The sequence below is a fragment of the Fundulus heteroclitus genome, chromosome 5, assembly GCF_011125445.2.
Source record: "Fundulus heteroclitus isolate FHET01 chromosome 5, MU-UCD_Fhet_4.1, whole genome shotgun sequence".
In the NCBI taxonomy this organism is placed as follows: Eukaryota; Metazoa; Chordata; class Actinopteri; order Cyprinodontiformes; family Fundulidae; genus Fundulus; species Fundulus heteroclitus.
Genome location: NC_046365.1, coordinates 20650560 through 20925429, shown reverse-complemented (window position 1 = coordinate 20925429; position 274870 = coordinate 20650560). Strand labels below are relative to the sequence as shown.

The 274870-nt window shown below is 41.5% G+C and overlaps 11 protein-coding genes across 25 annotated transcripts; 2 read left to right on the top strand and 9 right to left on the bottom strand.

Annotated features, from left to right (window-relative positions):
• Positions 1-10924: 10924 nt before the first annotated feature.
• LOC105931525 (CD209 antigen) lies at positions 10925-17650 on the bottom strand. The gene is made up of 7 exons (XM_012870237.3): positions 17509-17650; positions 17148-17281; positions 14295-14393; positions 13393-14187; positions 13064-13206; positions 12376-12485; positions 10925-12286 (listed from the first exon to the last, which is right to left on the bottom strand). Exons 2-7 carry the CDS (start codon positions 17251-17253, stop codon positions 12148-12150), a joined length of 1392 nt encoding a protein of 463 aa, XP_012725691.2. The 5' UTR covers positions 17254-17281; positions 17509-17650; the 3' UTR covers positions 10925-12147.
• Positions 17651-20492: 2842 nt separating this feature from the next.
• On the bottom strand, positions 20493-21883 carry LOC105931455 (N-acetylaspartate synthetase). The gene has a single exon (XM_036137159.1). The coding sequence runs from the start codon at positions 21135-21137 to the stop codon at positions 20658-20660; it is 480 nt and encodes a 159-aa protein (XP_035993052.1). The 5' UTR covers positions 21138-21883; the 3' UTR covers positions 20493-20657.
• A 31678-nt stretch (positions 21884-53561) lies between these two features.
• rtn4rl2a (reticulon 4 receptor-like 2 a) lies at positions 53562-58392 on the bottom strand. The gene is made up of 4 exons (XM_012870245.3): positions 58017-58392; positions 57173-57399; positions 56724-56957; positions 53562-56592 (listed from the first exon to the last, which is right to left on the bottom strand). Exons 1-4 carry the CDS (start codon positions 58213-58215, stop codon positions 55738-55740), a joined length of 1515 nt encoding a protein of 504 aa, XP_012725699.2. The 5' UTR covers positions 58216-58392; the 3' UTR covers positions 53562-55737.
• Positions 58393-98782: 40390 nt separating this feature from the next.
• LOC105931431 (beta-crystallin B1) lies at positions 98783-105835 on the bottom strand. Its single transcript, XM_012870109.3, has 6 exons — positions 105748-105835; positions 104387-104478; positions 103958-104076; positions 103231-103363; positions 102990-103132; positions 98783-99493 (listed from the first exon to the last, which is right to left on the bottom strand). The coding sequence occupies exons 2-6, from the start codon at positions 104474-104476 to the stop codon at positions 99322-99324; spliced, it is 657 nt and encodes a 218-aa protein (XP_012725563.1). The 5' UTR covers positions 104477-104478; positions 105748-105835; the 3' UTR covers positions 98783-99321.
• A 19437-nt stretch (positions 105836-125272) lies between these two features.
• On the bottom strand, positions 125273-141934 carry unc93b1 (unc-93 homolog B1, TLR signaling regulator). Its single transcript, XM_012870197.3, has 13 exons — positions 141684-141934; positions 140333-140449; positions 140117-140258; positions 139240-139393; positions 138986-139147; positions 135626-135755; positions 135424-135517; positions 133119-133243; positions 130750-130932; positions 130380-130653; positions 130051-130172; positions 129825-129947; positions 125273-126494 (listed from the first exon to the last, which is right to left on the bottom strand). The coding sequence occupies exons 2-13, from the start codon at positions 140447-140449 to the stop codon at positions 126243-126245; spliced, it is 1878 nt and encodes a 625-aa protein (XP_012725651.2). The 5' UTR covers positions 141684-141934; the 3' UTR covers positions 125273-126242.
• A 3986-nt stretch (positions 141935-145920) lies between these two features.
• Positions 145921-150350, bottom strand: timm10 (translocase of inner mitochondrial membrane 10 homolog (yeast)). The gene is made up of 2 exons (XM_012870241.3): positions 150127-150350; positions 145921-147444 (listed from the first exon to the last, which is right to left on the bottom strand). Exons 1-2 carry the CDS (start codon positions 150195-150197, stop codon positions 147249-147251), a joined length of 267 nt encoding a protein of 88 aa, XP_012725695.1. The 5' UTR covers positions 150198-150350; the 3' UTR covers positions 145921-147248.
• A 114-nt stretch (positions 150351-150464) lies between these two features.
• Positions 150465-166303, bottom strand: LOC105931456. Of its 3 annotated transcripts, none has more exons than XM_036137158.1 (7): positions 166128-166303; positions 162067-162181; positions 161099-161991; positions 160847-160936; positions 157214-157682; positions 154588-156189; positions 150465-151032 (listed from the first exon to the last, which is right to left on the bottom strand). In XM_036137158.1, the coding sequence occupies exons 2-7, from the start codon at positions 162167-162169 to the stop codon at positions 150818-150820; spliced, it is 3372 nt and encodes a 1123-aa protein (XP_035993051.1). In that variant the 5' UTR covers positions 162170-162181; positions 166128-166303; the 3' UTR covers positions 150465-150817. The 3 variants fall into 3 exon arrangements, with proteins under 3 accessions (XP_035993051.1, XP_021175945.2, XP_035993050.1); XM_021320270.2 differs by having other exon boundaries at positions 150465-151017; positions 162067-162178; XM_036137157.1 differs by having other exon boundaries at positions 162067-162178; positions 166128-166302.
• Positions 166304-169070: 2767 nt separating this feature from the next.
• On the bottom strand, positions 169071-207797 carry ctnnd1 (catenin (cadherin-associated protein), delta 1). Of its 11 annotated transcripts, none has more exons than XM_036137150.1 (23): positions 207686-207783; positions 195421-195568; positions 193414-193488; positions 192656-192778; positions 191179-191459; positions 190954-191044; positions 189869-190059; positions 189544-189793; positions 187317-187388; positions 186120-186270; positions 184639-184840; positions 182227-182344; positions 181902-182058; positions 179817-179834; positions 179465-179530; positions 179177-179304; positions 176347-176497; positions 176031-176226; positions 175748-175941; positions 174569-174616; positions 173160-173242; positions 172307-172401; positions 169071-170913 (listed from the first exon to the last, which is right to left on the bottom strand). In XM_036137150.1, the coding sequence occupies exons 2-22, from the start codon at positions 195559-195561 to the stop codon at positions 172342-172344; spliced, it is 2796 nt and encodes a 931-aa protein (XP_035993043.1). In that variant the 5' UTR covers positions 195562-195568; positions 207686-207783; the 3' UTR covers positions 169071-170913; positions 172307-172341. The 11 variants fall into 11 exon arrangements, with proteins under 11 accessions (XP_035993043.1, XP_035993044.1, XP_035993039.1 ...); XM_036137151.1 differs by having other exon boundaries at positions 169071-170910; XM_036137146.1 differs by having other exon boundaries at positions 172347-172401.
• A 5000-nt stretch (positions 207798-212797) lies between these two features.
• Positions 212798-223603, top strand: slc43a3a (solute carrier family 43 member 3a). Its single transcript, XM_012870165.3, has 13 exons — positions 212798-212934; positions 213780-214092; positions 215841-215970; positions 217645-217691; positions 218124-218200; positions 218307-218399; positions 219260-219399; positions 219484-219626; positions 220967-221110; positions 221218-221325; positions 221401-221587; positions 222559-222682; positions 222793-223603. Exons 2-13 carry the CDS (start codon positions 213903-213905, stop codon positions 222940-222942), a joined length of 1533 nt encoding a protein of 510 aa, XP_012725619.2. The 5' UTR covers positions 212798-212934; positions 213780-213902; the 3' UTR covers positions 222943-223603.
• Positions 223604-225716: 2113 nt separating this feature from the next.
• On the bottom strand, positions 225717-255357 carry LOC105931479. 2 transcript variants are annotated; one of them, XM_012870160.3, is made up of 7 exons: positions 254703-255357; positions 237180-237487; positions 236524-236588; positions 236282-236439; positions 233785-234297; positions 229614-231103; positions 225717-226582 (listed from the first exon to the last, which is right to left on the bottom strand). In XM_012870160.3, the coding sequence occupies exons 1-7, from the start codon at positions 255091-255093 to the stop codon at positions 225956-225958; spliced, it is 3552 nt and encodes a 1183-aa protein (XP_012725614.2). In that variant the 5' UTR covers positions 255094-255357; the 3' UTR covers positions 225717-225955. The 2 variants fall into 2 exon arrangements, with proteins under 2 accessions (XP_012725614.2, XP_012725615.2); XM_012870161.3 differs by lacking the exon at positions 254703-255357 and adding an exon at positions 242688-243313.
• A 1742-nt stretch (positions 255358-257099) lies between these two features.
• Positions 257100-274439, top strand: LOC105931483 (nocturnin). 2 transcript variants are annotated; one of them, XM_036137145.1, is made up of 6 exons: positions 257100-257225; positions 262214-262486; positions 271023-271168; positions 271335-271512; positions 273130-273461; positions 273535-274439. In XM_036137145.1, the coding sequence occupies exons 3-6, from the start codon at positions 271031-271033 to the stop codon at positions 274045-274047; spliced, it is 1161 nt and encodes a 386-aa protein (XP_035993038.1). In that variant the 5' UTR covers positions 257100-257225; positions 262214-262486; positions 271023-271030; the 3' UTR covers positions 274048-274439. The 2 variants fall into 2 exon arrangements, with proteins under 2 accessions (XP_035993038.1, XP_021175971.2); XM_021320296.2 differs by lacking the exons at positions 257100-257225; positions 262214-262486 and adding an exon at positions 268882-268998.
• Positions 274440-274870: the final 431 nt, after the last annotated feature.

Below are 274870 nucleotides of genomic sequence, written 5' to 3'. Positions count from 1 at the left end.
ATGAGCACAGAAAGTTGCATAAAAGAGGGCAAGAGCACTTAAATGCCAAAGCCCTCAAAATCAGGAGTATGTTTCTTACAAATGTATATTCCCAAAGCCAAACAAGTTCAAAGTAAACATCATTCAGTTATCAATTAGTTAAGCAATTGGAAAATCTAAGCAACTCATAAAAATAAACCACCAATAATACCTCTTACCATCCACAGTGAACAGAATTTAAAAAAATAAAAGAATGTGACAAAACTCTTTGTTGATTTTATCATAAATGTCTTGGATCACTGTCTACTGATTAATCCAATGACTACGTATGTTGAATAGTCTGGCAGATTTTTCTTTTATTAGTCAAACGCAAACAAGACGATTGGAGCAAGTGATTTCAATGTCATCCCTACGTTAAGGCACGTTCAGGAGCCAATTAACGGCCCACAATGTGAACTGCTTGGATTTGGGCAAATAGAGCAAAGCAAAATTTCTCTGAAATTTTTAAGAAAGTTTTTGAGAAGTTCAAAAATCTGAACTTTTCTGTCAATTTCCATTGCATTAAGGGTCCTCCTCTCCCATTTACTTAGGCAGATTTTTTTATGTTACATATTTAGGCTATATTTCTACCTTTTTCTCATAACCCCATGATGCTGTCAGTGAATTGTGTTCAAATTTTCTAAAACAAAAAATAATAATAATAATCTTACATGCAAACTAATAGTGGCAAACTAAATCAGGCAAGAAAATCAACTTCTAAACTGTCATGATGCAGCCTGAAGGCTGCATTCAGAACACTTCCTGGCTCCTTTCCTCAGTGCAGCCTGATTGGAAACACCTGTCTGGACTGCAATCAGCCACGGACTCGCTCCACCTGCTCTCACCACTATAAGACTCACCTTCAGTTTGTCCTCGTTACCGGTTCGTTTGCAGTCTCAGAACACCATGCCTGTCTCGTCCCTGCTCGTCTCCTGATTCTGTTCCTGTCTGCTCCGGTCTGTTCTCGTCTGCCAGTATCCTGCACCCCTGCAACCTCCGTCTGGTAACTGACTCTGGCTTCACCATCCACTACCTGCTCTGCAATAAACTTTGGAAACTAGCTCTGTGTGTGTGTGAGCTGTGTCCGGGTTCATCCAAGACAAATCATGACATAAACGTTAAACTTTTCTCTTTAATATATTGGGAGGATGACCAGAAAAAATGACCTCTGATCACATTCACCATCATATCTAGCTACTTTATCGACTGCATTACTACAGACCAAAAGTTGAGGTAAAAATGTAATTGACATTATAATGATCTGCGTTTTTCTTTTAAAGGGGACACATCATGCAAAATCCACTTTTCCAGCCCTTAAATACATTTTGATGTGTACCTGGAGTCTCTGGAAATGCAGATCATTTGAATGTAGTCTGTCCAGGAGCTGTGTGGATACAGTATTTTTATATTCTGTTTGGGTCATATTTTTCAAGCCATTCAGTTTTCTTTGTTTTCTATCGAAAACATTTTTAACAATTACACCACGGTATTTGCTGCAGGGCTGCTGAATAAGGCCATGGACCTCTGACATACCAATTTTCCAAAGCTGGCATTTTTATTTCTCAGAGTGATTCTGTGGTCCAAGCAGAAGGATGCCAAAGCTGCAAGTGGATAAGTGAAACTGTTCAGTTGTTGACCCACACAACTCGTTATGCCGTCCCACAACATAGTACCAAAAATGCCAAATGGGGTGGAGTGGAGCGCACTGTGACATGGAGAGGTGTAAAGTGTTTGCTTTGCATTTAAAGAGAGAGCACCAAAACGAGTTGCTCTCAGACACACTTCAGAACAGCAGTAAAAAGGGGTGCAGTGGGGGTAAATTAACAAAAAAATTCAGACTAAAGCATTTCAGTTCCACTTTATATAGACCACAACTAAATGATTTCAATATGAAGAGGAAGAACTGAAAAAGCATACGTCCCCTTTAATTATTTGCAAGCAAACTAATTGTACATTCAGCTATTTAATTTGTTATCTTAGCAGTGCTAGAGACCCTTTCCAAACCCTCTCTGGACCGGTGGCTGGTCACAGGCTGCAATGACATAAGGTTAGACTTTTTGGAAGTACTAAAAGGAGCTAACATATTGGGGGTTTTGTGGTTGCTTCAAATTTGTCTTGATTCCTTATCTGTTTATAACCAAAGGGAAATAATCCATTAATCGCACGTATAGTAATCCTATTTCACTGGGAGCAAATGTTTGTGTTGTCATTGCTAAATCCATAAACTGAGCTTCATTTGAGTGTATAGTGCAAAAAGTGGGATGTAACAACATGTTTGACGTCTGTATGAGTGTGGTCATCTAAACAGACAAAAGCAGGACATTTAGCTAAACACCAAACCAGTTGCACCAGACATAAAACTCACTTCAGACAATTTTATCCCTAAACAAGCCACCTATATGTGAGATTATCTTACAGGACATTTCAGTTACAGTCAACTGTGCAGCAGTACCACTGGGATGGAGGTAGATTAACAATAACTTTTGCATAATAACAGTCAAATCTACATGGATCCATACCGAATTTACCCATAAAGTTACACAGACATAATAAAATAATGCATACGTGACCATGAAGAACGGCAAACTAAAGGTTGTGGTTTGTTGGGTTTGACCGAACTTATGAAGATCTCAGGGAAGTGTCTGGCTCAATACTGTTGACACTAAGAGAGGCAGAGGATCAAACTTTGATCTTTTCCAACAGGCATCATTTCCTATTCCATCTGTTCCCTGTATAATGCACATTCTACTGTTAATTTTTAAAGATTTTCAAATGTCCTAGATTAAATTTATTAACAGATGTTTTTTCGTTATTCTCTATTTCATTTATTTGTGGGTTTACTCTCCTGGGGTGATATAAAGCACTGCGTTGCATTTGAAATGAGCTTAACAGATTTGATAAACTTTCCCTGCCTCAGAGATTTCTAGCTTTCTATCCTCTTTATAAAATCCGTCAGATCACCTCTTCCAGTGCACTCCTTTAGGAGTCAACTTTTTAAAGCCCACGCAGTCTCTCCGTAGTCTGTGGTGTAAGAAGCCATTAGTGGATTTCCTTTCCAAAGTGAAGGAAGGTATCAAACTCTGCTACACCAACAAGATCTCCAAACAATCAAACAGATATAGTTGTTCTTCCTGAGTTGCCTGAGTTATTTAGTCAGCATACAGGCAGGAAGTGGATCGGCTGGTCCACCTGGTGCTACACCTGCTAAAGACAGTAGAGATGACATTGGAGTTCAGGAGAACCTTCCTCACTATCCTCAACAACGCTGTCTACTGTGGATCACATCCGGTTCCTAGGAACCACCCTGGGGCCCGGGATGATCCTCACACACCATCGGTAAGAAGGCCCAGCTGTACTTCCTGCAGGAATTTAAGAAGTACGACGTCTCTCAGGAGCTGCTGATCATCTCCTACACAGCCAGTCAGTCTGGCTTGTGCTCATCCATCTCTGTGTGGTTCAGTTCTCAAAACTAGACAAATCCAAACTGCAATGAACAATTAGAGCTGCAGAGAGGATCTTCAGGACTGACATTCATGACCTGTAAAGGTCCAGGGTCAGTAAAAGGGCAGCTAGAATAGCTCTCCAACAAACACACCCTGGTCACAGGTTATTCAGACTTATGCCGGTCTCTACCCCCAGGATTTGTCTCTGGCAAAACTCAGGGTAGCTTTATTCTGCTGTGGAAAACTTTTCTGTACGTACTGCCCCAGTTCTTGCCTTTTTTTTCAGCAAATAATGTTTTTTCCTGTTATAGTTTGTAGTTTTCTCTTCTCCTTACTGTTATATGTCTGCCTGTTTTCACATGATGTTAGCATTGGAATTTGAAATCAAATTCCTTGTTTGTAACCACAAACATGGGTAATAAAGTTTATTCTCATGCCGTGCCTTGCAAAAATAATCATTCTATTGGACATCTCATTGTCATCTTTCAACTGCCAACTTCAGTGTATTTTATTTGGATTTTATGTGACAAACCAACACAAAGTAATATATATTTTTAAATTGAAAAAAAGCATATACAGATTTCAGGTTTATGATATATAAAAATATTCTTGAACATGCAGCATGCAATTGTATTCAGCCCCCCTAACTCTGACATCACTGAATAAAACCTCATGCAACCAATGGCTTCACAAGGTTACTGTTCAACCCGTCATCTGACAAAGAAAAGAGTTTTGCACAACCCCAAACCCACTGAGGCACTGTTGTCCACTTTAACTGACCCATTTGCCAAGGATGGATCATTTAGCTCAATCTATCAAAAAGGACAATTATTATGCTTCCACTCAAGAAAATCAGACCTTTACAGAACAAAAGCAAAAAGCCGTTGTGAAATAAAACCAAATCAAGAAGTCCAGTTTGTAGTTTGCATTAGACTGGATCTGCTTATGTTTCAGCACTATTTGCATTTGTATTTTGAAAAAAAAAAAAAGTAAAACATGCATCTTTTCTCTTCTACTTCACAAATGTGCACTGTTTTTGTTGCTCTGTTAAATAAAATCACAATATAATGAGGTTTGTCGGGAAATTGTCATCATCCTTGGTTGTTTGTGTTTTGCTCTTATGTTTCTGGATCATGCTTTCTTTAGATACTTTTCATGCCGTTTCTGTTTATTAGTTCTTACTTTTGTGGACTAGTTAGTGTTTTACATTACATATTAGATTCTTGGTTCTTCCCAGTTTATTTGGCTAGATTTTCTTTGTGCATTTCCTCTCCATCTGCCTCTGCTTTAATTCTCCCTCAGTTGCCCTCCGCATTCATTGTTCCCAGCCGTTTCCCAGGCTTGCCTTTTCCTGCTCTCCATGCTTTTCTCTCATCTCCTCCCCATCATATAAGCCACCCCGCTCATCACTTCACATGGGGCCGAACCTCCATTATGCAACATCTAAAAGGGACCGCTGTTCATCTTTTGCTCTCTGTGCCTTGCTTTTTCATGAAGTATTCAAACTCACCTTGAGCCTCCCGAGTTCCTGTCCACACTTTGGGGCAGCTATCTCCTCACCAAACATAACAGAACTTTCTTTATGGATGTGAATATTTATGTAAGGGTCCGTGTATAGACTCCAGATACTGTAGTAGTTTTGTTTCTGACATATTTCAGCCAATTTGCTTCTAACTGCAGAGGCGTGTCTCACTGTTAAAGCCGGATCACTGGTCTTGTCATTCAGCAATATTGAGGCTGATATATTGTATTCTGTCTCTGGCTCTAGGACAGATAATGACTCGTAGGATTATTTTGTGTAAATTACGAAAAGGTCTTTATCTGGACTCCTGCCGGTAATCACAAATTGATGTGGGAGTCCCTTTATGTTTTCTCCTTTAATCCAAATTAAAGACCCGGTCGTGGATTCTGGATGATCTTTTGTCAAATGTCGATGATGTGCCACCACAGCAGGAGAAGAGGGATTGCAAAAAGCTTGGTTTAGCCATTAAACCATAGCCTCAATAATGAAACTCCTTACCTTTTACCTTTGGAAACACCTCATTTTACTAATTTGCGTAAATTGCCATCCTTGTCCTCTGTTGCCATGCTGAAAAAACACTGCTCTCCAAGCTGAAGGTAATTTGTTTCTACTTTATTAAAATCTTTGATCACTAACAAACCTCCTGCCTTTGTTAAGGAGCCCTTTAACTTTTATCTTCTTAGTTTGGTATAGTTCCAGTGGGGATCCTTAAGTCAACGCCACAGTTTAGATTCAGTCAAGGACTTGATCTTACCAGGAGGGGGCACCACTGGCCAACAAAATACAACTAAATAGGGCAAGTTACACTTTGCCACAATACACAGAACATCCTGATGTTATTTTGTCAGATGTGATGAAGCAACTATTGCATGAATGAATCCACTCTAAAAACTTGATGCCTGTAGAACAAACTGCATTTTGGCACATTTGGTGATCACTTTTTTAGTGGTAAATCTGCATGTCTAAATGTATTTTGCAGCAGAGATTGAACAGATTTGTGCACCATGTGTTTTTTTTCCATGAAAGCAGTAATCCCCACAAGTAAAATGTCACCTGATGCAACACATTCCATCTCATTTAAACCACATACCAGATTTGACCGTATCTGGTATATATATATATATATATATTATTCTTTTCCAGCCATGGCAGGTGTCATGGGTCTGGAGAAAGGTCAGCGACACTTATGGAACTAAGGGTAACATCATAAATATGAAAATAATATTATATGTCAAAATATAACATCAAGGACCTTTAAAATCTTTATACCCATTATGTCCAATGTGATCAAAGCAGATTTCAATCATAACTGATAATGTGTATGACTACTGTTTATTATTATTATTTATCTTGATGTTATTTACATGTACAACATCATCCAACATCCAAAGCAGTTATTCAACATCCAGAACAATGCTGACTGAAATGCAAAATCAAAGCTGGTAATTAACCTGCATCACACTGCCCACAGTTCTCACTGCCATGCACCTGTAATAATGGAGTGTTAATAGTGAAGCTCCAGATGCACAATTTTTTCCCAGTTATCATTGCATGTTGGCCTGACCCCTCGTCTTCTGTGAAATGATGGAATGTCTCTAGTGGTTTCCCTCCACAAAAATGCTGTAAAAATATGGATCTGATCAATTCTGCATTAAGAATCCCTAGAAATTGATGCAGGCAGCATCTGTCCTGGACCTCATAGCCGTTGCCTTTGAGGATGTTTTTTGCCATAGTGCACCATGTTGTGGCGCCTTGGGCTTTGGAAGAAGTTGTTCCAAGTCTGGCTAATTCATCACAGCTGTATTTTGGTTGCAAATGTCACACATTAACCCCCTGAACAAGGGTCTAAACAAGATCTTTATTTATGTATTAAGGATAGGGCTGGACGATATAGAAAAAGCATATTGATAAAATTTAAATCATATAGATTGATGTCGATGATTATCAACTAATGCAAAACATATATCTTAAGTGTAGCCCTGGTTATTTTATGCAGTTGCTTAACGAGCTATTTTCAGATACAGATCACACAAACACTGAATTGATGCTCAACCCTTTATTCAACCAACTTTCCACCAAACCAGTGATTTTTTAAAAAGTAAAAAAAGGAATGAGTTCTCTCTAAACTCTATGAAAGGGGTTTAAGTATCAGGAAAATATCTGTATTGAGGCTGTGGTGGTTTATCAACATTGTGGCAGTATGTCAGGATCTTTGATAAAGTGTGGGGGTGCAGTTTTTGCATGACATCTGGTTCTACATGTGGCTGATATGTCAAGAATGTAACGGACAAATGGCCTCGCTTGCCTTATGCCTATAGGTTACACTGTTATCACGCTCGTACTGTGCCAACAGCTCTCAAAGTGAACTTCTCCAACAGATATATAGTTTCATCAGAGCGCTCACTCCAACAAGTAGTACTGCAACATGCTCTCACCAAGCAGCCATAATAACTGGCTTGTTGAACTGTGACAAAAAAACTTCAAGAGGCATATATATACTTTTGAATTGCATATAAGGAGTTATAAAATAAACAGCGATACAACAAAACTAATAAATCAAGCTTAAGGGGGTGTGAGGATCTCCAGGGGTGTGATTACCTATGGTAGCTGCAGTCTGTCTTTTTGTTATTTTTTTTGTATCGTCCATCCCTATGACCTTCTTAGCGTTACCAGTTTAGTTTTCTGTTCAGGGTTTAGGTTAATTTAGTAGTTCTGTTAAATCCACATTCTGTGCTTGCTTTCCTTTAGTGCCGTTCCTGTTCAGCATTATGTTTTGAAGCATTCTTATTAATTTTAGCTCCTGTTTTACTTTACTTCTGTTATTACTCTTTCATCTGTTATGTCTGTTCTTTATTAGTTTAGTTAAGTTTCTCTTGTGTTAGGCCATGACATATCCTGCTGAAGACACTTATAAGACATATACAGTTTAATATCATCTGCATAAAAGTGATAAGAAATGTCATAATAGATTGAATCTTGCCGGCTAAAGCAAGCATGTACAAAGCAAATAATGATGGACTCAGAGATGATGCATGAGGAACCACACAGGTTAGAGAGGTGATCTAGGAGTAAACTTGTTCACTATAATAGAGATAGTCCTCCTAGGACGTAAGTCCTAATGTAAAAAATATTTGTGCACACAATTCTGCATATAGAGAAAAATATTACAACATTCATTCATTACATCACCAAGGAACGTTTTTGTACGTCTGGAGCGTCTTCAGTCTTTATCTGTCTACATAAACTTTCAATGAAGTTGACTGTGGGCTACTGTGGAAAGTGAAGGAGGACTAGTCTACAAATAGAAGTGAATCTTTCTTTCAGTTTTGTCTCATTCCTTATAATTGTTAAACTAGTTCCAACATCCATAACTGATCTCCTTATGATTTATATGATAAAATATGTTTCACTGTAATTTGTTGTTTATGTATTTATTCCAGGTTCACACGTAAGATATGTATTGTGTCTGTGTTTTTCTATACAGATTAATTTAAACTATGGCATCTGGATGAGTTTGTATTTTACCTTCTTGAGGGCTGGTGTGCCTGCACACCGAGCAGCTCCCACACAGCAAACCAACAACTCACCGCCTACCTGTAAGAGTGGGTGAAGTTTTCAAGGCTTTACACAAAGAAAGACATGCATTAAAAGATACATATGTATTCATATTGAATAAACTAGATTAGTATTGAAAAGTTTATTTATTTCACTAACTAAATTCATCGAGTGAAACCCCTTAATTACAAAGAGACTGATGTTTTTAACTCTTTACTTTTGTTAATAAACAATTCCCCACCTACAGTTAATAAAAACACATTTAATGTTAGACTATTACATCAGACCAACAAAAGAAAAATATTATACAGAAATATAGACTTAGTAAAAAATATATTTAATAACTGCTTAAAGGTACTTTTAATTTAAAGGAGCAATACGCGGAATTGTATTATTTTAGACAGAAAGAACTAAAAAATGGTGATGTGAAGAACTGATTTTTCATTCATATTCAGATGGACTATGGTATAAGTCCAGACCACAGCTCTGTGTGATTTTTTCCAGTCTGTTGTTTACATCCCCGGGCTGGACCGTGCATGCACATGTGTGCGCGTGCATGTACGTGCATGTGAACAGCTGCCACTCAGGACTCAGCCCCTCCCTGCCATAAAACGCCACCGCCAGAGCAGTGTAGCTTTGGAGCAACATGGTGGAGAGCACCCCCCCCCCCAGCTGATCAAAATGTTCTCTTACTATAAATTAATGAGTTAATTACTTCTTCACTAGAAATGGACCTCCGAAACATGTGGATGTTTTGCTGTGTTTTTATCCTTTACAAATATGAGCATAGAAGGCAACATACGAGAAGGGAAAGGAGGGGCCGTGTTGTAGCTGGACTGAAGGTAGAAAGAAGTGCAGCTTGTCACACATCTTGTTTTGGTCTACAGACAGTGCTCAAACACCACCTAGGGGGCTTGTTGCTCCTTTAAAGTCAATATTTCATTATAATTTTTTTTGCTAGAACTTGGCATTACATCTGCTCTTCTTGCCACATTTTATGGTCTTTCTGCAGATTATTTATCCTGGACCAGGTGATGGAGAGACAAACTTCTTTATTTACAAAAATGAAATTCGTCAAATGGTGATTACCATTCAAATACTTGCTGTTAATGTCTTGCTTTGAATGAGAAACAAGCAGATGCCCATCCTTTCAAAACAACCTATGGAAAGAAGTTGAAGGAGGAAATGCTCTCAGTACAAGACTGATATAATGAATTTGAAGATGATCCTGGGCCGAGATAAGTGGGATGTTTTATGGTTAACACCATAAGAGTGACTATCCTCTTCTGAGCATAAGGTGCACTTTGTTTAAAATTTCATGTAAAAAAGTTCCCAGTGTTATGTAGCACCAGACCACAACCGCCGACATAATAATTCTGATTTCATTGCAGCTTCCAATGAGAATTTCTGCTGAAAACGGAAACAGGAATGTTTCAGAACCTATGAGCAAAAGTAGATGAACAAAGCAATACCAATATTGCTGCATATTTGATGACAAGTTGCAGAGCAAATGATGCAATGTGTAAGAGAACAATTAAACAAAACTGTAATTAAGGGTAGAGTCTGCCGTTTTTGAATAACTGCACATGTCAAAGACCGTCTTAACTGCTCTTACACTCCTCAGGAGGATCATGTAAAATCCACTCTGGTATTATTTCTTTCTACTGAGGCCTTCCTTTTCTTCTCATAAAGTTGTATGAGGTTCGCTTCTTGCGGCTCTCAGCCACGTTCAAAGTATACGGTGAGAGCAGCGGAGCTACAATCAACGGCTAACATTGAAGCTAACCACTAAGCTAACCAGATGCATAAACATTTGAATGGCGCATGCAAATTCTGTCATAGTACAGAAAAATATTTTTTGATTGACATGCGTAATGTCGAACTGAAAATGGCAAAATGTAAGCATGTCTTGTTTGTTAGGCATTAGGATTACTTGAATACTTGAAAATCATCACCATGATTTTTGCTGATGATGTGGTTCTGTGGGCATTTGTCACAAGGAGTAGGGGGCTGCCGTAGCAGAGGCGGCCGTGGTTATAAATTTCTTCATAAGTGGACATATAAAAATAATTCTTGGCACTAAAATAAAAAAATGGCAACTGTAATTTCCATTTTACCAATAAGCTAGCATTAGCACTATAGCACAGCTAACACCCACCGGAAGTATGAAAAGCAGCTGCTGAGTCTGAGTCAATGTTTCAAAAATACAGTATATAGAAGACCATTGGATTTTTCCTTTTGTGACCATTATGATTAAAATGATTTTAAAAACATGTGTGTTGGTAATCTGCTTAAAGTTAAATTGAAACATGTTTTGTATTTAAAGAACAAATTTAACCTCCCATAAATGGCGTGCTTCTAAAGTTAACAAGGTAGAGACATAAACATCACCAGAAGCTAGTTTATTGTAATATACTCTTAATTAGACATTTGCTGCATTCCAGTATCTGTGGTTAATCAAGAAGTAATTTTAAGCTTGCAGTGATACACACATTTAAAAAAAGAAAATCTGGAGGAACTGATTGGAGAGATGGAGATGTCAAATTAATAATACAGTGAGGAGAAACAGCTGCAAACATTTAGTTAACAAATAAGACGTGTTCCAATCACATAACAGTTACAGATATACACTCAACAAAATGAGTTGTTACTGAGCAATATACATAGCTACTTGTGTAGATCTTAACAGTTATCGAGTGCCTCGGGTTATGCTCCACGTTGGTGGTTTTTAAACTGTTTGAAAAAAAGAGCTAAACTGAAACAAACAAACTAAACTAACTAACAGGATTCCTGTTACATCAAAGAAAATAGTATTTCCTCTAAACTGGCTGTTCTTTGTTGAAACATTTCATCAATTCTCCGACACTTCATCAGTCTGAGGAGTTGTGGATAAATGTTGCCTTAAATGCAGCATAGAGAATCAAGTTTAGCTGTGACAATCAAAACTGGTTGCTCACACCCAAAACAGGACCAGCAAGCTACCAACTGATTGTTAGGACTCTGAAGGCCAATTCTTGTTTTTTCTACACGGATTATTGAGATGCATCAGGAGAAAATCAGCAACAGTTTAATCACTATAATCCAAAACATCATCCTAACCTTTTAAACAGACCTTAGAAAACTGTGGTATATACTATCTTTTTCAGAAGAAGTACTGGAATAACTATCAATTCAACCAGTCACAAGAAAAAGATTATTCTCTGCCAGCTCCATTTTAAAATGCAATACCTGAACATGTTCAAATATCCCAATGAGTCTGCAGTTAAAACAGAAATGTTGCTGAGTGCTTGAAAAAGGATTAAATAACTTTTTTAAGATAAGCAAAAATGTAAATATTTTTCTTAAAAATGTAAATATTTTTTTTTAATATTTTTTAAAAATTAAAACTTCCCACTGCATTATGCAGTCTCGCTGTGGGGAAGTTATGCTCATAGCATTGTTAATTTTTCTTCACACATATGATTTGTGTAAGCCAAAAGGTTGGATTTTGGTTCCATCTGACCTTCTTCTGCATTATAAGTGATTCAGTGTCTTTGTTGTATGTTTTTTTTTTCAGTTCATCATCCTCCTTGAAGCAAAACAGTGCTGCCGCAAAGCTGCAAAGAAACGCTACTTCTCACAAATCCAGTGTTGTTCAACGTTACAATTTTCATCGTTCCAGTCACCATTCCCTGTTGCACGGTGCCAGAACTCCACACAGTCCTGGTCCCTCCCTTGGTGGCTGTTGGGCTGCCCTTTAGCCCAGAACCTAAATGTTGCAGAGACGTAAAATAAAAATAAAACCAATGTTGTGACGTTGATGTTAAATTTTGGTTAGGAAAAAGCAAAGCTGCTTACGTTAGATTCAGTGGTGTTCCATCCACCCATTTCCACTGCCCTTCCACTCCTCCATCAGTAAGGCCAATCCACGCCTCTTTTTCAATACTATGTAAGCCATTGAGAAATGCCTAAGAGGAAAAAAGTAAGTCAGTTGCTGAAATACTAGGTTACCTATGTGAAACTCTTTCCCATCTTGCCCGATGTTAAAATGTTAGTATTTCCAAAACCACATTTAAAATGGATCTTAATATGAAAACTGAAGCATATTTTGTAAGACATTTAGTTGGGACTGTTCTATAAAGCGTGTGTGTTGCTTATAAAGGGCCCCTCTTGACACACATTAGGTATGTATCATATGTATTGTGATGAAGGATGGAATAGTTACAGTTTAGAACGTCAAAAGGGTAGAGTAAGTTACTTTTTGTGGCATCTTTCTTTTTCTTTCTTTATCCAATTATTGAGGATAGCCTCACAATTGTATGGTTCATTGGTCTACACACAGTGCAGCAATTATATTTATTAGACATTTATTGGTCAAACAGTGTGACTTATACAGTGCCTTGAGATGACATATGTTGTGCATTGGCGATTTATAAAGAAGATTTTATCAAATTGAATGGAATAGTTAAGATCAGTTTAGATATTTTTAAAAGATGTGCATAAATAGACTCTTTTGACACAGTCACGGTATATTGGATGAACTAACCATCTCTTCTTCACTGTTCACGATTGCGAGGTCAGCTCCTTTGCTTAGGCAATCCTCTCTGCTTAGTGTCCAGGTTTTTTTGATCGTAGAGGGCAAGTAGCAGCTATATTGGAACTTCTTCCAGCCAGCACTGCAATTCTTCTCTGATGCAGAAACACAATACAAAGTTGAAGAAGTTTGTTAGTCAGCCTAACCTGAAAACATACCTGTTAAAGAGCATTTATATTGTTGTTTTTTCATGAAGAGATGGAATTGAGTACTTTGAGATGGCAGAACAATGCATTTTTGTAAAAGGAAAAAATCTTTTTGGACTGTTTCCATGACTTTACCTTGAATAATTGCATTCAGCTTGTTGACAGAAGCCAGTAGCTGCTCTCGCTCGGCAGTTAGGTTGTCAGCTTTCGCTTTGAGCAGGTCTCGCTCTCTTGTTGCATTCTTAAGGCTGCTCTCGAGCTCGCTTTTTTCCCCCTTCACTGACGCATATGAATTCTGCAGGTCATCCTCTGCCTTCTTCAGTATGTTGTACATGTCTTGCAGTGTTTGGATCTTGGCTGTCAGGTTTTGGTGTCTGCTTGCGAGCTTGTCCTTCTCACTAATGGAGAAGTTGTACCTGTCATGTAGCTCCTCTACCTTCTTGACCATATCATTGTAACTGAGCTGGAGCTGATCTCTTGATCTGCTCACATTGTTGAACTTGTTCTCTAGATTGTTCCTGTCTTTAGTCACACTGTCACAACTGGCCTGTAGCTCTTTCTTGCTTTTGACAGCTGCATCATATTGTTTGTGTAAGTTGCTCTGGGCTGCATCCAAGGCATCTTTTTCTTTCTTCAGCTGGGCCATACTGCCTTTTAGTTGTTCCAGTTCTTTGTTTACAGCACTGCTGCTGGCCTCTGCCTGGCTTAGCTTAAGTTTAAGCTCATTTCTCTCATTCACCAAATCTCTGTTAGTGCTCATTACTTGCTCTCTTCTCCTTGATATATAGTCATTATTCTCCTGTAGCTGCTTGCGACTGGCTTCAAGATCTTTTTTCGCTTGTTGCACGATCTTCAGTGATGTTTGCAGCTCCTCCTTGTTTTCCATAAGAGCTTTTAATTTGTTCTCATTGTCTTGTTTTACATTGTCACCTGCTCAGAAGATTAATAAAAACATTAATTAAAACACTAATCAGTAATTTTTATTTTTATATAAAGCATTGTGAATGACTGGTAAATTAGGAACAAAGATTACTCACAGCTCACACGTTGGCCTATGAGCCAAGCCACCAGTACCACGCAGAGCAGTCCAAGACCAATTGTCGCGACCTTAAAGCTGTTGCCTCTCAGGGCATAAACTGAATGGTGGCACGGAAAGCAGAAGCAGAAACTTGGAATTAATGAAGTGAGCCGAGGAAGTTGTGGTTTTACTGGGTTGTGTTGCAAAATGCTACGCAAACTTTATACCTTGTTATTTTTGAAAGAGTTATATTTTTGAAGCTTTAAAACAAGTGCTAGCACAAAATATATTTTTCAAATTCCTTATTTCACAAGACAGACTGAAACTTTAACAACCAAACCTGAAATTAATTGTACCCCTGGCAGATTTATGTTTAAAGTAATATTTTCATTAAAAGAACACATTTCTTTTGACAGAAAGTAACAAAATGCTTTTGAGTGGGCCTGACAGAACCCTTACTTGAATCCAAGGGACCTCTATGGAGCATGCTAAAGATTAGGGTGGCAATCCAAACTCAAAGTATTTTCTTTACTAAGGAAACTCAAAAAAGTGTGAACTGCTTTTGCATTCACTTCTCTTGAGTCAATTCCTTAGAGAATTATGTCATGTTCCAGCTGCAGGCTTTCCTTACCAGCTTTGCAAATCTATAGACTCACATTTTTGTCTCTTTTTTGCGAAATTGTTCAAGCTCGGACTGATCGAATGACAAGTATCTGTAAATAGCTACTTTCAAGTCATTCTAACACATGAATAGGCCTCATCTAAACCTTTCTTTTATAGCTCTGGCCATATGTTTAGGGTTGCATCCCTGGACAAATCTCTTCAGCTTTTTCATGCTGCCCCTTGCACGTTTTGTTCCAGGATTGCCCTGTGCCTATCTCCATCCATCTTCCAATCAACTCTGACCTGCTTTCTTGTCCTGTAGAAGAAAAGCATCCCCACAGTCTGATGTTGCCAGTACCATGTTTCACAGTAGGGTTGTGGTATGAAAGCTATACACTGCTACTTTTCTGTATGTATGACAAGTTCTCTTGGAAAGCTTTCTTATAGCTATTAATTCTCAGTCCAAAGGTCCCCACACCTGAGCCGTGAACCTCCAGAGTTACCAGGGGCCTCTTGGCTGCTTCTCTTAATAAGGACATTCTTCCCCAGCCTGACAGGCTAAAGAACGAGATCCTTACTGCATTAAAGTAGATCCACTAACCAGTGAGTACATTAGTGCTTCTGCTTTTGTTCCGTACTCTTTCCATGTTTGGGTGATGAACTGAATATTTGGCGTGTTATTTTATAACCTAACCCTATTCTACTATGTATTGCAGTCAAGGCCTATACATGCCTATAAATGCATTCTTGCACAAATGCCCTTTGCACAATCAAATTCTGTACATACAAATGTTTTTTTTAAATACTCACCTGTACACTGTGACTTTCTCATGCATTGTTTACATTTCAATTGTTTTTACTTTTGAATCACTGCTGCACCCTATACTGTATTTTAAATCTACTGTAATCCGCAAGCTGTATTCTTGCACAAATGCCCTCACACAATCAATTTTGCACATACAAATGGTTTTAAAAATACTCACCTCTACACTGCGACTTCTCCTGCATTGTCTACATTTAAATTGTTACTTTTAAATCACTGCTGCACCTTATACTGTAATTTGATTTTTACTGCAACTTACAAGCTGCATGCAACAAAATTTCGTTCTGTACGCACTCTGTGCGTACAAAATGACAAATAAAGTTGTCTAAGTCTAAGTGTCTAAGTCTACATACCTTGCTATAGAAACAAACGTCTAATGGCATTTCATACTTCACAAGGCCCCAGACTCACAATTTTGTCATAGACCATACAAAAAAACAGTCTGCCTGGAATATCTGTCAAAAACAAGCTGCAAGAACTCCCAAACCAGGACTGCTAGAAAAAAAGTTTTTTGTTGATCTATAGCATAAAATCAAATGAAATTACTTAATTGTTGCTCATCAGAGCAGATTCACACTTTAGTGAATTCAATTTAAAGGAAGCACTGTTTTTTTTTTTTTTTTTGTTATATTATTTAAAAGAGGCAAGCGTAAATTCCACGAATTTGCAAAAGTTTCCCCCCTCTCTGGCGACAAGCTGAAATTATGGAAATGTTGTGCATCTGCATGAGAGAAGAGGAAAAGCATCTGCTGCTGCAACGGCACAAATCTTTTGTTTAGAGGCATAATGTCTTCTGAGGTAAGATAGCTATAAATATTGAAATCAGCCCATGTTCTCTCATGAATACATCGATTTTAGAGGAGACTCAACAAAAGTAGTCAGGTGAACGAGAGCGTGCAGCGCTTCACAACCATGGCGCATGCCCAGAGAATTCAACCCGAATCATTCTGTCATGAACTGAATATCCAGCCTAAAGAAGCAACCAAGCTAAATGGAGAATAACTAATTATACACGCCGAGCAATTGTAAGGGCATGTATAAGATAGAAAGTAAATTATATTTAACTTTAAAATTTGCACTATGCACCTTTAACATTTCCTTTTGCAATAAACACATTATGGGGGAAAAGATCTGCTGCTTTCTGCAAAAGCAAATGACACAAGTGGACGCACAAACAAATATGTGGTTGCCCTTTAGCTGATGTTTTATTTTTTTTAAAACTAACTCAACAATAGAAATAAAACAGGAAAACTAAATCTTTGAGCTGTGTACAAAGCTGCAGATATTCAAAATTGCCCCTGAGAACCATCTAGTAAGTTTTGCATTGTAGATGCAATACAAATCAACTATTATCTACAAATTTAAAAGCTGTAATGTTAGATACTGTATAACAGCTATCTGTTAATGAAAGAAAAGCTTGAATAAAAATTAGGATTGTTTCAGTACCTGAAGAGATAAGATTTTTTCCATGAGTAGAAAACTTTTTGTAGTTAATTTCACTCCTGTCCATGTCCATATCACTTCCTGTGTAGGCTCGGTACTCGACGCTCATCTTTCCGTGTGTGATTAATGAGCCAAAGCTTTAAAAGGGAACAATTTGCATTGTTAGATTTTGAAAGAGAACCTAAACTTGCAGCAGTGTGACCAAAAAACAACACAAACAATGTCTGCTTTATGTCATTACACCTGAAAATGTCACTTTGTTGTGAATTAATCGTGAACGTGAAAGTAAAGCTGAGCTTCATGTGACGATTAATGGAAAACTTGTTAAGAATTCAGAATTTCATAGATGAGAAAATATACGTACCCCTTTTGGCAGAGAAGCTAACAAACACAGTGGAAGAACTGCTGCGAGGAAACTGGTTTAAAGTAGAGAAGCAATAAGTCAAATATGCTTTTTTTCAGCTACCATCAACTATGATGTGTCCTCTTGTGGAAGTGGTGCTGTGTGACTGATGGATGGATGGGAGGAGCAAATATCTACCTTGTTTATGAATGATGCAGGAACAGTTTAAATTTATTATTTATTAGTTGTTACTTTTACATTTTTAGGGGTTTTAATGCAAAAATCTCTCTCAGTCATAACATCATAGGTTTTATTGCATAGTAATTACAAAACAGGGCTTATGACTAATCAGCCTTAGAATGTATTTTCAAACACTGGCTGTATACTAAAAATAAATTGTTTTTCACATATTGCATTTTTTTTTTCTTTATCTTTGGAATGTTTTGAAGGATCCTATGATCAACTGAGCTGATGCAGCCTTTTCCAACAGAAGCTTTGAGTAAAACAGCCAGGTCAGCTTTTTTGCCTCGTGATGATGTTTGGCTTGTTAAAGGCTAAGTCCACTCACTTGGACTGTTTTTATGTTTCATTTCTATTTGTTTGTGTTGTTTTGTTTTTGTCTTTATGTTGTGCCACTAGCAGTAAAGATCAGACAGAACTGATCAGAACAAGATCTCATTATGTGATTTGTTTTATTCCATATTTCTGCATAAACGGCAAATATAAAAGATTGTGAAAATGACCAATTACGCTGTATTTCAAAGATATATTATCCCATATGTTTTGGCAAATAGAGTCAGGCTTTTAACCATCAGACAATTTCAGTTTACTCATGTCCAGGATATTTCAAAACTTTCTTGTCTCAGTACGCAAGAGCTTCTCGGAGTCGTAGGTTACCTTACTAACAGTAACTGTAAATGCTGATTTAGGGAAAATTTTGCTGATCAGGAAACTATTTTTTATCTGTTGGTTTGCAAAAAAGTCAAGATGGCTTCCTGTGTGTCTCACATTTCATATTGCACAACTTCATCTGTCAGCAAACTTGAATAGAACTAATTTTCGACAAGAAGATTGTGAAGGTGTGACACACTATATGTTTTAAAGTTGAAGGATTTGCTCAGCTACCTCTCATACAATTTGCTTAAGAGGACAACCCCTTATACCCCTTTCACATTCTCATTGGTAATGAAGAGAAGTTTTGGATAAGCGCAATTTTGTTTTTTTATTTGACCTTTAGATCAGTGTGTCTTTCTAAAAAACAACAAATAGATCGAACAGTGGCAGTTCCTGAAATTGGTAGGTTTGGTCCACATCCTTATAATGTGATTTTTAAGTGCATGAACTTATTTTCTGTTGTAGTCACAGCTTGAAAATATTTAAAGAGGTAGGATGCAGTGTTCACCACCTTGGTAACACCGTTTATTAACAATATCTTTCGTCAGCATCAGCAAGTTCATTCTTTAATCCTCAAAATCTTCTCCCTGACTTAAAAAAGCCTTTTGTAACTTTAATCTTTTTTTTTTTACCTTAAACCACGTGGCATGAGTTTTCTTTTTCAAAAATTATGTCCATAATCCATTAATAGTTTTTTCTTCATCAACATCATTAAATTCAGCTTGAGTTTGTTTCTTACTACCTTATGTCCTAGAGACCTATTGTGCAAAAATCTGGGTCACAACATGTTGCTGACACAAAACAAAAACAAGAATGACACATGATGTTTTGATTTATTTAGCAGGTGCATTGCCAAAAAGAGAAAAAAAAAAACAAATTATGTCTAAAACTCTGAACAAAAATCCCACAGATTTTTATTTCAATCATTTTCTTTTGCCTTCTTTCCTTTTTGCACTACTTTGTGTCAATCTATCACATAAAATCCCAATAAAACACAATACCATCAGAATGTGTAAAAAGGGGAAATATTTCAAGAGGCTGGACTATCTTTTCTCTATTCTTGAGATATGAAGCCTCTTTAAAGATATTTGCAGTTGTCAGTGTTAGCATCACACAGACATGTAGATAAAGATATGAATACAGATAACGAAATACAATCTGATCTACTTTGAGGTAAAAGAAAATCATACACAGTATTTTGGACGTCATTTATTTGTGGATTTTCTAGGTCTGTGTGACTTAACCTGACTTTGTATTTAAAGTGTAACGGGGACCAAACTTTTGTGCAATTTTTTTTCATATACTCAACTTGTCAAGAATTTGAGAAAGCCTTTTTTACACTTTTTAAACAAAGTATTACCCACAGAAATAAAATAAATAAAAACATAAAACAAACCGAAATATTTCTTTGCAGACGCTAAAAGGGAATAGTGATTTTAAACAGCAACTCAAATCTGCCTAACCACCAATAGTAGTTTAACATTAGCAAGAAAACATGACTGTCAAAATCAAGTTTAAAATATGATAATTCTTAAATGGCTTGTACTTGTATAGCGCTTTAACTAGTCCAACCACCCCAAAGCGCTTTACACTACAGTCAGTCATTCACACCCTGATGGTGGCAGACTGACAGACGCGAGGTTGCCATACATTGGCGCCATCTGACCACAAACAGCATGGCATTCAGGTAAAATGTCTTGCCCAAGGACTGAGACAGTCAGAACTGGGGATTGAACCAGCAACGTAACCAATTGCAGGACAAACACTCTAACTCCGGCGCCACTGTCTCCCCTCATTGTAATCTAAATATCTTTGGATGACAATTAAAACAGATGTAAATGATTTATTAAAAGCTCCTGGATTAAAGTATTTTAGAACAGTCTCAAAGACATTTCGTGACATCACAGATTAAGTTGCTACGATGCTTCAGTCACGAAGCACCAAAATTGACAAGAGGATCACTCTTATTATTCACTTATGCAAACAGCACCAAACTAACTTGGAAGTCTTTCCTACTGCCTGTACAGCAAGGATTTGGTTCATTTCAAGGGACATTAAGTAATCAATGAAGGTAAAGTTAGTTAATTTCAGTCATCTTCAGGAATCCTGAACTCGTTTCAAAGTGGTTCAATTGCTCCACAACTGCACAAAACCTCCTCTGCAGCAGAGGACATTCATCAAACACTCTTTCTAAAGAGGCATCCTTTCAAATAGACGGAAAAGACCACGCAGAATGTTATTTTAGATTAGTCTTTATATGTGTTTTTGTGCAGAGGTCAGTGTTGTCCTTTTGAAGTGATTTTGCTGTGCAGCACATTGCGGCGGTAGTGATGATGCTTGACCCTGTAGAAAATCTGTTCCAGGAAGGACCGCGACGAACCAGGTGTGACGTAGCCGTTGGTGACTCCGACGCAGTGGAAACCCAGACGTTTGTAGAGCTGATGTGCCGCGGGGGTGTAGGCTGTGGTCCCCAGGACGACGGAGGCGTATCTGTGAGCCTCGGCAAACTGCAGCACTTTCTGTCCCAGCACAACACCGACTCCGCACCGCCGGTAGCTCCGGTCAACACACATCCTCAGCAGCTCGACAACATCGTCTGAAAGGCGAACTGCTGCAACAGCGCCCACAACATTACCTTCCAACTCTGCTACCCAAAGACAGGAGCCTGAGGAGGAGGAGCAAGAAAGACCACAAAGGCAAATTATACAACAGCTTAATAACTGGTTAATGTTTGTTCTGAGAAATTGACACTCCATAGTGTCCTTTAGGCTCCATAGTGTCCTGCCAATAACTTTTTACCATTTTGTCATTGTGAAGTTGGCGTTAAAAGAAACATGACTTTCAATTTTTTTTTATAAATAAATTATATACTATTTCTATTCAAACTCCCAAATGAGGGATGTAGAAAACATGTGGAAGATGGTGGTCTGTACCTCTTGGCTTTTTATCAAAAACTAATTCAGCACATCATCATGTACACCATCCACAGTGAAATATGGTGTTGGAAGTGTCATATTGTGGGGATGCTTTATTTTAGGAGGGACAGAAAAACTAGTTGGCATTGATGGGACATTGGATGTAGATAAATACAGGTCATAGTTGATGAAAGCTAGTTAGAGGAAGCAAGAGACTTGAGACTGGAGTGTAGGTTTAGTTTCTAACAGGACAACAACCCTAAACGTTCAGCCAGAGATATATGACCTGGTTTATTTTACAGCATATTCATGTGTCAGAATGGCTCCATCAATGTACAGAACTAAATCCAACCGAGAATGTCTGGCATAAATCTGTATGACTTTAAACTATTTTGTAAAAAAGAATAAGAAAAATGTTCAATCTCTCAATGGGCAAAGGTGGTAGAGGTGAAACTCAGAAGACTGACAGGTGTAGTTTCAATTGTAAAAAAAAAAACAGTGTTTCTAAAAGGTTTCTACTACATATAAATGTGAGTTCCACTTTTCAGATTTTAGTTGTACCAACTTTGTGTTGGTCCATCACATAAAATCTCAATAATCTTGCTGCAAGGCAACAGTGCTACCAACTGCGCCACTGTGCAGCCCCAGTTCAAACCAACAAAATGATTTTAGATGGAAACACACAACTGCCAGAGGACAGATAATGGCATGTTGTAGATATTGTTGTAAAACATAATTAGAAAGCATAGTACTGTGTTTTTTTAGAATGTAAGAAAGTAGCTAAACAAAAGTTAACAATTATTAAAAAGAAAGGAGGAAAATTGTTTGTTTTTCTCTAAATCAAGTAACATATACAGAATAATTAAAAATGCTTTTAAAGAAGGAGAGAATCATGATCCTTAAAGGTATTTTACCAGTGACTGCTGTGTAAAGCAGAAGACTCTCTGGGTGATGCCTCAAACCTCTAAAGGCGGTGTCTGGTACCATCTCCATCAAACCTTCACGAAAGATCCGATGCACTTCTGCTTTATCCTCCAGCTTGAATTCACGAACCAGTATGGTCTGACCATTTTGATCTTTCAACCTGGTGTTAGGTTGTTTTGCCATTTGTGTTTGGTGTGGTGGGCCTCCTCTCCAATTCAGGAAGCAATTATTGCAGCTCACAGGGCTGGTGCTACTGCTGAAAGACTTCAGCAGTAGCACAGTCTGCTGAAAGACTTCAGCAGTGTGTGTCTTTACAGATAACAACCCTGCCCTTGTCTTGAGACCAGTCTACAACCTCTTAACACTCTACGGCCTCTGGATAAAAGAACTGACCATCAAACTCAGAAATTTACTACAAAAAATACAAAAGGGACAGTGTTTTCATTTTAGAGAAAGCTAACCCACACGAATGTTATCTTTGGGGCTATTAATTAAGAATTTTAACGAGATTTTCTTTTCAAATATACAAAGGTAATACAAAACTTAACTTTGAGGATTAAAAAACACTTAAGTGTACAAGCTAGAGTTCAATGTGGATGTTCTCTGATCCAAACAGGGTCAAAATTGACTTCTTGGCAGTAAAAGCAGCCAGTAATTGTCATTTTGAGACAAGCTTAGTAGCATTCATTTTAGAGTTTGTCTAAGGAGAGCAGTTTTGGTCTTCTCTCTTGGCAAAGTTGGCAAAGTTGTGACACAGGAATAACTTGTACTAACATAAAACCTCTTGAAATGATCTTTTAATCTGCAGCTGTTCAGAAACGTGTTTGATGACTTCATAGTCCTTCAGTCTGGTTGTAGATATAAAATCCCTGATTTAAAAAACAAATGTCATGGGAAAAGTATTATCCTGGCTGTAGTCCTGTTTTTAAATACTGTAGGTCTTATTTGAATTGTGGCATTGTTTTATTACTTGTGATCAGATTTTTATTCATTGTAATTTATAGAGTTTTCTTAGTGCTTGAGTATCAGGTAAATTTCAAATCATTATGTTTTTATTGAATTACATTTCTTTGTTTATTTTACATACTGTTGATATAATTTATAATAAAGTCAGCTTAGCTTAGCTTAACTTAAATTTATTTTTCTTATAGGCTAGATGTAAATCCATAATGGAAAGAAAAACTGCTCATGTTGAATACAGAAAATTAAGATGATGACTGGTTGTATTCAAAGATATTATATAAAATAAATTAAATTATTGTGTCAATGGCAAACATTGCTAATTGTCTTAGGCTATAAATGTTAAAGTGTATACATATTTTTAGTCCTTAACAATTGTCCCTATAAATTTAATTCAACAAAAATTGAGCTATTTGTGGGTGGTCTGTAGGATTTAAAGTCTTTAAAATTCAAATGACCATTTTGTTTAAGCTGAGAAATTAATCTGAACAAAGTCGTAAAAAGCTTTTTTATCAGTTTAAAACGACATCCTCTTTTAATTTTACAGCATTTTATCACATTTTTGCACAAATTTTCTCTTTATCTTACAAAAACGTTATTAGTGAGGAAACCAAACCCAAAATGCTAATTGTTTGAAATTAGCATGTGAAATAATAGCAACAGAAATAAAATAAAAGCATCGGGGAGCGCACACAAACACCAACTGTTTCCATTTTTGGCTCAAGGCTGAAACTGAGCCTCTGAAGATATTGTGTATCCAGGGGCACATCAGAAGAACACGGCTATTGTAATTTAGTCATTTTATCATAATTTCTACTGAATTAAAATAGACTCTGGGAGCAGAAGGGAGAGGGGCTGGGAGGAGGCAGGACAACTGGCGGCTAATGACTCACTCAACTCAGAGGATCCGCGAAAGGTCTGTTGAGATTAAAAAGAATCGCTGCACACAAGACAAGACCAAGCATGCCAAAAGTGACATGATTGTGGGATCAGTTGGGTCCTATATTTAACTGCAGTGACGTATTTTAGTTGTGATGCATGGAGTGATACAATCGTCTGCGCGGAGGAGGGTGGGAATGGAGGAATAAAGTGAATGAGACAAAATGTTAGAATGAACATGGGAATGTTTTAGGGTTTTGCACCTGAAGTTACATCAGTGTGATGAGAAATATGAAATAGATGATTAAACACGTAAGTCAGAAGACATTTTTTCCTCTAGTGTTTAATATTATTGAATAAATCCCTGACTTGTTAGGGAGAACTGATCAGCTCATTTGAAACTCCAGCGACACTCAAGAAAAGTCCTACTAGAAATGAAGAATTAATGATTATAAGACAATGTGTCTAACAACTGTTGAACTGGAACTTATCAGGCAGCTAAAGAAAGCAAAAGAACAAATACACCCACACATACTTTATCTCCATGTCTTATTTACTGGTTTCAGTAGAATACATACGTAGTATGAACACATGCTGCCTCCCACTCACAAACACTTTTCCCCAGTTTGGTAATTATTTCAGTCTTTGAGATAAAGCTGGGGGCAGCATGGTGGCGCACTTGGTAGCACTGCTGCCTTGCAGCGAGAAGGTCCTGCGTTCCCCCTGTGCATGCGTGGGTTCTCTCCCGGTACTCCAATTTCCTCCTACAGTCTAAAAATATGATTGTTGGGTTAATTAATCTCTCCAAATTACCCTTCATTGGGAGTGTGTGCATGGTTGTTTGTCCCCTGTGTCTCTGTGATGGACTGGGAAACTGTCCTGGGTGTACCTTACTACTGCTGGAGACAGGCACCACCGCACAGATCAGTAGACAATGGGTGGCTGGATAGATAAACCTACTGAGTCTTTAATATATTTCTTATTTTCACATTTTGTTCATGCAACGTAACTAAAGGCATTTTAATGCCAACAACAAAACCTGCAATCCAACCAAAACACTAAACATAAGTATATGAAAAGGTGAATTTTTTTTTGTAGCCGCAGCTGTTCTGTTTTGCCACGTCTTTCATCTCTTTGCTTCTACAGTGTTGGCGTTTCATTACTTCCCCCTGCATGGACAGCAGTGGGCTTCATGTGTAGTTGCTCACATCATTTGGACATGAAGGAACAGGTTTTAGATCAGCACTGATATGGATTTATGAAAACATGAAGATGACTACTTGTTGCAAAATGACCAATGTAACAATGATCAGAATCAGATTTAATCGCCAAGTTGATTCATACGAGAAATTTGTCTCCAGTTCTGCACTGAAGACATTTAGTAAAAATATACATAAAAGAAAAATATTAATATTTTTCTTGCAAATATGCACACATATGTTTCCACAAAAAAGGAAGACATGGTTGAATTGGTGCATATTCTGCATGTTATCAAGCCGGGTACTCTGACTGTTAGGTGCTCATCACATTGACAGTGTGGGGGAAGAAACTGTCTCTGTGGTTTTTGCAAACAGCGTTCTGTCGCACCAACCTGAAGGTAAAAGTCTCAACAGTTTTTGTCCAGGAGGTGCGGGATGCTCTCCAGAGTCCTTTTCCTGACCCTACATGTGAAAAAGTCCTAAATGGAGAGAAGGTCAGCCCAGATTATCCTCTCCACAGACCTGATTGTTTGCTGTAGTTTGAACCTGTCCTGTTGTTTTGTAGACGAGTCAAACCACACAGTTATGGATTCGGACAATGCCGACTGAATGCAGACCGCGCCCCTCTCTGACTGGACACAGCTACCGATTTGTCTGCAAGCCTATAGAGGCAAATTTCAATTGTTATCTTTATCAAAGTGCAGTTAAAATTTGTGTTTAAAAAGTTATGAAAGCTAAAATAATTTACTAAATGTGGTTTTGTGTAAGTTAAAAGCTGTCTAAGTATATATCATTGAGGTTAAAACCATCACTGAATCGTGTTTTAGTTATGTTAACTTTATTTTCGGTTCTGTAAATGTGGGTATTTTCTGTTGGATTTCAAGGTTGATTACTAGTAGTTCAAAAAGTATTTGATTTGGGGCTAAGTTAATTGATTGTGTCTTTTTGGGTAACATGTCCTTGAACTTTTTTGTTTGCTTATTTGTGTTCAAAGGTTTTTTTCCCCCAGTTTTGGAGTTGACAGCTTTCAAAATAAAATAAAAAAATTAAAGAGTTGATTCTTGGTCATTGTGAAAATAATAAAAAAAAAAATCTTAATTTTTTTTTCTGCCGTACTGTCAGGGATTTGTCCTGATGAACCCGAACACACGCCACACACGGAGCTTAGGTTACAGAGTTTATAGATGAGTTGTGGATGAAGAGAACCAGAGTCAGTAACCGGGCTGGAGCAAAAGGATGGAAATGGCAGGAGCTGGGGAACTGGAGAGAGCTGAGGACCGGAGAGTGCAGGGGAGCTGCGGGTGCTGCGCTGCAGGTACCAGGAAGTCTCCAGAACAGGTGATCGAGCAGCACAGCGGAGAGCTGACTTGGAACTCAGCAGGGGAGAGGCCTTCGGATGCAGGGACTGGAGTTGGACCAGGAGTGCAGCAGGGAGAACCCTTGGAGGTGCAGGCAGGTACGACTTTGTAATGTTTCCCTTCATAAATTCACAAAATAATGTCATCCAGCACTTGTCACACTAAAATTGTGTTACACATTCTGTTACACAGCTGTAGGATTAACAAGGGGGGACCTCTTCTCTGCCACGTTTAGACATATGTAGGGGCTGTAGATCAAACCACAGCCTCCCATATGGAAGATGAACAGCTTACACTCTGATCCACAACCCACCCCCTTACCCATATGCTGTTATTTTTTTTTATCATCAGTGATGCACACAGATATGGTTCATTCATAAAATGGAAGAATTTCACAGTAACTCTATATGCGTGGGACAATGTTGATTCTTTTAAAATGCTGTGATCTGGCTTTCAGACAAGACACCAGTGTTTTATTGGGAAAATGTCTGAACGGTCCATGTAGATTTCTTCACTACAGCTGATTGATGCACACCAAAACGCAACCATGTTAATAGCAAATAAACCTGTGAATAATACACACTTGATAGATGCTTTGGCAGTGTCAAATGTCCTTAAGAATGCATGAGAGTGAACTTAATCATGGATTTCAGAGTTTAGAGATCAACAAAAGGCTCGTGTTTTTTTTTTTTTTTTTAAAGTGAGCCAACAGTCGTGTGTGATGCCCAGGCTTTTCACCCTTTCAAAATTTTGACAAGCAAGGTCAGAAATACTGTGAACTTTAAAACAGATGAAGCAGTTGGTCCCTTTAGTTTTGAAACATATAAAGATATTTAAAGGACGAGGTGATGCAACACTGTGGCAACATGTTTCTGTCAAAAGACTGTTGCTGACATTGAATTCAAATGAGTATTCATTTGGTGCAGCCAGGGCCGGACATGGACATTTGGGGGCCTAAGCAGAGTACCGTTTGGGGGCTTTACTGTACCATAAGTAGACAGTTAAAAATACTCCCAAATGCTGTTTGTAATTATATACCTTATGCATCACATTTAACCTCTATGACCATGGTGGATCATGGCTTACTACTAACTGAGCATACAAACTGAAAATGCTGTGTGAATGCATGTGGATGAGTGCGCAGATTGTGTTGTAAAGCACTCTAAGTAGCCTTGTTGGCTAGAAATAAATTACATAACAGCTCATTTACCATTTGTTGATCTAAGTCAGGGGTCGGGAACGTATGGCTCGCGAGCCAGTTGTGGCTCTTTTGATGATTTCATCTGGCTCGCAGATAAAACAAAATATCACTGCTATTGTTTTCATCCGGGTTTTTCACGCATGCGCGCCGGACTGAAAGGCAGAAGGCGAACACATAGCGGGCGCAAACAAAGGAAACTGACCAGTTCTATACGTATTTTTCTTCTTTAGATAACGCATCACAAGATCGTTTTAAGAGTAAGTTGATGGTTGATATCGGGACATAGGCACCAACAACCCGCGCGACCCCATGACGGATTAAGCGGGTCAGAAAATGGATGGATGGATGTTCACACATGTTTGTGTAACAGCAGAAAGCAGAGTCGGACACAGACCTCGCCTCAGCAGAGAGGATGACCCGCCTGGTAGGTTAAAAAAAATGTTCACAAAGGATTATTTTGGTGTTTTTGTTTTATTAAAATGGGTAGAGGTGTTGGCAACGTTGCAGCGTAAACACAGACGTACTAGCGCGTGTGAACAAGGGCGTAATGCAGCCGCTGTCTGCAGCAGCAGCCGCCTGCTGCATCGACTCCGCTTCTCCAGCCCCGTCTAGCGATCGCCACCTCCCCTCCGCCGCTATTTCAGCAGAACAATGACTAGAGCAAAATTAAGTTGTATTTACCGGAGATGAAGTGTAGACTGCACATTCTGTTGGGGTATGATGGCTCCCTCAGTCGATTGGGATTGTCTGCCTGGGTCCTTCTTCATTGAAAATATACATTTCTTTTGTCTTTCTTCTTTCTTCGGTAAACGGAAGAAACCAACATCCAACGAATTGGAATGCCTCTGTGTACAACCGGGAGCACAAGTCATAGGCACTGTTAACATTTCGAAAATAAACTAACTAAAAGCACGCTCTAATTCACCTGTTTTGTAATGATAGAATGCGAGAACAGTCCCGCGTTTGCCTACAAGCGGGACCCGGAAGTAGCGCGGACGTCACATGTGACATCACGCGTAAACTACCCTATTGGCTCTCACTGAAATAAATTTCCAGATATTTTGCTTTCATGGCTCTCTGAGTCAAAAAGGTTCCCGACCCCTGGTCTGAGTAGTGCTTTTAAATTAACTCAATTTGACCTCTATTGGGTTTAAAACATAATGTTTTACCTAAAGATATTGTGGCCATGCCCTTTCAGTGACATGGCCACAAAGGAAAGGTATGTTTGTATATTTATTCTTTAAATTATGGCAGGTAACAAACCTGGCAAGGCAAATAAAGCCTTAAATGTTAAAAAGAATCCTTATAAACAAAACTTTAATCTCTAAACTATTCTGACCAGTGAAAAATAGGACACACGTTTAAGTCTCAGCAAGATGAACAAGGTAGAAACTGCACATTTAATTTTCTCAAAATCAATACAAATAAATAAAGTTAGAAAAAACATAAAATCCTTGTTCAAATCTTAACCAAATGTATTTAATTTGTATTTGTAATTGTGGCTCTTTTTGCTTTGTTGGAAGCAAAATAAGTTATAATGTCATATCAAATGTGACTTCTTCACTCTACCGTGTTGCTGGTCCTGCTGCCTCTGGGCTCCGTCCTGCTTGCCAATTCCTGCCATCTCCATCATCCAGTTCCGTTCCAGTACTGACTGTTGGTTTCTTCTCCCACTATTCACAATCTACAATAAACTGTTAAACTATACTCTGTAATTTTACAAGTGGCACCCAGTACATATTGTCCTCCCTACACTGGTTGCCTGTACATTTTAGGACTGATATTAAAATACTAATTTTAGTTTTTAAATGTTTAAAACAGTCAGGAATCTTTTTATATAACAGTGCTTTTACAGAAGCACGTTCCCACAAAACGTTTGAGGTCAGAAAACTCCTGCTGCTTTTAGCAGAGATACTCAGCTTGTGAACTACGGAGACGGAGCTTTTCTCCTTCTTACTGTAATGGAATCTAATACCTTGAATGATTTTAAGTCCTGTTTACCTTTGTGACACTACTGTAGAAATATTGGGCCATATTGTTCTTAGTATTTAGTTTTATTTACTGTTTAAATTTTTTTAGCAGTTCATTTCTTTTTATTAGCTTTACTGTAGGATTATTGTAGGTGTTTGTGTGTTGTTTTATTTATTGTTTTGTTTAATATTTGGACCTGCACAGCACTTTGGTCACTTTGGGTTCTGCCCTATTAATAAATAAAGATTGATTGATTGATTGATTGATTGATTGATTGATTGATTGATTGATTGATTGATTGATTGATTGATTGATTGATTGATTGATTGTCTGAAGTTTACTTCCTTCACAGACTGGTTACTCTGACTTATGCTCTACGTTTCAAACATTCTCAAGTTTTAATTGACATAAGTCCATCTGCTCCTGAGTTTCAGAGAGAGTTTTCTCTCAGCCAGCTATTGCATCATCTCCTGGTATTTGCCCAAAAAAATATTCACTGCTTTTCATCATCTGTGTCTGTTGATTTCAAGGTCAGACTGGGTGAAGATTTGTCCGAACCAAACTACGTTACTGACAGCCTGTGAGGATCTGCTACGCTTTGATCAGCTTGTGATTCTCCCAGACACATTTAGATTTTTTTTTCAAGTTTGTTTATTCCTTCACACTAAAGGCATGACGGATTGCTTGTTTTTAACCTAATTTAGTCCATGACTCAGTAAACTCGAAAGACACCCACAGCTAAAGACATTATAGGAGGCACATTTCCTTTATGTAGAGAAATGGGATAGATGCAAACTGCCATAAAACCCTCCCACAGAGGATCTAAGAGCTATATAATTTAGAGAGACAAATTATGACTCGGCAGCCCACACCAAAAAGCAAGAACCTTGATTTAAGGAAAGTCAACAGTATGTTTTAATCTGTTTTCATATGAAAAAAGTTGATTTTTCTTCTGCCGTAGAGAATAATAATAATAATAATAATAATAATACATTTTATTTAACAGCGCCTTTCTGGACACTCAAGGTCACTTTACAGAAAATAAAAATAAAAATACAAATACAGGAACATAAAAACAGTTATGGGGAAGGACAAGAGCAACGTATTCATAAATAAGCGAGCTGGAACAGTTGGGTTTTGAGTCTGGCTTTGAATGAGGCAGAGAGACAGAGAGACAATACTGCGGAGGTCAGCAGGAAGTGAGTTCCAGAGCTGGGGTGACGAGTCGAGCTGGGGGTACAGTGAGGTGGATGGAGGAGGAGGATCTAAGGGAGCGGGAGGAGGTGGCGATGCGAAGGTCTGACAGATATGGAGGAGCAAGGTTATGGATGGATTTGAAAGTATATAGAAGGATTTTAAATTGTATTCTAAATTGAACTGGGAGCCAATGGAGTTGGTGAAGGACAGGGGTAATATGATAAGAAGAGGAGGTTCTGGTGATGATACGAGATGCTGAGTTCTGAAGAAGTTGGAGTTTATGGAGGGCTTTATGAGGAAGGCCAGAAAGAAGAGAATTACAATAATCAAGACGGGAGGTGATGAGGCTGTGGGTGAGGACAGAGGCAGTGCATGTGGTAAGGGAGGAACGGAGACGGTTAATGTTGCGAAGGTGGAAGTATGCAGACCGGATAACGTTATTTATGTGTAACTGAAAGGATAGGGAGGAGTCGAGGATGACACCCAGACTATTGACCTGAGGGGAGGTGGAGATGAAGGATTTGTCAATGGGTAGTGAGGAACTATTGATTTTGGATAGGATGGATTTGGTGGCAACAAGGAGGAGTTCGGTTTTATCACTGTTTAGTTTAATGGAGTTTGAGATGAACCAGTCTTTAATTTCAAGTAAGCAGTTAGTAAGGGACAAGGGGGGAGTGAGGAAGTGGGTTTACTGGATAAATAAAGCTGGGTGTCATCCGCGTAACATTGAAAATGAACATTGAATTTGCAAAAAATACTGCCAAGGGGAAGGCGGTAGGTGATGAAGAGGAGGGGGCCAAGAACTGAGCCTTGAGGGACACCAGCAGTGACAGGGGAAGAGTGAGATGTGAAAGATTTGAGTTGAATAAACTGAGTGCGGTCGGAGAGATATGAGCGGAACCAGTTAAGACGGGTGTGACAGATGCCAAGAGAGGATCATCTATTGAGGAGAATGGGGTGAGAAATGGTATCAAAGGCCGCATTAGGATCGAGGAGGATGAGGTTGGAGAGGAGTCCAGAACCAGCAGCTATGAGGAGATCATTTGTGATTTTTATTAGGGTGGTTTCAGTACTATGGGAGGGGCTAAAACCAGTCTGGAAAGGCTCGTAAAGACTGTTGAGGGTAAGATAGGCATGGAGTTGAGCAGACACTATGTTTTCGAATATTTTAGAAAGCATACAACTAATGCAATGTAGGCAAAAGCAAGTAATTGTCTGATGAACAAAACTCTTTCCTCAGGCGGTATAGAGGGTTGTGAACTCTTCTGCCTCACAAGTCTTCAATCAATTTCTGGCTGCGAAAAAAAAATAAAAAAGAACTGGATTGTAGCCAGAAGTACTACTTTTCCATTTTTTAAATAAATGTCCCTCTTATGCTGCGTGATAAAGCACTTTTTTGTTGTTTCAGTAAGTCAGTGCTGCCCTGAGATACAACACCCCCCCCCCCCTCTCAGTTTGCGGGCTACTTCTGTCCTTGTCGGCCAGCTCTCTGCTCCATGCCTCTGGTTGGGTCATGTTTACCACTACTTCTGAAGCTTTGTTCTTAGTCACCATAGAGCTGCCTGCAGTGAAATACGAATATAGCACATACAAAACTATAAAAACCTGGAGAGCACGCTGAACTGAATCACAAAGGTTTAGCTTCAAAACTTCTCAAAAATAAAATGCTTGCTCATCAGTCTGCTTATGAAAAAGCATATTACCCAAATTTAGGTGTGTCATATATCCAAATCATAAAAGGAAAAACGCTGGGCTAAAGGAATGGCTGACCTGTACTGCGCATCAAAAAGATATCCATGCACATCCAGCCTAGAGAGGTGTAAGTTCAATTAGTCTTAAAAGTCGGAGCTTTAAATGATGTCACTTTGTAGGTGTGAGGCATACAACTGAAGGATTTGCTATTTATTTTGTGGCTCATTAATGGTAGCAATGAAAACACTAGATTTCTCTCCAGTTTATGTGTGGAAACACAAAAGAAACCTGTCCTCAAACAGGGCCTGTTTAATGTGATATAAACCATCCAAAGGGCTAATATTTAGTTAAGACTGTACTCTTCTGTCAGTTTCACCTTTGCCAGTCGGAAATTTGACATCAAGAGGCGTTCATGTTTTTCCAACTAGGATTTAAGAATTTCTAACCTTCGACTTTGTACAAAGAGAAAACTAACTTCCTGGGAATACCGGTGGATCCACCAAGGGGAGAGTACTAGCTCAATGCTGGCCAAACTACTGCATGCCCCCAGCCAGAAAGTAATATTTTATATGCATGAGTTCAGGAAGAGACAGAACAAGCTTTTATGAACTGCATTGAACAAATAAATTAATAAACAATCTAATCCAATTAAATTCTGCTTTATTTATGAAGCCCGCTGCATTTACCACACAGGACCAAAGTGCTGTACAGAATACAGAAAACATTTAAATCACAAATGGTATTATAAAAACACAAAGATAGAGAATACTGATATACAAAATAGTTTAAAAACACGGAACCATCCATGCAGTATAAACTGAAATAAAGATTTACATTAATATGCTTTTTTATGTTTTGGTTCTTACTCCTGGCACCGTCTTCAAATTGAAATTGTATACAGGTCAAAAATAAGTTGAAGTAATCAAGAACATTTGAGGTTAAAGCTTGTTCTGACATACAGTCACACTAATTAGAATAGTTCTGGTGAGGCTCATTTGTCAGATTAAAAGTAGGTTTTGAAATTAAGCTTTAAATAGATATTAAATATACTTTTCAGTAAGGTCAAATTTCTATATAATTTCTTTTAATTGGTGTGATATAATACTCTGTTTTTTCATTTGCTAAAAGCCACAAATTGCTATAGTTAACAGAAAGTAAGGCTTGAAAGCATCAGTCTGTGATCTATATAATTTTTCACATAGTTAATTGAGTTACTGAAACAAATGAACTTTTCTGTAATACTTTAATCGATTGAAAATGACCGTGCTTAACCAGCTGATATTTCCATGTAAACACCAACTTTATGACTATTTATAGGTTGTTTGAAAAAATTCCAGACATTTTTTTATCTGACCTAAATTCAAGGTCAGCCACAGCAACATACCAAAATAAATCTGATGGATTTGTAGCCATCCTTTATTAAAGAGGATCCGTTCTGTGCCATCACCTGGGCTGTCATTTTTGGGGATCGTCATGTTGGCGGCTGGCATCCTTCCTGGGGCAAGAATATGTCTAGTTTGAATACCACCAGAGTGTGGAGTCTACATGTTCTCCCCATGCATAGTACACAACTTCCATATCAAAAAAAAATACAACAAAACACAATGGTGTTTCTCTTGCTTGCAGGATATTGATAAAGTACTACGTTGGTTAATGGGTTAATGTTTCAGGTAATAAAGAGAGAAATGCAACACCGCAGCAGGATACATATTTTGAAACAGACCCATTGCTTTGTCATCTGGAAGCAGTGAGGTTAGTTGTGAGCTCACTGAGGCATCCAGCTGGATTCAGAACCATTGAGGTCATAAATAAAAACAGCAGTCTCTTCTTTGCAGAGGTGTTTGTAATTGTGGGGGTAAGTTACCTACTCTCTGACGAAGGGGAAGAAATTTACTGGAAAAACTGTTTCTACCTGCAGGTCAGCCCTAAGGCTTGCTCTGCTAATTAGCTCTTTTATCAAGCCAGCGTCTCCAAGCATGCTGAATTATGTGCCCCTCAAGTCAATTGTGTCTTTATCTTCATTAAAAACTTGAAAACCACTCCATCTTACCTCATTAAGCCAAAAGTAAGCATATTTTTCCAGCAGTAAAAGAAGTCATTGTGGAATATTTCTCCATGCACCCTGGCTTCCTACTATGCACGTAGGGTTAATTGGAGATTCTAAATGGATTTGTTTTTGCAAGGTTGTTAGTTTTGTCTCATTGTTGACTTGATGGACAGACACGTGAAATCCACTTTCCTCTCCATTCTGATGTTCCATTTGAACTTCAGCGACTCTATCCCCACATCTAATGTCTGAATGCTTTGACTTCCTCTTTTGTGATTGGCCGATTCTCTCTCTTTGCAATTGAACAATACCTAATAAAGTGGCAGGTGTTTGTTTTCTCATCGTAACCATATCTCCCTGAAAGAAATTGTCAAAAATATGCAATTGTGCTCACAGAATTAGGCTGGTGAGAGTTGGTGTTCAGAAGAGGACCAGACCAGACCATTCATTGTTTGCCAACTCGGCAGAAGAAGACTTAGGTGAGGGGTTTGTCCTTGATCAATAAGAGGAAACTTTTATGCCGTGATCGGAGATCATTTTTTACCCACATGCAGGAGGTCCACTCAGAACAAGAATAAAGTCTTAAAAGGTTTATTGCAGAAACAATAACCGTTCTCTGTAGAGAAGACAGTGTGAATTAGTTCCAGAAAGTAATGTCTGGAAGCGAAGTTTGAACAAGAGGATGATCCTAAGCTTACTGTGTTAGAATAGAGGAGGTGGCTCAGAGGGAGAGGTTCCAGTCTAGATTGAAGGTGAGGTTCTGCTAGCTATCCAGGCAGATTGGTGTTGCTGAGTGGCAGAGGACATAGAGACAAAGAAGCTGTAAGAATTGACTATGAAATTGGGCAGTAAAGGCCATAACACACCGGATCTGTTCAACCGTCCACTCCCCAATCCAATCTCTTCCAAATACACCGGCCCCGACTTGAGGTTCCTTCTATGGACCATCAGACTTCCAATAGGGAGTATTCTTGCAAGACTATATACCAGACATCTTGACAGCAAAAACACAAGCTGGTGTGGCAGTAATCAAAAGGCTCATAGAAGATTTTTTTTCACTTTTTACTTTTTTCCATACTTTTGTGCTCCTACCAAGGATAAATACATTGTTTCAGAGATGATTGATTGAGATGCAGTCGCGTTGAATCGTAACTGGTCTGCATGGCCCCATTCACTTCCACATAATCTAATTGCTACAGACATGTTTTGACCCAATTTTCTGTCTGATCACATACCAAATCGGGTCTGGTGTGCTCAGGCCCTAATTCAGGAGGTTCTTGCAAAAGATCACAAAGCGGCTTAGAGAGGAATATTTGCCTGAGGAATCCGGGGGACAACCAAGATCAGTCGATTGTTCTGAAAAAATTTAGGGAACATAGAAACATTAAAATGCTCATACAAATATAGAAAAGGTTATTCTTTTCACATCAACCTTTAATCAGTGCGGTTGATGATCAGGTGAGGAGCGGTCGTCAGGCAGCTCCTTAAAGGTATACTATGCAACCGGGGTTGATTTTCCCGCGAGGCTCCCCCCAGAGGGCGAAAGTAAAAGTGCACTGTCGTAAAGATGCTCAGCTGTTCTGGTTTCTCCGTCAAGCTAGGCGCGGTGGTTTTGAGCTTAGCAGACAGGCGAACGCAACGAAAAGTGGAAAAAACGGCAGTACAAACAATGACTAACACAGTGAAAGTATGAACATCAAGCTTCCCGCAGCCGCCGCCGCCTCGCCAGTTTTATTATTATTATTATTTTTTTTATGTTGGCGAGAAGCTACCGCCAAGCCGCGGCCGCCGCCGCCGCGGCGGTAGCATCTGGCCAACATAAAAAAAAATAATAAATAATAATAATAATAAAACTCAATATGCTTGCATGTTTATTTGACGTTAACACGCGGTTCTTTGTTGTTGCTTTCGCGCGTGCATATAGTGGATGGCAGGGCAAAAACACATGGAGTTCTCGCCGTAAAGCAAGACTTCTGTGTGTGCGGGCCGTAAGCTCTTGCAATTGCAAGTGCGGTATTGCCCCCACAGACCCCCAGGGCAGCCGAGAAAACCTTTGTTCGACCTGAAATGACTCATTTAATCATCCAAAACGGTATGGAACACATTAATTAACTGAAAAATGTTGCATAGTATGCCTTTAAATCCTTAGAGGTGGATTAGATGATTCCATCCATGTGTGACTGCAACACTGCCTGGACCACGACCACAGGTAGAAGACCAGCAACTCAGACAAACGCCTTAAAACACACTCCAAACCATGATAGTTTAAGCTCGAAAACACTTTTTTACATAAGAAAATCAATATGTGGTTGAGCGCACAGTGGGGAGTTATTGTGTTTACCTGTGCGTCAGGGTTGGAGATGTGCTTCACTTACAAAACACTTGTCCAACATATTCGTTTGCCACTCTTTAGACTTTTTGCTTTTTTCATGACTGTATGTTGTAGGATTAAACCTTTTGAAATTCATATACACATGGCCTTTTGAAGACTAAACGAGCACTATAAAAATGCCAGGACATACCAGAGGACAAATATTTCCAGAATAGTCATTTTTTGTTTTCACATTTCAACTTGTAGTAGATAAGACTTGTAGAGCCTCATTTAATTTTTAAGACCATACATTTAACCTTACATGTAAATCTGCATTAAAAAAAAGCGTAACATCTCAAGGAAAAAAAATTACTCCTGAGTGTGTTTCAAAATAACTACAAAAAGTTACCGTTGCGATAGGTTTTACTGTGCAGGGTAAATATTCAGAATGCTGACTTTATAGAGAAACCAGGTCTCTGTATGGATGCCAAAGGATTGAGGAACTGCATCCAAATTCCTTCAGGTGTTTATTTTACAGGCAGTTTTGAGGGGGGGGGGTTGATTTGTATGAAAAATTGGAGTCAAGGAGATATTTATATGGTTGTAACAGACAACTTTACAACTAAATATCACTTTGTGTCACTTTGGTTCTTGAACATGATCATAGCATGCCAACATTGCAGCAGTGTTAGCTGAAAAACAGGTTTTTCCATTACTACAGCGTGACTTCCCTCTGTTATCCCTTTCTATCTTTGACCTCTCTGTGTAATCAGTGGAAGCCAATATGATGAAACAATATAGCAGGGGGAGAACAGATTACCAAGAATGACTGTTGACTGAGGCCACACTTTGGTGACACGGCTGGTCATCACCAACAGAACAGAACAGAACGTACGGGGCGATGACATAGGACACGAAAGGAGGAGGGAAAGTGAGATGTGAAGGAGGAGTTGGTGAGAGAAAGAGACAAAGAAGTGGGAAGATGTGGAGCTGAGCATAATGCTTCGCCCAGAGCGGCAGGATACAAGTAAGAGAGGTGTTTAGTGAAAAACACGTGGAGCTTCTCCATGTGAGAGCATAAAGCATGGCACGGCAAGTAAAGCAGAAAGACGTAGTTATTCTCAGATGGTTTTAGTCAGCCTAGGTCAGAGAAAATATGGGACACAAAGTGAAAACTGTGGGTGGGCCGATTTACTGGTGCTGTTTTATGTCTACATGAGATCAGACATGCCCACCCTCTGCTTTGCATGAATATTTTGGGATTTTCAACCTCTTGACAGTTGTTAACAGTAGCCAAAAGGATTTCCTGTGGAGGAAAGTGCTACATAGTGAATACAAATGCACGGGGAGCGCTACAGTGGAAATCACAGTGTACCTGCAGGAAATGTGAATACTTCAAGTGACAGGACACTTCCCTGACAGTGGGGGGCTATGTTAGCAGCCACAGCTGCCCTGGGATAGACTGACAGAGGCAAAGTTGCCATACATCGGTGACACCAGGTGAAGTGTCTTACCCAAGGACACAATGTTTGAGACGGGCAGGCGGGGATTTGAACCAGCCACCAATGCAGGATGAACTCCCAAACTCCACTGTCGCCCCATATTCGGAGAGGATTACAATGTTTTAAATTGATGGTTGAAATGATAAATCTGCTTTCTTATTTGGTGCAAAACGAGCGGTTTGCATCCAATATTTAAATGAAACAGTTATTGTCATTATGAATATTTAAAAAAAATATTAAATTTGTGGTTAACAACCTCTTTTACACTATTTAACCTTGATAAACCATTGTCCATGGTCTTTTTCCTATTTGCTGCAATTGCAGTCATGGAGCTTGACCTGGCAGGAGTCCGACGGACCGGAATGGACCGGAAATTTGGAGTTGTTCCATAATTTGACGGTGAACAACGGAGGGTGGGTCCACTGACGGTGACGTTCGAAGTAGTCACAGAGAATGTGGAACCGTTTTCATTAATTAACATAACAATGTAGTTCCTCTGTCAGTCGGATATGAATGGACATGAAGGAAACGGAGGATGTGGAATCTGGGGGTAAGAGGGCAGCACTAAGACGGGTTTGAGATAAATATTGCAGAACAAAAGAAGTTTGAATATAAATGTAAACAATTGCACAGTAACATTAAAGAAGCAGCCCTAGGCCCAGATTATACAGTTTATCTGAAAAAAAAAAAGTTGATTTGGGGGTCAGTTGGACCCAAGCTACTTTTGGTTGATGACTGTATACAGTCATATGCAATAAATGTGAATCGTATTGTAATGTTCACTTAGTTCAGTAACTCAATTGAGTAAGTCAAAACATTACATAGATTATTTACACTCAGATATTTTTTAGCCTTTCTTTCTGTTGATTATGATGTTTTTTTTGTCTTATACCTAATAAAACCTGAGATTTAAGCCTAGAATATGACTTCAGACAAATTACAAAAACACTTTTAAAACAGAAATGTAGGCTTTAAGGTTATTTATTAAAAAAGTACTTTTAATCTGCTTAAAGAGCCTCACCAGAGCCCATATTCTAATTGATTGAATATGACCGTATATTTGAAGGCAGTAGATGATCATTGCAGAGCTGTTGACGTACATCCAAATGCTTGTGTTTTGAAAAACAGAAGAGATATTTATTTTGGGGCCACCTGGTTGAAAAAGAAAATTCCTGTTAAGTTAGCCTGTAGCTGTGCATGTGGGCGCGTATATGTGCGTGGTTCCCGCTCGTGTGATGCACGGAGAAACATCCGTCTCCCAGTCGGCCTCTCTTAAGGCGCAGCAACACAGACCTCTGCCAAGGAGGGTGTATGTTCGCACGTGTCTTTGTGTGCTTGCACACTTAAGCCTTCCAAATGTTCTCCACAGAAGAGAGATCCAAGAACATGACTCAAACGTCACACCTCCTCTGTTGCTATCTTACTGTCGCTATCTCTTTCACACAAGTCCTTATTTTCATCTCCCTCTGTCAGCAGTGAGCTCTGTTTTCCAATCCTGGTTTGGCGTCAGTGACTTTTCACCCCTTGTAGTCCAGTTTTTGGAAACTTGCATTATTAGTATCCATCTGCAAGGCGGACATTCTCCGTCTTCTTTGACATAAGTGGTCATGTATGAGTGCCATGATTGGTACGAAAACATCAGACACATCATCTATATCTTAAAGTTTTAAAAAAAAGTGAGAGAGAAAATTATTAGTCTTCTTGTTTAAATGATCTATATATGCAAATTTGTTAGATTATTTTAGAGTTTGCATGAATTACTTTTGCTTCCCTGCATCTCATATACGACCAATCAATGATTATGAATCTGGCTTTATGGCTCGGGAGCACATCAAAAGGGTTTTTTTTTCTCTCTCTCTCTCGGCTTTGTCTCGTCTGTTGCTTTTATCTCTTTGATATGGAGCAGACTTCTCTTCCTACTTGCTGCTGGGAATGACAGAATAACACATTTAAGGCAAGAGTACAGAGAGGACAGGTTTTCAAGCAGAATATTGTGAATGATTCAAAGAAATAAAACATTCTTAAAAGACAAGTTAGGTTTGGATACCAGCTTCCAAGCAGACTTATAGACACATTTGCCACTGACTACATGATAGAAAAGACTATGAACACAATCAACTTTTCAGCACATAGAGCAGCCAAGAAAAAGGAATCAAGCATAAGTCTGCAAATGTTTGAAGAAAAACTCAGAGCATGACGTCAAGGTGCTTTGGCAAAACAGGAAATGTGTGAAAACGGGAGAAGTGCCCGCATGCAGAAGTGAACGTAAAATGTCCGCGGGGTGGCATAAATTCAACTCCTGAACACAAAATAAGATGAATAACTTGCAAATTGCACTCGCACATGAGAAGGTGAGAACGTATGAATGTGTGTGGGGACAGGAGGGAAGAGAGAGAAGCAAGGGCCCAGCAGGTGGAGAGAAGTGTGACAGAGCGGTGACGCACTCAAACAAGCGCAGAGCTTCCACCCTGTCTCTGCCCCGCTCCTTCTCTTCTACAAGTTAAATTGGGAGGCATTAATATTCATCTATTCAACGTACTGGAAGCGTCGACAGACACTCGCTCACAACCGCGCTCTCCACCGCGCTCACATTGCTTGAGATAGTGCCTGTTCTGACTGCTGAGTGACATGGACGACGTCCAATCAAACCCACACAATTTGTATGTACTCTACGAAGAAGGTGCGTCATGGAATTTTTTTTCCCCCCTGCCAAACAAAAGCTCAGAGACCATTGGGAGTCTAAAAGACGGGGCGAGTGATGAGCTGGTTTCATCCTTATATAGACATGACAAACTATCATATTTCTGAGTGAGCTTTATGCCACAGAAAGCAAACTGTGGGTCTGCAGGATGAAAAGGGCTCTCTGTTTGCTCGGAACACAATCTGCTACAGACATAATGTTACTTGAAGAGAAAATTAACTGATAGGTTAAAAACTGCATGAAGGAATGTATGGGTTTAAAGACAAGCTTACAAAGTTAACAGAATGCAATATGAACATGTTGGAGCACAAAGGAGGTAATCAGGGGCCACTGGAAAAATTAAATTCTGCAAATTATAAAGGTATTCATATGCAGTAAACTTATTATAATTTTGTAGAGTTACAGACAGTAAAATCAATGTACTTTATGGGGATTTTGCATGTGATCGACCAGTCCAAAGTAGCACATGACTGTGAAGTGGAAGAGGAAGGATTTGATTGTAGTATGACTCCACCAACTTTGCCAATTTAGATTTTTTTTTTGCCCATTCTTCATTGCAAATTAGCTCCAGTTCAGTCAGACTGGATGGAGATGTGGTCTTGCCACAAAACCTTAATTAGATTCTGGACTTTGACTTTGCACAATGTCCTGCTCTTAACTAACACTTAATACGCTTTGATCTAAATCATTGTATTATATATGTGTGCTGTGTTTCCTATTGTGACTTCTTATTGGTATATTTTTTACAATGGCTTTCTTGTTATCACTCTTCCACCTTCACAAACACACAAGAGTCTATCTTGTCCCGCTCTTGCCTCAAACGTTCGAGACCAACCCATGTCGGGTCGGCAAATCACGTTGCAGTATTATGGTTTTAGGCGGGACATAGCTCACAACTTACCCAAAACAATGGCTGTGCAGGAGGACGCACACGTAGCTGCTGCTATCACATCTAGCAATCCATTAGCGGGTCTTGGTTTACAGATGCCAAACAATTTCATGCTCTGAACATTGTGAGAACAGTTTGGGGAGGACCATTCCTGTTTCCAGCACAGCTGAGCATCAGTGAACAAAGCAAGGTCCATAAAGAAATGGATGAACAACTTTGGTATGGAAGAAATTGATTGGCCTGCTCAAAGTTCTGACCTCAACCCGATGTTAGACCTTTGGGATAATTTAGAGCGGAGACTTAGAGCCAGGCCTTCTTGTCCAACATTAGTGTCTGACCTCACAAATACACTTCTGGAAGAAATGTAAAGAAAACAAATACCATAAACACACTGCAAAAACTTGTGGAAATTCTTCCCTAGAGAGTTGAAACTGTTGTAGCTACAAAGTGTGAAACTCTATTGTTTAGGAATGGGTTCAAGTTCGTATGTGTGTAAAGGCAAATAAGCAAATGTTTTGGTCAAAATAGTATGAATCATTGTTAAACGGCAACAGGGTTTGTCATTCAACCACTTTGGTTTTTGCGTTGTAAGATTTTTCTTTACAAAATAATTTTTAGATGTTGGGCCTCAACGGAAAAAGATGTGTGCATTTTGTTTATATCCTGATATGCACAGGCAGATTATTATGAGAAAGCGTCATGAGTGGGCCTCATCTACTCTGTTTTTTAGAACTGTCTCATAACAGGTTGTTTAAAAATTCTTTCTTTTCCTCAGTCCAAGTTGCAGCAAAGTACTCAAGTTCTCATTTTGCCGCTTTCCATTTTTTGCTCAACACTAAGAAATATGGGTTTCCCCGTCTCATTACTGATCTTTTGCTTGGGTATGCTGCAACACGTGCAGTCTTATTCAACAAATTAAAAAATGCATTTCGATTAAGCTAATTGTTCCGATTAAAATATATTTTAAACATGACTGCCTTTAAGCAGGTATTAAACACATTTTGTTCACTAAGCCCACATTTTTCTATTTAAAAGTATTCATTCGACTGATGACATACTCTAATCTTAGATGCTTTCATTAGCTGCGCATTGAAAACATCAGTCTGTGTTTAATTAAGCTATTTAATGTGTTTCACTTAGTGAATTCCCTTTTTGGTAATAATTTATTTAACCTCACTGTATTTAATCAGAAATACAAATTAATTCTCCAACAAGAATAAATCCAAATCATTTCCAGGTACACTGAGCAATATCTGGCTCTATTTATGATTTCTCTGGCTCAAAAGTGTGCTCTTGTGTACTTTGATCATCACAATGGGCTCAAAAAGAGGTTTTATTAATCTAATAATTTACAGTGGTGTTAACTGTTAAAAGTAACTGTAAACTGTAAAGCTTAAACTTTAATTCTTACAATCTAATAAATTAAACCAAACAGGATTACTGAAATCATAAAGAACATGATAATCTTGTTTGGTTCTCAGAGCTACAAATACACTGCCAAGAAGGCCAAAAAACGAATGACCATCTCTACGATTGAAATTTGAAGTATCTTAATTACTTTTCTCTGATATATTAAAATCGTACTTGTTCTCAAGCTGAAAACCAAATATCACAACAGGTGACATTGAAATGTGAAAAGATGAGGTCCGTACCACCTGTGCAAAAAGGACAGAGCAGCACTCTGTGGTGACAGCGAGGGCACCTGAGTAATTGGAGCTTTGAACAGGTCTGCATTAAAATAGGACAATGTTTTTTAAAAGGTGAAAATATGCTTTTACTGTGGCAATCGCCCACAACTCACTGTAAACCATTATCGCATAAATCTACAAATGTACAAATGCACCCGAAGACATTTAGACTATAGGGCTTTGTAAATATGGTTTTATGGTGCAAAAATTGGTGTCACTGCTTAACTAGGGAAAAAAGAAATCCTTATACGACATTGCAAAACATCACTCAATAAAATTAATAAAAGATTTATTTGTGGCCTGTTAATAATAGAATGGAACTTAAACTCCTCATTATCGCTAATAAAGCCCTTAAGCAGTCCCCAGTTCTGGGGGAGGAATTTAACCTTTTCTTTCTAAGTTCATTACTGTAAATTCCTCTTGAAAAGGCAAATTTGTTATCCACAAATTATCTAAGATTAAACCAAGATTATTTAAATTGAGTTTGTAATTGGTAAATAAAGCATGACTAGATTTAAGCATGTTATTTTAAACAAAAATTCAGAAAACGGGGGGGTTGGGGTGTCTGGTCTTAAGCTACATCATACATCAGAGACCTGATTGCTTCGAATGTTGCTAATCGAGCACTTCGCTCTCAGGCTGCAGGTCTACTGGTGGTTCCTAAAGTCTGTAAATGTGGAATGGGAGGGAGATATTTTTAGCTATCAGGCTCCTCTCCTGTGGAACCGATTCCCAGTTTTAGTCCGTGAAGCAGACACCCTGTCTACTTTTAAGACTAGGCTTAAAACTTTCTATTTTGATAAAGCTATTAGTTAGAGTGGCTTAATTCATCTTAAATTCATTTATTCAGTTAAATAAAGGAGACCAGAGATGGTCCTCAGGCAGCACTTTATTTAATCTCTGCGGAGATTGGAAAAGATTGGTAGCATGGCAAACAGCTCCTTTAATCTGATTGCTTTTGTTCTGTTCTAACTGGACATAAATTTGACTACCTACTTTATAACCTTCCATTCACAGCAATTGTAAAAACAAATAGACAAGTAGTCCTTGGAGAACGAATGGAGTCATGTAGTCTTCTTCTTCTTCTTCTTGTGTTTTATGGTAGTTGGCAAACAACTTTTGGTGTATTACCGCCACCAACTGAAATGGAGTGTGGATCGGGATTGAAAAATTATAATATCCTACTACTACTACTACTACTACTACTAATACTACAAAAAACTCACTAAATCTTCTTTATGAAATTAGTCTTTTAAGATATCTCAATAATAAGATATCTCATTGGCGTCATCATTTATTTGTGGCTCAGTGACTGTCATTTTATTCCTTGTTTGTCTTTTTCTTTTTCTTTATCATTTGTTTTTTACTATGGACCTCTTTTGTGTCTGAAATAAAGATTGATTGATTGATTGATTGAATAAAGAATAAACTTCTGATTTAGAGTCCATGTCCAAAAGGTCTTTGCATAAAACCATGACAATGTTTAATTTTAATTTATTGGTTTGTAATCTGTGTACCAATTCATTTCTCTCAATTACATATTTAGTGCAAAATAACACAATGTGCTCCACTGTTTCTTCTTGAATACAAAAATTACACTTTCCTGTAGCATGTTTCCCTATTTTAAATAACCATGATATTAATATTTCCTCCTTTCTATTCCTTGCTGTTTTTCTCATAAAGCCTACTTTTCTTTGAATATTATAAAACCATCTTCCAGTTCTTTCCTTCTTCCCACTGTTTCTGCCATCTTGCTCTAATCTTTTTCATAATTACTGATTTTATTTCACCTTTGCTAAATGGAACTATTATATCCATTAGACTACGTTTACTTGCTTCTTTTTTGTTTTTGCATATTTATCTGCCATCTCATTCCCTTTTATTCCTATATGAGAAGGAATCCATATTAAATAAACTATTAATCCCATTGCTTGAGTTCTAAATAATAATTGCTGAATTTCTAGATCAGGTGTGCTGTCCGAATGATTGTGTTTGAATCAATTTAATGCTGAACTAGAATCAGAGCAAACTAAACTGAGTCATGCAGTCTGCCATCATCTGGTGTTTTTCGGGCTGGCTGTTTGCCGCTCTCTCCTCTGCTCCACTTTGCCAATCAGAGTGAGCAGAATCACCTACCGTTCTCCTGATTACCTGGACTAGTTCCACCTGCACTGCAAAAAAAGGGAACTGAAAAATCCTCTTGAAATTAGTGTATTTTTTATTGATTTAAGCAGGTAAATCAGACTTTTTGCCAATTGAATAAGATTTTTGCACTTTAAATAAGAACGATTCATCTCTATCATCTTATTTCAAGTGCAGGATGTCTAATTATCTTATTTTAGGGGTAGAAATTCTCATTCCATAGGCATATACTCTTATTTAGCTGCTCAAATTGAGTAATAATATACACATTTTAAGGGAATTTTGCTTACTTTTAGTTCCCTTTTTGCAGTGTGTGATCCTGCCTTTACATACTGGTCCACCACAGTCACTCCCTCCCAGATTGCCTTCGAGCTCTGGGTGAGTTGCTGTCCATGGTTCTTGTCTACATCGCCTGTGTTTGACCCTGTTTTTCTCATTTGGATTCTCCCGCCTCGCCCTCGCTTGGACACCTCATCGGCTCTCTGATTACTGGACACAACCTGGACAGTCGTTGACTACGATTCCTGCCTAGCCCATTGGATCTGTATGCTTTCTCCTGCCTGGTACTCTATGCTTTCTTACTGTGAGTTATGGACCTCGCCTGTCTCACACGTCTTGCCTCCAGCACCTTGGACTCTTACCTGCCAACACCATGATTTTGTTTTATTATTAATAAACCTGTTAAGTGCAACAGCATCTCTGGCTGAGCTATCGGGTTCTCTGTCTGGTGCATTACAGACTGGTTGATTGGATGAGCAGATATGGACTCCGGCTGAACCCAAGGGAGTGTACTTCCTTTATTAAATATCTTTCTGCAAAAACAGCCTCCAAGGCGTGAGTGGATAAGTCACAATAGGATTTCGTTTGACCTTGCAGGTGTAAGTCTGCGTGAGCAAATAATTTGTGCAACAAAGTTAATTAATGGGTGCACACAAACCAGTATAAGCCTTACCATTTACCTTCCCTCACTCTGCTACATCCCCCTACTTATCTCTAATACTACCTTATTTGCTTTTGTTTTTTTTCCTGTTCTTCGTACCTATATCTGGCCTGGTGTTCTGTTTAGCTCTGACACCAACCTGGCCCTGTCTTTCAGTGGTTAGCTCAGTCTCTCTCCTAGATATAGCCTTTGGCTTAGCTTTTATGGCGGCTAAATGTATGCAGTCTCTTTCATCCTCTGGACTTAGGAATTGGCCAAGAGGTTGTCTGCTAATCTGTGTCTATTTCCTGGATGAAGCTGCTAATGGAGCTTGAACTGCCATTACACTTTTTTTTTTCTTTTCTTTTTTTTCTCTCACAAAGTACTCCTGGATCAAAGCTTCTGAGTTTTGTGTGTCTGTCGGTCGTGGCAGAGCGCCGTTCACACTGAGCCTGGATCTGTTTGAGGTTTCTTCCTGTTAAAAGGAAATTTTCCTCTCCACTGACACAACGTGCATGCTCGGTATGAGGGTAGGGTAACCAGATGTCATGATTTGTGTGGGACTGTGCCGCCTTTTTCACTCCTGTCCCACAAATTAAAATAATTTCCAGCATCAGGTGTAGTATTTTTATCATTCTGAAATGTAAAGCCGAGCTGCAGTCAACATCACCAAGTTGCGTCGTCTGTCAACCAAAATATGTGGCTGCATCCCACGTCATGATCAACCTGCACACCCTGATGCTCGTAGAATAACATGGAACAAGGGGAAGTTTGATGCCTAATGGTAACTGTTTCATTTCAGAAATTGGTGAGACCAGTGAATGAAGCTTCTCAGAGAGCTTTTTGTGAAGTTTGCCAGGGTCACTTTTCAGTTTCACACGGACATGTGTGTGAAGCGATACTGTAAAAATGAGTCGCACCAGAAACATACGGCTGAAAAAGCCACTTGCCAATGTATCAACTCATTTTTAACGAAACCAAAAGATGACTGCAAGACATATAAAGTTGCAGCAGTGGAGATTTCCAGTGTTTACCACACTATGCAGCAATCTCAGTCCTATAGGTCAGCAGACGGTGGTAGTAAGGTTGTCTCAACCATCTTTTTTTCTTTTTCAGACTCTGAAATTGCGAAAAAGATGTCATATGGAAGCACCAAAAAAGTGGCTATTGTTACAGATGTATTAGCCTCTCTGGAAATTATTTAAAGTGCTTAAGAAGTCCCATGGTTCCCCCATTCTTTCAGTGGATTCAGATATGTCTAACCACAGCATGACACAACTATTCCCATTATTTGTTGGATGCAGGACACCCATGTTTGGCTTGCAGAATAAAATCCTGGACTTTTACGAGGACAGTAATAAGTCGTCTAGTAGTATTCACAACCAAATTGAAAAGTCACTGAGGAATCACTGTGGAAGCTATTCTAAGAAATCAGGACAGCAGGGAGCACCCACTTGAGTTGTAGGTCTATCTGTCTTTTCTCAGTATTGTGGTGAAAATGTTCCATGATGTTGTTCTGCTTTTGGAAAGAGACGATGGGACTGTGTGCAAGCTCTTTGAGATCATGCTCACTGTAAAGACAAAGCTGCAACAATCATAGATCTGTTGTTTTGGAAAGGAAATGAGCGCTGTCCTCCAGCAGTTACAATCAACTGCCACATGTTCAGTTTTTAACAAGGCTAGATGTGGGGGAAAAGGGCTTAATTTGTGGAGAATAGGTCAACCTTGCTTCAAGGCACAAATACACCAAATTCTACTGCTGTTGCGTTGTTTCTTGTCAACATCCACATCACTAATGCTGCTGTAGAGAGAATGTTTTTTCTCATGAAGGCAGCTTGACTGACCAACGGATCCAGTGCTTTGTTGAGCTTATCAAGTGTGAAACTCAAGATAAGAATTCCTTTATTGTCCCACAATGGGGAAATTCAGGTGTGATGGTGGCAAAGACACAGACAGTTACACACAATTATTAGCAATAAAATTGGGGAAGGAAAAAGGACAAACTAGTCTAATCTAAGGTCAAGTCTAACTTTGGATGCTGTTGTAAGTAATTCTTCTAAAGTTTTTCTCAAACAACCTTGGAATACGTTTTTGTAAGTTTTGTTAAACTTCAAAATGGTTTCAAGCTTTTTTTAAACTCGAGATCATTTATTGTTGTGCACTAACAAGCGTCTCTCAATGTGAGATCTTAATTTATTTTAAAAATATGATGTAATCATAGTGTCTGTGTTGTTTCCCACATTATCCCTCATAAGCATCCTTGTTGTCCTACATTTGTTAGTTTGAGATCTGATCATCCTATATGAGGCAATGCTGCAAAGTAAACAACATAATGCAAGCAATTACCCACTGTAGCTGCCTGTTCATCTAGGACTGGGGTGTCAAACTCATTTCTATATTGGGCCACTTTGGCATCTTGAAGTAATTAAAAGGGCTGGTTGCACATGTAAAGATAATAGTTTTGATTTCACAATTTCATTTCAGTTCACATAGAAGTATAAAAAATGCACAGTAACATATAAGTAGCACCCTTAGTCCCAGTTTATACAGTTTATCTGTAAAAAAGTTGATATTGGGTTGTTTTAATGTGTGGTGGGAAAACTGACATTTAGTGGCAGGATACTGTTACTACACAGTTTAAAAAACATTTGCAACAGGAGGCACAGGTTTAGCCACTTTATACAATTCAAAAGGATGTATGCCTCTACTTTATGACATATGCTTTTTTTGGCTCTGGAGGGCTGGATTTGACCTGCGGGCCTTGAGTTTCACACATGATCTAGGAGGATTGAATGCCACAAGTCAGTAACTCAATGCGATCTGCTGGGTTTCCTTAGATGCAAAACTTCAGTCTGTCTGTATGATTTGACAGGATTGACTTGGTAAAGTGCCTTGAGATAATGTGTGTTGTGAATATGCTGTATGAATAAACTGAACTGAACCGAATTAAACAACATAACTCCCACTGATCAAACACACCTCCTTTGAAGGTGGTTTTTGGAGGTCTTGAAAAACGTAATAGCTGTGTTTTCTCTCTGTTCAGTAAAAGATTTAACACCCTCAAAAAGCTCTGAGCCAACAGACGATGGTGGCTCTAAAGTGTTGCCGTTCTGCAATTTTTGTTTCAAGGATACAAAAGAATAATTTTAAAGATTTGACATTTAGCCTGTTTTCAAACATCACTTCAGGAACTGAATAAACAGTGAACTTTTTCAGTAGAAAAACATGACTTTCAGCTTTATTATTAAGACAAGAAGAATGGTCCTGCCAATTAATTACCAGCACAAAACAGGCGTCTGTTTTCTACAATGTCCTTGTGGTATGGTTTATCTGGGATAAACAAACGGTTGGCTCTTTATGAGCATAAGTGGACTATACATGCATAAGCTATGGATTATGTAAATGTCTGGCCAACCATAATGTTTATTTGCACAGTATAAATTCCCTCCTAACTCTAGAGGAGGCGATGTCATTAACCATTTACTTTGCAAAGAAAAGCCATTTTTCATTGTAAAGAAGTGAACCTGTCATGCTTTTTTAGATTTGTTCCATGATAAAATTGTGTGTAATAACCTGGTAAATGGTTAACTAAATGAGTATGTCTTTGCTGACAATGAGGATCTCTTGAATTTTTGCATGCTGTGTTTTGTTAGTTTGAAAAATGTCATGCTGTGTTTATTTTTTACTTGTCTAACTTGAGAAACGTTTGGAATGTGCCTTGTAAATTGGTTGAAAAGATCAGGTCGAAGTCTACGTCAGATTTGTACCAAAGAAAGCTGAAAACTGATCAGTGAGCTCAAGCTGTACTTTGTATTTTCAAGGTATTATGCCCTTCAGTCTTGACTCTTGATTCAGCTGCTGTTCACCATAAAATGTGCGGATAGCCTTGACATCATAGAGGTAGCTCAAAGACCATTTTCACTGGGGAAATGGTTTGTTTTCCTTTCAGTACTTTTTAAAACATAATTTTTTTTAGATTTCACTAAAGCTCACTAGATTTTTTTTTCTACATGTCACGTTATGGACAACATGCATGTAAAAGCAGGAAATATGTAGTTGATAAACAAATAGGTCATATCATAATATGTCAAAACCACAAAAAAGCATCCAAATATTGTTGTTAAACTACTATGGCCATATGTTTGACTATTTTTAAATATGGTTCAGAATTATGTATAAATGAGCCTTGTGTCTGGCTTATTTGGACTAATCGCCTTGAGCTGTATGTTCGAAAATAATAAAAAGATATTATCCATGTCAGTAAACAAAAAGAAAACACTCATTCTTGAACCTATTGATATACAAACCCAGATCTGACATTACAAATAAGTGATACAAAAACAAGGCAGTCGAACTAAAAGGGGTCCTTTTAGAACTTCTTATTTAAATGATAATTTTCTTCCTTTTGTCCTAAAGGTCTGTTTGGTTATAACTCCCCAGCATCTTCAGACCCTCGAAGGTTTGCAATATCCTGACATCATGGAGACTAAGGAGCCATCCAAACAACTCAGGGACTCAGTCACACAGCTGAAACATCTCCTCAAGATGTCACCATTTCTGCAGGAACATGCTTATCACCGACTCATTTGCTCATTTGATTCAGCTGTGGTGGGACTCATCTAACACATGCAGCACACTGACCCTCGAGGACCAGAACTTGTTCTGATTAGTGCCTGTTTGTTTTTGCCTTCTGCCACGCCCACCTGCCCCGCTCCAATCAGCCTCATGCCTCGCACCTGGAATCTGCTCTATTTAAACAGCATACAGACTGCTGCCAGGTTGTTGAAAGCTCTTGCCTACTCTTCACATCACAACCTTGATTCTATCTCCCAGAATGCCGTACCTCGTCTTCCTTATGTCTGGTTTCTACCGAGCTTCTGACTTTCTGGATTTTGACCGTCTTCCTGTGCCCCGATCTCTGAGGGTTGGAATATTGTCTGGAATGTTTGCTGCCATCTGCCCTTGACTTCTAGATGGATCTCTGCCTTTCTGTCTGACACCATGGCAGTGTTTAACTGCCAAGTTGCTACCTGTTGTGATGTCTTTACCATCACTGATGGTTCTCACCTGTTTCTCTGGAGAATTTAGGAAATTATCAGAAGGAACTTTAAAAGGTTAGTGGCTTAGTTCTTGACTCTCTTGCAGCCACCTGTCCTCTCCTTTCACAGATGTTCTATAAATGTCCTGCAGACGTTTCTTAATTCCCATCAGTCCTCTTCTTATAATAAACCCTTTAAAGCACCCTCTTTGTCTGGTGTCTGGTTAAAATTCGGGGTCCACAGTCTGGTTCTTTACCCCTTCCTGTTCTGAGAGACATTCACAAGTCCTGTCACTGTATTAATCCTTAATTGACTTAAATATTGACTCTGATACTTTCGTTTTGCATCATTCTCTCATGTTGAGAAAACTTAATTCCATGTGAGTCTGGAGACAATTATGGTGTGCTAAAATTGCTCAACCCAGCTAAAAATGAAATAATTTTGCAGAATCAGATGATGCCTCGGGAAACTCTTGTGATCAGTCCTAAGTTTGTTAACTTGCTGCCCCATTAAAGATAGTAAGGGCTGCTGCACCACTTCAGGATCCATCAGCTTACACATGCAGGGTGCAGGGCGCTGCTGAGCTGGCCGGCCTGCTGTTTGCTCTGACATCATCAAACCACATACAGTATAGACTACGAATGAGGGGAAACTAGAAATCTTCCAAAATTCAGAGCTTTTTGACTTATAAACTGGGATTTCAGACATTAATTTGGTAAACTAAAGGTGGTTTTAAAAAGTGACAAAAATGTGTCTTTTAGTTCAAGTTGCGAAAAAGATTGTTTTTTTTAATACAAAGAGTCTACACTTGTTGAAGTAACTGCTACGTGAAGGTGCATAATAGCTTTTTTTAATCAAATGATGAACTCGGGAAGATATTTGCACCTTTGGCATGCTTAGCTTCGTGCTGTCTTCTCCCGCCTATGGCTATAGCCTTCCAGCAGGTGCATCCCCACCCCATCTGGAAGCATTCCTATGCAGTGAGCAAAACCTCTCCTGTCACCTCCGAGCCTTTCAGAAACTATGTGATAACTATTTAGATGATTGTCGCACATGTAGCAATGTAGAATAAGTTATTCAGGTTCAGCTCTTGAAGGTTTGACACAAAGGTTTTAACCAAGCAGTCAATAAAAAGCACGGTTGCTCAACTTCAACTTTATCTTACCTGAGATGGATTCTCTCAAAGTGAAGTTCTCACATTTCCTAACTGTGTTTATCAATTAAATGTGTTTTAAAATTACATTCTGCTGTATAACCTGACAATGTATGAGCTTATTTGTACCTCATAGTGATAAAGCCTTAGTTCAAAAGCCTGTCTTAAGATCACATGACCAATCTGTTCAGAAGATCACTTTAATATATAAACTAATATTTTGGATTGTAGCTTATTTCTTCATGAGGACAACAACCATATCAGTAAAACTGTTGATTTCAGCTACACTGAGCAGAGAACTGCAGCGCTGCTAGTCATATAGCTGAGGGAGATGAACAGCATGCACAAGGCCAGCACTGTGTGTGTTTGTGTGTGTGTGTGTGTGTGGGGGGGGGGGGGGGGGTATGCATGTGTACTGTACTCTGATTGCTTTGGGTGTTTGACTGGACGGTCGCCAAGACATAGAATAAAACTCCCACATAAACCCACTTTGTTAAAACAAGTATGAATTTATTCTTTCGAGAAGTTTTCTTTTTCTTCTACAGTAAAAATAAATGACAAATAAGTCAATCTTTAGTATATTAATGACAATTTCTCTCATCAGATACAAAACATGAAACATGCAGAGTGTCAAACCAACAAAGGAAACTTGGGGGGGGGGGGACATGGTATAACTGGCACTTTGGTCATCTGAAAGTGACTTGATAGTCACTAAAGAGCACCCGGGCTCAGTTTGACCTCCTCTAGGAGACTTATCAAGAGACTATACAACAAGATGACACTGAATATTTCCCACAGTCTTTCCTAATTGTGGCAAGAGCTATGAAAGGAGTACGGAGTATTGCAAAGCTCACCAGCTCTGCATCTGTCTTCATGTGAGAAGATCTCTAACATCACCACCCACTCTTTCACTCCTACTACATCCTGGCCTTCCCCTGGTCACCTCTGCTGAAGGATCCTTTCCTCTGCCTGTGAGGAATGGAGATAGCTTGAGATAAACAGAGTAACTTTAGGTGAAAAGAGAAAGAAAATAAGAGGATAGTTGTACAACAAAATATTATCTCCTTTCCCGTGAGCTGAGTGCCTATATTAGGACACTTCCTGCTTCTGCTTTAAAACCGCTTTTGCACCTTGATAAAAAGGTCTTTTTAGCCCAATTATCAATTGCAAATCTGACTTTTTGGACTATCCTAACATCTTCCCCGCCAGTCTGCACACGAGTGCTTAATTTATCCCACGCGATGACTGGCTCCAGATTTTTGTGTTGCTCTCTTAGTTCGTTCTCAAAAAGCATCCAATTTGCACCTCGTCTGTCCGTTCTGCACTCCCCGTCGGTGAGCTAGAGTGCAAACTCTGGTGACGTATTTGCCTTTGCAGAGTTGCCAACTTGTGAATTCATTCATTGCCTTGGATGCACACACACACCCACACACAAACACACATACACAGTTGCCTGTTATAGCCATGTGACTGTATGGTCAGTTCTCTAAGTCCACAAGCTCTATTGTCACAGTTTTGTCACCCAGCGGCAATCTGCTACCTTTTTTGTGCATATTATATTTTGTCTTATATTCTGTCCCAAATTCATATTGCTTCAAACACCGCCACCAACCCCTCCCCACGGGAAAAACTCCAGTGATAACAGATTTGTCAAAGAAAGCCATGATACAGGAAATATTCAGTGTATCTTTTTATATCAAGATCATTCATTGGCATTCAAGTTAACAATCATCACACATTATATCAATATGTCACAGAAAGACATCCAAAATCAAAAATCTCCAGCTTCCCGAAAGAAAGCATTCTCTCCATGAGGTTGTCGCAAAACAACACCGTATTTACAGAGGATGGTGAATGGTTTGTGAGGAACGAGCAGAAGGACTACAGATGAGCCAGATTTATTACTTATCTCCTACAGGTTGCTGCTTCTACCGCCAGCACTGTCTCTTTCTCTCTCTCTCTTTGTTATTGCTGCTCAAACTCTCTCCCTTCTTCCTATCCACTTTCCCTGTCGTATCGAATTCCTCTCCGTCTTCTTCTTCTTCACAGTTTTGTCGCCCTATCTCTTCCCTGCTTCGCTGTGCATGGTGCTCTGTCAAGTAGAGGCACAAGCCTTCACAGTTTTCCTGGATCCAAAGGAAAAGTAATTGTGCTGGACTACAAATATCAGTCTGAACACTCACGTGACACAAACCTATTTACATGACACTTTAAGTGGTTACAGTAGTGTAATTACTGTACACTGGTTCTAACAGTAATTGTAGCGTTCATAGCAGCCAGGTAACTGGATGCACTAATAGCACTAGCAGTATTGACTAAAGTCGAGGTGACAGAATTGACAACATTGTACACAACTGCTATCAAATTGCCTTCTTACTGGTGATGGACTCAGCCCTCTTAGTCCTGATCGCCGATTGTCATTACACAGGTAAGGCACAGAAAGCCATACCTGTAGATGATTGTAGCCGAGGAACTCTTTGCAGCCCTGAAAAAGTGTTAAGCCCTATAGGTGGTAGATTATGAATCTAGCCATTCCCCCCATCTCCCTTGCTGTGCTTTGAAGATTTTCTGACAGCAGAGTGGGCAAAGGGGGTATAAAGAGTCTAACCGGGTTCCTCCAGCCTCTAAAACAGGCTGGAAAGGAAGGGGTGTGGCACTAAGAGTTCAATTCAGCCGAATAGTAGGTGGAGGCAGATGGTGAAGATGGAGAGGGCTAGTAGAGAGAGTAGGGAGGGTGAGGACGATCTGGGGGAGGAGGAAGATGGAGGCAAATCAAAATCAGGTGGACATTCTAGCTCAAAGCACCGCAATGTGACACCTGAGTCTTCATTGCCATAGTTTGCCCAGTACTCTTCGGCGTCAAGTTTGGGCAGAGCCAGCTCTTCTTCCCCCAGTTCATACTTAACCACCGAGGTGGTCGAAGATGGGCCTTTTCCATACAAGCCGGCTTTAACAGTCTCAGAGGACTTTTCAAAGAGGCCTTTTGTGGAGGACTGAGGCTTGTTTTTGTGGAACCACCAGCGGGTCTTGGTGCTGAAGGTGGTTGTGGTGGACCCAGCAATGGAGCCGGGGTCAGGCAGGGGGCAGAGGGCGAAGTCCATCTCACGGAGGAAGCGAAGGTCCTGGCCACGGCGGGCGGAAGGGGAGGCACAGATCACCTCGGATGATGACACACGAGCCTCACGGAACCATTCCCACAGGGCACGGGCCTCGCAGCCACAGGACCAGGGGTTGGCGTTGAGGCGGAGGAACTCGATGCCCTGGGTGTCCCTCAGCGTCTGGCTTGGCAGCTCAGCCAGGGAGTTGTTGAAGAGGAAGAGCATAGTCAGACGGCCCAGATCGCGGAAGGCGCGACGGTTCACCTGACGGATGCGGTTGTCGTGGAGGAGAAGCCGGTCGAGGTTGACCAGGCCACGGAACACATTTTCTGAGAGGGTGCGGATGCGGTTGCCGTGTATAAACAGCTGGCTCAGGTTGATGAGGTCAGAAAAGATGTCATCCTGCAGGAAGTGGAGGTTGTTCTCCTGAAAAAGAATAAGATAAGATTTAAACACACTGCCTCTGATCTGTGCACGTGATGAGCAACCGTGGGCAGCTGCACGTGTCTGTGATTCAGGATTGCCTCAGTGTAACAGTGTGTTTCGAGCGCCCCTACCTGCAGGTAGAGGAACTGTAGGCTGTAAAGCTTGTGGAAGATGTCATGGGGCAGGGCAGTGAGCCGACAGCGGTGCATGTGGAGGCTCTGGAGCTTCTCAAGGCCGCGGAATGCTCCCCCCTCGAGCCTGTGAAGGTTGGGGTTGTCTCCCAGATCCAACTCCTCCAAGTCCCTCAGCTCACTGAAAGCACCTGCCTCAATCCATGTGATGTTGTTGGAAAACAGCCACAGAACCTACAGGAAAAAAGGAAAAAAATGATTACAATATATTCAAATTGTATTACCATTTTTTGTTTAATTTGTACATATATATATATATATATATATATAGTTGGGGTTTTTTTTAGACAAAAATTTGGAAATGATTACAGTTAAAATACATTTTTTAGTAACACTAAAAAAATCCAGTTTGGAATGACTTGTTTTTTTATGGGGGGGGGGGCTCTTACCTGAGTCCCGAAGCCAAAAGAGCCAACTCTGAGCTCCATAATCCGGTTGTTCTGGAGGAACACGCGCTGGGACTCGTACGGCACTCCCACGGGGACGGCGGTGAAGTTCTGAGCCTGGCAGCTCACAGTCATGGGTGTCGGGTAGCACACGCAGTGGTGCGGACACGCCGACGCCGGACTTGGCTTGCCGAGGACCAGCCAGACCACCAGCCAGAGGGAGAGACCGCCTGGAGGAGAGCAAGAAAAGAGACGGGAAATAGGTGAGAGCTGTCCTCCGTGCTGAATTCATCCGCTGTTATACAGTACAAAGCACGGAGAGTCCGAAATATCATCTGCGTTCATTTGATTTTTGCATCTAATTATGTACGTTTCATTTAAAAAAGCTTTTATGCACTGAAGCTTACAGCTTAGCTGTAATTAAAATTTCCTAAAGAATGAACACCTCAGAGATTTGCCTATGACGCATACGCACTCGCGCCGGCCATTACGCACAGCATGGCCACAAAGCCGCTCAGTCAAAACCCAACAATGAAATATCAGACTTCAGTAAAACTATTTTTTTCTTCCGTAAAACATGAAAAATTTGCAATTTTATGTGAAAGTCTTACATTTATACAAAACCCTAGCCCTTCTTTAACTTTAGAAAGTTACTGTTGCGTCTTTGTAGAATAAATCATCCATCATCAATCCGTTCTCTCCGATGTTTATAATAGCAATCATAGAGTTCTTCCATGTAAAACTTAATGAATTCTTGCACTATTTCTATCATAAAGCAAAAGCGTTTCAACTCTGCGTACAATCCACGATGTGTCCCAAGCCAAAGGAAGACAGGAAAGAAACTTACTTTTGCAGTTGCGCATGATGGAGCTTCGTCGGCTCCGAGAAATAGAAGAGTTGTCCATCCTGAACCAAAGCCCAAAGCGAGTTAGCCTGAGAGGGCGAAGTAAAGCCTTGCTATCTCCGCTGATGCCCTGGTTCCCGAGTCGGAGCGACTGAGAGTGTGCCGGCTGATGGCCACCACTGTCCCATATATACTCGAGCATGCCGTAGTTGCCTACGGCAGTGGGCACCGTGGAATCTCCTACGTCACCGCTCGGGGGTCATGAATGAATGAGGGCGGCGAGAAAACGGAAAGGGGAGGGGCCGACCGCGAGGGGATTCTCGAGAAGAGCTTCTACGCGCGTAAAAGGCTGGTTGGAGACGTGCGCTCAGGACTGTGAGAGGAGGAGACTTTCTCGACGCACATTGGTGATGGCAGAGGGAAGGGTGTGTGTGTGTGTGTGTGTGTGTGTGTGTGTGTGTGTGTGTGTGTGTGTGTGTGTGTGTGTGTGTGTGTGTGTGTGTGTGTGTGTGTGTGTGTGTGTGTGTGTGTGTGTTTTGTAAGAGAGAAGAAGATGAGGGAGGCGGGAGCAAGCCGATAAGGCACGGCGCCCGGTAATGATGACTGGGCTTTGTGGAGGAGCGGAGGACGCTTAGCAGAGGCTTGTTTCCTGGCTTGCGTTCTCAGAGACAAGTATGGGCATTTCCGGCGCGCTGCTACCAGACGAGGAGAGAGAAAAAGTCCTCTAGATGGTTCTGTCCTGGGAAAGGAGGATGCCCCCGAGTTATGATTCAGTCACAAGACAACGGGTCACCCAAAACGGCCACCATTAAAGAGTATTTGTTGTTGCGCTTAACTGCAGCATGTGCAGTCATCCTGTTTGTAGTTTAATTATAATCCCCTGACATGATTATTGACGATGAAGATTTGGAATGTCACCATATATCTGGATAAGGAAGGAATTGACACATAAAAAGGTATCCAATTTGTATGCAATGTCATGCATAGATTAAATTCATATGTACCCTTCCTTCCAAAAATGTTGACAGCCCTTGAAATTGTTCCACATATTGTTACATTGAAACCACATTTCATCTAAGATATGAGGATTTTATGATATTGATCAGTACAAATATGTGTTTTTTGAGTTGTTTTCTGTAGAAAACGGTGGGAAAATATTGTAATTACAGCATCATGCTGTGGGAATATTTTTTTTAACAGAGTTTAAGGGAGGATGGATGGGGCAAAACACTGGAACATCCTGGAAGCAAGCCTAAAAAAAGAAAGGGCTGAGCCTGGGGTGGAGGTTCACTTTTCAGCAGGCCAAAAACGATAAGATAAGAAATTCCTTTGGAAAAATAGCCCTAAGCATAGAGCCAGAAGCACAAGCGAATGGCTTATATTAAAGCATACACCTGCATTGGAATAGCCAAGTCAAAGTCCAGATGTAATAAACTGAAAATCTGTTGTAAGACTGAAAAACTGTTGTTGTTAGAGGGTATGTTTCCAATCCAACAAAACTTGATCGATCTTGAAAAGAAGAAGTGTCAAAAAGTTCTGTCTCAAGATGTGAAAAAGCATGTTTAGACATAACCCCAATAGATTTCCAGCTGTAATTGCAGCAAAGGCTGGTTCCAGAAAGGAATGCCTCAGGGGTAAACACAAATACACAACACACTTTTGATTTTTATCTGTGAAAAACCTTTAATTTTCCTTCCATACCAAACTGTGAAAAAAGTTTTGGGGGTATAGATATTTTTGCAAGGGGTTGTTTTTTTCCATACCTATTGCCCTCTATAGGATTCAGTCCTAATTGGCAAACAAGTTTCTACACTTAACGAAAAATATCAAAAACGTTCAGCATAAGGCGTAATTTCCTTGTCTTTTATATAACTTTGCGTTTAGAAAGTGATTTCAGCAAAGACAAAAAGTTATAAGTGGTCACAGTGACATAGTTGCAACTGATGGCATGCTACTGTTGGCTTTCAATCACAAGCAGTAACAGCTTGAGAGTCACAGCTGAACAGACTTGAAGTGGCGTCCACATAAAGGCATCTGTTGTGTTTTGTCGTCCTCTTGCTCTCTGGACTCGATACTTGCGGTTTTTCCCTCCTCATTTTAAATCAGATGACCAGCATTTGAAAACGGTGTGATAAAAGCTGAGAAACAGGCCATAATAACTGAGATGAATTTGGTTGAACAAGATCGGCCAACATTTATATTGTCCTGTAAAAATATTTATGTGTAATAATGTCTAATACAACCTCTCTGAGGCAACACGTTGTAGAGCCACCGTTGACCTTCCTCCTTTCACTGCAATCCGATGTATTTTTTGATTTCTCTGAAAAGCTTGCCGCGCCAGCAGACTAAATCTGTTGCTCTTTTTCTTTGTGAAATAACCCATGCTCAGTCAGATTATATGAAGTGCTTGTGTGAACAGCAGTTTTTAAGTTCTGTCTGAATATTCAGAGCTGTTGTCGTGCTGGAAGGCAAACGTCAGCCTCATATCTGTTTGTTTGTTTGTTTGTTTGTTTTTAGCGCCATACATCTTCCTTTTAAACTTAATGAATTTTTCTGTCTGTGGGGAGAAAAAGAATCCTCACTGCGTCATGCTGCTGCCACCACATTTCATCATCGAAGGGGTGTATGCAAGAGGACGTGCAGTGTTCATTTTCCACCAAATGTTGCTTTGCATTACGACCAGAAAGTTCAATTACCCTAATCTGATTTTTTTTTTTTAAGAAAACATAAGAATTTCCCTCCCCTTCACGAAAAATCCCAATACAACATGTTAATGTTTGTGGGTTCAACATGAATAAATGTGGAAAAAGGAGGATGAATACTTTTGCGATACACTGTATGTGAAACATTCTAAAATATATATTCTTTTCAGTTTCCAAAAGATCGCATCATTTATCAAGTGAAATTTGGCTTTATTTTCGTTTTTCACATCTTAAGGGGGAATCTTTGAGGCAAAAGCACTTTGCGTCTTTCTTTTTATTCGTTTTTGAAAATCTGACAGCTTATGAATGTTTTGCAAAAAACTTTCTAGTGTTCAGTTTATCCCTGCATAAAAAGGATGTTGTGTTTGGAGGTCACTGGGTATTGATGAAAGGCTCTGATGCTTGTCTGAAACGATTACATGTAATAAACCAACATGAACCAGGGCATAATTCAACGTTGTTTAAAAATACTGAGAAAATCTGAAATGAGATTTGTGTATGTACTTACCTTGAAGCCTCGATATAAAACTAATTTGTTTTTGTTTGGGTTTTTTTTTTTTTTTTTTTTTTTCGTTTGTTTTTTGCTGTTGTGCTTATTGCCAGAATGAAAGGGCCATTAAAATCTTAGGGCCATTAAGAATACAGGCAAAGTAATCCTCTTACTTTGCCTGTATTCTTTTAAATTCTGAACTTATCAAAGGTTATTGTTTAATGTGATAATCTCTTAACTTTTGTTTTAGTCCAGATGTTCATATTACCTCTTTCCAAACTCAATTATACAAACTTTAGATGGCCTGTCAAAAACAAATGACACTGAAATTTGTGGCAAGGCACCATAATTTTCAAGATTCCTGAAAAGTGCTCCACCATTCCTTAGGCTGCTGAAACCTTTGAAGGTCAGAGTCAAACAAGGTTTTTGTTTTGCCTTTAGCAATCCTGCTGTTCTAAATGAAGCAATGAACAATAACATGCAACAACAGTCTTTGGCTTGATGTTGGTGGACATTAAGAGTGCTAAAGGGCACGCCTAAAGTACTGCACACAACCACTCTGCCAGCTAGTTATTAGGATAAAAGAATGTAAACAGAAATATTAGGCTTTGTAAATTAGATCTTAAGGTCTTACTCAAAAGTCAATGTCTTGAAATATTCAAAAGCTTAAACCTTCTGATGTGCTGAGGGATTCTCACTTTTAAAATCTACAAAAAGAATTTGTTATTCCTTGTGGCTTTATCACAAATGTTGTTTTGCTGCAGAAATAGTGATCAAGGGTGCGTAAACTTTTCTGAGCCAACAAAGGACATTTTAATTGCTTATTGGTCATTTAGAGCTTGGGACCCCTGTCTACATAAATCTGCATAAATCTAAATAGATCCTATGTGATTTTTCTTTAAACAGGGTTTCAAAAAGAACGTGGTTTTTTTTCCCTCTGTGTTCATTTGACAAAGAACCATTCACATCACTGATGAGACTGCAGCCGTTAGAAATGCAGCGGAGTAGGTCAGAGCTGACCTTGGGACATAATACCAGCCCTTGTCCATGTCTCACGCTGAGAATGAACAGAGGACGGGCTCCTCACACTCAGAGCCTTGAGCATGCAGACAACAGAAGTGCAGCCATTCATAGAAATACGCAGGAGGGCCAACAGATGAGTGAATGATGGCGGATGGAGTCACACGGTGAATGTGTGCCGCTTGTGCACGGCTGCATGCAGTGCGCGCACACTCACACATGCCACTGACACAGCCTGCGGTCCTTTCTGCGCCAACAGACTCACAGGAATAATAAACAGATGAGTAACGCAGGGGATCCATCACGCCACGCCCTTATGTGCTATTGTTCCCTCACACCTCCTCTGGCCTAAAGGTTCTGGTGCCCACTGCCCGTCCAGGGACCAAAACATCACTTGGCTTCCCCTTTACACACACACACACACACACCCACAGCACCTACTGTGATTAAATGTGTGCGATCATTGGTGTTTTCGTGGCTGCCCGCTGCGGTAAACTTTGTCTAAATGCCACCGCGGCCCAACAGCCAGTCAGTGTTGTGCCAGTCTCCCACACAGCAGGTTCGCAGTGCCGTGTGGGCGCAAGTCTCCTCGGTTTGTGTGATGATTACTACGTGGTGTTTGTGCATTCCCCACACAAAAACAAAACGCGGCTTCCCCAGGCCGGCGCCCACTCTTTCACATCTGCCAGCCCCGTCTATCTGTCCATCTGGGCGTCTGTCCGTTTTGGATCCACGTCTCCTTTCTCCCGGGCTTTGATCCACCGTTACCTTACCAACTGCTCAGTGCGTCACTGCACCTACCAACATGGCATGCTGACATCTTTGGCACTCCGTGGCGTTTAAGCACCCCGAAATAAACTGCCAATCACTCGGCCTGTCCTAATGAGCCTCCAGGATCCTCTGCTGCAGGTGTGACGGCGCAGTTAAGCAGGGTGTTACATCATAGGTGATGGATTTGCTGGTATCAGATCAGAGAGGGTGTAAGCGAGGGTGACGGGACACCCAAGCTGGAGGTGTTTCTGTTGTCAGTGTAACGCACAGGCTTCTGTTTTCAAAGAGCATGAGAAAAACCTTCCTTATCAATATTGGGTTAGTGCGTTTTCAAAGACTCTATTCTCCTGCTCACATTAGCCCTCCAGATGAAATTTATGTTTTAGGCTAAATAACCCCATAGTTTGGACTAAATAAAGCATAATTCTCGCAAGTCTTTCAAAATGATAATGTTTTCTACACTGTTGTTGTATAGCTTAGTTTACATAAAGGTCCCTTGCAGCTACATTGGACTCTCTTGTAAAAGGCAACACAAGATAATGCAGGTTTCATTTTAATTTCAACAAGCCAGGATTGATCATAGCGCATTTCAATGCACAGAGTTTGTTGTGTCTGAATTCTGACTCTGAAATTGCTTGTTATGCTGTGAGGTGAGTATATGTAGCATGTATACCTTCCATCTGCAAAGTAACTCATAGCAAACTATGTTTTCGTTGCTACAGAAAGTGTATTCTTATCACATCTGTGAGGCTATTTGACATCACAGAAGATGAATTGTGGCCATTGATTAATCTCAGGCTCTCTTTAACTCGTTGGCTGGATAACACAACACAGCTCTCTCATTGCTCAAACGTCTGCTTTTGATTAGTTGGTCGAAATTGGTCCCTCAGTACTAAATTCTCACTGAAGCATTTCTTATTTTTTATTTCGCTTTTAAAAATTCATATTGATATCAAACTGATTTTATTAATAAGTTTAAGCATAAAATACTTCTGTTAGTTTATAAATCACTGAACAGCTTAGCACCTAAATACGTTCAAGACCAGTTGTTGTCGTATCAACCCTCCAGACCACTCAGATCTTCTGGTTTTGGCATACTCTGCCACTAAACATGGAGAAGCTGCATTCAGCTTCTTTGCTCCACAAATCTGGAACAAACTTCCAGAAAACTGCAAAGCAGCCAGAACACTGAGTTTCTTTAAATCAAGACTGAAAACCCACCTGTTTACAGTAGCTTTCATCCCATAATAACAGGAACACTGACCAACTTATTTGATGAGTATTGATGTTTTCTCTTGATAAAATATAATGTTTGTTACTGATCTCCCAACCGGTGACTGTTTTGATGTGTTTCTGATGTTTTTATGTTTACATTACATAAAGCACGTTGAACCGCCTTGCTGCAGAAATGTGCTATACAAATAAACTTGACTTGACTTATTGACTGATAACCAGTCAGACGAGATGGTTTGTGACATTAAAGTCAGATAAAGTAGCTGATCAGTCGCCACACACTGCATATTTTCTTTTCACAGGGTTTCAGTAGGGCACCAGCAGTGCCACTGTTCAAGTCATTCAAATTACACCAATATCTGTATATGCGATCATTAGGTTGCATTAAGTCAGTAAATAAATTTATTCAGGAGTTGCCTAAATTATATATCTTATTTATCAAACACATAATCAACAAATATAATGAGAAAATAAATCAATCAAATGTAGTTTAGTTTCGTTATTTTGTTGTTTTTGCTGCAGAGGTTCATGAGTTTATCTGTCCATCAGCAGACAATGACGTCACAGCTCCCCTTGTAATCAGACTTTCAACATCAACTTCAGGTGTAAAAACAAGGCTTAATTAAACACCTTAATGTAAAACATATAATTTTGCTATGCTATAATTTGCATGCATAAGACAAACCCACAGGCATCAGTACTGGCTTCGGCCCAGGGGCCTCCTCTCTTGTTTCAGCACTGTCTTCCAGTGGACAGCGCTAACACTGCTAAAGTCAAGCTGATTGGTCTGTAGTTATGATGCTTGTGCAGAATAACCATCCAGATGTAAGGGTCTATTAGCATCTACAACCTTGAATTGTTTTGACACTGGCACCAATGATAATTGTGTATTGGTTATTTACTGAAACAAATATTAAAATATTTAAGTAACTAATCACTTACTTGGTGTTTTGTGGAACTTCTTTAGCTAAATTCTGCCTAGAGTTAACAAATGTTTAATAATTCTTAGAATCTCTTTACTCAGAGATGTCCTTAAATAAGAGGCGTCCGCTGAGGGTGGATGATTTTGCAGATTTTACCTGAAGACTCATTAATTAAAATTCTGTTTCTGCTTGCACTGCAGGTTGACTTGTGTGGTCATCTTTGAGTCACATTAATGAGGCGGTATGACTAAGACAGGAAGATGTGAGCGCACGTTCAAAGGTATCTCCAACAAAAGTCCGACGTGCACGAAGACCACAACGCCGTGGGGGGAAAAAATGCATGGGAAAAGCAACGGCATAAAAGAAGCAGGACATGTACAAACTGTAAGTGACTCAACACGTATTGTTTTCAAGAAAACTAGCAAATTGCTCACAGTGATGATCATTTCATCTGTCACAAGAGACACCAGCATCTTTCTGTCCAATTGTCACAGACAAAGGCGGCGGTGCTATTCTTCCTCGTCATGCTCAGCTCCCCTCTCCTACATCTTGCTTCTCTTTGTCTTCCAGAGCCCCCCCCCCCCTTTTTTTGTGTTTGCCAGTGTTGTTCATTTATTTGGCACCTTGGCGTCACTACTTCCGCTTAACCATAAACTGCTGGTGTCTTTCCACACGCCAGCACACAATGGTGTCCTGTCAGTTCCTCTTCTTATAAGGAAACTGTTCTCCAGCTTTGGAAATGCAGCCGCCATCTGTTTTTTTTTTTTCTGTTTTTTTTTTTTTTTTAAAGTCCCCTGATGTATTTACAAGTATCTACAAGTTTTATATATTTTCTTCATTTTAGAAAAAAGAACTTGCCTTGGAAAAAAAAATAAAAAATTCTCCTAAGATGCCTCAGTGAGACAATGACCTCTATAAAAAAAAATTGTTAGATGAGTCAAGCTTTTGTTTCTCAGGGAAAGCAGACCCTTTTAGAGCCTTTTTTCCGCCACCACAGCCTATAACAACTTATTTGTTTCTTGATGATGATGATGTCATACACGTGATGATAGAGATCAAAACCACATGTTGTCGTGCCAAAGCAAAAACGTGAAAACTTTGACATGCAATATCGACTTTCTTCAAGTTTTTTTTTTAAGTGACATTGCATATGTATTTTTTGCCAGCTGTGGTGTTGGGCTGCACGGTGCCTTAGTTGTTAGCACTATTACCTTGCAGCGAGCAGTCCCGTGTTTGAATCCCAGTTAGGACTCTGGCTGCTCAGAGTTTTCATGTTCTCCTGATGTGTGTGTCGGGTTCTCTTCTGGTACCACACTGTCAAGGAAATGGGCATGCATTCCAGGACCAGTCTGGAAGTGTTTGAGGGTCCTTGTTCTGTTGAAACACCCAGCAGTTTTCAAATATATTATTGTTGATTGATTTGAGAGGAAGTTAAAGAACCCAGAGGGGGTCTGCATCCTCGTTGTCCCATTAATTTTGCGCGAGCTACAGCTACCACTTGGAGCAAAACACCCTCACATCATGATGCTGCCACTACCATGCTTGACAGCTGGCACGGGGTTCCAAAGTTTGAAAGATGGACTTTTACTTCTCTGGAAAAGCTTCATGTCATTAGTAGGTCTGTCTTCTTGTCTGGTTATCCATCTTTTATTGTCAGAAAACATTTGGCTCGTCTTTTAGGGCAGGGGCTGGAAGTAGACAGTGTTGCAAATGGTTCCGGTTCATTGCAGACTTGCTGGGTTTCTCTTCAAATTCTGAACTCATTTTCTCTGTTTGGAGCTGCATTGGGTTTTCTTCCAGATGTTGGAAACTGTTGCGTGCATCGATTATGTTTTATTTATTTTTTACTCAGTATTGATTAATCAAATAATCCTTCCATAATCCTTCTTAAACCGGCAAAAAGGAACTGCCAGCTGTAGTCAGTCATCATTCCTGAGCGGAAGCTGACCGACCATTGCCTTGTACAATTAAGACGATCTAGAACCTTCACAACCATTTATTAACAGGCTTAGGTCTGTGTGTATGTAAACATTGATCTTCTGTGAATGAAGCAAAATCCAGTTGTTGTTTTCTTATTATTATTATTATTATTATTATTATTTTGATTATAATTATTAAAGCTGTAAGCAGTACAATCAATCCACACAGGGAACAGAAGGATTCTTATGAAGATCAAAACCTTTACATTATTACATTCTTATTAAATGTGTATTTATACAGGTAGCCTGCTTAAGACACAAATTCTCTTTTATAAGAAGGACCTGTTCAACACATATTTAAAAACTCCCACAGAAAAACAACACAAGTCCTACCAATATAAAGCTTCGCAATTTTTTATATAATAAATAATTTGGTATGATTGATGAGGACATGCAAACATGTGACCACTAACAAAAAATGTTTTTCCATTTTATTTTGTCTACTTAAGATAGTGAAACGTGTATACGAAAGTCATTTTTGAGACAAAAACCCATGGATGCATACCCTGACATAATATTGAGCCATCTGTGGTGTGCAGGTATGTAAACAGTCCTTGGCCAAGTTAAATCACAGAAAGAATAACATGTAGAGTGACATTAAATCAGAATGAATGCATTCATCCCTGATGGCTCTCTGTAATGTGTGCAACTTCCAGCTCTCTTCTTTCATTTCTACAGGAACAATTGGGCAACACTCAACCATATGTGTTCATGCTTTCAGGTCAATACGGTCCACTCTTCCTCCTCCTCTTCCTCCTCCAGCTTTCTTGCTCCACACTTCTTCAGAGCTGCCATGCTCTGAGTCTGCTCTTGTCTTTCTCCTTAATTACATAAAACATAAAAGCATATTGCCAGCAACCAAATCCTAGAGCGCAGAAGAGTAAAAATTAAGAAAACATATTCATCCGTTCATATACTAGAATGAAATGTGAATTGGAAGAGCTACAAATATATGAAATAGGCATGTTTCAGTGTGTGAACCTAACAGATCCAGATCAACACATTTAATTTATTAGCATACATTCACAACATTCAGCTTTTCCCATCTGTCAGTCTCAAATCAACACATGTTCCTGATTTCGATAAAGCATCAAAAAGTATTCCTTTTTCTTGAATATTTTATAATCACGTCCTCTATAACTGGGATACCTCCCACAGTAGATAAACCATTAGTGAATGGTCATTTTAAACAAGAGAATTTCCCCACTGTGTGGGTTGAATAAAGGCTATTCTATTTTATTCTATTCTACTGTACAAACATAAAGCTGGTGAAGATTCTCAGTCATCCAGGTCATGGTCATTCCAAAAAAAAGTAAAAACAAAACAACTGGACTTGTTTTCCGTAGTGAAGACGTTTCGCTTCCTCTCCAGGAAGCTTTCTCAATTATTTTCTCAATTTTCTCAATTGAGAAAGCTTCCTGGAGAGGAAGCGAAACGTCTTCACTACGGAAAACAAGTCCAGTTGTTTTTACTTTTTTTTGTGTACAAACATAAAGACAAATGTCTGTGTCTGTGTCTGTGTTCATAGGGCAAGAGACGTAAACCCTGGACAGATTGTCATTCCGTCGCAGGGCAACATGGAGACACTCACTACAAACAATCTTGGATACTCACCCTGAACCCCAAAAGCAATTTAGGGAAGCTAATCAACCTTAAAACAAATGCAAACAAAAAAGAAAGCTGCACATCTGTTGGTTTAGCACAAGGCTCCAAGGAAACTTTTGCAGAGCCGCCATTCAAATATAATGGTTCATCAGTGTGATTCCCAGACTTTGAATGGCCAGTTGAATAGGTTAAATAAAGGAGTTGATTACCTCGGTCGGATTCCTGAAGATTATTGAATAAGTCTATTACTTATGAATTCTTCAATGATTTTGCTAAACATTGTGACATTTTGACCCCACAGCCACATCGGCTCCAGCTCAGCACAAACTCCTTTTGCTTGCCTTTCAGTAACAGCTGATGCTGCCTTACATTAGTGCCTGTCCTTCATTCTGCACAGTATTAGTCCTTCCTGTAAAACCTTTTTTTAGACCAGTCAAAATAATAGGATCGCAAAAAAAAAAACTCTTTTTGCAACAAACTTCTTAAAACAAACTACAGCATAGTGTCTGAATCTAATGCAGAGAAAGACAAAAGGCAGCTTAAAATACAGCCAAACTTTGGTTAATAATAACCAAATAGCCGTCCCCTACTTTACAGGAGGATTTTCAACAGAAGTTCTATGTAATATTTTTGATAAGGCAAATGTAGTGCTCACAAACAGCCTAGATTTGACCTTGTCCCTTTTTTAGCTGCTTTTCTCCAAGTAAAAATGTCTTTCCTAAACGTTTAGGTTTGCTAAAAGTAACATCCTATTCAGCCCCGGTGGCATTCCTATAATCTCCCAAATATAAATTGTTTCATCCCCTTAATAAGTGTTATGTTCAATTATGCTTGTCCTAATACCTTTCAACACATATCCAAGTTTGTCTGATATGACTAATCTAATTAGTTTCAAATAATCCTTGATTAGCAGTAATTTTAAATACTGATTAGGGAGTTAAATGTTATTCATTCAACAGAAAGATCATTTATTTATTTTGGGGAAATGGTAATATGAAAACACTGCCAGCTAAAATTACCCATATTGTTGACCAAAGTAAACGTATGGATAATCTGATAAAAGTACTGATTAAACTCCTTTACTTAGTTAAAAGTAAAAATTACAAGTTTTGAAATTTAGCACAAAGTAAAAAAAAACAACAATAATTTTCACCATCACTGATGCAAAATAATTTCATTTGACAACTCTGGGCACATAAAACAGGATATTTTTAATTTTTTGTTTACAACCTAAGCTTAAAACATAAGCTTCAACATCAAAGAGTTATCTTAAACGAGACCACGGATGAGGAAGGCTTTGCTCTTCCAAATCGTCCCGCCGTTACAACTTTTACACCATGTTGTTATCAGTTGTTATGTGTAAAATTAACAACCCGGTTTTGAGAATGTAGGGAGTAGAAAGTACAGATACTTGTGTTTAAAAGTTGTGAGAAAAAGAAATACTTTAATACAAATACATGAAAAGCTAATGAAGTTTTCGTACTTCATTACTTTCCACCTCTTCCATTTATCAGGCATTGAGTCAAAAGTGCGAACAGCCTTAAAGTGAGAACTTGTGTATTCTAGGATTTATTTGTATAAGACTTTTCTTGCTAGATGCTGAAGTGAAAATGTAATTTTCTGCAGAAATATTGGGAGGTAAGGCTCTATTTCTCTACTTCTTTAGCTCCATTTTTTTCATCCTTAGCCATATTTTTTAAACACCTTGAGGAGTTACAGTAAAAAGCATATAGTATATATCCATGGTGTACTTAGCTTTTCACAGACTTATTGTTTACTCAATAAATATTGACATGTTGGAATCTTTAATGTGTACTTTTTAAAACGTGCAATGAGATGTAAATACTTTCAAAACCCGATAGAGACGAAACCAATTAAATATTTAAAATCTTACGATTGACAGAAAGTGAAGGAACTTTTAATCACAATTTGCTGTTATCCCAGCAGAGATTTTGCATCATTAACTAAAACATGTTGACTGATTATGCTCTGAACGTCTCCTTAGGTCCAGCTTCGGTGCTGCTGTTCTTGCCTTCCTTGTAAAAATGAGAAGTACCAAATGATGCAGCGACTGCTTTTGATGAATCAAAGAAAAGTTGCTGAAAGACAAGCTATAGGAAGACACGAAGGATCTGTATGTTTGTCTTGTTTGTTCCAGAATTGAATCCTGCTGATTTAGAAAACAGCTAAATAACAGTCTACATCTCCTTTGTATTTTGATACAGCTTGATATGTTTTGTCTTTAATGGAATCGTGGGTTATGTCAGTGTTGTTCAATAATGACTGTTGATCATGACTTGGCGATTTCATCCATCCCATCATCCCCCCAGGGTGTGAAATAAAACCCTTCTGACGAACCTGGAGCCACTCAGAGATTTTATGAACTGAAAACCGTCAGCTGATGGAAACCATCTCTGTAAAAGCCTTCCAGCATATACACGCAAATCTGTCATATCTGCATCGCGTCGTCACTTTTTATTACAACCTTTACTGTTTGCGATACCAATCAACTTTTAAACTACCTGCCGTATTTCTAGATAATGAGTTGCATCACAGGAATGATGATACCTGTGATGCAATGTGTCAACATTGGTTTAAGATGTGCTAGATGACGCTTCTATACCAAACATGCCAAGATCCTTTCTTATTTTGACTTGGATATGACTTTGAATATAAAAGGCAATACCTCTTCCATATTTATTTCTGTCAAGTCTGAATGTATTATATCCATCTACAGCTACTACTGTATCATCCACTGTTTCATCCCAGTGAGTCTCTGTAACAGCCATTATATGCTCCTTTGATTCCCTCAGGGTAGAGCATAATTCACTAACTTTATGTTTTAGGCTACAAATGTTCAGGTGAGCCAGCTTTAATCCTTTTATATGTTTCCTGGATAGCAATCTATTTAAGGAGCAAGCAAATTCCTCAAAATGAATTCCCACCATTTAACTCATGAGATCAATGAAGACAAAAACCAACCGAGGCAGTTTAGCTTTTACTTAACATGTTAACTGTTCATTACTTCTTATACTGAGGACTTTAGCCCATTCTGGTGTACCATTCATTTTAAAATACATCCTACAGTTTGATGTCCATGTTGTTTGGATTTTTCCTTGTTTTTTTTAATCCTTGCTTTCTTGGCTAGATCTGCATTCAATTTGGTGAGATGCTCGTTGATATAGACATTTGTTCCTTTTAAATATCTGCCCTGCCTAAGCAATGAGGAGTTTTGTGCTTACTATTAGAAAAAGCGTACAATTACAACACTCCCCACCTTCTGATTTTGCGACTTTATGATATGATATGTCTCTATATTATTTCTGCCAGTCTGTATGTTCTTGCTCTGTATCTAGGCTGTTACCTGCGCTTCAGCAGAATCATCATGCTCCGTATCTTCCCCTTCATCCACCTTCAATGCGAGAGCATAAGATCTTGGCCTAAGTGATATTCCTGATATAATCACATCATTTAAGCGCTTGTTTTGTTCCACATCTGACGCTCACATCTCCAACAAGTTTATCCGTTTCTGTTTTTCCTCATTTAGCTTTTTTAGCTCCATGATTTCCTTGACCAGGTCCATAATGGTGCGCTGCTGTTCAGATATGGTGGCCGACTCTCCTCCCATTATGTTCATAGCTGCTTTAAGTTCTTCAATGTCTTTTTTTTTTTTTTGCCTCTTTGGTGACCATTGTTATGCCTAGATTGTTGTTATGTCACGACACTTTTCCAGGGATCAGGTAGCTTCGAGTTGAGTTCACTAGCTCTCCAGGTAGCTCCCTGTTCTGTGTTCAGGTTGTTGAAGCGCTTCCTGAAGTGCTTCTGACAGCAATCACTCACTAACAGCAGCACATTCCTGAGCTCAGACTGCATCTGTCTAATGAATGGTCTCTGCAGAACGTCATGGCAATCAAATCCTCCAGAGTGTGAGTCGGGGTTGCAGAAGAGGGTTAGATGGAGACAGATGACTTCGTCTGCCAAACCCCTTTTTAACCCCGAGGTCACAGGATAGTTGATTGCCGTCTTGTCAAACTGTGACACAGTCAGCAGACGTGATTTTTGGACCAGCCCAAAAGACCAAGGAGCAAGTTGTCCATCTCAGGGTAAAGAGAGTTTCTATGGTCCAATTATTTTATAGAGCTGTCAGCTCCCGCTTCATGAGGTTTAGCAGGACTCCTTCTTCTCTTAATTCACAGTAAACTGGTTACAGTTGATGCTGATTACCTTGGCTACTGACACAGCGAGAGATATTAAATAGTTCTCTCAGCCGCTTCTAGTGAAAATCTTGTGATTTTAACAGTGAAAAAAAATTATTTAATATTTATTTATTTTGTAAGTGACCATGGTATAAGCGGGATAAAACCTTTAAATTATTACATTCCTATCAAATCTGTATTTATACAGGTAGCCTGCTTAAGACACAAATTCGAGGTGTCCATTATCAGAAATTAATGCACTTGGGAGTGTTGGCCTAGTGGTTAGAGCAGCACGCTTGCACTCCGAGAAGGATGCAAGTACCCGGTTTGATCCCCAGTGCTGGCACTCTGGGTCCCTGAGCAAGACCCTTAACCCCAGATTACTCCCCGGGCGCTGCACATGGCAGCCCACTGCTCCCCAAGGGTCATGGGTTAAAAGCAGAGAACAAATTTCATTGTAACGTATGTTCAATGAAAATAAAGATGATATTACTATTATTATTATTACTTTGCGGAAGCAACCCTCCTCCCCTTCACGTCGGACGGTTCACGCCTCAGCGGACTCCATACTACAAAAATGGCTGAACGGGTTGGAGTCTAAAGCTCTGCCACCTGGAAGGGTGTGAAGGGCCTTCTTTGCATTTCATGAGACTTCACCAAAAATAGCTGCTCTCAGACGCACCTCAGAATAGCGGTAAAAAGGGAGATTGTGGAGGCAACAATAACGGGGAATTCAGAGCAAAGCATTGCAGTTCCCCATTATATAGACCACAGCTGGATGATTTCAATGTGAAAAGGAAGGCAGAAAGCTATGTCCCCTTAAATGTTGACTTGATTGGTCTCCTAAGCGACCAGATAGCAAACTGTTTGCATTAATCGAAAGCTTTTTCTGAATTATGTGTAACCGTCCTGAATATTTCCAGGGGTCAGCATGCGTTTGAAGCACAACGATCACATATTAGTCTGACTTTACTGCTGAAACTCAGGTCACAACTTTTCCATTTCATCTTACAGCGATCCCTGTGGTGAGGATTCACTCCCAGCAGCAAACGTAGCTACTGACTTTCCCCATTCATCACATAAATGTACAGACTCCCATCTTGGTTTTCTTTAAAGTGAGCTTTGTCCACAGAGAGAAGGGGTCCAATAAGCGTGTGTTTGATCAAGGTGGGCCCTGAGGGGGGGAGAGTCAACCCAGGCAAAGTATTTTCTCTGGGCTGAATTTCATTATTTCCTCTGATGCATGTGCAGTGCTTTGATTTGCTTCATTGTTCCCTTGTTTCCATCTGTCTCTCTGGTTGGCTCTATTCAATTTGCCAAAGGTTTCCTGGCATTACTGTGCAGCTTTGTTCTTTTACAATTTCTCCGATTACCTGAAATTCCTCCTATTTTTTTTAAGTGCCAGGCATCTTTTGGTCACATCACTTTTTTCCCCTGTTATTAACAAATGATGGCAACGAGAGCTCATTAAAAAGCAAAACAATTACACAGGAGTGAAAATTACTGATTCTGGTCCCCAGCAGCCTTTTAGACGGTATTAAGATTTTGACAGATTAAACTGCTGCAGGCAGCACCACAACAAAGTATTCAAAGCACTTGTTTGATAGCTGCTATAAGCCTTTAGAGAAGTTATGTAACCTCTTTCAGTGTTTTGCAAAGGAACCATTGCTTCTAAAATGAAATAACTTTTTTTGGAATTTGTTTTCTTAAAATCAATATATTTCATATATTTTTTATATTGAAACAAAACAAAAGCCATCAAAGACACAGGCTTAATTATTTTAGAAAGTGCTATTTGTCCATAGTTTCCTTGAGACGCTCTAATAGATTCTATTCAATTACCCAATAGTGACAGATTTGTGCTTCAAGACCTGCAGGAACAAAATTTAAAAGCTTATCCACAGATTGATAGAATCAAAATCATCCAGACAAGCAGCCAGGAGGTGATCACTGCAGTATAATATTGTAGTGAACATGTGCAGCCTCTCTCCTGTCCTCAGTTTCTCCCTTCCTTGTAGCTATAGCCACCCATCAAGTGTGTCTAAAAAAATAAAGGCACCAAACTCAGAATGACACTCTGCAAATCAGGACGACAAAAACAACCGAGCGATGGAATTACAGGTATAGACAATATTCCCTCAATATCTACAAAACTGGCTCTCCATTACTTGCCGTTTTCTACTATAAGCAAACAGAAATGGTAAAAATAAAAAATTCAACCTCCTGTTTAGCCCAACGCTGCCAAGGTACCACAGGAAGCGATGCTTTATTCCGCCACTGTCAAGACTGTCAAGTTATTGTCGAGATTTGCAAGTACAATATTTTTATCCTGACAGCACTGCCACCTTGTACAGTCAACACCACTCTTGGGCATATCAAGACTGCCAAATATAAACACAAGTATTCATATCCGAGCTAAATTCATATCTGAGGCTAAATACGATGGAATACGTTGGTATAGAAACTGGGAAACAAACTACACACAAACACGTACACACACAGGGCCAGCAGCTTTTAACCAAGGAGCTGAGTTTGCGTAAGCGTGGGAAAGTATTCAACTGCTTTAAGTGGATCTTTAACTGCGGTAAAAGAAGTCAGTAACTGTGTCAAACGATAAACAGCAGTGTTTAAATGTGAATTCACGTAATGATGAGGTAATCTGTGTGTTATGGAACAGAAACTGAGACGGTGCTGCTTTTAAAGAGTCGCTTGATAAAGTCACCCTCTTTGATGCGTACTGAGCCTTACCATCAATTAATCTTTTACTGTAAATGCATTACGCAACCCAATCAAAGTGATATTTTGGACATGTTTTAGCACATTTTATTACCATGTTTTATTCTCTTTATTGCTGGCAACAGGAACTTGAGTCCTGCTCCAGCCTTTTATGTCACTGTTTCATTGGAAAGAAAAAGAAAAAAAGGTTGCAAACATTGTTTCTTGTTTGTGTCTGCGTGTTCTGTGTAATCTGTGTGCATTCTGACCTGGTCATCAAAAATGTCATTATGGTAACACATAATGACAAAAATAATTTCTTGATTCTTAATTCTTGAGAAGGTTTCGGCACATACCAGTTTTCTTGTGGCTATTTCCCAAATTGTGAAGATCAACAGAAATCTGGCTTTACTAAATTATATGCTCAGTTGTGTTGCTGTTATGAAAAATAATTTAGACTGTAGCCAACAGTGGAGGGTGCTTTTAATTTTTTATGAACTTTCAACATTTCTTGCAGGTCTTAATTTTTCACAACTTTCTCCATTTAGCCTTCATCTTTTAAAGAAATGCACGGTGGAATCTCTGGTGTGTGTTTGTGTGCACTTGAGATTTTAATGGAATAGTCATTTTCATGTTAAAACCTAGGGACTGACACAAGGAGCACCTGGTTGTTGCAAACAGTGTAGGTAACTGATGTTTCTACTGATATTTTTGCACACTTTTTGTGCTATTGCCTCTCTTCTGATCACCATGTCGCTTGTACAAATCTGTCTTGTTAATTGCATAACCCAGATCGCCCAGATGTTCATCATGTGTTGGATTCAGGGGAGTTACAAGGTCGGCTTTCTATCACCTGAAGAACATTTCCAGGATTAAAGGACTAATGTCTCAGCAGGGTCTGGAAAAATAATCCATGCATTTATCTTTAGTAGAATTGATTACTGCAACAGTGTTTTCACAGGTCTGCCTAAAAAGTGGATCAGACAGCTGCAGCTGATCCAGAACGCTGCTGCCCGTGTCCTCACTAAGACCAAGAAAGTAGAGCACATAACCCCAGTTCTAAAGTCCCTTACACTGGCTCCCTGTATCTCAGAGAATAGACTTTAAAATACTTCTGTTAGTCTATAAATCCCTGAATGGCTTAGCACCTAAATACATCACAGACTTGTTATCAGTGTATCAACCATCCAGACCACTCAGGTCTTCTGGCTCCAGCCTGCTCTGCATACCTAGAACCAGAACTAAACACAGAGAAGCAGCATTTAGTTCCTATGCTCCACTTATCTGGAACAAACTTTCAGAAAACTGTAAAAGTGCCTTTAAATCAAGATTAAAAACCCATTTGTTTAGGATTGCCTTTGGCTGTTCTGTTAAACTAAAACATCATTAGTTTGTAGTCCAACAGTTTTTAAAGTGATTAATAATTGCTTTTAGTTTCCATTTCCTATGTTTTATTTTTATTTCAATGTTCCTACATTTTATTCCAACATTTTTTTTTCTTGCTGTTATTCTGTTTTTATTTTCCATGTTTTATTCACATAAAGCACTTTGTGTTTCTTTGTACTGAAATGTGACACACAATTTAACTTGCCTTGCCTTGGATTCTTTTTACTGTTTAAAAAGATTTGATCTCATCAACGCTTTAGATGACGCTGAAGAAATTCAGAAAGGTGCATTCATGTTTAAGGCCCATATTTAGGTTCACAGAATAATAAAAGTGATTTCAAAGGGCAACAAATTACCCTTTGAAGTCACCTGAGCGATAAATAGATTCCTACGTGTCAGTATCAATACCACAGTTCTGGGAAAGCCCTTTGCAAGAGAACATTAGTGAGCAAACACCACAAATACCAAGGAACACACCAGGCAGAGATGCTGTGGAGAAGGTTACCTCAAGTCTTGTTGGAGAGACGGCAAACATGTGGAACAGGTGCTCTGGTTAGATGGGACCAAAGCTGAACTTTTGGGGTGATGTGCAACATGATATGTGTGGTGGAAAACCAGCTCTGTTCAACATCCCTATGGTGTTACAAGGTGGTGGCAGCGTCATGCTGTGGGGATGCATGTCCTCAGCAGCTTCAAGGAAGCTAGTCAGAGTTGGGAAAAGGATGGCGCCACATAAGAGGCGGCAGTGAAGGACAGCCTGTAGCTACAAAGGAGTTGAGGCTACAGCTAGAGCTGCAGTGAAATCGTTTGCATCAAATAATTTTCACATGTTAGAAAAGCATTTGTCAAAGGGACCTAAGCAAAGTTCTGTCTCTAAACGTGCAAAGCAGGTGGAGAAATACCCCCAAAAAACGTCCTGCTGTTAGTTCAGTGAAAGGTGGTTCCACAAAGCACTGACCTAGTGGGTCTGAATGGAAAGGTTGGCCACACTTTTCTCATTTCTATGTGCAAAAATAAAAAGTAATAATTTATCCTTTTTGATTCACTTTACTGTGCTATATATGCTACTTAGTTTTGGTCTCTAACTCTGATTTCATATTTGAAGGTTATCTTTATTATGTGAGCCCATGAAAAAGAGAAAAACACACAAACATGCCCCATATTTTTATGGTCATTGTGGTTAGCCTCCATTATCCTCCCTTATTCAATATTCAGACGCTTTTATCGGACTTTCATTCGAAAGCCTTCAACAACGTGTGCCCTCTCAGTCCTATCTCTTTTACTGGTAATGGACTATAGAATATCGCCAGTGCATGATCTATTTATGGATCCGGGACTTTATTTTAGTTTTTTTTTTTTCTGTAGGTTGCTGCCTGCCTTTAAAGCTAGTTCTTCCTCCTCTGCCCTCCATATCCCTCTCCCCTAGTCATCAGTACCCCCTCACCTCTCTCCTTGCATCCGTCTGTTCCCCTTTCATCTGTTATTTTTAACCCTCAGGCATGCCTCATGCGTGACGCAGATGGGCACGTAATGCGGACACAGTAAACTAAAGAGGGAAGAGGTCTGGGCCGTGGATAGACTGAGAGCGAGACAGCGACTGATGTGAAACAGGAAACATGGGCGGACTCAGCGGGTCTTATTAGGGAGGCGAGGAGAAAGAGAGATGGAGTTAAACATCGAGGGATTGGAGGTGAAATAAATGTTTGTTTGCATTCAACTCACATCCAAACACGTTCCCGAAAAGCTCGCCACCCGTCATACCGGCCATCGTTTTTTTTTTTTTGTGTGTTGCACGCAGCGGCACAGACCACGTCCAAAAAAACTAAGCTCACAGTCAGCCACTTGCTTTATTCCCAGTCCCTTCCCATTGCTCTGGGCCCCATCTATCTTCCTGAAAGCGCAACACACCCACTCGTTTGTCTGAGCAGAAAGAAGAGGAGTTACATATCAATCTTACGTCACTCAGCAGTCAGCCTCAGACTTTTCATAGAGGCAGTGAATGAGCATCAACACCACATGACGCACACCAACTGTCAGGCTGATGTAGTTGTATGCTTGCATGTGTGTGTGTGTGTGCGTGCACAGGGCTGCAAATGTGTGGACAGATACTTATTAATAGGTTTTATTATGTGAGGCTGCATGGCGGATCTGGACAATGAACTTGTTCACAAGAGGATTCGAACTGGAAAAGTTAGTTTACGTTTTAAACACGTTTGCTGTTTGATAGTGGACAAGGAGTATGCCGTACTTTTAGAATAATGACGCTAAGACAGTCGGAAGCCACCTACTCGAGATAAACGTTCAAACTCGTGTATCAAAATTGTGCATGAAACAGTGACATCATTCAAATTACAGCCAAATCTGGTGAATAATGTTGTAAAATTAAATCTGATGACACATTCAGTCATCAGCCACACATTTGTTTCGTTTAAAACATGGCTGAGAATTGTCTTTTGCTTTTATTTAATCTCCCTGAAACTCTGATTAGGCTCATTATGTTTGCTGAGGAGCCGTTTCTGCGCAGTTAGTGGAAAGGAAAGATAATGAGTTCATTATAATGTGTGGAAGACCTAAAAAAACCTTCTCAAAAGGAAATTAACAGGTTACTACAGTAAGTAGTAAAAAAGTACAGGAAAAAAATACAAGCATAAAAATAAAACTAAGCAACTAAAACAATTCTGCAATGTGAAAACTCAGTTGAAAAGTTTTCCTGCCTGCCTGACAGTATTGACAAACTGCATTTGTTTAAAGGCTTAAGCATTCGTTCAGTATGTTAAGTAGCTAATTACTAAATAGAAGGTTGGACTGATTATAGCTACATTCCTTTTTAGATCTACCCTGTTTTTCATTAAGCAGGTAAACATATTAGTGCCAGAACTTAATTAACCCCTGGTGCTATTCCATTACGATTTGCAACAACAGCCTGATGATATCAGAGCCAGCAACGTATGCTACTGTCAGTAAAGGGATGGGTTGTATGTTTGGTGGTCACGTAAACGTTTGATTTACCTCACCGCGCCCTTCACATTTATTGGCGTGCCCTTAGTTAAGATGTGAGAAAAGCTTTAAAAATAAATTCATCTTTTATTCTAGCAGCAAAAATCTCACATTTAAGAAAATAGAAAAAAAACAGATGTTATTTGGCTACGTTTATTCAGTGAGGGAAAAAGTGGTAAGTTATTGATAAAATCCCCTGTGGACTGTGTCCATTCCTACAAAAATACCTGGTGTCAGAAGTTAAGGCACCTAATTTATTATATTACACTGTATATTTACAGTCTGATTGTAGTTTTTGGGTGACGGTTGATATTCAGGTTTGTTTGTTTATAAGCATGCCACAATATTTAAGATTAGTTATGGTATTTTTCGCTTTGGTTTCATTTGCATGAAGATTAAAACCTTGCTGCCACACACCATCGCCCCTGACCCTACTCCAGTGTTGGATTTTCTCTTTTCACCAAGATGGCTTCTTTCACCCCTCTCTCAAACCATCTGTTCTCTCTGTCCAAAATCTGGACATCATTGTCATCAAAAGTGTGTCCTTTACAAGTGGACTGCTGAATCTTGCCCCGAGCTGCTGGCCTTCCTGTGCTGTGCCATGCGTTTATGTAGCCGTTGTTTAGTTTCTCTCCCCCTCAATGTGTACCACGCAGGCCAGAAAAGGCAACATTTCTTAGTATCCTCTCTGGTAAACTTTATGTTGCTGTTCATTGACTTGATGTGGTTGGTGAATGCCTCAACTTCCTTGGTTTGAATTTTGACCCAAGTGTCATCAATGTATCTAATACAGTGAATTGGTTGTGCCCTCCACCGCCTCCATGTACAAACTAGCCTCAATGGGTGAAACTGGGTGAAACTCCATGGCACACCCATTATTATTGTTTCAATTTTGGCTGCTTATGTATACCACAGTTTTGTATGGTAGAGTAAAATAATAAAAAAAATAAAAAGTTTATCTTATCGGCTAATTTTTTTTATGACAAGCTGGCATTTCTTGCATGCTATGTTGGAGCAACTTTTGATCAGACAAACTGACCTAATGGTGTTTAATTGAAATTTAACTGTTACTAAGATGCCCAAAGTGTGCCAAGAAAACATCCTCCACCCTATTATACCACCAACAACCTGAACCATTGATACAAAGGCAGGATGGAGCTATTATGTTATGTTGCTTACATTGAAATCTGACCCAGCATCTGAATGTTGCAGCTGGAAACTAGACTCACATCAGCTGGGAGTATTCTTCTCATCTGTTTTTGCCCAACACAGGTGAGCCTGTGTGAATTATAGCCTCTAGCTGGTGTGATCTTTCCATCATCTCAAACCAGCGTGCTCAGTGTCCTCTGACGTCAACAAGACACAGTTGCCGCTCTCTGGATTTTGTTTCTTTTTGTGACAATTTTCAGTAAAACAGATGGAAGTATGAAATGTAGAATATGTGTAAAAACCCAAATAGCAGTTTCTAAGACCAGACTGTCTTTCAACCACAATAATGTCAAGCTCCAAATCACATAAATCCCCTTTTATTTTCTATTCTTACGCTTTGTTTGAACTTCATCAAGACTCTTTTCTAACTGCACTCAGCGTGAAGTTCTTGAATGACTGTTTGATTTCATTCAAATGAAAGGTTTTTGGAATCGATTGCAGTTTTTTTTTCTATCATATTCACAAGCAACCAAACAAAAAAAATGAAAAGAAAAAGAAAAAAGTTATGGAATTGTAAACAATGCCCTACTGATTATTTTTTTATGATTTAACAGACTGCTGAAGGCCTTTTTGGTACGTATTGCTGGTCAAAAAAGAACTCACTGAAAATGCTGCAGTCATCCTGAAGTGAAGTGTAGACAGATTGGAGCAGATTGCTGATCCAAATTCTTAGCTCACAGCAGGATCCATGTAAAATCTCTTGTGCAAAAGTTGTTTTTTCACAGCCTTCCAATACCAAAGTTTCATTTTGGTTTTAAAATAAATGTTATTCTTTTAAATCTTCATCGGGCCTGTATGCCTCTGTTTTTCTGCGTCTTTTACTCCAAATCCCTTCAAGTAGCAGATCGTACTGATATGAAAATAATTTTCCCCGAAACGTCATGTAACCTATCGTCATCTTTTGAGATGCGTTAGACGGCTTCAGGTATGTGGTGAGTTTTTGTAGAAGCCACACAAACTCAGACTTTTTCCACTAACCTGCAATTCATTTTAGAAGATGTTATTTAAATGGATACTGCTACTGACTGATTCCAGGCTCATCATCATTCACAGCAGGATTAGGTTACTTGATGATCAAATGGCTAAAAAAAAAAAACGTTAATTAACAGGTGCATTTAGTGCACATGGTGCACAGCGTCTGTTTGATCCTCCGCAATTTGTCTGTTGAATTTGAGAAAAACTTCCTGGTGAGTTCAAACGTTGCTTTTATTGGGGGGTTTTCTGTAAAGCAATGACTGAAAGAGTGATTAGAGCTAAATTGTGTGGGCTCATTCATAGAAAGTTGCCAGTGAATATTTTACAGAACTAATTGGTATCTGTGCACTTATTGTGATATTTTTTCCATTTAAATTTTTGTGTTGTCTTTTATTTGGTGGGTTAGAGTTGGTGCTCCAATAATTTTCTCCTGGCATCAAAGGTCAGCATTTCAATTAGAAATTGTTTATCTTTATGTGTATATTTTCAACCTGAATTGTTTGATGAATTGTTGACAGAACCTCATTTCAGCTTTAGAAATAAAGCAAAAAAGATCACAACTAAAAGTCAGCTCTTACGCTCAAGTAATTTGTTTTAATTTTAGCACAGCTCTATCTGGCATCCTCTCCAGCACCTTGCAAAATGAATTATTCCCCCTTGAATTTTTATTTTGTCATATTAGAACTACAAACTTTGATGTATTTCATTGGAATTTTATCTGATAGATCAATACAAAAGAGTTAGTTATTTAAGAGCGAGGAAAATGCAAATGTCCAATCAATACTTTGCAAACGACTGCTAAGATTACTTCTATAGGTATTTTGTAGAATGTTGCTGCCAGCTTTGCTCATCCAAAGATCACAACTTTTGCCTATTTTTCTTTGCAAAGTAGCTCAAGCTCAGTCAGACTGGATCAAGACTTTCTGTGAACAGCAATTTTCAAGTCTTGCCTCAATGAAATGTAGGTGTGTATTTTTTCTGTGCCATTCTACCATGTTAACATGTTTAGATTGTGGCCTGTATTGCATGTTCCTCTTTGTTGTCCTGGAGGACAAACCTCTTCACTAGTCTCAAGTCTCCTTCAGTCTCCAAGGCTTGCTCTGTATTTAGCAATGCCCATCTTTACATCACCTCACACCAGCTTCCCCATCCCTGAAAACAAACAGCAGAATGATGCTGCCACCAAAATGTTTTATGTCGGTCTCTTCTTCCAAATATTTGCTTTGTGTAAAACTGCAAATGAGACTTATTAAGCATTTCTTTTAATAACAAACGTTTTCTGCACTTCTGCACTGATGCTGTCCTACCCACAAAGACAATCAGAGTGTTTCCTAACCAGAAACCTTGGGTGGACAGCACAGTGCGGTCCCTGCTGAAGGCCCGGGATGCAGGGAAACGCATATCCGCTGATCCTCAACACAGGAACACCACAGGGTTGTGTCCTCAGCCCTGCTCTCTTCACCCTTTTCACTCAGGACTGTTCTGCTGTCCACCTCAGAAACACAGTGGTGAAGTTTGTGGACGACACCACTGTAATGGGTCTCATCTCCAACAATGATGAGTCCCACTACAGGGATGAGGTCAGCAATCTCACACAGTGGTGCTCCAGGAACAACCTCATCCTGAACACCAGTAAGACCAAGGAGGTAATAATAGACTACAGGAGGTCCAGGAGGACCGACCACGCTCCTCTCTACATACAGGGTGGAGGTGGTGGAGTGTGTGGACAATATTAGGTTCCTGGGCATCCTGATCTCCTCTGACCTGTCCTGGACTGTGAACCAACAATGGCTTTTCTTCCTCAGAAAATTGAAACATTCCAAACTCTCCACTAAGCTGCTAAAAAACTTTTATATTACCACAATAGAAAGTGTTTCAGGTCTGAGCATAACATATAGTATGGGAGCTGCAAAGTCCAGTAGAGGAAGAACCTAGCACAGGTGGTGAGGAGAGTGCAGGGGATTGTGGGATGCCGTATGCAGGATTTGGACTCAGTTTATGCAGCACGAGTTCAGAGAAAGACCAAGAACATCTCCACTGATCCCACCCAACCGGGCAATGCACTGTTTGCCCCTCTCCCAGCAGATAAACGCTTCAGAAACATCAAATACAAAACTAATGAACTCAGAAACAGCTTCTTTTCAAGAGCTGTGAGGGCAATCGCCCCCTGTGGAGAAGTTTGTGGTCCATCATATGTTACAATCACACTGCTGTTATTGCCTATTGGCACACTCTTATCCTCAGGAATATCAAATTGCACATTTCTGTAAATGAAGCCTCAAGATAACAGCACAAAAAGTACCTCATTACTTTACTACTTGAGATTCGTGAAGGAGGGACTAATCCATGTAACATGGCTCATATCACTCGCAAAAGGACTGATATCAGAGCTCTTGGACTCTGATACAAGCTTGCATGCTCTAATGTGTGTGTGTGTGGGGGGGGGGACTAAACCTGCAAAGTCTGTTGTGTATGTGTAACACCATAGTAAAACATGGTGACAATAAAAGATTCTTGGTTCTTGATTTCTTGGCGCTCTTCCATAAACCCATATTTACATTCCCCCACCTGAGCTATGGATCTCTGCAGCTCCTCTAGTGTTACCATGCTCTTCTTGGCTGCTTCTCTGATTGATGGTCTCCTTGTCAGTCTGTTAGTTTAGATCAGGGATGACCAAAGTTCAGACAGGGGGCCTTTTCTGGCACTTGGAATGTTGTTTTCTTTTTAATGTTATGGTAAGTAAGATCAAAAACATCCAGGGGCTTTTCACTCACACCCATTCATTAAAATCTGCCAAATACAACAAGCATTTTTGTTTTTGCTGCAGGGAATAGACCAAAAATGTTTTCCAGACCAACAAAATCAAAAATGTTCACCCCCCCCCCCCCCCTTCGCCCAAAAGTAAGGAAACTGTACACCTTTCTTCTGTTAATGTAAAAATCTGAGCCCCCTTTTTTTATCTATTCTAACCTATTATTTTCTGTATTTCATTAAAATCATGCATGTTTAATCAATTGCTGAGCAACTAGATAGAGATCAAGTTCATGTTGCCCATTGTTTCAGATGGTCTGGCAGTTGTGTGATAACATTTTAATTTTCAGATATGAGCAATGCTCAGTGAGTTCAACTTTGGAGAAACTGCTTTATAACCTAACCCTGCTTTAAACATCTCCACCGCTGCCTGCCTGAACTGTATGCTGTACTCCTCGGTCTTCATGAGGCTGTTTGGTTCTCTAACAAACTTTCAAGACCGTCATAGAACAACTGAATTTATATCAAAAAAGAATCACACACATCTGGATGGTTTAGTAATTAGGTGACTGGATTTTATTTTGACGTATCAGAGTGAAGGGTACTGAAGATGAATGCATGCAACCGTTCTAAGAATTTCATTTCTATATAAAAACGTATCGTTTTCCTTTTACTTCATAAATATGCACCAATAGTGTTGGTTTAACATATAAAATCCCGAAGCCTTCACAGAACAGCCGTATTTATACTGGAATTACTTAACACACAAGTGGCGTCTGTTTACCAATAAGGTGACTTCTGATGGCAATGGGTTGCACTGGATTTTATGTACAAATATGCACACAGCCCCTTCCAAAATTTTATAAAAAACATTTCCTAAAACATTTATCCATTCCCATCTGCTTTACAGCTATGCATTACTATGTGTTTGTCTTTCACATAAAATCACAATAAAACACAGACGTAAGTGGGATGTGACAAGCAGCAAAATAGTTCTACAGATATGGATAATTTGCAAGGTACTGTATAGTAAATTCATTACAGATTTATTCAGACTGCTCTGACATCCTCAGTCAATGTGTCTGATGGACAAAGCATCAGGACTGGGTCCTGAGGTCTCTAAACCAGGCCTCGTCCTTTCCCTGTGTATCCTTAAGGTCCTGACAATGAACCATAAGCTCATTGTCTCATGATTTGACTCAAAGGCAACATCAAAAGGGGGGAGAGAACATGCGGAAACGTTTTGAAACATGAACTCTTTTGGCATGAATGAAGTTAAAAATTTACAATATTCTGTGTGACAGACATGCAGATTAGCAGAACATGGTGTCCATGAGTGAAAAGTTTGTCTAAGAGTTAGAATGTGTCTCGATGGAGGACACAAAGACAACAGGAGATAGAAAAGCTCATTTTGAGGAGATTCATTGACAAAACCAAAATGTGGAGTTAAAGGTAGAAGACAGAAAGGTGTATTCCCATCGCATGGAAAGAACCGGTATGGCTCTGAGGAAACTGAGGGAAAATGGGTAGAATGAAGATTGGATGGATACACCAATCTGGGAAGGCAAGGACAATAGAGCTAACCATCAGAAACACATGATCAATTGAAAAATAACCAAACAAAAAATAAATCACCACTGAGATAATAAAGTTAAAAATGAATTTGTTATTGATCACCATGCAGGACAAAAGCAAAATCCCCAAAACGCAGGAGCAAAACGCGGCAGCATACCTGTTAAGGAGAGTGGAGATAAGTTAGGGTGTAATAAATTGAAAAATGTCGGGTCAGCGCGTCTTCGGGTTTTCAGCATAACTGCAGCAGCTGAGTCTTCAGGACAAAGGTTGACGCTACCACGTGGAGACCAGCAGCTGTCCTAACAGGATTAGAGGCAAGGGGCAGCTATGGAAACAGGAATAATACTTTTATCATTCCTCTTTCCAGATCCCAAATTCATGTCCCCAACATGTTCTCCACCTGTTTTTGCAAAGTTCACAGTTACTGGTACCTGTGGTGTCTGTACCTGGCCTTCAGTCCGTTGAGCACTGGAGACAAACCCCAGTCAACCCTGCAAGGACTATGCAAATAGCTAGATAATTATTTGCTCCAACAGATATTAAACTGTAGATCTTTCCTCCACTAGATGCTGCTTATCTGAAAGGCACCCTCAAAATTAAGACACATTTTCACAAAGTTTGTCTAAAGATGTCTTTCTTTTTGGCCCAGATTCCCTCTGAGGCTTCCCAAAGCAAAGCCAACATGTCCTGAATGCATAAATTTCCAACCGTTCGCATCTCGATTTTCTTGCACTGATCAAAGACCTTATCTGACGTCAAGTAGGCTGAAGACGTACTTCATCGGGTTTTTCAATCAGCAGGGGAGTTGGGTTTTGGGAAGGCGTTTGGCTTGGTTTTCAGTGAAGCAGAGATCTGAATGCAGCTGTGGTTTCAATAAGCAACTCTTTCTGAACCCAAGGATGATAGGCTCGCCCCACAGTTTAACCCGTCTGTGATGCTGGAGTGACTGAAGTGGCGTAAATCGTCGGGCACACGGAAAAAGGTGTGTGTGTGTGTGTGTGTGTGTGTGTGTGTGTGTGTGTGTGTGTGTGTTGGTTCTGACGTCAATACCCCTCCGATCTAAAATTAACCGCACAGTGAGGAAGTCTCACTGCACCTTGTAGGTGTCTTCTATGAATGTATTTATAGGGAGAAACTAAACAGGGTGAGAGAGTGACAGGTGAAGTGTGTGGATATGTGGGGAAAGGAGAGGAAAAAAATAAGCGACCCAGGAGTTATTTATGGAGCCAGACTGCCAGGGAATGTTTTCTGTCGGGACTCGCCCCCCCGGTTTCATGTATTTCAGGCAGGTTGGATGAAAAAACAATGAGCAAACTGCTGAAGCTCTGCAAGATCTCGTTGCCTATTTATACGAGTTACAGTTTTAAAACGTGCTTTGCTTGTAAAATTTAAATTTAAAAATGACTGGGTTCACGCTTTTAGATTGCAAAGAGATGTTTTTGGTACAGTGATAAAGAAATCTTTGAACCAGAGACGGGCTTTTTACTCTCTAAGGCAGAAGCTAAGATGTAAATCACATCATGCACTCACCAAAAGAAAAATCTTCAACCCATCTTTTCAATCTTTACAGATATGTATTCCAAAGGTTTGTTATATCCTGTGTTAGCAGCGAGGAAATCTCTTATATACAGTGCCTTGTGAAAGTTAAAATGCTCCTTTAACTTTTCCTATTTGGTGACGCTACAAGCACAAACTTCAATATATTTGAGCGGGATTTTCTGTGAAAAACTAATACAGCTTATAGGTACTGCATATTTCTGAAGTGTAAAAAAAACAAGATACATTGTTTTCTGAAAACATTCAGAAAGCTGCAAAATAGTTCAAGCTCAGGGCGGCTCTCCTGCTAGAAGATGAGCTTTGGCTCCAGTCTCGGGTCTTTTGCAGCCTCGAACAGGATTTTGTTTCCAGAAATTTAGATCCGCTTTCCCGTCAGCTTTGACCAGCTTCAGAATCCCTGCAGAAAAAAAGGTTTTCCCACAGCACCATACTGCCACCACCATGTCCCAGGGTGAAGGTGGTGTCTTTCTTCGGTGGAGATTTATTCTCATCAAACCAGAGCAACCTGTTACTGGGTCTTCTCGTGGCTATCTCTCTTTTTCCCGCTCTTCCAGATAGTCCAGAAATGTGAACAGCACAATGAGCAGCTGGCCTGTTGACAGAGTCCTCCACCTCAGCTGTGGATCTCTGCAGGTCCTATAGAGTGGACATGGTCCTCTTTGCTGCTTCTCTGGATAACATTCCTCTTTCCTGGCCTGTCGGTAGAGTTGCAGTCGTGCCATCCTCGATTTTAGGATGATGCCTCACGTTATCTGTGAAATATTCAAAGCAAGGAATGAACTTTTGGTTATCTCGCTCTGCTTTGAACTTCTCGACAGCTTTCTTCCTGACCCGCGCTGCTGTGTATCTTTGGTCAACATAAATTACGCAAAGGGAAACTTTATTTACTAATTAGGTGACTTCTGGAGTCTGTTGGTTGCACTAGTTTGTATTTAGTGGCATCGGGCGTGAACATAGTTGCACACCCCACTATTCCAATTGATAATTGTAAAAGTATTTCAAAAATCCGAAAAAAATACAGTGAGTTTTGCAGTTGAAATCTAACCGAATGTGGAAACATTTTATGAGGATTTTTGCATGGTTTTCCAGCTCTCGTGGAGGGAAATGTGTCGTATTGCTTTCAAGCTATGGTTGCATTACAATATAAGGCATATACGTCAAAGTCTAATGCAAGTAAAGATTTCTTCAAGCAGTTCTATAGCACCAGATTTTAAGATTTCCCTATGTGTCAGTTTACGAATATGAAGACTCTTTTTTGCTAAATTAATAGACACTTGCAGAATCATTACTTGGACCTGGCTGTCTGTGCATCTCTGCATCCATCAATCATGACTGTCAGTTTCTCCTGTTCCCATCTGCCTGATTAACTTTATTCAGTTCACCTGGTCGCCTGCCTTTATATACTGCGCTCACACAGCACTCATTGCTGGCAGACTATAGAAAACACTCAATGAGAAGATATCAAGCGGTCCGCTCTGCCAAGAGCTGCCTTCACCAGGGCTTATTTCTTAAATTTAAATACATTCTTCCTTGTTTCTGGCTCAAATATTGGATCCTCTGTTTGCTTTGGCCTTACATGATTGGATTATTTTGTCCGGAATACCTTTCTTTCTTTTTTTTTCAACTTTAACCAGGAAGTCTCCTGAGATAAAATCTCTTTTTTAAAGGACCAAAAAATAATGACACCTAGTGTTTTAAATCGGAACAACACACAAAACAGTGTAAAGCCGTTCTACACTGTACCTCTAGGTTTGAAAGGAGAAAAGCTTTGACCAAGCCATTGCTGATGGAGAGGAGCGATTGCTTCTAGAAAATGTTCTTTCCATCCTGCATGACAAATGAGAACGGGTTTGGTAAATTTCTTACTTATTGCTCCTTTAAGGGAGACCTTGCTTAAAGGCTCACCAATACACATCAGAGTAATACACATGGTAATAAAATAAATGGCTCAAAAGAGATTCAAATTATAATTTAAACTGCAGTCTTCAGTTCAAAAGGGTTTCTAATTCACCCAGGGAGTTAAAATGCTGGAGTCGAGTGAGTCTTGTTTGCAGTCTTGTAGTCTTCTCTACGACAAACATGCAGCATAGGACGAAAATCAATATGTCCTTGAGAAACACTTTACTTATGATGACCATGTTGCAGCATTAAGATTTGGAGCTTCATCTGAAAATTGGTCAGTGTTGTTTTGTTAGCCATGAATGCTGAAGCCCAACCGCGTCCGCCAGTCCGCTTACAAGTTGCGTAATTTCATTGCTTTTAAACAAGCACCTGCGGACAAATGTGTGCCACACAAAATGTAATTTAAATCTTCTCCTGAAGTAAAGCCTCTGAGCTCATGAGCCACAAAAGATGCATTTATCGGATTCTTTTGGCAGCTGGTGGGTAATTTTCTTCGCTCCATTGAAACAGGGCTTCTTAGAAGCTTTTCTAAGCTCCCCTGGGATCACTTTTTGTACACTTTTACTCACACCGCCGTTTAGTTTCTCTCCTAACAGTAAGTCAGCAAGCTGCCAGAGCAGCCAGGGGGAGATATTTGATGGGACTAATGAGACATGTTGCTAAACCGAGTCCAACTCAGAAAGGGTTTGTTTTTGTTTTTTCACTTGTTGATTCTATTGACTTTTTTTTTTTTTTATATGAAGTCAGTTGCATCAAACTTTGACAGCTTTATCTATCCAGCTGTGCCAAAAACCTGCAACAGTGAAAGAGAAACAGTGGTGGGGTCGAAAAATGCTAAGTCTTCAACTCATAGATGCACCGAAAAAGCAGCAAAAGCTCTTATTAAAATGTCTGACTGACATCTGTATTTTTTTTACATAATTTTAAAATTTTTTTTGAAGGTGCGAAAGTGTGACACACACCTCCGTGATGCGCCTTGTATCCTGGATGTGTTAAGACTAAGAGCACCAAGGATCTTTTCAAAACAAATGTTATTCTCGAGTGATTATTTTTGTAAGCCCTGGGCGCCAGAAGAAAAGCCTCCCAAGGATGGCTCAGAAATAATTTCGCTGGCCTTTTAGCTGCTCTTATTATGTAGCCGCATCAGAGCTCCCTTGGCCAAAGAGGAAACATACAAACACTCTTTCAGTCCAGATGCATAAACCATTTCACAAAAGGCTAAAATATACCTTTTTCAAAGTAGCTTTGCCCATCCTTTCTAATTTATTTATGGATATCTATCTCTTTTGGATGTCATCAATCTTTCAAGGTTGAATATGTTTGTGAGCCTAACCGGGCTGATCCTCCATTCAAGTTTCATTAAGTCCTTGTCCTCCTGTAAATATGTAACATCTACTTAATGGGACCGCAGTCAAAATGAATGGATGCACTGAGTAGTGCTTAAAAAACATCTTATTTTTCAGGTTTACCCTTCCCGCACAGCCCAGCCCATGAAAGAGCTGCTGAGCAGTGAAAGAGTTTTCAAATTGGCTGTGAGGCATAAGTTGAACTTTGATCTTGGATCAAGCCAAAAAAAAAAAATCACAGAACCTGCTGCAGCTGTTCACCTTTTATCTACCTGAACCTTGAAGTGCTTCTATCGATTCCACACAGCCGATAGTCGTTGTAATAGTTTACATTCATTAAGAAGTTCAATGTGTGACAATGTTTCGTTGGAGAAGTTGTCGGTGGCGCATTTAGGCGAGAAATGCAATGTGGAACATTGTGGAGCATACCCCAATGAGGCATAACATTACGACCACCTGCCTAATGCTCTGTTGGTTACATCCGGCACAGTTCTCACCTGTAGCATGGACTCTACCAGACACCTGACCGCGTGCTGGAGCATCTGTCACCGGGAAGATCCTTTAATTTCTGAATGCTTTAAGACAGGAGACCCTGCTGAAACTGACTTGTTTGTCCAACTGGACTGGATTGAGATTTGGGGAAAAATAGAAACAACACCTTCAATTTATTGTGCTTCTCAAACCAATAATGAAGCATCTCTTACTTTGTGGTCAGGCAAGTTATTCTGCTGCTGGGTTTGAGGTTGTTGTTGGGTTTTTTTTTTTCAAGCATCACGCTGCCTTCTTCCCACAGTGTGTTTACTTTGCAAGTAACATACATGTGTCCAACCATCCATGTAATGTTAAAGAAAGCTTCATTGATCACACCAGGCCACATTCTTCCATTACTGTGTTCTCCACTTCTTATTTTTTTAAAATGCAAAAACTACCCTGACTGATCTGCAGCTATACAGCCCCAAGACATGCAGTTTAAAGAGGCACTGATCCAGTAATCCAGCCATCACAACTTAGCTCTGGTGAAATTCCCTCAGTCCTTTATATAACATCTCCTGCTTCTACATCAACGGGGAGAAAATGGTGCTTGCTGCCTAATTTATTCAACTAACTAACAGGAGCCATGATGAAGAGATACTCAGTGTTATTCACTTTACATGTTATGTTATGCCTGATCAGTGTAATGTACCATTGTACATATATTTTGCACATGAACTCCTTTAAAGAGTAATACTACAACACAGCAAAGACACATTTTTACCTGCTTAGCTGTGTTTCTCCCCCAGATGAAGCCACTTTAGGATCTACTATTGCAACAAACCTTTTACTTTCATCTCACATGGAAAGTACCCCTGGATCAGTGCTTCTGTATTCTTTTTGTGTCTCTGCTCTCTCCCCTCAAATCCCTAGTCAATCAGGGCAGATGGCCGTTCACACTGAGCCCTGTTCTGCTGGATGTTTCTTCCTGTTAAAGGGGAGTTTTCCTCTCCACTGTCACCATATGCTCATTCAGGAATGAATGCTGCAAGTCAATGACGCGATGCAATCTGCTGGGTTTCCTTAGATCAGGGGCGTCCAAACTTTTCAGCTTGTGAGCTGAAATTGTCAAGTCGAAAGCACTCAAGATCCAATAAATTCACAAAATTAATAACATAACCAAAAAATTAATTTTTTAACCTACTCTGCAAAATATGATCATTTTAAATGAACAACTGGACTATCTGTATTTAGCTAATTTTAATAAATTAATTCTAATCAGGTTTTAATGCATCAAAGTCTGCATTTGAGTAAAAGTAATTTGTCTTACTATGAAATTAAAGAAAATATAAAAAGTTTAGTTATTAGAAGACAAATGCTTTGTGTTGTACCAAGATCATTTCTTGATCTTTCTTAAAACGCAGTTGGGCTTGGCCGCACAAAATCAGTGTAGGGGCCACAATTGGCCCCCAAACCTCACTTTGGACACGCCTGCCTTACATAGAAAACTTTTCTATCTCTGTGAAGTGCCTTGAGATGACAGATGTTGTAAATTGAGGCAATATAATCAAACTGATTTGATTTACAGAAGAATAAATTCAGCCAAAGATACAGTGATTTAATTACTTTGTCGATGAAAAACGAAATCTTTTTGTGTTGCGATCTTTGGCAATGTTTTACAGTACAATATAGGGAAGAATGCACATAAAATCCCTGGGGTTTTCTAAAACTAAATTTGCCCAAGTGCAATATACTGCTACATTAAGAAAGCTTCATTTTCTCTTTCTTAATGCATCAGTATGTGCATTGTCAAAGAGCCAGTTGTTTATTACTAAAACTAGATGTCAAAAAAATAAGACATCATTCAAAAACATTCTTTACTAAACTATCTTGAGCTCAAAAGTCAAACATAACAAAATACATCCAGATAAAAAATACATATACTGTTAAAGACAAATCAACTGTGTTTATAGCATAGACACAAAATGCTGCAATTGATTTTTGTGCATGATGTCATGCTTTGTGGCTGAGGAGGATGACTCTGGTGCAGACAGCAGCATTGGATGAAAATAATTATATTTAATAAATGAGAACAGAGAAGACAAGACGGCACAAGGAAGCACAGCGAGAAACACAGACAGAGACAGGCACAACAGTGGGGAGTGTAATATGAGGATCCAGCGCAGGACAATGTGAGTAAAGAGCTTAAATATTGAGGGAGATGTGGAGAATGCATTGGATGCAGGTGTGCCACAACCAGGGAATATGGGGAGTAGATGAGACAGAGAGAGGGCGAGGAGCTGAGGGCCGGAGACTAATTAACATAGGAGCTGAACAGAGAGCCACAGGAACACTAGGGAAAATCTAACAGAAATGATTCTGAAAAAAACACAAGAATTAACTAACCAAAAAGGAACAAGCACAAACAAGAAGGAACTAAAATGGTAACAACTAAAATATAAACAACAGGGAAATTAAGAAAAGAGCCACAAAGTATATCCAAAAACCCAAACCCCTCAGGATGATAACACCTATTTTTGTCATCTTCTGTCCCTTTTAGCCGTTTGCCTCACCTTTCTGCCTTCCTTTTTTTCTCTTTCACCTTTCCGTTTATGTATCCATCGCATTTGAAAGAATCCCAAAAATAATAATAAAGGTTTTTGCATGATTATCAAGTGGAGCACTATAGCAAAAGCAGAAACGTTCCACCTGTGAAATTAAATATGTTGAGCTCTCTAAATGTGCATTTATAATCTATCTGACACTGAGAGCTTCAGAAGGTTGCGTTGCCACTGCTCTGTATTGGGTTGCATCAGGTTGCCCAGGTGTTTGGAGTTGATACTTTGTTCTACTTTTCATGACTGCTGTCTTAATTTGCTGTTGTGGTTGAGAACTGCCACCAACGCAGAGCTCATTGGAGGACAGCTGCAGGTTGTCTGCACACATTACAGCATCCTCGTCTTTGAGCTTTGTTAATGGATTGAAGCTGATTGAACAGATTTTCTCCTCCATTTGTGACCCAATTATGATTAATACTCCCCTACAACTTCCTGAAAGCCAGCTTACTGTACTCGCATGACTGAACCACTGAAGCAGCTTAAAAGGCCTGTTCCAATCATCGATGACGCAGCAACTATCGCCACCATAAACCACCACGGCCACGTGGCACAGAGAGGTTCTAAAAATTCCCACATGTCTGAGAATTTGAAGATTATAAAAGGAAAATAGAACAAAAAACTCTGAATAATTAATGATTTCACAGAAAAAAATAAGGCAGAAGGTGTCAATGCAGAAGCGTCTTTGTATCAACTTAGGTGCTGACGTTTGCAGACCACATCCATATTTTTCTTCAGCCAGAACGATAAATAATGCATGAGCGGTTTATCATAAGCTTGAATACGTAATGGTCTGTTAGACCTCGCAGAAGCAGGGATGGATATTTTCCTGCAAATAAGCAGACCAGATTGATTTCCATGAGTACAAATAAAATTGAGCTGTCTTCAGAAATATGCTGGGTGCAGACGCTGCTGCTGAGAGGAAAACTTTCCTTAACGTGTGCTCTAGAAGGTAAGTTACTCATACCACCCAGCTTAGTCCATAAAAGTTGGTTTAGTAAGTGAATTTTTGGTTGTTTTGGAGGAACTATGCAGCACATAGTAAATGTAATTTTGTGCCATTGGAGCACATGAGTCACTTTTAGAATGAGAACATCCCATATGTTGCAGAGCTTTGACAGAGCTGACTTTTAATAAAAATCTAATCAAACTGGTTGAAAAGAACCACCGTTATACGTTTAATAAGTCATTTTTCTTTTGCTTTTAATGATAAAAATGCGATGACTACTCAGCCAAGGTCAGACACGTTGAAGACGGCAGCAATTTCCAAATGACTAAACCCTTCTGGGAGAAAGTTGAACTCCAATGTGACCCGGCTTTTCAGTAACTACATCTAATCCATTACAGGATTTTTTTTTTTTTTTAGAAAAATAAGGATGTGATTTTGGAAATGGCGTACAAATCATCCCCACATCTTATTATTGTCATTTAGCATTTCAACACGGTACACTTTGTTGAGTTAGGTGGCAAACATTTATAATTTTCCATATTTCTGATTAAACTTCCTAAATAGAATGTCCCTATAATTGAGGAGAACAAGTACACTAGATAGATAGATAGATAGATAGATAGATAGATAGATAGATAGATAGATAGATAGATAGATAGATAGATAGATAGATAGATAGATAGATAGATAGATAGATAGATAGATAGATAGATAGATAGATAGATAGATAGATAGATAGATAGATAGATAGATAGATAGATAGATTCATTGGCTTCCTGTTAAATCAAGAATAGAATTTCAAATTCTCCTTCTAACGTATAAAGCCCTTAATAATCAAGCTCTATCATATATCAGAGCTCTGATTACCCCTTATGTTCCTAACAGAGCACTTCGCTCTCAGACTGCAGGTCTGCTGGTGGTTCCTAGAGTCTCTAAAAGTAGAATGGGAGGCAGATCCTTTAGCTATCAGGCTCCTCTCCTGTGGAACCAACTCCCAGTTTTGGTCCGTGAGGCAGACACCCTATCTATTTTTAAGACTAATGTTAAAACTTTCCTTTTTGACAAAGCTTATAGTTAGAGTGGCTCATACCCTGAGCTATCTCTATAGTTGTGCTGTGATAGGCCTAGGCTGCTGGAGGACATCAGGGTCTAATTTTCTCACTCTACTGATTTCTACTGTTCTTCAGTCTACTGTTCTCCAGTTTTGCATTGTATTACATTGAAATGACTATCGTCATTTCTGCTTTAACTTTCTGTTCTCTCTCTTTTATCTTCATAGAAGGTACACCTGGTCTGGTGTTCTGTTAACTGTGACATCATCCAGAGAAGACAGCTCACCCGCTACTTCCATCTAATGTAGAACAGATTACTAGATCAATGTGTGCTTCTGTGCTTTTTTGTCTCTCTTGTTGTGTCTCTGTTCTGTCTTCTGTAACCCCAGTCGGTCGAGGCAGATGACCGTTCATACTGAGCCCGGTTCTGCCGGAGGTTTTTCCTTCCCGTTAATGGGTAGTTTTTCTTCCCACTGTCGCTTCATGCTTGCTCAGTATGAGGGATTGCAGCAAAGCCATGGACAATGCAGACGACTCTCCCTGTGACTCTACAGTTCCCCAGGAGTGAATGCTGCTTGTTGGGACTTTGATGCAATCAACTGGTTTCCTTATATAGGACATTTTTGACCAATCTGTATAATCTGACCCAATCTGTATAATATGATTGAACTTGATTTTGTAAAGTGCCTTGAGATGACATGTTTCATGATTTGGCGCTATATAAATAAAATTGAATTGAATTGAATAGATTGGCTGTTCAGGGATTTATAGACTAACAGAAGTATTTTAAAGTCTATTCTCTGAGATACAGGGAGCCAGTGTAAGGACTTTAGAACTGGGGTGATGTGCTCTACTTTCTTAGTCTTAGTGAGGACGCGGGCAGCAGCGTTCTGGATCAACTGCAGCTGTCTGATCCACTTTTTAGGCAGACCTGTGAAAACACAGTTGCAGTAAGTAAACAACTAAAGATCCACACATGGATGGGTATTTCAAGACCCTGCCGGGACATTAGATCTTTAATCCCAGAAATGTTTTTCAGGTGATAAAAGGTGGACTTAGTAATTGTTTTCACGTGCCTCTGTCTGCACTCTCTACAGCACTTTGAATCGTTTTGTTGGTGAAAAAGTGCAATATAAATCAACTTGTCTCTGAAAGCTGAGTCCATCACTGCATCCACATTTCAGACCTGATCAGTGTGTTGCTGTGTTCTGGCTCTTGATCGCTCCACATTGGCTCCAAACACAATTACGTCCCTTTTTGAATTTATTCGACTGAAGAAATTGTGGCACGCCTGCTCATTGATTCAGAAAGCCATAAGACGTCACATCTGCAGTTTGCCAGAAGTCATGTGGAGGACACAAGAAAGAGAAGGTGCTCCAGTCAGATGACCCTGAAAATGTTTATATAAACACACACAAAAAAAAAACTGTGTTTGGGCAGAAAGCTAACACTTCCCCCTGAAAACATCCTTCCTGCTGTGGAACATGGTGGTAGCAGCGCCATGCAGTAAGTGGCCAGGAATATTAACAGATGGATTGAGCTAAATAAGCTGGAAGGAAACCTCACAGAGGCAGATAAAGACTTGAGTGTTGGCCTGGTTCAATTAAATAATGACATTTAAGATTAAATCAATGTTTTGACACCACACTGCGAAAATAGAACTAAAAATAAGATTTTTTTTTTAGAACTGAGTTAATTTTTCCTTGATTTGAGCAGGTAAAAAAGATTATTTGCCAATGGAACAAGATTTTTACACTTAAAATAGGAAAATTCCATCGCATTCATCTTATTTCAAGAGCAGGATATCTAATTGTCTTATTTTAGGGGTAAAAATACTTATTCCATTGGCAAATAATCTTATTTACCTGCTCAAATCAAGGAAAAACACATTAATTTCAAGAAAATGTTACTTATTTTTAGTTCTCTTTTTGCAGTGCAACAGAAAACATTTAGGGCTTTGGGGTCTCATTCTTTATATTTCAATTAATTAATTACAATGCAGATGACTCTTCCTGTGGCTCTACGCTTCCCCAGGAGTGAATGCTGCTTGTCGGGACTTTGATGCAATCAACTGGTTTCCTTATATAGGACATTTTTGACCAATCTGTATAATCTGACCCAATCTGTATAATATGATTGAACTTGACTTTGTAAAGTGCCTTGAGATGACATGTTTCATGATTTGGCGCTATATAAATAAAATTGAATTGAATTGAATTAATTAATTAATTAATTAACACGTTTATTGGACAGCATACCAGGCTGAGGAAAAAATAGATTAGAGAACCGATGGTAGGATCTATAGATCAAATGTGCCCAAGCAGATGAGTTAAATAAGATCAACCAAAAGTAGCAGGGTAAGAGTAGCTTTATTAGGTTGTTGTGACAGCAGGATGCAAGCATTTTCACATTTCTCCTTCTTCTTCTTTTATGTCAATCTTACAAAAAAAAAACAAATCTGAACTCCTGTCCTCCTTTATTCGGGCTCTGATAGGTTGGGGCGAGTGCTGACGGGGGCCAAATATGGAGCATTAGGGGGGAGAGAAAACAGGATGGAGACGGGGCAAGACGGGAAGACAGGAAATGAGAGGAAGAACAAAGCTGAGAGTTTTTTTTTTTTTTTTTGTTTTTTTTTTCTTTTCCCTAACCAGATATAGTCCCAGTGGTTCTTGTAATTATCTCCTCCACAACTTCCTGTAACTCTCCATCGCTGAGCCGCATCTATAAATAGCTACCAACTGCATCCAGCAGAAGGGAACGAAGGCGCCTTCCCTTCCCTTCCCTTCACTTCAGCCTCTCTGTCCTCCTCTCCTTCCTCGGCCTCCCTCCTTCCCCTCCCCGGACCCCGGCCTCTGCCCCGCTCCCCCTCTTCCTCGCCTGGGCCGTGCTTCACTTGGAGGACATGGTGTAGCAGCCGTGGGGGTGCCACTGCATGTCGCGGATGCGCCTGACGGACTGCATCTGGGGGCAGCGGGCGCCGAACTCGTTGAAATGCCTGTAGTCGCCCTTCTCCAGCAGGTACTGGCTGCCGCGGTAGCCGGGGAACTGGTACCCCACCCAGCTGAGGAGGGAGAGGGAGAGGGAGAGGGAGGGGGCATGTGGTTACATGGTGCCAAAGTTGCACTGGAAACCATTCAATTATAAGTTCGTGCACAGAGAACGCTGAGAGATGAGTGAGACATGTGTGCCAACTATATTAGAGGCAGATGCAGGGAGGGAAAAAAGCCAGGGCGGATAAATACATCCCTCAGACCAAAACAAAGCAAAAACATCGATCTGCGCGTCATGCTGTCAGGCTGTCAGACTCGGCTACCCCAGCTGTTTGTCTGCGATAGTTCAGAGCGCCGAGAACAAAGTGATCACAGCGGAGACTGAGCTTTGTTTTGCCAGCCACACCTCTGTGAAGGCAGACCGGGACGCCGCGCCGCTGACGTCCGCGACACCCTCAGCAAGCTGCCGATGAAAAAAAAAAAAAAAAAAAAGGTCTCTCTATTCCTGATATGAGAGCTGGAAGCTGTTCCTGCCTGTAGGAGAATGACGTCACGGACGCGAGAACCGTCTGACACACGCAGCGGCGGGCAGGCTCTGACTTTTATTTTATTTATTTTTTTTTTTTTTTATTTGATGCAGTGGTTGGAGAAGCAGAGTGCAAATGTTTTTTGTCAGCCCCGCTTAAATATGTATGATGCGCCGAGTGGAAGAAAAAAAAAATGCAAATGCAGGCATGAGCTCTGAGAGCACCGCTTGTTACTTAAAGTTAAATAAGATCTGGAGCCGTGAAGGTGAGACTCGTGCAATTTGCACCTTATGCTCTCCGCGCCTCGTGCTGTGAATATCCAATTCACAATAGATGAGGCGGTGACGTCAAAAGGAGCCGGGTGATATCAACACTGCCGATCATGCTGATGTAGTTACCATATTTGGCCATTTTTCAGAGAGCACCTCGGGGGTAGAAGCAATTTCAGTCACTTGTGAGAGTAGCAACGTATTAAACTTTCCTGGAAGAGGTGGGTGGTGTATGAAGCAGGGGGTCTGCAGCTTGTCGCTCTTTAGGCCCAATCACAGTGGCTTCAAATAAAATGCTATTAAAAACGTAAATAGAAATAGTTCTTAAATCGAAAACAGTAGCACTTATTTCAGATTTTTCATAAAATAGTGATAATAGAAGAAAAAATGTGTAGTGTTTTTGTCTTTTAGTGGCAAATCACTTGCTTTTTTTCTTCACTTTCTATATATATATATATATATATATATATATATATATATATATATATATATATATATATATATATATATATATATATATATATTTGTCTGTTTTTATTCTCTGCTTTTATCCATTAAAGAAGAAATTGAATCGTGGTTCCTTAATTTAACCATAAAACATACAGAATTAACATAATAGTTGTTTTTTTTATCTGTAAAAACTGATAGGGTTTGTTCCCTTCTTCAAAGGGATCGTGTAGGTTTTGTGTCTCCTGACAAATTAAATCTGTCAGGGCAAACTTGGTCTGCTGCAGGGGGGTCCTTAGTTTTAATCCCACTCAGAGGACTTTTTGCATGAAGTTTGCAGGTTCCCTATCCAGGGTTTGTCCTGATGACTGAGGAGATAGACCCAGGTGGCCTGGTGGATTTAGTGGGTATGGGAAATGGTTGGAGGGAAAACAATGGTTTCCTTGGATTGGAAAGGATGCTGATCCCTGGTACAAACACTGCTTTCCTGACTGTACTTTGTCCACCAGGTGAAAGCAGCTCCAGGTGCCTGTTTGCACAAACAAAGGGCTGGCCTTGTTTGAATTAGAGACTTTTGAATATAGGGATTGTCAAAAAGCTTTTGTGTCTTCAAACTTTCTTCCCTTTTGAGATTGTTGTCGATGCAAACAAATTGAATAGGAATTTTGCCAGATTAATTAGTGTTTCCGTTATTATAAAAGCAGGACAACAGCATCGACCAGCTTCGGCAGTGACCACCAGATGGCAGGTAGCTTTAACAAGCTACTTTTCAGCCTCAGTGCATTTCTCCTTTGGTGACTCCTCTGGCTGCAAGAACTGTGTAGGAGTGTGGCACATCCACGCTTTAACATCAAATAAAGAGATCTGTGTGCTGAGGTTAAGATCAGAGCATTTACCAAAGGACATTGTCAGATGCCAGAGATGTAGATCAACCAGATTGCTCTTTTTGCTATACTGCTTCTGCAGGTGAGGAAAAGACAGGCCTCCGCAAAATTAGCACTGTTTTCTCCTTTGACCAACTCAGTGGCTGTTTTTGATCTAGCCAGCATTGCATCAGGGAAGGATGAGTGTGAGTACTGCAAGAAAACACGGCCGTGTACTGTGGCAGTCTAATGATATCATGGTCGGTATTTAATTTGAAATTAAAATGAAGCAAACTAATGTGCATAAGTTTGATTATGTCTCTAATAGTCATCAATATGTAGTGCTTAGTGGAGTTGATGCTGATGGGTGGCAACTAAGCACCCAGAATACAATGCAGTACAATGCCCATTCCCCATTAGCAATTAGAAGGAGTAGTGTGGTTAGCATATTTTTTAAATCCAGCACGACAGACGGAGGTTAAAAATTAAAAATATTTAAAGAAAGTAACTTTGCTGTAATACGTTCATCCGTCTTGGAAGCTGCCAAAATAATTATGGGTCAATTTGTCTCTTTGCCTCTTGGACAATACCTTCTCTAGAGAAGTGGTTCCCCAACCTGGCCCTCAGGGACCCCTGTCCAGCATGTTTTAGATGTCTCCCTGCTGCTAAACACAAGACTCGAATGAATGGATGATTAAGAGGCTTCTGATGGCACACGGTGGACGCCATGCAATCATTTGAATCAGGTGAGCTGAAACAGAGACACGCCTAAAACATGCAGGACAGGGGTCCCTGAGGGCCAGGCTTGGGAATCACTGGTCTAGAGGGGTCCCAAAGGATGTTCTGCAGCCAGACGGGTCCTTTCTGTACCCACATTCTTTCAGTTATGATAAAAAAAATGCCAAAGAAGTTAAATAGCCAGCACCAGCTAAACTTTAGCTCTTTCATGTAGCAACCTGGATAAACAGCCGTTATGTCTCCGTGGAGAATATAGTTTACTCATAAATCGCTTCTTAAAGCTTTCGCGTTTCTCCCAACCTTATTGAAAACTCTGTACCAATACAGGTTATTAGAGTTTTCGTCCCACAGTAATGACATCTGCACTGAAGAGTGTTGTCGTTGCTGCTTGTCAAGGTTACAACTGATCTGAATCAGGTCCGACCTTTTGAGTTGGTACGGTTTTACTAACATAAAACAAGAAAAAGTCAGAAAAAAAATAGATGTAAAGACAGAAGCATAAAGTAAAAGTCGGTCACCCCTGTCTATTTGGTAAATATGATGATTTCTGTTGTTTTTTGCATAATCTCAAGCATATTACATTATAAAAGCTCTTCAAAACCCAGGAAAAAAAAACTTGTTTGTAACCAAAGGTAACAAACAAGCAGGCAGGTTATTATTAGTTCTAAAAACCCCCCAGTTTACAACTTTTTCACAAAGGCAAAACCATCGAAGGATACTCACGTCCCACAGCTGACCAGGATGCTTCCCACCCTGTCGGTGAAGCCGTAGGCAGGCAGGCTGGGAACGTCATCGTCCATGATCTCCATCTTGCGACCTTTGTATTCTCCGACTTCATACAAGCAAATCTTGTGCTTCTCCGGGTCCTGCAAAGGGTTGGACGACGAAAACAAGGAAGAAATGAGGAGGAAAGACGGAAGAGAGCGAGCTTCATCCAGGACCCGAGAGCGTAAGCAGAGCTTACCATCCGTACGGGCCTGAAGGACAGAAGGTAATCGTTCTTCTGGCAGTTGCTCCACGAATCCCAGCGGGGGTACTCGCCCTTTTCCAGGATGAACATTTCACCGCAGAAGTTCATCTGCTCAAAGCCAACGAATCTGAGGAAAGAAAAACAGTGCATCGTGGAGGTAACTGTGGATAGACGCGCTCTGAATTTCTTATCATGGCAGCCTTTCATTTAATATACTCTGAGAGCAGCATTGATTAGCCTTCATGAGAGCTCTGCTTAGCCTTTGATCCCGCTCTTCTGCTTGTTGACTCCTTCTCCAAACTAACTGCTGAATTATTTGGCCTATGATGCTTCTTTGGGGATCTAGTGGAAAAGTGAATTATAATGTTGCTCTCTATTCTGTTATCATCTGTTTTTTGTTTTTTTCTTCTTGTTTAGTTATTTCATTCCACTCGCGCTGTAACTGCGGTTTCTTGGTTGTTATATAAGCAGGGAAAAGTTGCTGCAGGGCTCTGATCAAAGTCAGGTACCATCTCAAAAACTAAAGTTCACACTCCTGCCGCACTCTCTGCAAATGGCCCCGCATAAAAGCCTCCCCCTGACTGCCTGAAAAGCAAAGCGTAAAAAATGTCACATAATGGAGAGGCACGCCTGTTAAAATCCCCCGCTGTTTGCCCGCAGGAGTGGGGCTCCTGCGTGCAGTACTTAAAACGCGTGGGCGCGTGGATGTCGTAGCACTTACGGCCCACAGTCGACACGCAGGGAGCGCACCCTGTCCATTCCCATGTCACACACGTTCACGCACTCGGCGGTGATCTCCATGCAGCGTCCCTGGAAGTTCTCCTGGTCGTACACGCACATCTGATGACGTAGAGCAAAGAGGAAAAGGAACTGGTTAAGCTGAGGTGCAGGAAACTTTCCTCACAGAGGAGCCCGTGTTATTCTGGAAAAGATCTAGCAGGCCTCCTTGAGTATTTCTTTTATCCGGCTGTAGCTGCCGACCACCTACTCAGGGAGCTTTAAAAAAAAACAGCAGGTCGTGGCGGCAGGTGAGAGCTCAGAGGGTAAACCGGCAGGGCAGCCGCTTCACATCGTTTGACAAAGACAGCTCAGATGAGTAGCAGGAGATGTTTGGAAATCAGCCGTCTGTGTGTGGGTGTACTCACTGTACCTTGTAGGACATCATGCCCATCTCCGACATCTTGTTCTGTGCTGCCTTCCCATCAGGCTGGGACTTGGGTTTCTCTCCTCCAGCAGACATGACTTAAACCAGAAGAAGAGAAGCGCCGATTACTCTCAAACTGTAGTCTCAACCTATTAAGAGTTAACCAACTTTTGACGAAACACGCAGAAAACAAACAGGAACTTTAACAAAGCAAAAACTTTACCCAAGCTTCATGTCCCAGGCATAGATGGAAGCAATCAAAGCAATCAATTTATTATGTTTGACTTTTCTACATCAATGTTCTTCTTAATGTTATCCTTTAAAGATACAGAAATTATTAAGTCTGAAACGGATAACCACAAAAGTCCAATACACTAGTATTTGGTTATTTATAATAAAAGCTGTTAGTAATCTCGATATAGTTCCTGATTTAGTGAAGTTCCAAATAAGTCAAATGTTGCTTTGATCAGAAAACATTATTTAAAAAATGTTTTTGCACAGATTAAAATTAAAAAATTAAACTCAAGGGATTTTTCGCATCCTCAAGATTGTTAGCAATTCACTGGATGTTTGTCACTTGTTTTTTGTTTTTTTTTATTAATCACAATTTAATTAATGTTACTGTAAGAATACAATATTTGCTGACTTATATAATAGTTTTAGTATGTACTGAGAGTAAGCTTCAAAATGTAGCAGTATTTGATCTTTCCTATTTTCCACTTTTTTCCCCGCACTTTTTTAGAAATAAAACTCAAAAGTGTTGTCGTTATTGTGTCTGGCACATTTTGAAAAAAAAAATGTTCCTCTCTGCTTTTTGTAAAAAAAAAAAAATACAAAAAAAACAAAGGTGACTGGTGCAGATGAGAGCTCAGTCGCCAGAGACGCACCTTCACCAAACATTTAACTTGCAAAGCAGAACAAACAACAAAGCAAAGCAAAGCCTGAGCAGTTTTTCGACAGATGGTACAAAAAGATCCAGCAGTCTGTTGAAACTTTGCCACGCATGTTCGCCACTAGTTTGAGCTCAAAACAATAACATTTTTTTCTCCAAAGTCAAACAATGAACAATCACAAAAGGCAAAACTACTTGCAGAATAATTCCTCAAAATAAATTCCATATAAAAGTATGAATCTGTTCACCGGCTACTGAAAACAACACAGCCTTTACAAGCACAGAAAACCCGCCTAGTCTTTAGGACCAAGCCACAATGTTTCTCATTAAAAATACTGGACTTGCCCACGAGAAAAGTCACGTTTCATTAACAAAATTCTGACTCCCAGCTTGCACAGACTTGACAGATCTACATATCTAGAATCTATCTCCCTCCTGTCTTCTCATCTCTGTGTGGTGTTGATCACTGTCTTACCTACGGCAGTGTGTGCATAAAAAGGTGGACTGGTGGCCAGTGTGGGAGGACAGGGGCCCCATTGTAGCTTTTATATGCTGGCGTCCGTAGTGAGGGGATTATGCAGACAGAAACAAACTCGCTGAGCTCACAGAGCCAACAGAATAGAAACACCCCATCATCAAAGACAGAGAGAGAGAGAGAGAGAGAGAGACCGGGGATAACAGCTGAAATAAAAGTAGACTAAAAGGAAGAAATATGACCAGCAGGGCATCACTTTTTGTTACATTAAGAGGGCCTAATAGAAGACAAACGACTTGTACAAAGGTTCACTTTTGACAGAATTTACGTATAAAGTAAGAAACTGACTGCAGACACTTCCTCTGGGCCCATTTCACCTAAATAAAACTATAGAACTTCAACATCTTTGTGGTCCCACAATGGGGACAACAGTGGCAAAAACACATAGACAGGATACACTGGAGGCACATTATTAGGTAATATAAATCCAAAGCTAATTTGAAGTTGGGTTCTAAAGCTAAAGAGAATAAACTTATAAGAAAGGGGGGGGGGGGGTAGCAATTATTAGTTAATAATACAGCATTTTCTGGTGAAAATGCATACACTATGTTAAAAAAGAAATGCAATGTTAAGGTAATAATAGAGAAAGATAGCAGCCAATTTACAAAACAATGTGGGGAAAAACGGTGAAATGTGCATGATTTTATATGCAAAAACCTCAGAGTAGGGAAAGCATGTGCAAATGGACATCAGCATCTGAGACACGGTGTACATGATTCATGATCAGATCAGATTCAGCTGGGAGGAAAGACCTGCAGAAGCACTCATTTGAGCATCTGGGATGCAGCAGCCTGTCAATGAAAGAGCTCTCCAGCTCTGCATGGGGTGGGGGACATTGTTCATCAATAACGTTATCTTTATTACAGTCCTTCTGTCTTCCACCACCGGCACTGGGTCCAGGGGTCTTCCCACGACAGAGCTGGCCCTCCTAATCAGTCTATCAAGCCGTTTCCCCTCTTCTACAGATAAGCTGCTGATCCAACAGACCACACCACAGAAGTCAAGTTTATTTTTAAAGCACAATTCAGCAGAAATGTGATTCAAAGAGCTTTGCATAATGTAAACCTAAAAATATCATAAACACATCGAAACAGTCACTGGTAGTGAGACCAGTAAGAAACATTAAATTGTATCAGGAGAAAACATTAAATATGTTGGTCAGCGAGTGTTCCTAGGTGGGTTTTCAGTCTTGATTTAAAGGAACTCAGTGTTTCGACTGATTTGCAGTTTTCTGGAAGTTTGTTCCACATTTGTGGAGCATAGAAACTGAATGCTGCTTCTCCATGTTTGGTTCTGGTTCTGGGTATGCAGAGTATGCAGGAATCAGAAGGTCTTCAGGAGCGCCCCTTGCACTCCAAAAGACAGTCTGCTCTGACCCTTCCTGTAAAGAGCATCAGTGTTGTGACCCCAGTCCAGTTTATTGTTCATGTGAACATCCAGGTACTTATAAGAGTCCACTATGTCAGCATCAGTTCTCTGAATATTTACTTGTGTCAGTGGGGTGAGACTGCGCCAGCAAGGTCCACCACCAGCTCCTTTGTTTTCCCTGCATTTCAACTGAGATGGTTCTGTTAGCACCAGCCTACAAAGCTCTCTGTCCACCGTCTGCAGTCTGAGTCAGACCGTGCGAGGTAGAGGTAATAGAGCTGGTTGCTTGTTTCTCTTGCAAGAACTGGCAACAGTGGCTTCCAGCCCACACTCACACCGTTTCCTTTGAGACGCAGCTTACCTGGGCACAGAGGGATAGAATATCCTTCTTAAACGCTTCCAGTGTCGTGTAAAAACTAAAATGCAAGAGTCATTTATCCTGAACTAAAACAGCAATCACCTCAAAGATTCAGCTTGGTTAGCGGCTAGCGTTAGCTTCTTCTAATTTCCTTTTTTTTAATCATCGGTGTAATGGTAGTGAAGCTAATATTTTTGTTTGTGGAATATGAGTTTGTGAAGCTAATTGGTTAGCTGTGCCCCATCACTGGTAGACGAACAGATGAGGTTGGCTGCAGCTTGTTAGATTGGGTTGGGGGAGTGGCGACAGACTACTCAAACCTCAGAAAGTACTGACTCAGCTTATTCATCCCGCCCAAGTCACCTACAGCGTGGGCGTTTTGTCAGTGACCTGCATAGCTGCAAGAAAAATTAAACTCGTTTATTTATTTTTTTTTTGCATATGACAACCTAAAAAGTGTGGCGTGCAAATTAAAAACAGAGCAAACCATGAGAAGAGAAAATAAAATAAGACACCATAGGTCTGCAATCATAGTTTTCCACCAGACACAACATTTTGCATGCTGTTTCCACTCTCAGATGATGGACTGAACAGAGCTCTGTAAGACCAACTCCTGTATTGGATTTCTCCTCAGCTACCTCCCTGACCTGACTGCTGTGTTTCTCGCTCTACTTGATGCAGTTTGATCATTAATGTTCTCTCTAACAAACCTCTGAGGGCTTCACAGTGCGGCTGTAATTATATCGATATTAAATTACACACCGGCGGACTTGCAGCTGCTACTAGTTTTACCACATCTTGTTCAGGGTATCAGACTAAAGGGGGTTTTATATATATATATATATATATATATATATATATATATATATATATATATATATATATATATATATATATATATATGTATATGCATACAACTGTTTTAGCTTTTTATACCTGAAAAAATTTAATTTACTTTCACTTCACATTCAGTTATGTACCACCATCTGTCAATGCATTAGAAAATCCTGATGAAATGCATTGACGTTATGACAAAATGTTGAAAAGTTTAAGGGATGTGAATATTTCTGCAAGGCTACATATGGCAACAGAGTTAATATTTGACCACGTCCAATGTTTTGGCAGTGAACCGGGGCAGCAACCACAAGAACAAGCTAATCATATATTTTCATATTCCCACTTTAAATATCCAAAAGTCGGTCCAAACGTGTGATCTGACAGAAACGGAGCAGTCCTCCGTGTTTGCTGTCACGCCCTAAATGTTTTTGTTCCATTAAATTCACACTGTCGACTACAACAACTACAACTACATCAGTGTAATAGCAGGCACGAGGCCCAAATTCGCACAGTGAGGCAGCTCATAAAAATATTCCCCCCTGTTCCTGTCGGCGCCGTAATAAAGAGGCGGTGTGTGAAACAATAACGAGAGAAGCAATAAGCTGGGAGAAGCAATAACCTTATGGTACCTTTGGGTGAGCAAAAGGCTTCTGTCAGTGCAAGGACAAACAAAAATCTAAATTTCTCTCATGAACACTGCGGGAGAAGATAATTAAATCAAAACCCCTCTGTCTTTTCCTTCCACACGTTTTTGGGTGTGGGTGAGGATAATATTGCGCTCGCTGTGGGCTGCGAAAGAAACATCTCGGAGTGGCTCGTTTCATACAGAGCAGACGGGTCATATGTGAAACATGAGGTTGCAGACGATGCCTCGTGATGTGCAGCATCACAGGAAGACACAAAAGGAAGCCGAGACCCCAGCTGTGCTCCAGCTGAGACGCCGGGGTCTGACGTAAAACTCGGGGTCGGTGGCCTGCCTACTTCCTGCGCTTTGAAAATGGTCAAAAGCCACAAGCTGGAGGCAGTGGGAACCAAGCGGGAGATGAGGGGAAATTATGAATCAAACATTGCACGTCCTTTGCCAGTGCACAGAGACTTGGGATCAAATAAAAAAAAGAGAAGATGTTTGTTTTAAGGGTCATCAAAAAAGTTTAATTTGTCTTTTTTTTTTAACAAGTCAGCTTAGTGATGACAAGAGGAACAGTAGCTATAGTTTTATACAGTGTTGTATAGTAACAAAGTAAAAATACTTCACTACTGTACTTAAGTATATTTTGTAGTACTTTATACTTTTCTCGAGTATACATTTTTTTTGATTACTTTTACTTTTACTTCACTATATTTCTGAACTTAATTGCATACTTTTACTCCAATACATTTTCAATGTTTGGATTAGTTACTCATTACAAAAAGAGAAAGAGAGACTCACGCAGGCAAGTGTTTTAACCCTACCTACTGATTGACTGCGACAAAGTCGGGACTTGCCTGACCTTGTTCATCCCCACCAACAGTATAAGAAGCTGGTTCAGTAGTAAAGCAGGTTGAATTAACCCTGTGGTATAGGTAAAGCATCTAATAGCAGAGTCCTAATTTTCTTAACTAAATGATAACCTGCAGGTGTATCTATTAGCAGGTTTACCACTTCCTGTAGGTTAACTAAGCCTGGTTTATCACTTAACCATGTCCTTAGTATACACCCCCTGGTCTAAATTTTGCCTGCACTTGGTTGTGTGTTGGTTGCTTAGCACTGACCTTACTTGAAGAAGGAAAACTGAAAGCTTACAAAAAGGTTGTATTTTCTGTCTAAACTTGGTCTAAATTTCTCCTGCACTTGGTTGTTTATATTATTTCAAGTGAATTTGACTTTCAAAGTTTACCAAAATCTAAAAATGTCATGCAAACTGCATTTGCTTTGTTTTACTTTTTACTTATACTTTTTATTACATTACTTGAGTACATCTATTTTTACAGTAATTTTCATACTTAAGTACAAGACATTTCAGATACTTTAAGACTTTAACTCAAGTAACATTTCAGTCAGTGACTTGGACTTTTACCAAAGTCATATTTTGGAGAGGTACCTATACTTTTACTTGACTCTGAGATTTCAGTACTTTATACAACACTGGTTTTATAAACCCACAACTTCCCAAACACTTATAGGAAAACATTTCTATTTCTAAATATGTAACATAAGTTATTCACTTGCATGCTAAATAAGAAAATGGAATTACTGTGTAGCTTAGGCTTTTTAAGTCAGATGCAGCTTCACATTTTTTTGCCCTGTACTTTTTAAGGTGAAGCAGTATTTGATAGGAAATGCAAAGGCCAGCCACTATGTTTAACCTGAGTAACAATAATAAAACACATCTGACATGGTAATGAAGTTAAAAAAAAAAGTTTTATTGCTTATAAAATGTATTGTTAAACAATGACGTGTGATGGAAACCTGGAACTAGAGAGGGGATTCTGTTTCTCACACCTGGTAGAAAACCTGTGAAATTATAAACCCTGTATGATGTCAATTTTTTAATTTATTTTTTATTTCATTTTGACTATTTATGTGCTCAGAACAGCTGAATCCAATATAAAACACACAAATAGAATATTAACTAATTATGTGACTTCTAATTAGTTTCTCTTGTTTTTCTTTCTTTCTTTTATTGGAATATCAATCTAAAGGGGATTGTTTACATGCACCCACACACACACACACACACACACACACACACATACACAGTTTCTGATTAAACTTTGTAAAAATCATTTTCCATCCACGTTACTATCTGGTGCTACCTTGCATTGGTCTGTCATAAAACACATTGATATTTGTGGCCATAACGTGACACAATGTGGAACGCTCCAAAGATCGTCATTATTTTCACGAGGCAGTGTAATAACAGAGTGCAATCGGACACAATCCCAGTTTTGTAATCTATGAAGACTGCATGATTATTCCTCTCAGACGTTCAATTTCACTCCATATCAGACTTTAATTATAGGTCGACTTCATCATCAGCATTCAACACCGCAGTGTTATTCGTGCTTGCGCTGGGGACACATAACTATATATAAGCACCTTTCAAGTAAATAAGAAAAAAGTGGCTATAAATTCCATTTTAAATAAAAGTCCACGCAACATTTTATCAGGGTTTTATTACCATCACATTCCTCTCCCCGAGAATCACCAGTGTGACGTGTGTCACAGAGATTAACAGATAAATTGTGACAAAGTGTAAGGCAATTACTTTCCAATTAATTACTGTAAACGGTCAAATACACTCCTGTGTAATAATCCGCGGTGAACCGCTGGAAGACCTGGCAAACGGGAGAATTAGGAGGGAACGCAGTTTCAAAGTTTAAATATTTTCTGGCCCAAGCTGATGACTGGCTAATATGTAGCTTTAGACTCCAATCATTGCATCCCGCTGTAACCTGGTCAGTGGTTTTATAAATCACCTGATACTTCATTTTAGTGAACCCAATGTTGTGTATTAAATATCGGCATCTATGCAAGGACCGTACAACAAAGTCGAACGGGAACACCTTTTAGGGGAAAATATAATACGTGTTCATTAACAGCAGCTCCCACAAACAACGTCTTTATGCTAAAATTCTGCTTTTTACTAAATAAAGAAAAAAGTACATTAAAGAAAGTAGAGCATTCACGTTTAGTGAAAAAAAAAAAACAAGGAAAAGTTTATGTAGTGTCTAGGTATCAAATGCAGAGGTGACAACGATTGTCTTGAAAATATTGTAATTGAAAATAAATGATAATAATGATTGAAACCAAAGCACTGATTATGTCTTCACTGAGCAGCACATGAGACATTATCCACCTATTCCACTTTGGGAAGGCATTACCGCAGCTGCCCCGGATGCCAGTTCAAATCCTATTCATTGCCTGCCTATAGTCCTCGTCCATTGTTGCTCTATACGATGGCACTGCTGACCTATACGATTAGACCAAAGCAGCCCCGGCATTCATCGGCCGCAGCTCTGTGAGTCCTCTGCTGAGTCGACAGGGCGCTCAGGGTTAACAAAGACACAGGGTTGGACGGATCAAGTGTGTCAAGTTGGTCACTGTTAGCTGGAGGACCTATGGATGCCCTCCACCCCAATCACACATCTGATTAAATATTTCTCAAAAAGCACATGTTCCAATCTAATTTTATCCTCTTTTCATCCATTACATGACAAATAAATAATTGCACAAATAAACGTAAAAACCAGAAAGAAGAGTTTGCCATTGTCAACAGAAGTCTGCCTGAAATAGCAATTCCAGAATAAACTGGAATTAATCTAAAAATAAAAATTCTAAATTTACTAAATGCAGTTACAAAATTTTGAAAGAACATCATCTTGTCTGCAATATTTGTTTTGTAGAAGATATAATAGCAGTTTAATGTTAATATCTGATGATAATATCATTTATTTTATTGCATTTCAACAATATCTCAGATTTGTATTTCTATATATTAACTTCTGAAACAAAGCAAAAATACAAACAGTGAATTATTATTATTATTACTACTCAACAGAAATATTTATGTTTACAGGTCAGCAAAGTCTAGTTCTCACATTGTACTTTATTTTGAAAATGGTAAATTGCTTTTGTATTTCAAAGAAGAAGAAAAAAGATGCACATTTTACCTCAAAGGGAAGTAAATATGTTAACTAGTTTCAGAAGTACGGCCACGCCTCTAATTAACCAACAGCCTACTTCTACCCAGGTCACTCATCCCTCTGCCTGTTACGTTCTTTTCACCCCACCATCCCTTACCCTCAACCCTACATCCTCATTCCCTTTCCTTCCCTTCATCCCTACATCCTCATCCCTACTCCCTCATTCTTCGCTGAAGGTTCCATCTGGAGGGGTCCTAAGTAGGTGGGGGAAAGAAGACCACACCCGCTCTCTGATAGGCCTTTTCCATCGCCAGAACTCTCATTCTCAAACCGACACCCATTTCCACCAGTTTTGAGCACCAAGCATACCAACATCTGTAGAAATATATAATTATTTTTATTTTAACATTATAGACACTGTCAAACATCATGAGAAAGCGAAGGACTGCTGCTTTTGGGAGGCTAGAGGGTAGATGAAAGTGTCTTTTTAAAAAAAATGACTGCAGATTGGACCTTACAAATAAGATGGTTATGATTAAGACTATACATGTAGAAATAATTACTATGCTTTATCAATTAAAGGTAATTCAAACTAATGTCAATCTACACTGGCTGACCAGAAAGAGGGAAATTATTACAGAATGCAGTCTGTTTTCATGTGTACCTTATTATATAACTATTTTTTTTTTACCAGTCCAAGAAAATTACAAATAAGTAGAATAATTCACATGCTGTGGTTTTGTGTTCAGCACTTTCCTTATGTTGTTTTTTTTATACAGTATTTGTGTTCTGACGTCACGGTTCCTGAAGAAGAACCAGCTATTTTGCTGTGCCTGAGTTGAACCACATTTCGTTCTCTGTCACCTCTTCTTTTTTTTTCAGTGGAAACATGCAACCATGGTTAAAAAACAGATGCTGGCACCAGAATGGGCTTGAACCATGTTGGTGGAAAACGGCCTATAAGTCCAATTCTCCCAAGCCCTCTGAACCATCTCCTCACTTCCAGAATCATCCAATCCTTCAACCCTCTTCCTTCAATAAATCTTTAAACTCATACCTGTGTGGCGTGGTTCTTGCTAGTGAAACATTGATCGTTGCTTCTTTTTTCTTTTTTTTACATAAAGCTACGATTTATGAACACTGAGGTTATAAAGGAGTATTTCTAAGAGTAAAAATGTGAAATAGAAAAAGCAAAACATTTCATTTTTTTTTTTCTGTGTCTGTCTGATGTCCGCTGCCTTGTACGTGATCAAAGTGTTCCCAGATTACATATTTTATGCGTTTTAATGAACATACTGTATCTGATACTGACACTTGCCCCACTCATATGTGCAGCATTTCATCCTGGAGAATGGTGAATACCCCAACTGGGAAGCATGCACTGGTTCGTTGTCTTAGCTCACCGAGCGCTTCATGTCGTGTCGTCCCATTTATTGTGCTGTAACATATAGTTCCTGGTACACAGAAGTTTAATGAACGGGAAGCCTTGGCTTTGAACCTTGCTTAAAGGTACCTCACCAAAGGCCCAGTACAGTGGTTTTCGGTAGGAAGAACTAAATGGGCCGCTGCAGCAGGCTGGGCTATGACCAGCTGTCCCTCCAGGTCATAGCCTGGTTCACGTCTGAGATGGGCTCCATGCATGTGCACGTCGGGCAGAAGTTAGTTTATTGGTCTCTTTTTATCAAGAAGAAGATTCAGAGGATTTTAAAAGACAGGGTAAATAAAGAAAAAAGTCTAAAAGCTAAGAAATGATAAAACAAAAGGCGTCATCATTGAGACACTTTTAAGCACAATGAAGCTTAAATGCTCTTTTGTTTCTTAAAAGCAGCGCACATTAGATTAGTCATTGGGTGATATGGAAAACAAAGGTCTTTTTAGTTTTAATTCACTATCATAATTAAATTCCAGCCAACAATCATGTGTGTAAAAAAAAAAATGAAGAGTCAAAAAGCAAAAGACGATCAAAAACCCAAGTATCAAGATTCAAGAGTCTTTATTGTCAATGTGTAACCATAATGAAATTTTGGTGAGATGCACAGACTCAAATCAAAGACAGCCTTGGAAAAGGAAGGATGAGCATTCCTTGAGAAGACCTTCAAAAATGCAAATAAAAAAAAAAACACTATAAAATGCCAAATTTAAAATTAAGCTGTAGGACAGAAGACAAATACTTATAAAAAGGGGATAAATACTGTGCAATTGTTAATAGATATTAAGGGATATTCAGATAAAAATAAAATGTTCCACACTTCCTGAGGAGCTAAAGGTTGTCCAAATAGTCCTTAGCATCTGATAAAATTTAAATGTACAACTCAATAGCAGTCACTTTATAGAAAGATGTAAAATATTGTACAATTCAGCGAATATACAAGACAAACACTCCCTGAGAAGTTAAGCGTGCAAATAATCATTACCATACCATACCAACTTTATTTATAAAGCACTTTAAACACCCACAGGACCAAAGTGCTATACACAATCATAAGATATAAATGATCAAAAATGATATAAAAGTAGTAATAAAATTAAAGAAAGTAAAACACAGGAAAACAAAGTCAACATCTAAGATTGGGTCAAAAGCCAAGGAAAAGAGATGGGTCTTAAGAAGAGATTTAAAATCAGAAAGTGAAGAGCCCTGTCTAATGCCCAAAGGAAAGTCATTCCACAGCTTGTCATTAGCAAAAATTGAAATGGTAAAGTTGAAAGAAAATGTGCAGTTTGGATGAATGTGGAAACAAACTTCCTGAGAAGCTAAAAGTGTGCAAATAGAAATTAGCATGCGAGAGACAGTGCAAATATATTACAATCAAGAACCTATAAAACCAGCAGCATGTTTGTAAACATGTAACAGACCATGAACTGGGCTGGTGGTTTATTTGATTCTCAGCAAGGGGCGATAGCCTTCACAGCTTTGGAAAAGAAGCTGTTTTTAAGTCTATTAGTTTTGATTTTAATGTTCCTGAATAATTTTCTTGATGGGAACGGGACTAACAGTCCATTGCCCTGGTGGGGGGGAGTTCTGTGGCAATACATCCTCTAGACTCTTGCAGCACAAACCATGTCCATATCTGGTAGACGGCATCCCACAATCCCCTGTGCTGTCCTCACCACCAGTGCTAAATCCTTCTGTCTTACGTCTGAGAGAGAATTACTCCCTCTAAGAAAAAAAGCTAACAATGGCTAAAAATGACAATTTAATGTGTAAGACACGTCAAAATGTAGACACAAAAATGTGAGAAAGCCACCAGAGCCCGGCTGTCACATTTAAAACCCCATAATGACCAAATAAGACAAGATTTGCTGCAGCTGCAAGTTCTGAGAAATTCAAAAGCATTATGAACATACACCTTTTTAATATGCTCAGCTGTTCGGTTGCCTGTTAACAAAAACATTGAATCAGACCATCAAACAGCAGCACAGCTGGATATACTAAAGATAACTCGCTGAAGACCAAACTTGTCTTCAGAATGAGGAAAGAAGTGACATGGTTGTTGGTGCCAAGCAGATCTGAATATTTCAGAAACTGCTGCTCTGGTGAGATTTTCATGCGCAAGCATCCACTGAGTTTACAGATGATGATCTGAAAAAGATGAAATATCTGTGTAGCGGCAGTAGTGTGGATGGAAATGTCTTGTTGTCATAAGAATTAGATAGAAAGACAACAGTAGCTGAAATAACCATTTTAGAGTTCTCAACACCTCGAACCTTTAACCAAATGGGCTTCAGGAGCAGAGGCCCGCACCAGGTGCCACTTAGGACCTCTCTGGCTACAGTTCGCAAAGGCTCGCCAAAATTCGACAACGTTATCTGGTCCGATAATTTTTCTTTCAGCTGCAACATTCAGAAGCTGGAGGCAGATTTTGATGTAATAAAGATGAAATCCGGTGTTGCATGTTTCAGCTGGGTGAACACCTAAGCACGTGCATCTCTTCATGCTATCGCTGCTCCCAGCAGCATAATGCACCATGTAGCAAAGCAAAGGTCCTCTCAACCCATTTATTAACATTATGAGCTCTCTGTATTCCAGTGATAGTCACCAGATCCTAAATCAACAGGGCAGCTTTGGGATGGAGCAGGAGATCCACGTCATGGATGTGCTGCAGACGAGTGTGAAGCTACTGGGTGATATTATCATGGTGTTTCAGACACCAGCTCAGATTTATGTCATGAAGAATCGGGTTCGTTCTGTTGGCGAATATGGACCCAGCCCAATGCTGACTGTACATAATTACGTTGCCGTCGAGTTCTTTGTGCAGATCGTATCAGCGACCCCGGGCTGGGATTAGAACCCAGAACCTTCTTGCATGCAGGGAAACCATGCTGCCAACTACACCACCATCCAAAACACAGAAACATGGCATAAAACGCAACGAAGACTATAAAAAGTGTGTTTGTTCAAGGCGGTTAACTACAAACCATGTGCGATGTAGCATTTACCTCCCAATCCCACCACATATTCATAGTTTTCTGTTGTAAGAAAGAATATTTTGTTTAGTAAAAGTTAAGGTTCTGACTCCTTCCCCAGTCAATTTATCAGTCTCGGCCGAGTGTTTCTATAAAGGTTTACTTCTGTTTTCATGACAACCGTTACGGCACACGGTGACACCCAAAAAGACCCAGTCCAGTCCCCTTTTACAGAAAACAGCTTAGCTTCTCCTTATTTTCATGTCTAATTTATGTGCTGTGTTTCTGTTGATCATCGCAGCAGACAGCCTTATTAAAACACAAAAAAGCCCCAGGAGCGTCCTTCAGTAAACCGTCTTTTATTCAGCTGTGGTTTCACGCAATAAACGTCTGTTTAATGACCGCTCCTTGATGTGCGAACTGTCACGACTCTCGTCTCGCAGAGAAACTAATTAGCAGCCTCCATAGCTGCACACAGACCGGAGGTGGGTACAGGGCCTAGCAAAAGTATTCACCCCCATGTTTTGTTCCATTCAACAATACAACTTGTGATTTAAATGCTTTTTAATCTTATTTCATGGGATGGAGCTGCACAAAATAGTCTAAGTTGGTGAATTGACATGAAAAAAATATGTATTAAAAAAAATTGTCTTTTGCAAATGTATCCACCCCTAAAAAGTTCTGGTGCAACCAAAAACCTTCACAAATTAGTCAAATGAAGTCCACCTGAGTGCAATCTTAAGTGTCACATGACTTGTCAGCATAAACCCACCTTTCCTGAAAGCCCCCTGAGGCTGCAGCGCCACTAAGCAAGAAGTATCACATCATGAAGACCAAGGAGCTCGCCAAACAAGTCAGGGTGGGATTATAAAAAATATTCTAGTCATTGGTGTTTCCCCGAAGCACCATCACGTCTTAAAAATGGAAAGCACATTGTACCACAACAAACCTGCCAAGAGAGGGCCGCCCACCAGAACTCCCAGACCAGGCAGGAAGGTTATTAATCAGAGAGGCACAGAGGCCCAAGGTCACCCTGAAGGAGCTGCAGAGCTCCACAGCACAGACAGGAGGATCTGTCCATAGGGCCACAATAAACTGTACGCTCCATAGAGCTAGGCAAACACATGCAAATGTGTTGGAATGGTCTAGTCAAAGTCCAGACCAAGTAATAAATACATGCACGCTAACGGTTTCTGTTATTTTGTTCTGTTTATTGTTTGCCTTACAATAAAAATATATTTGTGTAAATGAAAAGGTGCAAACTCTTAAACAGTCCATTTTAATACCAGGTTGTGAGGCAACAAATCGTGAAAAAAATGTGGAGAGAGGTTAATACTGTTGTGAGGCACAAAATGTGATCTCAAGAATAATTAAAACAAATTCTGATTGGTGTAAATAAATGCACTAATAATACTATTATGAAGCTTTGTGTCAAATATATATGTGTGTGTGTTTGTGATGCAATTGTTTCTCATCCTTCTGTGCCAGGTTGTGCAGACAGCTTCTTTTGCACAAGTTACGATTAAATCGCACTTTTATTTTATTTATTATCTGAGTAACAGAGACAAGCGGAAACACGTAATTAGTCGTCAGTCTCTGTTACAACAGGTACATTTTTTTTTTCCTTCCCAGTGTCCTGTCTAGCAATGTGGCAATAAGAATTGATATCTTAATGCCAAATAGAGCTCGACAGATTTTGCTTTCACAAGTGGAGCAAACAGCTTTCGCCATAATGCTCCGCTTGATTTGTGCATGTAAATAGCTTTATTGTGATTCCTGCAGGGAGAATTTCAGATTATATGGACACTACAATGGGAAAGTAGGAGAGTAAAAGAAAAACAAGAAGAGAAAAAAAGAGAAAGAGAAGAGGTGAAAGAAAGAAGAGATAAAAGGAAGAGAATGATAAAACGTCCTCTGTCTGCTCAATCACCTGGAAAGAGACACAAAAAGAACAGCACAACCAACAGACATAAAGCAACAGATACAATCGAGTAACACCTTGATACCATTGCTAAATCATATGTATTATTATTTAAGCTGACATGTGTACCTAAAAAAGAAAGTAAAAGAAAGTAAATAAATAAATTATAGCCTTTCTGTATATAAGTGAACATTTAATACCTGGGACCCAGCACCTGTGGGAGATTGTGAGAGTGCACTAGTTTAGGTGAAAATTATCCAGAAGGAAATGGCTTGATAGTGATTGTGGAGAACCGAAGACCCACCTTCCCCGAGCACAGAGGCAGGGGTCAGTGAACCCATAACCCCGGACTCCCAAAGGGGCCCCCCAGCCACCGCAATGCCGACGCCCCCAAGAGCCGCGGGGACGAGCCCGTGGGCTCCGCCGGCAGCCGGCTGCGCTGAAGTGGTCCTGGCTATGGGCCCTGGGGGCCAGAGGCCCCAGGGGCGCCCCGCCCCCGCGGCAGAGGCCCCGGCCGCCCCCCGGGGGGCCAGGCCCCGCGAAGCCACCGCCGGGAATGGGCCAAGGCGCCCGCCAACGCAGCGGAGGAGGGCAGGACGTGGGGGGATGGGCTCCGCACCTATCGGAGACTTGACATGTTCTTGGGAGACGGAGCGGACCACACCCATACCTGGAAAAAAAATAAAAAAACTCATTCACACCATCCCTCCCTTGTGCCCCACTCGCCACACACAAACACAAAAAAAAGGACGCTGTACACACATTCCCACATAGCATTCACATCCAAAAATACCAAGTGGGGGGGGGGGTCACCACAATTCAACAATACAACTGCCTGTGCCCGACCCCCGGCCCCGGCCCCGGCCCCGGACCAGACGCCCCCCGGATCAGGCCCCCCAAAGAGGGGGGGCCAACACGACCCGTACGGGCCAACCGACCAGAGCCCCCCCTCACCCACTATATACCTAATAAACCCCCTCCCACCCCGACCTTACCCTAGCCACCCCTGCCCCCCATCCCTTCCTGGGGAGAGCAGAGGTGTCAGCCCCAGACCCGGTAAGCCGCAGGCTACCCGCAGCAGCCCCCCGCCAAGACCCCGGACCCAGTGGCCCGCACCTCCTCCAGGTACATTTTAAACATTAAGTATAATCAGCCGGATTTACACACATGGACTGCATATTTTATTTCATGTATTTTTAAGTAAGCGAAATCGTTTTATCGGCTAGAATAAAATCGTTTTTATTTCCTACACATATTTTTTCCGTACATGAGCAAGCTCTGCGCACAAAAACAAGGAATTTGTCTCCCGCTCCACTTTGCTCTCAATGACGACACTTTAAATGTAAATGTATAAAAAGGGAAGTAAAATAGTTTTTATATACATGTGTATTTTTTTTCATTTATTTTTTTTTACAAAATAGGAAGCCACATCTGAATTGGTGCAAATATGCATGTTTTTGTTTCTGGGTACTCTGCCAGGTATTCATCTATAAATCTAATATGTGGAGTCTGATTTAACAACAGTTAGCCAACTCATTATATTGTCATCTCCCTTGGGGTGGATCCCAAGTTTGTGACGTTGTTCGCCCACCGAGAAAAACTCCCACTCTGACTGTCCAGATGAAGTTCAGTCCTCTGATCCGCTCTCCTCGTTGATTATACCAGTGAACCCTCATTTCTGTCAAGGGATCCTTGCCGTGTGAATGTTTGTATTTGAACGTCCTCTGAAAATTATTTCAAAGAATCTTCTTTTTTTCTCTCTCTCTCTCGTTAATCTTTGCTCCGCTTGTGCTCCAAAGTTTCCATGGAGATGCGCGTTTGGCAGTTCTAGCCAGTTTATTTCAAAGAGAGTGACTAGAAAACACCAAAACTCATCCTGTGAGCAAGATTCAATCAGTTTCGTCTATTTTAAACTCGTGCTTTATTTAAAAAAAAAAAAAGCATGGGTGCACAGTATCAGAGAAACTAGCATTGTTGTGTACAGAAAAAAAGCAACTATGTATATTATTACAACTCTTAAATTGGATGAGGCTCAATTCACAAAAATGTGCGATGTGCATAATAATTAATAGAGAATTATCTAATATATATATATATATATATATATATATATATATATATATATATATATATATATATATTTTATTTTTTTTATTTATTTTTTTTATTTTTTACTCATATATTGCATGATATTTATCAGTATATTGCAATATATTTTTGTTTCGTAAGGGAATATGGATTACATCAGTATATAAAGTCATGTTGTGAGGCCTTTGTTTGTAAAAAATAAAAAAAATTAAAAAATTAAGTGTCCATAAAGGAAATCTCAAAGTGTAACCCATCCCCCAAACAATGGCGCCACCAGGGGATGGCCACCCAACTTGCCAGTGTAAATTGCATTAGCATCAGTTTAGCATGTCATTCCATTATCCACAGCCGGCAAGGCAGCCGCTCTCCTTGACCTTCTATCACACTTTTATTTGTATTTGCCAGTATCTATTTTCCCCTGGTAATTGTTTTCTTTTTCAATAAATGAATAAATGTTCACCTTATTCCTAATATAATAACACAATAAAAGGGAATTGTTGTAACTCAAAATGTTAACTGTACTGTTATTGGTCTATGCACATTAGATCATTCGGAACATTAAAAATCAAAAAATAAACCAAAATATGTTAGTAGGCGTTTTCTACAGCCAGCTTTACTACAAGACTAGAATAAAATCCTGAAATTATGGCTTTTAGTTTTAGTGTGCCACCCCAAGAGGTTAAATGACCCCACCTGGCCACCCCTATGAAACTTTTCTGGAGTCGCCACTGCTCCCCAAAATAGCTGGTTATCTTTTCTGAGAACAAAATACATTTTAAATCAGGCAGAAGCAGGACCTCGCTTGGAGTGGGACTAAGCTGTCATTGAAAGCGCCTCCAAGGTATGATGTGGAATAAAAAAAAAGACAACATCACATCACTACAGCTGCCGCCGCTGGCGGCTTTAATAAATGCAGACTTGTCTTCGTCAGCGGGATATTTCTGCACACCGGATATTTTTTCACCTGTCACAGCAGGAAAGAATCAGCCATAATGATTGTTAACAATAAAGCTGGCCTGCTTTAACGTACAGTATGTGGTGACGGCATTATGGCGAATAATCCCTGGATCAGGACCCAGAAAGGCCAAAGCTGCTAATTAGTGTTATTATGTCCCACCAGTGATTTTCTTCCGGTGACAGGTCAAGCTTTTATCTGGGAGAAGGGGAGGCCATTAGGGATAATCATTCAGCGCGCACAAAGCCGTCCTCTGCGTCACGGGAAAAGCTGAAAAACGGCACCTTCTTAAATGAGAACTTTTAACACTTTTTCAAATCTGGTTGGACAGATCAATACGAATGTAGCTGTTCAAACTTAATCCAGTCAGCGACACGAGTTAGATGGTCAAGCAGATAATGATCCGGCAGACTTTAGTGGCCGTTTACCCCAGAAAAATCCATGTAGGTGACATTTTTTTTTGCTTTAATTAAAATAGCCTGAAAGCACAGATGCCATTCTTCCAGTCCGTCCTTGCAGGATTGCAGGTGCCTCTCTCCAGTGATCCTTGGACAAGAGGCTGGGTACAACCTGGACAGCTTGCCAGTTCATCACAGAGTAACACAGAGACACACATGAGCATTAAAAACCCAAGTGTAATCTGGACTAGCCAGTTAATATAACAGCTTTGGATCATGGGAGGAAGATTGACACATGCACATGCAGATTTCATGCAGAGAAGACCCCAGGCCAGGATTTGAACCCAGCACCAAGGCAGCATTAGGCTACTAACAACTGCTGTGGACCTGCTACCGTGCAGCGCCTCACGCAGATGTCCAAATCATCCGCAGCAAGGCTGACAACTTTGTGGCTCTTCAGGATTAGTTTTGATTTCAGTTTATTTTCCGTATGTTTGGATCAAAGTGCTGCAGAATGTGATTGGTTGTTGTCAGTGGAAGAGACCCGGGCCCCCAGGCTACTAATGGAGAACACCAAAGCTTCTCGCTGCCCTGTGGGGTGCCAACACCAACTTTGGGAAACTCTGAGCGACGGCAACATGGCAAACGTTTTACTTCTCAGGGAGTGTTTGTCTTGAACATTTGTGAAAGTGTTCTTTAACAAACGTTTAGGTTTTCTAAAAGTTTTTCAATTAAAACTGTTCTAAGATTTTGTTTTTCATACAGCCGTTCTATCACAGATGTTTAAAAAGTAGGAATATTCCAATTGAGATCCCTATAAAAGTGTTTTTTTAACCTGTATCAGAGTCAGTGTTGGTATTGTGCATACTGTCTGATGTTATGCCAAACCCAACTTAACGTTCAAGTAAGCCTCGACGCCACGTTTTGCACACACACCTTTTTTTTTCTTTTTTTTTTGTAAAGATGCCAAAAAATCCTCTAAAACAAACAGAGAATAAGTTGATGAAAGTGCTCTCAAATAAGTCGCTTTTGTATCGGTAGATGTCAGGAGAAGCTGTGTCGCCTCACGCCTGCATGCATTTGATTGCTCCTTCTAGGGTGTTCCGCTCCTGGCTTCATGAACCAAGATCAAGAGGGAGGGTCTGCAGAAAAAATGGCCGTCAAAGAGCAGAGTCCAGCTTTCTTATAAACTCAGACGATATGAGGAGAAAGGCTTAAAACAGTTCCTTTAGCTTACTGTGAGACGCAGTGACTCTCAGGGAAGGGTCAAATCACAAAGACAATTCATAATGGTCACTCAGATGCTGACATCCTTATTTAGATGGAAGAACAAACCGTGAGCTAAGGAAGACTGCCGTCCACTTTTCAATAATCAAAGAGTTTTATTTTCATCGAAAAACAAAGATGACTTACATGAGCTGTGCAAATTATTAAAAAAAATATATATATATTTTCAGTGTGTGCGTGAATGGTTGTTTGTCCTGTTTGTCTCTGTGTTGCCCTGCGACAGACTGGCGACCTGTCCAGGGTGTACCCTGCCTCTCGCCCATTGAACGCTGGAGATAGGCACCAGCACCCCCCGCGACCCCATGAGGGATAAGCGGTTCGGAAAATGGATGGATGGATATATATTTTCCCAAAACAATCCAAGTATTTCTAACTTCTTACAACTATTCAATTCAAAAATTTATTACACAACTATGGTGTCCAAACATTTTTCCATGACGTGAAAACCTGCCACGTTCAGAGCACTAATGGGTGACAATGAGACGTCAGTGAAAAGAATACTATTCGTTTATAAAAATATGATTTTGTCTATGGAAGTAGTGAACAAACCCAATTTTTGAGGACAGAGCTGGTGAAGCTGGGTCTGACGCACCATTTAGAAGTTCTCAGCAGCCATGAAGCCTTATTTTGGTTAGCATAGCTGTATAATATTCCTAAATTGTTCATAACCTGAGCTTTCTTTGAACTGTGTGTGCTTATAAATACAACAGGGTTGTTTTTAACAGTTCAACACTAAAAGTTGAGGTTTATACTGCATTAGACATTTTTAATCAATCTTAATTGCCTTAGCTGTTTGTTTGCTTGATGCTGGCCAATCATTGGACTGTTCCAAGAAATATATATTATTTTATTAATTTTTCCCATGACAATAAAAGCTGTGCAGACACTGCTGACTAAAACAAGTCCCTTGCAGCCATCAGTCCTGGCTGGCCTTTAAACCTGCTGAACTGTACTCTATCTAACCTTACATTCATCATCGTCACCATTATCCTCCACAAAAAGCAGATTTATGTCCATCTTGTTTTCTCTGTATTAACGCAAAACAGAAAATAAAACTGAAGCGCCGTTCACATTAAGCAGGACAAAGCAGGCTCTCTGAAAATTACTGTCAAAACACAGTTCCCACTGTTATTGATGTGATGAAATCAATTCCTAATTTCTTGCTTTTATATATTTCCTTCACAGAAAAGTGCTCTGCAGAAGCGATTAAAAAAAAATTTTCCCCCCCATCGACAGATCTGGTAAAGATGAAGAACAAACATAGCGAGCGGAAAAACTAAAGCAGTGTCCTCTACATTTTTTCCTCCTTTTTCATTGTCTGCTGCATTATAAGACAGAATATGTGAACAAGAAATATACAGCCTCACACAAAAGTGTTTAAAAACACATAAAAACAAAAATTTAAGATAAAAAAAACACTTATATCTGAAAAAAAAAAACATTTAGATGTATATTATTTATCTTCTCTTCAAGGATTCAGACCAAACTAGCCTCAAAACTCTTTCTGGGGCTCCTCTAAGCAGCTGCTTAGCTTTATGGAAACCCAATGAATAAAGCTATTTTAGACATCTGGTACAGCATGAATGAGATTAAGAAAAGAAAAGATATGGAAAAACCCTCGATCAGAAAAAAACTCAGTATTGCGCACACACACACACAACCATACATACAGACATGACCTTTTAAGACTTCTGGAAAATAATCTGAAGATTCCTCATAAACTCCAATGAACATTTTTTTTTTAAATCCACCAATTAGGAGGTGCAGTTCCTTGCTAAACTTTAAAGTATTTCATTGGGATTTTATGTGATAAGACCGTCCCGAAGCAGCAAGTAATTGTAAAAAAAAAAAAAAACCCTGCCTGTCGCCTCGAACACCCCATCATGGAACCGGGTGGAGGGAGCATCATGGCGTGGAGACGCTTTTCTACAGCAGGGACAGGAAAGCTTATGTTTATGGGAAGATGGATGGAGGTTAATGGAGGGCCGGAATAGTGTTGGCCTATCACATAAAATGAAACACGTTGAAGTTTCTAAATGTAATGTGTAAAAAGGTTAAAGTCTATGCAAGGCGTTGGTCCCTTCTCGTTGCAATAAAGGATGCCAGCTAATAGAGGAGACTGGAGTAGACTGGAGCTTCCGTATGCATCAGACGTTTGTCCACCACCTTCCCCTCCTGCCTTCTGTCAATTCGTCACATCTCCCTCTGTTCTTCCTCCACGTGGGCACCCTGACCCTCGGCCCCTCCCCGCCGGGCTCTAGGCGAGTCGGCGCCCTCGGCTCTGGCCCCTTGGCCCTCTTCCTCCCTGTGCCCCGCTCCCATCTCCTCCACAACGCGCTCGTCCTCCTCCGCCCTCTCTTCCTCGTCCTCGTCGTCATCCTCCTCGCTTCTCTCCGAGTCTGACTCATCGGAGTTGTCCTCTTCCAGGTAGCGGTAGCCTTTCACCTGAGGGTAAAAAAGACGAGCTTTTATTTTTACTCTCCGCTTGGATGTTTTTACAAACCAGGACCTCAGTCACTCCAGCGCAGCCGCGTTTACAGGCTCTCGGCTCTTTATTGCGAGGTATAAAAGGGTGGCAGGTAGAGTCCGTCGAAGTTCTTAAAGATTGTAGCTTTAAAATGAAACGAGCACAAAAAAAAAGATTCAACTCGTCCCATCATTGTGTCATGAAGGATTAGGTTTACAGTCGAAACGAGGCAGTTCAGATGGGATCACCAAGACTATTGCTAATCACTAAAGGTTGGACTAATGAGTCAGATCATTTTTCTTATCCTTCAACCAGCTTTTCACATGAGTAAAATGTGGGAGCAGTCAAAATTAACGCTGTTATGGTAAAAAAAATTTTTTTTTGAATTTTAAGCTTTTAAAGATCGTTCAGCCCCAGTTTGTGTTTTGTGCACCTCGTTAATATCAGGCAGTTACTCTGGCTGGAAATGATCCTTTATATGTCACACAGAAAGGTTGTTTTCAGAGCTTCTTACCTCCTTTCCATGTGGTAAAAATTATTAAGTTCCTTTAAAATAACTGGCCAAAAGCAGAAATGATGACACGGCATTTCTATGAACTGCTATAACATATTTTTTTTAATTTTCTCATGATAGAATCTCACTTTGTTGTTGGCGCCTTGGAGGATATGACCATTAGCCCCAGGATTGCCTAATAATAAATTGCCACACTTTAACTATATAACAACAATATTAATTACTTTTAGCCCGACTCGTAGCTGCAGTCAACTTTTAACTAGCCATGAACCTCACATGGCAAAAATAATAACAAGCCTTAATTATTAAAGGCAAACTTCAGTTACATGAAGTTTTGTGCTCTTTTAGGAGTTTATTGATAGTAATCATCATACTTCTGACTGCAGGTTGTCACATTCAGAATGATTTAGAAGGCCTGTATTTTCTAGACAAAGAAGAAAAAAAAAGGCAAGGCTGTTCTGGCGACCCCCTGTAATACCTGCATGTCGCCCATAGGGGGCGCGCCACACTATTTTATAATAGTGCACACCATAGACATATATAAAGAGTAGACCCCGCATCAACCGCTCTCGCCTATAGGCGCTGACGAGATTTAGCGGCGCCATCTTGGGGCGGTCGACAACTCCGCTCAGTCTAATGTGTTAACCAGGTGCAGAATCAATTTTAATCAACCATAACTCGTTTAATGTTGAACAAATTTTCACATTTTTTTTTGCTTAAAACGTTAAAACTATAGCTATTATAACAAATGGTCCAGTGCGTTTAAATAATCTTAGTGGGGTTAAAAGTAATAGAATATTCTGACATGATGTATGTATGTTTCAAAACACAGCCACTCACACATTTTTATAAGTTTTTTATTACTATATAAACAAACACATTTGTACATGTACACATATATATGTACACATATATATATATTTACGTTCCAAAAAAGAACCCGTGATAGGCGAAATCCGTGAAGTAGTAACCTTTATTTATTTTTTTTCAATTATTTTACAATGAAATATAGTACATTGAAACCAAAGAATAAAATCTTTTTACAGGCCCAAGCATTTGTTTAACAAATAAAGATACTGTATAAACGTTTTGTTTTTTTTTAATTATTATTGACAAATAACTACTGTGCTGTAAAATAATAATTTTAATCATCAATACGAACTGAAGGCTTCCAATTGTGGAGATCAGCACCGCCCCACCGCGACCCAAGTCGTTGGATTAGAACGGGAGACAATGAAAAATGATTATGAAAAAAAATACGAAGTACAGTAGGACAAATAGTGACTCACGTGTATTTCACTGTTTTTCTGATTGACCCGCTGCATCCTGATTGCGCTCTGTAGCGTTTTTTCTTCTTCTAAAGCCCGCGGTGCAGGTGTGTTGTTTTTTTTTTTCGGGAGATGAACATAGTTATCGGTAGTTGTTGTCGCTCTTCTTACTTCTGGGCAAAAAGATTCTTATAAACCGACATGCCAACACCTATTATTACTGAGAACTGTAATGAACGGCAGCGGCTCATCAATGCAAGTCCGTGAAGCAGCGAGACCGTGAAAGGTGAACCGCGATATAGCGAGGGTTCACTGTATATATATATATATATATATATATATATATATATATATAGTTATAGTTATAGTCCTGACGTCAGCAAGCTTCCTCACCTGACAGCGCAAGCACCAGATGATCAAACCCAGATGGGAGCAGCTCAGATCAGACCAGCTTGGAGGAGCTCAACTCATTCTTTCTCTCTCCCTGCCACCTATTTCTCTCTTTCCCTCTCCTCTCCAACCAGTTATGATTTTTTTTAAATAAATCCCATTTTAAGTTATCCAATGCGGGGCTTCCCTTTGATTTGCCATGGTCCAAGAGCCAGGCCATAACAGAAAAAAAAAAAAAAATCTATCTATCTATCTATCTATCTATCTATCTATCTATCTATCTGTCTGTCTGTCTGTCTATCTATATGTATTGTAGCTGCTATGTGAAGGCGTCAGAACTTTGACATTAGCGAATTATATATATATATATATATATATATATATATATATATATATATATATATATATATATATATATATATATATATATATATATATATATATATATATATATATATATATATATATAGATGTCTAAAGCTCTGATGCCTTCACGGAGTAGATGCAATTTTGGAGAGACTAAGTCACAAAAACTTGGACGCATAGACCTGTATCTCTCTACCTAATATAAGACAAATCACATTCTAATATAAACAATATCTTTTAATCTTACTTGTGAAAAGTTATCTCTCGAGCCCTGACGTCAATAGTCCGTCGATTTAAACAAAAATAAGCCGCACAGTGCTGAGGTATCATTAGTGTGTTCAGCTTGAATCAGCAGGTTAGGGTAGCAGGTCGACCGCCCCAACATGGTGGCCGTAATTCCTGCGCCGCGACTGTCAATGCGGGGTCTACTCTTATATTATGTCTATGGTGCACACCATTTGAGCGCTGACCTAATCTACTAAATGAAAAGTCATCTACTGCAGGTCAGAGATTAGCTGCTTCTAATGTTTTAACAGAAGCTTAGCTGAATTAACCCTTTAAATATGCGCTGAAAAGCAAAGGAACACTGATAAATCATTTAGAAATCTGACAGCATGAAGGCTTTACCTTAGGTTGTAATTACAGTAGTAGTCGAGCTCATGCAACACGAATAAACTACCTTTTATTTTTAAAAAAATACTTTGTTTAAAATCGTATAAATTCTGGGCTAAACTCCAGAAACTGTCCATGCCGAGAGTGTGATGGGTCACCTTGTGTCGTGGCCGAGGGATGCGAGGCATTCTGTGCGGCACTTTCTGTGCCACGCGGCGCTCCATCACCCAATAACAGTAGCAGGCCAGCAACAACGTAGCCAGCAGGATGGACAGTTTGGCCTGAATGTGAAGAACCAAAAAAAAAAAAAAAAAAACCTCAAAAATAACATTTTAATACACAAGATGCATGCAGGGGGGAAAAAAAACTCTGAATTAACCGTACCCTCATGGGCATCTTGGACCAGAGGTAGACGACGAAGATGGCGATGGCCTGCCACCAGTGGTAGATGGTGTAGACGAAATCCAGGCGCTCTTTTTCCTCGGCGTAGAGAATGCCGACAACAGCTGGGGAACACGGAGGTTCATGGCATGAGATTACAGGCGAGAACGATTACTCACAGGGCTTGAAGCCACCAGCAACACGGGAATTTGAAAATTCTCAAACAACAGCAGTATTTTAAGAAACAAAAAGAGAACGTTAATGTTTGTTAACCATCCTATTATCATTACAAACGCTTTGATATCCGCTGGATGGTCACGGCCGATACTCACTGCTAACCCCGGTCTTGTTCAGGGCGCTGCCGAGCCCCCACAGCACCGTGATCACCAGCAGGGGACCCAGATACTCCGGTGAGCCGGGCTTGATGGACAGAGCCAGGAGGACCACCAGCAGCACGGCGTGCACCGCGGCGCCGCCCATCAGACACACCCACCGCGGCAGGCGCAGGAGGCTGAGAGAGAGCAGGGAGAAGACGGAGCAGGAGAGGCCGTAGACCACGATCAGGAGCCAGAGGCTTTTCAGGCCCAGCGTGCAGACGCCGTAGGACTGTGGGCGAAACGCAGACACGTGTTACTACGATAAAACCGGGCTGTCTCTTTCACCGACGCGCCACCGCAGAACACCAGAGCTGAGGTCCGGTACCAGAGAGAACCCGCTGATGACGAAGAGCATCTCCAGGCCGCTGTAGATGAAGAAGGGGCAGAGCAGGCGCAGCCGGTAATCCCTCAGGTGTTTGAAAGGCAGCTGGAAGATGTTCCCCCAGCCGATGCTGCGCAGGTCGATCTCCTCCGTCGGCCGGTACGCGGGGCCACACAGCAAGAGGAACTGTTGGGAGAGAAAGCAAGCGGAGACCGAGTTAATATCTCTGTCACGCAGCTACAGTCCCTATCAGGAGGAGGAAAGCAGCTGATGGCCTTCATAACCACTGAAGGCCCAGAAACGTCTTTGGAGTTAGTGGAATCAACGAAAAGTGAAAATATCTTGTTTTAAACTCGAGACAGAGGCTTTTTTCCGCCCAATTCTCCCCATACACTGCAAAAACGGAACTAAAAATATGTAAAATTTTCTTAAAATAAGTGTATCTGTCCTTGATTTGAGCAGATAAATGAGATGATCTGCCAATGGAATAAGATTTTCGCACTTAAAATAGGAACAACTCATCTCCATTGTCTTATTTCAAGTGCAGGATGTTTAATAATCTTACCTTAGGGGTCAAAATACTCATTCCATTGGTAGATAATCTTATTTACCTGCTCAAATCTAGGACATAAAGAACATAAGAACATTTTATTTATTTTTAGATCCTTTTTTGCAGTGTACTGCCTCACGAAAGCACTTCACACCCTCATTTTTTCCCCACATACTGCCACTGCTCAGTCCGTCGTCTGAAAACGGGAGGAGGAAAGCAGAACTTCAACGCCACCATTACTGGGCCGTCAACCTAAACTGACGAGCCCAGAGATATTCAGAGAAGCAACCGAAGAGGCCTACGCCGACTCAGGAGGGATTGCAAACTATTCTTCATGCTTTAGGGGAAATGACAAGAAAGCCACAGCTCATACAGGAGAGGCAGCGGTAAACATGTGGAGGAAGGCGCTCCGGTCAAATGGGACCAAAATAAAGCTTTGTAAGGGTGCGTGTGCCAAACGCACGTCCCTCCTGAACACGCCCGCACCACAGGGAAGCGTGGAAGCTGGTCAGAATCGATGGGAGGACGGATGAAGCCGAATCCATGGCAACCCTGCTGGAGGCTGTGAGAGCGTCTAGACGGGTGCAGAGGTTCCCCTTCCATCAGGACCGAGAAAGAAAAACGGAGCCAGAGCTGCAGCGGAACGACTGAAGTACATTCATGTGTAAGAACGGTCCAGTTAAAAGCTCAGGCATAAAACTCAAGAAGAATATTTGGGAAGAACGTCTCCATTCAGTCCGGCTTAGGTGGAGCCATTTTTGAACGAGAGGCAAAAATCTTGCTCTCTTTGTTGTTCAAAGCCCCAAAGATTTGCACTGAAAGATGCAACGATTTCTGTCACATTAAATACCAACACCGATGTCTGTTGTTGTCACAAGACAAAAAGTTAAAAAGTACGGTTACACTTTATATGAAGGGTTGTACATAAGACTGACATTACACTGTCATAAACATGACATAACACCTGTTATAAACATAAATGACTCTTTATGAATGTTTAGGACTGTTGTCAGTAATTGTCATTCGGTAAATTATGACACTATTAAAGTTAAATTGGCGTTGTTTAACATGTCTTTGTTATGACAAGCCCTTAATTTAACCTAATCCCAAATCAAGCCCTTATTTTACCCTTATCCCAAATCAAGACCTTAATTTAACCTAATCCCAAATCAAGCCCTTAATTTAACCTAATCCCAAACAAAGCCCTTAATTTAACCTAATCCCAAATCAAGCCCTTAATTTAACCTAATCCCAAAACAAGCCCTAAATTTAACCTAATCCCAAATCAAGCCCTAAATTTAATCTTGTCTCTGTTAATGTCAAGTTGTCATAACAAAGCCATTTTAAACAATGTCAACTTTGCTTTAATAGTGTCATAATTTACCGAATGACAATTACTGACAACAGTCCTAAACATTCATATAGAGTCATTTATGTTTATAACAGGTGTTATGTCATGTTTATGACAGTGTAATGTCAGTCTTATGTACACCCCTTCAAATAAAGTGTAACCAAAAGGACAAATGGGGGGGGGGAAAAAACACAATTTCTATTTTTACAGTCCAGGATTTCAGCTCTTCTAACCATGTCTCATTATTCTTCCTGTCCTTTCAGCATATAGGATGCAGATTGTAGCAGCAGGGAACGGGTGGACAGCAAACAGATAACGCGTCAAACTGTTCTTCAAAGAGTTAGCCTAGTAAGACTCTCAAAATGGGTTTTTAACCCATAAAAAGAACCCCATTAAACTAGATTAGAGGAAATATTCAAGGAGCAGTTTAAATGTGTCCCCCGCTGCGTTGCGTGGAGCCTGAGCGCTTACGATAATCATGGAGAGGAAGGCGAAGCCCATCAAGATGCTCTCCACCTGGATGAGCAGCATGGAGCGCGGCAGGTTGGTCAGCACGGTGGTGTTGAAGCCCGGGATGATGCCTTTGATCGCAGCCCCTGCACGTCAGACAGAAAGGCAGGTCTGAGCTGTGGAGAGCAGCTGCTGGGGAAGCAGATGTTTAGAAGCGAGGGCGTCTGGGCATTTTTTACGTTAAGTGTGTATGAGTCATTATAAAGGTTGGCTTTAGTGCGTGTGAGTGTCTGGTATATATGCGACAAAAAAGGGGAAACCGTCAGGGCCGGCGTTTCTATATGTTAAAAAAACGTTGGACAAACAAGAGGAAAAGAGCAGATCTCCACTTCCACCCTGAACATCTGCATTTCCACTTCATCAAAATGTACAAAAGTGACTTTGGGCAACACACCGAGTCACAGAAGCCCAAATCAGTACAAACTTTCATGCTTTTATTTTATTTTTATTTTTGAAGGGAAACTTTATATGACAGCAAATGTAAGTAGAGGTGATGCTGTCAGTGTTCAAAAAGGTTTTTACATGTGGGTCTGTAGATGTTTAGCTCCCAGGGGGCAGCAGAACCATCGTAAAACAAAAACAATCTAGCAACAAAAAGGCTCAAAGTTCATGCTAGCAGGGTTTCACTTCCCGACAAGGAGCTTTGCTTTGGTCCGGGTATCTAATTTAGGAAAGTCTACTAAGTCCAATGTGACAGTTAAATGCAAATGCTCCAGCAGAAATAAAAAAATATATATATCTGCACTGCCTTTCTTGTAGTTGAAGACATTTCGCTTTTCATCCAAAGAGCTTTCTCGATTCAGAGCTAGCGACAGAGAAGCTCCAAGCTTTGAAGAGCGAAAGTCTTCAACTCCAAAAACTGACGCCTGGTTGTTCTGGTCTTTTTTTTTTTTTTTTTTAGATTTAGCCTCATCCTCGAGTGGCAGAGTCTTCACCGGCATACGAACACAGAACCATGTGACGAATCCCGACTAACAGCGGAGAAGACGATTATAACCACATCATTAACCAGAGGTTAAACTAATCTGAACGCCAGCAAAAGGAAATCAGAGGAAATCCTTAAGTGTAAACGCCTCATGGCATCCTGGAGTTACAGATAAGGAAACGCTTAGCTGTCAAAAGTCTCCACAGCTCTCTGAAAAACTGACGTTTTCAGATTTTTATATATATTCAGTTATTAGATAATACTAAATGCAAAATCGGACTTATATCGAAGAAGCAACCGTTTCTTTTCACCAAGCCAAATTTGTACGTTTCTTCGTTTCATTTATTTCTTCTCTATTTGAAGAATAAACCGTTTGCACAGAGCAGAAAATATTCACATCTTCAGCGAAAGGTAGTAGCTTTTGCAGCATTTTATGCATCTTTCACTGATGCGTGAAATAAAGAATCGTGGTTCCGACACTGACTGCTGTGTGACGCCCGTACATCAATGGGAGAAACTTGACAAAAATGATGCCAGATACTGAAATAACTCTGGACCCAATTCCTAACTAGTTCCCTGATGCTTACTTCTTCAAGTAAAAAATGTATTTTATCTCAGTTTTCAGAGCCGTTTTGCTCCAGCTGTAAATGTGTGCAAATGAACACTGATAACGAGATGCTTGTAGCCATTTTGAAGCGCAACGATTGAATTACATGTTCTTTCCCTTATGAATGGCGGTCAAGACCAAAACGAGTCACATGATACTCCTCATACTTAAAGCTAAAAAACACAAAGCTGTGAATTCCTCATTAAAAGTTTATCTACGTCTTTGGTTACATTTATTCTGTATTATTTGTAGGGGTGCCACAATTTTTTGGACTGGTGATTATGTAAATATAAATAAATAAATAAAAATACTACTAATAATAATCATCATCATCATGGGATGTTTTTCCTAACTGTGATAAATGAAAGGCTGTGTTTTTCTAATTCTCATGGTGAGATTATGAGGCTATATGTATGAATTTATTTTAAGGTTTTTTTGACACTTGTGCTAATAAGTGCTAATAAGTGTGAAAGCAGGTGCAAGCGTGTTTAACATAAAACCTCAGAGGTGATGGAAAACATTTTATTACTTGGTAAACTAATACAGTAAAGTAACTAATACTTTTCCTGTGCATCTAGTAGTTCTGTATTTTTTCTCCATTAAGAAAAAAAACACAAATAAATGTAAATAATTTAATCAAAACATAACTGAACTTAGACTAAAACTAGAAATGATTTATGTACTCCTAATTTTCTGAATCTTGTCTGTCCCCAGTCTAAACCAGGCGTCTTTACCGCATATCTTCACGTTGCAGAGGACGTGCTTGCTTTCGTGCAGGTGGCCGTGCAGGACCAGACGCATGGGGAACTCGGCGAAGACGAAACTCAGCTGATGTGGAAGAAGAAGAAAAAATACACAGAGACTTCAGCTGATTTTTTTAACGTGAGGCAAAAGCGGGAAAACGGTTAAAGAAGAGGGGTAAAGAAAAAGACTCACGCTGAAGATGGCGTAGAAAAGCGACTGGAAGATGATGATGTAGCTGTGGCACGCGCCCTTCGGCAGCTTCCTCTGCTCCTGCACGTGTTCGTCCTTGTAGTTGGCGTACTCGTAGTACTGCTGGGCCATCCTGCAGTCGGGGAGTGAGAGATAGAAAGAGTTAAGGAGGATTAAACAGCTGACATTTATTTAAAAAAAAAACACTATCGTCGTCGATAAAAAGGAACATTTCCAGAGACTTCTCAGGAAACAGGAATACACATGATTGCAAAAACATCACAGTTTGACAGCTAAAATACGGCGCTATAATATTTCTAGCCTAAGCCCATCTGTCATGTCAGTCCCTAGTTAGGCTTGTGATCAGATAAAAACAAGAAAAAAAAAAGAGTTCAAATGCAAATTCAAAACAAAGACTTACCACTAACTAACGCAATAATGCAAAAGCAATAAAAGGCAAATGCAATACCATTAAATTTATTCAGAAACGGTGGCCGTCATTTACGACCGCATAAAACTTGTCCTCGCTTAGAAACTGTTTCACTTTTGATCTAAAATTATTCCAGGCAGCGATCATTTTTAGTTCTGCATTGAAGAAGTTTCACACGTCGACACCTTGCACAGAAAAGCCCCTTATTCCAGAGAGGTTTTACAGAGAGAGAGACTTTACAACTCCCACCGGCTGCTCCGTGTGTCACTGAAACACGAGGGGACTGACCATGGAAGCATTTAAAAACCACTTTGAGATTTGACAATGTAATTAAAAGAAAGTGTAACGTTTCCAGCTTCTTAAGAAAATGACTGTAACGTGACCTAAAAGGCTTCCTGTCTACAATCTTAGTCGCCCCATTTTATGTCATCCTCAGTGATTTTATTGTTGTAAATGCAGCGCGAGACCCAGAAGTTAAACAGAAAATCCAATTTAAATCATTGACTGCATTAAATTATTGGTGACATGAAGTGACAGTCTCTCCTAAGCATTAAGGTATGCAACCTGGCCTTTGCAACTCTGCTTAATATTTTGACATTTGCGATATTTTGCTTCATAATTTGCAAATTATCTTTTCATTTAAATTATTACTGCTGGTCAAAGATCAGACCTATAAACGCCTGAAGCAGTTTTCCTTATGTTGAAGATAACCCGACTTATCAAACAATGCTGCAACAGGCTCCAAACACGAAAACAGCTGCGTTAAAAACAGAATAAGTGTCATTACCATAAACGTATAAAACTATCAGCATATATATGGAAGGCTGCAGTAGGACATGAAAACGCCAACTCCTTTATATGCAAACTAAAAAGAAGTGGACCAAGAACTGTACCTTGGGGTACACCTAAACAATAACCCCTCGCCACTTATGACAATGCATTGTTCACAATTTACAAGACATGACTTCAAGCACTGTAAACCTCTCAGAAAATCTCAGAAAAAGTATAATTTGTTCTTTTCTGGAAAAACACTGTTATGGTTTAAAGTGTGAAATGCCTTTTTTTTTAAATCATCACCTTCCTACAATAATGGCCAATGTCATTTTTTTCAGGTTTTTGAGAAAACACACAAGTTATTAAGTAAAACAAGTTATTAAGTTGATTAAGGCAAAAAATATATATATGTATATTTGGTAAAAGATTACGTAGGCCATTATTTTAGGTAGATGACAAAATCCAATCTCTATCAAAGGCTCAAGGGATTTAAAATGTACCACATTTCAACAACAAATGATTGAAAAAACTGTAAAAAAAATATATATATAGGCATTCAGGGTTAAAATGGTGCAAAAAGTGACAGATACCAGGTAAAAGGAATCTGCATGAGAGATCAAAATAAATTACTTTTTTTACTAAATATTAAAATATTGAGTTTTCTTTTTGTTCTTACTACTACGCTTTTGGAGAAAACAGGGGTCAATAAATGGGAAGTCGCTGCCTGTGTGGTTTATACACCAAAGCATGAAGGAGGAGGTGTGAAACTGTGGGGTTTATTTTTATTTACTCTGACTTCTATGTCTTTGTAGAACATACAAACAGATGAAGGGTGGTATCTAACTGGGGCCTTCCAGGGTGAAGCTCGGTGGAGGAGGTGTGATGATATTTAAATTTCCTGCATTTAAATTCTGACAAGACAGAAGTTGTAATCTTTGGGCCAGAGTCTTCAAAAAATAAACTTCTTAACCAATCACTTAATCTGGGTGGCATTAACTTGGCCTCTGGTAATAAAGTAAAAAATCTTGGTGTTGTTTTCGACCAAGACATGTCATTTAAATCCCATATTAAACAGGTTTCCAGAGTTTCCTTTTTTCACCTCCGGAATATCGCCAAAATTAGAAACATTCTGTCCAGGAGTGATGCTGAAAAACTGGTCCATGCATTTGTTACTTCAAGGCTGGACTATTGTAATTCTTTACTATCAGGAAGTCCACAAAATGCAGTTCGAAGTCTTCAGCTGATTCAAAATGCTGCAGCAAGAGTTCTGATGAAAATCAACAAGTGGGATCATATTTCTCCAATTTTAGCTTCCCTTCATTGGCTTCCTGTTAAATCAAGAATAGAATTTAAAATTCTTCTTCTAACGTATAAAGCCCTTAATAATCAAGCTCCATCATATATCAGAGCTCTGATTACCCCGTATGTTCCTATCAGAGCACTTCGCTCTCAGACTGCAGGTCTGCTGGTGGTTCCTAGAGTCTCTAAAAGTAGAATGGGAGGCAGATCCTTTAGCTATCAGGCTCCTCTCCTGTGGAACCAACTCCCAGTTTTGGTCCGTGAGGCAGACACCCTGTCTATTTTTAAGACTAATGTTAAAACTTTCCTTTTTGACAAAGCTTATAGTTAGAGTGGCTCATGTTACCCTGAGCTATCTCTATAGTTATGCTGTTTGCTTTCACCCAGAAATATTAACTCACTGATGTGCAGCAACAACTAATGGTTGGTGCTTAAACTAGGTCCAAAATACAAACAGCTTCCCCTGTGTCTGTACTGTAATGTCCACTGTTAACACTTATTTCATATTCGATGTCAATAATTTGCTACTTGGCTTTTATATAAGTGCCATTTCATATATACAGCATATTAGTACACTCAAATTATCTGTATGTGCTTTTCGGGGACTCTTATAGTGAGCAGCCGCTATAAATTGTGGGAAATAATCAAAACTTTAAGCATTACAAGGATGGTCCATGCTTTTGACTTGTAATGCATGTTGGGAGACTGAAATAGGTAAGAAATACTGAATTAGGTTACAGGTACACCAGAGCCCCGCGCCTCAATGTGAGGGTTTTCACGTCCACGTTTTAGGAACTGTATTGAATCTGAAATAAAAGGGTATCACTGAAGATTTGTTTTCTTAGCTTTTCGAGCCTCACCTTGTGATATAATTCCCCAGAGAAGCCCAAAAAGGCACGATGGCCACGCCGATGGCCACAGCTGAAGGAACTAGCGTGTAGTACCGCTCCCAGTAGTTGGTTGAGACAAACAGAGCGTAGATTCCTGAGGCCAGAAACATCATCCACTTAGTACCAAGAAACCTGAACAGAAGATGGAAGAAAAACACGCAGCGGGTGAAGGAACCAATCAGATTGAAAGGATTCATGTTTAGAATATGTCTTGGTGAGTCTACCTGATGAGTACGGGTGTGTAAAGGAGGCCAATGACCGGCGTCACGTTGATTCCCATCAGCATCTTCTGGTCGATGTCCTCAAGTCCAAGGTTGCTGTACTTCACCTCACGGTAGGTCATGTCGTAATGAAGGACCAGCTGCATCTGTAAGAGGCCTGTGGAAAACAAACATAAGAGAATATTACAGCATCTGGTCTCTCGTCTCTTCTCCCCGTCGAGGTTCCCACACTTTTTTTTTTTAATTCCAAGCGTATCTAGACTCAAATTTCCAAAGTTAGTTAGTCGGTTTGATGGAATCCATTTGAAGATGATGGATCTGATGGTGTTCTGGGGAACATCAAAGATTTTAATGTTTTTTTATATCCCCGCCCTGACTTGTACTCAACAACTTTCTCCCTGACTTGTCAGGAGAGCTCCTTGGTCTTCACGGTGTGGTGCCTCTTGCTTAGTGGTTTTATAAAATGTCTGTTTATACCAATAGGTCATGTGACACAGTCAAACGAAGTCTGTGTGATTGATGTGACTTTTCAAATCAAAATCGGTTTATTTATGTAGCGCCGATTTACAAGAGATGTCATCTCAAGGCACTTTGCAGAGTCCCTTTTGGAGGCAATAGGGGCTTCATATGCACATGCTAATTAGTTTTGTTTTCCTTATTTCACTTCACAAACCTAGACTATTTGGTGCAGATCCATCACACAAAATAAGACAAAAAAAAACATTTAAATGACAGGTTGGAATGTAACAAAGAAGGTAAAAAGTGAGCCGGGGGATGCTTTTTTCAAGGCACCGTGGAAATCAGCTTCTACTTTTCCAGGCTTCTGTCAAACTCCCCAAATTTCCAGACTGTGTAGGAACCCTGCTGTAAAGACACTCACCCATATAAACACTGTAGACTATCATGGCTCCGAAACTACTGGCAACCACATTCTTGATGACTCCCAGCCTCTTTCTTCTGTAGTACTTCCGCTCCTCCTCCTCCTCGTTGTACTGAGCCTGCGGGCCCAGAAACTCCTCCATCTGAAGAGAAAAAACGGGACGTTACATCAGCGGCTCTTTGCGTCACGCGAGCACGGATGCCGAGCAGAGCTCACCTCGCCCTCTATGTTCTCCTCTTGCCCCACATCCAGCAGTTCGTTCACGCCACCATTGGGAGGCGCTACAATCTGATCAGCATCCTCGATGGGTTGTTCTCCCTCAGTTGCTTCCATCTGGTGACCAGAAGAAAGCAGTGCACGAGATAAGACAGCAGGTTGACTCAAATCAAACCAATTCATCTCAAACTGGTTAAAACTCTGTTTAACAATTTGTTGAGATGACAATAAATCTTCATCCGTGTCACTTTAGGAACATTTCTTAGTAGCTGTTGTTTCTCCATTCTTTAATAACCTGGTTGTTCTGTTGACAGGCTTTTATTTCCACTTTGCCCAGATCCTGGAACATTATGACCCTTGATATCATGTTTGATTTTGGACTAGATCAAAGGTTAGAGGAGGACGTTTATAACCTGGAAATGGTGCAAGTTCTGTGGTTCGAACCCCACAGACACACTCTGGGTCCTTGAGCAACACTCTTAGTCCCAGAACAACGTGTTTTCAGGAACAAGCTTAAGATCAGAGCACGGCAACAGCATGCAGTGAGTGGTAGCGTGAATGGTGACAATAATTTGTCGTGTATTACAGAAATCAGACACAATCCATCGCTGAATCGGTTTGATCGTGTAATTTTCATGGGTTTCGGTATTATTTATTGTAAGATACGTGCAGAAATGAGCAAAGTAAAAGAAACCAAAGAACTTCTTCAAACTGGATGTGTGCAAAAACTTGAAGTCTTGCACTTTATGAGGAAGTGACGATCACATTTTATACAGGTCACGGAAGGTTTATTTTCATACACGGATATATATATATATAGATATATATATAGATATATATATATATATATATATAGATATATATATATATAGATATATATATATATATATATATATATATATATATATATATATATATATATATATATATATATACTGTATATATATATATATATATATATATATATATGCTTACATACATACATACATACATACATACATACATACAAACATACATACATACATACATACACCACTCCAGTATTAAATAAAACAGGCCAGTATAGTTTATGGTCAAAAAAGTTATTGTTTATACCTCAGACGCAGACATATTTTCTCTTCCACTAGAGGGATCTTTCTTGGAAACAGAGTTAGGAAGGAGCAGAAATTGTTTCCAAGCTGTTCACACTGCTGACCTGATTTCTAACGCTGTTATTAAGTGTCTGTTGTCCGTAAACGCAACACTCCCCGCCTGAGCCCAGCTCCAGCCCACATCTCAGGGCTGTGAGCAAAAAGCCTTCATATTAACACGGCCTTGCTTTATTATCTAAGGACAGTAAAAAAACACTCACCGTGTCAGTGCTAGGAGTCTCCTGCAGAATGAACCCCGTGTCCACCTGACAGGCAGAGAAATGCGGACACCATCCCTCCCCCCCTCTCTCTCTCTCACCCTGCGCTCCTTCTAGTCTCGGTCGCTCGTTGGTTCCCCTTTCTGAAGCACAGGCCTGCAGGTATAAATAAAAAGTTTCACGGGGGAAACGAAAGTTTGCTTTCTCACTTCCTCACCGCCTGTTGCCTTTTTTTTTTCTTAAAGGCACAGACACACTCCGAGCCGAGGAAGCCCCGCCCACTCATTGCACCCAAACCCATCTACTGGCTGTCCCCTATTATATAGCCACACTGACCTATATAATACAGCTCAGTGTGGCTGTACCGTTCAATTCCCAGCAGACCGACACTTCCTGTTTACTGTGCGTCGCGTGCTGAGGTCCTGGCACGTGTCAACAAAATGTCCATTTATTGTAGTAGTTTGAACCTAAACAATAACTTCTGCTTTTACATTGGTCACACCCTGGGGGGAAATGGGTTTATTCTTGTCACTGTTAATGACAAAACCCTGAATTCATTTTTTTTTTCAGAAAGTTACGTATTTTTTTTATACTTGGCCGATGCTCTTTTGGCATGGAGGTAACCAGGGAAGCCCAGACTGCTTTAATAACCATAAAATGCTTCAGAGATTCTGAGGTTTAGGTCTTGAAGCAGGTGTCGGTGCTTCAGGCAGTGAGGTGTGACGCTAATATAAGATCTGCATCCTTATAAATGTCCTGGTAGAGGACACAGTGGACCACCACCAGCAAGTCACATAAAGCTTTGCTTAGTTATGGATACTTCACACTGAACCCTGAGCAACGTGGATTCTGGAGTCTTAATAAGAAAAATGCAAAAAAAAATAAAAAACAGTCTGGCCCTTTTGCACAACAGGGAAGACACTTGACACCAACTCTAATTCACTAAACATGAGGAATGCCACAGATGTGGCCCAGCTCCTAGATACTGTCTGGTGGCTCTTTGAGGGTCTGACTCCAGCTGCAGTCCATCTATCCCAGGGGTTCTCAACCTTTTGCAAGCTGGGCCCCCCCAAAGCTGGTTTGTTGCAGTTGGGGCCCCAGTGCCCCCCGCCCAGATCCCTCATCCCCCCGCCCCGCCCCGCTCTACCTTGCATAGATAGATAGATAGATAGATAGCCCTAGGCTATTATTTTTAGGCCCACATTATTATTATTGCCATCATCAGTAGCGGTAGGTAGGCCTATTATCATTTCTAGGCTATTGTTATAATTGGCAGTAGCACCAGACTTCTAATGTGAGCTTGCAGGCATTATTATTATTATTATTATTATGAGTAGTATAGGCCTATCACCATTACTAGGCTATTGCTATATAATTGTGAGGTTACATGCTTTTTTTTGTTATTATTATTATTATTATTATTATTATTATTATTATTATTATTATTATTATTATTATTATTACTATTATTATCATCAGTAGGCCTATCACCATTACTAGGCTATTGCTATATAATTGTGAGGTTACATGCTTTTTTTGTTGTTGTTATTAATATTATTATTATCATCATCAGTAGGCCTATCATCATTACTAGGCTATTGCTATAATTGGCAGTAGCACCAGACTTCTAATGTGAGCTTGCAGGCATTATTATTATTATTACTATTATTATTATTATTATTATTATTATTATTATTATTATTATTATTATTATTATTATTATGAGTAGTATATGCCTATCATTATTACAAGGCTATTGCTATATAATTATGAGGTTACATGCTTTATTGTTGTTGTTATTATTATTATCATTATTATTATCATCAGTTGGCCTATTATCATTACTAGTCTAACTCTTGGACTGAACGTATTTTTTGCCAGATGCATTCAAATAGTCACCAGAGTAAAGAAATGTATATTATATGTGAATTATGTGCGCCGTTTGGAAGTAATTTTGATAAAAATTGCTGTATAAGCGAAAGAGCACGAACGTTCTGCATTCGGGTTGTTCCGGAATGCGACGTCACAAACAGATCTAGTACCGTGCATCAGCCTGCAAATACTACGTCTTTTGCTACCGATTTGTTCAATTTTATTAATAACTCTTACTCTACGTACAAAAAAAATAAATTAAAAAAATGTCTGATACATCTACAAACTCCACCTCAAGCATCGGCGACTCAGATAAGGAATATATTTACGAAGAAACGGAGTTTGAACAAGGTGAACCTGAGGAGACTATATCTAACGTTGCTAAGACATAGAGCCCATGCTCCATTGTAAGTACCCCTCACAATCCTCGCTTGTGAAGTGTGAATTACATAAAACACTTTTGTCACTGCTGGCAATCCAGTCCTTTTGCGTTTCTTTTACGAATTTATCCAATTTCTTTCGGACCTTTTAATCATTCGGCCAAGTATGTAGCGCTACTTTCTGGCCTACACTAGACCGCGGTGAAGTTGGCTTGACATGGACATTCAAGCTCCGCGGAGTCAGCGGAGCGTCTTGAGAAACAAAAATCAAATCAGATTTGTTGACGGTCCCACCGCGTATGGGAGAAGGGAGCAGCTGAGAGACGATGGCCGAAATCAGAGTCCTTCAACCGGATCAACCGTGAGCTAGATCCCGCTGACTCCGCGGAGGTTGAATGTCCAATGTCAAGCTAACTTCACCGCGGTCTGCACTACAGCTGCTAACTACGGCGATTTTTTTTAATATACATACATGTACAATGTATGCAAACCCTCTGGCATGAGTCTGTGAAAAGGATTAATAGGACAAAAACACCGAAATAATCCTTAGTGAACAATATTTGTTTAAACCTACCGGGCGGCTCGTCCTCTTTGCTGAAGTGCTGTGTGTCTGCTGTGTGTCCGCTTTCTGATGTTAAACAAACATGTCTGAACGTCCATCCATCCATTTTCTGACCCGCTTAATCCCTCATGGGGTCGCGGGGGTTGCTGGTGTCTATGTCCCGATATAAAATAATTCTTAGCCGTCCAGTGGGTTCATGGTTCCATGCTCTCTCATGTGTATTGGCTGCCGTGTTTATAAGGCAGCTAAGCTACTAGCTATGTCGCCGTACAAGCCTTGGCCAGCATTTCACAGACTCCCTCCGTCCCTTCAGGCTTTTGCTGTATAAATCTGGCAATATGGTACCATCAACCATCAACTTACTCTTAAAACGATCTTGTGATACGTTATCTAAAGAAGAAAAATATGCCGAGAACTCGTCAGCTTCCTTCCAGTCCGGCGCGCATGCGTGAAAAACCCGGATGAAAACCACTTATCACCTGCATTTGCGCTCACTATCGACAAAACAATCAAATTTGTTCAAAACTTTTTTTTTTAAATCAGTCCAAACACATTTTAATTTTTATTCAGGAGTTATGTATATACAAAACTTTAACTTTTTATGAAAGTAGTTTAGTGATAAAAAAAGTGCAAATTTTTTTTCCCAGTTTTTTTCCACTCCCATCCTGTAGCCTACTCGCGCCCCCCCGGGAGAGTGTCGGCGCCCCCCCGGGGGGGCGCGCCCCACCGGTTGAGAACCACTGATCTATCCGAAGGGCTCCGTGTCACAATCCACTCACTGCTGCTTCTTCTGCACCTTTTCTGCTCCACTTTTTTTTACTTCCACTTAATTTTTTAACAAAATCCTTGAACACAGTACTAAATGAACAGCCAGCTTCTGTTGGCTAGACTGAGAACTACAGTCTGCTGCATGACTGTGTGGAACCGCTGATCCAAGGTTTAGGTTCAAATTTGTCGAACTTGGCAGCAAAAATTTGTAAAAAAAAAAAAAAAAAAAAATGTTCCTTCTGAAACTAAAAAAATTATATTTTAAGAAAATAAAATAGTTCAAGCTTTTGTAGGAAACAGGATCTGTTGATTATTATTACATAGAGGGATCCAATGTCCTATATTTTTTAGACCAATAGAATAAAAAATTAGATTTTAATTTGTACCATTCTAGAACTGCACCTCTGGTGTCGACAAAATCTTTTTAAAATCGCTCAGATGTGACGTTCCAATTTTCTGAGCAAAATAAATTGCTTTTATAAGCTGTAGGCCACACTAATCAAAACAAACAGAAACGGATGACTGGAATGCCTCGCTCCATGCGCGATGAATCTAAATAATGTACAATTCCCAGTTTTTCATCAAAACACCGACACAGATGAGGTTTTTAAATCTCGACCGAGCCGAGCAGGGGACAGATTCAGCTGCTGGGAAGGGAAACTGGGCTCATCGTTTTTATTTAGTTACAACAGTTTGCACATGGACAAATATCAACGGCGACACACACACTGGCGTCCACCGACAGACAAACAAAGTCAGAGCAAAGTCCATTTGATCTGTAGGAACAACACAGAACCAGCCCATCAGGATAATAACAGTAAATGATGCGAGGCGTCGCGGTAAAAACGTTTCATCTCAACGACACCGACACAAATATTCTGACATTTTATTTCCTAATCTGGTTCCAACATCTTCAACGACACGGTTACTGCAGGCGGCGATGGTGAGCAGAACGACTCACTTCAAGGGCCCAATTTTTGCTAGGATGTAAAATGTCGCTTTTAAATTGTCCCAGTTTGCATATTTGCATATTAACGACCCATAGTGTTATGATTCATAGTTAAAATCATCACGTTGACCCTCTAGGAGCAGCCATTCCCCATTATTTCAGAAACAGATCATGTAGGTTTGCTTCATTGGGTCTGGCAGTCAGGTCTGCTGTTTAATACAGCCTAGGGCTTCCATGAAGTCCAAGAAAAACCGTCAACTATGTATTGAAATGTATTTGCAGATGAGTGTGCATGTAATGACCGTCAAGCAAAAGAAACTGTTAAATTAAGACTGTTAACATAAGTAATTAACCTAATGCATTTGTTAGTTCTTTCAAATTGTTACTTTTTACCTTCATATATAAATCAAAGAATCTTTTAGCTTTATTCAGAAATTTTGAGGGCAAATTCAACATTAGGCTCATTTTTAATAAGTACGATTCCACATCTGAAATTCTGATTAATATAGATAAGCTTTCTTTGGGCCCCCCCTGCTGGTTGGGAGGGCGTTGGGCAGCAGCTTGAGTTGCTTATACCTTGGCCCGGCTCTGTCTGCATGCCCACATTAAAAAGACTTCATTTAAACACACCTAGCTGGACGATGTCCCATAACAACCTCACGCTTTTACTTCGGATGCAGCTAAATGTTGAGGCGGTTGAGTTCGGTTCGTAAACTGGGCCAAAGCCGGGTGGAAGAGAGCCATGAAGCGAACTCAGAAGTGTGAGCCCGTGTCCTTGTTTGCAGTCAGTTCTCTGCAGGGGAGACCTTCAGGCCAACCTGGAGGAAGGAACCGGTCCAGAGAGGCCCTGTGGAGCTGCAGGTCCCGCCGTCGGTGCTGCAGTCTGTGCCGTCCTCTGATGCGAAAGAGGCCGAGCTCATCCTGATGGACCCTCAGTACTTTAAACACATTTAATTTACCAACCCATACATGCTACCCCCCCCCCCTCCCTCCCCCAGCCCAAACCCGCTGCATTCTGCACACAGACGCCGGGGTCTCTATCCGCTCCCCACGGCGGCTTTCCTCATCATTTCCTCGTCCTGCACGGACAGCTCTGTGAGCTTGCGTCCCAGTCTCTCGTGAAGGTCCAGGTATTTGGCCACGCAGCGGTCCAGGCACACCGACTCGCCCTTCGTCAGCTCGGCTTCCTTGTAGTGCGGCGGGACGCACTTCCTGTGGCAGGCGTTGGTCATCCTGAGAGGAAGAACAGGTCACATCGTTCAGTGCAGGATCTAAATTCATCATTACATTTTTTTTATTTTTTTAGGCACACAACCTGCTGCTTGGAAAAGATCAACAGCACCACCTGCTGGATTTTTTGTTTCTCCATGCACAAAAAGGCATTTTTTTATTTGCTGGAGAGCTAAACAAAATGAACAAAACCACATTTTCAGACACTTTGTTGAAAACATTCACAAATAAATCAAAACCGTTGTTTCTCAGAACCCTTTAATAGTAAGAAAAATCATTACACCAGAAGTGAAACATTTGTTTTGTTTTATCCTAATCAGAGGATTTTTGATATGCATCAATAAAAAGAAGAATTTTTTAGACATTATAGTTATTTAGGTCAAAATGTCAAACTGGGAAAAGTCTCGTCTAGTGTGACAATATAAAAGAGGGACTATTTTAGATTAACACCACACCGCACCGGCTGACACGTCAGGGCTTAAATAAAGACATCAGGTGCAGATGAATCCACGCTAACCCAGAGTCTTCCTGGGATCTCACTTGACTTCAGATTAACCCGTTCCAGGAGGGAGAGGCACCGAGAACCCCGGGTGGTGGTGGTGGATGTGGACCCCCGACCCGATCAGAGAGTGGAGACACAAAAACCTCAGCGAGATGGAAAAGAGACGTTCACAGGAAATCGTTTCAAAGTCCCCGACAGAACAAGCGGCCCGATTCCACCACCGAGACGGAAGGAGCTGAAGCGCGGAGTCCAGCAGGGAATGAAAAACTAGCCGACAGGTTTAGGTGACAGATGCTTGTATAAATGTGTCGTATGAAAGCGTTATCTGAAAGAAAAGACTTCAGGCTTTTGTACATATGGAAATGATCGTGAAACCCCCCTGGCAGTCAAATCCATTCAGCGGGTTTCTCCCACTGATAATCCATGGAGGCCGTGGGGCAAACAGCCTCCAACCTAAAGTTAAGTGGAATTTACACCACTCCCATTTTGGTAAACAAATACTTTATTCTACCCTTTCATGGGACAACACTGAACCTGTGACACTGATACAATCTAATGTAGTCGGCTTAAAGCTTTTATAGCTGTGTACGTCTGCTGTCCGCTGAAAACAACGCCACACGCAGCCACTGACGCCTAAACCGCTGGCAACAAAAATGAGGACACCTCTAACTGGAAATGTCCAAATTGTGCTTAATTTGTAGGCATTCCAGCTACAAACCCAAATGTTTTACTGGAATTTTATGTGATACACCAACAAAAACGGCAGATATTCATGAAGTGGAGTAAAGGGACATAGCTTTCTATTTTTTTTTGGTGCAACACAAGTCAAACGTTTAGTGTGCATCTGTATTCAGATTTTTTGCTGTTTGCTTTGATTTTAATTTAATGGTAAAAAAAAAACCCGATATCTTCTGTTACATTCATTAAACTTGTTTAGATTCAACAAATGTTTTTTAAAGAAACGGTGAACCAAATTCTATTCTTGTTGCTCAGTCACAAGTTGTTTTTTTTTTACTGTACAAAAGTAGAAAAACAATCCACCCAAAAGAAATTACAACACTATTGTTTTCTCTTTGCTACAGCACAAATGCAACACACTTTATTTTCCAGATCAATCTGATTTAGAGATCCCTTTTTACTAAAAATGTATTTTAGCTTTTGTTCCATTTTTTAAACAGATCTTTGTTCATCTCAACTACTTAATAATGTTGGTCCACATTGCAGAACATTTGGTCACCTCGGCTCTGATGCACAGCTACAGCATGATGCCACCACCACGTTTCACCATGTAAACGGTGTGTTCAAGGTCACACGCAATGTCAGCCTCCCTCCAGTCATCTAGTTCTGCATTGGGGTCAAAATTATTTTTCTGCAGGCTGTTTGTTACACTCCACATCTATTAACCTTATGATGCAGGTTTAAAAAAAACAAACAAACAAAAAAAACATGATTAATTTGCGCTTTGCTGTAACAAATGGATCATGAATGGATCATGTAGCATCGATCCCTCCTGTTAACTGAAGACCTAGCTGGTAAGCGAGGCTGGTCACTGATCAGAGCTGAACCCAACAGGCCCACGGTCACTGGAGGATCTCCAGAGATCCACAGCAGGAGGGAGAATCTGTTAGCAGAACATCTACAGGTCATGTATGATTACACAAACCTGGGCTTGATGAAAGAGTGGCGAGAATAAAAAAAGGCAGAAAACACTGCTGCTGCAGTCCATCCTGGTGGTTCTGAACCCTCTACCCCATGCTAAAACACAAGAGTGACAGGAACATAAACAATCCAGGCCACCCTGAACGCACCATTCTCACAGTGAAACAAGGTGGTGGCTGCATCATGATGTGGGCATTCTTTTCTTCAGCTAGTTAATGGACAGAGGCATGGCGCGCCGAGGCAACCCTGTTAGATGTGAACCTGTGGTGGAGGTTCACCTCGGCGCAGGCAGAGCTACCCCGGCAAGGTTTAAATGTCACGTTGGTTGTAACGTAAAGCAGGTCGGCGGTGCGAAACTGAAGTAGCTTGATCGCGCTAATCGTGATTTATCGGCCCGCCTCTTTACTGTATGAATTTAAATGACATTACTAACGCGATCCGCTTCCCTCCCGTCAACAACCAGCATTCTTTACTATTATTTCTGCAGGAATCCGTCAGGACATCGGGTCATTTAGAGGATTTACCGGTTGTACATGTCCGCCATCATCTCCACCTCCAGCTCCGCCGCCAGCTGCTGCGCCTTCATGGGATCCATGGCTCCGTGTCCGGCTGCTCCAACCCCGGCCTCTGCTAGCAAGCAAGCACGCCGCTCCTCTGACCCTCTGCTGCGGACACAAAAAGCCCAGCCGCTGCCTCCCCTGTAACCTTCAAAAAAAAAAAATCTGCAGCTACAACACGTGTGGAGCGCTTCCTCTCTCACTTCCGCTGTCAGGAACGCCAGAAAACAGCGGGCTGCCAAAAAACAGGGCGCCCCCTAGCGGCGTCTCCCCGTAAACAAATAAAATAAGGCGTCTCAGGCATGGAAAAACAGCTTTAATTAACTAATTTGTAGATTTTACATTAAACGTACTGTTCTTAACAAAGAGTTGCAATTAAATCAGACTGCTTTAAACTCAATCATAGTTAACATTTTTCTGCGAGGAACCTAAACTGTGACTAAAACTTTCCTGACGTTGAATAAAACTGAAACGCTAACATCCGCTTGAACTGTACATCTCAAACTAAATCTGGCTGAAAACTAAAATGTGACCCAAGCAAAGTGAGAATCTGCCAGACGGTGGCTAAGAAAGTCAAAATGATGATGTAAGAAACATGTAAACATTAAAAGTGCTGAATCAACATGGTAAAAAAAAAAATAAAGTACACGGTGAAACATTATTCTTCTTCATCCCCGGTCACATCTATCTCGTTCGCATCCTCCTCCTCCTCCTCCTCTTCATCTGGGAGTACGGCCACTCTTCCTTCTGACGCTCTGGTAGAAGACCCTTTGCCAGGAGAGTAAAGCATAACATCCACCTCAACTTCGTCGTCTGCCTCCTCACCGCAGCCGGAGAGAGTGCTGCTCCCATCTGCGCCTGATAATGGTGGACATGTTGATTTAACCAATATGGTGACAAGTGGAGTGTCAATTATCTGAGGCAAGTTAAGGACTGAAAAAAAAAAACTTTCATTCCCCGCCAGTACTGCCCTTATCTATGCATTTTTCCAGCATAAACAGGTGTAAGTTCAAAAGCTAGGGCAATTTGGCAAAGAAACAAGATTTAATTGGCTCTTCATGCCCTTTATTACGACACAGCCTGACTCATAGATCCAAATGTTTCATATATATATATATATATATATATATATATATATATATATATATATATATATATATAGATAGATAGATAGATAGATAGATAGATAGATAGATAGATAGATAGATAGATAGATAGATAGATAGATAGATAGATAGATAGATAGATAGATAGATAGATAGATAGATAGATAGATAGATAGTAATAATACGTTTCTGTGACTTTCTGTTGCGTTCAGGTCCATTCTTCCGTACTGAAAGGGGTAAAAAGGTTTCTGTTTAATCTGCACGTTTTTCATGGATTATGCTGCAGAATGACTGGAAATTAAGAGATTGAATATCTTTGGAGGCTTTTAAATTGATACCAAGAACATTTGAGCTAAACTCTGTTATATGTACATGTTGTTCCTAGTTTAAGTGCTTTTAATATGCTTATGATTCTTAAGGATTACTGTGTTGTGTTTGTGCATGACTTAGTTGTACTGCTGTTGCTCGTCTTGGCTGGAACTCCCTTGGAAAAAGAAATTTTTCACCTCAAGGGGATCTTTCTTGTAAAATAAAGGTTTAAATAAAAACGATAATTATAAAACAGACACGAGGGAGTAATTCCCAAAGGGCTTTGAACTAGAATTGGTATACACTAGATGATGCATCTCTGAGATCCTCCGTCTTTGCTGGATTTTTCTCCTCTCTCTCTCAAAGACACGACTTTCCGCCACTCTTCATCAGCTGTAGATCTTTTAATGCGACAGAAATCAGGTAACAGACCACGCAGGACGCGTCCAAGTGTGTGGGTGTAAAGTCTGGCCCCACATCAACACACCGAGGAAGGCTGGATTCACGCTCTGACTGGACGTCTGACATCCGTTTAGGCGAAGCCTTTTAGTCAGTCGGATATTTTTCACCTTTTCACACTCAGCCGTGAATGTGTTAAAACCTCCTAACCTGTGGGGAAGGTAGGAGCAGCGAGAAACGCCACCAGCCCACGTCACAGAGCTTCCTTAACAGGTGGCGCGATGAAGCGCTTCTTTATCATTTTTATTGCTTTCTAGCAGCCTTCCTTCCTGTTTTTAAACTCTACAAAAAAAAATTCCATTTACATTCTCTTCTGGGATAAATCCTTCCTTTACCAAGGTAGACATCTTTAGGTTCTTGTTTAGGGTTTTGCTTTTTCATCCTTTTTGTATAACAAAGTGACCGATTTTACACAGTTTGATCGTTTGCCGATATTATCTAGGACAGATTAATTTTCCTGCCGGGATTTTACAATCCTCTAAACTTGAGAATAAAGACAATAACATGAAGTACGGAAAAAAACGTTGACCACGGGAGTAGACCAACTAAACCCCACGGTACACAATAACATTTGAAGTATATATTGTCTCTTTTTTTCTAATTATATGCAACACAAAATCGATTGTAGCTGAAACAGGCTGTTTTGTAATGTATTAAACTATTTCTTTCCTTTAAAAACTTTTCTTCGAATCATGGTCGCAGGTGTTCCAGCACCAGCTTCGATGTATTTCATTAGGATTTCATGTGACAGACCAACAAAACCCAGTGCCTAATTGTGAAATAGAGAAGAATTAAACTTTTTTTTCCCACAATTAAAAACGCTGAAGAGTGTGGCGGGCATTTTGCATTGAGCCCCGTTTGCCCTGAATAAACTCCAGCGGAACGAGCTGCCTTCAGACTTAAACAAAAAAAAAAAAAAGCATATGAATAAAAGAGAAATATTGATTGATATCGATAATTATCAAAACATTTGTTTTAAGCATTTTATGCTGTTGCTTAATGACCCATTTTTAGATAACCCCGAATTCAAACTCAACCCTTTAATTCAACCAACGTTTTGGACAGATAGAGGCACGGCCCCAAAAAGACTGGCAGATAGGGGTGGGCGATAAGGACTTTACATTTTATCACATTATTGTGGTAACGTTGTGATAACTTAAAAAAAGTGATGAGAAAAGACTATTTACAGCTTTCTTGCGGTCTTTTTCAGGTGACTGCGTGTCAATTTTAGCCCAATGAACACAAATACTGTGCATAAAAACACTTAAAAAATTAACATTTACTAAAACAGAATTTGAAATATCATCCATCAGGACTCTAGTTACATAAAGAAGTGTGGTTTTTATTACGTTAATGGACACAGTAACTGCATTTAATTATATTTCCTTAATTGATTGATGCTCAACAATGGAGAAAATAGCAAAAATAACAACACTGGCAGTTTGGGGGGGGGTTTCAGACGCCACCGGCTGGAATCTATCGTTGTCAAGATAAAGCCAAATTTTCATCATAAGACATTTTTCACGATAATGATAAAACGATACGATAAAGGCCCAGCCCTACTGGCAGATGTAACAGCAGCTAAAGAGGTTTTTTTTTTCTTGCTTTCTCCTTTTAGCTCTCCTCTATTTTGTCACCCTTTCATCTTTTTCTCTTCTTCTTTTTTCTTCTACCTTCCCGTTTCAGTGTCCACTGAACATGAAACAGTCCCAGAATAAAATCTAACAAAGCTTCCTGCATATATAAATCAAGCGGAGCACTATGGCGAGAGCAGTAATGCTCCACTTGTGAAAGTGAAATCTGTTGGGCTCCTTTTGGCATTAAGACGTCGATTCTTAATGCAACACCGGCAGAAAGGACACGTGAGAAAATAAACGGATAAGACGATAAAGACTAGGAAATGTGTGCCACGTTTTCTAGATTGCTGTTTTCTAAAAATCAAACGAAACTCCACGAGTCACTCACCGTGGACTTGACAAAGGTGTGCTGCTTTATGTCGGTATGTTGGTCTACCACATTATATCCCTATAAACACGTAGAGGTTTGTAGTGAGAAAAGGTTGAAAAGTTCAATAATAATAATAATAATAATGATCTTTATCATCATTGCAACATTCCAATGTAACTTGTTCTCTGTATTTAACCCGCCCCCTTGGGGAGCAATCTGGGGTTGAGGGTCTTGCTCAGGGACCCAGAGCAGGTCTGTGGGAGTTGAACCCAGAACCTCCGGGACACAAGCGCAATGCTCTACACACTAGGCCACCACTCCCGTTTTCAGTTTTTAATCAAGACGTCATGATTCCGATCTTGTCGGGCTGTTAAAGAACTGAACTACGGCCCTTTGGTTGCAATCTGTATAAAATGATTGAATTTGACTTTGTAAAGTGGCTTGAAATTACATGTTTCATGAATTGGCGCTACATAAATAAAATTTAATTGAACACAGACATATTAGTTGAGCTGCATTAACCGTCTGTGAGGATTTAAATGCTCTAGTTTCAGACTGAAAACTCTCCCCTCTCTAAGCTAGGAGCACCAGACAGCTCTTACGTTACCTTGATCAGGACCTGTAGCCGGCTGCGCTCTCTGAGGCGACAACATGGCCTCCTCTTCTTCTTCTGAGGCCGCTTTGTTCCCATGAGCAGAAGCAACCTTCTCGCCCGTCTCCTCTAGTCGGGCGGGTTTAGGCGGCGCTGCGGATGGGGCGGGAAGCAGATTGTGATTTTCATCCAACGGTGCGTCGAGACGCAGCTGAGGTTGAGCTTTTACGCCGTCGCTCTTGTCCGCTTCAGCTTCTTCTTCTTCTGCTGCCTCCCTGACCGTGGCCTTCTCCAGACCTCCTACGTCTACGTTTGGGTCTTGGACTGCGGTCGCTTTCCGTGTGTTTGAGTGCTTTTGTTTGATAAACTTCTGAAACTCCTTCAGAGTGACCATCCACGACTGCTTTTGCGTTTCGCCACTCTTTGCGTTGTCCGCTGCGTTTTTCCCAGAGTCCTCGGCGCTGGTGGCTCTCTCCTCTCCGTCCCTCGCCCCGCTCAGCAGCCCTCTGCCCATGTGAAATTCCTGCTCTGCCTTTTCCTCCTCCTTACGCCCCCCGGCCTCACCGTTGGTGGACACGCGTTCTGGGGGAGCCTCCTCCATTTTTATTTTACGCGGCCTTCCGCGTTTCCTCTTGGGAGCCGCCGGATCTCGCTTCTGTGCCACCGCAGCTCTGCGGAGTACCGGTATTAAAACGCAGCAGTTATCTGAGATCGTGTTGATGCCGTTCAGTTGATACTTCTTCACAAAACTCCTCGTTCTGATCCGAGTCTGACTTGCGGCTCCGCAGGACTCCTTTCTTTCCTTCATCGGCACGTCGGAGCACGGCGAACCCAGAGGAGAAGCTGCGTCTCTGACTCCTGATGAGTCCAGGACCAAACCTTCAGACCCTTTCTGAGACTCTGGGAGCTTTCTCCTCTTAGGCGGTCTGGCATCTTCTGTGGCACCACGTGTGCTTCTCTTCCTCTTCCTTGGGTCGGGTTTCCATTTTGGTTTGGATTTCCTTCCTCTCTTCGTGAAGCCGGCCTCTCCGCCGGTTTTCGCCGGTAACTTCTCGCGGCGCCGCGACCGCTCTGCGCTGCTCGCTTCCAGCAGCTGAGATGAGCTTTTTCTCGTGCGGGAAGCTTTTGGCAGCCTGGACCGAGTTTGGAGCGACGGCCGAACGTAACCTTTGGGCTGAACCGAGGCGCTGGGATGGGGCCGTGGCTGAGCTGCGGAGGGGCCGGGCTCTAACGGAGAGAGGCAGCGAGGAAGGCGCGAGGCATCCGCAAACGGTGGATGAAAGGCACCAGGAGAGTCGCTTTCACTTCCGTGCTGAAGAGCTAGAAACTCGCCGTTCTGATCCTCCAGGGAGGATTGCTGCTGTGACGCCATGCAATGCAGTTTCTTCCTGCCGGACAAACACGAGACGGGTAACATGGAGCCCGCAGCTTGGGGGTACGGGGAATTTTCTTCTCCTGGGCGGCTCAATCCAACGATTGGCCGAAATGGTTGGATGGGTGAACTGAACTCAGAGCGCTGCTGCTGCTGCTGCTGCTGCTGTGTTAGCAAATCGATCTGCAGAGTTGAAGGGGCAACGTAGCTTGGCCTGTTCTGTGCGCCGAAACTGCAATGGATACCTGCAGGGAAACGAAGAAGATCCAGTCAGACATAACCGTTTTGTTTTGTATATAAACATTATAATTATATACATAAAAATCGATACAAAGATTAATATCGATGTTTTTAAAAAAGGTTTAATATCGATATTCTGCCTTTCAATATCGATATACCTCCCAACCACTAGGGGGCGTTATTACAGCGCATCATTAATATTCACAGCGAGGAAGTGAGACGAATTTGCAGAATGGCAGACAGGATTTTAGAAGCTAAATAAATAAGTTCAATAAATTCAACATAAATGTAATATTTGTCTGGTTTTGTTGATTGAATGACTTTGAGCATTAATTTGAAAGTAATAAATATCGATATTGGAGTCAAATCAAATCAAGCTGAGCTACATATCGAGAACCGTATTGAATCGGCTCATCCTAGACGATACCCAGCCCTAATAAACAAACTGTGGCGTTTAAGGCTGGCGAGATAAATCAAGACGCCTATAAAAAGAAGCCTGATTGCTCTAAATTATTACGTTGGCTCAAAACGTGGTTACCATGGCGAGGCAACATTGTGAGAGACGTTCTTGTGAAAAAGTTACGATTTTAACGGTGGAAAAGAAAACATTAAAGTATTAATAACTGAATTAATATTGATTTATTTCATGAGTGACCATGGTAAAAGTGGGATAATGCTCTTCAAGGTGTCCATTAACAGAAATGAATGGACTTCGTGGAAGCAACCGTCCCACGCGAAGTGGAGGTCACGCCTCCACGCCGTCCATTCATTTCTGGTATTATACCAGAAATATTATCATATATATATGATAATATTATCAATATATTATCATACAGTACATGAACGGTATGATAATTGCCCGTGCCTAATTAGTGAGAGGAGCGTGAGGAATCCGGCACCGACCGCTAAGTTCTCAACCTAAACTCCGCCTCTTTATCCAAGCCATTCAATCTGTGTCGAATTTGAGAGAATAGCACACGTACAAACAGAAAGTCAATGAAATTAGGTATATTAATAAACGACACCCACCTGAGTCTTTGGATGAGAGGCCGCGCTGTGCCTCCAGGTCCTGGTAGAAAACACACCCTGCGGCGCCGACACCAGCGTGCGGCGGCCCCGCCCCGTTTCCTGCGGCCGCGGCCTGGCAAAAGGCTGCCACTCCGTCGTGGTTCATCTGAGCCTTCTTGCAGTTCCTGTCCGGGTCGGGCAGAATATTCAGGCTCATCATGATGTCCTCCAGCAGCTTGTCGATCTGCTCGTCGGACTCCTCCAGAGCGCCCCGAGGCGAGCAGAGGCCCTCGGACTCCAGCTCGTTGCTCTGACACGCTGAGAGGCGGCCGTTGGAGCTCGCCTCGGAGTAAGAGCCGGGGTGGGCGTGCTCCGGGGGACGGCAGGAGGAAGTGAAGACAGGCTGGACCGTCTGGTGCTCCGGGTCTCGGACCGGAAGGTTCTGGACACCTTCGATGCCCGTTGGGGGGGTTTTCAGGTCGGAGCGACTCTACGGAGACAGACACGCGTCCCCGTTTACCAGCAGATTCATTTAAAACACAGGTGTCAAACTCAAGGCCCGCGGGCCAAATCCGGCCCCTTGAGGCAATTTATCTGGCCCTCAAGAGCCAAAAAAGGCATATAATGCCTTAAAGTAGAGGCATCCTGCCACTAGATGTCAGTTTTCCCACAACACATTAAAACAACCCAGAAATGTCCAAAAAGAGAAAAAGTGATGCAGAATGAGTAGAGTTTAATCTTTAACTTATCAAAACTTATCAAAGTTTTTGCAGATAAACTGTTCAATAAACTGTTCAACTATGCTAATTTCAATGTTACTGTGAAGTTTTAGCATTTTATGTGAACTGGAATGAAATTATGAAATCAAAAGTGTCATATATACAGGTGTAACCGGCCCTTTTAATGACTTCCTGATGCCAAAGTGGCCCAATACAGAAATGAGTTTGACACCCCTGATTTAAAACATGAACTGATAAAATTAGCAGAATCTGCACTGAGAGACAGAACGAATGCTCCGTCTTGACTATACGGGATATTTTAAATTATTTAGATGACGTTTTTTTATACAAATAGGCCTTGTATGAAATCAGATTTTCACACAATCAACAATAAAACACAAATAACAAAAACTAATCAAAAAAGCCACTGACTGTTTTCACTTTCCATTTTTTGCTCACTAAAGTGAAGTCAGCGTCTTCTTTCTAAACATACAAACCCAGATCCTGCTCCGATTTTGACTTAAAAAACAAAATAACACAAAAATTTAATTAAAAAACAACAACCTCGTTTTGTTCATAGTTTTGATCAGGCCTGTATTTTTATTTATCTGATGAACATTGGAAGTGGAGACAACGCGCTTCCTGTGGCGGTCAGAAAAAGAGACGACCGACGGCGAGACGTGAGAGCAAGCGTGGAAAGAGCGGATCGGCTCAGGGATCCCAGACGGCAGGATCTGTCAACCCAAATAAAGGGAACACTGCTGGAAACGTCAGTCATGGCGACAGTTTAAAAGGGGGATAAACATACTAGAAGGAGATAATAGGAGATACTGTCAGGAACTGGACTGGCTAGACCTCTTTTAGCTCAATTTGATTTGATTATATTCCATCTGAACTGTATCGCGGACACATGTTTAGGTGATAAACAGTTTAGCGACCGAATTACAAGGGTCATTTAATTTGACAAATTAAATTAAATTGTGATAATACTTTTAATCTAATTATATCACTTCAAAATCATGACTTAAACTGACATATTTTTGAAATATTACCTTCTATGACAAAATACTGCTAGTTATTTTCTGTTTTAGGGGGTTTTTTTGTCATCGGATTCTCCACCAACTTTATAAATCAGACAAACGTAACCTGAGTGAACACAGAAAGCAGGTCTGAAATGAGCATCAGATTAGTTGAAAGGAAATTAAAGCTGCCTGCACCAACCTGGCTCTATGGGAAAATAGGTTTGCAGTTCGTTATAAATTCAGAATAAACTGTGATCCAACACATTTTACATGGTTCAATGTTCAATGAAAACAAAGGCTACCTTTACACATCAGGTCTTGATGCTCAAGTCCGTTGTTTTGTTTTTTGCTGAAATCTGATTTCCTGTATCTGATCTTTTCATGACAGTCTGAGGCTACCTTCACACTGCAGGCCTCAAGTCTCAATTCCGATTTTTTTTGTGAAATGTGATTTTTTTTTTCCACATTTCCACACGTTCACATTTCCAAATATATGCGACTTGTATGTGATCTCCTGTGTGAACTGCATTCATACAATTTAAGTGTCCCGCATGCGCAGTTGAGGACGCGATGACGTCACACGTAGCGAGAGTAAACGGAAGTAAACATGGATTATAATCCTGGCGCACATTTTGCAATCTTTAATTTCTTTTCTAACCGGTAGGGCTGGGCGATATGGATTAAAAAATAAATCTCTGATTTTATCATACCAAATCCGATTAATCGATTTTTTTTCCTCCTTTTGTTTCATAAAAAAAATGTAAAGAAATTATTTTAAAACCTTGCTTTTTATGTCAAGCATTTCGTCAGGGAGTTGACCTGAATTCAAAGTGCAACTAAAAACAAGCTGTGAAACATGCTTGTAAAACAAGATGGCAGCCGTGCCATTATAAACAATGAAAATATAACAAAACATTTGCTGCTAGTGGTTTTACACATTGAGCTAAGAACAGGCTTCACTGCACTTGTGAACTTCAAAGTTAAAAAAAAAAAGTAAATAAGTAAATGAAGTACCTCGTATTATGGTAAAAAAAATATTTTGACAATACATTTGCCTAAACATATATTCAGCATCACATGCTGGTCTCTTCATGGAAACCCAATGAGTGTATTGGCAAAATAAAATCCAGATTTTCCAAAAATGAAATCTTAAAGAATTGTAAATTCGAATTAATCGATTGAAATCGATTTATCGCCCAGCTCTACTTCATGGGTGTCTTTGTTTCCTCCCGCTTCTGCATAGCAGGACGCAGAATAGTGACGTTTGTCGAGTATCGGTGACGTACAGGTCGGATAAATGTGACAGACACAGGTCACGTTTGAAAAGATCAGATCTGTGTTGTTCAGACTGTCATGAAAAGATCAGATCCAGGTCGCATACGAGCAAAAAAAATCGGAATTGGGTCACTTCAGGCTGCAGTGTGAACGTAGCCTGAAGTGACCCGCATGCGCAGATAACAGAAGGAGACGTCACAGAGCAGCGCACCGTTTAGGGAGGGGATGGTGAATTTAATGGTTTCTAGAAGTGTTCAATCATTTATAGAAGGTTTTAACTAAGGTCCAACAACAACACAGGTTTTTCCCAGGTCATGACTCCTTAAAAAAAAAAAAAAACTTTATTCTGAAGGTGTGGCGGCTTTTATTTTGCAGTGGTCTGGCTTTAGGCTCATGAACACTCGGGTTATAGAGCAGGACAACAATCCAAAGCACACCATCAATTTATCACTCTGAAGTGATAAAAATTAACAAATTAAATCAGCTTTGGGGCGGATATGTTAAATGTCTGGACAGGTCATGCTTTAAAACCCTCCCAGTTAGAGTGAACGATACATACCAGCAAAGGAGGACCACATTACCTCCATCCTGATGTTAAATAAATTAAATAAACTGGTGCCATCTTGATGTGGATGTACCTGTTCCAGGGAGGCAGGAACCGTCTCATCTGCTTCTTGCCCGTCCACGATCTCCCACGCTTCTCCTTTGGTCCTCCTCCTCAGTTTCACCTGAGAAAACCAGAGAGCGTCAGCTGCCTCCTGTACCGAGGCCACGGTTCTCACCCGTTTAAGGTTTAGTTTGTAGATTATAACAAACTAACGAGCGTTTCAAGACCATCAGACAAACGCTTTTAATCTGTCACGTTCTGAGAGCAGCATTGTGGGTCGTACCTTGACGGAAACCGGTTCAGTCCCCGTCATCTGCTCGGTCCTCTTCATCCTCTCGAGGTTCTTCCCTCTCCTTCTAACACAGCAGCTCCTCTCCTCCTTCTCTTCTCCTCCTCCTCCTCCTCCTCCTCCTCCTTTTCCCAGCATGCTTTCCCTGCCGGCCCCTCTCAGCTGATCAGAAGTCCCTCCATCCGCAGCGGCCTCGGAGGACGGTCTGGAAATGTTCGTTTGGTGAGCTCCAGGCGGGCCGGCGCCGCTGAGGGAGGTCGGCGCGGTCGCTGTAGAAGACGAGGAGGACGAAGACGGTTCGGCTGTGGACTCGGGGTCGCTGCGGACGGCCGGGTAAGGACTGAGAGACGACTGTGTGCCGTTTTGAGGCGGGGAGGAGGAACAGCCCGCCACAGAAGAAGCCCCCCCTGGAGGGGTTGTTTGATGAGAAGGAGGCGCAGGACCGGCGGCACACGTCAGACCGCCGCTCCCGGTCTGCGTCCCCACCGACACGAGGCTTTTCCTCCTAAGGCGGTCGCCGTCTGTCCTTCCCCTCGCCTCCGCCTGGACCTGCGCGTCCTGCGTCTTCACGTCTCCCACGTGAACCCGTTGCCTCCTGTCCGGGGGCGCCGCGCCTCTCCCGCCCCCGTCCCCGCATCCCACCACGAGGTCGGCGAGCCCGAACCGGTGGGCGGCGGCCAGCACGTCCCTCCGCTCCTCGCTGCTCTTCACCTCCAGCTCCCCGGAGTACAGGAGGCCCACGAGCTTCAGCAAGGTGTGGGCCGTCACCGCCTGCAGGGGGAGCCGGCGTTTCTGCCCCGCGGGAGGGGAGGGCGCGGCCGACAGCCTCTGGGACAGGTAGGGGCTCAGAGCGGCGAGGACACAGCTGTGGGCCGGGACTGAGATACCTGCACCAGCGGAGAGGCGTGCGTTAGTAAAATACGCGGTTTTTAACCTGCTGCAGCCTGAAACGCAGCGCTTACCCTCGGTTTGCAGCAGGGTGTCGCAGAACTGGGTGCTGTTCTGTTGCCTCTGCAGCTGCTCCAGGAGCTGCGTCTCATAGCCGGGCCACCAGAACCTCTGCATGTTCAAAAGCTCCTCACGGATAGAGAAATATATATATTTTTTTTTATGGATAACTTTGAAATAACATTATTATTAGAAGAAAATACAAGGATTTCAAAACTGTCTGAAGATGGAAGTAGAAGCATAACCTGATCAAACCTCACGTTACACTGCCCTTAAAAAAACATTCCTGATTTGATTTGTTCTTGATTTGGTGTCTCACTGAAATGTTTTAGGTGATCAAACTAAAAGGTAACCTGAATAGACATAAAAGGCAGTTTTAAATTACTGTTTTATTCATCAAGGTCTCCGCCTTAATGCTCTAAAAATCAAACCTGGCCTGATGTGAAAGTAAAAAATGCCACTTTTGTTAAATCATTATAGTTTTTTTGTGTTAAACGCACCATCACAGGGTTAAATGACTTCTGGGCGCCGTTTCAGAAAGCTGCTTTAGTGGAAATTCAGAGTAATTTCTGGGGTAAATTCCTGCATACTCTGGTGTTTCTGTTTCAGAAAGCTCAGAAGCTGTTACCCTGAGTCAAATTATGACAACAAATTACTCCGTCAAAAACAACCCTGCTACCAAGCAGAGTTGTTTGAGCTAACTCTGAGTTTCTACTACTTTTTAGCAGAGATCTGCACAAGGACGTGTCGGAAAAGGTCCGTCCTTTTCTGGAGGAGCGCACAACTCCACAGACATCTCTGTCGGGAGAAGCTGATCGGACCACGATTAAACGTCTAATCATTTCTGGATCAACATATTTTCAAGTGTTACCGTTTTTCGCTGCTTTCGTTGATTTATCTTAATATTCTCAGCCGGCACATCACTCGTAACACAACGAGGAGACGCTCTCGGTTCTGAACAATTTCTTTGTGCTGCTCTTCGTTCTTATGCCAACGGCAGCTTTTTGATAACGTAGGAGATGCAGATAATCTTTCAGAGGCGGCTGTATGTCTCGCTGTCAGGAATGTTACTGTTAGACTCAGCTATAGACGAGTTTAGTGGTGCTTCATAGTCAGAATCCCACAAGATTAATAAAAGAACTACACAGAACAAAAGCAATAATCTATTCTGTATCAGATTTTGAGACTTCCAGCTCTAATTTTCCATTCATATACCCCCCACCGACACCAGTGCTAGGGCTACAGCACATTTCCTCCCTTAAATAACGGCAGCTTTACCTCAACTTAAAATATAAATGTATGAGTAATATAAACTAAGGTAGGCACAAATCATACATTATTACTACATTATTATGCATCCGCAAGGGTCTAATTGGTAAGGACTCTTTAGCCAAAATGGAAGTGCGTCAGCGTTCGCCAAGATGAGTGCTGTCCGTAAGGAAGAAGGTAGGCGCCTGTATTCTTCCTCTCACGGTTCCTTTAGCATAGGAAGCTCGCAATGTCCCTTTACTGCCACTAAGGAGCTATCCCACAATCCTTTGCATGACATGACGTATAAGCAAGAATAGAATTTAAAATTCTTCTTCTAACGTATAAAGCCCTTAATAATCAAGCTCCATCATATATCAGAGCTCTGATTACTGCATATGTTCCTAACAGAGCACTTCGCTCTCAGACTGCAGGTCTGCTGGTGGTTCCTAGAGTCTCTAAAAGTAGAATGGGAGGCAGATCCTTTAGCTATCAGGCTCCTCTCCTGTGGAACCAACTCCCAGTTTTGGTCCATGAGGCAGACACCCTGTCTACTTTTAAGAATAATCCTAAAACTTTCCTTTTTGACAAAGCTTATAGTTAGAGTGGCTCATGTTACCCTGAGCTACCTCTATAGTTATGCTGCTATAGGCCTAGGCTACTAGAGGATATATTTGGGTATATTTGTTTCACTCTGCTGAGTTCTACTGTTCTCCAATTTGCATTTTTTGTCATCATTTCAGCTTTTTACTTTTTGTTCTCTCTCTTCTTCTTTTTTTTTCTTCATAGTAGGCACACCTGGTCTGACGTTCTGTTAACTGTGACATCATCCAGAGAAGACGGCTCACCCGCTACTACCATCTAATGTAGAACAGATTACTGGATCAATGTGTGCTTCTGTGCTTTTTTGTCTCTCTTGTTGTGTCTCTGCTCTGTCTTCTGTAACCCCAGTCGGTCGAGGCAGATGACCGTTCATACTGAGCCTGGTTCTGCCGGAGGTTTTCCTTCCCGTTAATGGGGAGTTTTTCTTCCCACTGTCGCTTCATGCTTGCTCAGTATGAGGGATTGCTGCAAAGACATTGACAATGCAGACGACTCTCCCTGTGGCTCTACGCTTCCCCAGGAGTGACTGCTGCTTGTCGGGACTTTGAAGCAATCAACTGGTTCCATTATATAGGAAATGTTTTGACCAATCTGTATAATCTGACCCAATCTGTATAATATGATTAAATTTGACTTTGTTAAGTGCCTTGAGATGACATGGTCCATGAATTGGCGCTATATAAATAAAATTTAATTGAATTCAATTGAATTAAGCCTCACGAAAATTAACGGAAATGTCCTGAGAGGAATATATATGTTAACCTTGAAAATTAAACTATTTGTTTATGTTGTACACGTCGTTTATTTTGCATGTTATGTGCATCCACCCTTTGCTGTTAAAAACAAAACCTATTTGTGACATTAAAGCAATCCAAATAAACAGACCAAAATCATCGACAGCATATCAGCTCTGTTTAAGAAGACAATAACGAGCAATTGGACCGGTTACCGTTAGAACTAGAGAGTCGGTATAAGTTTATGTTTCGGTTTGTGTAATGGACCGCAGCATAAAGGTGCGTTTCATTTGCCTTGGAACACGAAACTAACAAGTCTCAGATTACGTCATCTTCCACTACCGAGGACAAATGGAACGCAGCATAAAGGTTGGGTCACACGGCAGGATTTTTAGCCCTATTTTGACCCCAATCTCCCCGAGAGGCGCCCAGTATTGCCGTGTCTCTTAAGATAACCTTAATAAGCGATATTTGTGCTGCGTGTGGTGTGTTAAGAGTGATCGGGTCCGCTCGGTGGAACGTCAGGACCGCTCCGACCTTAAATCGAGAATATGCAACATACTAACTTGTCTTGACCCAATATCCTAGTGTGTGTGGTGTCCACCCCAGGATAAACGAGCGCGCAGCCTGTTGAATGCGACCTGTAGCCAATCAGAAAGTGCAGCAAGCTGGTCGCATTGTCTCCGCTTCTTTAACCAACTAATTCCTGGGAAGAATACTTATATACCCATTTAATGCGAATAACAGGAAATAGCTAAACATAATATAGATTTTTGAGGTAGTGTTGCACCAAAATGGGGTGTGTGGGGGCGCGTTTGACCGGTTTTCCAAATATGGTTGTAGCCAATCAGAATGAAGCCACCTAGGTAGACCAACCCTTTAACTGAGGAGGGAAATCTGGCCTGCCAAAACAAACCCCTCCAAAAAAAGGTGACGTTATCTGTTTTTTGTTTGTTTTTGTTTTTTGTTTTTTTAATTAAATTCTTTGTAGAATTTATTTACATTTGCAGCAACATCAACTATATGAAATGGTTTGTACAGTGACGTCACGGCACCTTTAAAGGGAATGGCGTAACATCATTCCCAGCTCCCAGTTTGGATTTCCGAGGTGAGGGGAACGCAGCATCAGGCCAAAAACAATTTAAAAACGCCCAATATGCAAATTTGAACAATTTCTGAACAGTCGAATTTAGAAATTTGCAATAAACTTTGTTTTACTCAAACTGAGCATGCCTAAATCATCATAAGTATTTTTTTTTGTTTTTTTGGTTTCAAATGATGACACGAGGACCACCTTTCTTTCATACACCACAGACACGCTTAAAAAAAACTGTCGCAGGAACATTTAGCTGTTAAAATTGTGCAGATAAAAACTAGCCGAGTTAACATCGGTAAGGACACGAACACGGAGAACTCTGGAGCATCCCGCCTGAACTCGGTCGCGCTGTCTGTGTCAGGGCCGGAAATGGGTTAGCTTCACAAATACTCACCTAGCGTTTCCTGTAACGCATGTCGGTGCATAAAGGAAGGACTTGACTTCATTTGGTCTTTTTCTCGTGAAATTTGCGTTAAACGCTGAACATTTCAGAGAACCGCAACATTTTCCAACATGTTTCTCGCTCTCTCTCCGCTTGTCGTTGAATCCCCCTGCAGCGCGGAGCAGCGACACCTGGTGGCCGCTCTGTCAAACTACAACGAGGACGCCTGTTCTGCTTGGCCTCCAGGAAAAAATAATAAAAACGCTGCAATAACTCGTTTTTAGGACACGTTTTGAACAAAGGCAAACTTTTAAAGAGAAAGCAGTTTTCCAAACCCAAAAAAATCCACAAGCCAGACTGTCCTGTGTGAACCAATAAATTCCACCCTTTATAGTTTGTCTGGTGTGACATCGCATAAGGCTGCTGATCAGTCATAGCACATCTTTTTATATTGCTCTTCTCATTTACTGTTGCATACAATTTTTTCAGCTTTTAGCTCTTTGTAGTTTTAATACTGTAATCTGTCCGTCACACTGTTACTGGTATTTCAAAATAAATGTTATTTCTTAAGATGTGCAACGTAGCAATCGCAAAGGTCTGCTTGGATGCAACATCTGGGAAATTTCAGGTATCAGGAGCACAAATCCAGCAGCATACTAATAATATATCCGATTAATTGGATAGAGCTTCCCTGCTGTCCATGTCCACACTCAATATACTTTAATCGGCTGAGATGCTCAGGCTAACAAAGGTTGGTGGCTGCGACTGAAATTAACTAAAGACGAAAACCTAAGTTGGGATATGTGGGTCAATAATTGATTTATAGTCAGGGTCTTCTTTAGACATAGTTTTTACAATTGCATGTTTTCCCTAATATGGTGCAGTTTTAATTGCGTCTGATAAGTTTACAGAACAATCCAACGTTCACAGAAAAACTTTGAAAAAGTTAGTGAAACCTAAAAAACTGCTGATCAAAGTCCATGGTAAAGAAATTCTTGTAGACATGGACCGTTCTAGACAGGGGCCAACAGGGGCCAGTGTAGAACCGGTCAGGGCCCCTGTTATGGTCCCTGTACCAAAGACATAATACTGAATCAATTTCTTATATGAACAGGAATAGAAATTGTAACTGGTTGGTCCCTTGGACTCATTTATTTTTTTTACCTTTACATTTTTATTTTAATAGTTTTAAATTGATTGTGTTTCACTTTTAGCTTCAGTGGTATTGCGACAGGATCAGTTTTCAAGGGTCTGCAACCTGCAGCTCCAGAAACTCAAGTGGCTTTTTAGCTCTGTAGCTCAATTGATGTATCAAACAATTAAAATGTTCTCAGTTTTTCCTGGTTTAATTCTTTTTTTTCAGTGCCCCCATAAAAAAACCTTGGCCCTACTCTGGCCCCACCCTGGCAAATTTGGTCTAGAAGCGTCACTGCTTGTAGGAGAGGCTTAAATCCTTTGCAAAGCTCTGCATTTCGGTCCACGATCTGCACAAAGCTGAACAGACCCTAGAAGCCCTGAAACGATCATCTCAGATTCTATTTAAAGGGCCGTTTGGTGGTGTGTGCAGTAGGAAGGAAGAGACACGGGCGCTGCTGGTGGTATTGTGCTCCCTCTCCACAGCTAAAGTCTAATATACGCCTTGCTTATAGCTAACCAACCCCCCATTGCAAAATATTAATTTAAAGGAGCCACATCTCTTTCAAATTAAGCAAACACTTCAGTAACCTTCTTTCAGCCAGCTGAGCAGCAGTGCGTTTTAGCCGGCGGGGGGTTCTGGCAGCTCATTACAATGAATTTGAACCACAGAGGCAGGCTTTTATGACCAGGTGACTTTGTACAATCTCTCTCACACAGCTAAACGACCCATAAATCGAACGATGCAACTCAACTGAAAGTCGAGCAAAACATCGTCACAGCATTAACAATTTCATGGCTTTCTGATTTTTTTTATTTTCAACAAGTTCTGGTAAACACAGAAAGGATGAGGCAATGGAAAGTGAAATGGTTGCTTTACTTGCCAGGGGCCATGGTTAAACGGAAGCAGAAGGCCCTGAAAGACCTGGTGCCGACTCTGGAGATCATTAACCACCTGCTGGCTAATCAGCAACCAGGAATTCATCATAACCTGCTGATAAAATGTATTCATTTGTTGTTTTTTACCTTATCAGAATCTATCGTCTCAGTCAATGCTGAACATACCATCTGAAATATATACCTCCGTTCACCGCCCAGTGACAATGCTGGCCAGAAAAGCCCGCATGAGGCCCCCGTTGTCCTGCCTGCCCTGTAATCCACAGATGTGCCATCTTCCCTTTGCTTTCTACCCAAACTGTCCCAACTCTGTATGAGTTTATGCTGTACGTAGGGCTGGACGATGTAGAATAAAAGCATGTCGATAAAATAGAAATCATATTGATCAATATCGATAATTATCACAAAAAAAAATCTAAATATACATTTTAAGTGCAGCCCTGGCCATTTTATGCGGTAGTTTAATTACCTATTTTTAAATAAATGGATTCAAATACAACCCTTTATTCACCCAACTTTTTACCAAAACTGTAGGTGTTAAAAAAACAAAAAAAGGACACGTGCTCTCTGAACTCTCTGAAGGCTGATGGCGCTTTCCTGGGTTTGTGATTGGTTAGGAGGATGTAATGACTGCAGTATTAACCTACATGATGGGCTAGAATGCACTGTTCTTTTATTGAACTTTTTATTGTCCCCAGTTTGTTATGTTGAACTATACATCTATCGATCGATATATATCGTTATTGAATTATCGTCCAGCCCTAGTTGTACGCACCAGTTAGTTACATCAATATAAACCACTTTTAACCAGCCGCTTTTGTAGAATTTCTCCCGACAAAAAGGACATTTCATTGATTATACTATTTACATCATTTATTACTGTGATTCATTATAAAAAAAACATTCACACCAACAGACAAGACAGAAATCTAGCTTTCTTTTTTATTAAAAACATTATTGCTAGTTACATAATTCAATCATAAATGAGAATGTGCAACTTTTAAGAGCCAAGGCAAAAGAGATTAAGGTGTAGTTCACAATCAGAATGTTCTGTTGTTCTGCGTAGGACCAGTTTTTTGTTATTGTTTCCTTTTTTTTTTTTTTTAAATCCAGCTAATTTGTGTCGCTTCTAATTAAGACGTAAACTCAAGTTTTTCGTCTAGAATCAAAACATTAAAACTGATTGCATATGCATTCACCCAGCGCACCCGAAACAATTAACCCCCCAAAAAAATCAATAGAAAAAGAAAATACATCAAACCGTTAAAATTAACAAATATTCTCTGGTATATATATATTTATATATATAGTTTAGATGTGCTTTTATTCTTTTCACCATTTTAACTAGTAGCAAATTGTGTTTTATGCCTCCTTACAAACTCCTTGCTGTTATTAAAACTTAAATCAGTTCATGTTTGAAGGCAAATAGCCGGTTTAGGAAAATGAGGCGTAGTTTGTCATGTTTCATCTGGCGTGAAAAAGATAAAGTTAATAAAAAAACAAAAACATTTAACCCCATAGTGCTTCTTTTAATAATCCAGTCAGTATCTACCTCTCGCCACATCAAAGAGTGTTGGCAAAAACTCCCAATTAGTGTTGTGAAGCAGTAAAGTAAACAAAAACGGAGCGTTTCATGCCATAAAGAGAGGAGATTTTAAGAATCGGTTCGTTTTTTTCTGCCAGAACAGGCTTAAAAAAAAAAATTGCTGTATTTCCGACACACAGGCTGCAGCGGTAAGAGACTCAAAAAAAAGGTTTTTTCAGGTCAGGTTGGATACATCCAATATGTGAGGCACTCCAGTTAGCAACAGTTTTCTTGCACATTCATAAGGTTTAAAGACCAGCAGATCCAGTTTACTGGCTCCCTCTGGCGTCTCCCAAGATTCACTCAGACTATCGACCGTCTGTTCCAACAAACAGGAGGGAAAAAAATTTTTCAATTCATTCCTCCAGGCAGATGCATATTACAGACACCTGCGCCCATTTGATATTTACGGATATTAACCAGATTCAGAGGCCCCCAAAAGAGATCGGCTGTGCAAAACGTAGAACCACAGGCGGCACGTGAAATCAAGCAAATGACGGTGGTCAGTGCAGCTACTGGGAAAATAAAGATTTTGGCACAGGAGCGGTTCATGAGTAGCATTTACAGGACAACGCGAGTAGAGGATCAACCGCTACGGCAACAAGAGGCAGAAGCTTTAAACCGATGGAATTGGACAGAAACAAATTATTCTCACAGGATTTTTCTAGTGTTTAAACAAAAAAAAAAAAAAAAAGAGCACAGAAAAAAAAAAAACACCCATCGTCATGAATGTAAAACTTCCAACAAAGTGTTCCAGTCTGGTCATTTATATTAAAAACACGTCAAATGAGGCCTTTTTTTAGTGTCTTCCTCGTGGGCGGTACCGTGACGCCGCTTCATGGAGACGTAGCATCGGCAGCCCCCCCAAAACCCCCCAAACTGCAAGGCCACCGAGTCATGGAGTGCAGAGTGGTTATAGTGTCACCTGACCACAGGGAGAGCTTTAGATCCACGGCGCTTTCTGTGGTTTCATTCATTCGTCCGCTGGAACAGAGGAATGTAAGAGCGAGAGAGAGAGAGAGAGAAGAGAAGCTGCGACAGAAAGGAGCGAGTGCACATGTTGGAGTTTAGTCCTGGTGGTAGTGTGGTGCCCCCCCCTCCCATCCCCTCCCCTCCAGTCAGTTCAGCAAGGGCAGTAAGTTGGAGGAGGCTGACGTCTTGCGATGCACACAATCAGTTCTTCTGGAGAAAAAGAAAAAAAAAGAAGAGAAAATAATGTTGGAGCAGATGATGTGAAACGGGTGATGGAAGGTGCTCATGCCTCAGACTCAGAAAAAAACAAACAATAATAATACAAGATACACAAGTGGTAGCTGTGGGAAGCAATGTCATCACATCTTAGACAAAAAACTGTGCAGAAATAAAATTCACATCAACAGAAATACCACTTTCCACCAGCAGAGGGGGCAAAACGACCGTTTAAATACAGCACAATGAGAGCTCGATGACAACAATGGAGGCCACCACTGTGCCTCTTCTATACAATTCAAACTATTTCACGTGTTACAGCAACAAGCCTGATTTATTCTAGAGATTTTATGCGGCAGACTTACACAAACACACATTCTGAAAAAGAAAAACACGATTTAATGCCAACACAAATCTAAAAACTGTGCCAGGCATTTGCACTCCTAAATAACATCCAGCTACCCATCACCTTTAGAAGTTGCCTAATCAGGGAAGAAAGTCAAACTTTATTGTTTTTTTTTTTATTATCAGTGAAACTAAGCCTGGTGCTTCTTCCATCTCCATCAACTCTGACTTTTAATAAATTTAATAAATATTTCCATTTTCATCCAACCATTAAAACAACACAGTGCTTCAGATTCAATGGTGTTTTTTCCCCCTCAGGAGAAGTGAAATGAGCTCAAATCTATTATCACAGTGAAACATCTGGATTGGATAATTCAACATTAAACGCAGATAACTTCAACTCAAAGTTTCTGATCACTGATATCTTTGATTACAAAAAAGTGGCCATGTTAATGCTTTATTGGGCATCTAATATAAACCAGATTCACAAAACCCAGGAAATAAAACATTTTATCTATAGAGCCTTTTATTTTGGAGAGAATTATGAAAAATAAATTTAACTAACTTGTTGTCATGGAACTCCTGCCTTTACCTTTTCTATAATGAAGCAGAACGTGTTTCCTATACTTTAATACATCGTTCTTGTAGTTTTCCAGACCATAACTGACTGCATATGAAAAAAAAAGTTTTATTTTGCTCTGCTGTGACCAGAGCACCTTCCACATGTCTGACGTGTCGCCTAAACAACACGCTCTTGACTATACACAGATTATCTCACCTGAGCTGTTGATCTGTGCAGCTCCCCCAGAGCCTCTCGCATATTCTCTAACGCAAGTTACCCCTTTCCGCTTACGGATGATGAAATTAACACCTTTTCCTATCTTATCGCACTAAAATCCCAGTAAAACAAGTCTGTGGCTGTAACACGATAAAACGTCAACATCAAGGGGGTACAAACATCTCTGCAAGGTACTTTTACACATCTCTAAAGATATTAGGCCATGCGTTGAGTTGAGTGGAGAAGCCGGTGGGACACACATACCATGCGCCGACATGCAGTGTGACAGTGGGTGTAGCCTAACCATCGTAAGAATCCAACAGAGGCAAGGAAGCCTGCCTCTCCCCATACAGCCCTCCCTGGGAGAAGAGACAAGATATAAAGAGAGGGAGCGCGTGATAGATTTTTGAAAAGAAACAGAGAGAGGAGCCAGAGGTGAGAACACAGAGCAACAGGAACAAAAATTAAAAAAAGAAGAGTTGAATGTGAGTAGACACAAAAAGGTGCAGATGACGTAGTTAAAAGAGGAAGGAGGGAAAAAAAGGGTGAGATGACAAAAAGAAATAAATTAGTCACAAAAATGTTAGTGCAATGTTAGTTCATGTTTCAGGGAAGAACGCATGGGAGACATTGTGCAAGATCGAGATCAGGCACTTTGCTTTTAACAGGACGAGCAGCGGCATGCCATCTGTGGGTGTGAGAACGTTCACACGTCAACATTCCCGGAGCTCGCTTTCAGCGCGTGTTGCGCGTGATCTAAATCGCTTCCATGAATTTCCAACCCTTTTCCACAGATTTGCAAAGACATGTAGATTCTTTTTTTTTTTTTTTTTTTACAGCTTTTAGGAGAGCTCTGTCTGAGCAGCTACGTCTTTCTAACGCAGGCGGAAATATCCCAGAGGTGCTGAGGAAGCGCTGCGACGGCTTTCAGCTGAGCCACAATCCAAACCCCAAATTACACAGAGAATAAAGACTTCTTCCTCTTATAACTGGGGTTAGGAAGGAGTTTTCCCCCTTTTCTTTTTTTTTTAGCAGCAACATGGGTATGCTACTTAAACTGGGGCTGCAGTCATGCAGGCTTGTGCAAGCGGCGGGTTCTCTTGGGCTCGGCGTCTACCTGTGGGAAATCTTGATCAGCAGGTCCGAGCGTGTTATCCAGAGTGTTCCTTCTGGCTCTCTGGTCCAGTGTGGAGTAGCCATCTGCAGGGGAAACAAGACGCCCTTTAAAAAAAATCATCTGGTTGCTATGGACACCACATCCAGAGGAGTGATGCAGCTCAGCTGAAACAAGCTGCATCAAAGCAGCTTTTCTCACAGAGATCAAACCCAACAAAACCTTTTTGAATTTGAATAAAGAAAATATATATACGGACATCTGAATTCTCGTTATTCTAGCAGCTATCAAATATAAATAATTTCTCACTGAGCTAAAACAAGACAAGTTCAGGTTGATCTGATGTCTTCTTATACCCCTAATGTTAATATTAAGGATTCAGCTGTGAATCACCTGCATGGCTAACCATCAAGTTGTCTAAACAACGATTCGTGAAAATCAGCTTCCAGATAGGATCTTTGTCTCATCATAAAGAGATGGATCCCTTTTCTAAAATACGGTTATGCTAAGTAGATATGAGCAGTCAGCGTCCTTCGTGCAAAAGAAGAGTAATCAGAGTGAATTCTGGGAAACCAGGAGAAAAATCCATCAATTTAAAAGCAAGAGGCTGCTCAGAGCAGGGCTTATTTAAAACCACATTTTCAGTTACGAAGACAATTAAAACTCAAAACCAGCCAAGAAGTTCAAGCAAAGGTTATGTTTGTACTTTAGTGCCTCATTGCTACTAAGTAAGTTATTCACTTTGCCACCATGTTGCCATCTATAATCTTGGGCACTGTAGCGGCTAAAATATCCCACGAGTACCCATGTCTCTCCAACCAAAGGTTCCTACTTTTTAAAACCGAACTAAAAAAAAATATATATAACGTATTCATCTTGTCATGAAAAGGCACATTTAGTTGTTAGTAGTTTTTAACCACTAATCTTTATTGTCTGTAGATAAAGTTTTAGGAACAGCCAATCACAACTAAACAGATTCAGGATACATTCAGCTACCTCTGTGCAAGCATTAGTAACGCTAACATTTACTGATGAAACTAACACTAACAAGGTGAAAAATGCACATTGAAGCCTTGACTTGTGTTGTTAATAATTATTAGAGACAGTTGTTTTCGACATCATACATTTACTCTGCATCTTATTCGCTGTAGATTGCACCGTGCTGCTCAGGATTTTTACTGAAATAATACTAATTAATTATCTGATGAGCATAAAGGAGCAGCAGTCCAGATTCTGCATGTCGCGCTGATAGATTCTCAGCATTCAGATTGTATAAAACTGTATTTAACTTGTTCAACATCTCATGTGTTCACTGTACAGGTATCAGAAAACACTGCCTGGTTCTCGGCTTTCTGCCACCACGTCTCTTCCACATCGCTGTACATTGCAGACGACGTGTTTTCTGCACTTGCCTGGTCCAAGTTCGTTCAGTGGAATCATTTCTCGCCCACTTCTCCCACCTGTGGGAAAAAAAAAAACATTTAAACTGGGTAAATAAATTTCCCTTTCTATGCATCAGGTTGACAAACCCGCATCAGGGCCGGTCCAAGATTGTACCCCCAATATGTTTTTATATAATTTTCTTGACAATTGCAGAAAAACAGGTTATTACTTGATCTATTTAAAAACAGTATATATGATATCTAATAGATACAGTCACTGCAAAAACGGAACTTAAAATAAGTAAAATGGTCTTAAAGTGAGTGTATTTGTCCTTGATTTGAGCAGGTAAATAAGATGATTTGCCAATGAAATGAGAGTTTTGCACTTAAAATAGCAACAGTTCATCTCCATCAACTTATTTCAAGTGCAGGATGTCTAATTATCTTATTTTAGGGGTCAAAATACTCATTCCATTGGCAGATAATCTTATTTATCTGCTCAAATCAAGGACAAATACACTCACTTTAGGAACATTTCACTTATTTTAGATTTAGATTTTGCAGTGTTAGGATTTAAAATTGGCTATGTGAATTTAGTATGTTTACATCTGGTGCAAAACTGCAAAAAGGGAACCAAAAGTAATTTTTTTCTTGAAATGAGTCTATTTGTCCTTGATGTTAGCAGGTAAGTAAGATTATCTGCTAATAGAACGAGTATTTAGACCCCTAAAATAAGATATTTAGATATCCTGCACTTGAAATAAGATTGAGTTGTTCTTATTTTATGTGCAAAAATCTAAATTCCATTAGCAGATCGTTTTATTTACCTGCTAAAATCAAGGGCCAATACACTCATTTCAAGAAGATTTTACTCACCGGTACTTTAATGTTCCCTTTTTGCAGTGATCCTGTCCTGTTACGAACTGAAGTGCTCTTGGGCCTCCAGGACCGCAGGGTTTCCTACGCAGACCCAGAGCTCAGCAGTCATATAGGAAGGCCGAGGATATTTGGAAATATTTTGGATCTTAGGATTATATGACCTATAGGCACCTTCTAAGCCCCAAAGCAGTTTTGTTTTTAGTAAATGAACGTATATATATATATATATATATATATATATAAAAAAAAAACACTGCTATTTAATTCTGTATAAAACATATTACTATCAGAAAGATATCCTTCTGTGTTTGATTTTAACCAGGAGATAACCTTTGTCAATGAGAGGCAGCGTGCTGTCGTCATATCTTCCGTTGGGCCTGTCGTTGTTGCTGGGCGGATTTAAGTTGACCATGAAGTCGGTCTTTTTCCAGCCATCCTTCTCCAAACTGCGCCGCAGCTCTTTGTAGCCCCACACCGTCTGCAGCACCAGCCCGGCTCCACGCACCTCCCGGTCTGAGCGGTTGCTGTTTCGTATCATAAAAAAAACAAAACAAGCGACTGCCATAAAACTGGACATGCATTAAACAGCCAACACTCGGGAGTCGAGCATTACCCGTCCTTGTTGATGAGCACCAGTCTCTCAATTCCTTCCGATTCCCTGAGCTTTTTGGCAGCGTCCACACTGTATCCCAGCACTTCGTGGAGCGTGCTCAGTATAGACACCACGGTCTCTTCGCTCAGCTCACGCGCCCCCTGGTTGTGCCTGTCACTCGGCAGGTTAGCCACCAGGGAGGGTATGGAGTATTCGCCTAAAAACAGGCGGCAGCAAACACATTAAAACACTCGACACGAGACATCGGCGCCGACTACAACCCGTTCCTTGAAGCTTCGGGCTCTCCGTGGTTTAAAGGAGGCCTGTGACGGCTCACCTAGCAGCTCCTTGTTGCGTGGATCCACGGCCAGGTTCCGCAGCGCTCCGGACATGGCGCGCACGACCCGGTCGTTCCCGTGTTGCAGCCGCTCGCACAGCAAGGGGAGGGCTTGCTCGGTACGCATCAAGGCACGGATGTATCGTCCACACTGGACAGACATGGAGACAGAGGATTTTCAGTAAACCAAGCAGCGCGTTTCTAACATCATCCGTAAGCTTGGCTGGACACACACGAGGGGAAAGCTTCTGTCCGGTGTTTTACTAACGATGCTGACCAACGGCTCGCTGCTTAAAGTCTGGTGAAAAGTTCTCACTTGGAAGGCGGAGCGTTAACCTTTTCCCTGAAGTATTGTTGTTTTTAAACACATTGCGTTTGCAGACAGTCCCACACAGAGCAACTCTCCTTACCCAGACATTATTAGAGGCGTCACACTACAGTAGTTTTCAAGTATCGCTTCTCCCTCTTTTCATTTCACTTTTAATTTTCCGTTTAGCAGCATCCTGAGAGTGTTTCAAAGATTTCCTCAGAATTATTATTTTCACACGTTTTCTCTTCTGTGACAAGTTGTGCTGCTGTTCACTGCCCGAATAAAATTAGGAAAGCCTGCAACTGGAGGACAAAAGAAAAATCCCTGATTTTAAAAACTGCATCTATAGCTCAGGCAACAACAACAAAAAAGTTAACTTTGGGGGGATTAAATCTGAGTTTAGGAGCCGATGATTCATGAGTCAGAGTTAAGTGGCTTATTAAACAAAACATATTCCTGTGAAAATGGTCAAGTATTGGACTGAAAAGAAGTGAAAAGCCTTTAAAAAAAAGCAGTTTAAAAGGCTGAACACAGTTATGGAGACAGTAATTTATATTCTCAGTACCAGAGTGTTTTGGTCAAGGATTAATTGGAAGATTGCAGACATGCATTACAAACCACCGTGTTCATTCAAAAAGGGTTTTCAGAGAACAGGAAGTCCAGCTAATAGAGCTCCTTTTATAGTGACAGCCTGCGGCACAAATAACCGTCGGCCCGACTAGCTGCATGGGGGGCTGAAAGTGGGATTGTAATAATCATGACTAAAAAATTATTTTTATGAACAAAAAAGGACTGAATAGACAAAAGGTCAAAGATTTATCGGTGCCATGTGTCAAAACTTTCACTTGTCAGCCTCCCACAGGCTTGAATCTTTTCAGCATTTCTGGAATAAAAACCTTTTTGCACTAAATGAGTCTGATTAAAATCAGAGATAAAAACACGGCGCAATTCATCTATATAAGTGTGTGCAACATCCTGGCAAAGGGCTGATTGGATCCAATATTAGGTCAGCTAAGATATTCTGGGTACCAGGCATAAAAAGTTCTACTGGTATCATAAATATATGCTATGTATTCTAATTATACAACTATATATTTGGCCACTCAGATGGACTTAGCTCGCCCTTTATGCCCACATCTGATTTAAAATTCCCTTTTCAGGAACCAGTGAAGTTTTCTGGGTCCACACTGCAAAAAAGGAACTTAAAGTAAGTAACATGTTCTTAAAATGAGTGTATTTGTCCTTGATTTGAGCAGGTAAATAAGATGATTTGCCAATGGAATAAGACTTTTGCACTTAAAATAGGAACAACACATCTCCATCATCTTATTTAAAGTGCAGGATGTCTAATAATCTTATTTTATGGGTCAAAATACTCATTCCATTGGCACATAATCTTATTTACCTGCTCAAATCAAGGACAAATACACTAACTTTAAGAACATTTTACTTATTTTTAGATCTATTTTTGCAGTGCATTTTTTATCCGCCACCGTTTCTTCTGCTGGAACAAGGGTCCCATTTCCAGGGGGGACAGACCCTTCAAAAACTCCCCTGACAGGGAGGGAGGGAGTAGTTTTTGGGTATACCTGTAATTATAAGTGGGGTTTGGGACAGAAGAGGGTGCCTGGATGGCCGAATATTTCCAGCGTTTTGTTTCAGTCATTTCCCAGTTCCCATTTGCTGTTAGCATTAAATGATACAACAGGAATCATCGGTATTTTTGTCTTTAAACATTTAAACCCAGTCAGTCTAGTTGAATTATAGTGATTTACAATGCTTCGTTCAAATACACAAACCCGGCTAAACTTAGCGGAAATATTAAATACGCCAAAGGAAGCTATTATGTAGTGATTTATATGTTTGAATATTTCACAGCATTTATCTTGCAAGACCAGAAGATTATGAGTCATCAACACATTTTAAGTTTTAACAAGCGGCTGCTGCTCTGTGCATCATTACTGCTCCTCACCTTTTAAAGTGTAACTCACCCCCATGAAAAAGCTCCCAGACAAATTTGAACAATTCCACCAAAGTGGGCGGAGATAAGCGGGAAAAGGAGGAGTGGGTGGGGAGGGGCTGTGTTCAGGAGGGCGGAAAGCAGCGGCTGTCTCGGTTTGCCATATTGAATCATGCAGAGTGACGTGGGTACTTAAGCCTTGGTTCGCTCTTTTGACCCCACACGCCCCAATAACACTTTTTTTTTTGTTTTGATGTTTTTTAAAGAAAAAAGGTTGCAAGAGGGGTGTGGAGAGTGCGACAGTGATCGCTGCGGAGGAACAAGTCGGAGCTGCTTTATACCCCAATGACGCAACAAAAGCTTTTGAACCAATAGCAATACGGACTCAAAATTCAATGCAAGACCACCGTTTGACTCTAGGACCCGACCGCTCCAGAGGAGAGGTGGGAATGAGGAACGTCTGGGTTAATCTTCATCTCAACAACGATACTGCGCGGCCTCTATAGGGAGTCCTGGAGCTGTGAAACAGAACAGGAACGACGACATAAGGTGGCTCTTACAGTCCAGTGTCCAGCACACAGGTTCTGAATGGCTCCGGCTGAGGCCTCCAGCACCGTGTGGTTTCCGGACTCCTTTAGCAGCGATTTGTACATGCGGACCACCTCTGGCTGGAACAACAGCTCGTAGCCTGCGTGATGGACGGAGACGGGAGGGAGGCAGGAAGCAGGCGAACACCACAGGAGATAGGCAGAGACCAAAGAGGAGTCAGGAGGAGAGTTATGGCAGAAAATAGGCTTCCATTCAAAACACCATATAGTCAAAAATTGCTTTAAAAAGTCTATGCTTACCTTTAGCAGGCGAGGTCCTCACTGGGATTTCTATGAGATCTCCGTTTGCTTGCTCGTTTCTCTTTCCTGGAAGCATCAAACCCCAACGTTAACCTCCAAGAGATGAACAGTCTTGTGCTGCGTCTAAACGCGAGACGTCTCCAGCGCAGCCTCTACTGTCGCTACGTTTCAACTAGCTTGGTTAGACGTGCGCCGACACAAAAAGCCAACTCAAACTAAGATGCGAGTTCTCACTCGGGGTTACGGTGCGAGACATCCACAGTGAAAAGCAGGCGTGCGTGTTAGCGTTGATAACAGACAAGACCAGGCGGCAGAGGCTAATCGTCGTTACGCGGAGGTAAAGGAAGCTTACCTTTGGAAAACCACTCATCTGCAGCCGAGGGTAAAAAGGAATGGAGAAGAGAAAAAGAGAAAAAAAAAAAAAGAGAGATTGGATGAGGAAGAAAGAGAGTGACAGAAGGAAGCAGATAAAGCCTTAAAAACAGAAAGCAGCCATTACTCCGCCACCTAGATGACATGTGCTTACATCCCCACGGCCACCACACAGAGCCAGCAGGTGACATGCTACAAATGTGTACGAAAACACAAATACTGTTATAAACTGAGAGAAGAGCTAACATTTCATAATCCCACTGTATCGTCCACAGGTGTGTTTGACAATTTATTAGCATAGCTATGTCCAACTTTGCTAATTAGCATAGCTATGTCCAACTTTGCTAATTAGCATAGCTATGTCCAACTTTGCTAGTTAGCATAGCTATGTCCAACTTTGCTAGTTAGCATAGCTATGTCCAACTTTGCTAGTTAGCATAGCTATGTCCAACTTTGCTAGTTAGCATAGCTATGTCAATTTTGCTAATTAGCATAGCTATGTCCAACTTTGCTAATTAGCATAGCTATGTCCAACTTTGCTAATTAGCATAGCTATGTCCAACTTTGCTAATTAGCATAGCTATGTCCAACTTTGCTAATTAGCATAGCTATGTCCAACTTTGCTAATTAGCATAGCTATGTCCAACTTTGCTAATTAGCATAGCTATGTCCAACTTTGCTAAAGAGGACGCGCAAGACTGGGCATCAAGAACACGCCGTGCAAAACGAAGCGCTTCGTCTATGAAGCAGGAAATAACCTCTTCCTGTCCACGCGATGAAGCGGAACCAAAACAAAACATTTAATGAGTCAACTAGTTGGAAAGTCAAAAGAAAACAGAGAAGCTAACGTCGACCTGACGCTTCAGCAAACTCAGCAAAGTTCTCTATACTCTAAGAAAATACTTAGTTTGTTGTAATTAATTCTCAGCAAACACGAACAGGATATATGGGTCACTGTTTTGTCAAAAGCTCTAACGGCATCAGTTTAATGAAAGCCTGCTTGAATAGCAGCTGTTTGTGTCTAGGGTTCTGTTAAATTAAAATAAAGACAGAAACATGAGAGTTAAAGAATGGCACAGCTTAGGACAGCCCTGTTTTTTTTTTTACATCGATTGATACTTTACAGATGCAGCAAACGGTAGCGTTACAAAGCATGTCGGACAGAAAAAGATGAAGACAGAGATTTCAAAGCACTAAGGCCCATTCTGCCCATATGCTCTTGTGCAAACTAAGTTTTCCTGCATTTCATAATTATATTTATAACCATTCAGAAAACAACAGTGCATTTACCCAGTAACTGCTCTTCTAGTTTTAATTTATTATTTAAAATAAAGATTTTGGCTAAACAGTCTCACCGCTTCGCATATTTGAAGTCTTAAGTATTAAATTTCTGTTGCCCTTCATGTAAGTTGGCAGAATTGCACACATATCGCATATCATGAATTTAGTGTAAAAAAAAAAAAAAAAAAAAAAACCTTTTTTATAAATTAATAAGCATTTGAAGTTTCTTTGCAATATTTCCCACTCAAGTTTAGCGGAACTCAGGTTACAGGCAGGATCGTGGTCTTCCTAAGCCAAAGCAACCTTTCTGCATGAGATCAGGTCAACTATAGTTGACTTTGTATTGTAACACAAGATGACACTTTCCTAGAGGATATAAATTATAAAGACTGGATTACTAGTGGTCAAAAAGCAAAACAAAGTCAAATACCACCCATCAGAAAGCTCTGGTGTTTCAATAACTTGGTGCTTTGGGGAATAACTCCAGCCAACAGCCATACATGCGATAAATAAAAGTATCACCTCGTGTCTATCTGCCACGTCACAAAACTGCAGCTGAAACGGATCAATACTCTCGGGGGGGAAAAACCAACAGCAACGACACAGAGGTTGAGCCCTGAGAGGCCAATGTTGACATTCCTCAGGCCATCAAGTGCTTTTAATTCTTTAGGTGTGTGTCGGTATCAGTCGACTGAGGCTGTGTGGTCGGTGATATCACCCTAAACGCTGCTGAAACCCAACGGATAAACATTACACGGCTCCATTCCCGCGCTGTGACACCGACCTTTGCTCTTGCGCGAGCTAAAGCAGCCAGCCTTCTGACTGGAGGGGGCGGGGCCCTGGTTGATGGGCAGCTTCTCCTCGTAGCGATCGGCGGTCGGGATTTCGCTGTGCACATGATACGACAAGTTCCTCAGCAGACAAACGCAGTTCTCAGTCAACTGGGGAGACGAAAGGAAAAAACAGGCGGTGCACAGATTTACGACTGGAAATGCATCATTTTGTCTACTTGTGATGCATTAAACAAAAACCGCTCTTAACTTTGCACTTAAAACTTAGAATAGTAAATGCAAAAAAGAAATGAAAAAAAAAAATAAAACCCCACGTACCTTATTGTCTACCTCTTTAGAGTCAATCTGGGACTGGACGATGTACATGAGGGAATCGACCAATCCAGTGCACTCCCTCAACTTCCTCCTCGCCTCACTTCTCTCTGAACTCACATTTCTACAAAAAAGGGAAAAAAAAAAAGAAGTACTGGTCACCAAATGAAGAAAGTTATTGAGAAATTTAATTCAGGGAACATTTTAAATCAGTATTGGTCACAAGGTGAGGACGGCAGCAAATACAGTAAAGTTTCAACCCGCCCCCCCCCCCCCCCCAGAGTTCTTTGAATTAAACGTCCTGTAAAGCTTCAGTTTCACAAAGAGGGTACAGCCTGACAATATCTGGTTACATCTCTGGATCTCCGTCTCACTCTTATTTAGGGACTCAACTGAGTGGGAAAAAGGGAGGGAGGGAGGAGACCGACAGAGGAATGTAAAAAAAAAAAAAAAAAAAAAAAAAAAAAGCAGGATAAAGGAGAAACTGCTGCCATTCAGTGTTGGCCTTTTGTACTCGGCTTGTTTTTCCCAGCAGAGACACACCCTGGCGAACAACACAAGGACACTTTGCCTTCAAATGCAGGGGTGCCTACATGAGATCCTGACTGGAGAAGACCCGCCGGTTCTACAGATATGGAGCCAATATTCCTACTGGACTCATCCACCTTGTTTTCAGAAGCAGAAATTATTGTTAAAGCTATACTCTAATGTGCAAGAGAGAGAGAGCTGGGCAACAAAGCCAGCTGCCTTTTGTCGTTTGCAGACCTTAGCACCCTGTTCATGAACTTAAAAAAGGACAGTTAGCCTAAAACGCTTGAAACGGCCATAATATCAGCTGCAAACAGAGTTCAATCTGTCATTTAAAGTAATTTTGACCAAAAAGAAAAAAAAAAAAAAAAGAATCACACAAAGGTTAAACAAACTCAAAAGCAACGTTCAGTTTTACTCCTTCGAGTCTTCAGTTTGACATCAAACACCAGGGATTTGGTAGAAAATGTTTGAGTTACACCAGATTCTCCAGAGAATAAAACACCAAGGCTGATTTTTACAGCTAACGATGCAAACCCTGCGTCTTCCATTAACCTTATAATGAAAGCAGATTGTATAAACTGAACAATCCAAGCCGCTCTGAAGCATCAAGCTCGCCGTCAAAACTCATCACGCTGATCCAACTTGATGTTGAGCAGAAACTCTCAAATACCGAGGCCTTAAGTCTTCAAGATAAAGTTATTTACGCATACTTTCCCCCCCGAAGCAGATCGACACTAATTAACCAAATTGTTGAAGAGAAAGGGCTGATAACAGAACCGCTGGAGTCAATGCCCCGCTGTTCTCTGCCCGTTCATCTCGTCCTGCTCTGATGATCGAGGCCGTTGAGGCGGACCACTTCAGTTAAAAAGCAGCGCGTCTCCGATAGACGCTGGAGCGCTCGTAACGGCGCAGCTACGCTTCCCTTTTAAAATCTCTTGTATATAAAACTCTTAAACGTGTGGCGTGCATTCAGGCTCAGAACGGGCTTTAGACGCGGGTACAGCAGCACGAGTGACGTTTCTGGCCCGCTGCACAAGCTCAGTCACATTCGATGTGGAGCATCGGTAGAAAAGCTTCTCTCAGGTTTGGCCACAGATTCTCAGTCAGATCTGGGTCTGGACTTTGACTAGGCCAGTCTAGCCTTCACTGACATGCTGGAGGGTGAACCTCCATCTCAGTCTTAAGTCATTTGCTGCCTCTAAACGGCTTTGTTTTAAACCAGGACTGTGCTGTAAACAGAGGAACATCGTCCCCACAGCATGATGCTGCCCCCTCCGTGTTTCATGGTAGAATAGCTGCATTTATACAGAGAAATTACGAAACGACGGACTATTTAGTAAATAGGTGACTTATGAAAGCGATTGGTTGTATTGGATTTCTTTAGGGGTATCAGAGGAAAGGAGGATGAATATGAAAACACAGCACAACCAAGTCACAACGACACACTGATTTGTGTCGGTCGGTTAAATAAATTAATAAACGTGTCCGTGTTTGTAACGTGACTAAATCCAAAGAGATATGATTCAAATCTCTGCAACTCACTGCAAGATCGAATGTTGCAGAAAAATGACTCTACATAATGACTCTAATTAGGCCATGTTTATGCAGGCATGTGCAACTTTTCTAGTAAAGCAGCCTGATTAACTCAGATTAATAACATCTTTGCACTCCAACCATAATCTTCTCAACTCCAACATGCACATCCTGCTCCTCCACTCTGCTAACTTGATCTTTCTTCCTTCCTCGCTCCCGCATCCCATCAATCTGTGTAACTGGACTCCCACTCTGGTCTTTTTCCTGAAAAGATCAGGCCTTCCCTCCATTAGCGGCAGCTTTTGATCTGCCCTCCAGAGCTGCCTGCATTCTTCCCCCTTCCTTCCTCCATACCTCAGACAGCCCGCCGTATTGGTGAGCGCTATCTCCCACTCCAGATATCTGGGCTTGCAGTCTTCCTTGCCGCCTGCAGCGCCGTTGCACTCCCGCTCCCAGCCCGAATGGGGAACCATGACCTCGTCGGAGAGGGCGTGCAGCGCGTGGTCCACGATCTCCATCTTCACGGAGTCCTGGGACGACAGGTTCCAAAGCGTCCCTTTGGGTGAAACATCAAAAATGAATGATTAATGGTTGCAGTACGCCTCCCAGAGACCGCCTGCTACCCACAATTCCCACCTGCCGTAAGCAGCCAATATAAAGAGGAAAGAAGCATGCAGCCATTGTGACAACAAGTTAAACCAATGGCGTATAACAATCTAAATTGAACAAAGATAATGATTTTTCATGGCTCTGGAATTACGAAACGTTTCCTAGATATAACCGTCAGGCCTCGTCCACATGAAGACGAACACTGCAGGCGCTGCGGTTGGGATGTCGCGCCCATAGGTGGCGCTGAGTCGTTGCCACAGAAACAGGTTAATAAACGCCGGGCATGCTCACACAACTCATGTGAAGTAAACAGCAGCTTTCCTCATTCTTCTTCGCCCACTTCATGTGGATCTCTGTAGCAAATTGGAGCTCATGGCTGAAGAGGAGCAGTAGATTCATAAAGGCGAAGCTACGACGTCGTTTCAGAAAAGACACGTTTTTGCATCTACATGCAAAAATAATCCAGTCTGGGACCCAGTTTTAAAAATGACAACTTCTTGTGGGAGCGGTAAAATGCCCAATCTGGTCTCCGTGTGGACGGGCCGTCGGGTTTCTATGCAAATGAGGATTTCAGTTTTTCTGGCTGTGATATTTTCCTTATTCAATTTTTTTTTTCTTTGCTCATGTGTTGATTACAGCAGAAAACTATCTGTTAGAAGAGCTTTGCCACAAACAGACCTGAGGCAAACAGCAAGCTGTTCTTAGCATGTTCAAACTGGTGGAAAGTCCCCTGAAGACTTTATCTGAAGACAAATCTGGCTGCTCTCGCCAGATCAATTTCACTCAGTATTAAAAGTGTTAATGACGTTATCTGAAAAGGTTTCCTCGTCTTCGGCATGTACATTGATGTGTTTTGCACTGTAGTGAAACATGATACCGTTAAAACAAAGCAGTGCTTCTGCTCTGATAGGCTTGATTTGTGCTCTGTCAGCACAGACACTTCTCAGTCATTATCATCAGAATGATGATGTAAGAATTTCCTCACTTTGTTAATGTACCAAGGAAGTTGTGACAAGAGCATAATGGATTTAATGGACTTAAAACACATTAAGTTTACTGTTTGAATCACTGGGAACACTAAAATCTCAAAGAGAAAAGAATCTAGAAGCTGCTGAAGGTTGGAGGAGACATTTCAATTACTTAAAAAAGGAAAATAAAGGGTTAAAGAAACAATGGGTCCAGATGATCAGAACACATGAAGCAATAAGTGTCTCTATGCGTCCAACCTGTGATGATGTCTATGAGGTCGTGATTGCGCGTCTTCCTCAGCAGCCGGACCAGACCCAGGACTCCATCGCAGTTTTTGATGGCAATTTTATTGTCTGGATCTTTGCCAAAAGAAATGTTCTTTAGTGCTCCACAGGCGGCGTAGTGGACCTGCACACAGACCCAGGGACAGCTTTATGAGTCGTTAGTGATCACAGAGTCACATTTAGCAAACAATCATTTTCCAGCTACAAGTTACCACAGATGAAGGAACCAGAATCTGGCAACCTCGAGTTATACGCCACATTATGCACGATGCACTTCTCACTCACTGTAGCTGCACAGAAACCCAATTCTGTTTTGTTGATTTGTTGTTTATTCACAACAAATCTCATCTCAAGGCACTTTTATAGTCAATTCAATCGAATCATCCAGACAGATTGGTTGAACAGTTTTTCACTCCATTCACTCCTGAAAGAGTGTGGAGCCACATAGATAGTCGTCTGCATTGTCCATGGCTTTGCAGAAATCCCTCATACTGTGCATGCATAAAGCGACAGTGGAGAGGAAAACTCCCCTTTAACAGGAAGGAAAAACTCCAGCAGAACCAGAACCTGTGTGACAGTCATCTGCCTTGACCGACTGGGGGTCAGAGAAGACCGAGCAGAGACACAAAAAGCACACATTGATCCAGGGGTACTTTCTATGTAGGCTTCTGAACCAACCCGGTTGTTACAGCTGCCACCCACAGCTAATCTGGGCATCATCTCATCAGCTGTCAATAACGTGACTTCAAGGTTTTCAAACCTAAAAATTCTTTGATTTGGATACGAATCATGCAGTACGGCTTATTGCAGCACTTTCCATAGAAATATAAGGAGAATTTTGCAACAGTGAAGTCTAAATGAAAATAAACCAAAAAGGCCCATTCAACTGAATTTAGTCCGAATCAAATCAAGGCCATGGTACCTCCATCATCAAATAATTTCAGTTTATAGCCCTAATTCTTTCTGCACAAAGGCAGAGAGTTTTTAAAGACTATAGGTAACTAGGCTAATGCATAAAGGCATTTATGTTCATTCATACGCAGACCTTTTTTCCTTATGAAGGAAAATATATCCCCATGAATAAAGGATGTTGTAGGAGCCAGATTCTTCATCTATTCTGGCTCCTCTTCACTCCGACACAATTAACTTCTACAGCAGAGAGAAACTGACCTCCTCGTTGGGGTTGTCGAGCATAGACACCAGGGCAGGAATGCCTTTCATACGGCGGACATCAGACTTCACCTGCAAATCAAAAAGGTTTATTATCCATCAAGTGTTTGCATGCTCAATCATTTTTATTAAAAAAGAAGCTGGTTCTGCTAATCCACCATGTGCTGAAGTGCCATCTTTTTATATTTTACCATTTTAACTTGTCTAATTTTCTCTTATTTAAAAGTTTATCCCAGTTGCACATTTATAGCCCTTAGTGGACCTTGGTTTACTTTTAAAGCTTTAGAAATAAAGGTTGTATGCTATCTGAAGCACATTAAGAGCAACCAATATGACAGAAATGAGCAACAGAAAAAGTAAGGAACAAAGCTACATTTTTCATAACATCAGCCTCGTGTCTAAGTTTATTAATTTGTGGCGTTAGACGTCGGAGTTGTACGCTCTGCCGCTGCTAAGCATTACTGTGTGACAGTAACACTAAAAAATCTGCGAGAAACATTTAAAAAAATAAAACCTTAATCATTATAAATTAAATCCAATTTAAAATATATGTTTTAATTATTGTATATGCAATGACGTCTTGAATGTTTTTTAAGAAAAAAACTGATCCACCGGGGTGAACATGTGGATTACACCTCAGGCTGCAGCACGGCGGGGAGGAGGCGGAGAGAGGAGACCAGACTGTCTTATCTGCTCCTAAGTTTGCCTTACGGAGTTAAGATTTTTGGATTTTTAAGGAAGTTTGTGCCTCAGCCACGAGGAGAAAAACGACAAGGAGTTTAAAGTATAAAACCACAGGCTTTTGACATCAGCAAAATTATTCTTATAGGTTGGATGATGGATATTGGCGCTGCGCTGATTCTGATTCTTTGCTCCACAGCTGACAGTCTACAGCCAGGAGGGTGCAGCTCCTTTTTCCTTCCCCTCCTGCAGCACATGCTGATTTGATCAGAACCAATGAACACATTTTTGAACCAAATAAACACTCTTTAGAGAGAAAACTTAACAGCTTTTAATGTGTGTAAAATACGACAAAACCTCAATAAATTCACAGATCTGATTTAGGTTACTAAAAACACCCAACTGCAAGCACAATGCTGAACAGTCCTTTTTCCTCGTTTTATTCAGCCATGGTTCATGGTTTGTAAATAGTAAAATTATATTTCCACTCCGTTCATGTCAATATTGTAGCTCTTCAGTCTAACTTATCAGAGAAAACCCTCGCTTCTCCTCGGCCAATCAGTGAACAGCAGCTCCAGTCGTACTACCTCATGAGCAGGTACGAAAAAAAAGTCAGCGCAGTACAAAAAAAAAAAAAAAAAAAAAAAAAAAAAAAACAAAATTCCCGAAGTGCAGCTGAAGCTAAGTAAAAAAAAGAACCAGATGAGTCCCCATTACCTCACCATCTACATGACTATCATCTCTCTACATCTACCCCATGGGAGCAACACTTGTCGTCCCCGTTAACCGTAACTAGAGATGCTGAGGGAAATCGACTGGTGACAGGAAGCGTTCAATCTAATTTAATAATTCAATGATTTTAAACGTCTTTAAAACCTGCTGGACACTGGCCTTCTAGGAGCAAAGCTGCTTCCCTCGGACGTATGCCGATAAATCTAAAAGAAGTCCTGATCAGATGGATCCAGAGTGTAAACTTTATCTTATGCACCTGATTAAACCTTAAACTAGGACTGGACGACAATTCAATAACAATATTTAGCGATTGATAGACGCATATCGATAATAGAAAAAAAAAAAAAAGGTCAATAAAAAATTTGATAGAAGTTTTCCTTTTTCTGCATTCTAGCCTATCATGTAGAATATTACAGTCATTACATCATCTTAACCAATCACAAATAACAAGGGAACGCTCCGTCACCTTCAAAGAGTTCAAAAAAGGCATTCTTTTTTTAAAAACTTAGTTTTAATAAAAAGTTAGTTGAACAAAGAGTTGAGTTTGAATTCAGTGTTTGTGTTCTTTATCTATAAACGGGTTGCTAAGCAACAGCATACAATGGCCAGGGTGGCACTTAAAATCTACGTTTTGAATTTGTTGATAATTATCGCTATGGATCAATATGATTTTTTTCTATATCGTCCAGCCCTACCTTAAACTCCTTCTGAGTAACTCTCCATCTTCTAAAATGGCCCAATGATATTTCTAAAGCATAAAACCGTGCTTCAACGTTTTAAAAGCAAAAAACCCCGATTAAGGAAAACGCCTCACTTTGTCGTTCTTAAAGGTGAGATGCTGCAGGTAAGCAGCAGCGTTGCTCCTGACCGGGTCCAGCCTGTAGTTTAGCATGGCGATGACCTCTGGGAGCTCCGGCTGCCGCCACCCACCAGGGGGTGGTCCTTTCCTTAGGGTGTCCAGCGAAGCCACGCTTCCCCTCTCGCCCTGGGCCAGCGGCGCCCCTTGACCGAGGAAGTAAAAGTCTCCAGCGCTCAGGTCCCCGTCTAAAGCGCCTGCGTAACTCCTTCAGAGGGAGAACACGCTTGTTGTTAGAGGTTGGACAGAGAAAAAGGAAAGAGCTTCTCTCAAAGACACTCACCCAGCCCTGCGTGGCGGGGGCCCACGTGGGTACACATGGTTGTGGGGCATAGTGCTGTAGTTCATTGGGTTTCCCATGCCGTAGTCCGCCTCATCGTAGCCCATGCTGCGCTGGTCGTCCTCCAGACCGTACGGGTCTGGGACAAACCGAGGGATGGGGGACAGCTCCATCGCACTTCCCATTCGGCCAACCTGTGAGGAGGAGACAGATAAAGTTTTAGAGCGGCTGCTGACCCGCTCTGCCGGTAAACCTCGACACACGGTAGCCGATAGGGCTGAACGATTTTGGAAAATAATCTAGTTGCGATTTATTTTCTTAATATTGCGAATTTATGCGACTTTTTTTTCCCCCAGTTTAATTTATCATGTGTTTTGAAATATATACAAACAACAAATCAATTTGTTTCCTCGCCATGTGGATTAGTTGCTAAAAGACCCACAGCATCTAAACTCGGAGCAGAAATGATTGCGTTCTGCCTACAATATATTTCAACCAAAATTTCAATTTTGACTTTTCTCTGCATTAACCACAAGCAACAAAATGGCCTCTAAATAAAGATGTTTGTAAACAAGGACTATTTTAAAAAATAATTTTTAATGTTTCTATTGATCAGAATATTATTCAAGAGAACAGCTTTTAATTTAATTAGACATCAATCCTTGTTGAACATAAAGTGCAAATTCCAACCAACAATCAAGTCTATGTATTAAACTGATTGACCTGTACTTAATGCTATGTATGATTATATAAACTCTAAAACAAGTAATAAAATTAGATTTTCTCACTGCTGCAACTGTCTTCCCTTCCATATGGAGGCAAACCCACTTTAAACATTGTACCGACACCTAAAAGACGTGTCTGATTCCCTAATTGTTACATAGCCAAAAATTGCAGACTCTGCGATTTGGAAATTGCGTTTTTTTTAAAATCGCGATTATATTGAAAATGCGATTAATTGTTCAGCCCTAGTAGCCGGAGAGCTGATCCATCAATGCAGGAGGTGAAGCTTGAAAGATCAACATGCCAGAGTGAGATTTGTTTAAAACGAGGCCTAAAGCAAACCATCCAGTGATTGGGGGACGTACTTGTGGTTGGGCAGCGTACGGGTCCAGCTGGTTCCTGCTGGGGGCTCTGTAGCTTGGATCCAGGGTTCTGTAACCGTCCGGATGGACCGGTCTGATAGGGGAGAAAAAAAAAAAAAAAGAGAAGGTGGTTAAAGGGAAAGAAATCTCAGTCAAAATGTAACGACTACATGCGTGAGCTCCTGTGGCCTGATGAGAGCAGCTCAGACCTCAGCAGGATGGCGGTACCTGTAGTGATCATCGGTGCGAGCACCTCGGCTTAGGCTGGCGTACGCCTCAGACGGAGGTCCTCCGCGGTAGTCGTCGTAGCCCCCCGCAGGGCCGTAGTTGTAGTTGCGGGGCACGGTGTGAGTGGGGTACTCCATGGGCACGGCGCCTCCCGGGCTCTGCCGGTACATCATGGGCGGGTTGTATCCCCCGACCATAGAACCGCCTCCATCCACGGACAGGGTGTCCGACACGGACGGGATGACCGTGCGAGTAGTGGTGGTCTTTACTACTTTCTTCACCTAGACAGAGGAAGAAAGCCAGCGTGAAGTATTAATGAGGCCTAGGACCGAAAAAAATTACCCAGAAAAAGGAAATAATGAAGAAATTCACAATAGACCCCTTGCAACCACGTGACTCTGTTACCCAGAACCCCTTGCGTGGGGGCCATATTGGTTGGCACGCCATTTGACGAAATGACGAGTTCTCCAGGTATTTTTCTTCTTTAGATAACGTATCACAAGATCGTTTTAAGAGTAAGTTGATGGTTGATGGTATCAGATTGCCAGATCCACACAGCAAAAGCCTGAAGGGACGGAGCGAGTCTGTGAAATGCTGGCCAAGGGTTTTGTACCGCGCTATACACAGCTGCTTTATAAACACGCAGGCCAGTACTGACAAGAGAGCACGAAAGCCCCTGAAACCACTGGACGGCTGCAATTATTTTATATCGGTTATTTTATATCGCTACACGGGCCGCTGTTGCAGCAACAGCGGCCGCTCCAGCGGCCCCTCCGCCGCTGTTGCTGCTTCAGACAGTGGCGGAGGGGAGGTAGCGATCGCTACACGGGCCGCTTCTCCGGCCCGTGTAGCGATCGCTACCTCCCCTCCGCCACTATTTAAGTAGAACAATGACTAGAGCAGAATTAAGTTGTATTTACCGGAGATGAAGTGTAGACTGCACATTCTCTCGTAGAATGATCGCTCCCCCAGTCCATTGGGAGGGTCTGCCTGCGCTCTTTTCATTGAAAATATCCAATTCTTTCTTCTTTCCTCATCCTTCGGTAAACGACAGAAACGTACATCCAACGATTTGGAATGCCTCTCTGTGCAACCGGGAGCACAACAAGTCGTAGGCATTGCTTAGATTCCAAAAATAAACTAACTAAAAGTACGCTCTAAATCACCCGTTTTGTCATGTAGTAGACGGGCTGTCAGGCTAGCCTGCCCACCAAGATGGAGGCGCGCACCCCCGATCACGTGACTGTGACGTCAGATGCAAGGGGTCAATTATGGTGTTAACCATAAAATCCTAATGAGCTCGTTGTTGCAGTGGGAACAGGTTAAAGCGATATAGACGCTTTCACAAGACAGGGTGTAGCTGCCATGAAACGTTGCCTAAATTAACTTTTCAGCCACGAGACGCAGCTGTAACTCTGGAGCGGTCCATTCCCTGCTGCCTCTTCATTTCCCTAACGAGGACCCCCCCCCCCCTTACTGTGGTCTCTGTGCGCTTGGTGGTCCCGTCGTCAGACGTCTCCACAGAGATGACAGGGGTGGACACCTGGGGCTCCTCCACTGTGAACGTCTCCTGCAGCATCTGGCCGGGCTCCATCCTGAACTGCAGCACACGTGAACAAGGTTTTATGCATAAAAGCTCAATTCAGTCCCAATGTTTCCAGTTATGAGAGCTGATTTTATCTTTATTTAGCTTTATAATTTATTTTCTGTTGAGCAACACTAAAACCGTTCACTCAACTCGTGAGGGTTCGAGCACTTAATGCCGTTTATGGTCGTTTTCTCCAATGTTCGGTGTTAAAATCAGTGGCAGCCACCCGCATCCAAGCGAGTATATGGGATTTTTTTTTATGTCTTTAATGAGTACTTCTGCCAATAAAATCAATTAGAACAACGCAAAAACGGATTTAAAACAAGTAAAATGTTCTCAAAGTTAGTGTATTTGTCCTTGATTTGAGCCAGTAAATAATATTATCTGACAATTGGAATGAGTATCTTTACCCCTAAAATAAGATAATTAGACATCCTGCACTTGAAATAAGATGATGGAGATGAATTGTTCCTATTTTAAGTGGAAAAATCTCATTCCATTGGCAAATAGTCTTATTTACCTGCTCAAATCAAGGACAAATATACTAATTTCACAAAAATTTTACTTATGTTTAGTTCTGTTTTTGCAGTAAAAAAGCTTTTGCAGTGTTCATCATCTTCAGGCTTCACAGGTATCAGGATCCTTACATGATGCGTCCCGTTGATGTAACCCTCGTTCAACGTCAGCCTCTCTAGGTCTGCATCACAAGGAATGCGGCCGTTCTGTTAAAAGACATTTTATAAATATGGACATGTGAGAATCCCACACAAATAAAAAGGAAATTAGAGGCAAATGTGATTTTTTTTTAATTCATTTTCTTAAGCAAACACGTTATTCGTGCCACACTGTAAATGTTTTTCCAAATAGAAGGGGGACAAACTCAGACAAAAGCACAGTGGCTAATATAAAATTTTAAGAAATTCAAAGTACTTTAAAGGTGGACTGCTGATAATAAAAAAAAAAAAAGATGTAAAACATTTCCCCTCCTGCCTGTCATTGCAGAGACACACAGAGCACAATTAAATCAAATCATTAAACTCCTGCGATGACAGAACAACTAAGGTTTCCATCAAGGTGATAGAAAAACTTAACCCATCCAGCGTTTTCCTAAACAATTCACACTCCCTGACCCTTTTTATGTTACAACCACAAAAGTGTATTTTATTGGGATTTCCAGGTGTTTTTTTTACAAGTTTGTTACAAAATGAACATTTAGTTAAACTGACCTGCATGGATATTCAGCCATGCTGACTAAATCCTTTGTAGAAGCGCCTTTCAATGCTGTTACAGCAGAACGTCTTCAGGGGGTATCCCTCTAAAAGCTTTGCATGTTGGAACATCCATTTTCAAGTTGGCATAGATTCTGAATGGGATTTGGGTCTGGGCTTTGACTAGGCCATTCTAACATGAACATGCTTTGATCAGAACCCCACCATCGTAGCTCTGGGGTCGATCTCAAGCCTCCTACAGGCTTATTGCTATCCTGCTCAGTCACAAGAAATCCCAATAAAACACAGGAGATGGTGGTCGTAAAGAGACCAGATATGGATCCTTTCACTGTGTGTAAAGATGATTAAATGAATGAGCAGTGATGGTGAAACGACTAGATGACAAATGGAGAATTAGTCACTGATGAAACAAAGAACAAAGACCGACATGAAGGGGGATTTTCCAGCCACAGCTCAGTTTCTGCTTGGCAGCCATTTTTTTTAAAAATGAGATTCTGTGTTATTTCAAAAAAAAAAAGAGTAAAGAGAGAAAAACAAGCCACTGTCGGCTGGAAACTGACGACAATGACGCCTTTTTCCCTTCACACACAAACACACGAGGCAGGTTAAGCGAGCGGCCGGCGGACATATTGTTCAGCTCAGGCTGTGCCGCGGCCGGGTGGAGGAGAAAGTTGCCGGGGCAGAAGCAGACATGTGGCTACCTGTCAGCAAAGTCTGCTGTCGTGTTGCGTTGCCCTGGGAGCGCAGCAGAGGCACGCTGAAGCCCTCGGGCAACGTAAACACGCAGCGGCCTTCCCGTTTGCAACAGCCCCTTCATGGCTTCGGATTACCTGGAAGCGAGAGGTCATTCTCAGCTCAAGGTGCGCCGACATGCAGTGAGCATCGAGGTGAACGGGTGAGCTGAACCTGCTCCGGTTCACCGACGGCCAATCAGAAAGCGAAAGAATCGGCGAGCGTCTGCGCGGGCAGCCGGAGACGGCTCCGAGCCAAGTAACCGACTCACCCAGTGACCCGGCAGCGAAACCGGTGACACACTTTTAAGACATCTTCCGAGCAATAAGCCGAACAACGGCGAGAAACGAAAGCGGCGTCAGAAAAAAATAAATAAAAAGTCGTTAGCGAGACGCAGCGCTGCATGCAAACGTTCACACGGACAAGTCGGGGCAGAACGAATGAGCTGCGGAGCGTTTGAGAAAAGCCTGACAGTTACGGCGAGAGGATGGCAGACAGTTACGCAGGAAGCAGAATGAAAAAAACAGCAACGAGAGTAAAAATGCATTCACTTTGTCACTAAGTCGTTAACGTCTGCTAATGTGTGTTTTTAAGCAGCCGCTGCCGTCCAGCCGGTCGACACAGACGGGATGATGGAAGACGTGCATGATGGTGATGGTGGTAGGAGGAGATGGTGGGGATGGTGGGGGTTACCTGCATGGTGGGGAGGGGGCGGGGCAAGGTGCCGGCACACGACCTGCGCTCCTCCTCCAGAGCCCGGCTCAGCATCTCAAACTGCCTCTCCTGCTCCCGCACGGAGGCCAGCAGGGAGGCCGTACTCGCACACTGCTCCATTCACACACTGGGAGCAGAGCAGAGGACAGGACAGCACCGTCACCGCCGAGCGCAGGGGACAGGGACAGAGCACAGAGCACAGGACAGACAGACAGAAAAAAACCCCGGCACACAGATAACAGAGGGGACGCTCTGACGCAGGCCGGCCCCGACGGCGACGGGAGCCACAATCAGGGTTTATACTCGCCGATTAGAAAGCAGCTGGAGCAGGAGGCAGAGGGAGGAGGGTGAAAACAGATTCTCTATTCTTTAATCAGCGAGGCAGAAATCTCAATTCAAGGCTGGTCCAGCGTCCCTCACCCAGGGGGGGTGCAAGCAGGTTCTTGTCACAGTGCACAGTGTCTCTCCTCACCTACTGCTAAGCAGGGTTAAAATTAGAAGGTGAGAAGAGAGGCATCGCTCAGCTTGTTAGCACTCTTTGCCTTCGAAATAGCAACCCGACGTGAAAAGGAGGAAAGTGTGAGAGCCGAGAGTCGAGGACGGGAGTTTCAGAAAGTTTGAAACACGCCGCGTCACAGCCAGTCACACAGAATCTGCCCGTTTCTTCACGTCCATGCTTAATAATCAACAAACAAAACAAGCAGTGACACGATTTAGTTCAAATTCCTACCAAAGACACCGTTGACTTAGGGCTGGGCGATAAATCGATTTAATCGATTAATTCGAATTTACAATTCTTTAAGATTTCATTTTTGGAAAATCTGGATTTTATTTTGCCAATACACTCATTGGGTTTCCATGAAGAGAACAGCATGTGATGCTGAATATATGTTTAGGCAAATATATTGTCAAAATATTGTTAAGTGGAAACATTTTTTTACCATAATATGAGGTACTTCATTTACTTATTTACTTTTTTTTTTAACTTTGAAGTTCACAAGTGCAGTGAAGCCTGTTCTTAGCTCAATGTGTAAAACCACTAGCAGCAAATGTTTTGTTATATTTTCATTGTTTATAATGGCACGGCTGCCATCTTGTTTTACAAGCATGTTTCACAGCTTGTTTTTAGTTGCACTTTGAATTCAGGTCAACTCCCTGATGAAATGCTTGACAAAAGCAAGGTTTTAAAATAATTTCTTTAATTTCTTTTTATGAAACAAAAAGGAGGGGGAAAAAAAATCGATTAATCGGATTTGGTATGATAAAATCGGAGATTTATTTTTTAATCCATATCGCCCACACTGCAAAAAGAGACCTAAAATAAGTAAAACATTCTTGAAATAAATGTATTTGCCCTTGATTTGAGCAGGTAAATAAGATTTTTTGCCAATGGGATGACTATTTTTACCCCTGAATGAGATGAATTGTTCCTATTTTAAGTGCAAAAATCTTATTCCATTGGCAAATAGTCCTATTTACTTGCTCAAATGAAGGAAAAATAGTTTCATTTCAAGAAAAAATTTCTTATTTTAAGGTCTATTTTTGCAGTGCAGCCCTACCAAAGATACCGTTGACCCTAAATGAAACTCTTCACATTTAGGTGATTGGTGCAAAGTTACCGAGAGCCGCCGATCTTTTGTCCCAAAGCTAAACTTTAGGCCTCCTTTCCTCAGAGGCAGCGTCGTTACTGTGTTACTGGGACCTGGCAGCTCAGGCATGATGCCTTCACTGATTAGGAAAAAGATCGGAATTCCTCAAGCTACCGAGAAATACAAAAAAAAAAAGTTCCCTGTAATTGGTTGAATATTGTTGAATCTATAATCCATAATCCAGCCAGCAGCGAAGAAGCCAATTTTAATGTGTGAAGCTGGTTTGAACTTTGACCGATGAATGAATACAGAGTGATGCATTTATTTCCGTAGTGACTCAAATAAAATTTAAATAAAAAACTCATCCCAGCAGCCATTGCTGTATCTGCAAAAAATGCGACATTACGCAACCGTAACTGTGGTTAATTAGCCACTAATGGACGATGCAGCACCGCGCCGATTGTTTTAGACTCTGAGCGGCCACCATCTAAATTCACACTAAATTTAAACGGACTTCTTGCCGTGCTACGCCATAAAAGCGAATACGACCCGATCCGGCGTTTTAAAGCAGCCCACTGAGCCGTGTTACATAGCGTAACGGGGGCCAATCAATCATGTCAAACGCGCTCGGTTTAACGCGAAAGCCACAGAGGAACTCCTTGGAGAGAAAGTAAGACGCAGCTGCTAAGAAAAGCAGCAAGAAAAAGCTTCTTTTCTCCTTCCCCCCCCCCCCTCCCCATTGAACAAACGTGGACAAAAGCGTAAGCTAAAAACACACGCCACAGATGGTCCAAACCTAAATTACAGAGGCCAGTCCGGTCCACAGCAAGACGACTGCGGTGGGAGGACGGAGGAATCTGGGAAGGGATTACTTCAGCAGAGTCTAATAATCAGGCGACGTGAGGAACGGCTGATGGCTCATCTCCACACCAGGAAAGAAAATAAATCATCAGGGACATCAAAGTTCATTGACTGGTGGATCTCGGATCTGGTCTCCGGCTGCGTTTACGCAACCGTGCGAAGGAACAAAGGCTCCAGTATGGAGCGAGGGGGGGGGGGGGGGTGCATGCCAAGTTGGAGCGTGTGTTCAGTTCACATCTCTAGGAAAGACAGCCATGTGTGTGTGTGGGTCACCAGATAAAGTGGAGAGTGTGTACCTATCACCGACTTTTCCTTTGATTTCTCCGACCCTCCAGCCTCTGGTCGACTCAGAGCAGAGGGGGAGGGGGGATTTGTGCAGAAAACAGGCGAACCTTTGTGGTCAGAGCTGCGAGCAAACACTCCCGCCGCACCATTGTCATACATTCCAGGGTGAGATTCGGCGTGTCACATCCTGCCTCGGCTGCCGGGAGCCGTCCTGGAGATAGGGAGCCCATCGTTCCTGCGTCAGGCTGCGCTCGCCTTCCCGTCTTAAAAACCTGAGCAGGAGAGGAGAGCGGGCCGTGTTCTGCCGGGGGGAAACGTGGGGACAAAATGACGAGTCGGCTCACGTTTAACTGAGAAAGGACGAGGGAAAAAGCGCGGCTGTGCTGAAAAAGGTTGACCGAAGCAGCTGTCAGGTGTTGCCTTTGAGATCAAGGAGAGCAACTTGGCAACGTGAATGCTAAGCATGGGCCGGTTTAGACGGCTTCTGAACTAAAGCTGAAGATAAATAAACGTTTTATTCAGATTATTGGGGGCTTGTGTTGCTGCTTCTGTTACTTTTGGGCCACTGTGGGCAGCAGCTCTAACATTTCCCTGATGATGATGTAAACCCTCTACTTTTTCATTCCTGTTATCGCAGTAACAATACGAGACGTTTCTCTGTTTGTGTCGAGCGCAGCCTGCCGCTGTGCACTCCAGGCCAGCTGGCTGAAAGTGAGGTCTTTGCACTTTTCAAAAAACGACGGCGGCTTTTTGAAATGTGAGCCGCCACCAAAGGCACGGACAGTCCCGGCGTGGAAACTGGAGCCGCAACAAGCAACTCCTTTTCTGAGCTAAAGCTGCCGTCTCTGTATGGTCTGCTGGCTCTACCAGAGAAGCCCCGCTTATGGTCACTTTCTCCAGTGTTCCTCTATGAGGAGCAGAACAACAACAACATCCAACATCCTGCACTATAAACGTGGTAAAAGCCGAACAAAGATTAGTATAAATCTACAGCCGCGCATCAAAGCAAAATAACAACACGACAACATCTATTTAAGTGTAATCAGTATTCTATTCACACCGGCAGGATCAAGTGTTGCTTTTGTTGTTGTTTTAACTGTGTGAGTTGACACAGGGATCCTGTGGTGGTCTCCATACGACCCTACGGCGAGAACCTTACGCAGACCCATAGTGAATATGACGCTAGGGCTGGACGATAATTCAATAACCATATATAATTTATCGAAAGAAGTATGTCGACAATAAAAAAAAAAAGATCAATAGAATAACAGTTTTCCTTCCTTTTGCATTCTAGTCGTGTAGGTTAATTCTACAGTTATTACATTCTCCCAACCAATCACAAACACAGACCTAGGAACCAAGCTCCGCCCCCTTCAAAGAGTTCAGAGAGCATGCATTCTTTTTTCTTTTTTAAAAACTTGCAGTTTTGGTAAAAAGTTGGTTGAATAAAGGGTTGAGTTTGAATTCAGTGTTTGTGTGTTCTCCATCTAAAAATAGGTTGCTAAGCAACAGCATAAAATGGCCAGGCCTGCACTTAAAATATACGTTTTGAATTAATTGATAGTTATAGATATCAAATCGATTTCTATTTTATCGATATGCTTTGTTTTATAACGCATCAGATTCGTCTTTTTATCACAGCGCATGGTTCTTAAATGCTTCAACCTGAACATTAAGGATGTAGAGAAAACCGTGACTTCCTGTTTCTGTCTCTGGCCAATCAGACGGCTGGACTCAGACAACCTCGACGGCTCCAAACCAATCCCAGCGTTCTAGCTGTGGATGACGGGGGTCTGCCACATGGCTGCCTGGGGGGGGTCAACCGTTGCTCCTCACCAGCTGCACAATCACAACGGTCACACTGAGCCCTTAACTTCTCACAGAAACAACCACACCGACCTGCTGCTGCTAGCAAAGGACCAGCAGAACCCCCCCCCCCCCCTTATGGGCCTGAACCGTGTCCGTCTGTGTCTGCTGCTTTATTATCCTTCGCCATCTCCTCTATTTCAGGCGTTCTGTCAGCCTGACACACATCCTGCTCTGGTCTGCAAAAACACGGCCAAAAAGCCACAGCTGGAATGAAGCTCAGACGCCGCTGTGGTCTGGACCGGCGCTGCTGCTGACTCAGCTTCATCTGAACGCTCGTGCCCGTGTGTGCGTTTGGCGCGTTGACCTTGGCCCGCATCCAGCCGTGGGTCCCGCCTTCGCCGTCCTGACAGGGAAGCCCGCCGTCCCTCGAACGGCAACGGGGCCCCGAGAAAGGGCGCGTTTGGAAACACGGGCCGCCCCCGCAAGGCCGAGCGCCCCGTTTAGACGACACAAGCCGGTTTATCTGAGTGGGAAAGGCAGCGAGCGGCCGTGCGTCTGAAAACGTGGCTGACCTAACGAGACAAGAAGACGTGTTCAACCACAAGGCCGGCTGCAGAGATACCTGCCTGCGATCTACGGCTGGTTTATATCTGGTAGAGCGTTCTAAATTAGATTATTTATCACCAACCACGGGTTATCTCGATTGTTTTTCAGCTTGGTGCCAAACTATGTGCAGACTAGCTGGATAAAAAAAGAAGAAAAAAAAAAAAAACTTCCAGCTCAGATAAAATGATCTCAGTATGTTTGAAACATTGACTTAAGCTGTAATTGTGAGTAGGGCTAAACAATTAATCGCGTTTTCAATATAATCGTGATTTAAAATAACGCAATTTCCAAATTGCAGAGGTCCGCAATTTTTGGCTATGTAACAATTAGGGAATTAGACGTATTATTTAGGTGTCAGTAAAATGTTTGAAGTGGGTTTTCCTCCACATGGAAGGGAAGACAGTTGCAGCAGTGAGATAATCTAATTTTATTACTTGTATTAGAGTTTGTATAATCATACAAAGCATTAAGTTCAGGTCAATCAGTTTAATACATTGACTTGTGTGTTGGTTGCTTTATGTTCAACAAGGATTGATGTCCAATTAAATTAAAAGCTGTTCTCTTGAATAATATTGTGATCAATAGAAACATTAAAAGTTCATATTTAAAATAGTCCTTGTTTACAAACATCGTTATTTAGACGCCATTTTTGTTGCTTGTGGTTAATGCGGAAAAAAGTCAAAATTGCAATTTTGGTTGAAATATATTGTAGGCAGAACGCAATCATTACTGCTCTGAGTTTAGATGCTGTGGGTCTTTTAGCAACTAATCCACATGGCGAGGAAACAAATTGATTTGTTGTTTGTATATATTTAGAAACACATGATAAATTAAACTGGGGAAAAAAATTTGTGTTAAATCACAATTTTAAGACAAAAAAAAAATCGCAATTAGATTATTTTACAAAATCGTTCAGCCCTAATTGTGAGTCTATTAAAGGTTTTTTTTGACATCCAGGCACAGTAGCGTATTTATACCTACAGCTGGAGCGACGACCACGTTTAACCCGCTGACGGCGCTCAGAGGAGAAGTCACAGGGGAAAGCGATAGATCGTTCCCTGGATATCAGTGTGGAAAAAACTACTTTAATACCAAATAGTCTGCCTGCAACAAAAACAAACCGATGATAAAAGTCAAAACAGGAAGTACGATGGGCCTGATGACTTTTGCTTTTCACAGCTGGTTCCAGGCGAGCATAAATAAAGCGTTCAGACGGACTAATGTGTGCCGAGCCGCGTTAGGAGGCACCGTGGCACCTGCATCCATCTTTACGTTGGATTGTGAATGCTCCGCTGCTCATATTCGGTCCAGCCTGTTTCTTTTGGCTCCCTTCCAGCTTTACGCAGACTCATACAGCAGTTAGCATTGGGTGATCACTGACGGCCACGTCTGTGTGAACGTCACCTGCATCTCTAACCGTGGGGGGCTGAGTGGTGTAAACACATCTCCTGAGGTTTAATATGTGACCAGGCACACAGCTGGTCACATATTTGGTAGCAGAAAACCCAAAACGCTTTTTTGAGCCTAAAGACCTGAAGACTATGAAGCCATTTAATGATGAAGAATCCATGCGGGTTTCCCCAGAACACGTCAAACATGTTCTAAGCCAATCACCTGCCCACAAGCAGCTCTACAGCTACACCGTGCAGTGATTCTTATCTGCTTCCACCCCAGATATGGGTCTGTGGAATGATCCGGGACCACCGCCCCGCCCGTCTGTGGTTACGCCACCTGCCACACGACGCCACAGGAGGAGGTGACGATGAAAGGGAGTCCGCTGGTGGGACGCTTCCAGGCAGACTCAGAGGATTACAGAGCATGTGATCGAATCTGTCGCTCTGGACGACGAACTCGTCGCTGTGACACAGATCATAGGGCTGCATTTTGCAGCTGTTGGAGCCATGTGTTAGCCACGCCCTCCCGCCACAGCTACCCAAACAGGATGAAGATTTTTCTTTTTAAAAAGAGCATGCAATCTGACGTAAAAACCACAGGAACACAGACTTTTAGAAAGTTCAGAGGCTCGGGGATCTAACGAGCAATCGAGACGTCGCTACGGAGCGCGCTCAGATCCTTACTCCTGATGGACGGAGGGAGGAGTCTGACTGCACCGCTGGCTTCACCAACACGCTTCACCCAAGCTGCGTTCACACTGCCGGTCTTGATGGTCGATTCCAATTTCTTGCTGAAATCTGTTTTTTTTTTTCTTTAAAGTATTAAATGTGAACGGCATCATTCTGCTCCCTGAATGTTGAAGACCGCATAGCGACCCACACGCGCAGATAGTCAGAAGACGTCACAGAGCAGCGCGCTGTTTACAGAAGTAATGTTGGACTGTTTCAAGAAATGTTCAATAAAGTTCTGTTAAAAAAAAAAAAAAACATGGATACCGGCTAGGGCTGAACAATTAATCGCATTTTCAATATAATTGTGATTTAAAATAACGCAATTTCTAAATTGCAGAGGTCAGCAATTTTTGGCTATGTAACAATTAGGGAATTAGACGCGTCCATTAGACGTCAGTAAAATGTTTAAAGTGGGTTTGCCTTCACATGGAAGGGAAGACAGTTGCAGCAATGAGATAATCTAATTGTATTACTTGTTTTAGAGTTTGTATAATCATACAAAGCATTAAGTACAGGTCAATCAGTTTAATACATAGACTTGCTTGTTGGTTGCACTTTATGTTCAACAAGGATTGATGTCCAATTAAATTAAAAGCTGTTCTCTTGAATAATATTCTGATCAATAGAAACATTAAAAGTTCATATTTAAAATAGTCCTTGTTTACAAACATCTTTATTTAGAGGCCATTTTTGTTGCAAAATTGCAATTTTTGGTTGAAATATATTGTAGACAGAACGCAATCATTACTGCTCCAAATTTAGATGCTGTGGGTCTTTTAGCAACCAATCCACATGGCAAGGAAACAAATTGATTTGTTGTTTGTATACATTTTAAAACACATGATAAATTAAACTGGGAAAAAAAGAAAAGAAAATAATAATTGCATCAAATCGCAATATTAAGAATAAAAATAAATTAAAAAATCGCAATTAGATTATTTTCCAAAATCGTTCAGCCCTAATATCAGCCAGCATCTCTTCTTATTATTAGAAAGCTGTTGTGCAATGAGAGCTGACAATAATAAGAGCTGGTCTTCTATGGAGCGCTAGCTGCAGCTGTGTGGACGTGTAGTGAGAGACAGGAGGGACTGGAAGACGTTTGTGCTGGTTGCTGCTTGACTAATATTACTAAACCCTCGGTTTTAAGAGTCCTCCCTTGAGTCTTATTGTTATTAAACATTTAGACAAATGTGTTAAAAGATGTAAAAATAGGTGGTTTCTTTCTGACTTTCTATTCATGAACAATAGACTTTATGCTCAGGACACCCCCAGAAGAATAAAACTCCAGCACAGCTCCGACTTTAAAACATCAAGTTCAAAATCTCAGTAAAGCTGTGATTTATTTTTGTCCATCAGAAAGCATCTGTTAACCATAAATCCCCTTTAATCGAGACATTATGCTCTGATTTCTCAATAAGCCTAAAGAGGATCGTCTAAGAACCCATTAAGGACTTTGATTTAACGCTTAGGGCCACTTAGAGCTCAGGGAAAAAGGAAAAACTACCACTCTGTGTCCATCCTACCATCCCAGCATCAATAATTGAACATCTGAGCAGAAGCCACTAGCTCTACAGAGCGGTAATGAGATTATGTAACCGCGGCCGTGCGTATAGAAGCTGGTTAACAGCGCTGGCTTTACTGGGCAGCGTCGGCTACAGGTGGGAAGCAAAGGGAAACGCACCAACAATAACATCCGTCTGATTACTGGACGGACGATCGAACGCCAAAACTCTGAAACACGGCGTTATAGAGCCACTTAACGCCAGATAACCAGGACACGGTCGTAAAAAATGAAATACTTCTTCGGCGTCAGATTAATGATTTACTACCCTACTCTACAACTGCGGACAGAGAGCGATCACTCGTCTATAAGGTTGTTTGCGCAACAGCAGCTGAACGCACCGGGGGGGTCGACCCTTCCAAGGAAGCAGCCTCTCCCCGCTTCGCTTTGATTTCACTCAGATTGTAAAAATGACACATCTAACATTCTCGGCGTTCAAGTAAAAACAGGCCAGAGGTGTGACTGGTGGAAATGTAGATCAAGAGAGATGAAAAAGAAGAAAGAAGAAGAAGAAAAAAGGAAGGAGCAAATCCAGAGAGACTCCAGCCTGGGTGTGTGTGTGTGTTGGGAGGTGGACACACCCATGGTGAGCCCAGCAAGCCATTCATTACAGCCTCACAAATGATAGCCCTGCTTAAAACAGCCGAGAGGATAGAGAAACTTCAGCCTCCACAGGCAGAGCGACCAGACAACTAAAGCAATATCTAAATAAAAGAAGCAGCCTCCCCCCCGTCCCCCCCATGCTTTTCGCCACTCCTCCCCACCACCCCCCCTCATCTCAGGAGGAAGACATTTTTAAGCCTGCCTGAACTCGTCCTCAATCTGCTCCATCTATGCTCCAGCAGGTCAAAGCAACAATGACTATAGAAATATGCGAGGCATGCCCACGCTTCGCTGATCAGCTGATTGTAGCAAAGGGGCGACAAAATAAATAAACCGACCGCTTATGGATGTCTGGGTTGTCGTCCGGGCAGTCCAACGAATCCTACAGACAAACTAGGGCTGGGCGATAAATCGATTTAATCGATTAATTCGAATTTACAATTCTTCAAGATTTCATTTTTGGAAAATCTGGATTTTATTTTGCCAATACACTCATTGGGTTTTCATGAAGAGAACAGCATGTGATGCTGAATATATGTTTAGGCAAATATATTGTCAAAATATTGTTAAGTGGAAACTTTTTTTACCATAATACGAGGTACTTCATTTACTTATTTACTTTTTTTTAACTTAGTTTGAAGTTCACAAGTGCAGTGAAGCCTGTTCTTAGCTCAATGTGTAATACAACTAGCAGCAAATGTTTTGTTATATTTTCATTGTTTATAATGGCACGGCTGCCATCTTGTTTCACAGCTTGTTTTTAGATGCACTTTGAATTCAGGTCAACTCCCTGACAAAATACTTGACAAAAGCAAGGTTTTAAAATAATTTCTTTTTATGAAAAAAAAGGAGGAAAAAAAAAAAAAAAAAATCGATTAATCGGATTTGGTATGATAAAATCGGAGATTTAATTTTTAATCCATATCGCCCAGCCCTAAGACAAACCTTTTTTTTTTATTCCCCATCTACTAAAACAGATTTTGTCCCTGAACCATCACCACCAGCCTTTATCTTTTGGAGCAACAAACACAAAGCACATTATTGTCAAGAGGAAGAGGGGGAAAAAAAGCCTAGTTTTCACATTTATTTGCAAATAAAAACCTCGAAAGTTAGCCAGAGAACATTAAACCACGACACAAAGGAAGATAAAAAGGCATAAAGTTGTGGAGACGCTTAAAAAAAAAAAAAAAAAAAACATACTAAGTGTTGAGCATCTCACAGCGTACCTTTCATCCCATCATCTACAAACGCTTTTGAGCAAGGCACAGATGCAAACGTACCGACAACACAGCCGGCCGCCCCGACTGGCGGGGCAGGGAGACAATTTACCCCAGAGGTAATCACTGGGGCAGCTGCAGAGAGCCCACAGCTCAGGTGGGAGGACGTGTCTACGGCTTCAGCCAGGCCGGCAAAAAATAACCAGGGTTGATGGAGCAATCCCAGCTGCAGCGGTACCACCAGTTAAATCAAAAATAAACATGTTTTCAGGCCTAAACCCAACCCAGCACCTGTGGCGGGACTCAACATGTCTGCACCACAAACCTCCTTTCATCTGAGCCATTCGCCCAAAGAAGAACCGGCAGACACAGGACAATTTTAAAAGAAAATAGTTCAATTGTGTTTCCTTCTCTCTCTCTCTGTCTCCTAAAACTGTGTGAAATAAATAAAAAAGGTTTGAGTGGAATAAACACTAACCAGGTAGATCTCCTCTCTCTCTCTCTCCCTCTGTGTGCGTCCAGCCGTAAAACCTGTAAGCGGAGGAAGGTAGAAATCTGCCTCCTTACAAGGGACCGAGTCACGAAGCAACGAACGCCCGTGTTGTTACCACGCCCCACCAGGTCCGGACCCACGCAACAGGTTCTTTGGTTTCTTTTTTAAACCCACGCTGCGGCTGCGGCTGCTGCTACCACATCAAAAGGACGGCAGCCGAGATTTCACACAAGAGGAAAATATGTGAACCAAAAAAAAATAAATCAAAATAAAAAAAAAGGCAAAAAAGGTTAAAGTCACCTGAAAGCTCCGCGGCAGGGTGACCGTCCACGGAGAGTGGGCGTTTCAGGACACACAATGGGAGAGATCGGTGGATCTGGACTTTGAGTTTACGGTAGCGGTAAAAGTGGCCCAGGAGGGAGGAGGAGGAGGGAGGAGGGGGGGACTTCCGTGTACTCTCACCTGCCCTGAGGTGGAGAACCACTTTTGTTTAAAAGAAAAATAACAGAAACGCAGCGGAGAGCCGATGTGTCGCGTTAAAAAAAAAAAAAAACACCTCCCCGCCTCCCTGAAAGCTCCTCATTTACAACTAAATAAGCTCCCCGACGCTTTTGGTTTCTCCCGTGGCCGTGGGACAAAGTTGAGGAGAAGCTCCCTCGCCTCCCAGCCGGTTATTCATCAACCGAGGGGAGCCGTTGGGCAGCTAGCTCCGTTAGCTTCATGCTAACTCCGCTACGGCTGCCCTCCCAGCAAACCCGGGTTCAGCCGCCCTCCCCTGGCCCCCCCGGCCCCTTCCGGCCCGCCCGGAGCACCAGGAACCGCAGCCTGGGAGTCTTTTCCCCAGACGGCGGACACTTTCTCCGGCTTTGTTCCTCCACAAGTCCAGAAGCGCTTGATGGCTTCGGGCCTAGCCGAGTTCTCCTGCCTGACAAAATGCAGGGGAGGGGAACCCGACCTCCTCCTCCTCCTCCTCCTGCTGCTCCTGCTCCTCCGGACTCGGTGGGTGAAGAGTTTCACCAAGACAACAACAACAATAATAATAATAATAAATGAATAAAAATAAACGCGCAGAGGAGACTAGAGAAAACACCCACCTATGCAGCACAGCTTCCTCTCCTTCGCTTGTTGTCGGCTCTGTGCTCTTTCTCTCCGCTGGGGGGGTGGGAGGAAGAGGAGGAGGTGGAGGGGGGCAGCGCGAGACAGGAAGGCAGGATAAAAAAAATATATGGAAAAAAAAAACAAATGCAGGGTTGCTTTGTTCCAGCTAGAATATTGTGTGGTTTCTAGACGTCACATATATGACCCAATAAAGTGACGAAACTTTTTTTTTTTTTTTTCCCAACTCCGATGGGAAAGGTTGCCGTCCTCTTCCTCCTCCTCCTCCTCCTCACCTTCCCATCAGCGGGACTCCTCCTCCTCCATGACTGAGTCGTCCAACACCGTCAAAAAGAAACCCGACTTGGACTCTTGTCGGACCCCACAGGTGTGAGCTTTGCCACTGGGAAAAGTTCACGAGCCACCGCGTGAAACTTTCTTTGAATCACTGCGTCAGCGCGGCGTGGCGTGGATGGAGGCGCACTCCTCACCTTTATTTGCTCTGGCCATTTTTTTTTTATCATACCTTTCTCACGACATTACGTCATAGATGCCATATTACCCGTGATGCATCTGGTTTTAAAACACCTGGGCAGATACGCGAGACTGTCTTTTATTATTGTTAGCTTTGCTTTTAATTAAATCCAGCCAGTTTATGTTAATACCGATTAATTTACTACATGGTTTCACTCCTTCCTCTACCAACAGGTGACAGCAGGTCAAATAGTTTCTCTGGTGTTTTTCAGGGCTGTGTCAGTTTACCTTTTTTTTTTATTCCCACTCTGCACTGCGGCTCTGCAACCTTTACAATCCAAAGAGACAACTTAGATATTTTTTTATTTGTAGTATATAAAAATATTTTATTGAAGATCCGACGCTTTTATTTAAATATTTGGGTTTTAAAAATCAAGAGAAACATAAAACCAGAGTGCGAAATACAGGGGGGTCCGGGGGGGCTCGACCCCCCGATTAACCCATGAGACCCCCTGAAATCCTCAAAAGCAAAATTTAAAGGGGGTCTTAAATTGTGTCAAAAAAAATTAAAAATGAAATATTTTTTGTCACTAATGGTCACTAAAATGTTTTTAAGCTCAACATGTCCAGTATTTAAAATTCCAAACATTTATTCACAAATATCAGAATTAGAATCAGACATACTTTAATGATCCCAGGGGGAAATATGTTCTTTTTTATGCCAAGTGGAGCCAGCCAATCCTATTCGCGGATGCAAATTAGGCATGTGCGCGCCAAACAGAAGAATAACGTAACGTTGACAACAATTAATACTAAAAATGTTTAAATTTTAGTATTAGGAACTGATCCTATCTGTTGTGCCTGTGCACTTTATCTGTTTCACTGTTGATGAATGAGAAACGTCCTCTCTAGACCTTGTATGTCTGGTGAATGTGAAGAATTGACATTAAAGCTAACTTTGACTTTGACATTGTAATGTTATAGGCCTACTGCATATTGAGAAAATTTACATCGTTATTGCGCAACAATCGGGAGATGGGGACCCCCCCAAATATTGACAGGTATTTCGCACACTGCATAAAACCGTTGCAAAAGGACGATGGACAATTTTTTTTCCCCCCGTGGGATGTTGATAGTTGTGGAACAATACGTTTCGGGGGGGGGGGGGGGGGGGGCATAATAATGGAAAGGAAAATAGATTTAAAAGAATATTACTGGTGCTTTTGGAGTCTGTTGTGGAAAAAGCAATGCAGTTATTCAATGAATACCTATATTTAAAAAAACATAACATGGTTACTACTTAGTATTATTACTAAGTAACATGGTTATTACTAGTATTTTTAGTCATAGTTATCCAGAGCCAGTATGGAAGGTCCAAAAAAGCGGCTTGCATATCTGGAGCCGCTGGCTACAGACCCCAGCTCTGCTGACTGTGTCAGGTCTCAGCCAAGAGGAATCTGTGGTAAAATCCTCTGATGATGTGATCACTATCAGCCTGGAAAACACTGACCACAACTCAAGAAGCCAGGTGTTGGCAGTGGACGGGTGTGATGCTAACCGACTCCAGTCGAGGATCACCTCCTGGTGCCTTTACCTGAGCACAACGTCCAGCAGGTGAACTCCTTCAAATACCTCAGAGTTCACATTGATAATCACCTCAGCCTGCGATGGACTGGCGACCTGTCCAGGGTGTACCCGCCCCACTCAACGAATGCTGGTGAAGGCCAACAGGGACTCTGCACAGATTGGTGGTGGGTATACACGATGGAATACCCTCAGTTGGCAAACACAAGTGGAAAGGGTCTGTGCCCAGGTGCACCTTCTCTGCAGACTCAGAGTGTTTGGTGTTTGTAGAATGACGGAGTCTTTGCAGAGCAACGGTTGAGTCTGTATTAAGGTAAGGCAACACCTGTTGGGTTGGTCAGTTACCAGCCAAGGGCACACGTTTTATGATTGGCCTAAAGGCAGCAGGAACAATTATATTCAACAGGAACTCAGGAACCTTTGGTGGGATCCTTAGACCGGAAGACAACCTTTCATCAGATGATCATGTCCTGCACTCTTGAATATACATTTGGCTATGAAACTCATGAAGAAGGTTTAGAGATTTCCTCCGTAAACACAACCAGTACAAAACATTCATTCATCAGTTTGGCTCATTATTGAGCACGAACAGACAGCCAGGAAACACACAGATCAGTTTTACTGTTTACAATTATCCATTATTAGTCAACTGCTTTTATTGGGTTAGGGTTTTTAACTATATCTTTTTAGGAAGGAATGGCTTTTTATTTATTTTAAAGATCCACATGAGCACATTGTGTGTCGCTGTAGTAAAACTCTCCATCCAAAGCAAATTTCTCCCAAGGGAGACAAATAAATAGACTTTGAGATTCTCCAAATCCCTTGATGGTGGAAACCTCTCAATGGGCCGCAAGCGAGAAACATCACATAAATTGTTACATTTTTCTCCATCGTTTATGTGTTGTGCAAAGTTCCCATCCTTATATTTCTATTCTAGTAACTTTTGAAGGGAAAAAAATTATTTTTATTTCTGATTATCACACTAGAAGCGCTGTGGTTCAACCTGACCTTTGTAGAGCGGAGATGTCGCCACCGTGTGGCCGAAATGAAGTACTTCTCTCCTCCAGAGCTGACTGAGCATGTGGAAAACACTTCTACTAATTTTACACATACGGAAAAATCTGAAGCAAGTGAAGTATTTAAATAAACATAATAACGCTACCATTTAAGAGGCACTATTATGTTTGATTGAATTTGGTCCCAACCAATGGATCTGAAGAAGCTACAACAGAAAAACTGGTCTGGTTTTATACTAGTTATCTACCATTCAGTCCAAACTCATCCAACACAGATCTATAATCCAGTCCAGTTTGGATAAAATTCAAATGCAGTTGGCTCCACTACGCCCAGTTATATTACATTGAAATCAGATCCAGGTATCATGAAATGCAAGTCAAGCATGTGGCAACAGTGGAGAGGAACAACCTAAATTTTACCTGTGAAAATGCTCCAGCTGTAAGGATCCTGGGTCATGTTGCGTTCATGTAGGTGGTGTTTTTCCACTAAGCTGCAGGTTTCCTCCTGGAAAGCTGGGGCTGAGCAGTGCGCTCCTGGTGCACCTGCTTCTCATCAGCCTCCTCAGTGGGAGCACCAATGGGGCTGCCTGCCAGTCGCAATCCACCCCAGTGTCCACCGTTGTGGATATGTCCAGCTTTCTGGGGTAATCAATGTGATTTATGCAATTCTATGCTTCTCACCAGGTTTTCTCTGTGTTTCCCAAAACATATTCTCAAACTTTCTCCTGGAGATTCCCAAGACTCTCTGGGCTGATCACCCTGACCTCCTCATGCTGGTATCTTCCTGGACGTACTGGCCGGAAAGAACAGCAGCTGGCAGCACCCTGGTCTCTCCAAGCCTCCAGCGCTCACCGGACGTTTTCCTCACTTCTTCTTCTACGCTTCTTGGACTCTACAATTTACCAGCAAGATCTATATGCCAGTTCCTCCACCCATACCTGTGTGCTCACCTGTCCTCCTCTCCCTTGCAGACAACCAGCTGACAAAGTTAAAGTAAATTCCCAGATCAGAACTTGTCATCAATAAACTTATTAAACCTTAGGAGTATTTTTGCATATTGATCAGACATCTGCTTTCCATGACGCCAGCAGTATGAGGTGTCATCTGCCTTGACTGGTTTCAGGGTGAAAGGACGGGAAAGGGAAATAAATTATACCCAAAGGGGAGAATTTTTTTTTTCCCTTAAACTTGGTTAAATCCTATTCATCAGAGAAATAAATGCCTGTTTACAATTTATTGTCTCACCAGAAGCAGCAAACCAGTCATATTTTTTACTTATTCTACAGGGAGAAGGTCATTCGCGTCACTGATAAATTAGTTTTACCTTCACAATACCCATTGCAATTTGCAGTGTGCATAATAATGTTTAGTTTGATATCATTTTGATTGTTTTTTTGTTTGTTTTTTTACAAACGAAAGGAATACATGTACTAAATATACTTTCATTAGAACAAAAACAGATTTCTAGTTGGGTGTAATTAACTATAGTGAAACAATTAAGCACTATACATCCAGTTTTGAAATCATTTAATATACCTGTTGTTGTCAAACTGAGCAACCTAATTCATGTTTGACTATTGAAAGTGTGGCCAGATGAAGATGTGTTCGTCGCATCTGGATTTCCTGATATCAGTTGAGAGAGTCTGGAGAAATCGCCTTAAACTGCCAAGAAGTTTGGATCTGTTTGATTAGACGATTACAACTATTATTCAGAGCATCAGTTTTAATCGGTTTTCCCTCCTGTTGCTGTGCAAAGAGACAGGAGGGTACTCTGCGTGTCACACCGGTTGCTTTGTGTCTCCCAAAATGGCATAAAAGTGCATGGTTGCAAAACAAGTTTGTTAAAAAAAAAAAAAAAATTAAAGCAGTATCTTGAGAAGTGAAGTCTAGTTTGCATTCACCATTCATGTTTTAGAGTCTAATATAAGTTTCCTATTGTGCGAGCATTGTGCCGCGTGTCGGTACGCATAGATTAACCCAGCTAATCTGGATTAGAGGCAGTGCCTCCTGCAGATAACTGCCACTGTCTGTAAAGTCTGCTGTCGGTATATGTCGTAGCGTCGGTTTGCCATGACAGAGAGATAAGAAGCATTTTGGGAGGGAAACCCCCTCCATGCTGTCACAGAATTGGCCAAATTAGTTCACAGGAACTGGACTCAAGAGGCTTCACTGAGGTAAAAAAAAAAATAGATTCTGTATTTTCTCAATATTTTAAACGAATGCACGTACTTTAAAGTTGACTTTTAATCTCAGTCATCATTGTGTTTTATTAATAGAAAAGATGCACTGCAAAAAAAGAACTATAACTAAGTAAAATTTTCTTGAAATTAATGTATTTACCCTTGATTTGAGCAGGTAAATAAGATTATTTGCCAATGGAATTAGTATTTTTACCCCTAAAATAAGATAATTAGATATACTGCACTTAAAATAAGATGATGGAGATGAGTTGTTCCTATTTTAAGTGCATGAATCTTATTCCATTGGCAAATAGTCCTATTTACCTGCTCAAATCAAGGGCAAATACATTCATTTCAAGAAAATGTTCCTTGTTTTTAGTTCTATTTTTGCATTGTTCAACTCAAAACTATAGCATAGCTTGAAGTAGAAACTTTTTTACTGGTAGAGGCTTTTACTAAGAGATGGTATGAACGCAGCTCGTTGCAGCGATGTGAAGAAATCCAGGGTGTGCATTTCAAACCTGAACATATAAGCTGTTTTCGCTCAAATGTTGCTCTAATAAAGCTTAAATATTAATTCCGTGTGGCTAAAAGACATTTAAGCAACAGGAATATCCAAATCAGCAGATTTCTAGTTTGTTCACTGACAATGAGACACCTGTTAAAGTGCGCCACAGCAGACGTTTCTTCTGCTTCTCATTGTTTTAGCAGCTTTGGGGATTTATCCCATATTGTCAACTCATTCTGGACAGTTGGCGCTAACGTGTTGCTCCCCAGAAGATGGCAGAGGAACTGACAGGATAAGAAGGTGATCATCCCATTTGCTTTCTGCTTCTTAGAAAGGACGATAATTGGAAGAGCTGGAAGGGAGCTGCAGAAAACCCAAGACCGAAGAAACTACTCTGGAGGAAGGCTTTGCCGTTGGAGGTTTTATCTGAACCTTTGCCGAGAAGAACTGGAGCATGCAGGGCTGCGAGGTTGGCACCAAGCTGCGCTACTGGCTGACTCTGGTCTCGGGGATGCTGGAGTGTCTGTGCTTTGCTGGCATGGTGTTCGGCTACGCCTCTCTGGTGTTTGTGCTGAAGAAAGAAAGGTACTTCAGTGAGCTGTGCACCAGCAACACGAGCAGCAACAGCACCCAGACAGAGACAGGTGAGCAAACCGCATGTGTGACCCCTTCTCATTTCCAGCTTAAAGTCCGTCAGGGTAGTCAAAATCTTTTTTATTTACTCCAACTCCAGACTAACCAGACAAAGGTCTTTTAAAACCGTTTTCCTTACTATCTCCAACTTTCATGATTGCAAAATGCCTTTAAACAAGCTGGGTGAACTAAAGACTGGGTTACTCTTATTGGAAAGCTGGTTAATCTAGTTTAAATCTCGTTAAAGATGAGGCTACACTTGTCTTTCTGTTGTTTTATTAGGTTCTCAGTTTAGTCCACGTTACAATTCCTTTGTGTACGGTTCTACACACAGATGGTTCACAGATAAGCATAATTCACACTTTTGCTTATCAAATTGGTCACAAAGTCTGTGGAAAGGACTCTTCTAACGTTTCTCATTAACTCAGAAATAATTCAAAACAGATAAACTACAGCTTAGATGGCAAAGACAACTTTGACACCTTGAATAAAGTAGATATTAAACATCTGCACGATAGACAAATCTTCATAAACCCACCGTTAACTTCCTTTCACATTTGCCATGCAAACATGCAATAACCTACGATGCATTAGCTAAATACAGCTGAACTTGGTTATTAGTCATTTCAACCAAACAAATAATATCAAACTTTAAATGTAATTTACTAACAGTCAGTTGCACGCACACACTCTGCTTTCCTGAGCAGCTTAAACCATGTTAAAACAATTGAAAAGTCAGTATTAGTCCCCTACAAGCGCTCAATTCCTGTCCTGTGCTGCGACTTTAGCAAGTCCCAAAATATTGAGGCTTCGATTGGCTGCTGCTAATTGTGATTGGCGGGCGCTCCTGTGATGACCAATCATGGTGCCGAGCAGATCTCAATGCACAGGGCAGGCAAACTTCAAGTCCAAATGATGCCTTATGTCACATCGTGTAGCAATAAATATAAATCAAGCAAGAGCTCAGGAGGAGAACTGTTTATCTCCACAAGCCTGGTTCATCCTTGGGTCAAATTTCAACACACTAGTCGGTGCCACGTCCATCTTGTCAATTATATGCAAGTACAGAAAGCATGGGAATGTCTGACAAACATAGGAGATGGGTTTTGTGTCCCAGATATGAACATATTTTGGTGTGAAACATGAATGACAACCATAGAACCGAAGCAAAGGCTGTGTAGCGATGCTTGCTGAAGGTGGTGAGAGAGCGTTACTATCCACCCTGAAACAACTCCTGACATCTGCTCCAGTTGTTGATCATTGCTGTTGCTGTCCACAGAGCAAAAAGCTCTATGGATTTTATTTATTGGCCTTCTCCTGACTGATGCCTTTTGTGGAATGAGATCATTTTGAGCCTTTAATAATTCTCAGCAGACCAAAGGTTGCCAATGAAAGTCAAAGAGATCCTACTAGCATTTACAGTGACTCAATTTTACTGTAATTGATGCTAGTTCAGTGTTCTGGAAGACTAAATGTTGAAACTGGCTCAAAGGATCCACAAAACACAGTATTGGTCACAGTGTATATGGACATTTCTGCAATCCGGTTGTATTTTTGACATTTTTCCCTCCACCAGATTTGTTTGTCTTTCTGTCAAGTTGTACTGGATACACCAAAAGTCACAATATAACTGGAAAAAAACGTAAATGTACTCTGGTCTCACTTCAGGTGTGCACAGTGTATGGGTAAAAAAACAAAAACAAAAAAAAAAAACGCTTGTCTAAGTTTGTCCACATCTCAGTCTTCCTCTTTCTTTCAGACTGCATTAGTCAGGATGAGCAGTTTTCTCTGGCTTTCACCATCGCCTCGTTCCTGAACAACTTCCTGAGTCTGATCAACGGCTACCTGTTTGATCGATTCGGCACGATGGTGACCAGACTGCTGGCGATGTAAGTTCAGGCAGGAATCTGCACACACGCCTAGGGCTCCAGCAAACTGAATGGTTACTTTAATGTATGCAGAAACCGCGCTAATACATGTTCTTCACTGACAGTTTATAAGATTCTGCTTAAACCTCATAATGGGTTTTAATATAAAAGAAAAAAGTTAAATGTAATCTAAAAAACATATTTGAGCTTGTAGTTTAGTTACTTTTGGAGCCTACAGCTAGGGTAAGAGGAGAAACCTGCTATGGTGAAAGTGATAAACTTCAGCAAGCTCACACTGAGAGATTACACCCGAGCAGATGTCGTCTCATTTGAGCACATATTGCCGGTATTTCCTGTATTTATCAGGCTGGATTTAGGTGTGGTCCAGTCTCATAACAGATGGTGTCGCCGTTAACCAAGGATGGACATATTTAATGGGAGAATCTTTAACTATTTTAACAGAAAGCTGGTATTGGAAAGTCTCCTAATAAAAGTTTAAGTGTGTTGCTTTTTGCTCTGATTTGACACAAAAGAAAATAGCGTATTCCCGTCTTATATTCTTGTACCCGAATTGAAAATAAATGCTAATTTCTGATTTTGAAAAAAAAGAGAATTTTAAATGCTGTGAAGTTTTATACAAATAGCAAAAAATGATCAAACAAGGATAAAGCGTGAGCCTCCTTTTTTTTTCTCTTCCATACTGTAATCATTCTTATCAGTTTCTTTTTGTCCCACCACAAAAATGGATCACATTGTGAGGAAATCGCAATCAATAATCTGTCACATAAAGTAGACAGAATGAATCACCGGCAGTTTTTTTTTATTTTACCATTATTATAACTATATTGTTAATCCCAATTCATGTAGTTACACACTCCTTTATTAGACTAGAATTTACCTTCTTTTATATTCTAAACAATATTTTCCTCAGATTGGTTCATTTGTGTGAGTCACACATAGTGTTGTCCTATTTCATAAGGATGAATTAATTAATTATGAATAACCCTTATCTGAGCTGGAGTCCTGTTTTTGGGTTAGATTTGGAGCTCATCGGCCAAATGGTCACGGAAAATGCCGAAAGCACCGGAAATGGTTTTTAAATATGTCGTAATTAAAATCAAGTTAGTATGATTCTTTTTTAAAGTTAGGTCTTTTATAATAAGTATGTCTAGTGCTTCTAGTTTTATGTGATGTTAGCTTCAAAACACTTCATTTCTCGTTTAATCATCAAAATAGCAAAGAAAATGTGCAAAAAGCTGCTGAGCAATATATAAATGGTTTATCAGGAAGCTAATAAATATTTTTCCACAGACTATTGAATTAGGGAATAAATAAGTTTCAGCATGCCTTTATTTCTTATTTACAATATAATGAAAAACAGATCAATTTTCTACAATCTTGATGCTTCTTTTACTTTGTTTTTGTGTCTTGATTTATATTCCTGTCTCATCTTTCCCATCAATAACAAACATTTTAGCAGAATGAAAACAATTTTAAACCTGCCAGGGCTTAACGGTATGGTGTTGTTAATTGTTCATCCTAAAATGAATGCAAACATTCAGGGTAGAAATCCCGAGTTAGGGTTATAAATGAAGGCGTTGGACAAGCCAAGTTAAAAACGATCAACTTTCAACAAGCAGCTAGCTTTTATTAATGCTAAATGACCAGAGATGCTCGTTTGTTTTCTCTTTCTAGATCTTTATACACCACTGGGACCCTTCTTATGGCCTTTTCCAGTGCAGGTTTGCACACATTTGTTTTTGTTAGTTTGTATAGTTGTCAAGATTATAGATAGATAGAGTGCTTAATAGTAGGGATGCACCGATATGAAAGTTTGGGCCGATACCGACATTATTATTGCGGTTATTTCCGATAACCAATATTTAGCGATGTGTGTGTGTGTTACAATCCTGGCTGCCATGCATCACTGTCACATGACCAAAGAAAAACTGCATAACCAACCCCTTCAAACACAGGCACAAATGACAACCATATAGAAGTAAACGTTTGTTAATATCAGCCCAGTTTTACTTATCGGGCCGATACTGATATGTTAGAAAATGACTAACGTTGGCCGATACCGATGTTAATGCCGATATATCGTGCATCCCTACTTAATAGTAAACCGTTAATCCTTTTCCAAATGAAAGATTGTCGTCATGCTTGTCTCCCAGCGTATTCGCTGATGATTTTCCCCGCCTTGTGCTGCATCGCTGTGGGAGGGATTCTGCTCCTTCTGACCAACATGCAGGTGGTTATTCTGTAGCCGTCTGTCCGTTGTAATTCAAATACAGGAGATGATTTCAGTGAAGCTCCATGTTTTATTCAGAATGTACTTGTTTGTTTGTTTTGCCAAGGTGGGCAACCTGTTTGCTGCACACCGCTCCACCATCATCACCCTTTACAACGGAGCCTTCGACTCTTCTTCAGCTGTCTTCCTCATCATCAAGGTAAACAGCCACTGGCCCATGTTTGGTTATGTCTTATATTTAGAGGAACAGATGCAGCATGCATAAATCCCCTGATAAACGGCAAAACCCAACTTAGCAAATGTTGGAACTGTTCACATTTTGTATTCTGAATGCCATGGTTATGATTTTGTTCTGATATAAAGTGTGGATTGTGCATTTTCCAAAAAAAAAAAAAAAAACTTTTTCTGTTTAAAGAGAAACTTAAACTATGCAAACAAATTTGACAGCGTTATGACGAGAAATATTTCAGATCCAAAACCATTTGGAATGTGGTCTCTAAGATGAAATGCATTTTGACTGGTTGGTGTTTCGTCCATTAAGTCGTCTCTCAGGAAAGCTAAAGTCATGTCTTCAAGCTTCAAGCATCAGTCGGATGACAATCCTGGGCAAAGGAACATAGAAGAAGAGGATAGTTTGGCAGGCGGATAAACTAAAGAGAAGGTTTTGTTGAAACTTTGGATGAGATTTGGGCCGAGATGCTGCGGTGGGAGGAGTTCATTTTCAGCGGAGCACAGAAGTTCACACAGGCTGCAAGAACAGAGGCACCAGAAAATGTCACAAGAAGTAGTTTTAACTGAAAGTGGTTAACGTTTAGAATAAAAGGTGGTGTTATCATGAATTGGGCTGATTTCATATCATCGAGCGCCTAGCTGTCATCACGTGATGGCAGAATAATTTCTAAACTATGCTGATGAACTCCTGGGAAAGACACTACTACCTCTCCCAGTGACCTCAGTCCTGACCTGGTGTTGGTGATACAGCAGGGCGGCGATCTCTAGTGGCAGCCTCATAGTTACAAGCCATGTGTTGAAGTTTAGATCATCTCATGTTTTCTCCAGGTCCTGTATGAGCAGGGAGTGTCTCTCCAGTCCTGCTTCTTCGCCCTGTCCCTCTGCAGCATCATTCACGTAGCGAGGACTTTCCTCCTCATGCCGACAACCCGCATCCCATACCCTCTGCCTCAGCGCTACACATACGGGTGAGCGTGCTATGACTTTTGTTTTTTTTTCGGGATCTTTTCTGGGTGGAAACTGGATGACACATGGTGTGCTCCGATGCTCAGGGTGAACTGTGGACAGGCCGACAGCTATAACGTGGAGGAGCTCGAGATGGCGAGGGACGCTACGATGGCCCTTCCTCAGGGTCCCAGCGGCAAGGATGCAACGGCGCAGCCGGATGAACCAGAGGCCGGAAACACCGAAAAAGGTCAGGGGGGGATCTGATCCATTTGATAAATGATTGCACACGAACCTTTGCAGAATAAAAAAAAAAAACACTGCCTGCAGCAGTTCAGCAGTAAGGTGGCCCAAGTGGTTGCTCTAGTGACGAAACTTTTCGCACACGTTGAATGTTTTTGCTTTTTGCCACGTTACAACCAGGGTCCGAAATTAACACTCGCCAAATGCGAGTAAATTTCCCGTTTGGCGAGTGAATTTCAGAGGGCTAGCTGCCACATGGCGAGTAAATCTTTGTACCACATAAATTAAAAATAAAATAAAAATAACAAAGCCCATCTGGGCTGCGGATGATCCGTTCACAGAGCTCAGTCTAGACCCGCCTTCTGCGGAGCTGGTTCAGCTTCTTTCACATCTTATTACTGGGGAGAATGGCTCCCAGATAAAGTGTTCATTCAAAACTAGTCATGGCTGCACGCTGGATCAGAAAATCTGCTAACCAGATACAGTCTAAAACGCCCATTAGTCTGTTTATAAGTTTCGTTTTTATTAATTCTGCATTTAAATACGTGCGCTCCGAGGGAAGCGCACGTAGGGTTGGATCAGCATAAAGACGCAGCGTGAACCCCTGCGTGCTTTAAGTGTGGCAGCTGAGAGAAAAATGTTGAACCGTATAGGCTTGATGAAACTCTGCCTCGTTCACAATAACGGATAGAATAATGATAATCTGTAGTGTATTTTATTGCCTGGATGTAAATGTGATAATTCTTATTTTGCCTTTTATAATCAACTACAATATTTTCTTATGTAAGTCAGGAAACAAAGATTTCTCTTCCAGGGTCCAGTCAGCCACGCCCCCAACCACGCCCTCGAAAAATAACATAATCTCACTCTTAATTTTTGAAAAAAAATTGAGGTCTGGTCAGGATTAATATTTTGGCCGGTAAAAAATATGCCTGGCCGGTTGATTTTTACATCTACCGGCCAACTTTGCCGGTGAATCAGGAAGTTAATTTCGGACACTGGTTACAACCACAAACTTCGCCGTCTTTAGGGGTTTTGATGTGTTAATAGACGAACACAAAGTAGAGCGACATTGCTAAGTGGAAGGAAAATCACAAGTGGAAGAGCTTTAAAAAAATTAGGGGTATGGAAGAACTAAAATACCAAGCCAGAGGGCTGATGATCCCTTTATTGATCCCTTCACTGAAGCTCTGACGCCTCCTTTGGTTTAAAGACTTTGCAGAAACTGAGATCAGTGTGAGAGTAACATGTTGGCGCTTTACTCTGGCAGGGAGTTCAGGATAAGATGGCTGAAATGTATCGATTTACTGCTTTAAAATAATTGTCGTGACCCCCTGACTGATCCAGTGGCGGGTTTCTGGAGCCACGTCCTGTCCTGGTTCTTCCTCTGGCATCTGTTGTGGTTGTCCATCATGCAGCTGAGGCACTACCTCTTCATCGGCACGCTCAACTCCAGGCTTAGCCGGCTGGCCAGAGGCGACGCCGTCCTGGGTAACATGTTTAGGCCTGCTTTACTCTTCTTCTTCTTCTATTCGTTTCTTTTTCCACTCATTTCCTTTGTGTATGATGTGTTCTGCGTTTCACCGCATGCCTCCAAGTGAGCCAGTACACCAATGCCTTTGCAATGACCCAGCTGTGCGGAGTGGTCTGCGCACCCTGGAACGGGCTCATCTTGGACAGACACAAGGGAAGGCATCGAGCTGCTGGTACCTAAATCCCCGCCACGTCTACCTCTAACGCTGGTTTACGTGCAACAGTAACGTTCTGTCCTCCTGCTGCAGGAGAAACTGAACAGGACGCTGACCTGCGCTCCTCCTACCTGTCTCTGTTCCTGACGTCGCTGCAGTGCCTGCTCTTCTCCGTTTGCGCCTCCATCCCCGTCCTCACGCTGCAGTACCTCACCTTCATCCTGCAGGTCCTCAACCGGTCCTTCCTCTACGGGGGGAGCGCAGCCTTCATTAGCATCGCGTAAGTGGCCGGCGCAAGCACAGAGAAAGTGGGGAACCATCTGTTAATGAATGTGGCATTAATTATTTACAGTGAGATTCTATCATGGCGTCTTCAAACGCTTGAAGACAACAGTTAAAGGAGCTATAAGTAAGAATTTTAGGCCAAAACCATCCAAATTCATGCTCATTTGTCAGTCAAGAATGGAAATAACATCTTCTATAAATAATCAGGCTTCTCCATCAACAATGTCTTGGTCAAGTCTAGGTTTGAAAGACGTTTTTCACCTTTTAAACCAAGAGGTACAGTCCGTGTTTACTTCCTGGTTCCTGAGCCAATCATATGAGAGTTCCCAGGTTTCCCAACACAGAGCGCCCAGATTACATTTTCTGCAGATGAAAACATGATTTTTCAGTACCTATAGCGAAAAAAATCTAAATTATGTATGTTGCTTCCTTTAGACATCTAGATAATGAGCCAAAACATTTAATGATTTGTTTCTCTATCCAATCCAGTTTCCCTCCCTGCAACGATACTTTTTGATACTTCATAAAGGATTTGGTATTTATATTACTAAGACAAACACAATTTGGTCAAAGCTTGTTGAAGTAGTAGTCCTAATTATTACTTGTTCGACGCATGAGGTCTGCTTTCCCCCTCCCTGAATTGTGTTTCTTTCTTTAGTCAAAGTTTACCGATCAGATATAGAGAAGGCACATGAACCCCAGCTCTTTCGCAACACAAGGACACTTCATGGTGACGGGGAAAAGCCGTTGAAGACCAAAATCTGAACTAAACTATATTGAATTTCAACAAGTTGAAACATAACAGCAATGATAAAGGCTCAAGCATGATGTGGTTGTTGAGTATTAAACAGTTTCAGGAACAGAAGTGATTCAGGCTTCTGCTGTTTCTTCAGTCGCTGCAGTTTTATCAACAACTCAACAAATATCTCCTCTGACTTTCCTCTTGCTCGACTCTTCCTGTCTCAGTTTCCCAGCCTGTCACTTCGGGAAGCTCTTCGGCCTGCTGATGGCGCTCTCCGCTGTCATTTCTCTGCTGCAGTACCCTTTATTCGCCCTGGTCAAAGGTGCTCTGCAAGGAGATCCATTTTATGTGAGCGAGCACTTCATTTAGGTTTAAAAAAAAGAAGAGCACATTTCGGGGCATAATGTTTTCACCGGCTGAGGCTTCAGATAGATGAATGGGTGTGCCGTCTGTTTCAGGTGGATATCACTCTCACTGTCCTCACTGCTCTGGTCTTCATCCATCCTGCCTACGTCTTCATCCACTGCAGGAGACAAGCCCGCAGCCGGGAGGCCGCCCTTCACGCCGACGTCTACGCTGACCCCAGTTTGGCTCAAGCTAAACTGTAGAGGAGGAATCAGTTTGTGTGACAAGTTTTACATTTCAGGTTTTCAAGACTCCAGTTTTTTTTTTTTTTTTCATCTTGTTGTTTTAACCTGAAAATAGCTGATAATTTTTTAATATTGCCTTTTTTTTATAAGCAGACTGATGTTTTTTTGGAAAATGTGTTACAGGAACAATAGTGTTTGTAATGACTTTGTTTTCTTGTCAGAACATTTTTTTTTTTGGCAGTTCCAGTGTTTGGAAATGACACAATGCTCAAATATGGCTTCCCTAGGCTCTTTGCTGTTGGCCTCCTGACTTGGCCCTTTGTTAACACACAGCAGAGCGGTTCAGATTGCTCAACATCCTCAATAAATCTGTACTTTAACAGGGGTCCTCAGCCCACACACATTGCTTCTACATTTTGGCTTCTTTTTAATTAAATGATGCAAACAAACTGCTGTTTTTCTCCTCCGGGATGGACTGATAATTCATCAAACTACTTAAGATCTTTATAAATAAATAAGCACTGAGTGCACAAGTTTGAATCTATTATGGAGCTCCTTTACATCCACATAAATGTTCATACAGGCTGAATTACACGCACACATTCATGTCTAACACTATCAAGGTGGGCCTAAGGCGTAGGTTTCCAGACACACATCTATTGAAGCCATGGAAAAGGTTGTGGTATAATCCTATCTGGATGTTTTCACCACTTTTCACACGCACTAAAAATTCAGTGGGGTTTCACAACAGCAGCAGAACCGTTTAGAAACGGCATATTAGATTGTTTTCACTGGCAAGCTGTTGTACAGATTTGAACCACTAGGTGTCATTATTCCTTATTGCTCCTTTAAGCTTACTGAATCTAAATACACTGCACACCTTTCAGATTTGTATTTGTATAATAAAAAAAAAACATGTTCTTTTTCAAACAGCTAAATAATTATGCACAACTTCATCTGTTGATCAAGTTTGCGGTTTTAATGTCTCGTGTTGTTCACACGAGACGTGGCAGAGGTCAATTCAAGTATTTGGTTTCCTTGACTGGACAAGTCTTTTAAATATAGGCGATACATTTTTAATTTAACGTCAGCCCGCTTTACCCGTTGTTATACCATTTCTAATGCGTGTTGGGTATCATATTTGTCCCTCAGACGGCGCCGAGCTGCAGGGGAAACATTATCCGATGGGTGAATGCAGGTTGACGCAACACCTGTTACACCTGTTTGAACACTTGATTGCAAGGAACGGAAATGGAGGACCAAAACTGACATAATTAATTATAAAAGGAAAAAATAAATGTTTTTTTCTTTTTCTTATAAATGTGTTTTCATCAAGAATTGTACATATTTTCTATCATGTTCCCTTAGACGTGTTTTTGTCAGGAAACGTAGAGTATATATTTCGTTTTGTCTTTCACGGAACCATCTTGAACCTGAACTCTATGCAAACACCATATTTTGTGATTCTGGTGGGCGCTTTTGCTTTTTAATGGCGTTACTCGGCCTAAACAAGAAGATGTTACGGTAAAATGTATGCTAGCTGTAACATAAATATGTCAATTAAAGGCCGGCCCCAGATTTTTACCAAAAACTTCCCAGACTTCCTAAACTACAGTTTGATATTAAGCAGTGATATCAACGATTTTAATCTGTTCTGTGATGTGGTGCATCATTTACTGCCACAGTAGATATTGGGTACATGTAGGCGTTCTTGTACAGCTTAACATTAAGCTCTAGTTTAGGAGGTCAGGGAAGTTCGTGACAAAAACCTTGGCCTGGGCATTAATTAACATTATTTTGTTCTCACTACTGACATAACTTGTCATAACATCTCCTTCTTTAGGCCGAGTCACGCTGTGAAAAAGCAACAGCGCCTCCCAGAGGGACATCAGAGTCACGAAATAACTTAACTAAACTGCCTGTTGCATCATCACACCACAGTCACAAAAAAATAAAATTGTATAAATGCATCCTAAACAAACAAAAAAAAAAACTTAACCAGAACTGTTTTTTCTATACTTCACACAGCATAAACATAAAAATTGTTAAATCCGTTTTATTGGGAAAGAAAAAAAAGGAAATAATCATAGGACCGGTTTGCTACATGAGTCAGATAACCTTTTTTTCTGTATTTGACAATTTAAAAAAAAAAAAAAAAGTGAAAGAATACATTCAGATGCACCAGAAAGACCACAGACTGTATAAAAGCTTCTTCTATAAATCTATGATACAGATGTTGTTGCTTGTTAGTACAAGGCGGTACAAAACAATTACAGCAGAGTATATACACACTAACCTTTATTTGAACATGACGGCATGTTTTACAGTTGGTTTCCATTTCCTTTTTTAATTGGGTCATTCCACCATGATCATAATTTAAATTTGCTTCAACCAATTCACACTGACATAATCTTTAACTTTTGCTTCTCATTTTCATCAATCACTGCTCAACAACACACACACACAAAAAAAATGAAAGCAAAGGCAAACAGCAGATCAACAGTTCAGTCAGTCTACATACTTATCAGCTGTAGGTATAAAAAACAGGGAAGGAAGTTACATTTGGTTAGAAAAGATCTGGTACTACAGTTTGGCTAAAGAAACTAGATAAGGCACAAGGGACAGTACAGGGTAATAAACAAAGTTAAGTGTAAATCAGTAGTAAAAAAAAAAAGAGAGATTGAAGGACATTTCTGGTTTTATTTTGTAGTCAGCAGCCAAAAAAAAAAAAAAAGGATAAAAAAAAAAAATTAAACCAGAAATAAAAGAGCATTAACACAACAAAGCAACAAAGTGTGAAGTCAGATGAAGGTAAAATGGGATAATTAGCTTTCCGTGATGACAGTGCTGCCGTTTTCAAAACTTAAATCATCTTGCAGATGATTCGTTTCTGGGGGAAAATGCTTTTATTTTGGACGAGGCTATAAATTTAGCGCGGGACAAGAGAGTCAGAAGCGGCGGATGACTCGGTTCGGCGGATGAGCAACCCCCCCCCCCCCCCCCTCTAAAGTTTCTAGGCCTGTTCTCGCCGTCACTCCTGGCCGCCTGCCTCGGCGGTGGAAATGCGATTGTGGTGTAGAAACAGGAGGGCGTCCAAACTTTCAGGAGGGATGGTCGACCTCTTCCTATTCGTGGTTCCGGGTCCTTCCTGCACAAAGTCCTGGGCGGCGTTTCCCGCCACGGCCGGAGCGGCCATGTAAACCCGCGCCACCGAGGCCAGCAGCGGAAACTGCACCGCCTTGGTCCTCCACCACTGCAGAGGCTCCACTCCCAGCGACGCCCCTCTGTCGGCCCTGAAGACGGACATCTCCATGTCCACGGACTCCTCCACGGAGCTCTGCCTGTTCCTGGGGGTGGAGCAGAACAGGTCACCCAGCAGGAACTCCATGCCCGAGAGGCCGGCCTGGGAGGCGGGGTCCGGCGGCTCCCCTTCGTCCATTTCTCCCGCGTCGCTGAGCTCGTCGTCCACGACCAGCTCCCTGAAGTTGATCGGGGGGCACTCCTTTAGGCGTTTGCTCCTTCGCAGGAGCTCGCTGTCTGACTCTGGGGACACGGGAGGGGAGCTTCGCTTCACCTGATTGGCTTTGCTCCTTTTCCTGTCCTCCTTGGCGAGCCGCACCGCCTCCTTCTTCAGCCAATTGAACGTGGCCATCTGCTCCTGCAACACGAGGATTAAACGGCTCATTATCCATTTGGAAATGCATCCAGGAGACAAAAAAGCTCAAGCATTACTGATCTCAGGTTACACATTTAGAGCATTCATGAGCAAATTCCTTGCTTTTAGAAATTCTGGATAAGCCGACGAGTTGTTTGAGTTATTTTGAGGTCCGCAGGAGGGTAAAGTATATTTATCTTTAAATGTCTAATATGAGGTACAACAACCTATAACTTCCCTTTGGGATTAAAAAAGCACTTTTGAAATGAGAAATCCACGTTCACAGTACACAATAGACCCCTTGCAACCACGTGACTCCGTTACCCAGAACCCCTTGCGTGGCGGCCATATTGGTTGGCACGCCATTTGACGAAATGACGAGTTCTCCAGGTATTTTTCTTCTTTAGATAACGTATCACAAGATCGTTTTAAGAGTAAGTTGATGGTATCAGATTGCCAGATCCACACAGCAAAAGCCTGAAGGGACGGAGCGAGTCTGTAAAATGCTGGACAAGTGTTTCGTACCGCGACACAGCTGCTTTATAAACACGGCAGGCCAGTACGGACAAGAGAGCACGAAAGCCATGAAACCACTGGACGGCTGCAATTATTTTATATCAGGAAAAAGGCTCCAGCGACGCCATGAGGGATTAAGCGGTCAGAAAATGGATGGATGGATGTTCAGACATGTTTGTGCAACAGCAGAAAGCAGAGAGGAAGACCCGCCCGGTAGGTTAAAAAAACATCACTCACTACGGATTATTTTGGTGTTTTTGTCTTGTTAAATGGGTGGGGGTGTCGTGAACGGGCGGAGGGGAGGTGGCGATCGTTACACTGGCCGGAGAGCCGCCGCTGTCTGAAGCAGCAGACAGCGGCGGCTCTCCGGCGGCGGAGACAGCAGACAGCGGCGGCTCTCCGGCCCGTGTAGCGATCGCTACACGGGCCGGAGAGCCGCCGCCGCCGCCGCCGCCGCAGCCGCCTCCGCCGCCGCGGCTGCTGCCTCCGCCGCCGCTGTCTCCGCCGCCGGCTGCTGCTTCAGACAGCGGCGGCTCTCCGGCTCTCCGGCGGCTCTCAGACAGCGGCTCTCTGGCCGGGAGAGCCGCCCGTGTAGCTTCAGACAGCGGCGTCTGTCTGAAGCAGCAGACAGCGGCGGCTCTCCGGCTCTCAGACAGCGGCTCTCCGGCCCGGCCGGAGAGCCGCTGTCTGAGAGCCGCAGCAACAGCGGCTCTCAGACAGCGGCTCTCCGACTCTCAGACAGCGGCTCTCCGGCTCTCAGACAGCGGCTCTCCGGCCCGGCCGGAGAGCCGCTGTCTGAGAGCCGCAGCAACAGCGGCTCTCCGACCGGGCCGGAGAAGCCGCTGTTGCTGCTTCAGACAGCGGCGGAGGGGAGGTAGCTATCGCTACCTCCCCTCCGCTGCTATTTAAGTAGAACAATGACTAGAGCAGAATTAAGTTGTATTTACCGGAGATGAAGTGTAGACTGCAAATTCTCTCGTAGAATGATGCCCCCCAGTCCATTGGGAGTGTCTGCCTGCGCTCTTTTCATTGAAAATATCCAATTCTTTCTTCTTTCCTCATCCTTCGGTAAACGACAGAAACGTACATCCAACGATTTGGAATGCCTCTCTGTGCAACCGGGAGCACAACAAGTCGTAGGCATTGCTTAGATTCCAAAAATAAACTAACTAAAAGTACGCTCTAAATCACCCGTTTTGTCATGTAGTAGACGGGCTGTCAGGCTAGCCTGCCCACCAAGATGGAGGCGCGCACCCCCGATCACGTGACCGTGACGTCAGATGCAAGGGGTCTATAAAACTAATAAAGTTGGATTGTTTTAAAACCAATCTTTTTTTAAATATTTAAAAAATATTTTCCAAATATGATTTTTGCAGAAATAAGACTATTGGAAATCCTATTCTTATGCATATTTTTCTATTTACATACATTCTGGGATACTTCATACTTTTGTTTTTAGCAGAACCAAAATAGGCTCAGAATCTTTTTTTAACAGATAAATAAATGGCAGCGGTCTACGAGCAGAACATGTTTTTAATGATGCCACACTATTCATCAATCATTTCTTTATCAAATTAACACATTTTTAAAAATAAGGCGTCTTGATTTTATTAATATAACAGAAATGTTGCTCTTTATAAAGTGGAGCACCTCAATAAATGATTTATTGCAACTGCGATTTATTGAAACTTGGACATATGAACCCATTACACACAAAGCAATAGTTTTTTTCTCTCCTAATCATTTCTATGACTATGGCTTCTAACTAACGAAAAACCCTCAGAAAATTTGAATATTCCGGTCGGACCTCTTCAGAAACAGGATTTTCTACACAGAAATGTCGTCTTACAGCCTAAAGCACAACCCGCTGCCAGCTAGTTGTCCCCTCAAAGACGTCCCCCCACAAGAAGGGCGCTAAGGAGTTTGTCATAGGGTTGGGCGATAAATCGATTTAATCGATTAATTCGAATTTACAATTCTTTAAGATTTCATTTTTGGAAAATCTGGATTTTATTTTGCCAATACACTCATTGGGTTTCCATGAAGAGAACAGCATGCGATGCTGAATATATGTTTAGGCAAATGTATTGTCAAAATATTGTTAAGTGGAAACTTTTTTTTACCATAATACGAGGTACTTCATTTACTTATTTACTTTTTTTTTTTAACTTAGTTTGAAGTTCACAAGTGCAGTGAAGCTTGTTCTTAGCTCAATGTATAATACCACTAGCAGCAAATGTTTTGTTAGATTTTCATTGTTTATAATGGCACGGCTACCATCTTGTTTTACAAGCATGTTTCACAGCTTGTTTTTAGTTGCACTTTGAATTCAGGTCAACTCCCTGACATAAAAGCAAGGTTTTAAAATAATTTCTTTAATTTCTTTTTATGAAACAAAAAGGAGGAAAAAAAAAATCGATTAATCGGATTTGGTATGATAAAATCTGATTTATTTTTTAATCCATATCGCCCAGCCCTACTTTGTCACGAGAATCACCTTTTAAAAATCAGAGCTCACCTTCTCGTCCATGAAGCCCAGCCCGTGGAACTGGGGGTCGAGGGAACACGCCACGCACAGGATCCTGTTCACCGCCGGGCTGTCGTAGCAGCTCGCCAGGCTCCGCCTCATCGTCCTCTTCACCTCCTTCAGGATGGACGAGGAATCGCCCGGCCGGGGCACCAGGTGGCGAGAGAGCAGCCCCGTGAGGATGGGTTTGACGAGGGACAGACGCGGGAAGGCCTCCTTGGCCAAAGTCCTACAGGCCACATCCAGAGGTTTGAGGACCAAGCAGAGCTCCTCCACCACCTTCCACTCGCAGCGCAACGTCGGCAGGCCCGCCGCCGACGTTGCGCTGGAGGTGGAGTTGGCGCGGTAGCCGGCCAACGACTCGCCGGCCGTCTCCTCGCGCGCCAGGCTTTCGGCGTTAATGTCTTTCACGATGTCGCAGATCAGGCTCTTGTGCTTGACGAGCGCGTTGAGCGACGGATACAGGGAGTTCCAGGTGGGCTGGCCGTGAGCCCACACCTTCACGCGGTCCTGCTCCGCCCTGGTCAGGCCGTGCAGCAGCTTCCGCGCGTGGTGGTGGTACAGGCCCTTCCTCTGAGCCGGGGGCAGCAGCAGGGCGGAGAGGAAGCCCTGGAACTGGCCCAGGGTCTTGAAGATCACCGGGTGCAGCATCACCTCCTCGACGCAGGCCTGCACGGCGCTGAAGAAGCACGGCACGGATGGAAGGCCCTCGCTGAAATGCTCCGGCGAGGCCTGCGGCTCCTCGGGCGACGCCGAGTCGTCCCTCTCTAGGAAGGTGGTGGAATTTGGGTGGGGGGCGCTCCCCGAAGCCTCCAGGCCCTTCTCCGTCTTTATGGGCCTCAGCCTCATCCTGTGCTTGCCCTCCACACCCAACAGGACCAGGTTGGGCCGGCTGACCCCCCACTCCTGCGCCAGCGCCTTCACCTGCGTCTCCACGGCCTGGAGGTTCAAGTCTTTAGCTCCGCCCTCCTCCAGTCTTTGGGTGGCCAGCGCCAGGTTGCGAGGGCTGAAGTCGTCATCGTCTATGTAGTGCGCCCAGAGGGTGAGGTAATGCTGGCGACTGCCCTGCCAGCTGTGGAGCCACACGTCCACGCTCAGGGTGACGAAGTGGGAGACCGCCCTCTGGTGGTTCGGAGGCCGCGCCGCTCTCCGGGGCTCGAACTCGATGGGGGCGGTGTAGTCGCTGACCTCCTCCGCGCCCACGCTGGCGGTTTTGCTCCTCAGCAGCTGGATGAGGTTCACCTTGGCTTTGATGTAGTGGTCTCTCAGGACGCTTTGCAGCTGCTGGGACGTGAGCAGCTCCTTGTAGGAGGGCAGGAGCGTGTGCAGCAGCTGCTTGAAGCCTTCTCCTTCTACCAGAGCTGGGGACTGGAGGTCCCTGATGAGGAAGCTGGTGATGGCGTTGGTCACCTGAGCCGACGTCGCCGCAGGCGGGCCGCTGTGAACGCCGCTGGGAGCCATCACAGGAACGATACGCTGACCTGTCAACAAAGGGGGAAAAAAACAACATATAATTAGGACCACACCTAAGTTAATATATGTAAACGGTCACAAAAACACGTCTCTTAATAAAATGGTTTACCATTCAAGTGCTTTTGCAACATTTTGTCTAGTTTTGCTTTGTCGTACTCCACACTAAGATATTTGAATAGGATTCTATTGTGACACACCAAAACAAATAATGCACAATAATGAGGTGGAAAGAAAATTGTTCATATTCATGACTTTTAAAGACAAAAATCTAAAGCACAATGTGTGGCATGGATGGGGCATCCCTAGATACCTTCAGAGTCCACGATGTGTGCCTTAATCTGTCTGTAAATACAGCTCAGAGATTTTAGCCCCATTTCCACTACCCTTGTTAAACCGATCCAGACCGAGCTCGGTCCGAGCTTGGATCAGTTAACCAAGCCGAGCCTCGTTCTGACGACCGTTTACACATCACGCTATCTCGGTTCCTTGGTTTCCTCGCCTCCTAGTGACGATCTGCGGTACTACTGCTCTCTGGGTTTGAAGGAGGAAATCAAGCAAATAAAAATGGTGGCGCCCGTAAGATTCAGGAAGTTATGTTTGGTTATATTTCGTTGTTTGCAGAGAGTCAGACGAAGACGGCAACTTTTGGTGAATTTACTTGACAGAGTCGGCTTTTGGGAAGTGGATAAGACAAACGATGGTCTAATAAGGATTTACAGACGCAGGAAACGACGACAGACGCTGAGGTTCATCCCACTGCTAAGCAGAATCATCACTGGAAATCATGTGTCACGGTAGGGAAGCTAGTATTTTTATGAATGTCTGCAATGTCAGCTGACTGTAAGGAGATGACGCGGTCTGAACATGCAGTCTTTGTTATCAGAGAACTGAGCCAAGTTTTGAGCATCTCAAAAAGAACTGAAAACTGAAGAGCCTGGCACAAACACACACCAAGAAAGGCTGTCCACCTCTACACTGACAGCTCAGCCAGGCAGGGCAACAAGCTGCCAGGAGGTCCTTTGTAACTCTGAAGGACTATTAGCTGTGTGCCCCATAAAACTTTTCTCTCTGCAGAAGAAAGGCAACAAGACCTTGCTGAAAAAAAAAAAAAATGCCACAGGAAGTGATGTTTACAGTTTGTCACAAGCCATGTAGGGCACACAGCAAACATGCGAAAGACGATTCTCTGGTCAGATGGCACCTGACCAGATCTGTAACTAAATAGCTTGACGATAATTCAATAACAATGTATATATCAATAGACACATATCGATGATAGAAAAAAAAACGGTAAATAAAAAGTTTAATAACAGTTTTCCTTCCTTTTGCATTCTATCCTATCCTGTAGGTTAATATTTAATTCTCCCAACCAATCACAAACGCAGACCCAGGAACGATCCATCACCAAGCCCCGCCCCCTTCAAAGGGTTCAGAGAGCACACGTTCTTTTTAAAACGTGTGCTTTAAATGTATGTTTATTTCAGATAATGTATTTTAAGTTGTTTGGTTCACATTTTGATGTTTATGTAAAATTATTGTATTTTATTTCTTTTCAAACTATTTGTTGAAAGTTATCGCGAGATTTGCATAAATGAAGGAGGAGCAGAAGTCTGGAAAAGAGCTACAAGTAGCAGTCTCGTGTTTTCCTGTAGCTGTCAACGTATTTGTATTTATGTTTGTAATATTTTGTAAATTTATTGGTTATGATGTTTTAATTACTTCATATTTTAATTTAATTTAGAGTGTACAACGAAGAATTAATCTGTTAAAGACCTCCGAAGTGGCAGGCGGTCACGAGGTAACTTTTGTTAAAGTATGTGTCACCTAACTGTCTGTAAATGTATCTATTTCTAAAGCTTTGTCTTTATTTCTGTAGTTTTCACGGCGTTTATTAAAGAGTCCGTTTGAAGGAAGCCGTGCCAGTGTCGTCACTTTGGAGTTACAGTGCCTTATAGTCTGAAAAATACAGTATATCCCTAATACAATACATTCAAGGTTTCGATTATAATGTGGCAAAATGCAAAAAAAGGTTTCTTATGGAATACTTTTTTAAATGAGCTTTATTTAAAAAGATTAACATTCATCTCTTTAGCCCCTTTCTGAATACAGTTTTTAAAAATGAATTCTTCTCTTTTCAGAAAACTTGGGTCAGGTTTGCTTCTGTGGGCCTCTGTGTAAAACTGGTGTGGGGGAACAATGGCAGCTATAAAAATAACACAGGAATACTTCTTTGATCCTAATATATACTGGCTTAATATACTGAGCAAAGGGGGGGCTAATAAAAGCTATTAAAGTCCTGGGAAAAATCGATGTGGTACAAAATTGTTCAAGGCCAATAAATAATAATTATTATTGCTGGTAATACTGGTAAATCTGACGGAGCGTCTACAATATTTACACGCTCACTACTTGTTGATAAAAATTTGTTTATATAATTTGCCGTTATAAACGTCCCTAGTTGCTTTCTTTACATTTTCTCTATAATCACATTTTTTCTATTTATTGTATCATTCGTTTGCCCTACATGAAACAACTGATCTAATTTTTCCCCCAGACCTTTTATCAAAAATAACTAACTCGGGTTTTTGATTTCACGGTTTGTCATGTCTTACAGAAACGCTGTTCTAATCACGTTTCAACCCGTTCTGGCATCAGCCTTAACCTCATGAGCCAAACGCTCTGCTGGTACCTGCCGCCAGGATGCGGTCCTTGGTGATGTCGCGCGGCTTCAGGTGATGCTTGGCGGTCAAATGGCTCTGGAGGTCCGTCGCCCCCCCGCCGCAGTTCACGCGCTCCATGCACAGCTTGCACACGGCCGTGTTTCGGTCCAGAGGCCGGCCGGTGGGGTCCGGCTCCAGACCGAAGAACTGCCAGGCGCTGTGCTGGTGAGCGTTGGGGTTGCTCAGCAGCTTCTCGCTGCCGGGCAGGAAGTCGTATTTGTCGATCACGCTGGAGCTGGTGTAGAGAAACGGGCTCTGAATGGCGGGGGGGAAGGCGGAGCTGGGCGCCGAGCCCGAATCGCTGGTCGCCTCCGGGTTGGACACGGTCGTCACCTCGCTGATGACGGGCATGGGGCTCTGTGATTGGCTGCTGTCCGACCAGAGCGCCGTGCTGCTCGGCTCTGGGAGGGTGACCAGCTGGATGTCCTGCAGAAGGCGCAGGGCGGTTTCCTTGTCCCCGATCTCACATTTTGCATTGTCACCTGAAAAAAAAAAGGCCGATAAAGCAGAGCTTACACTGAGCTGCTTGAAGACAAATTTTTATTTCTGTTAACTTTGACAAACATGACTCCCAGCTAATTAAAAACCCTAAATTCAGTTAGAAAAATATACATTAAATGCAACTTCCACCCGCTGAAAGGTACGTCCACCTGCTGTGAACCTTTTACTTTTAGGCGGCTGCGTTTGCATTAATTACTGCATCAGCCTGTGGCTCTGCTCAGGCATTAGAAACGTCAGATCTGCTTTAATAGACGCGTCTCGGCTCCATAGTTGTCCTCCTGATGTTACGTCTCAGTAAAGGATTATAGATTCTATACCAGGTTTAACTTATATGATTTATATAGCGCCAGTTCACGTCACTTTAGCTCAAAGGCAGTTTACAGAATGGATTAAATTAAATCATCCTGACAGGTTGGTTAAAAAGGTTTCTATCCAGGAACCCCAGCAGATGGCGTCGAGTCATTAACCGTGGTCCATGAGCGATCAGTGTGCTTGTGTGGCGTCTGTCACTACCCGATCCGTACCATCAGCTCATTGGCGCATGCGCGAACAGAATAACTTCCAGTGGGAAATATTTTGTTTTTCTTACTTTTTTATTCTTTTGTATTTTTTCGAGGCAGGGGTTTCTTTTTGTATATCTTTGTATTTGCGGCAATAATGCATATGCTAAAAAATAAACAACAGAAATACATAAAAAATACATTGTTTTTTTTTAATAGCAAAAATGTTTCCCAGTTGTGGTTAGGGAAATAGAAATATATAAACCATTTCTTAAAGTACATAAACCCCCAGCTATAAACACACATAAGAGTACAGAAACATATTTGATTTTGAATTTTTTTGAAGTTTGAAGTTTTTTTTATCATTTATTTGATTTGCATATGTATGTATTTTGTGCTTAATAAATGTATTTTAATAAGGTTTGCCTTTGCTTTGGGTGTGTTTTTTGTTCTATTCCCTGTTCTATTTCCAAAAAAAAAAACAACAATGCGGCTACTATAATCACGAGGTCTTCTCTAGTTTATGATGTGTACACCAGAGGGCGCTAATTTCTCAATCGATAATTTTAACTTTCTAATAAAATTAATGTTTAGAACAAGATTATTTGTATAACGAAATTCACCGTATAATTAAGGATTAAATGTTTTTTCCAGTCCTGTTTGAACAAGCAATAAAACTAACAGAGTGCATTCAGACAAGACAGTTAAACGTTATGCAATGATAACTTCCCGGACTGGAGTATGCTGGAGCATATCCGATGATGATGTCAAGCAATATAATGGAGAGAATGTAAAACGTATCAATTTCTTTCAGAAAAGTCTTCAATATTTTATTTACGATATAGTTTAGCATTTTTTAATGATTTAAGTATAGAAATAATGTATTTTCAGTACCGTAATTACATTATTTTTTTGGCGACCCGGAAGTTATTCTGTTTGCGCTTGCGCAAATGAGCTGATGGTACGGATCGGGTAGTGACAGCGTCGTACCGTGTCCCCCTGGTCAGCATGCAGTGGCCCAACAGGTCCCGGTAGACGCTGCACTGGCGCTGGGACAAAATATCACACAGTGGACCAAATCATGGGTGACGCTGGACCTGAAGCAGCTTGGATTCAGCGCATATCCACTCTTGCACCAGAAGGTAGATTTTCTAAATAATAACCATGCACAACTCTACTGCCATCTTAAAAATAGAGCGTTAGACCACTGAACCCCATTAGAGTCCTTTTTCTGGTTTGCGCTTCTGATGTCGTCTCCGGTTCAGGACTAACTTAACAAAGGGGACGGTTTTTTTTTGTATTTTTTTTAGGTAATATTCAAATTTTCTCTAAAACTGATTTTTGGGTTTGAATTTTTCCAATTAGTGGAATAAATAAACAGTTTGATAACATTCAAAATCTAAGACTGGCCCACGTGAATCCGACCAGCCACCACGGCGCAGTAACCCAGCGGAGCGGCACTCACCCATCCCCAGACCCAAAAGCGAGGCGTAGTCCTTCCCGATCCAGACTTTGAGCTCCGCCCCCTCCGAGATGGGCTGGGACACCTTGTAGTAGATGTGGCGGTAAAACTGGAAAACCACCAGGTTGTGTTCGTCCTCGTTGCTCGTGTACGACACGTATCTGAAAACAGAGCGCCTGCAGTCAGTCCTGGTTCTGCCGACCGGGGGAAGAGGGGGGGGGGGGCCTTCAGGGTCAACGACTCACCTCATCCAGTTAGATTTGTTCTCATCCGATGCGTCGACGTATGTGAAGGCAAAATCATCTCGGATCTAGAAACAGAAGGAATATTTTTGTAAAACGCGGCATGAAATATTTTTCTGGAGCGCATGCAATGATTAGAAAAAGCTATCCCTATCAGGGGCGGTTCTAGACAGGGGCCAACAGGGGCCCATGCCCCTGCAGAAATGGCTCTGGCCCCTGTTATGGCCCCTGTACTAAAAGCATGATGTTAAATAAACTTCTCATAATTATTTGCAATGGCAAAGAAACCATAACTGATTGGTCACTTTGACCAATTTTTTTTTTACCTATACAGTTTTACTCTAAACAGAATTTAAAACTTAAGATGTTTCACGTTTAGCTTTAGCCGTATTGAGCAGGGGGCAAAGTTTTCAACTGCTGGATCACTTTATATTATTACACAGTTAAATATTGCCATTTTATTGTTTTTAATTATTTTTTTTCTGTGCCCCTGTGAAAAAACACTGGCCCCACCTTGGCCCCCCTGGTAAATTTGGTCTAGAACCGCCCCTATGACTAAAAATAAACACAATCACTGGTCAGCTGCTGGAAAAGTTGTTTTCTCCACTTTGCAAAATGCTTCCAGGTAAACAAAATGCTGTGTCTGTCCGGCAACTTACAGCCCAGGCGTATCGTAGCTTGTTCAGCGTTTGCCCCTTGCACAGCTCTCCCAAAAAGGGCCCAAACAGGACCCCCTGCTGAAGCTGACACTTGGCGTACACCTTCATCTCCGCCTGCTCGTCGCCAGAGGACGCAGCGTCCGCGCGGAGGCAGAGGCAGGCGGGCAGGGACAGCACGGCCCTGGAGGGCCCGCCGTGGAGCCACGGCTCGCCCGGCGGCACCACGGCGTCCGGGACGTAGCTGGAGTTGGAAGGCGTCTGGAGGAGCGGCACGTCCTCGTTCAGTTCTTCGTGACTGAGGTCCAGACCTGGGGAGAACACAGCGACGGCGAAATCAACCCCGTTATCATTGCACTTGGGAGGAGGGATGGAAGAGGTGCAGCATTCAGGTGACATGAAAAATCTAGAGTTTTGCAAAGATGCAGAACATTTTTACTGGTTTTCAGAGCAGCCGTTCAGACAAAAGGCCGCTGTTTAACGTGCCTCCCTACATGTGAAAGTGGCAGACCTACATAAGCCTTATACAACACATTCAAACCACCTGGGGTGGATGAAAGTGCTGCCAAAACAAAATGAGGCAAGACAAAAAGGTAATTAGACATTTTTCTTAACATTCATCCTGATAGTTACCACAGCACCTGAAATCACTGTCATACATGAGGCTTTTCTCAACAAAACTGAAGCATTGGCTGAAAGAACATCAACACTGTTAACATTAATACCTACGGAGCCCCTTAAGGGACATTGAAGGGTACCGGATACTTTCAGGTCTAAGTTTTATTTTTTATTTCCCTTCAATCTCCCTTTTGGGGCTCAGTAATAATCTGATTTTGACATGTGTTTTTTATTTCCTTTTCAATGTGATTTGTAATTTTATATTTCTCTTATATGAATCAAGAATTTGTAATTTTGAATTTGCACAAGCAATTTTAAAATAAAAAAATTGTTTTACTCAATCAAAAGCCTGACCAGGGACTGTAAATCAGCATTCTGCTAGAAGATCTATGTACGCTGCATCAGTTGCCCACCAGTAACAACGTCTTAGTTGTACTGTCCCTGTTAAAATAAATAAAATGATAAATGGGTGCTGCAGCATCTTTCTTTGCACATGTAGGCCAGCATTGAGACCAGCACATTTAACGACGTCGGGTTAAATGTCAGCTATATCAGCTCATCTGTGGCTTTCCTGGAAGGGTGCAAGAAAAACGTTGTTCGGTCTGAACCATCTGGACACAATTTAAAAACCAAAGAGAAGGTGGCAGAAATCTGCTTGCAGTCGCCATCCAGGTCAATACGCCATGAAATGCAAAACCCACAAAGGCTCTGCTCGCATGTAAAAAAAAAAAAAAAAAAAAAAAAAAAATCCATACTGGTGTCTGATGCCAGATACACCCGTGACTCCGACCAGCCAGTGAAATCATCCCCTGCAGACCAATCATTTTATAAATCCTGCTTACTGCAGTCCTTCCACCTCCAGGCTGGACACCGTCCATGCCTGACACTTGCACATTTTTCCTCTTGTTGCTGACCTTGCTCCAGATTTATTTTCTCTTTACTACCCCCCATCAGTAGTAATGCAGATACATCCACCTGGGTGTTGAGTTTTGACATTCAGCCTGTTTTCTAGAGTCAAACATTCTTTATTATCGCCATGTTACCGTAGTGAAATTTCTTTCTGACCACTCCAGCTAGGGGTACACATAAAAAAGACAAAATAAACAGGCAATGAACAAGGGTTACAGTGTTTTTTTTTCCCCTCATTATAGCATTCAAAAAAATAAAAAATTATAAAGTTTGTATGAACTTGTTCTAGCATCAGTCTTCCGGCAGAAAACGCTACATGTTGGGTTTGATATACTGAGTTCTACTGAAACGGAGAACATTCGGACTAATGGCAGTGGAAGTAACCGGATGATAGTTTAACAAACTAAAACTTCATGTTAAATAATCACTTTGGTCACAAAGCAATACAGTTGTTTTGTTTTAAATGGGAAAAGCTAACAGTTAAGATGTAAACACGAGGAAACAGTTCCCAAACTGAACATGCAGTTGTTTAAAATGATCTGTGCTGTTATGATTAGTGATGATGCATTTAATTTGTAGTCAGAACAATTTTTTTTTTTTTTTTTTTACTTTCCATTTCCATTTGATTTTTTCCAACTTGGGTTTCAAATACAACAAACCATCAGCCCCACAGCAACTAATGAATCCCACAGCTAGGACACGATCGACTCGGGTGGGACGACTTGTTCAGATCCCAGTGCCCAGACGAACTGAATAGAGGAAGGTTCCCATTTATTCCCACAAAAATCAGCCGTCACTTTCTGGTTAGGCTCATCCACAAAACAGGACAGGTCCGAACCGCAACAAACAAATAGGCTGCACTTCCCTCCACTCAGGACTTAAAATTGGTTCAGGGTCAGGAAAAAGGCAGACCCCACACATCCTGGACACAAACTGCTGACACTTTTACCTTCAGGTCGGCTCCTTGATCAGATTCATGCATATTTTCACCAATCCAACCACGCCTTTCGCTAATGTAAAAAAAAAAAAAAAAAACCTAGGCCGACACATAACTACAAAACAATACTTTTATTTCCCTTCTATACATTTATAAGGGCAGGTTGTGCTGTGCGTCTCTGTTCTGGACTCCGTTAAAGAAAAAAAAAATACCGATCTCCCCCCCGAGTAGAAAGCTGCTGCTCTGAGTAGTTCTTCCTCCCACTGCCATACTGGGGTTTTCGGTTTCAGAATCGGTGATATCAGCCAGGTCACTAAACTCAGCGTCCAACCAACCATGACTTCAACACGAGCACGAAAAAAAAGCCCCGCTCAACGGAACGCATATAACGTGCTTCAACATGGGAACGACAGGAAATAAGCCTTAAAGTGCGCCTTTCCCACGAGTGGAATTAGACGATTTTAATGAAGGCATATGGAGAATATTTAACCATAAGAAATAATGCTGTTGCTGCTGAAAAGTTGGCTTGATATGAGAAGTATTTGATGGAGAATTAAAGCTGTTTTTTTCACACTTCACTAATTCAACACAAAAAGGGGAAGTGGAGAGGGCGCATTGATTACAAAAAGCATTGAAAGAACATGGCAGCCAATCTTGATGAAGTTTAATCAGGTATGGTTAAGTTCTAAGTTTTCGTATGTTTAAACATACTCAACTAAATCATTAATTGGCTATATTCAACATATGCAATTAATATTGGGATGGTGTGAGTTATTGAATAATTGAGATGTTCATCTTTTTGCAAGCATTGGTCACCCATCCTTCTAAAAATGAGTTGACATTAATTGTCTTGTAAGTGTTTAATTTGTGCCAACCTCACTTTATATTGTTCATATAGGCTATATGTATATTTACAGCTGAAGTAAAGGTAGTATTATTAAAGTAGAGAAATATGCAGTAGCCCTAACAGTGTTGGGAGGAAAAATAGGTGAATGGAAACTAAAATATATAAATAGAAAAGTAGAAATGGAAGTGCCAAAATTTGACACAGAATAAATTATTGCTTTCATTCTATAAAGTTCTGTTCTTAATCTTGTGGGTCTCTGACTATGGAACACCTTTAAACTATAACTGAGTGCAGCAGTAACATTTCTGACAGTACGACATACAGCTGCCTCTGAAAGATGTTCTGCGTCTCCCTATGTTATTAAAAAGCTGTCGTTGGTATATAAAAAAAGGAGCAGCACAAAAAATTGTTCAGAACTGAGAGTGTTCCCTCGTTGTGTTAGAAAAGCGATGTGCGGCTGAGAATATTGAAATAAATCATCTGAGGACCCCAAAGTGCTTTACATTGGTCAATCATTCACCCATTGACACCCTGACGGTGGTGAGCTATGTTAGTAGCCTCAGCTGCCCTGGAGCAGACAGACAGAAGAGAGGCTGCAATACACCACATGCTTGAGCTAAATCTCACCGCAGAAAATGTAAATAATTTAATGGAAATAAGAGTGGAACTCTGAAAGATGTGCACATCTCTCAGTTCCTCCTTAGTAGAACCCCTACTCTGAAATCAAAATAAGTTATAAAGCTATACAGCTCTTTAAAAAAAAAAAAAAAAAAAAAAAAAAAAAAAAAAAAAAAAAAAAATTCAAAGAATTTTGTCTTTTTCATGTAATAGGGCTAAATCAGTTTTATCTAAACTAAATAACCTAAGAGAAATTATTGCTGTAACTTGATTATTTTATTAAACCATGTAGCTTGATATAACCTCAGGTTTTGGACAGGCGTAATGCGTGTCAAGTGAACGCTCAGGGAAGTTTGTGCGTTTGCTCAGACACGTGAAAAAATTAGGGGGAACATTGATTCCGTGTCTGTGGGCACAAACCTACGGAGCCCTAGAGGGGTCATCACAAAATGTTTTGCGTGTTGGGAGAATGTGCGCTCGTTTTACTAAATCGTTTTACTAAATCGTACGCTCGTTTTAATAAATCGTGTGCACAATTTACTATATTGTGCTCTCGTTTTACTATAGTGTGAGCTCATTTTACTAAATTGAGCTCTCATTTTAAGCATAGTAAAACGAGGGCACGATTTATTAAACGAGTGCACAATTTACTAAAACGAGGGCACGATTTAGTGAACATGGTTATAGAACATTGTGTGCACGGTCTGCTTAAACGTGGCCACAATATGTAAAACGTGCACTCAATATTGTCTTGACACATGTAAACATGAGCACGTTATAGTATATTCGAGATTTCGACCTACCAAAACGCACCCACGAATAATTAAAACGTGTGCTCGAATAAGTTTTATTGATTCGAGGACTCAATTAAAAGAAAACGTGCTCACGTTTTATTAATTCGAGGGCTCAATTAAAGAAAACGTGCTCACAAATTATCACGACCTGAAAAAAAAATATCACTTATAGTGAGCTCTCCCGGTCTCCGTACAAACCTGACCCTCAAAGCTGCCTTAGCGTGGCTTCTGTGCCGTGCTGCACGCGCGCAGGTGTCTAGGCGGTGCCATGGCAACCAACAAAGCAGGTTCAACGCAGACTTGGCATCAGCGCATGCGTAACGGAATCATTTACATTGTGTAATTAATCGGCCAAAAAAAAAAAAAAATAATAAAAAAAAATTATAATAATAATGCGGCATAATAAATAATGGAGAAAACTCCAGCATCTACATCCGGTGGCCACCTCGTCATCAGGTGACACCCATGCAGTTAATCCTACAGCAATGCCCAGACGCACGGCTTCGCCCAGCGAGCCTCGTGACGTTGTGAGAAACGTGCGTGGAAATTGTTTCGATATTACAAAGAGCGCTAGATTCATTTATCCGCCTCAATGACTGCTTTAACCCGTTTCACTTGAACACGAAAGCGCTCAAGGGCCCAATGGCAACACGCCGATATGTAGGGCAGGATTGCATCCAACGCTGCAGCCAGACTCAAATTCAGGGGGGGCGGGTGGGGTGGGGGAGAAATATGTCGATGGGTGCTTCCACCCGGTCGCAGAAACCCTAAATGTAGCACAACATTACCTTGGGTCTCCAGCACACATCCAGGGGTCGTGGAGCCGATGCTCTCGTTGAACTCGGCTGGATGTCGACGCTTCAGATGGCTCCGCAGGTTCGTGGTGTTCCCCTTCGCGCACACGATCTTTCGGCATAACCTGCACACCACCTCGTCGGGATTCAGAGGCCGGCCGTTCTCGCCGGCCTTATAGCCGAAGTAGAGCCACACGAACGACTTCGCTCTCGGCTTGATGATGAGATCCATGTTTTTTGCGGCCGCCCCCCTCCGTCTCTGCAGAGCGGCTGGCCGTGGAGCTTCCGCCAGAGCTGCGTGGGATAGAAGCGGCCCGTGGAAAACTAGGCCGAGGCTTTTAATGTGCGAAAGGTAACGCCGATTCCGAGGACCGCGTTTGTGCGGGGTGCCTGCACATCGGTCTGCTGTTTAGAGGTTTGGTCCAAGCGTCCATCCAGGGCCCGGTGAGAGAAAAAACACAAAATCCCTGTTAGCAGCGCGCGGTCTATCTGCTCTATTTCTATGTGTTCGCGTCTTCGTCAGTCGACCAACGACAACACGGGTTGCCAGATAATGCTCTCTACGCAGTTGCACGAATGCACTACAAAACAAAATCCAAATAGAACAAAATAATAATAATAATAATAATAATATAAAAATAAAAAATTAAAGTTAGAATTGAGCTCCTTTAAAACACTCCAATGTATTAAAAACAAGACCTGCAGGTCTCATCACCCCAGTGGTCAGTGGTCTCCCCTCCCTTCCCCCACTGCCTTTATTAAATTGTCCACATAGCAACATGTCCCCTTACATTATAGACAGCCCCACCCTGCTCTGCGTGCCCTGGTAAAGACAGTAACCGCCTACAGGCCCATCAGGTGTGATGCTCTTATGCCCAGCCAACTAACTATGCATGAGACACATGCACATGGAAGCATTAAAGGTTTATTAAAGGGTATCATTTTCTCGTTTTCAGTGAAATTCCGAACTACTGCCACTATCAAGTAACCCGCACCCCAATGTTCTCTTTTCTTCGTTCTAATGCTTTGAAATGAATGAGAAAATTTAAAAATAAATAAATAAATAAGCGTAATTGGCAGGTGCAGTTCAATAAAGAATACAGTAAATCGGTATTGACTGGAAGACTGCAGACAGAAGATGCTCATTTGGACTGGGTAGTAACAATGTTGTTAGGAATAGCTACAAAGATATTTGGAAAATCTATTAAGAAACCAATGTGATAGCTTTCTGACAATACGGGTGAGATAAAAAAAAAAATGATACCTCGCACTTTCAATTGTGTCAATCTCTTTGACCAGGAAAGACTACATTATGGAAATCTGGATGATAAATAAGAGGTGGTTATCCAATCAAAACTGAGCCTTCGTCTATAAGAATTAGCCCTAGCTCTGAAAACGTGAACTCACCGACACTTCAAACGTGGAGACTAGAACAATAATATACAAGCTTGATTTAAACCCACCTGCATGGGTGTGAATTTGCTGCACTGATGATAATTATAAAACATGGAATGGATCCTAAAAAGTATACATATTTGATGTACTTTTATTGGCAAAACCAGGTATTAAAAAAAACTTTATTTAAAATGAACACAAATTTTTTTCTCTCTCACTATCAGACATTAAAGGCGACATATGCTGTTCAGTTCTTTTCACATTGAAATCATACAGCGGTGGTCTATATGCAGTGGTTTGGTCTGAATTCCTCGTTAACTTACCCCCACATTCCCCCTTTATACCCCTGTTCTGAGACGCTTCTGAGGGCAACTCGTTCTGGCGTGGTCTCTTTAAATCTAAAGGAGGCACGTCACCCCCCGCCCCCCCTCCAGGTTGCAGAGTGTTCCACTCCCGCCCCGCTCAGACATTTTTGTAGCATGCTGGGGACGATATAACAAGAACGCGAATACTTGTCCCTGTGGTCTCAAACTCAAATCCTCGAGGGCGGATGCTGTGCAGCTTTTAGATGTGTCCCTTATCCTACGCGTCTGGATCAAATGGCTAAACTGCCTCGCTAGCATGCAGTCAAACTCTGCAGAGCTCTGCTAATGTCTGGCGCGGCGAAGCAGTGATGCATCTACAAGGCGCAGGATGCCGGCCAATGAGAGCCACTGACTTATCCAGTTGCCATCCTTGAGCGTAGACCAACAAAATTGTTCCGAGAAATAAAAGTGGTGGACGACCTTGTTTAGCAGCTCGGCAGCAAATAATGTGACGCTAATTGTTCCAAACATGTAGTAGAAAACAGTGAAAACTGAACGGCTAGAAAAATATGAGCCAAAAAGTATCTATAGATACCTACGCAGCTCCTGGACAGACTACATTCAGATTTTCTGCACTCCTAGAGACTCCAAGAACACAGCGAAATGTATTTAAGGGCCAAAAAGTGGATTTTGCAAGTTGTGTCCCCTTTAAATCAGGCTCAACATTTGTTGTTCCGGGTCAGTTTGGTAATTTAGCAAAGTTATTATCATTTGCTAAATGCAATCATTGAGACATTTCTGAGACACTTAATGATAGAAGTCGGCCTATACAAAGGTTACAATGCCTTTAGCAAGAAAGTCCAGAGGACATTAGGCCTGTAACTCCAAAGTGACAACACTGGCACGGCTTCCTTCAAACGGGCTCTTTAATAAACGCCATAAACGCCTTAAACTCGTGACCGCCTGCCACTTTGGAGGTCTTTAACAGATTAATTCTTCGTTGTCCACTCTTTGACAGCTACAGGAAACACGAGACTGCTACTTGTAGCTCTTTTCCAGACTTCTGCTCCCTCTCATATATGCAAATCTCGCTGCCTTTCTCATAAATGCAAATCTCGCGATAACTTTCCCACAAATAGTTTGAAAAGAAATAAAATACAATAATTTTACATAAACCTCAAAATGTGAACCAAATAACTTAAAATCCATTATCTGAAATAAACATTTTTTTTTTTTCCAAGAAATAAATTATTTCACTGACACTTACACTCCCACCAAAATCACTAATTTGTTTCAATGGGATTTTCCAATGAGGGTCAGGATTAAAGTCTGTTTTAATCTGTATTAGTCTCAGCGCCACTACCCTATGAATAGGTGTTTCTAAATATATCAACTTTGTCAGTGGTTTTCCTTTGTCAAATGTCGTTTCACTTGTCTTTAGTTTCACCTTTCGAACCTTGCCATCTGGGCTCTCTAGAGTCTCTACCAGTAGAGCTAGCTTCCATTTACATCTTGGAGCATTATCATCTTGCAGGATCACAATGTCAATAATGTGCAGGTTCCGTGAAACTTTCTGCCATTTCTGTCACTGTTGGAGTTTTATCAGATATTCTTGTTTCCATCTTTGCCAAAACTCATTTGCAAGAAATTGTTCTCTTCTCCATCTTTTGTTCAATACAAATCCTCTCTGGAAAGCTGTCCTGGAGGGGGGAGAATAACTAAAGACTTCATCGTTAATATGTGATTGGGAGTTGAAGGCTCTGGACCCAAGGGATCATTAAGATACTCCACACTTAAAGTCTAAGTCGCACGTAAAATGTATTTTAACGCAGATGCATTCAAATAGTCACCAGAGTAAAGAAATGTATATTATATGTGAATTATGTGCGCCGTTTGGAAGTAATTTCGATAAAACTTGCAGTATATGCGAATGAGCCCGAACATTCTTCAATGGGGCTGATCCGGTATGTGACGTCACACACAGAACGAGTACCGTGCATCCGGCAATAACACTGTCTGCTAACACTACGTCTTTCCTCGCTCGTGAAGTGTGAATTGCATAAAACACTTTTGTCACTGCCGGCAATCCAGTCCTTTCGCGTTTCTTTTACGAATTTATCCCATTTCTTTCGGACCTTTTAATCCATCGGCCAAGTATGTAGCGCTACTTTCTGGCCTGCACTAGACCGCGGTGAAGTTGGTTTGATATTGGACATTCAAGCTCCGCGGAGTCAGCGGAGCACTCTGGATAAACAAAAATCAAATCAGATTTGTTGACGGTCCCTAACTGTATCACCGCGTATGGGAGAAGGGAGCATCTGAGAGACGCTGGCCGAAATCGGAGTCCTTCAACCTGATCAATCGAGAGCTAGATCCCGCTGACTCCGCGGAGCTTCAATGTCCAATGTCAAACCAACTTCACCGCGGTCTGCACTACAGCAACCAACTACGCACCTAGAAGGCATTTTATCTTGTAATTAGTTCAGCAATATTTTTTATAAGCGCTTGCTCAAAGTACACGTGGATCCGCAGATTTGGTGTGTGAAAGAAGATACCGGAAAACATCCATATATCCTGGTTCGCCGTACCGGTTGTACAATGTAAACAATGTGTGTTTCTATGCAAGTTCGATTTGCGCGTTCTCGATGTTCTTCTTGAATTGACGTCACACTTGTCGGAAATGGCCGATGGCAGCACTCAAACGCGAAATACCATAATCTGCGTAAAAAATGTGTGATATTTCATGTTTAAACTTAATTTGAACACTTTTGATACATGAATATTCAAAGTTTACCTTGTTCTGGAAGTTATTTAACAGTTTTCAGGATATTTATTCGGTACAAGACTTAGACTTTAAGGGTCTGCTGTTAATGATGGCCATTGTCTCGTAAAGGAGCATTCTTAGACTAGTTGTATCAAGTCTGTTTGAGAATTTATCTAACATTGCTGTTAGTATGCTTCGCACTGTTTGAATTTGCCGTTCCCAGATGCCTCCCATGTGACTAGCTGATGGAACGTTCATCACAAACTCGCAACCAATAGCTCTTTGTGGTTCTTGGTCCATATCCTTCATTAACTCCAAAAACTCTCTTCTGGCTCCCGTAAAATTTGTCCCTTGGTCATGTCTTAGTTGTCAAACAGGACCTCTTATGGCAGTCAGAACCCAAAGAGCATTCATGAAAGCATCAGTTGATAAGTCATCAAGTGTTTCAATATGCACAGCTCGTGAACATAAGCAGGTGAACAATAATCCATATCTTTTGACTTCCTTTCTTCCTTCCTTTACCATGAATGGGCCAAAACAGTCAACACCGCAATATGTAAAAGTAGGTGCTGTTTTTGTTCTTACTCCTGGTAACTGCCATCTGTTGGACATTTGTTGGTCTTTCTATATCGCCTACATTTAACACAGTGGTAAATGTGCGAAGAAACCATACTTCCACATCCTAAAATCCATATGCCATTTGCACGCAATTCATTTATGGTCATGCCTCTTCCTTGGTGATGTACACGTTCATGGTAGTGTTTAACGAGGAGAGCTGATACATGGGACTCCTTGGTAAGAATTGCGGGATGTTTGACATGATGATGCAAAGCTGATTGGGACAATCATCTTCCCACCCTGAGAACATCGGACTTGTCCAAGAAAGCATTTAGCATTTATTTTAGGCCAACCGTGAAGCTTGTCTCTGAAGCATTTTCCCATGGTGACTAGATCTCCAAAACGTTTTTCCAGCACTTTCCAGGCTGAGTCATATGCTTCGTCTGTCCCCACTAGAAGAAAACCTTCAACTGCTTTCTTTGCGGGTTCCACCAAGATACTTTCTGAGATAATAGAGTCTCTCATTCTTTGGAATGTTTTTCCTTTCTATCAGGGTTTCAAAGGACAACTGCCAATCTTTGAACTTTAAGGGGTCACCAGTGAACAATGCAGGTTCTGGAGTCGGAAGACGATTAGCGCTTATTGCTTCTGCTAGTATGCCAACTCATAATTTGACTGTTGTTGAGCTGCAACCGAGGAAACCTGTGTGGCTTGAGGGATGAATGGTGGACTTGATGTTTTAGGTGTTTGGCTTATGGTGGCCTTAGGTTGTTCATCAGGCTTGGTTTATTACTGTAGGAATATGTGGCACAGATCCAACGATTTTAGCATTATGGAAATGGGTAATATTTAGAGCTGGAGAAGAACTGTGTGCTGTGACAGGGATTGCTTGGATTTCACTTTCTGCTTTAATGCTCTGTGATGAACTCTGACTTTCAGAAATACTTTCAGCTTCATCATAAACCTTTACGCGTGCCTTTGGGGCATTCAATTTTTTAACTTCTTTCAAGCGTTTAATCTTTCTTCGCTGCTCTTCCATTGCTTGCTGCCTTTCCAAATTCTCGCGTTCTAGTTTTTGTAACTCAATTGTTTCTTTTTCTTGCTCTTCCATAACTGCTAATATTTCTTGAGATGCAGCTGCCTCCGCCTCTGCTTCCAATCTCTTGGTTGTTTGTGAACTACCTGAACTACTTTTAGAGCTTCTGGATTTTGACCTTGATGTCGTACTTTCAGATCCTAAGCATGACCCAAAATCTGGCCACGGCTCTTCGTCGCCTTCTGCAGAGTCTCCTTGCAGTTGTTTCTCAGCTCTTCTGACAATGAAGGCAGAAAGTGATGTACATGCATCTACTTTGCGTCTTGCGTCTGCACCAGGAGTGTGTATTTGTCGTATTTCTTCATAAATGGTTTGCATATATATGCAGGCGACGTTTACATTGTTAATCGGCTCCATTAATTCACTGTCTTAAGCTTCTTTTCCTTTTATTACTTTGCTCAGTCTTGCTTCATATCTCCATTTTTCAAAACCGACTGCATATCTGTGTTGAAGCATTTTAGGTTTCTCTTGAAGCTCTTTTCGGTTAACGTTCTAACTCTTTCACTTCTCTGAACAGTCTGTGGTTCTGAGATTTGCTCAGTATCATTTTCCTCCACTTCAGTACTTGATAGAGCATAGAGTTCTTTATGATATTTGTCAGTCATTTTATAAGTCTGGTTAAATGTCACTAAATGCTCTTTTTAAATTGCAAAATACTCCTTCAAATTTCTAACTTATGTGACTTGAATATTACTTTATACTGTATCTGTAATGAGATTCACTCTTAATACAGATGTATTTCAACTTAAAGAAATTTGTTAACTTCCCACTTAGTTTGACCTCAAGACACGTACACTTTCCTTAACAACAACACATCACTTTGAAGTTCAGTAGAGAATAAGGAACCTTTTGACAAATGGGTTGTAGAAACTTTTGTGACTTTAAACTTCACCTAATCCACTCTTATTCTACTTTTAACACTGTCCTTAATTCATTTCCACCGAACTTCTGTTGTACAAGGTTGTTGTTGCTGCTGTGCTTGGTTTCTTGAAAACGGTGATCTTGACAAATGGCGCCCTCTTGTGTTACACCACGGCACTGTCACTCACTGCAGCGGCCGTGCGTTGGCTGGGCGAGTTACAGTGTAACTCCAAAGTGACAACACTTTAATAAACGCCTTAAACTCGTGACAGCCTGCCACTTCGGAGGTTTTTAACAGATTAATTCTTGGTTGTCCACTCTTGACAGCTACAGGAAACACGAAACTGCTACTTGTAGCTCTTTTCCAGACTTCTGCTCCTTCTCTTATATGCAAATCTCGCAGTCTTTCTCATTTACGCAAATCTCGCGATAACTTTCAACAAATAGTTTGAAAAGAAATAAAATACAATAATTTTACACAAACCTCAAAATGTGAACCAAACAACTTAAAATACATTATCTGAAATAAACATATTTTTTTTTTCTCCAAGAAATAAATTATTTCACTGACACTTACAACGCCTTTACAAGTTTCTGTTTCGTTCACAACATTTGAGTCTGTGGATGCATTTTAGAGGAAATTCTCAAGCCCAACATTTCCCTAATGTGGCTTGGGAGAACCAGCAGAGGTTAGCCAAGAAATCAGGAAGAGAACTGGGGACCTCCATGGTTCTGGTTGATTACTGGGTACAAGTTCCTGATGCCTGAAGGTGCCACATTCATCTGTTTAAACAATCATGTGCAAGAGTGAAAACCACGGGAGTGACCAGCCAACACAACATCACCACCAGGCGTCATCTGTGCATCAACCCCCATAATAAAAGCACCAGACGTCATGACAACGCTGTGTGAAGCTGGTGAGTTTCTTCATCCACAGTGAAACGAGTCCTGTACCAACACAGGCTCAAAGAATATTCATAGAGGAAGAAGCTGCTACTTCAAAAATCAACATAAAGAGACAGTTTGGAAATGCAATCCGGGACAAAGACCTTACATTTTCTTCTGATCTGAAACTTGAATTGTTTCACTGAGCTGAAATGACCATTTCAACGTTTGGAGGAAATTGCGAAACCAGCAGCACAATGCAAACGCGCGAGTTCAGGGGGTGGCGTCATTTTGGTGTGCGGACTTTTGCTCCATTTCCTAAACTAGGTGGCGTGACGAGGAAGGATCAATATGTGGAAATAATGAAGCAACATCTCAATACACCAGCCTCAAAGTTAAAGCTTGGGGGTTCATAATGGACCACGACCACAAGCATACCATTAAATTAGTTCCAAAGTGGCTCCAGGACAACAAAGTCAGTGCTCTGGAGCTGCCATCTCAATGTCACACAGAAAATATTTGACATACATTATACGTGTGTCTAACTTCCACTGATTGTAGTGGGGGGGGGGGGCAGACTACCCAGTGCCCGAGTAGGGAGAAGGGCTCATGAAAATCCATTTTTTTCTTCGTTTTGTGATGTAAAATCACAAAACAAAGTCAACTGAGAGAATCAACTTTATGTCACAACATATTGGCCATTCTGGGAGCCCCCATTGGAGGCTCAGAATTAGGGCGGAACAATCGCATTTTCAATATAATCGTGATTTAAAAAACCGCAATTTCCAAATCGCAGAGTCTGCAATTTTTGGCTACGTAACAATTAGGGAATTAGACACGTCCATTAGATGTCGGTAAAATGCTTAAAGTGGGTTTGCCTCCACATGGAAAGGGAGACAGTTGCAGCAGTGAGATAATCTAATTTTATTACTTGTTTTAGAGTTTATATAATTATACAAAGCATTAAGTACTGGTCAATCAGTTTAATACATAGACTTGCTTGTTGGTTGCACTTTATGTTCAACAAGGATTGATGTCCAAATCAACTAAAAGCTGTTCTCTTGAATAATATTCTGATTAATAGAAACATTAAAAGTTCTTGTTATAAATAGTCCTTGTTTACAAACGTCTTTATTTAGACGCCATTTTTGTTGCTTGTGGTTAATGCAGAGAAAAATCTAAATTGCAATTTTGGTTGAAATATATTGTAGGCAGAACACAATCATTTCTGCTCTGAGTTTAGATGCTGTGGGTGTTTTAGCAACTAATTTGCACAGCGAGGAAACAAGTTGATTTATTGTTTGTATATATTTAAAAAGACATGATAAATTAAACTGGAAAATAAATCGCATTAAATCGCAATATTAAGAAAAAAAAAATCGCAATTAGATTACTTTCCAAAATCGTTCAGCCCTATTCTGAATGTTTAGTTTGTCCGACAGCAACCGGCGACTGCTTTTGACTGCTTTCTTTCCTAAAGGTGAACCGAGTTTGCTTGTTAAGCACAGTCCAATTAAAGTGAACGTAGACCACTCCAGACAGCGGCTGCTGTTGACTTCATGGCCACGCGGACTCTTCAGCTTAGCTAGCGGCCAACCAGGCTGCTTTATGGCTGTAAGTATAAAGACAATTATGGGCCAGCTAACGTTGGCCAGTTTCAGAAACAAACAGTTATGCGCTGGGGCAGCAGTGGCCAGGCGGCGCTTTCTGAAGAGGAGCAAAGACAAGTGGAGATCGTTCTTCAAGTATTCAAGGGCGTTCCCAGTTGTATGCTGGTTTTAAAGAAAGAGAGAGAAGTGTAGGTGATGAGAACAAAGATAAACAATTAGCTATTACTCTGGATCTGGCTGAAAAATTGATCAAAAGATTTTTGCCTCTGCTACATGCTGACCATGATGGATAGGCCTGTTGTGTGTTTTAGTAAGTATAGGCTGGTGTAAGCATCTGTTGTAGGATGGCATATCTGATGCTTACTTCACGTTTGACTTTTAACGAACATAACTGCAACCCTTTCAAATTATCTTTGTGCTTGTTCTAAATTTCTTAGACGTCAAGCGCCCTCTTGTGGATGCTTTACTAGTTAAGACTTAGGCTGACAGTCTTAAAGCTCTGGCCACACAAAAAATGGGCTCCATTTGAAAGATAATCTGCCAAGATAATAAGGAAATGCTTGGCCATATGTTGCAATATTTTTAGCTGTTTACCTTGCACTGAAATGGCTCTAGAAACACAACATGAGCTTGCGTTAAAAAAAAATAGGGTTATTTGCATGTTAAGAGGCTAATACCATTTTTTTTTTGTAGATTTAGAGTTTAACATTAGATGCTTAAGGCAAGGTAGGTCAAATGCATCACTTCAGCTGGTGCATGAAAGAACCACTCATCGATATGATCTGATTGTAGCGTAAAATCCTATTTATGCTTTTTCCTATAGTAATTATGGCATAAATAGTGATTACCTTTTGTTTGTTATTTTGCACATGTGTAACGGTGCACTGGCATGGATAAAGGCCCAGTGACATTGTGCGTGCACTGGGCCCAGAATTTGGTGTTTGAATTTGGAGTTTGAACCATACGCTTCAACCCCAGCCATTACAATCCCGGGGCAATCTGAAATTCCTACCCCAGGAACAAGACCTTTTATCTTGGAAAGTGTGGTCCCTGGAATCATAAATGACTCTAGTATAAAAGGTATCAAAAACACGCAGAGAGCTTTAAAAATCCTGGGCATTGGCTGAAGCTCCATGCCATGGGAAAGGGTCTGATATAAAGAGATTTTAAACGGCTCATATCTAGCTAAACACATTGCACTGTTGGAGACACCGCATATAAATATCTACAAACGAGGAAGTTATTGAAAACACCTTTAGCGTCAATTCTGATAGAAAATAAGTTAATTTTGGCTACAGATTAAGAATGTTATTAGGTTATTGTAATAAAAAAAGTAATGCATAAAGGATTATGATTTGATTTTATTCTACAATGCTCTGCCATGCAACCTATTCAACCTTAACTCAAGTTGGATTTTTTTTTAAGAGACCCCTATCTTCGCACAGCTTGACAAAAAGTCTTGCAGCATGTCGTACTTGAAATGCAGTGCTGACATGAGTGGGAATACATTCAATGCTACAGTTCCTCGCAAAAGTATCCATTCTTCTTGAACCTTTCTAGTTTTTCACCTTTCCCCCTCAATGTATTTTCTTGTGGTTTGTTTGCATGACAGACAAACATAAAGTAGCTCAAAATTGTGACGCTGAAGGAAATGGGTGGCACAGGAGGCACTTGGGGGGAAAAGCGGAAAAGCTCGGAAAAGCGGGGGGGAGAGAGAGAGAGAGAGAGAGAGAGAGGAGAGAGAGAGAGAGAAGAGAGAGACAGAGAGAGACAGAGAGAGAGAGAGACAGAGAGAGAGAGAGAGAGAGCGAGAGAGAGAGAGAGAGAGACACACAGAGAGAGAGAGAGAGACACACAGAGACAGAGAGAGAGAGAGAGAGAGAGAGAGAGAGAGAGAGAGACAGAGAGGAGAGAGAGAGACAGAGAGAGAGAGAGAGAGAGATAGAGAGACAGAGAGAGATAGAGAGAGAGAGAGAGATAGAGAGAGAGAGATAGAGAGAGATAGGATAGAGAGATATAGAGAGAGATACAGAGAGACATATATGATATATAGACACACACACACAGATATATATATATATATTATATATAGATATATATATATATATATATATATATATCTATAATATATATATATATAAAATCAGACCCCTTTTACCCTAACACCCCTAAGTAAAATCCTGCACAGCCAATGGCTTCAGAAATCCCAAATCACAAACCGGGTATAGTTGATGTTAAATAATCCCATTAAAGTTTGAGAATTCTAGATGTGTCATATTTTTTATTTAGTTATTTTCCAAGAATGCCTATGAGGATGACCAGAGCTGGTAATTGCAGTGGAATAGCCCTTTAATACAGCTCCTCGCTCTTGGAACTTTATCCCAACTAACTCTGCAGCAGCTCTGCCGCCTCTCAAAGAGGAGGCATGGCTGTGGGTGTGCAGGCATGTGGCTACAGTTCTGCAACAACACCTCCATGCACAGCGTTCTGCACATCTTAAGGGGAGGAAGCACTGAAATGCCTTCAGACAAGTACCTTGAGCTTCAAACGAAGCACCAGCAGTCGCGAAGGAAGTGAGCTCATAGAAATCAGCGCGATGGCGACGCGTCAGATGGCTCCGCAGATTGGTGGTGTTGCCTCCTTTGGCGAGCACTATTTTCCGACACAGGCGGCAGATGACCTCCCCGGTGTTCAGAGGCTGTCCCCTCTCATCCGCTTTCAGCCCAAAGTATGTCCACACCACGGATTTGCTCCTGGGTTTGGAGATGAGGTCCATGTTTCTGTGGTTCCTCTGTGCAAAGTGGCCGCGGAGCTGCAGCCAGAGCTGCGGCGCGTAGAAGCGGCGCGGCTGGAGGAGCGCCCGCGTCTCCGGCGGGCGAGCATCAGAACTCCCGTCGGACCAACAGGTGGACGGGGCGTGGTGCATAAATGTCACTAGCTTCTGTGCTTGTGGTTCAGGAATACTTAAATGTCAACACGGCGTTTCGGCTGCTCATCTATCTCCTCTAGTTCTGCGCTTTTACGCATTTAGTTGTCGACGAACGTCAACGCCATGCGACCGCGCAGGTTGCCAGGTCCTCTTGTCAACACACTGGCGCGAAATAGAAGTGCAAATGTAAACAAAGTCCGATTGGTCGATTCATTTCGTTACAGTATGCTTAAGGAATCAAAACTTCAAAGGTTTCAGTCGCTACTTTATTTATTTGAAAGAGTTACAGTTAAAAAAGCTGTAAAAAGAAGAAATAATCCATCAGAAATGTGTTTTTTATATAGCATTAGTGTATGCAGATTTTCACTGTCTTTTTGGGAGGGGGGTAAATTTGGTTTGACTTTCTTTTCTTGTTTAAAAAATAATGCAAATATAAAATCACGTGCAAAAACACTTACATTTTTATAAGTTGCGAGCAAGAAGACACTGAGAAGGAAATAGTTAATCCAGGAGAAGCCAACCTTGATCACTGGATGAAGGTGACAATGGACATTTCTAAGATTATAAAATCATGGCTGTAATCAATTACAAATTGGATTTGTTTGACTCATGTTGGAAAATTTGGTTGATTATATAAGACTCTAGAGTCCTTATGCAGCTTTATAGTAAGAGTATTTAATTCCAAGCTGTCCAAGTTTTGTTAAGACAATTTTAGTTTTCTCATCTATTTAGAAATTAAAGTTATTGTGATGCCATATTTTTAGATACTGAGTGTGTAAATGTGTACTTATGATGTCCCGGTCCCTTCACCAGTCCCTTTAAGTTTATTACAAATAAATAAATCAATAAATCACTGCCCAAGGCAACCTTGAAAAAATAGTCCGTCCTCTCATACTCTGTCACTCTGCATTCCTTATCTTGAACTAGCAAAGTGCGCTATATAGGCTTTGTCCAAGGGCTGACTTCCCGATTCTTTAGTCAGGCATTAATACAGCCCAATTAGGACAAGTGAAATTGTGAAACAGTGAAAAATGACACAGGGAATTTAAGGGGGGATTACTTTTTTCACACAGACACAACCTGGTGTGAATTACTTTTTTCCCCTTAGTAAAATAAATCATAATTTAAAAACAGCATTTTTGTATTTAACTGATGTTGAGATAGTGAACTTTAATAAATACCTGGACATTAAACTGGACAATAACCTGGACTGGAGTCACAACACTGACGCTCTTTACAGGAAGGGTCAGAGCAAACATTACCTGAGGTCTTTTGGAGTGCAGGGGCGCTCCTTAAGACCTTCTTTGACTCTGTGGTGGGATCAGCCATCGTCTATGGTGAGGTTTATTGTAGCAAATTGCTGCTGTACTATCATGCATATTGCATATTATTTATATTGAATATACTGGTGTTCTTTTTTTACTATTAACTTGAATATTTCATCTTTTTTTACCTGAGTAACCCTTGTTATAAATTTTTCTGCAATATTTACTCTGGCATTTATTTTCGTTTCTGATCCTCTGCTGCTTTAGAACTAACTTTAGATTCAACTGTGTAACTGTGTGTAACTCTGTCCGCATCTTTGCCGCTGTCACACCCGAATATCCCCATGGTGGGACAATAAAGGAATTTTTATCTTTTCTTAATCAGATCCTTGGTGTTATCTTTTCGCTTTTATGATGATGATGCATTTAATTGTCAATCCCACCAATTCGGCCAAAACCCAAGAGAAGAAGAAACCTTACCTACCGAAAAAAGATAATGTTATAGTAATAATTATAGCAATGTCGGCTCATGTCTTGATAAATTAAATGGGTTTAAAAATTCCTCGCATGCAATACAATATATTCAACTTCATTGCATTTATTTCATTCATTAAAAATGCATTCGGGTGAAATTAAATAATTTGCTGAAATTATGTAACGTGAGATATATGATTTAAAACGAAATAGCGCCTTTCTCCTTGCCTCTTGAAAACCCATACTTTACTGGTCATTCCTGAGGAGGCGCAACATCGCCAGTCCGGGTGTGGGACTCAAACCTGGCAACCCGAGGCTTCTACGCTGACAGCTGCGCTTTGATTTCAGCTCAGCTGACACAGACATTTTGTGGGTCAATCTCAGCGTCAGGTAAGCCGCGACACCGACCGCTCTGCCCTCTAAATTAGCCACCTGAGCTTCTCTTACCGTTCGGACACAACCTCTGTCCCGCCTGAACCCATAATGGCCGATTTCCCTTTAGCGTATTTCGCGAAAGCTCCGACGTCCTTTAAACACCGTCGCTTTATTTTGCCGTTAGCGCGGCGACTTTGCGTATACTGGTCTCAGCGGCTTCCCGTACGGAGCCCCCGTTGCCGTGGTTACACCTGGCGTTCGACAAGCGTCAGTTAACTTAGCTCCATAACCGCTACGTTTCCGCGCGCCGAGCCCGGTGTCAAACGCGAACTGGTTGGGGGGTGAAAAATGGCCTCCTCCTGCCTGGTCCCCGAGTTCCCCGCCGTCCTGGCGGCCCTGGAGCACCTGAAGGAGCTGGACAGGCAGCTGCGGGAGGACGGAGCCCCGTTCTCGGAGGAAGGCAGCGTCCACCTGACGGCCATGGCGGCGGCCGTGTCCGAGTTGGAGGCCAGCAGGCGAGCGGCGCGCGAGCACCTGGAGGTGGAGACCATAGAGAGCAGCAAGCTCAGGTACCAGATCAAAACCATGTCCGATCAGATGAGCCAGGACATCCTGGCAGACATAGCCGCCGCCCGGGCTTCCAACGCCGAGGAGATAGAGCGGCTCCGCCGAGACCTCGGCTCCTCCTCCCGGCTCCAGGAGGAGTCCGGCGAGAGGCTGCGCGAGCTGTCGGCTCAAAACGAAGCGCTGCGGGCGGAGAGAGAGGAGGCGAGGGGCGCGCACGAGGCGGCCGTGGCCTCCCTGAACGAGCAGATCAGCCTCAGGTACAGCAGGCAGCAGCAGCTGGACAACACGCTGCAGGACATAGAGGAGGTGAAGGCCTCCCTCGCTGCGACCGAGCAGGAGACGGCGTCCCTCCTGCAAAGCACGGCTCGGGCCAGGGAGGCTTCCTCCGGGGAGCAGGAGAGCCTGCGCGGGAAGCTGGACGAGACCGTGGGGAGGATCAAGCAGCAGAGGGCGGTGGTGGACGGCTGCCGGCGGGAGCTGGAGGAGGCTGACGGGAGGAAGAGCGAAAGCGGCGGCCGTCTGAGGGAGCTCAGCGCCCGGATGGCTGAGCTGGAGGGCAGCCTGCAGAGGTCCAAGGCGTCCCGCTGCGGCTGCGAGCTCCAGCTCCAGGAGGAGGCCGATCAGTCCCGGGACCTGAGCCGGCAGATGGAGACGCTGAAGGAGGAGTTTCGGGAGCTGGAGGAGACCTTCAGCCTCGCCGTGCGAAGCCTCCAGGAGGAAATCGGGGCGGTGGAAGCGGACATTCAGGAGCGTCGGGCGTCCGGGCTGCTCCTCAAAGACAGCCTGGCCCGCCTCTGCAAAGTGCTCCGGCACCGGCACGAAGAGGAGAAGGAGGTGCGGGCCGACCACCTGCGCGTCTCCCTGCTGCTGGTGCGCTCCAGGCAGCAGCTGGAGGAGCGCGTCGCCTCCATCGTCAGACACAACAAGGAGAGCAGGGAGATGGAGAGGCAGATCCAGGAGCTCCTGGAGGAGGGCAGGGCCAACAGGTGCGTGTTTGAGTCCAGGAGGGAGGAGCTGCGCAACGACCTGGACGCCGCGCAGTCCGACATCGGCCAGCTGAAGGAGGAGCTCAGGGAGCTCAGCGTGCGGCTGGAGGAGGAGAAAGCCAGGCAGGAGGAGTACGAGGCGGAAATGAGGTCCGACATCTGCAGCGCCAAGAAGAGGTACGAGGAGCTGCAGCTGGAGGAGGCCGCGCTCCTCCAGCTGCACCCGGAGAGCGCAGACCCCGCCTTCCTGACGGAGCGCATCGCTCAGACGGAAACGGAGCTGGGACGGACGCAGAGCCTCCGCCAGCAGGAGGTGCAGCAGATCACCGCCGAGACCGAGAAGATCTGCGGGAGCACGGAGGAGAGGCGCCGGGAGCTGGAGGAGCGGGAGCGGACGCTGGAGCGGACGGAGGCGCAGTGGAGCAACGCGAAAAGCAGACACGACGGACTGAGCGCGCTCAGCGCGGAGCTGAACCGGAGGAGGTCCGAGCTGGAGCGCTCCGTCCGGGACACGGAGGAGCGAACCCGAGGGCTGCTGCAGCCCAGAGAGGAGATGAAGGCGGAGCTGGGGAGGCTGCAGGAGGCCTACAGCCACATGCGGAGCGCACAGGACGCGGAGCTGAGGGCCGTGGAGGCCGGCGTCTACAGACACGCCGTGATGCTGCAGGAGGTCCGGACGCACAACAGCAGCATGCGCCTCGGCAGCGCGCACATGACGGAGGACGTCCGCTCCTGCAGGCAGGAGACCCAGAGGTACAAGGAGGAGGCCCAGGAGTTCAACCGCCAGGCCAATGTCTTGCTCAAAGGCTTACAGGAGGCGTGGAAACGAGACGTGTCTGTCGTTGAAGACGGCGAGAGGCGCGACGACGTCCTGCTGGTGTCGGTGAACTCGGTGCTGAAGCAGCTGAGGAGCAGGAACCAGCAGCTGCTGGGCGTCAGCGCGCTGCTCCACACACTCATGCTGGAGTTCAGCAGGAGGCTGGGGGACAAGGCGGCAGAGGGACGGCTCAGCTAGTCCACGCAGCTCCACGCAGCGCCACGCAGCACACAGCCGGGCTTTACCTGCGGGGTCAGAGCTGAGGAAAACGTCAAGATCTTCTCTGGTTGTCTTTCAGGAGGATGTGTGGAGTTTGAAGAAATAAATGTCCGTTTCCAGAGAAATTCATTTTATCCGCCGTGCAGTCCTAAACTGTTATTCTTTTCTGGCTATTGAAGAACTAAAGGCTATATGGTTCATAACTCTTGAAATAAATTCATCTTTGAAACCAGCAGCGTTGTCCGACTCTGTTCCTTCAGCTGTGGAGATATTTTCCTAAACCTTTACCATCCCGGCTCCCTGTGCCTGGTGACCAGATCACCTCGTCTTTCATTTACTTTTACATTTCCGGTCATTTAAAGCTCTCCATGCTCTGCTCTGCATGAGTTTAGACCAGCAGCTACTGTCTTCTGGCCATTTCCCAACCAATGAAGCCCGACGCTTCCCAGGAACGCCATGCTCTCTTGTCTTTCCCATTTTGCACAGCCAAAACATAGCCGCATGTGTTTAGAATCGGTTTCTAGACGCTACAACGAACTTAAAATGGCAAAAGTACACCTAACACATTCTTTAGTTTCCTATAATAGACTATATATAGGTTAAATATCTTTCCATATGATTTTTTTCCCTCTCTATATAAATGATTACGCTCTCATAACTGATACATTTAATTGAGTGTTGTTTGTTTTGTTATAAATAAATGTGGACAGTGTCATAAAAGATAATTTAAAAAAAAAAAGATGGCTGTTAAATGGTTTTTACATCATGCTTGTAATTTTACGTGGTTCTGTTCAGGATTAGGAAGCCAACTAAATAAAACAATAAAACTCTTCTTGGCTTTTACTCTAGGATAACTAAGATGTTGAGTCAAAAAGGAAAGCAACATTTTATCAGGACTGCTTTTATCGTCTGCTTCTCATAAAATATGTATCATACAAGTAAAAATCATGTTAGTATTTGTTTATCAGAATATAACAACCGCTTACGTCCTGGCGAGGCTGCAAGGGTCCTGGGTTCAAATCCCACAGACTGCCACTCTGGGGCCCCCCAGTGGCAGCCCACTGCCCCCCACGGGATGGGTGGGTTTAAGCGCAGAGGACAAACTTCACTGGAATGTATGTTGCAATGACAAATAACTATTATTGTTGTTGTTGTTGTTGTTATGAAAGACATCTATAGTAAAGGTCACCAGACCTCTAAGGAACAGGTCCAACTGGTAACGGGGAGATGTCTCTCCTACTAAACCTGCTTTACGTCTTCATTTTTGAACGTTTCCTTGCTCGTATCAAGCAAACAGGGTCTGCATGAACATATAGGACCACATGATTTTGGGTTCAGAGCGAACATAGACCCTGAAACGAGGCGGAATCGATCCATGAGGGGGAAAAGTGTTAAATATCTCCATCTCAGCAACACGGTTTTACGGAAAAAGCGTCTTGTGGCTGACTGTCGCTGCTCTGGCCCTGAAACGACTCCCTCATTCACCTCTGGGGTTTGAGCCCCGCCGTGCCACGTGTTTATTTACACCCTTCCAACCTCTTCCTGTGCCGTCACATTACAACAAAGCACAAATGCGATTATTATTTTTTAGTGTGACAAACCCAACCCTAAGTAGGAGATCACAGGAAAGTGGAAGGAAATGGATTATTCTTACTATGTCTACATATTTTATGTTATTTACTATTTTCATTGCATTTATCATATTTACTCTTTACTACTAAGAAGTTTTAAGGTTTTAAATCTCTCTCTCTCTTATAGTTGCAGAAGGCCTGCAGAAAGCAGAGAAATGTGTTGTGACTATAATAAGTGTTTTTATGAACTCTATTCAGCCATCTGGAGTGCTGCACTGTGTGAACTGCTTGGTTTTATCTGGAAGGTCACAGTTATTTTGCTTATATCTACCCCTTAGATTCAAAATGGAACCAGGGATTCCTTTTCCTAATAAATAGAGAGGAGGCGACGTATTTGCTTCAGATCGGATTTGGACATCTGTATTAAGCATCTCCGTACGATCTCCTTGCAAGATTATTTGAAAACCAACTTCATTGTTGTCTCTCCTTCTTGTGTTGTTAATGAATGTTTTAGGTGTTTGAACCTGACATTCACACATTCACACGATTATTAAGTTAAACTAAAAGCCTGAATAATTGGGCCAGCATTCGTAAATTGCTCAGTGGAACCACCTTTCAGGGCCTTTCAATGAGGTCGCACACCTAGAGACTGAAACTTTGCCCGTTCTGGTTGGACGACTCGTGTGTTGAGATCTGGACTTTGACTAGGCCGTTTCAGATTTGTGACGGGGCTCAGTCCAGCAGCCGACCAGGGCGGGGGTGAAACCTGATGCGTCTCTCCTCTGAGCCGTGCTGCAGCTCATCTCTGTGGATAACGACTCTCTCTCTCTCTTCGCCTGTCAGGCTGCTCTGCCGACGTTCACCGCCTGATTCCACCCAGCAGATGGCAGGACGCACCCGGCTTCCCCCCCGCTGTGACCTTTTGCCCCTGCCGCTGGAGGGTCGGTTCGGATTTTGCACCCCCCCTCTCAACCCTCTGAGGCGAAACGCACAAACACTCAGCGAATGAGCCACGGGGGGGTTCTCTGCGTCCCGTCCTGGCAGGACTGAACACTGGATCGCAGACACAGGTCTGCTGCTCCGGAGCAAAGGGACCTCTCCGTTCCTGTGAAGAAGGTGGGTGCTGCTTGGAAAAACACGAGGCGTGAACTTTGCACTAATGTTGTCTTGGGTTTTGTGGTGAACTCACGCTGAATTGTGCGTTCAGGGTAACGACTAGCGCGCGTTTCCATGTGAGGAGTCAAGGCTGTCAAAGAGGCGTCTTGGTTCCCTGAGGGGATATTGCACCATAAACACAACTTGTTGCTTGTTGTCGCCCCGCAGCTTTCCCGTAAAATCAGTGTTTAAAAAAAAAAAAACACCCATTTGTTTATGTTTTGAACGCACGGCGAAGCTCAGAGCCTTTTGCTCTGTTGGGTCCTGTTGCTGGTTCTGGTCTGACCCGAGAACAGTAATCAGATTTTACTCTGATCAAGCAGATAAAGACTGCTGTGTTTACATGGTGAGACTTTCCCTCGTCTGATGTGGGGCTGCAGCCACCTTTACTACGACGGCTACAGGATCATCAGCTGCTCCGTGGAGGAGGCTGCCCGCGCTAAGGTCAAAGGGCAAGGGAGCAACGTAACACCGCAAACGGGACAGATCTGATCAGCGCTCACACGTCTCGCTCCCTGCACACGTTCAGCACGGACGCAACAAAATACGCCAGTACAGGCTCCAAACGGCTTCGCCGTCTTTTTCCCATGTAGAAAGTAGTTAAAGGGACCAATTTTTTTTTACAGCATAATCAAGCATCAACAAGGACAATAATATAGTCTCTGAAAAACATAAAAATTATTTTTTTAGCTTGAAATTTAATACATTGATTTAATGTGCTGGAAAAAATATTTAGAATATAAAAAACAGTTTTTTATGGTTTTTATGGTGAGCTGGCCCACCAGCACATGGTGCCCGATGAACACTGAGAAGTTAAATGTTTCATTGGGGCAAAATTATTACAGATAAGTTGAAATCTTCTTACTTTTTTTGTAGCTTTTTCAACTGTGTCTGTCACTAATCGGGCTTTTTACATTCTCTTTAATTCATTGCAAACAGGATCTCAACTACCCACCAGCTGGTGACTTTACTAAAATGCAGAGTTTGATGCTTTTAATGCATTTTATTAAAACTGGCCACTTGCAGCCAGCATTTTCTAAGAAAGGCTGAGACAAAACCTGTTCTAATTTCTGGGAATAGGCAAAAAAAAAGGGGGGGGAAAAAGTGTTTTCAAGCGAGCTCAAAAGAATTTTCTAACTGGATGACTTCATTTTTAAAAGGTGCAAAACATTTTTTTTTTTAAGTTCTGGATCCACAATGATGTAAAAAACTTTCCTACGACTTTTTCTTAATAAAATATTGCAAGCTAATATTTTGTGGCGCAGGTAAAAAAAAAAAAGCAACAACATAATTTTTTTTGTAATTTTAATTTTTTTATTATATTTTTTTTAGCCATGTAGTACTTTTGACTTGACAGTTTGGGGCACATGAGCAAAAACTGGGACACCCCTGCTTTAAAACATCTTTTTTGTCGTGCCTTGTTGTTTTTTTTTTTCTTCCAGGTCGATCACTATTCTAAACACTATCATCTATTTTATGACTTTATGGTTCCCTTTGGTATAACTAGCATGATACAGAGGCTTGTTTCTCTTATAAAAGCCATATTCAGTAAGCACGGTAGCACACATTCATCCAACACGCAGAGTTTGCTCGGGTCTACTGGCCTGGAAGCGTTGCTAGAGTCGAGGACTCGTAGAAATACCTGAAGATTTTACACGATAACCTGGTGGACTCTACCAGTAAACAGATTCAGGGTTGAGGATGGGTCCAACATCAACCTTGTATCAAAAGTCCCCAGAGCTAAATGCTATCGGATACATTAGTGTGGGGAGCTGAAGGTTCCTGGAGAACCCAGAACCGCAAAGATCCCTCTCTGTGTCGGCTTTTCCTTGTGAAATGGTATAAAAGATTTACTGCCGACTAATAACAAACAAGAGTTTTACAAAGAGTTGATCTCAGGGGTAACAGGAATTTGGCCAATGCTGCATTCTGTTAAAAAAAAAAAATTTGATTTTTTTTTTTTTTTACCCAAAGGTTGGATTTTGCTCAACATTTTCCCGGTGAGATTTTACTTCTACAATAAAAGATTATTCCAATAAAACCTTTGAGTCTACTTAATCAGCGCCATCAATAACTTCATAGCTTGTATCTGGAAAAATAACTGCAACACGAGAATGGAATAACACCCGTCTATACAATCATAATCGATAAACTAGAATATGCATTTCCAAGAGGCTCGTTTGACGGCTTAAAAGCACCTTTTGGAAAAAAACAACAGCCTTTAAACCGTTTTTAAAAATTTCATTAAACCCTCATGTCTACATTAAAAATGTTGCTTTTTTTATTGCTCTGATGTTCTAATCTTAAATGCTGGATTTTTATTGGCTGGAGGTGGGGAAAAAAATCCTAATTAACAGAAATAGAGGCTTTATAACATCATATGTTACTGAAATAAATGAACCTTTCAATATTCTGGTTTATTGAATATGACTGTAGTAATAAAGCAAAGCGGACAGGAAGTTGGGAAGCAATCTGACCTGCAGAGCTAAGATGACATTTTTAGTGGAAGCGGCACCGTGGTGGGGCCAGTGTCGGGTCTCCTGCTGGTTTTGTTTTTCTCAGTGACAAATCTGAATCTGAAGTCAAGCCCTCTGCCCACATCTCAATATGACTACAGTAGTGAGGGAGAAAGCAGCGAATAGTCTGCCTCTGCTCTCAGTGGGTGTGGCGGGTCGCAGCAGGAGCTCGGTGCAGCCGTATTGCTTATTTGTTTAAGCAGGAACTATCTAAGTGATGTTAGAATTGACTTCTGGAATCTGTGGAGGATATTTGGAACAATAGAAAGTATCAAAATTACGCGGTAGCTATTTCTTCCCTGTAAGCAGGAGGACTTGCTCGGCAGGTCTTGTCGGCGCTTCGTCGCGGCAATCTCTTGGGTGGGTGTCGGTTTAGTTTCCCTTGTAAAATCGTTTGATCCAAATGAGAAGCGATACGTGATACGTGTCACGCGCAAAGACACAAGTCGGCCTTAAAAGCCGCAATTAAAAACTGAGCGCGGGGTTAAACTGAAGAGGTGCAGGTTGTTCCAGCTGGGGCTGGGTAAGGCAAGGCAAGGCAAGGCAAATTTATTTATATAGCACAATTCAGTACAAGACAATACAAAGTGCTTTACATGATTAAGATATAGCAAAATAATAAAATGTAGATAGAAAATAGAATAAAAGCAAGTAGGGATAGAATGTAGTAACAAAAAAGAACATTAAAAACAGTAAAACTGTTTAACTAGAACAGTCAAAGGCAATTTTAAACAGATGTGTTTTTAATCTTGATTTAAAAGAACTCAGGCTTTCCGCACTTTTACAGTTTTCTGGAAGTTTGTTCCAGATGAGCGGAGCATAGGAACTAAATGCTGCTTCTCCATGTTTGGTTCTGGTTCTAGGTATGCAGAGTAGGCTGGAGCCAGAAGACCTGAGTGGTCTGGAGGGTTGATACACTGATAACAAGTCTGTGATGTATTTAGGTGCTAAGCCATTTAGAGATTTATAGACTAACAGAAGTATTTTAAAGTCTATTCTCTGAGATACAGTGAGCCAGTGTAAGGACTTTAGAACTGGGGTTATGTGCTCTACTTTCTTAGTCTTAGTGAGGACGCGGGCAGCAGCGTTCTGGATCAGCTGTCTGATCCACTTTTTAGGCAGACCTGTGAAAACACCGTTGCAGTAATCAATTCTACTAAATATAAACGCATGGATTAGTTTTTCCAGATCCTGCTGAGACATCAGTCCTTTAATCCTATCGATGGTATCGATCCAAATTTCAACAATCAATTCGATTCCGATTATCAAGCTTTAGAATCCATTCTTTCTGGTCCGATCTCAAACTGGATGGTTGGTATTAAAAACATGTTGTTGTTTTTTTTAGCTGTTACTTGAGTTACATGACTGTATAGTTATGTAACATATCGATACTAGTATTATGTAACATTCAACAGCAAATGAATGAAGCAATGGTAGCTAATGGCGGCTGTAAGGACCAAACCCTGTTCATGAATGTTGAAAGCTTTCACACACATGCTGAGGAGCAGAATACTCAGACAGACCCGGGGTAGAAAACAGGGAAGACAGATCACCCGCTTTTACCATATAATGTAGAAAGGATTCCTGGATCAATGTGTGCTGCTGTGCTGTTTTTGTCTCTCTTATTGTGTCTCTGTCTTCTGTAACCACCAGTCGTTTGAGGCAGATGTTCTTTTATACTGAACTTAGTTCTGATGGAGGGTTTTCCTTCCTGTTAAAGGGGAGTTTTCCTCTCCACTGTCGCTTCATGCTTGCTCAGTATGAGGGATTGCTGCAAAGCCATGGACAATGCAGACGACTCTCCCTGTGGCTCTACATTCTTTCATGAGGAGTGAATGCTGCTTGTCAAGACTTAATGCAATCTGCTGGGTTTCCTTAGAGAGGAAACTTTTTCACCAATCTGTATAATCTGATTGAATTTGACTTTGGAAAGTGTCTTGAGATGACGTGGATCATGAATTGCCGCTATATAAATAATTTTTTTTTGAATTGAATCTACAGCTGCTATTTGGACACTAACCTGGTGCTTTATTAAAAAAATTACATTAATAATTCACATCCTGGAGAGGAAATGCCAGCTCATGCGTTTAAGTTACATAAACTTTAATGATCTTTGGTTATATGACTCGATCTTTGGGAATTAATACGAGAATCGATTCAGAATTGGAAAATCTATTTCTTTAAACACAGCCCTAGTTATCGCCTGGTCATATTGGGGAGGCTGAATATGAGACGGTTTCTCATTAATAGATGACAGGTTTCCTATTTATTGGCCTAAGATGGACCAGAGCTAGTTGCACAAAACGCACAATCCGATGTAGCAATCTTGTTCCGGCATCTCAGAGAACCCCCAAATCCTCCTGACGTGTAACCAACACCTTTTCTACGTGCTGGAAGAGGAAGACGATCTTTCCGTCTGATTTATGAGTGAGACGGGGGACGGACCGTCTCAGTCTGCTAGCATTTGTGTCGGCTGCTGATATCTATTCTGTGCTGGTGTGGGATCCCCAGCCCTCTGGAGTACAAACAGACCCTACATCTGTTTACATCTGTTGATTAGCATACGCACTGAAACATTGGGCCAAAACACAAAACGCAGCTGGAGACCTGCCACAGCTTCTCAGTTCTGCTTATATCTGGACTTTGATTAGGACAGCTAGCTCCGGGTGTATGTTTAAGGTCGTTCTCCTGCCAGGCCTCCGCTTTATTCATCTCTCCCTCATGTCGGACCAGCTTCCCTGTCCCCACAGCATAATGCGGCCAGCACCGTGTTTCGTGCATTCAGTGTGATGTGTAGTCAGTTTGGCATTTAGCCCAGACCAAAGCAGCTTGTTCCATGCTCGCTGTTTCCTCTACGCAGAACCAGGGACTTCTCATGCCTTCCTTCCCACAATCACCTTCTTCTCACCACTAATTCACGAGGGCCAGATTTGTGGAATGCAGTGAAGTATTCCCGTCAATAGAGGGTCCTGTCTGGGCTGCGGATCTCTGCATTAAGTTTGTTCACTAATGTTCTCTAGCAGAACAGATAGATGTTAGACACTGGGGTCTGTGTGCAGGAGGCCCCCAGCTCTGTCCATGAACAGGAGGAACCCAGTCTAGTAAAGGAATCCACAGGCTGAGGCAGACTCATGCAGCCTTCACTGTCCTCAGATTTTCCAAACCCCCCCAGGCGCAAACCATGATGAAACATATCCAGCTTTAATGGATAATAGCTGCGTGATTTAAAAAAAAAGAAAAAAAAAAAGGCCGATATGGAAAACTACTGGTTTTACAGCTGACTTTTACTTTCTTCAATGAGGGTCTGAGCGTGAAAACGGATGTTTTTGTCCTCTTTACACAAAAAGTCTCCACAGCTTTAGCTGCGCAGCCGAATCTGGGGCGGCAGACGCAAAGCGCAGCGTTGTTGCAGAAAGTTTTTTTTAGTCAATGAATTCACTGGGGGAAGTATAATAATAATAATAATAATAATAATAATAATAATAATAATAATAATAATAATAATAATAATAATAATAATAAAAGATTTATGTAAACATGCAGTTTGGTTCGACCCAGTTTGGTTCCAAAAAAATAAATGACATCTGGGCAAATCGGCGTGGAAAAGTACGGCATTCAGCGTGGAAAAAACCCCCACCTGTGCAGCGAAGCCAAACTTGTTTTGTTGTAGTTATGTGAGCTGTTACCACACGGACGGAGGAAGTCTGCAGGGAGGCACGTTTTGCGCCCCTGTGCAGACGCTGCCGCGCGGCCCTGATTCATATAACCACGCGGAAACACACAGAACCAGCTCAGCGGCACGTGACCCGCCCCGCCCCACACGAGGCGCTCGCGACGCCGGCTTCCGGATCTGGAGGCTTTAAAGGCGGCGGTGAGAGAGGGCTGAACACATCTGGAGAAGTGCTGCAGAAGTCAGAGCTGCGGGTTCCAGGAAGCGCTCAGAGATGGAGACTCTAGGTGAGTTTCAGCTCCACGCTCATTCTCAGGTGATGGAGATCTAGCAGAGATGTTTGGGACTTTTCATTCTCTAAAAGCTTCAAATAACAACAACAACAAAAACATCTGCTCAGGCTGATCTTATAAACATGGGAAAACTTACTGTTGTTAACTAATATGGCAAAACTAAGGCGAAAGGGGGAAGATCCGGTGAAGGAGAGAAAAGCAGGGTTGAAATGTTAACCAGGAGCGGAGCTACAGCCGCAGGGCTGGGCGTTTCTCTGCAGGCTTGACTCCAGTCCGTCTCTGAGGAGAACTGGCTGTCATTTTCCATCTGTGTCCTGACCCAATGGATTCCCTGCAATGTAGTGGAGAGCATCTAAGCTACCCTACATATTTAATTCTAAGACGTACACTGATTTTATTCAATTCAATTCATGATCCATGTCATCTCAAGGCACTTTTTTTTTTTTGCTTAAGCCTTTTAAAGGAAGGGGAAAGCGATGCAGAGTCTAGATGTAGAGTGGGGTTTGCCTGAAGGTTGCTACCGTCATTATTGGCGTTTTAAAGAAGGTGACGCAGGGATCCTTTTAAATAGAACGGCCTAATCAAATCCTCTCGTGCGTTCGCCCGCCATAATTAACGTAAGAGTCAACAGTTTCCCGTGTTACTCCTGTCTGCTTGTTAAAACGTGACGCTGCAGCCTTTTAAAGCTGTTCGTCGCTAAGAGGACGTCTGAGCAAAATGTTTTGGGTCAAACAGACAAATCGCAATAACCAGCAGGGCCCAAACCTCTAGACTGGGAGGACGTTTTTTTTTTCAGCATGTATTTGAGGCGCCCTGGGGGGTGTCTGCTTCCTGGAACATTTTTAGTTTTAGACTCACGTGAAAACCGACCACTGAGGGGAATCCGGTCGGTCCGGTAGTCTGGACCGACAGAGGAATCTCTGCTGTTGCACCAGGCTGGCCTGTTTTTAAATGTGCGGCTTGTTGTTGATTTTTGGTTTTCTGTTTCTTTGACATTTTTCAGTTTGTATGCGAAAAATGTCAAAGAAACTTGAGGAAGGCTACCATGCAACACGTTTTAGTTTTTTTTTTTAAGATGCAAGAACGAGGCGCGGAGGCCTAACTAAGAAGATCCGTGCTGTTTTTTCATGAATGTTTTACTGTATATTACCATCTTTATTTTTTTTCCAGCGTGGTTGTTGAGAAACCATGACTGAAAACTATTCGTATACTGAAATCTTTGTAATTTAAGTCAGTTTAAGCGTATAAGTATAAGAGCTTCTCTTGTTGCCCCCGATAGCCAAATATTGATCCTTAGACGGCCCGACATGGAGAAACTGTAATCAAACACTTTTTTTTTTTTTCTGAACTTTTGGTTTCAACTTTGGCCACCAAAGAGGTTGTTATATAGCAAGGCAAGGCAAATTTATTTATATAGCACAATTCAGTACAAAGACAATACAAAGTGCTTTACATGATTAAGATATAGCACAACAATAACATGGCAATATTAAACTGTGTAATAATATTAAGTGAGCCACGTGTGGCTCTGGAACTGCAGGTTTCAGACCCCTGATCTAGCAGTTGAAAACTTTACCCCCCTTTCAATACGGCTAAAGCTAAACGTGAAACATCTTAAGTTTTAAATTCTTTTTAGAGTAAAACTGTACAGGTAAAAAAATAATATTGACCAATCAGTTATGGTTTCTTTGCCATTGCAAATAATTATGAGAAGTGTATTTAATATCATGTCTTTAGTACAGGGGCCAGAACCATTTCTACAGGGGCATGGGCCCCTGTTGGCCCCTGTCTAGAACCGCCCCTGTTATATAGACTACAGCGTTACTGGTGCTCTCCCTGTAGATCACCAGCTGAGAAGCTCTGAAGATGAGCTCCACTTAAGACCTGAAAACGTCTCATCCCTCTCTCTTTCTCTCTCTCTCTGTCTGTCTCTCTCTCTCTCTCTCTGTCTCTCTCTCTCTCTCTCTCTCTCTCTCTCTCTCTCTCTCTCTCTCTCTCTGTCTCTCTCTCTCTCTCAGTGTGTCCGATGGGTGGAGGAGCCACCAGGCTGTACAGCACCCTGACCCAGACGTTCAGCGGCAGCAGCTCGCCCCTCTCCATCCCTCCGTCCTACCTGAGCCCCCACCAGCCCTCTCTCACAAACCTGGATTCAGATTTCTGCCTGGTAAACACTCATTTTGACTTTAATCCGCCTCGTAATGCTTCATCCTCACTTTGTCGATTCTCAGGGGGGGGGGAGAAAGGTGCGCTAATTATTATTTATGAATTATTTTGAGACAGTTTTCTGCCTGTAAATGTGGATGCCCTGTGTCGTGTGTTTGTGGGAGCAGCAGCAGGAGGAGGACTCCCCCACATGCTCCCTTGACCCCGTGGAGCTGCTGCAGCAGTGTGAGGAGGCCCTCAGGGACCAGCCTCCTCGCCTGCTCAGGAACTTTGTCCACACCGGCGATGGAGGCGGTGACGCCAGCTGCACCGTCAGGGTGATGCAGTGGAACATCCTCGCCCAAGGTACGCGGATTTGCTACGTCACGTCCGCTCAGATAGCAACAGGACATGCCGGGCCTTTTTCGAAATGTGCGTCTGACATTAATCAGTCGTGTAAAAAAAAAAAAAAGTGGAGTTTTCATAACCTGAGGCTTGTTTTGTGCTCGGGTGAAGCTAGGGCAGCTTTCAGAGATCATCTGCTGCCCCCAAGCGGCCAGGAAAGCCAAAATCCCTTTTGAGCGTTCATCTGTGTGTGTGTGTGTGTGTGTGTGTGTGTGTGTGTGTGTGTGTGTGTGTGTGTGTGTGTGTGTGTGTGTGTGTGTGTGTGCAGTAATTTGATCCAACTCCAGCCGTTCTCTGAGGCCTTTAGAGGTTTGTCGCAGAGCGTTGAACAATCGGCATCGTAAGGACCCGGGAAGGTAGCAGCAGGGTTCCCGCGGATCCTTAAAAAGTCTTAAAAGGCGTTGAATTCTGTAACTTAAAACTAAGGCCTTAATTGGCATTAAAATGTCTTAAATCAGTCTTTCTTAGGTCTTAAAATTGTTACCAGGTCATGAATAGGATTTTATTTTTGTAATCCTTACCAAACAGTAAAATAATTGACACAATTATATATTTTTTTAATTTACTGAACGGCTCAATGTAACCATTATTGGTTCCATCCCGATAGTGGAACCAATAAAAACTGTTGTGGCCGGACCATAGCTGGGAAAAAGAGTCTGCACTGGTTATGTTGTGCTTTTTAAAACTGATTTATAGTTTATTTTAGTAGGGAACAAAACAAAGTTTGTGAATTCAGTTCAGTAGTTGTTAAAAATATATCTGTAATTTGTGTGTTTTTTAGCTTTCTTCCTATATGGAATGTTTTTTAAAAATTTTAAACATGTCTACTGGGCCAGAAAGTAATGGTTTATGTTAAAATAAACATTTAGGTGAAGTTGTCGCAACGAGGTTTTTCTTGTTTATCGTGAATTTGATCTTAACTTTTTATTTCAAGTGGCATTAAAAAGTCTTGAATTTAACTTGCCTTATGCTGTAGGAACCATGTAGTGAAGCAGAGTCAGCCTATGAAATCGTTAGAGCCAGATCTTTCCCCCTCCGGCTCATATTTTGTACTCTAAGGGTTTTGGATAAACAGAACGGAGAACTGTACTTGTTTACACTAACATCGGCGCTGACAGGCTCTTGATCCGGTGTTCTGTCAGACCAACATACCCATAGTCAATACAGCCAAAGTTTATTGTCATATGGTTTAAAATAAATACCCAAATGCCAATGGAACTCTCTGGTTTATTAGAGATAACTCGCAGTACAAAACCAACTCTACTGTATAACTATATAAAATCAATTTAGCTGACACTTTTTACATTTAAATATCTCAGAAAAGTGGGGGGGGGACATTCATTGTGTGTAAACTACCTCAACAGGCGTGTATCCCTTTTGTTATGTACAAAAAAATAATTTAATCACTCATATGTCCCATTTCTGACAAAACCATAGTCGGTGTGGCCCAGCTTAAAGCCCACCCACACATGGCTGTCCCCCTAACGACAGGCTGGACAGCAGAGACCGTCAGGACACCTTTAGAAACCCCTCCGGTCTGCTGCATCTCACGCCTCCCTCCCTTTCTCTGACCCTCAGCTCTGGGCGTGGGAGTGGACAACTTCGTCCGCTGTCCCCTGGAGGCCCTCAGCTGGTCCCGACGGAAGGACCTGATCCTGGGGGAGATCCTGGCCTACCGACCTCACGTCCTGTGTCTGCAGGAAGTCGACCACTACTACGACACCTTCCAGCCCGTCCTGGCCAGCCTGGGCTACAGCAGCCACTTCTGCCCCAAGCCCTGGTCTCCCTGCCTGGACGTAGAAGGCAACAGCGGGCCCGACGGCTGCGCCCTCTTCTTCGACCGCTCCCGGTTCGAGCTCCTGGACAGCGTGAGCGTCCGACTCTCAGCCGTGATGATCCCCACCAATCAAGTAGGTATCATTTCTTCCTTTATGGTCCAGCGAAGAGTAGAAGCTTCACTGACGCGGTGCGCTCTTGCGTCAGGTTGCAGTGGTGACCACCCTCCGCTGCCGGCACACTGGGAGGTATCTGTGCGTCGCCGCCACCCACCTGAAGGCGCGCTCCGGCTGGGAGTGGCTCCGCAGCGCTCAGGGGTCGGACCTCCTCTGGCACCTGCAGAACCTGGTCCAGGAGCTCGGCGGCGCCAACGCCAACGTCAAAGTACCGCTGCTGATCTGCGGCGACTTCAACGCCGTGCCGTCGGAGGAGGTGTACCGACGTTTCGCCACCTCGCCGCTGGGTTTGGACTCCGCCTATAAGAAGCTGAGCGACGACGGCGGCAGCGAGCCGGAGTACACGACGTGGAAGATAAGGGGCACGGGGGAGTGCCGCTCCACCCTGGACTACATCTGGTACACTAAAGACACGCTGAGGGTGGACGCTGTGCTGGACATGCCCGACGAGGAGCAGATCGGCCCCGACAGGCTGCCCTCATACAGCTACCCGTCTGACCACCTCTCCCTGGTCTGCGACGTCAGCTTCAGGGAGAAGGAGTGAGAGCGAGGCGCGCAAGATGGGGAAGTGTCGACGCCTTGGCGTTGAGGTGTACTCCCTTCCTGCTCCGCTCCACAGACGGCCAGGAAGCTGAGACGTGAGCGAAAGGGCGAAGACGCGAGGAGACCAGGGCTTGAACCCAGAGAGTGACGTGACTGAAAGGTTTTTTTTTTTAAAAAGCGGTCAGGTTGACGATGCGCACCGCTAAAGTTCCTCCGCTCCAGTTGATGTTCAGCGCCAGCTTACCGTCTGGTACCTTCACCTGCAAACAAGCTGCTCATAAATGAGCTTTTGTTTTTTTTTACTAAATACTAAAAATCGGACTGTAATAATATTGTTTCATGCTACCATCACATCGGTGAAAGAAAATTAAAGTGTTTTTGCTGTAAACCTTCTCCCATTTTCTTTTTTTTTTGGAGCTTTTACTCTGAAAGGTTTCAGCTTACATGTACCAATATTTTACCAGAATTTAAACAATCCGGAAAACACTTTTAGGCGGTCTGACTTTAAAATTTTTCATTGCTTTTAATATCTTTAGCATTACAAAGAGATCAAATGGTGACCACCGTCACATGAGTTAATTTATTTTTAAATCTTTGTTAGCCCATCCTAAAACGCTACCAGTGGGTCATGAAAGGTCAACACAAAATAGCTTGTGCTGCAAAAATCTGTCGTCACCTTCACTTCAATATGTATAAAAAGAACAAAATAACCTTTTACAAGACTTTTGTCTGGGAAATCTTAATTCTCACGTTTTCAAAATTCTGGCAGCACAAATCACTGATGCCATTTTGGAGGTGAAGGTGCCTGGCTTGTTGACCTTTTG

Coding starts and splice junctions, on each gene's coding strand:
- LOC105931483 (XM_021320296.2), top strand. Junction 271,513..273,129: donor GTGGAACATCCTCGCCCAAG/GTACGCGGATTT, acceptor TCTGACCCTCAG/CTCTGGGCGTGGGAGTGGAC. Junction 273,462..273,534: donor TGATGATCCCCACCAATCAA/GTAGGTATCATT, acceptor CTCTTGCGTCAG/GTTGCAGTGGTGACCACCCT.
- LOC105931456 (XM_036137158.1), bottom strand. CDS start 162,169: ATGCAGAGGTTCTGGTGGCCCGGCTATGAGACGCAGCTCCTGGAGCAG. Junction 160,937..161,098: donor CTGAACCGGTTTCCGTCAAG/GTACGACCCACA, acceptor TGGTTTTCTCAG/GTGAAACTGAGGAGGAGGAC. Junction 151,033..154,587: donor GGCTACAGGTCCTGATCAAG/GTAACGTAAGAG, acceptor TTAAATCAACAT/GTCCACCATTATCAGGCGCA.
- LOC105931431 (XM_012870109.3), bottom strand. CDS start 104,476: ATGTCTGCTGGAGGAGAGAAACCCAAGTCCCAGCCTGATGGGAAGGCA. Junction 104,077..104,386: donor TGGGCATGATGTCCTACAAG/GTACAGTGAGTA, acceptor CTACGTCATCAG/ATGTGCGTGTACGACCAGGA. Junction 103,133..103,230: donor CCTTCAGGCCCGTACGGATG/GTAAGCTCTGCT, acceptor AACCCTTTGCAG/GACCCGGAGAAGCACAAGAT.
- ctnnd1 (XM_036137146.1), bottom strand. CDS start 195,561: ATGGAGCAGTGTGCGAGTACGGCCTCCCTGCTGGCCTCCGTGCGGGAG. Junction 190,060..190,953: donor CGTACGCTGCCCAACCACAA/GTACGTCCCCCA, acceptor TCCTCCTCACAG/GTTGGCCGAATGGGAAGTGC. Junction 174,617..175,747: donor GCTGCCTCTCATTGACAAAG/GTTATCTCCTGG, acceptor TTTTTCCCACAG/GTGGGAGAAGTGGGCGAGAA.
- unc93b1 (XM_012870197.3), bottom strand. CDS start 140,449: ATGGAAGCAACTGAGGGAGAACAACCCATCGAGGATGCTGATCAGATT. Junction 139,148..139,239: donor TACACACCCGTACTCATCAG/GTAGACTCACCA, acceptor TCTTCTGTTCAG/GTTTCTTGGTACTAAGTGGA. Junction 130,933..133,118: donor CCTTCCTCTCCATGATTATC/GTAAGCGCTCAG, acceptor CTCTCCCAACAG/TTCCTCTTGCTGTGTGGCCC.
- LOC105931479 (XM_012870160.3), bottom strand. CDS start 255,093: ATGCACCACGCCCCGTCCACCTGTTGGTCCGACGGGAGTTCTGATGCT. Junction 236,589..237,179: donor AGCTACGATACGCCTGGGCT/GTAAGTTGCCGG, acceptor TTCTGTTTCTAG/ATCCGAGATGATTTTGCCTT. Junction 236,440..236,523: donor AACAAATCTAACTGGATGAG/GTGAGTCGTTGA, acceptor CTCTGTTTTCAG/ATACGTGTCGTACACGAGCA.
- LOC105931455 (XM_036137159.1), bottom strand. CDS start 21,137: ATGGAGTGTCAATTTCTCAGAACAAACATTAACCAGTTATTAAGCTGT.
- timm10 (XM_012870241.3), bottom strand. CDS start 150,197: ATGGATCCCATGAAGGCGCAGCAGCTGGCGGCGGAGCTGGAGGTGGAG. Junction 147,445..150,126: donor ATGGCGGACATGTACAACCG/GTAAATCCTCTA, acceptor TCTTCCTCTCAG/GATGACCAACGCCTGCCACA.
- rtn4rl2a (XM_012870245.3), bottom strand. CDS start 58,215: ATGCTCGAGTATATATGGGACAGTGGTGGCCATCAGCCGGCACACTCT. Junction 56,958..57,172: donor CTTTTGGCTTCGGGACTCAG/GTAAGAGCCCCC, acceptor TTTTTCCTGTAG/GTTCTGTGGCTGTTTTCCAA. Junction 56,593..56,723: donor TACAGTTCCTCTACCTGCAG/GTAGGGGCGCTC, acceptor ATTCTTTTTCAG/GAGAACAACCTCCACTTCCT.
- slc43a3a (XM_012870165.3), top strand. CDS start 213,903: ATGCAGGGCTGCGAGGTTGGCACCAAGCTGCGCTACTGGCTGACTCTG. Junction 217,692..218,123: donor TATGGCCTTTTCCAGTGCAG/GTTTGCACACAT, acceptor CTTGTCTCCCAG/CGTATTCGCTGATGATTTTC. Junction 218,201..218,306: donor TCCTTCTGACCAACATGCAG/GTGGTTATTCTG, acceptor TGTTTTGCCAAG/GTGGGCAACCTGTTTGCTGC.
- LOC105931525 (XM_012870237.3), bottom strand. CDS start 17,253: ATGAGCGTCGAGTACCGAGCCTACACAGGAAGTGATATGGACATGGAC. Junction 14,188..14,294: donor CATAGGCCAACGTGTGAGCT/GTGAGTAATCTT, acceptor TCTTCTGAGCAG/GTGACAATGTAAAACAAGAC. Junction 13,207..13,392: donor GCTGAATGCAATTATTCAAG/GTAAAGTCATGG, acceptor TTTCTGCATCAG/AGAAGAATTGCAGTGCTGGC.